Source organism: Aythya ferina (genome assembly GCF_964211825.1).
Source record: "Aythya ferina genome assembly, chromosome: Z".
Lineage (NCBI taxonomy): Eukaryota > Metazoa > Chordata > Aves > Anseriformes > Anatidae > Aythya > Aythya ferina.
The window spans coordinates 4,819,085-5,107,442 of record NC_140299.1 but is presented as its reverse complement, the minus strand read 5'-3'; the positions used below and the strand labels follow the sequence as shown (position 1 = coordinate 5,107,442).

Genomic DNA, 288,358 nt, shown 5'->3' with positions numbered 1-288,358 from the left:
TGGTCTGTGAAAATATCAATGGTTGATCCACCCATCTAGCATATACAAAAATTGTACCAGTTCTCTCAATTTATCAATGTGTATGTTGGCTGCAGCACTGTTCAATAGTGTTCCTTCTGAATTCTGATCTTAACCTTATTTTTGTTAGGTAGGGTTCTTTACTGTATGTTTGCTTTTGTTCAGGTTTTGATTCATATTATCTTTCTTTTTGTTTTAGGTTGCTCTTTTGTATAAGCCCCTTTCTTCTATTTGTCCTTTATGCATTTTATCCCCTGCTTCCTTGAGTGTGTACATATGTTACCAACCATTATACCTTTATTTCTTCCTGAAAATTGCTGTGTCTTAATACATAATGTCGTACTGGGTGATACAGCTTAGTACTGAATTCAGGCATACAAGAAACTAAAATCTAATTCTTTCACTCATCAGCTGAATGGTGGAAGCCCAGCAGTCACCAAGAAGGAAGGCTTTGCAATAACTCTTGCAGCCACTTCAGAGGTGACATTGAATGGTCTAAAATATTTGGTGATGCTGATCTATCAGAATTACATTTTGGTAGAAGAGGGAGGAAGCCGTAAAAATGACAAAAAGTGCTTACAGCAAATAAGTTTGCTGAAGGATAGAGGGTAAATGGAGGAAAGAATAGAGACTAAAGAGTACAAACTTTACTACCTGAAGTACTGAAAGAAAAAAGAGTATATCTATAATTTGCTTAACTGGCATTATTCATGTAGAAACTTTTTCCAAGAATCTGGAGACAGTAGATTAACTGTACCCTTTCAATGTATGTAAATATTTAAAGTATATCTATATAGAGAGGGAAGATATGTTTGCTGACAAGATATGTTTGCTGACAAGATATGTTTGCTGACATGCCTGAGAATCACTGTTATATACTTTCTTCTTCATGAAAGCAAGTTATGTTATCCATCATTCATCCAAGACACATCCTGAACATCTGATTACTGGTTCTAACTGCAGTTTGTTTCTGTAGGTATCTATATGTGCAATACTTTGTGGGTCAGATACTTCTGTAGTCTTCAAAGTCTGCCAACTATTCATATTTCTATAACGTACTTGAGAAATGCAAGCATTTAGGCCATTTAGGCCTGATTTTTATCTCAACATGCAAAACTGAATTTACACTTACTCTGAAGTGCAACTTTTCACTTTTCCTCTTCAGGCATCTTTCAGTTCTTAAAGCTACTAATTTTTCATACCTCCAACTTTAGCGGTTTAGCCAAAAAGTAGTTCACACTAGAAATCATCTAAGATCTACTTTTGCTCCCATAACATTTTCTCTGCTGTGCCCTGTGTTGAGCAATACCTTTCCTGCCATCCAGGAAAGAAATACTCATTTTCTAAATGTCATTTATGTTTATGTTTCTATTTAGGCGCATTCCACACAGTCTTATTAATTTACACATGGCATATAATTTGAGCCCTAACAACAATGGTAATGGTAAAGTAATAATGTAAACAACTGTCAAAAACAAGTAAGATTCATATAAATGAGGTAGGAACAAACCTGTGCTTTTGCACAGGATTTAATTGTTAAAATAATAATAATAAATAAATGCAAAGAAAAAACGAAAAGAATGAGAGGACATGAACCTTTCCTGCTTAAAGAGAGAGAGAGAGAGAGAGAGAGAGAGAGAGAACGAGGGACAGAAATATTGTTTAATTTATCATCATTGTCTTTTGTGTCTTTCAGGATTCAGCATAATTTTTTTACAGAAACAGACTACAGATGAAGAGACTGGAATATGACTGTGATAAACAAAAACATCAGACAGTAAATAGGGAAATGAGAAATAGATTTACAGGTGTAAAGTAATCATTATTGTGGCACTGCATTTTAACTGCTAACCATTTTATTCCTGCATATTCTATCAAAGAGATCAGCATTTAGCTTGCAGAGCCACTGATGTTTTCAAGGTCTTTGCATTCATTAGAATTTAGTACTGTAAGATTTTGCTTTGCTTTTTTTTTTTTTTTTTTTTTTTTTTTTTTTTTTTAACCTCTTTTATTCCACTCAACACATTTTGGAGAATATGTTTGTATTGAAACCACACCTAGGAAAGTAAAACAAATGGGAATAGGATAAATTTTATTAATCACTTCTACTTTTTACTTCTGAATTAATACTTCTCTGTCTTTAGAGCATCTCATAAATTTTAATATGTGAACAATGTGTGGAAATTTTAAATTCTGAAAAAAAAAAAAAAAGCCTTAGTTATAAATAAGCACTAGAATTTGAAATATAGTGACTTTATCTCAGACAGAAACTAGAATTTAAAATAGAGCAAAGTTCTATCAGGAGAAACGACAACAATGTCATTTTGAATAAAGCATAAAACTGTAGTGACACCATGGTCACAGGTCGCACCTTAGACTTTATTAGATACCTTAATATGAGGATTAGCTACAAGGCAGTACAGAATAAACTTTATATCTAGAGACATAGAAAAGTCTTAATTTAAAGAACAATTCACACCATTATGGGATAAACATCTCCAGAGACTCATACCTCTGACCTGTTTGTCTCCATTGACAAAAAAGAGTCTAAGGTGGTGTCCTGGTTTCAGTTAGGACAGAACTGATTTTCTTCCTAGTAGCTGGTAGGTTGCTATGTTTTGGCTTAGGATGAGAAGAGTGCAGATAACATGCTGATGTTTTAATTGTTGTAGAGCAGTGCTTACACCAAGCTAAGGATGTTTTAGCCTCTCACTCTGTCCTGCCAGCGGGCAGGCTGGAGGTGCAGCAAGAGCTGGGAGGGCAGCTGACCCAAACAAAAATTCCATACCATCTGATGTCATGTTAAACAATATATAGGGGTGGCTAGCTGGGGGGAGGAGGGCCGGACTGCTTGGGGTTAGGCTAGGCATTTGTCAGAAGGTGGTGAGCAATTGCACTGTGAATCATTTGTTTTGTACACATTATTAGTAGTAGTACTATTGTCATTATTATTATTATTATTATTATTATTATTATTATTATTATTATTATTCTCCTGTCTTAATAAACTGTCTTTATCTCAACTCACAGGCTTCACTTTCCCATTTCGCTCCCCCATACCAGAGAGGGAGGGGGTAGGGTGAGCGAACGGCTTTGTGGTGTTTAGCTGCCAGCCGGGTTAAACCACAACAGGTGGTCAGCTCACATTTAGATACCTAACCTTTAGATATTTTGAGTGAGATAAGACAAATCCCATCCATACGGTTCCTCTGCTCTTAATGGTGATGTGCTGAGAGGGATGTGCTGAGCAGAGGACCAGTTTGCAAGAGCTGGTAAGGTGGATGGACAAGGTTTGAGGCCCACAGACTCTTCCCATATTGTGTTTGGAGATCAAGCAGGAGGATTTCACTGGTCTTTCACATACTCTAGGGAAAGCTGCAGCAAGCCAGCTTTTACCTCCTTTAATGAATATTTAAGCTGTGGATAATCATTTCCAAGTATACTCTTTAGCGCAGGGAATCTTGGTGAGAGCAAATCTGGCCAGCTGAGACCTGCAAACCTGCCTGATTTCACTGTAGGTTACTAAATTTAGCTCTACGAGTGCATTTCCAAAAACACAGTAAATGCCAATAGTGCCCATCATGAGTGTCTCAGTGAAGAGACATTTTTCTTCACCACAAGAACTGCGCCAGCTGTTTGTGGCCAGCTTTGTATATGTGAACATGAGAAGCAGGGGCTCCGTGGTGCTGACGAGATCTCTGTTCAGCTGCTTTTTTTTTTTTTTTTTTTTTTAAATCTGCACAACAATAACTCCCTCCCCACCTTTATTTATTTATTTTTTAGTATTATTTCTGAATAATAATATTGAATTATGATTTTTTTTCATTATTATTACATTATTATTATCTTATTATTTTTATTTTCAGGCAAGATCTGCTACTCTGTGATTCTGTGATGTGGGGTTTTGATGGCATTTGTATTCTTTGTTCTGAATGGGCTGGAAGTGACACACTGCAAGACTGACCAAGGTGTTGTAGCAGATACGTAAACTTGTGAGCAAGAATACATTTCCTGTTCATGGTGGGAATGCGATGCTCCTTAACTCCTGAGGAAATACACTTAACAATCATGTCCTCAGCTTCATGGAGCTGTGCCAGAGGCATTCTAGCCAGGAAAAAAAATGCGATGATTAATAGCTTTACTTTTCTAATGGGGCAACTAATTATTTTACAAGTGTAGCTGCACTTATTAATACAGAGTTCTGTAAAGTTATAGTGTTTGCCTTCAATATAATTTAGTCCTGCAAGTAAAGAGAAGTTTTGACTTCTAAAGAATATTATCCTTTATAGAAAATGACATTATTAGCAAAAGCTCAGGACTAATATCAGTGCATACAAAACTTATACTTCTCTTTTCCTTGAATCGGCATATAAAACAGGATCTCCCTGGACACGCATCTGCATTTGTCCTTTCCAGAGAGTTTATTTATCCCCTATTAAAAATAAATAAATAATAATGATAAAAATAAATAAAGGTGGGGAGGGAGTTATTGCCATGCAGATTTCACTAATATTCTTTTCACAGTCCCATTTAGACATCAGTCACCTTCTAAACAAACACTTTTCTCTCGTAAAGTCTCTAGGAGCCAGACATTTCTTTTGGTTTCATTCATAGCCATATCTATTTAAGCACTTTACCCTTTAAACTGCTTTGCAGTTTTGTATGAAGTAGGATACCTCTTCATCTCTGCTGACAATTCCGGTTAAAAAAGCACATGTACAGAGATTTTCTGGTAGACTGGTATGGCCTCTTGATGCAAACTTAGAATCACTTTCAACATTAGTCTGTTATTGGAAAAGAGTTGTTTTAATTTAACATTTGTGTTTTCGTGAGTTGCAGCTCCAAAGTCCTTGGCTGTAATGTCAAGTGAAGTACAGAAAGTACTGAGCTAAGATTAAAACCTTAAAACCTTTGTTCTTTTGCTCTAGCTTTTTTTTTTTTTTTTTTTTTTTTCTTCTTCTTTTTTTGTATTTTCCAATCTATCTAAGTATATTGCTGTTAATATTTGCTTTTTGACAATCTGTTAAAGTTGTCAAGTTGTTCAAGGGTCTCTTAAGCCAGTGACCAGGATGCTGGTAGACAGGATCAGTTACTCCACTTGAGTTCTTATACTTCCCCTCTTGGTGTTGGCTGATGAGATCATAAGGAAAGATATGATTTTGGATATTATACATCAATTCTTTTTTTTTTTATATATATTTTTATTTTTTTTTAAGGCTGTTAATTCTCTTTCCTCAGCTTCAAAGGCAATTTTGTCCAAATAAAAATGATAGAACAAGGCTCCTATTTTGTGTATTCTTGAGACACATACTTCAGTAAGTCTGAAATTAAAGTTTAAAAGGTGTGTTTTACCTCAGTCAGACTTTCAAAGTTGACTCAGTGTCTTTTATTTGGTTTTTAGACTAATGATGCTGGATATTTTTTCCTTTTTTTTTTTTTTTTTTTTTTTTTTTTAACATGGGATTTATTTTTTATTTTTTAGTTTTTTATTTTTTAGTTTTTAGTTTTTAGTTTTTTTTTTTTTTTTGCTGATGTAATGGCATTGAAGAAGGAATTATTTTTCTACAATAACAATATGAGAAACAGGAGGAAAATATGGGTTTCTAATTAAATAAATGTTAGCTTCATATTTCTATGTGAAGTCACATCAAATATGTTGTAACTTGCTTATGCTTGATGACATTTCTTTGTGTGAGTTCAAGCTTTTCCTAAGAGTCAAAATAGTAGTCAAAAAATGTTGAACACTGGAATTGTAAGCCAGGTAAAAATTACAGATGGAGTTTCAGTTTCCTTTTCAGGTTTTAGTGCCATTCAAAAGCATATTTCCAAAAGAAATATGTTCAGACAACTGTGAATCAAAATCAAAGAAAAGGTTCATCTAAAACTTTGCAGTATTGAAGCTCTGACAGCAGATGATACAGTGTTAGATAATCTATTAAGATCAAAACCAAAGATACATTACAGGGAAAATAATAGAGTCCTTGACTTCCACTACATGTTGTAAAACCTGTAAAAACAGACAGAGACCATGTACTCTTTGCTTTATGCCCACTTTTATGTCAGAAAATATTTGCATTTTCAAGCCTATTTCAATATTATGATTTAAACTATAGTACTTAATCTTTTTATGCTCCTGGTATACTTGACAAGAAGACGGTGATTTTTCTTTCTTACCTGACTATATATATGGTAAAGTGACAGGGGGTAATACATAAGCCCTTAGTGTTTAGGCCAAATTTCTGGTAACTTAGTGAGAGTAAGACCTAGGTGTGAGAAGAGGAGAAGAGGATTTTGAATACTTTGTACCTATTTCAGAATAATCTTTATTTATTTATTTATTTATTTTCCCCTCACTTTTTATTCTGATATCTTATTCTGATGTCTTATCAGCATCTAAAATCTTCATATTCCATAAGTCTTATATTCGTACTGTTTCTGATGAAACTAAAATGGCTTTGTCCTGCCCTTACGAAGCAGAATTCCTCAAAACTGATAATTAACCTGGTATATTATCCTGACATGATCATATTATTCCATATATATTTTCCTTCTTCTAACACTGAAGCACACAAAACACTACTGTGGAAAAGATACAGACTCTGTACTTCATAGAGAACGTACATTAAATCCAGTTTGTAAAGCAATTAATTAAGAAGCAAAACATGTGACAACACAGAAGCTTCTGAAGCAAAACTTGTGACCTTTAATGAGTGAATAGTCACATGCTTAAGAATCTTTAGATAAATTCTTTTGTTAGCATTAGGCATTTTCGACAATATTAATGTTGCAAATGTTGCAAACATCATAACTATTTACCAGAAGTGTTAATTATATTTTCCTTTTGTTTGGAGGAGAGATGAGAAGAACTAGAAAGGTGAAAAAAAAAAAAAGAAAAAAGAAAAAAAAAGTCCATAAATAATAATATCAATAAAAAGTTGGCACCTGAGCAAATGTGAACACCTGGGCAGCCTAACTGTCATGACAGTCAATACCCTGTCGGACTTGTACAGTCCTTGTAAATTAAATGCAAAATCATCATTAATTATAATCATCACTCTGGGAAAGAACAAAAAGCCTGGTTCTACTTACTGTTACCCCAATGCACCCTGAAGGTCTGCAAAGGTAAGGGTTTTACAGTAATTAAAAAAAAAGGAAAGGTACTTTTATAACAAGGGCAGATAAATGTGGTTGTTTGTCAGATACATCTCTTCCACTTCTCATGTAAACTAATGATTGTGTCTGGAAGCAGAGTTCACTGTATGCGATAGTAATTTGAGACTAATCCTTATTTTCCTCAAACATATTCATCATTTGCTCTAGAGTTGGAACCAAGCTGACCTTGATTCAAGGAGTCAAAGTTATAATCATCTTCAAAGATGACTAACAGCTAGATGAGCACTCAGCTTTGAGAAGGAGTTCTCTCTTAAGGAGTCCAGGTTCTGGCAACAATATTCCAGCTGTTGAATACACGGTATCATCTCTTGAGAACAGCAAAGTTACAGAAAAGGAAGAAACAAAATGAGGAGTTACAGAAGATTTCAATCCTTCTTAAAAATATGATTAACATCTTAGTTAAATTACTACTAAAATAGATTATCAGAGCCAGACAGCACAAATAATTAATCACAGGATTTGAATTTAAAACTGAAACAGAAATGTATATACCACTCTATGTTGTGTACACATGTATATAGGTATATACAAGCATGTTTCAATTTTAAATAAGCTTTTTAATTTGTGTGGTGGTGGTGTTATTTTATTCTGTTTTGTGTTTCTATGAGCTTCCATGTCTATTTCCTTCTATGAAAACTGGAAATTTCATGAAAGGTCTATCAAAAGTATTAAAGAAAGTTACCTACTCCATCTTCTGGCAACCAGACCAGTTTTAACTGCATTTAAAAAAATGTACTTGAGAAATGTGTTTCATATGCCTAATTATTTAAACTGAAGCTCAAATAAGTATTTTTTTTTAACAAACACACACACACACACACAAAACAAACAAAACAAAACAAAACAAAAACCAACCAACCAAACAAACAAAAAACAACAACAACAACAACAACAACAACAAAACAACCAACCAAACAAACAAAAAACAGTATCTTACTATCCGTGTATCTTAACAGTATCCTAACATCCACATCTTATCCTGTATCTTAATATCCATGGACTAGTCAGAGAAACATCTTTTTGTTGTTGTTGTTCTTTTTTTGTTTCTTTGTTTGATTGATTGATTTTTATGTCAAGAATTTGTCAAGAATTTGTGTCCAGTGCCACTTTTAACACAGCACAGAAAAGTTATATCTTAGATCTTACATAAGAGAATTCACTCCTTGGAGATGCCTGTTTCTCTCCTTGGCTCTATGAGGAGCTGTGACTTCTTGACAAGCAGACATCTCATTTTGGACACTTGTGTTAGGACTGCTGAACCACAACTGTCACTTCTGGTGTTGGTTTAGTCCAGGTTAGGGTAGTATTTTTTTGAAATGCTAGTTGTTATTTGGGCAGCAGGCAATAAACAATTCATTGATCTGAAACAATAAACTACACAGGAGGGTGCAAAAAGAACAAGAGGTTGGCAAAAGGCCTGGAATCAGAAGCCAAATAGGCATACAAGGGGGATTACTAATGACTAAGTGACAGCAGGTTTAAAGACAGCAGGCATGAAACCTAGGGAGAAAAATATACTAATTGTGTTGGAAAACAGATTAGAGTTTAAGACAAAAATTGAACATGATTTAAATGGCGTAGTGTACACAGAGGAATACTTTTTCTCAACTTTTATAAAATGTTCCACTATTCCATTCATAGGAGCACAATAAATACAAATGAAACATGTCCAGCTTTTGTCTGAACAAATTACAAGAAAAATAACAAGAAGAAATTAGATTCTTTAACATGAAAACAAAATTCCTTTTTTAACCTGTAATAAATAATCCTTCAGCATGTAGTCTCAGGTGAAGACAGATGCCATTCTGTATGTGTGTGTGTGTGTGTGTGTGTGTGTGTGTGTGTGTGTGTCGGGGGGGGGGCGGCAGGGCAGAGGGAGGCAGTGAGGGAGACACCATGATTTTTTCTCATATTTATCATCAGATAGGTAGTTTTGGTAATTTATAATGATACTGAAAATTGAACATATTCCGAATTAAAAAAATCCACAGAAAATATAACATTGTCTGCTACTGGTTATATAAATGCACTGATATTGACATAGTCTATGAATAAAACTAGGACAAAGCAGAGGTCATCCTTAGCTCACCATTAGTAATGTCAGATATTTCACCACAAAAAACAAAAACAAACAAACAAAAAAAACCCTCATACAGTATTCATTTCCTTGACAGCAGCTCTGAGGTGAAAGACCTGGTTATGTTGGTTGATGAGAAGCTGAACATGAGCCAGCAATGTTCACCTGCAACTCAGAAAGTCAATCACATCCTGGGCTGCATCAAAAGAAGCGTGGCCAGCAGGATGAAGGAGGGGATTGTCCCCCTCTGCTTTGCTCTTGTGAGACTCCACCTGGAGCCTGTGCTCAGCTCTGGGGACCCCAGCACAAGAAGGCCATGGACCTATTAGAGTGAGTCCAGAGGAGGGCCACCAAGATGATCAAAGGGATGGAGCACATCTCCTACAAAGACGGGCTGAAGGAGCTGGAGTTGTTCAGCTTGGAGAAGAGAAGGCTTTGGTTAGAGCCGTCATAGTGGCCTGCCAGTACCTAAAGGGGACCTACAGGAAAGCTAGGGAGGGACTTTTTGTCAGGGAGTACAGTGACAAGACCAAGGAGAATAGCTTTAAACTAAGAGAGGGTAGGTTTAAATAAGATGTAAAGAGGAAATTCTTTCCTCAGAGGGTGATGAGACACTGGCACAGGTTGCCCAGAGAAGCTGTGGATTCCCCATCCCTGGAGGTGTTGAAGACCAAGTTGGATGGAGCTTTGAGCAACCTGGTGTGGTGGGAGGTGCCCATGGCAGAGGGTTGGAATTAGATGGTCTTTAATGTCCTTTCTAAACCAAAACATTATTTGATTCTATTTTTCTTTCTTTTTATGAAGGAGAATTCATTGTTGTTCTTTCTTATAGTGCAGTTTTTCGTATTAAATTTATACTTTTGTTTTTCATGATCTACAATGATTTTGATAGATTTTAAAAGCATGGTTTTCAAAAGCTCATGATGCCTCAGTAAAGATACACCCACAGATAATGCACTCTGCTGGATCACAGCTGGGCTGTTTTAAAAGGTGTAATGCTGGCCTTTTGGGATTTACTCTAAATACGTTATGTGCCCGATCAGTAGTGTAACACTTTGTCTGGACACAGGCAGGGGATTCAAGCTATTTCTTTGTTCCTTAATCTCACCTATGAGAATACGAATCCCCTGTGTCTCCTTTCATAAGTTTATTATATGCAGAGTTAAGTCTAACTGTGATCCTCTCTTCCTTTCCACATAATCCTGTGAGCAATGAGATCTGGTTTCCAATGTATCTCAAGCAACCTGATAGTTATTGTTACTAGAATTACCTGTCACAAAAGCTAAATGTTTACAGTAAGATTTATCTCAACAAGCTTTATGCACATAAAACTCTGGTTTGTAATCTAATTTCTAATTGGCAAAGAGATGGAAATACCTCCTAAACAGATTTATTCCACCTTGCACACCTGTTTTTGGATGGGTTGAGTCACCCTCAGAAGTGCCTATTCCTTTCAATTTCTTTTAACAACATTGCTGTAGTTGAATATTACCATGACAGCACTTACTGGGAGGAAAAGTCTTCTACAGGAAAATTACCTGCCAGCTGGCAATTGCACTAGGATATAACGGATTGTCATACAGGAAAATGGAGCATTTTAGGGCAGTGTAAAACATTGGACAAGGCTCCAAGAATTAACTGTATTGATGTTTGTAAGAAAACAAAACAAAACAAAACAAACAAAAAATGGCTGTGTTGAGCTGGTGGCTGAGAAAGATTTAAGAGATGAAGCACATTTTTGAACTTCATATTTTTCTGCTGTCAATTAAACCAGGAAGTCTACTCACAGAAGACCAGCTTCCAGACATCTGCTTTTGTGATCTGGGAGTATATTTCTATATTTTTAAACACATTAAAGGTTACTTTTTAACTTTATTTCTCTGGAGAACGTAGGCAGCCTTCTTAAAGTGTCTAAACATGGGCATATGGAATTTAAGAAAAGTATTTATATGATCAAAAACTATAGCATTTAAAGTTGAAAATGATAAAACTGCAAAAATGCAAATGTAGGTATAAGGGCTAACTATCTCCAAAGATCATTGCTGAAAATGTTAAATGGGTAATGCAGACTTCATCATTTCAGAAGCGTCATTGAATGTGCAAAGAGAGTTAGAAATTATAAGAAATACTAAAAGCCTAGAATGTAGTTCAGAGATAAGTGACCATGCAGGTCATTCCCAGGAATAGAGCTCAATGGCGATTCAGGAGCTCTAAGGTATCACCAACAGTAGCTCACCACAGTGGTGCTGCATGTGATACAGTATGTAGAAACATGAAAGGCTTCAGTTTGAAAATGTGATCATCTGTGTGATGAGCCAAAATACAACCCTTCCCTTGAACAATGCCATCACTAGGGTGAAAATAGAGAGAGTATGTTATTCTCTCATCCAGATACAAAGGTGAGATAAGAACCACTGACCCCTCTGAGATCCAACAAGGGACTCGTTCTGCACCCCAACAAATTTGCAATTTGGGTAACTAGAGCCCAGACAAAAACAGACTTTTTCAACTTTATGCCACAAATTTTATGTAGCCGTCTCTTAAATGTATCTACATTTAGGACTCAGAAAACAGAGGATACAGTGGATACCACTGATGAACTGGGAATGATTTAAAAAAGTGAGCTTTAAAAAAGCTATGATTTAAAAAAGTGAGATATCCTTTTACTGTTTTGTACAGCAGTTATAGATTGGATGCTCATCTTTCCATGAACTAGGAGAGGGAGAATCTCTGGAGGAGGAAGCTTTCCGGCAAAAGGAAGCCTTGGTCTCTCTCAGTGCCTCTTTTGCTTCACCTGAATGCCCCTAAAAGTGTTCTGTAGACACATGAGCTTGGAGAGATATCAATGTATCTGTAAATATCTATAAATAAATAGTCCCAGTGATGGGAATAATATTACTGAAAACTTTTTTTCTAAGGTCATAGTTATCTATAAATAAATAAATAATTATGCATATATATATATAAAAAAGTATATTATAAATTATATGTATATAATATATATGTATATATATATTATATTATATTATATGCATTATATAATATATAATATATAAGTGCATATTATATTGTATAGTATAATATAATGTAATATAATGTAATGTAATATAATATAATATAATATAATATAATATAATATAATATAATATAAAAATATAAATTGTGGATTTCATACATTGACACTCAGGTACCTCCCATCCCTCCAGACACACAGATATATTGATGTGCGGCTGGGAAAAGAAATATGTTACAGCCTATGGAAACAATCAAAGACTGTTTATTTTGTATGTTTTATAACATATATCGTATGGCATTTGTCACCGATACCTTGTACTATAGTCAGAGCACAAAGAAATAAAGGAAAAGGAAAATTCATTAACTTCCAAGTAGTTATTTTCATGTAATTGTCTAGTCTCAGTCTCTAGTCTCAATCAGATAAAACCCACCAAATCCTCTATCGATCAAAGTCTCTCCAGGAGGAGGTGCTATATTCAGCATTGATCTTCCATTGATTTAGTGTTATTTAAACAAGGTTAGATTTAAGCTAGCATTTTCAGACAGGTAATCAAGTACAGAACCAAGCTGATTGGGCCTCCTGATAAATTACATTGAATTGAGGAACTCTGTAAACCAAAGTCAGCTACATTCTCATTAAAAATAAGCCAGGAAATAGTGTCAAAGTAGCCACTTGTAAGACCTTCCAAACACACTTTGAATAACGTAACACTTTTTCAGTGTTGAGATTCTTATTTTTATTTTTATGAAGTCATATATTCTTGCCATCAAGAAGCCATAAGCAAAAAATATGGATGTATTATTATATACCAAAAAATAATAAATATATATATATATAAAATCTTGGAGTTAGACATCTCTTCTATTTTACACCCTCCATAAATATAAAGCATCAGATAATAGAAACCAATTCATGTGATGTACTGTAAGTCAGGTGTTATTACAGTCAAAGGTGTTATCTGCCTTAGTAAATAGCTGCAATAATCTATAGCCTAATACACTGTAAACCACCGTAATAGATAAGAAGAAAGCAAGGAATATCTCTTACAAATAGTCTCTACTCTTTATTTGAGTTTTCAGGGAGCAACATGGAAAGATTTTCCTACCCCATCTTAACTTATGAAATAATTTACATTTCAACTTGTGCTAATTCAGCAAAACAAATAACTCCTAAATAAATAAATAAATAAAGAGGTAACAGTCTGGAGAAGTCAGAATCTCTCAGAACTATTTAGCTAATAATTTATCCTTTAAAATACTAATAAATCAAAAATAAAGGGGAAGGGAATGACAAATCTCATTTTCTTTTCCATTCATTAAATTTAAAGGAAGAGGTACGTTTAAGCATTTTATTATTATTATTATTATTATTATTATTATTATTACTATTATTATTATTATTATTATTATTATTATAAATAAATGAGATATCTACAGAGGCCAGTACTAACAGGTAATGAATTTTGGAATCAGAATTCAGTAGCCACACAGAAGCTTCTCCTGACATTGTATTGGCACTCTAGGTATTTAATTTACATGTCCAACACACTGATGAGTAAGTAAAGCACTAAGAATGGCCTAGCTGGCAAAAGAGTCTATTAGTGCAGCTTATCTAGCTAATTCTGATTTTTATAGCCAAAGTCTTCAGCTGTTTGCAGCAGGAACTCTAATTTTCTTAGCATTTATTGCAAGTACTTCTTTGCACAGATATATACATATAGATATATAAAATAAATCTTAAAACACTTAATGATGTCTGGTTGTGTTACAAGCAGCCCTGTAACACTGAAAAGTTTAGGCACCCCTGATCCTGAAAAACAGACTTGAGGAACAAATTCTATAGGTCTAAACTCAGAGGCTTCTTGTACAATTTATTCATACATTTTTTTAAACTAGGCTTTTTTTTTTTTTTTTTTTTTTTTTTAATTGTCCCCAGCTTATGTATTCTTTGTTTCATTTAGTAAATTTATGCATTTATATTTTGATTCTTTAATGTATAAATCTTCTAGTACGTGTTTTCGTGAAATTTAGGTGATTTTCATCAGTGGTTTCTCTCTTGTAACAATTTGAAAATGAATATATTGAGCATTTCTAGTACTGTCCTCAGCTATGATCCCTTTTTTATTAATCCATTTTGGATTAATATATTAATCTATAATATATTTCCTTAATATAATAAATTCTTAATATATTTCTATATATATGATACATATGCATTTGATAATTCTTATATTTTTTTATAAGCTGAAGTTAGCTCACAAGCTAGCTATTTCATGCACACTCCATTATTCTCTTTGAAGTGTGCCTCATAAGTGCTAAATGTAATGTTACTGAGGATACCTATGAGCAAAATAGCAAGAGGTTAATATATTATGGTGGGATTTACTTGGGCGCAGGGTATAAGGGTGTCACAGTCATGGCTATGTGAGACTACATTTGGGTTGAATTCAGTGAAACCAGAGGACAAAATTGCAAGGAGATGATTTTTTTTTTTTCTTCTTTTATCTGAAAGCCAAGTGACAGGAAAAAACAAAGAAGTGAACAGAAATCATACTCACTATAATTCTGTTCTGTGATACTATACAAAATTATCAAGGCTCTGGGATGCAGAACATTTCTAAACATAGTATCTTTCATTCTGTTTTTACCCAAGACAGAAAGCAGGTTATGTTGAGGTTTTGACACTTCCACATTGCTTTGAATAATGATTTCAAAAATATCAATTTTAATTTTGTATTTAATTTTTCTTTTCCCTCTTGAAGTAGGAACACGTCTCTGACAAGAAAAGCCACACTATTACAGAAAATGCCGTTTAAGGCACTCTCTGATAAGAATAGAATATATGTTTATTTCTGTTTAGGTTTCCAACTCCACTGTCCAAATCAAAGAAAAAGAAGTAGGGAAATTACTAGGGAAATATGTGAGTGGATGTGGAGAAACCGTCCTTGTTAATTAGACATTGGAACAGGCTGCCCAGGGAAGTGGTGGAGTCACCATCCCTGGAAGTCTTTAAAAGACATTTAGATGTAGAGCTTAGGGATATGGTTTAGTGGGGACTGTTAGCGTTAGGTCAGAGGTTGGACTCGATGATCTTGAGGTCTCTTCCAACCTAAAAATTCTGTGATTCTGTGATTAGCCAGTCATGTTGTTGACCATTTGAATATGTTTGTAACCACTTTAATGTACAGTTTGAAGAAACCACATTTGGACAAACTTTGGTAAGCTTTGCATTAGAACTTCTCAACAACTCTGTGACCATATTTTGTTGTTGTTATTATTATTATTATTACTATTATTATTATTATTATTATTGTTGTTATTATTATTATTTTAACTAAGCCAGTAAGCAAAGACTATTTTCATTGTGTGATTTACATGTCACTGTTTCAGTGTTTTTAAGCTGATAGCTGTTTGTTTTCAGTTACAAGTGAAAATAGTTGCTTAAATTTTGTTGTTAAGTGAGAACAAAAATTTTGTCTTAGTATTTAAGAGCTCCCCAAACCTGGATGAAGCGCTGTGAAGCATGGCTTGACCAGCATGTTCTTGGGACTTAGCTCTGACTGGAGTCTTTAAATCTTACAATGCATTCCCAGTCATGTTCTTCATGTTTATATTATTTTCTTACAACAAGAGAACAGCCTGTGCAGTCAAACAACTACACGGAAATTGCCTTTTTGGTTTCTGGTTCAAATTTGCTTTCTGGTTCAAATCAAATAAGGAGAGAATATGGCTAAAATGTTCATACCACCAAACCCATCAATCAGTTCACCCCATAAGTAGAAGCTGCAGGAGCAGTACAGAAATGAAAGCCTTCATCATCCTTCCACTTATTTTTCCTTTCTTACATTTTCTGAAAGCCTGATATGTTCATTTTAATCTATATTTGGCAATGGTTACTAAACCTTTGGGGAAAAAAATCACTTTATATGGGAGGTAATCATAGAGTTTACCAGTATTCCATCTATCAGGAAAGCTAAGATGTTGAGCTGAGCAACAGTTACTGAATGCAGCAGGCTTGGGCCAAGAAGCTAAAAGACTAGTGAACAAAATGAGTGGAAACTATGGTGAGTCTCCTGCACAGGTCATGCATGGCAACTAATCTTGTCAAAAAGCTTCTTTGCAATTATTAAGATGATCTCCTTATTTGACTACTAATTTCACTAATAACATTCACCCTTTAGTACCAAAATAGGAAGGCAAACACAAACACTAAACTCAAATCCATATGTAATCCCCTAAATAATCACAATTTGCATTTCAGACTTTTAAAGAGGTGTCAATTCACTGGTTTGAGAGGATTAAGTTTCTTTGCTGGGCTGTAGTGTGTGGGTTGCTGTAAGCCTGCTGTCTCTAGCTACTTCCACAGCATTGTGTAAGAAAAATATCACAAGAATTCTTAATGCCTGTTTTTTGTTTGTTTGTTTGTTTGTTTTTATTTTGTTTTGTTTTCCTGGCTGTTTGCATATGTTTAATAGAGTCTGATTCACTTATGATTTCTAACCGCAGTTTATTAGCTTTGCCAGGAAGACAAAAATGCAAGGAAAATTCATTTGAGCAGATGTGAATGTTTTTTAAAAGAAAATGTCAGTCTTTTTTTCTTGACCCCCCCCCTTATTTGTCCAAAGCAATAGATTTCCAGGAGATCTTTAGGTAACCCCAGGTAAATTAAAGTATTTATAACTGAGTTAGAATAACTGGTTGATTTACAGATAACTGGAAAGGTATGCTTGCTATTTTTACCCTATAATCTGGAGTATCTGTACTGTGGCAATCATTTAATCATTTCACATTCAGCAAAAATGAAAACTGTAGTCTCAGCAGATGATGGAATATGCAGAAATTGGCCACCTCCAAGTATTGTTTCATTTATTGTGTCACCAAAATGTTTGTCTCTTTTCCACTAATGATTTCAACCCTGATTTTTCATATAAATTTTTGTATTTGAAAAACAATGAAATCACTTCTGTTCAAAATAAATTGTTATTTTTGTTAGCAACCTTTTCTGTATTCCTATTTCTAATTTTTATATTGGAGATAAAGTGTTGGATTTAAAAATGTTTTATTCTTGTCTTCATTAGCATCTGCTGTGCAGTGATGGTATGTCAGCAACTTTAGAGAAAGGCTCGACACATGTGGCCTTGCTTGAAAAACTTGTAAAGTTGATAGCCAAAATGAACAGCTGATATGTGAACACAAGAAATAACATCAGAGTTAAGGAGTCTGAGATCGATAGCTTTTCTTAGTCTTTACATTATGGAGAAAAAAAAAAAATAAAAATCTACTTCTATAGTTTCTAGACATTCTTTTAAAGATAAAAGTGAGAAACAGTCACATTGTAGGGGTTGGAAGGGACCTCAAGAGATCATCAGGCCCAACCCCCCTGCCAAAGCAGGTTCTTTAGAGCAGGCTGCCCAGGTAGGCATCCGGATGGACCACAGAAGGAGACTCCTCAACCTCCCTGGGCAGCCTGTTCCTGGACAGGACATGGCCACAAGATGGAGCACAGGAAGTTCCACACCAATATATGAAAGAATGTGGAACAGGAACAGGACTGGCACTGGAACAGGCTCTGGTCTGAGCCTTGTCAGGAAAAGTTTTAAAGTCTACATGTATTTAAGGTCTATTTCAGCTGAAGTCATGATAGGTTGATGCAGCTGGTAGTGGTAATCCCAGCAGAACCCATTCACACTACCACCCTGGATAATTCACTTTCTTTCCAGTAGTATTGTTGTTCCAGTATCTTTGAAAAAAAAGACACATAATAAAATAATAATGAAAAGAAATAAAAATAAAAAAATAGGAAAAGAAAAAAAAAAGGAAAAAAAAAAAAAAAAAGAGAGAGAGAGAAATTAAAGCTCCCTTATATTTGACATAGAAAAATTACTTTTAATAGCTGATGTAAATCATCACAGATTCTTTATTCAATATACTGACTTCTGATTTGCTTTGCATGAGTGATGGGAGAGTCTGGCCAACTGCACTTGAACTTTGAAAGGCCAGTTTCATTTTAATAAGTAAAACAGAGGGATTCCTAAAAAAACAGCTTTATTTCCTTATTTATGGGTGTTTGGGTGGAGGCACAAGAAACTGTAAAAATGTTGCAGAGTGGACCAGTCTGACAGATTGCTAGTGTAGAGTACCCTTAATGTGAGATGTTCAGCTTTGCATCTCCTCTGCTCATATGTTACCACTAACTTGGTTTATGTTTCATTTTTAATCTGTAAACTGTCTGCAGAACAACAGGAGACGAATGTCCAGGCTGAAATGGGAGGGGGTAGTCATTGATCAACCTGCTCAAGACAGTTCCCATTGATTTTCTGAAGCTATGCATCCTTACATGCCTGCAATAATATGGGAATGTGTTTTGCAATACAAAACAAACAAAAAAATCTGAAAACAAAAACTCCATCTGTCTGGATTTTACCTAGAAAGCAGAAGATATTATAACACTTTGTGTGTATATCGTGGCTAGTTGTACTGGTTTCACTGAAATCAGCAAGTTCTGTGGGCTAGAGCGCAAAGAGCTTTTCATTATAAGTTAAAAACAGAATAGTGACAATAGCTTTTGCAGATGAAGAATTTAGTTGATTACTTTTATGCTTCTGAAAAGAAACTTCCAAAGACTAGCATTTTATTCTAATATTGCAAATAGATTGACTCTAAGATTTGTATACATGGGAAAAGAATGAACAGACTCATCAACCTGTGTGCATATCTATAAAGATTTGTACATTTTATGGCTACACCATGACATAAATGCATGTGTTTTTCTCCTGACAACAGGTTCAACAGGTTCTCTTCATCACATAAGGAAAATCTTAGGAAGTTAAGAATTTTGCGTTGTACTTTTTTTTTTTTTTTTTTTTTTTTTTCCAATATCTGTTTAGGGATCTGATACAAAACTGGAACAGGCAGTGTTAAATATTTCTCATCAGACTTTTATGATTCGCCGTCTTATATCCTGTACTTTCACATTCTGAGGAACGTGTATTGTTAATAGCTGGCAAAGATGGTAACTGGTGCTTTTGCGAAGTTCCTACAGCCCATTCCAGAACAATTAAAAATTAATTATGCTTTCCTATAAGAAATTCACATTTAGCCATTTTTACCCTTTTTCCCATACAAAATAAATTTGATTTAGGTAGAAGAATATGTAAGCTATATAAGAATTTCCTAGTAGAGGAGAAAAATTGCATATTTTTATAAAAGGACTAATTGCCATGAACCACATAAACAATAGTGAGGAAAATTGGATGTGTTGATGCTATGATGCCACTTCCATCTTCAATTTCTTCCTCTTCAGCTGCTCTGTTAATTGAAATGTTTACTGGAAGTAAAAGATTTCATCTTTGCCTTGCTGCATTGGTCTGAAGCACAGTTGAACCAGTTATAAAAACATAGAGTCTTCTGAGTCAGAGAAATAATCAAAATTCCAATTAATGCTGCTACTGCATTACACTATTGTCATAGTAACAGTGGCAAGAAAGTTTACATCAAAAGCCTTGTTAGGAAGTGCCAGTCTAAAAGTAATCAAATTCCTGGGAAAGCATTTGTAAGTTCAAAAGAAACTAATGAAAGAGGCCTTCAGGATGAATTTCATTGACAGTTATTCTTAGTTAATAGAGGCAACCCAACCAAGGTGCTCTGTTAAAAGCAAGCTCAGTGACTAAAACAAATGTATTAGAGCAATAGTGCTAAAATTAATTGAAATAAAAAGGCACTGTGCAGAAACAAGCACAAGTCTGCACTTGCAAAAAGTAAATTCACAAAACATTATCAGCATTAAAAGTGTTTTGGTAAACATACCATTAGAATATATGGACTGAATTTATACTATGGAATGAAAATATGATAAAAGGTCTTCTCGATTTCCTTAGAGTACACTGTCATAAGAGATTGACCCACATCTAAGACAGAAATGCCTAAGAAATTTAAGACATCTATGCCTATCAATCCCTGGAGAGAACATAAGACATCTAACAAAACTTTTTAGTGTTCATACATGGACGACTTTTGCAAATACATGTATGTTCCCATTAAATATTTTCAGAGGACTGACTAACATTAAACTCAACGAAAGAATTTTCATTTAGGTTCTATTGAAGTGAGTTGCGTATCATCATATTTCCACAATGGTTAATCAAATTATGTTTTTTTGTTTGTTTGTTTGTTTTTAATTGTTATTGTATGTTTTTAATTGCCAGCTTTGTTTGTCTTTGACCATTTTAAATTTCTCACAGGGCAGGTCAAGAAAAATAAACATAATTTCCTTCTCATACCTTGAATACGAGAAGCTCACTCTTTTCCTTCCTTGTCAGTCTCTTATCAAGATTTTCTCAGATATTTTTGTTTGCTTCAGTGTTCTGTATTTTTCTTTTATTTATTTATTTATTTATTTATTTATTTTACTTCTTGGGAGTACAGAATCCTGTATATAGTAGACCCTTCTTACTGCTCTTACAAAACTTATGTCATCTTCTCAGTCTATTGTAGTATCACTAACTGAGCAAACAACTATATTTGGGTTAGAATTTCACCAAGTGAAAATTAATCATATAGTGGATATATGATTAATTGCAGTTCTTGTGTTTCATTGTTCTGTACATTATGCAGAAGCAAGCTAAAAGAAATTTTTAGGTCATATGTCATAACTTCCCACTGTTGATCCTGTTGATCCTACCACTGACAGGCTAGTCAGTGTGGTAGCCTGTATCCGTTCTTGGTTCACATTTTGATCTAAAATAAATAGCATCATTTTCTTTTCTTCTGTTGTGCAGAAAGATAAAAATGATTATAGGGAGTTGATAGGGAAATCTACCAAATTCTTTTCATAGGTGCAAAGTTTTGTTTTCTTTCTTTTCTTATTTCCTCTTTTTTTTTTTTTTTTTTTTTTTTTTTTTTTTTTTGTAATCCATCATACATTACCTTGTTTACCCTGTTTTCTGGGTCCCTTTTCTAATCTTTCCATTCGTACTGAAGACTGAATTTCTCACACTGTTCACCTTGTATACTCAGTGTTGAAAAACAACTATGCATGTAATGTGAAATTTTGAGGGTCATAAAATGCAATTAAGATTCAGTTTGTGTTTAGAGCACGCAGATGCTCTTGGAGAATGTCTTAATGTGTTGAATGTTTAGATGAATGATCCTCAGGTCATGACCTGTGTAGAACATGTTGCCTGAAAGACCATCTGATTTGTCTTGATGGCACAGAGAGGGGAAAATAACAACAAAATATGGTGAGCACATTCTAATGTTGGTCAACACATTTTACATGATTTCTAGATTTCTACCATAAAGTTAAGGAGAAAAAAAAAAAAAAAATACAGAATGAGCAAGTCATTCCAATATCTCATAAGCTGACTCTATCACTGCTAGATTCAAACTGAGATACAAGTCTTGATTTTCACTACAACACAAAACTCAGTCCTGATTTTGAATGAAATTTGGAGGTGGTTGTCAAATTTTGCAAGCTTGGGTGGATAAAATCAGGCAAATGTGACACACTGAAATGATAATTGGTTGCATCCTTTATATGTGCAATGCAGCCCTGTCAAACCAAAGGCGGAAAATATATTTATATATATATATATACATATATATATATATATTTTTTTTTTAATAAAATATATTCTAAAGGCAGAAAAAGGAAGAGAAATAGAAATGAGTCTTGGGAGGAAAGGGTGGAGGAAAGTATAAGAAAATAGTGCATATTCAGGTAATGTTTTTTTGATCTCCTTTCACTCCTGTATTTCAAGCTCATCATTAATGCCTACACAGAAGGGAGAAAGGATGGAAAATCAGGCAATCAGTTACACATGTACTTTGATCAGTATTGCATTTTCCTTTTTCAAGTTGTTTGCCAAAGTGCTAACAGACGAGAGGGAGGGTTTCATTTATGCCAATTGTTCTGTCAAGTATGCTGTCTGGAATGTTTCCATAATCTCTAAATTTAATCCTATATTTATCTAATGACAACTTAGAGGTGATTTCTATGATTTGGATTTGACTTTAATTCCACATCGTCAAAGCTTTCTACCTGGCAGAAATTCGGTATAGTATGTAGCTTTCCATGTCCTCAGTTTCAAGCCACTCTACACAAGTACGTGTCCTGGATTCGGCTTGTATATAGTTAGCTTTCTTTACATAGGTGCACATGATGCTGTGTGTTGGATTTTAGATGAAAATAGTGGTGATAGTACTCTGATGTTTCAGTTGTTGCAGAGCAGTGCTCACCTGGAGCCAAGGACTGTTCAGTTTCCCATGCTGCCCTGCCAGCGAGGAGCTGGGGGTGCACCAGGAGCTGGGAGGGGACAGAACCAGGACAGCTGGCTCAGGCTGGCCAAAGGGATGTCCCATGCCATGTGGCACAATGCTCAGCAATGACAGCTGAGGGAAAGGAGGAGAAAGGGGGGATGTTTGGAGAGATGGCATTTGTCTTCCCAAGAAACCATTACATGTGATGAACCCTGCTTTCCTGGTAGTCGCTGAACTCCCAGGTTCTTGCCTGCTGATGGGAAGCAGCAAAGTCTTTGCTTTGCTTTGCTTGTGTGCATGTCTCTTGCTTTACCTGGTAAACTGTCTTTATCTCAATTCATGAGTTTTCTCTCTTTCACATCCCCATCCCACTTTGAGGCAGTCTGGGGACTGAGTGAGTGGCTGTCTGGTGTTTGGTTCCCTAATGAGGTTAAACAGCAACAGTATGTAACCAGTGTGATTTTTTCAGGTGGTGAGAACAAGGTCTGGAAAAAACTAAAGAGCAAGTAATTAAAAAGTTAAAATTATTTTTCAGAAATCTACAGTTTGGAGCTTAGTTTCTGACTAACAGAGGAAAATAAAATGTAGAAAAGCTTGGAGGGAAAAAAAACTTGGAAAACTTGGAAAAAAAAAGCATGGAGGAAAAGACCTTCCCTTCTTCCTTCTGTCGTGGTTTAACCCGACCGGCAGCTAAACACCACGCAGCCGTTCGCTCACCCTCCCCCCTCCCTCTCTGGGACGGGGGAGAGAAATGGAAAGTGAAGCCCGTGAGTTGAGATAAAGACAGTTTAATAAGACAGGAAAAAAAAAAAATAACAAAATAATAATAACAATAATAATAATGATGATACAATGGTGATAATACGAAAGTAATAATAGTATGTACAAACAAGTGATGCACAATGCAATTGCTCACCACCCGCTGACCGATGCCCAGCCTAACCCCGAGCAGTCCGGCCCCCTCCCCCCGGCTAGCCACCCCTATATATTGTTTAGCATGACGTCAGATGGTATGGAATACCCCTTTGGCTAGTTTGGGTCACCTGTCCTGGGTCTGTCCCCTCCCAGCTCTTACTGCACCCCCCAGCCTGCCCGTTGGCAGGACAGAGCAAAGGCTGAGATGTCCTTGGCTTAGTATAAGCACTGCTCTGCAACAATTAAAGCATCGGGGTGTTATCAGCACTCTTCTCATTCTAAGCCAAAACACAGCATTCCACCAGCTACTAGGAAGAAAATTAATTCTGTGCTAACTGAAACCAGGACACCTTCTTATTGTTTATGACCCAGGCTATACATGGTCCCATATGAAGTGACATGGTATCTTCCATGCAGCTAGTGTCTCCAACACTGTCTTCAGCTTATAATAATCTCTTTTTACCATTCAGCTTGAGAGAGGGGAAATAAAGGAGTGGGAAAAAGAGGAAGCAATTTTCATATATTTTGGTGGAGCAACTCATTTTTGGGCTAGTGTTGACATTGAAACAAGATTGAAAGTAGGGCATGGGTTAGGGAATCCTAACAGTTTCCAGCTGGAAGGGGCAAGAAAGAGATACACCATCAAATCCCATAACAACACATAGTTGTTTTTGTTCTTCCCTAGCACTGTACAGAGGGAGCTGATCAGCTTGCAAGATCAGACATGGGTCATTTCCCTCAGCATCCTGGGGCAGTGTTCGAAAGCAGGGTTGTGCGTTAACTATGACAATTCTCTATAGGAACTTTTACTGGAACTTTAAAAATGTGCCCTGTAATAGTCTCTGACAGCAATCAGCCAGGGTCTGGCTCTATGATCCCTTTCCTCCCCGTTGCAGAGTCCCAGGACACCTGTCCATAAAGCTCCCCACCTCCACTATAACTAATGAGGTTGTGGAGCACAACAGAGCATCATAGGTCACTCACTACCAACAGTATGACAAGTGTTGGTTCTGTATAAATTACCTTGTAGGCACTTTTTGTAGAATATTTCATTATTTTGTGTGGCAGCTTCAATAGCAGCAGTATGGGACACATCTCCCATTAGTAGTGCACAATATATTTTCTTGTCAGTTAATCTTGAAAGCTGACTACCGTTCCTCAAAAAGGCTGGATCTTTCATTTCCTACTAATAAATACTTCATGCTAAAAGCATTATTGCTAGAGAGATGTCAGTAATTGACTGCTTATCAACACATTTTCGTTGTGCCCTATGACAAAAATATTTTCTGTAGTGGATGTAAAAGAAGAATAAGAGAAGTGATGGGAGTAAAGTAGGGAAAGAGGATCGAATTGAGCTTTAGATGAATAGCCCTCTGAACAGTCTGAACTTCCATAGACAAGGTAAAGTCTGGATGGTTCTGGAATATGAAAAAACAAAAACAAAAACAAAACACACACACACACACACAAGTCTGTAAAGTATTAATATCACCTTAAGTATTTTGTGAATATTCGATAGTGCTTACTTTGTTCTCTATATATTTTATAGCCTATCTGCATGTGGAATGTATAAGTAGTTAATCCTGACACACTTATCCACTTAAAAAGGCAGTTACTGGAGACCTGTCTCTGTTAAAATTGTCACTATGAATTTTTTTTGGTAGCATAAATATGCAGGCCAGAGCAATGACCTACTATTTCTTTTGCATCATTATCTTCTGCAGCTCCTGACAAGGAATTAGCCATTTTAGATGTGTTGCATATTGCACGCAGAAAAAAAAAAAAAATACAGCAACAGCTTGAATTGTATTTATTCCAAGAAATTATGCTGCTGCAGTACTAGTGCTGGAAACACAGACTCCTCAAAAATTGAAGAAAATGAAGGAAAACACAAAGGACTCTTGCAAAAATGCATGTGAGGAGACTATGAGTGAAGGGCTGAGAAAGGACAAGCATAGCTTTTTTTTTTTTTTTTTTTTTTTCTTAAAATGTTTTGAAGATCAGAGATTCACATAGGTTTCTAAAGAAGTCTGTCTGTGGATCATTTACTCTGCAAAGTAAGATTTCGGCTGATAAATTCCTATTGACTGATCCTGTTTCTTCAATTACCCCCTAAAAAGGATCAGGTTTATAACCCTCTTAGCTACCAAATCTCAAAGGTTCCAGACAGCCAACTCAGCCTCAGTTACAGCTAAGTAACAAAAGTAATCAGCTTAATCCTTTCACAAGCTGACTGGTGTCTTCCAAATCTCCAGTGTGTCCATCCATCTTAGTGCATATCCACATCCCTTCCAGTTAAAGCATGGCATGAAGCCATGTTTCAGAGGGAGGATGTTGCCCCGTCTGGATCTCAAGTCTTCTTCAGGCTGGAAAAATCATTTAGCCTTCCTATGCCTCTTTGCCCCGATGAAGGTGATAAAATCTATCATTACTTCCACACTTTTTCTTATCCATGTCGTGTTTATATTGGTTCTCAGGCTGAGCTTTTTTACAGTGATAAAATGGTATTTTGAAAACGGAGCTATCTTGATTGTCAGAGGTCCTCAGAAAACAGTTGTACAGACACTAACGGAAGTGAGCTGAACAGTAATATTTGGCACACACCAGGCCTCTGAAATTTGGAAGCTGCTTAACTGGAGAGATTTTAGTTATATTTTGAACCCTTAAAGCTATTGATACATTTAAGGAAAATAAAAAAGTGAAATAAAAATAAATAAAAGTGTAAATTCAATCTGCCTGTTTATCTGTGTATTGGTTTTACTCTACCATTCTATTACAGCACCTGAACAGTTTCCACAAAAATAAATAAATAAATAAATAAATAAAAGTAAGGAAAAAAAAATCAATAACAGTGGTGTTATCTCACCCTGCCCCTGCTGGCTTTTCTCCTTTTCTCTCCTTTTCTTAGTCTGACTCTGAGTTTGTCACCTCCATGCTGTGAACACTAGCACTGCCTCTTAGCTGGCTTGACTAAAGGAAGTGATTTCATTTGAAATCAAGAGGCTCAGCAAGTGCAATTTATCCTTTTTATTGCAACCATCATGGATCCCACCGAGATGCCAAAGTCTGACTTCCCAACACACGTGACATTTGTGGCACTGGCAGGGAAATGTATCTCTGCTGGCAAAGGTGGTTTCATGTCCTACCAACAGGAACATGTCTGCATCTCTTTAAGTAAGGGTTTATCTACTCAGTTTGACTTCAGTCACTTGTTGAGCCAAAGCAGTCAGGAGTTTCTGTTACTTTTTTTTTTTTTTTTCTTCCCTTCTTTCTCTTTTTTCGTCAAGCTCTCCTGACTTTGGCATTCTCCCTGTGTGCGATGAGGGCGGTTGTGTGAGTAGCTCAGAGAATAATTATCCTTGCTGAGACCTGAAGAAGCAATTCATCATGTCAGGTTAACAATAGCTGTGCATAGCACAAGGAAGCCTACATAACTAAGCATTGAAAACTAAGCACAGAGCACACTGAATTTCCCCTATGAATATAGAATTTGAGGTCATTATCTCACAATTTTGCTGAATACCACTGGACATATTTTGAGGCTAACAGGTGCATCACTTTGGCTTTATTTCTACCTGCCAGAAAAACAGAGGATTTATGGCTATTTCACTTAGCCCACCAAGCAATGCTATGAATAGTATCAAACAGTCTTTTTGCTAAATTCTGCTTGCCTTGGGGACATGTATAATTATCTCTTCTGATATATGGCATATTGAATTGTATTTATTTTTATTTTAATGTGCAATGCCACATTCTTGTTCAACTTATTGGCATGTTGTTGATAGGCAGCAATTTTATATAAATTATTTGTTCCAGAAGAAGGCTGCAGTCTTCTGTGAGTGCTTGGGTATGGGCAAATAAACTTCATTTACAGTTCTTGTAAATGGGTTCTCTCTCCAAAACTCTTTACGGGATTTTTCCAGACCTGACATGCAGCAGAAGTACCCAAACCAGCAAAGGTCTCACTCCTGCATATTTCAATGCCCAAAATTCACAGTCTTCTAAAATCTGGACGACCGTTTGGTAGGAGCTAAGAGAGCTTTGCCTAGGCCTATATGGAAGATAGGTTTGAATTATTTCAGTATGTCTGATAGCACTACAATGAAGGTAAACTGAGCCCTGTCAGACGTATCCATTTCTAAAGGTGTCTAGAATACACATATATACATACACTTATGTTTTCAGTGATGTTTGTGGCTGTTTGTGTATTTTATAAACAGTCTTTTACTTCTTTTTTTTTTTTTTTACTTTTACTTCTTTTACCAATATCTTGATAATTTTGTGCAGCTAAGCAGGTTTTGAAGAAGTTATCAACCACATTTTCTGTGAGTAAATATTCCTGTGTAAATAATGTGGGGAGAATGGGTAAATCAACATCGAAATATTAAGAGATATACTGTTGTAAGACAAATTAGATGTTGAATTTTAGTTTCACTTCAACTTAATATGAAAAGAAATTCTGAAATAAATAAATACAAAAAATGTCATTGTATTTACAATGCTCGCTTACTCTTATATTGGGTATGAATAAGAAAGGAGAAATCTTGGCTATATCTCCAACTTTGTTTTCTCACACTGTGCTCACCAAACTACCCTTAAATCACTAAGTCTCAGAGAAAAAATAAAATAAAATAAAATAAAATAAAATAAAATAAAATAAAATAAAATAAAATAAAATAAAATAAAATAAAATAAAATAAAATAAAATAAAATAAAATAAAATAAAATAAAATATAAAATAAAATAAAGAATTAAAAGCTTGGCAAGTTTATGAGATTGGATTACAAGTCTTCATAAAATAAAATCTGATCTTGCCACTTACTAGAATCCTTGTTTTTGGTAAATTTAGAAAGGAAACAAAAAGTTAAATCAGATTTCCTTATGATAGGGTTATTGGAATGCAGCAGATGATGGATGACTCTGGATACTTCTGCACAGCGAGCAACAAATTCCCCAGACCCTAATTTTTGACAAAATGATTTCTGATGCAGTAGATGATTCTTGTGTTCATGCAAAAGATTTGTGTTCAGAAGTGGAAAGACAGGAAATAGGTTAGAATACAGGGAAATGTACCTACCATATACCATCAGTGCCTCCTGTGAATGAACAGTCTTTGCTCAATGAAGCAGCAGCTCTAACACGACTTATATGGAACACTGATTTAAGATTTTGCTAACAAAAGAGAGAGGGGACATGGAAGTGGCAAAATATAAACAACTTGATATTAACCTGGAACGAAATTTGAAGAAAACTATATATTTTAAATAAAATAAATTGCATGGTTGTAATACTTCAACATTCCTCTCCTTTCTGTGACTTTTTAAGTTGCTAGTATGGTGTGAAAACCACTATGATTTTTGTGATGTTTCTATTTATCTGTGTTGAGGAAATTGCAGCTTCAATCTTCCTTTACTGTTTTCAGAAGTTAATGGTCTGTTGTAATTCTGCTATGAACTGCTTGCCAGACTTTTGAGATTTGCAAGCCTGGATTACATTTTCAGTTTCCCCCAAACAGATGTTAATTCTGGAAAATCAGGATGATGTCCAGAAACTTTATTAAGAACAGAGTTGAAGTTCTTGTTCCTCAATTCATGCTCCAAAGTTCTCCAAAAGTAACATTTACATGGTTGTAGTCTAATCCCTATCAATGTCCCATACAAGAATAAAGGCTGGTTTCCTTGATGCATGAGATATTTTATTGTAGATGAGCATTTCTTAGCTTCAGAGAGAATCCCTCCCTTTTCCAGCCCAGGGAATTACAGGAGTATCTCCCACTACCATTTGCAGTCATAATCAGTTTTATGACTCAGTGTATCAAGGACTTACTGCTAGACTGCTAGAATAATATGGTTTAGCAAAATGCTTTGGAGGAGTTTATGTTTTGGGGAGTATTTTATTAATATGTTCACTTCAGTGAAGATGGCCTCAATTTAGGATGAAGCAACAAACTCCCTTAAAAAATAGGCTTTTTATCTTACAATATCTTCTACTTCTATGTCACAACTCAAACAGCTTTTATGCTTCAAAAGTTGACACAGAAAAGTTATAGGAGGTTTCATGCTCTGCTAAGATGGGAGTTCATTCACTACTGGAAATCTGGATGTTCAAGGGTATTGCTCCAGTAGTCATGATCAGAGACCTACCACTTCTCCTACCACCTAGGAACAAAAATCATTGAAGGCTGTACTTCTGAGTTCAATTGTCTCCCATTCAACCTTTATTCACTATGAAGTCTCTCAAACAGTGAACATTGCTCACAATTTCTCACAATCCAGAAGTGATAGTCCTTAGGAACAGTGCTCATCCCTGTCCTGTCCCCACCATCCCTCCTATCTGCTGTCACTACATACCAGTTCTACATCCTGAAAATAATTGCAGTAACAGATGTAATAAATGGCTCAGTCTTCAAAATAGGACTATAATCAAAGTTTGCAATTTATTAAAGGAATAGAGGTAAGCAAACAGCGCTGGGTGTGCCAGGAGTCTCTGCTCCGCCAAGACGCACACCAGTTACATCAAGCAGCTGATTTTTATGCTACTAGGCTGATACATATTCATTACTACTTCTAAAAAGAAACAGGGTAATTAGATTCTAATTAATTGGATTCTGGTAGTTTCCAGAATCCAAACCCTCCTACTGGAGCAAGCGTATCAGTCTCCAGTGGTGTCTCTCAGGGTCTCTGGGGGTCTCTTGTGCTGAAGGCTCATAGTCTTCCTCCCTCTTGTCTTTTTCCTTTGTCCAACTTGGCTGTATGTCAGAGACTTGTGCAACGTCCCCTGCAGGCTTTGTCTTTTAGTTGTTCTTCAGCTCTCCCTGTCTCCTTAATCTCCTGGCCAGATATCAGAGACTTGCATAGTGTCCCATGCAATAGTCATAGTAGTTAGCAGTTATTCTGAACTCCTCCCCCCACCCCCAGATATCAGAGATTTCAAGGAAAAACCTACAAATACATTATACACTTCCCTTCAAGCTCTCTATTGACACAAATTTCTAAAACATTCCTTTGCAAGATACAATAATTATATACATTAACCACTCTATTTTTCTTCAACTTGTGGTTATACAAGGGTATGTAAGACAGAAGGTCACATTCACCATACCATGCGGCCCTAGCACTGTTCCATACTGACACGAATCAGATGAACATATCTCACACAGATATTCACTAAAAACAACAATGAGCAGGTGCAGCATGATTATTCCTGTGCAATGGCTTGGGGGAATTGGGGCAGGATGAGGTTCAGGGGCTTAACTAAAGCTGCAGATGTAGTGGCAGAGAAGAGGGAAATGTCAGACTCAAACACAAGCCTTACAAACCAGGCACTCCTACCTCAACATTATAGAAGTCACATTTAACCGATGCGCTGATTTAGGATGAAGCAGTTTGCCATCAATTACAGAGCAACATTATTGTGTCTAACTTTGCTAAGCCCCTGAATGAACCAAAGGTCTGGAAGGGCCAAAAGGGCCTCAGTCAATTCTGCTAACTGTGTAATTCTTAAGCAGAGCTGATTTCTCCTAAACAGTATTTATGCTAAATTTCATGGCACCTGATGACCTCAATTAAAACCTTTCAGAGGAAATCAGAAGTGCCAGCCAGGTCCTGCAAGATGAATGTCTATGGCTCTCTCCTGCTAACTGCTGATATAAGCTTGATGATTTTAAAGAAGATTTTACAGTGATGCTGCTGCTTCTTTTATCAAGGTGTTAGAATGGCAATAGTGATAATGTCTCACTGAAAGAGTGACTTGCTTTCTCTGGTCTCTCTCATAATGCATATCACTAGAATCCAGATAAATCTCCCTTCTTGGCACATTTGATTGGAGAGAAGAATAAAGTTGTGATTTCCTAAAGTTTCTAAGATTATATCTGTGATGATAATTGACAAAGTGCATAAACTTTTGCAACTTTACTGGTCTTTACTGGGCAAGGCAGTAATGACCCAGAAGGTATTTCTTAAGAATGAACCAAGCATGATGAAAAAAATGAAAGCTTTTGTGCCATTGGGCTTTAAAACTTATACATAGCATAAAATGGAGGGTGCAGAGAGCTGCACAGGACAAAATGCAGGTGCAAACATAAGCACAAACATAACCACACTGAATGCGACAGAACTATGCTAACCACACATTTGTTGGAAACCTTAACTCCTTAATATTAGAAAACCATGAGAGATAACTTAAAATAACAGATGGACATATGGGGAGATGGGGATCTATGGTACTTAGGGATACATATTTATATAAAATGAAATATGTATTGTTTGCACAAAAGAATCCTGGAAGTGATTACACAGGTCAGGAACCTGGGTATGCAGATAGCAATTAATGTGCTGTTCAAAAGCCCAGCTTTGTGCAAACATTCAGTGTAGTTATGTGGCAAATTGCTTACTTTGTTGTGAGCATTTCTTGTGTATAAACATATCAACCCCCCATTTCTTAAGACTAAGCCCTATGCTAGTTTAAACTCTCTTATCACCTCCAGCTTCCACAGCTGAATATGTACTAGTATGTACTAGAGTTCATAACCAAAAGACCAGATGTTTGTGTTCCTGAATATTGCCTTCTTGAAAAGATAAGTGCATTCATTTCTGTTTCTTCTGATGATTTAGAAATTTCAACTTAGAGTTTTCTACTGAATAAATACTTATAGGCTTCCAATGAGTTCAGGAACTTGTCTTTTTTCTTTTTTCTTTTTTTTTTTTTAAATTATTATTACTATTTTTTATTTTTTCTCAAGTAGAAAAACATACTGTTATGGCCATGAATATTGCAATTTCATTTATTCCAAATTCAGTGCAAAACTTGAAGGTAAAAAAGAGTTTTAATAATTTTAATTGAAAAGAATGATTTTGTGACATTTTTTCATGTTGGTGGTAAACAAAATTTTGGTTAAACATCTTCCAGGACAGGACAGTTTTTGGAAATTATGAGATTAATAAATGCAACTCTGAAGAAAAGATATTGTTAATTGAAAGTCAGTTCTAATATTTGGGACCTGGGAATTCATTGTATAATTAGGATAAAGTTTAAGCATATTTTTAACTGCACTGACCCATAACATAAATATATTTTGGATGTACATAGGATTTACTTGAATGATTTTAAATCCCTACAATCACAAGTAAGCAGCAACTGCAATCTCAAATTGTTCATTTAATGTTAATCACAGCCCTTGTAATATGGAGCCAACCCTGTCTAAGGGACATGACCTTATCACAGTGGACAGATGGCAAAAAAATTCAAGCCATGTTAAACCTTTTTCTTCAACACTTTTTTGTTCTTAACATATTTATTGCTGACACCATATATCAGTGATATAGCTTCTGTTCAGGTGAATACGATAAGTTGGCAGTAATAGGTTCAGCTCTGGGAACCCTTCAGCCATTGCTTTTTGAGCTGTTTCTGTAAACTCAGTGTCTGGAAGGAACAAGGAAGAAACAATAAAGGGAGGGAGGGAGTCTTTTGGAAACCCTTCTGCTTGGCTTAATTCCCATGCAGAGAGAAGAATAAATTAATGCAGACACCATGTTTTTCTGGCTTGGATGTCATATTTTCTCATGATTGGAAAGATCAGTGGCAATGCAGAATATGTGGAGGAGAAAGGGGGAAGCAGAAAATGCAAGAGAAAAATATACCTGAAAACATTAAACTTTGCACTAGCAATATCAGTTAAATGTCTCCTGCATTTGTAAGAGAACTAAGTCTCCGTGCATTGATGTTGAGCCTCTACTCCTCCACAGATGTTTGTCATCCTAGTGAAAGAACTGAATATGGTTTGCAGACATGGCAGGAAACACAGCTTAATACAACTTAATACAACTCTGCAATTGTATTGTATGACTTTATGAATACTCTGCATAACTGTGCAAGTTATGAACATATTTTATGTGTGTCAGATTTTCTATTCCTGTGCTCTTTCCACATTTTTCCTCTGTTTCTTTAAGAAGAGACTGATATGGACACCTTTCTAATTATATATGGGGGTGAAAAATTATCCCTGCCTAGCTCCAATTCAGCAAGTCCAGGGAGGGATTTCTAGGTTCAATAGCACTCTTCTCTTCCATGGACAGATATCCTCATGATATGACTAAAGATTTTTTGAAGAGACTTAGTGCCTTCTGTGCCAGAAACAAGCTCAGCTGCAACTGTTCTTATTTCCTATTTGGTAAATGTCTTGTCTAAAGTGACCTGATATATGCTGGACATATGTTCAGCATAAGAAATGTGAGTATTAGTAGGAAAAATAAGAACATCCCACCCAGAGAGTTATTGCTCAAATAAAGATCCTGAGAGCAGATGTCCTGGTTTCAGTTAGGACAGAATCAATTTTCTTCCTAGTAGGAAGAAAAATCTTCCTAGTAGCTGGTTGGGTGCTATGTTTTGGCTTAGGACAAGAAGAACACTGATAACATGCTCACGTTTTAATTGTTGCAGAGCAGTGCTTACACCAATCCAAGGATGTTTCAGCTCCTCACCCTGTCCTGCCAGCAGGCAAGCTGGGGGTGTAGCAAGAGCTGGGAGAGGACAGACCCAGGACGGCTGACCCAAACTGGCCAAAGGGGTATTCTATTCCATCCCTTCTGATGTCATGCTAAATAATATGTATGGGTGGCTAGTTGGGGCAGGGGGAGGGTGGGGAGGACAGGCTGCTCGGGGTTAGGCTGGACATGGGTCAGTGGGTGGTGAACAATAGTGTTGTGCATCACTTGTTTTGTACACATTATTATTAGTAGTACTATTATCATCGTTACTGTTATTATTATTATTGTTGTTATTTTTCTGTCTTAATAAACTGTATTTATCTCAACTCACAGGCTTCACTTTCCCATTTCTCTCCGCTATCCCAGAGAGGGAAGGGGGAGGGTGAGCGAATGGCTGTATGGTGCTTAGCTGCAGGCCATGTTAAACCACAACAGCAGATTTACTGGGACTGGGATGGAAGGAGGTGTGAGAATTGCCTCTCTCAGCAGCAAGGAGCACTCATCCCTGATAAGTAGCAGTGAAGAGCTGCAAAGTTGTGCAGTTACAGCTGCATCAAACAGTGAGTGCACAGCATGCATCCTGGGCAGGGAGGCTCCCAAGTGATTAAGTTGTATGTGCAATTAAACCTAATGCCCCAATAACTCCGAAAAAAGGCAAAGGGCCTATGGATGCAGGAAACAACAAAATCCTCAGGCTCTTTTTACTGGACAATAAACCTACTATAAATGCTAGTGACTGGAGTCCCAGATCTTTATATATAGCTGCAATGCAGTATTTCTGTTAGCTGGAATGGTGGTAAGATCACTTCTGTTGTCTTCAAATTAAATCACGAACACTTTTGACAGTATTCTTATGCCACGTGGGAAAGAAGAGGGGACTGTTATTCTTGGTTATGTTCTGGGAGTTAGGAGTGAACTTTTAAGCTTAGTTCTAAGCATTTTTATTTCCTTTAGGCCTGTTACAAATACACGGAAAAAGTTGAGAAAATCATTAAAACTTATGCCAGCATACGCTATTATTTAGAAAGCATTGCTCAAGGCCTTCCAACAAAGATTCCTGAGGAATTCACCAGGGAGACTCACCTCAAGTAAATTTAGCCTTCTAAAAATTAACAAAATTGGCGATGTGGCTGACTACAAATCATAGAGTCATAGAATATCCCTAGTTGGAAGGGACCCTAAGGATCATTAAGTCCAACTCCTGGTACTGCACAGGTTTACCTAAAAGTTTAGACCATGTGACTAAGTACACAGTTCTTAATCCAATCGTTTTATAAATTCAGACAGGCTTGGTGCAGTGACTATGCCCCTGGGGAGCCTGTTCCAGTGTGCAACCACCCTCTCGGTAAAGAACCTCTACCTGACGTCAAGCCTAAACCTCCCCTGCCTCAGCCTAACACTGTTCCCATGGGTCCTATCACTAGTATTTACAGACAATAGGTCACCTGCCTCTCCACTCCCCCTCGCGAGGAAGTTGTAGACTGTGATGACGTCCCCCCTCAGCTTCTTCTTCTCCAGGCTGAACAGGCCCAGTGACCTCAGCTGCTCCTCATACGTCTTCCCCTCTAGGTCCTTCACCATCTTCATCGTCCTCCTCTGGACCCTCTCCAACAGTTTTACATCCTTTTTGTACTGTGCTGCCCAGAACTGCACACAGTACTTGAGGTGAGGCCACACCAGTGCAGAGTAGAGCAGGACAATCACTTCCCTCAACTGACTAGCAATGCTGTGTTTAATGCATCCCAGGATACAGTTGGCCTTCCTGGCTGCCAGGGCACACTGCTGGCTCATATTCAATTTGCTGTCAACCACAACCCCCAGATCCCTCTCTGCGGGGCTGCTCCCCAGCGTCTCATTGCCCAGACTGTATGTATAGCCAGGGTTGCCCCATCCCAGGTGCAGGACCTGGCACTTGCTTTTGTTAAACTTCACATGGTTGGTGATCGCCCAACTCTCCCATCTATCCATGTCTCTCCGCAAGGCCTTTCCACCCTCATCTGAGTCCAAAACTCCTCCAAATGTCATCGGCGAATTTGCTCAAAACACCTTCTAGTCCTACATCCAAATAATTTATAAAAACATGGAAGATGGAAGCAAAGAACCTGTTTCAGAATAAAGACTATCAGTCCAACAAACATACTTAGATTATTAGCTATAAACAGAAGCTCACACAAAGAACTTAGGTCAGTTTAAGACGTATAAATTTTGTAAAGTTGAACCTGAACTAAGGGGAGGTATGAGTAACTCTGGTATTAAGTTCTTTTCCCCACATTCTGTGCTTTTGCAACTTATCACAAAGTGACCTACCAATCAAAGATAGTTCGGGTAATGTATGGGTATCAATACAGGTATTTTCATTATTTTTTGTTTTCTATGCTCTATTTTTTTTTTTTTTTTTTCCCTGTGTCTCCAGAACTAGGCTGAGAATGCAAACTGTAAGGAACAGGGCCTGTCCCTTCATTGTACTTGCAAAGACTTTGCAATAAATTGAAGCCTACATTCATACACAGACGTGACTACCCTGCTGCATTTTTTTACTGTTCCTTGTTGTTTTTCTCAGACAACAAGGTACAGAAAGTAGGAATCATTCATCATCCCCAGTAAAGCACAGCAAGCGAGTGGAAATGACAGCCAGCCAGCCACCTCAGACAGCCAGCAGGCCAAACCTGGGGCTTTTGCAGGGAGGTTTCTGTTCAGATGAAAAATCTGTGACCTGGGATGCGGGAGATTAGGGTTTCCCATGGCAGGGAGTTTAGGGTGATAAGTGTTACCCATAAAGCACAGCTGAATGCAAAGTGGTAAGACAGACTGAGGCATTGCCATGCTGCTGAACCAAAACTGAAAGCAAAGGTGCTAGTGAGTGAGCTGGAAAGATGAAACATGTATTTGGCTCAAATCAACAATAAAGCACGCTGCACTTGGTTTGGCACCAGATACTAAGAGTTTATAAAAACCAGCTTGTTCTGATATAGCAGAAGGCAGTACAATGCTATGTGGTTGCTGAGTAGACCATGAAAACTGTATCAAAACTTTCTTATTGTACATAACTCAGCAGGAGAAACAGATCTTCACCAGCCTTAGGAGAAGAGGGGAGACTCCGAGAGTCGACTTGGCTTATGCAGAGTAAAGTGCATGGCAAATGAGAATTTCACGGAGAAGCAGGTTCTCCTTATTTTTTAAGGATGACATTTTGACAGCTGAGTGCAAAGTATTCTGAAAAGAATCATCTAATATGTTTATTTGTTTGTTTTCTTGTTTGTTTTAAAATGAAGCCAATACAAGTCTGTAGAAATTATAGAACAAACACTTTTACACTAACTTTTGAACAGGTAATTTCAGAGATGAATATCCCCAGTCAGGATTTCTTGGGTAAAATTGTAAGTGAATGAAAATCTTCCCAGACCAGCCTCTTTTAAATCAACATAATTGGCTATGATAATTTAAAGGTACTGCATGAAAACACAGGGTCAGCTACAACTTCTGCATCTTGTCTTAAGACTATGCCTATGGTTAGAAAGCAGTTATTTTTCTCCTGACTCTACGATTTTGCTTGTAGCTGAAACTCTTTCTTAACCAGATGTACAAAGTACTTAAATTCCTTTGGATTTGGTAAACAGGAACAGGTTGGCAACCATCAGTACTGAAAATTAGCAAAAGCTTCAAGGATCAGGACCCAAGAAGCATTCTGATTGTCAGGAGTCCATTTGCTGCAAATGAACCTTACTGTCACCCTAGCCACAGAGATTTAAAACAAAGCTCCATATTAGCACATAGGTGTACATGCCACATAAATAAATAGGCAGAATTTATTCACTCAACCTGCAGCACCAGGAACTCCTTGTTGCCTGCACTGGCACACCAATACTGAACAGCATTAATTACAAAGTGGCAATTGTCTGTGGTTTCAGGACATGATTAATGAGCATGATTTTCCTCTATGTGATTATTGATTTAAACCGTGTCTGCTAATTTCGTGTGGATTTAATACTTCAGCTACTCAGACTTGGACAAAGATATGTATAAGATCTGGGAATAATGTTTTGCACATTAAAGCCAAAGTCTTTCTGTTTAGCTCACATGCACATGATTACATGGCTGATAGCAAGCACAGAGGAGCATTTGTTGCAATGCCTCCAGTAGGGTCTTCCAAAAGGTATGATCCTTCTTATCCTTCAAACCTGCTCTACAGTTACAGAAGATTTACAGGATATGTTTTTCATCTTTTGCAAAACAAGAGTTTGCAATAGAGGTGAAATTGGATTGGACTAGCAGCTAGCTCTGTCAGGCATGATTCAAGCTCAATTGAAAATAGAGAAAGAAAGATTTCTTTCCTCTGTAAGACCAGCTAGATGGTTGGCAATGCAGACTCATGTCAGAGTGCAAATATATGGTTGATTTGTCCATGCATTTTTTGATCTATTAAGTAAATTTGTAAGTGAAATAAAAATAAGTGAGAAATTATGAAATGAAATCACAAATCAGTATAAATATATAAAGAAGAGTATACCAGAGTTCAGCATGATTCAGCTGTGCTGGCAACACATACAACCCAGAGGAAGAGATGCTTGTGAATTGTCAAGAAAAATGTGCTAAAAAATGGATATACAGCTGACTTAGTAAAAAATAAATAAAAAAAAAAAAAGATAAAAAACATATCAATGCCTCAAAAAGACAAAGAAGCCATGCCAGTGAGATTTCAACAGGAAGAGAGAAGCTGAAAAAAAGGTGGCAAAGAGATAAAAGATGCTGCAGATCTTGTAAACAGAGAACTGTGTACAAAGAAACAAGAGAAGGGCATCAGAGAATTGAAAGGAATAAAAAATGTAGGTGTAGAGGAAAGAAACATTAGGAAAGAATTGTGTTCTCTGTGTCATTAAGAGTTTGATAAGCTCTTGGGAAACAAGTTCACATTGATGCAGCCCATACCACTTCTTGTATAATGGGCAAAAGAAGTAAAAAAGAAAAAAAAAAAAAAAAAAAAAGAGGTAGATGTTCAAATTTTGGACTGGACACAGAAAACTTCTCATTCTCTAGTGAGAGAGAAACACTGAATAGTTGAAAAGGCAAGTAATGCACCTTTCTGTGTGTCTGGGAGGGATTTGAGAGAATAAATTGCAGGAACAACCAAGTACAAGATACCAGAACACAACGATGATGTTGATCACATCTTCATAAAAGCCATGTCTGTGTAGCACTGCACTGTCATAATGATACAGAGCCAGCACATAAGGGACAGGAGAATGTTTTCTTTTATGACAACCTATTGTTTGTAAACTATTGCCTGAGGATCCTAACAGGCAAAAACTGTGACCAGTTTCTGTGGTACCTTCCAGTAGGTAATGAGTGTTCTGGATAAAATTAAATTAAATAGAATTAAAATAAAATAAAATAAAATAAAATAAAATAAAATAAAATAAAATAAAATAAAATAAAAAAATTACCAAAGCCAAAAGCTCCTCAGTGCCCACCAGCTGATATATAGCATTTTGGGCTCTAGCAGAGGACACAGAAACATTAATCTACCTCTGACAGCTTTGCCCTTTAAGTGTGGAAGCAAGTGATACATCCTGGTAGGCAGTGGCATTATTTTTCTCCATCTATCACATACAGTTTTGTGGTCATCTTGATAGAACTATCCCCTGCATTTAATACTACACTAACACAATAACCCCACCAATTTTTAATTGTCTTATTTGCTATTATGACTGTAAAAATACAATACAAAGTGTGTATTCATAGTAAAATGTTTCAGCTCAGCAGTTACACTAACACAAGGACAAATTCTTGACTCATGAAAATAACACAGATGGATTGCAGTCAAAGGTACAGTGATAAACTCTCTTGTTCAGTGGCTTTTCCCACTAAAACACAATCATTACTCTCCTGGATACTCTCATTTATGCTACACCTTTACATCTATAGTGAGTGTTAACAATTTCTCACATATTTTCAGCTTGTTATTTTTTTCTCTTTTGTTTTCCATATCTCTACATTTTCTCTTCTCCCTCACTGCCATCAAATTAAAACACATATTTATGCCACTGTTTGACAGATGTACATGAAAGAAGTACTTGGGAGAAAGATGTAGAAATGCTTATCATAAAACTAGCACCTTGATAGGAAAAGGCTGGTCTGTGAGAAAAGAAACTAATGAAACTAATGGATTTGTGTCTCTTGTCTCCTTTTCTACTTTTATGGCAACACCCCCCACTCCTTCCACTGTATCCAGTGATTCTCCTATCAGAGCAGTTTCCTCAATACTGATGAACTTTTTAAGTGACTAACATCAGGCTTCTCTTGTGTCTCCATATCTTCTAGTTCATTAAGCACATTTATTTCCCAGCCTCTTTTCGACTCTGTGTAGTAGCCTTTGTACATAATTCTGCCCAGCTTTATCTTCGCAGTGCCTAGGCTCCTTCCCTCTCCTCTGGATGTATATTTTTCGCATATACCTGGGAAAGAGTTGGAATATACTGCAGGCAACCTACAAATAATTTTTTTTGTCAATTGACCAGCTGCTAAAACACCCAAATTTAAACAGATAAAAGCAGTTTTTTTTTTTTTTTTTTTTTTTTTTTTTTTTTCTACTTACAATAGTATTATTCAAAATTTGTATTCCTTCATTCAGATGTGTAGGACCTTGATGTCTTTCAACATTCAGCCTTTCTTCAAAAATTTCATTGAATCTAACAGAAAGATTAAAGTTTGTTAGAGGACATTAAGTGTACTGACAGCTGGACAGGCAGAATGAGAGCATGATTGTGGGAATTCTTTTCCTTCGGGAAAGCAGGTTAAAAACTGTCATTCCAAAAATGGAATAGTGTGACTTTTCCAGGTGGCTGAAGGATTCTTCTGGAGATGCAGTACATTGTAATGATGGTGCAGCACTCTTGCACCTGGGATGACTTTCCTTTGCAGAAAATGTTCAAAACTTTTTTTTTTTTTCTTTTTTTTTTTTTTTTTTTTTTTGTTAAGGAATTCTTTGATAATCAGAAAATAGTAAGGAAATGACAGTCTCAAGATCTCCAAACTAAAAAGCAAACTCAGGTCTTCCATTCTCAATGAGACAATTACTTCAAGAGAGTCAGAATATAGCATTACAATCACTTTTTTTTTTTTTTTCCCTGATAAATCCAGCATATTTTTGAAGAATTGTGCTCTTAGAGAGAAAACAACAAGGAAATTATTTCAGATTTTAATAAAATTTACCTTTCCATGATACATTTGTGCTCTCAAATGTTTTAAATAAATACAGCTTAATTATTTATTATTTATTATGTTGCCTTGCACAATTAAGAAAAGATCAACATTAAGAAATATTTACTGGCACACTTTATTAACATTCTTGAAACCATCTTAAAACCTACCCTGATATGGAGAACAGAAGATTTCAACTACTTGATGCTGAGCTGATGTTACAACTATCTTGAACAGAGTCAAGGCCCACCAGTGTTGTCATTTTGCTCACTGGCTAACATTTACATTTTTGAGGTGTAAAGCTCTCTCTTGTTTCACAGTTTAGGCAACATCAGTTGTAATGATCATCATCATAATGAGCATAATAAAAGGCATGCATGATTCTATGATTTTCTAAAATTCTGCATTGAATAATTTCAAGTATACTATTGAAGGGACTCCTGTTAAGTTGCAAGAAGTTTGCAGTTAGGAATTTAGTTATCCCTCCCCTCCCCTCCCCTCCCCTCCCCTCCCCTCCCCTCCCCTCCCCTCCCCTCCCCTCCCCTCCCCTCCCCTCCCCTCCCCTCCCCTCCCCTCCCCTCCCCTCCCCTCCCCTCCCCTCCCCTCCCCTCCCCTCCCCTCCCCTCCCCTCCCCTCCCCTCCCCTCCCCCCTCCCCTCCCCTCCCCTCCCCTCCCCTCCTCCCTTATGTTTTGAGAACTTGTGATCTTTGTTTTACTGTTCTCACACTGCTTATCCTGTTTTTCTCAAGCTTCTACCTTACTTTGGAACAGTGAGACCTTCTAATATCCACTTATCTACTTAACATTTCTCCTTATTATGACTACACAACTACCTTGGAATAAAGAAAACTAGTTCTCTGCTACAAAAACACAACTTTGTTTCTCACATTGAGACATCATAAATTTCAGCAGCTGACGTTTTATAGCTATTGGTATTTTTTTTGTTTGTTTGTTTGTTTCCATCACAAGTCACATTATACGTAAATTCTCCTTGATGTTCCTTTTAGGAGATAAGTATCAGCTTCATGGTGAGAAAGGCATTAAGTCATTTCTGTGGGACCTGGGACAAGAATGCAGCTGGCTAATAGAACAGAGTTACTGCTCAGCAATTTTATCACTCAGACTTTTGGCTGGATTGATTCAGATTAGATGTTTTAGTAGGCCACATTGTATACACATGTGAATGTCAAAGATAGATAGAGACTTTTGTCATTAAAGTGTCTCATACATATTTTTATGTGGCAAAGGTCTGAGTACCAAAGTTTGTCCTCCACAAATTATGTTCAGATGTTTTGGCCTGAAAATCCATATTTGCTTCTAAATTTAGGGAGGGGAATAGAAAGAGGTGAAGGAAAAATGAAGACAGTAAGTGATTGTGTGCTGCTCACCATCCAGGCACCAGTTTGGAGAGCCTGCTCCATACACAGCATGCTGACGGATTTTGACCTTTGTAATTTTGCAGTGCTAAGAATAATGTCTGGACACTGTGCCACTAGAATATTTTAAATGTAAAGGCCATGAAGTTTGTGAGTCCTTTAGAGAAAATAAATAAATAAATTCAATATAAATATATTATTCAAAATAAATTCAGAGTTCTGTATTCATGGGTGTGTGCAGTGGAAGGGGAGCAGGAGGATCAAAGAGGAGTCAGTAGAAAGGGTAGGGAAGAGCTGGTTGTGGGCAGACAGTGTTCTTGTCTGCTCAAGCCCTGTGCCTGGTCACTGCAGCCTGTCCTGTGCTCTTATTAGATCTTTTCTCAACTCTCTCTCTGCTTATTCACACTCTCCTTTGTGTAAGTGTGCTGAAGGACCACATGCTAGTTCCTAGTGAACCTCTGTGTGTGTGAGTGAATTTTGTGCCAGCTGCTGGAGTCAGGCCAGGGTGTAGGCCCCAGGCTATGGTGCCAGCTCTGGAAGTCAGTGGGGTCCTGCCATCAGCTGCTGGAGGAGTGGGGTCTTCTCCTCCCAGCCCTGGACTGGAGCAGTGTGTGCTCCCAAACCAGCAGCTAGTGCTGCAGGTACTGGGCTGGGTCCCAGCAGCCAGAGGAGGCGGCCACGCTCTGCACCTCACTTAACAGGATCTGAGAAACTGAACCAGTGTGCAAGCCAGGCGAACTGCAGAAAAGATTAATCTTATGCATGTATTTCTTAAGATAAATAAGAAAGGAAACACAGTTCCTTACATAGAGATAGTAAATATTGAACAGAATACACAGTGTTGTATCTATTGAAAAGGAAAAGTTCCATGTTTTACATCAGGACAAATGGCTGGTAGCTTGCCCTCAGAGATTTAGCAACTAAGGGCATAAAAAGAAGACTTGTTGTAGTATTTAACAGCACTTTTGAATCAAGTTGAACGATCTGGCTATCCTTCCCAAAAATATAATTGATTTCCTCCAGGGAATATGTTGGATCTCTTTGTTTGGACTTCACTGAAGCATTTGATATTGTGCACACAGGAAATGCCAGAGATATTTGAGAAGAGAGGGATGAACATTATAATTGCATGATGGATATGGAGCTGGCCACCTAGGCACCTGTCGTGGTTTAACCCGGCCGGCAGCTAAACACCACGCAGCCGTTCACTCACCCTTCCCCCTCCCTCTCTGGAACGGGGGAGAGAAATGGAAAGTGAAGCCCGTGAGCTGAGATAAAGACAGTTTAATAAGACAGGAAAATAATCATCATCATAAATAATAATAATAATAATAATAATAATAATAATACAATGATGATAATAGTACTACTACTAATAATATGTACAAACAAGTGATGCACAATGAAATTGCTCACCACCCGCTGACCGATGCCCAGCCTAACCCCGAACAGTCCCGCCCCCTCCCCTGGCTAGCCACCCCTATATATTGTTTAGCATGACATCAGATGGTATGGAATACCCCTTTGGCTAGTTTGGGTCACCTGTCCTGGGTCTGTCCCCTCCCAGCTCTTACTGCACCCCCAGCCTGCCCGTTGGCAGGACAGAGTGAGAAGCTGAGATGTCCTTGGTTTAGTATAAGCACTGCTCTGCAATAATTAAAACATCGGGGTGTTATCAGCACTCTTCTCATCCTAAGCCAAAACATAGCATTCTACCAGCTACTAGGAAGAAAATTAACTCTGTTCTAACTGAAACCAGGACGGCACCCATTAACTTTTTCAAAGCTGAATTGTATTACTGGAGGAGAGTTATTAATGGTATTTCTCCAAGATTAGTCAGGACAGGGATTGCTGTTTTTATGATCATTACTAATTTTTTTTATTTATTTATTTTTAATATATGGCTTTGGTATAAAATTGATCAAATTAACAATATATCACTGTTTATTAAAAAATAGTGCAAAAACACTGTACAATTACCTTCACTCCATAACTGTAACTTCTGGATGTCATAATTGTTTTTGAGTAAAACTAGTTTTTCAATAAGCACTAATTAATTCATTAATATCAAGTCATTCTTTAAGGAAATAATGTAATACAATTCTAACTGAGCTTAAATGTTGTTTTAACTGCCCTTGGTCCCAGGTTAACCAAAAATGTACCCTTCAACATACCAAAAAGATAGGAGAAAGATTAATGCAAAAGGACAATGTTAAAACAAAAATAAATAATAACAAATGGATATGTTTGGGCTGAAAATTAGAAGAAGGTCTCTAGCAATACAGCTGTTAAGATTCAAGAAACAGTCTTTTATTTGGGGGAGAAAGGGGAGAAATATAACCTATTTAAGAGGGGCTGGGTTATGAAGGGGTTATGAAGTACAAGATGGTTGCTGGTAAACTGGATTTGTGGCAATCCTTGCTTCCCTCATTATTTTTTATGTCTCTCTGTCTTGTAAATAATAAATTCTAAAATGGGTCTAAAGAGGCTTATTTCTAGAGAACTTCTACCCACAAACTTACACTTTGAGAGGTTCCCCCCAGTAATTAACCTGCCCCAGCTGTTGCTGGAAATACATTTCCATGGAGCCATCCTGTGAACGCTGGGATTTCTGCTCTCTTGCTGTCTGCCTTTGGCAAGCTATCAGCTTTGGGTACAATGAGTGGAGGCATGAAAAAGACTTTATTATTTATTTATTAAATTTAGGCCTGATCGGTGAGTTTTGTTCTCAAGTCAAGGTAGTTCTACTGCCTCTGAACCATGGTTTAATTATTGAAGTGCTTGGCTTAAACAAAGCCTAACTTTAAGAATGGCACTAATATATTTATCATCATTAATTATTACTTGCTTATTTCCTTATAGCTTGTTTGCAACTATAATTCAAATTACTATAGTCAAAATTATTTCAATAAATATAACAAATTATGGATGTAATTATTACAGCGTGCATTTCAGAACGCAGCTTTATTTACAAAGGGCGCAGCATTGATTAAAACAGCTTGAATTATGCTAACTACAGCATTGAACTCTCTTTATAAAACCATCTGAGAAGCACAGTAATTTGAGTTCAAGGGAGAGGCAGTATTACAAGAAGGCTAATGATAATCATGTTTAAGGTCATTGGCAACTAAAGTACTTACTGTACAGGAGCCTTCTGTCAGAGACAATTATAGTGAAGGGCCTTTGAATGGGGTCGAAACACTCAGACTGTGTTTCTATGACAGCTTTGTTCTTACAATATTTATTCTGTTTCTAGTTTATCTGTAGTGCAGTATTAAATTTGGAGTGTCATGAGCCAAGTAGTTCATGCAAAACTAAATTGACAGAATGCAATGATGGTGTAGTTACACTTCAGCCTTTCTAATAATGGCAGTGCCTTGTTAGATCAAAAGCATCCCCCAGGACGTAGAAGGCAGTGCCAGTATTCCCATTCATATGGATTGCGAAACTACTGCTGGCTTCACAGGGCTATTAGAAATAAAGTAAAATCTTCTAGGATCACATCCTTATGTAGCTGCACTTCAGGCCACAATAGACATTTTAAAAGCATGTCTTGTTTTTATTTTGTTGCACATCTTTTTTAATGCATTTTACTTTTGTTTGCCTGGAAAAGGAGAAAAGAGATTAACTATTAACTTTGGATACTCTGCTGTATCTGAACAATTTGCAGTCTTTAATTTGTTTATTCTTACAGCATTACTTGATTTTACTGTGAATATTGCAGGTGGAAAATTAAGTTACATCAAATCAAATAGCTAAGTTGTTGCTTTCTAAATTGTAGCAGCGAATCCATTACTGCTCTCTAGCATCATGACTTGGGGAACTCAGCATGCTGCCATCCTATCCCACATAACACTGACACCCGCTGGGGTGGCCTCAGCACTCTGACATTGCAGAGAAGTTGAGATACCTCTGTTATATTAGCTGTCTATTATATTAGTTGTCTATTAAGCAATGTCAGTTCTATATCAATATATTATTATATTACTGTTTGTATGTGAAAAGCAAGAGCAGAGACAGAGAAATGTTTTCATGGCGACCTCATTAGAAGGCAGTTTGTCTTTTCCCATTTTTACAGCAACCCTTTGGCAAACTTCAGTCTTTGCTATTTTCTTGGAAAAAAAATATCTCACCTGGGTCCTGCCCTCTTTGACAATTAGTTAGAATTGAAAAGAAGGATTACAAAAAATAAAATAAAATAAAATAAAATAAAATAAAATAAAATAAAATAAAATAAAATAAAATAAAATAAAATAAAATAAAATCTATCATTTTGACAACAGTTTTTTTTAATTAACATGTGGATTAACAGATTAAACCCCCTTAATGTTTTTAATGAAAAAATAAAGAAACTCATAGTAACATTGATTCATCTTCAAATAGGTTTAAGGATCTTAACTTTAAATAAATAATGGAATTGGAATATTTTTGAAAATACTGCTATCTTAATTTTTTAAAGTGTTCTGTGTAACTTAATGTTGTCTGAGTTCCTTATGGATATATATCACAATTATGTGCCACACTGCCTTATCAAATAATGCCTAATTATTTTATCCTTTTAGAAAAGTGAGGAGAGGAATTGCAGTGCCTTGGCCATCGTGTTTCTCCAAGCATGTACTTGCCTGTGACAGTACCCAGAGAACATCTGTGGAAATAAGAACCAAAAAAAACCCAACATGCTATTTCCAAAAAGCAATGCAAAATCTTATTAAATGTCGCCTTCAGTCTTCAGTCAGAAGACTTTTTTATTTTATTTTATTTTATTTTATTTTATTTTATTTTATTTTATTTTATTTTATTTTATTTTATTTTATTTTATTTTATTTTATTTTATTTTTGTAGTGGAAATTTTCAACAACAACAACCACAAAAGCTTCATGAAAAAGTAGTTTTCAATCAAAAAACATGTTACAGAACCTAATGTGAACACTTCCTCCTTTATGGCAAACATTGATCCTCTTAAGCGTATGGATATGGTGGATTATTCCACTTATTTCATTTTAAGCAACAGACAAGAAAAGTAGAATTTAAAGCACATACATTAATGTGTGCATTAACCGCAAACGTATCAAAAAACAGCCACTCCTACCTTAGCAAATTCATACAGAATGCCAAGCAAATAGGTGTTTTCTTCTTATGTACAAAGGAAAAAAATATCAGCCAATTTTGCTGTTCCCTGGTGAGTGAACATAATTTCCCCGTGTTGAAAACTCTGAATACTTTTTACACTTCCTATGCATTAGCAAGGGCCCATTTACATGGTTTTAACCAGATGTCAGACTTAAAAATAATGCACATGGTGATGGGCTGATTCTTCTGCAGTGTGATTCATTCCCTTCTCCAATGGGGAAAAACAGAGGGGTTGCTTGGGGGGGGTGAAGGGGCTGGGGGGGGGCGGGAAGAAGGGGAGGAGGAGAAGAAAAGAAAAGACCAGGAAAAGCTGCTCCTGTATGATGGCTGCTCCTGTATGATGGCTCCTTGGCTGATGTGTGTGGGCAGAGACATCTGGGGTGGTTTCTCTGTAAGGTTTTGGGCAGCTCTGGGATGCTCACACAACCACTGGCATTTGGTTTCGCCCTTAATGGTACCATCTCCTCAGCACTGACTAAAGGGTGTTAAATATTCATGAGCTTCTTAAAGGCTTTTGGAAAGAAAATGCTAGAAAGGCGTATTAACATGCTGATCTTTTTACTACCCTGTGTCAGCAAGGGGATATTAAATAATTAAGTCAATTTAAGCCATTTTTTGCACAGAAGGAGGTTAAGATTAGCAGCCCCAACGTGCCAGGGGAGATGCTGCCTTTTCCACTGCTGGTGCTTTTAGGCCTAGGAAAACAACAACAGAATAAAAGGGATGGGCTCGTTCCCAATAAAAAATGCACTAAAGCACCGTTTGTTTCATGTCGCAGCCCCTGTGTTAGATTAAAAGCGTCTTTTTACAGCTCCAGATGGAAATGTGACCTCGTAAAAGCCTCTCAGTACACAATATGTTCTCTAACCTCTGACTAGGGGAAGGCTCATGCAAAAATTAAATAATTGTGTAGAAATGACTACAAAGGTTTGCCTGTGAAAATACAGATGCTTGAAGGGCTTTCCTACTGATTCCTGCCTCCTGACACTCTATGTATTTGTTTCCTTTTTGTTCTGGAGTCTGAGAGAGTTGAGGTGAATGCTCTTGTCATGTGAACATCGTGTAGACTGAATTTCCAGGAGAGTGCTTCACCTTGAGGCATTTGAATTGGCATAAAGGTATTTTTATTTAAGTAAAATGGGCAAAACTTGCGTATCAAAGTCATTACAATGTGGTTGGGGCAGGTTCACTTGTAAACCTGTAAACACTTAGGTCAGAGGTTGGACTCGATGATCCTGAGGTCTCTTCTGACCTAGAAATTCTGTGATTCTGTGATTCTGTGAAACACACGCATGGACACACACAACACACACATGCAAAAGGTCAGAAATATGGGTTGAAAACTACCAGGCACTTCTTTGCAACATATCTTCCACTTTGAAATGTTGGGTGCAGAATGGAAATGAGTTAAAAATACCAACGATTGCTGAAGAATATGCTATTTTCAAACATTATCTCATGTGGAGATCTAGGTTTAATTTCCATCTCTAATCAGTATTTAACTGTTTATACAAGCCAGGAACGCTTCATCTGGGAGAGAGGGAAACTTCTTTCTTCTGCAGCTCATATTTAGGAGTTGAAACTGCACATCAGAAGGTTCAAGGCTTTGATCTGTAAAAAGGCAGAATGGAAATGTAAAGTATCTCTCTGACATGGCAGGTGACAGTTTGGCTATTAGCTGCTGTGGGTAGATTCAGGTCTCTCACCCTCATTTTTCATCGCAAATTTGACAGCTCTTGAAACAGTCCTGAGACAGACTGGAGGAAGGGAAAAAAATCATTGGATGGAAAATGCATTTCCACACAACTCTTCCAAATGGTGTTTGGTATTCCTGAGTATCAAAGCACAAAAATCATTTCAAGTCAATTAACACATTTTTCTCAAATACATTTTTAATGTGTGCTTTATTTATATCCAACTCATTAATTTCCACATATTGAACCCCAAACACAACAGAAAGCTTTATACACAGGGATTAACTCTGTCTTGGTTTACATCAGAGCGGAGGGAGAAAACAAAACTAGAAACTACAGAACTATGATAAATGCAACATTAACTATAAAAAATTAATCCCCTTTCTCCCCTCCCATTTTAAGTGAGATCAAAGCCAATCAACACCAAGTTTGTGATGTGGCTACAGAATTAGTCTTTCTGTAACCAGGCTGCCTTCTGGAGAGATTGCTTCTGTGGATGCTACTTTAACATTTACTAAATGTGAGGTTATGTCCACACCAGCCACAGGAGTACAGGTGCACATTAATAAAGAGTCTCTTCTTATATAGCTTATGATTTTTATGCAGCATCATTTCCTTCAGCTTTCTTTTTCATAAATATTTAAGGAGAAAGTCACTTCACTATGATATTCAGATTTCAGTGAGATCATTCCTAAAATATTTAAAGTGGATAATGCAATTTTCCAAAAATAGTGATAAATATAACCTCAGTCTCCTGACCCCATAATACCTGCAGGTGGAAAAATATACTGGAGGCATTTTAAAGATCCACATGGCAGGCTGACCCCATTTTTTATACCAAGAAACAGAGACAAACAAGGACAAAACCATCAGAAGTTTTTCTGATGTATTCTCCTGGCCATAGTGAAGGTCTTTATAATCTCTTTCTAAGAGAGTGTCTGGTAAGAATGAGATTCTTGGGCTAGAAAAGTAATCTCTCTGTGTTTTGGTTTTGTATCAGAAGCTGGTGATAATAACAAGATCATGTTAGGAAGTGTGGATTTTTTCTTTTTTTCTTTTTTTTTTTTTGAATGAGAGGAACATAATAGACATTTTTCAGAGATTACCTACTCTGCGAGATCTTCAAAGAAATTCTGAAATAAAGATTTTTTTGGGGTGATTATTATTATTATTATTATTATTATTATTATTATTATTATTATTATTATTTTTAATCAGAAAATCTCCCTTTCCTGCTTCTTCCCCCCCCCCCCCCCCCCCAAGAGAGAGAAAATAAAAGAAAGACAATATTTTATTTGTCAGTGGTGTTTTTGGTGCTCTCAGATTTTCCATTCTCTTACGGGTTTTTGCTATATCTGTGCCCCATACCTTTTACCTGATTGTTGTGAGATCCCAGGCATTAGAGTCAGAAATAAGAGTTTCAGAGATGAGTCACTATCCATTCAAGAGGGGCTAAAGTCATGGAGTTGAGCTTGATCTCTGTGGAGTATGCAGACTCTCAAGTGTCATCCTGGAATCTGAGCTTCACAGACTCTACTCATGGGGTATAAAGTCAATTCATAGTATCCTTTCTGGACTATATAAGAGAAAGAAATGATATTTGATACTTATATAGAGAATGAACAAATAACCTGCTTTAAAACTACCTTCACAAGTGAAAGAGTAAATGCATTTTCAGCTATTTTGCTTCCTCTGTGGCTAACCAAATGGTGAACAATGGTTGATTGGAACCTGTTTAGTGCTACGATGTTTTGGAGAAACCAGTTGTTAAAGACAATAAATGAATTTCCTCTCTTTATCACTGTTTTCCCCTTTCCATGGTTCTGATCCTGGATTTTTTCTGATTTCTGGGCTCTTGCTCGGCTTTACCAGCTGCAGATGTGCAATGGTGTGAAACCTTTAACAAACGTATATTTGGCTTCTGACTATATGGAGTGTTTTGCACTCTGCAACATTTCATTTGGATGAATAAATAAGAACTTCAAAATAAACATCCTATTCCAAAGGCAAAGTGCTCCTTGTATTTTAGACTCAGCACTTACTGCACTTGTAAATATGCATCAGCATGGCTTGTGGTATATATGATTAGATGCTACATGGGGAGTTTTATTGTTTTATAGTTACTACATGAGCAGCAACAGAGCACAGAGTGCATGAAGTCTACATAATTGTGGAAGGGAACGGAGTAATTTCAGTTACAGTTATTCCCTTATCCATAAGTTAACCTATGTAATTTTCTTATTTTCTTTGCAAAACTAACTTCAAGGAGAGCCTAGCTGAGACTCTGTACTACTTTCCTTTCCCCTTCTGTTTGAATGTTCAAGTATATCCCATTGATACAAAAATATGGGTCATTCCTGTCATCTAATATGAAGTTGACAAACAACCAGATACATACATAAATCCTTTAAATAACTAAGGAAAGATCATTTAAAACTCTCAGCTGACATCCTCATTACGGCTGTTCAACAACACAAGGCTATTCATGCAATCTGGCTCTGATACCATTGTTTGAAAACCATCAAAACCAGAGGCAGACACATGCTGAGATACAATAAATGTCAGGTCTATAGTGTGTATTTTCGAGAATTGTTTAATGCTGGCAAAGTGTGTGTGCCAAAGAAGGCATAATCAAACAGGCAGCACGATTCATTGTACATACCCCATCAGGGTTTGAAAATTACTCCAATTCAATCCAGTAGCAGAAAATGAAAAAGTGGATATCCATTAGGATTTTGCATAGAAGCTACATAGCAGAAAGGAAGCAAATGGTGAAGTCAGAAGTTTTTTTATCATACATGCAAAGATCTACCAGTAGACACCATACGTCGATGAAATCAATTTCTAGTAAGCAAGACTGAAGGAAAATCTTGCTTAATACAAATTTCAACCTGTAAGTTTAAAAAAGCAAAGGGAGGGCAGCCAAAAATACCAGTTTTCATCTTAAGCCTCCCTGAGGTGCTTTGGTCAGGATTTTGTGTACCATTTTTGTGGACCATTTCAGTGACTGATACCCCCAAAGAGCTGATGTTGCTGGGTGATATGAGCAGATCTGCATGGGGTTTTCACACAGTTTTCTGTCTCTTGTTTATTTGTTGAGGATGTTTTATTACTTATTTACAGAATATCTCAGTTCACAACACACCTGGTTAAAGGAGAGAGTGACATTCATTACACACCTCTTTTTTTTCTAAGACTTTCTTTCAGTGATCAAGTAAAAAATGGAAAATACAGTATTTGTTTATTCCATGTCTGAAAAATCTGAGATAGAGGAGAAATTAGCATGGAAGCATCCTTACCTAAATAGTATTGTTGTCTGATGGTTCTCCAGGGAGTCATCATGCAGATGACTGGTCAGGTCAAGTGAAGATCTCTGGAAGAGGAGGAACAGGTAGAGAGCAGGGATGGGAATTTTTTCAGCAGAACTACCTTATGCCAAAGGTTTCTTTGGACCTGTCTCTATGTGGAAATCCTGATTGGACATAAGTAGAGATTCTGTCCTTTGGCTAGATTTTCCCTGGGAGGAAAAATTTCTTCAATAAGGCTGCCAGTTATGCAGGAATCTGGGACGTATGCACAGCATGTGTGAAAAACAGCTCTGCACATTCACAGTTAGCCTGACACATCTGGGAATTGTCAGACTTGCAGAACAAATGATCTGTGCATCACGACTGTCCTGGGTTGACTGAACACAAAGAGAAGATATAGGTAGCAAGTGCCCTGCAGCTGCCAAACACTGGATTCACTGCATATCCTGTGAATGAACACACATTGTTTCTTGTGATTCAAAATGGCATTTGTGAATCAGAAGAAATTTGGAGACATCATGCATCTACCCCAGCTGGGACATATCTGACCAAGATCCTGACTTAGACCAAACATGACTTAATCCAGCTCTTCCTGGCTTTCCCTCTAATTTAGCCTATTTCTTCTTGTGTGATGTCAGAAACATGAGCTGCATTTTCTATCAGCATTCAAAGTCTCCATAAAATTGTATTTTGAAGACCATTTATCTATTAGAGTAGCAAAGTGTAAGCAGCTCTAAGCAACTGCCCCAGACTGTCTCTGACAGTGGTATTACATAGGCAGGGGACTGCAGCTGGAGAAGTAACTATTGACATAAAACAACAAGCCAATTAACAAAAAATGTAGATTCCTTTTAGTAGATAGATTTTAGTTGGTTTTGTTGTTGTTGTTGATTGTTTGTTTTATGTTGTTTGTTTTGCTTTGTTTTTGTTTTTGAAAGAAAATTAATTACCCGCCCCTGAAAAATGGTAGGAAGCACTAAGTATATTTAATTTTTCTGGGTTATCAACTGAGACAGAAGTAGGTCAGAAGCTAGAATCACCTTATCTTGAGCAGTTTCTCAGGCTTTTAAAGCTAAGCTTTCTAACTACACCCAAAAATTAAAAAATCCATTAACTATCCCAGTAACTTTGCTAAGCTTTCCAAGTAAGAAACATGTGAACCTTAGATGTTACTTTATTTACTTTCATTTTCCTCTACACCCTTCCTGCCTTAAAGATGGCTATTGCAATTATTTCACAGACCAATTTCTGTTTTCACTAATGAGTCTGCAGATAGGGATAAATGAACACCACCCCAGTTAAACTCTATCAGAAATGTTTAACTGTGAATGACCGAAGAAATTAGACTTGTATGTACAGCTGCATGATACAGTAAACAAGTAACTAAACTACAGAAGTGATGGAAAGGTAATTCCTTTCTCAGGTGGAACAACAGCTCTACAGGAATTACTAGTCCAAACATCTTGTTGCAAATGTGCATATATATTCCTTGCATAAAGAACTACTGAGGGAGTTTCTTAGTTTCTTAGAGAGAAATTGAGAGAGAGAAATATCATATTTAATAGTTTGAAGCCTATCACCATGTTTATAAGCTTTAATGAAAAAAAAAAAAAAAAAAGTGAAATGAGAGGGTGGAAACAACCACCACCAACAGTTGTTAGGAACTCAAGAAAGATTTTGACATTCCTGCCACCACCATGACAATCCTTCATGGGAATCGTGACTGTATTTCCTTCCTCTCTTTGAAGCATGTCTTTGATGACTGGAAAAAATAACTAACATGGATTATGACCAGATACCCTCAGAGTATCAGGTTGTTGTGAACAGAACTTGACAGCCTACCTGTAAAAAACACATGAACCTTGGCACACCCTCCACAGTCCAGTGAAACCAGTGTTGGAAATATGCTATGAGAGTGGTATTAGAAATGTTTAGAAATGCTTAGAATTGCAAAATCACTGTCTAGTAAGAACTGAAAGAATTCACAAAGGTGGTGTAAAGAGAGCCAGGATTGTGCAGAACTAATATTTGGCTCAGCTTTATGAGATGTCTTAGACACAGATCCCTTGCTGCCATTTAATCAAGGTTATTGGACACTTTGGACCCAAAAAAATGAAGCTGAAATTTGGGAGTCCTAAGATATCTGATTCTCTATAATTATTTGTACCACCATTGAAGAGAATAAAATGTATATTAGAGTGTTTTTGGATTGTAACATCATAGTCTGCTTGAATAAGGTGATGAGAAAGCTGAATTTTCTCTGCATTTTTCGATTTATTGTTAATTACTATGACGTTTTGCTCTAATAAATTGTATTCACCCTCAGAATTTTCAAATGGATGCCAATTTTGTATAATAATTTATCAGAAAATGTGCAGAACTGCTGCATGGAGCAAAATGATAAAACTATTTAGAAAAGATTTATTGCACTGCTCATGGTATAGCGTCTATGACTGAAGATCATTAGCAGGTTGCCTTCCTGTTCACAGATCTGACAATACATGAGGGCAGATTTAGCAGTGGATATTTAGCAACTAAGGATTATAAACCACATAGATCATTGTGGAAGGCTGTTTTCCATTAAAAATAAAAAATAAAATGCCGAAAGCCACCTCTTTTTCTTCCAAACCTCCCTTGCATATTCTCACATGAGTGCTTACCACAACAGGTGAATAAACAGACATGTACAGAAGCAGAGCTGAACCCCATCAAAAAACAAACAAACAAAAAAAAAGCTGGAACAGTTACAAAAGCCAAAGGCACTTGATGTAGCTGGAGACAGGATTTCTAAAGTATTATTATTTTTTTTTTAACAACACAAACCACCAACATGCACCCCTTCCTGCCAAGAAAAATACAAATAACTAAAAATAAAGAAGTTAAGGCAATAATGAAAATAATGCCAGTGGTAACAGTGAAATCCTCATGATCTTGCTCAGTATTTACTCAAGTTTTCCTCAGAAGAGGAAAATTAACAAGAAAAACACATGGACAGAACTGGCCCAGATGGTATTACCTTCAGAATATGTACATTTAGAAAGAGAGGGTGAACGTTCAATAAAGATTTTAGGGTGAAGTACAGAAAATGTTGATTTTGTTTTTTCCACTTAGCAGTCACAGCTTTTGACTTTTTATAGGCACAAAGTTGAGACACACCTAAACAGGGTTGCCCCACATTTCAGAAGGATGTGAAAACATACCAACATCCCCATAAGTCTTCTTCCCTTGATGTGTTTCCTTAGCATCTTCCCTATTTTCTCTGCTCCCAGGAAGAAAAGAGAAAAGAATTTTTCAACTCCCTCAAAGCTATGATACCCCTCATCCAGTGTCCATTAGTGTCCAATCTCTGCTACTTCAATGACAGGTGATAGACAATAACCCCAAAATACAGCAAGTCAGAGAGGGTTATAAAGGACATTTGCATAAAGCTTGTGCCTTGATTATCTTCATAACAATGTCAATGGCAAATCTCCTATTTAGCTTAGTGAAAACAGAGTTAAACCACTTAACAGACCCTTTTTATGGGAGCACAAAATATTTAGCCAACATAATCTACCAGCAAGTGCTTGGTTTAGCATGTTGGCTAAGCTGCAAGAAGTACACTAATGAAATTATTGTCATTTGGGAAACAGCCCACTCTCTGGAAGCTTGCCTGAATGATTTGATCTGAATCCAATATAACTTGGATTTTATTTTTATTTTTTAAACCTAAAACATAGAGTAATGCAAATACGTTAACTAACACTATCTTCATAAAAACCTGCTGCTATGCTAAGATACTCCAGGCTGTGCATGAATTTTTGTTCTCGAGTCTGTAGGAAAAGCAACCAGTTTTGGCCCTTTTACCTGAAATTATCATAGTAATGAAAGTCCCAGCTTCTCAGTTGAGAGTTGAAGTGTTGCTTCTGTGCCCAGCAAGATTTAAGCCTTTGTATTATGGTGTTTTTGTCTCACCATATGTTTAGAATATCACAAAAAACAGAATCACCTTGGCAACATGATTTCTACTGTTCCAGTGAGATAGTGGTTTTATGTAACTGCTAGTACTGGTCAGTCCCTTAATTGCAGCACAGACCTGATAAAAATGAAGCACATTTTTATAGCAAGCAGCAGCATATTTAAGAGGAACTCAAATCTTCATCTGAATATCTAATTGTTTATACTGTTTTGTTAGGAGGATGCTCATCGAGATAATCCATTTTGAATCTTTGACAGAAATCATGCAATAGAATTAAGATGCTCCAAAGCAAGACATAGAAATGCAGTGTAGCAATATCCCATGTCCAACATGAAATTTAGGGGATATCCATGCACCTCAGTTCATGCTCCAAACACCTTGCCAAACTCCTTCATGTCACAAGAATCCAAAACTAGCTACATGTGAATAACTTTGTTGTCTCAACGTACTGTATGCCCAGATGTCTAAGGTGCCAAAAGCCTGAGGCCAATTCAGATGCATGAATTGGGGCTCCCACTAGTGGATGACCTCTCTGCCTGTCAGTCCCTGAATCCTGAAATCCTCTCTGCAGCATGGCACCATTTCCATTGGGGTGGAGAACACCACATTTCTGACTGGCCGGTTGGGCCTAATCAACATTAGGCTTAATTATGGAATGCATTAATTATTAGAGTATTAATTAAGAATGATCTTTGCTTACTATTCTAGCCTGCTTTTCTCAGTGCTTTAGAAGAAAGAATAAACACTTTTCGGTGCCTAACAACAGAGGAAGACATCAACCGAGGACGGGTACTTAATTCAGAGCTTGAAGTAGGCCACTAAATCATGAAATAAGCAGGATCTCATACACTTCCCTGGAACATTGGTTTCTGCTGACTAGCTCAATTATTTATCAGTGCTGGCCTTTAAATCCCATTGTTCATCTCCTAGCACCGTGTACACTTAGATTAAGCATTTAGAAATACACTTTGGGCACCTGATTTAGGAGACTGAGTAAAACCTTCACACATGAGGTCTGGTTTGTTCTTCAGCTGTTGGTTATATGTGCTGAGGACAGGTCTGGCAGATGGTGTGCATGACCCTGGGTGTGCATGTGCTTTTCTCTAAGCTATGCACCTTCATCACCTATCAGGACTTGTTTAAGTTGTATAGAAATTATGTGCACACACATATATAGCATTACTTTTCTACCAGGATGTATGAGGTATTGTGAAAAGTAACCAGAAATAAAGAACTGAAGCACATTTTCTGTAACTTTGTGTGTGTGTGTGTGTGTGTGTGTGTATGTGTGTGATGAAACTAAATGTTTCCTAAAGGAATATCAAAACTAGTTTTAAAATTTAAAGCCCACACTTATGTAGCATTTAAGCTTCTTATATTCTTATGCAGTATTAGAGATGTCATCAAGTAAAACAGAACTATACTAATGTGTTTTTGGAAAATAAATAAATAACTAAAAGCCACAAAGATATCTGTTGCAAGTAGGAGGTTCCTACAGATATTTTCAAGCAGCAACAAATAATATTTCTATGGATACACTCTTCCTCATAGCATTTAGCAACATATCTTGTGCTCCTATAAGCAATATTGCAGGATAAGGGAGCCCTTGTCTGATCTGTTGCAGAAGTGTGTTTGTCTTTCTGCAAATAGCAGGAGTTCCCATTAATTTTGTGTTGTCCTTCTCAGTATAGCTGCCTCCAACCATCCCATCAAAGGTTTTTTCAAATATCTAAGAAAAGATTTCATTACAGCTTAAGCTATTTTAATGCCCCCCTACACAACAAAAGACTGTTTTGAACAAATGCTCTGTAATGATAAATATATTCTGGACAGCTTGAGCTTTATCATTTCTTTTTGCCTTCAGTGTTTGATGCTGAAAATGCACCTATTGTAATGGATCCATTATAAACTCAATCAATTACACTTCAGATTTGATGGTTGAAAGGTGATAACTAATAATAGCAATGCTGTCCTCCTGGACAATGGTATAGAACCTAAAATATAAAAGACCACAGATGGAAAAAGAGCTTCATAATAAGCTTCTACCACCATTTGGCATTTCCAATTGTCAATGCCATCCTATTTTAAGCCAAATTTATAACAAGCCTAATTTGAAGAGATGATTATTAGTCAAAAAAAAAAACAACAACAACAACAAAAACAACAAGAACAAATACAACAACATAAACTTATTATTTCATCATTTTCTTTAATGTTTGAACACATTTGCCAAGCACAGACTTCCTTAGGGCCTGAAGCTGCCTTTCTGTCCTCGTTTCAGTTAGGACAGAGTTAATTTTCCTCCTAGTAGCTGGTAGGGTGCTATGTTTTGGCTTAGGATGAGAAGAGTGCTGATAACATGCTGATGTTTTAATTGTTGGAGAGCAGTGCTTACACCAAGCCAAGGATGTTTCAGCTCCTCACTCTGTCCTGCCAGCAGGCAGGCTGGGGGTGCAGCAGGAGCTGGGAGAGGACAGACCCAGGACAGCTGAACCAAACTGGCGAGAGGGGTATTCTATTCCATCTTGGGTCATGCTAAACAATATATAGGGGTGGCTAGCCGGGGGGGGGCAGACTGCTTGGGGTTAGGCTGGACATTGGTCAGTGGGTGGTGAACAATTGCATTGTGAATCACTTGTTTGTACATATTATTAGCAGTAGTACTATTGTCATCATTATTGTTATTATTATTATTGTTATTATGATTTTCCTATCTTAATAAACTGTCTTTATCTCAGCTCACAGGCTTCACTTTCCCATTTCTCTCCCCCATCCCAGAGAGGGAGGGGGAAGGGTGAGTGAATGGCTGTGTGATGTTTAGCTGCTGGCAGGGTTAAACCACAACAGTCCTTAAGACAGCTGGAGGCAATCAAGTTAAAACTGCTGCAGCCCTGTCCTCCTCCATGTGCTTTCAGATTTCAAATGCTAACCTGGCAGAAGATTCATCATTTTGCTGTGGTTGTTTTGCTTTGTGACATTTCTGCTCCACAGCTTTAGCTGACATAGACCAGTTCATGAAGGGGGTCACTAAGAATTAGGTCTGGCACAAAGCTATAGGCAATGCCATTTCTTTAAGCACTACCTGGTCATGTAGGAATGTGGGGAATGTCACTCCCATAGTGAAAGACAGCCTGGATAAAGCTTTTATAAATATGAAGAGAGATCACATTCCAATTTCCAAGCAATTGTCAACCAGAGTTTTATATATATATATATATAAAAGTTATATATATATATAACTTTTAAAGTATTGTAAAGTATTGTTTTTCAATACTTTCCATAGAAGCTCCCTTGGAGAGAATGAGAATGAGAAGATAAATCTTTAGTACTTACTCCATGAAACTTGAATTGGATCAAGTAAAGCATGAAAAACAAGCTTTTAATAATCAACATTTACCTTTTTTTTTTTTATTATTCTAGAAGTTACAGATTTCTGGTTGCTGACTTAATTTTATGTTTAAGTTACCAGTTGTGTGTAACCTTTATACATGATCAGCAAAAAATATTTTTAAAGTTACTTCCTTTGTATGAATATAATTCACTCTGGGGCTATACTTAAACAGAGGAAAAACCTCACTGAACATGGTATAGCCAGGGGAGATCTCAAAGAAACTGATTTACTGCTCTTAATAATATTTTTAAAATCCTCTAATTTTCCACAAAGAATATTCTAATTTGTTGTGGTTTAACCTCGCTGGCAGCTAAACACCACACAGCCGTTTGCTCGCCCTCCCCACTCCCTCTCGGAGATGGGGGAGAGAAATGGGAAAGTGAAGCCCGTGAGTTGAGATAAAGACAGTTTATTAAGACAGGAAAATAACAACAACAATAACAATAACAGTAATAATAATGATAATAATACTCCTAATAATAATGTGTAAGAAACAAGTGATGCACAATGCAACTGCTCACCACCTCCTGACCAATGCCCAGCCTAACCCCGAGCAGCCATCCCCCCCACCCCTATATATCTGACATCAGCATGACATCAGATGGTATGGAATACCCCTTTGGCTAGTTTGGGTCAGCTGTCCTGGGTCTGTCCCCTCCCAGCTCCTGCTGAACCCCTAAAACTGCCCACTGGCAGGACAGAGCGAGAAGCTGAAAAGTCCTTGGCTTGGTGTAAGTCAAGTTATCACATATCAGAGCAGCTGCTACAATTCTCTTGTGCTTGTTTTCATATTTCCAAGGCAAAAAAAAATGCACATAAACATTTCTTACATTATCCAGTGTCTTATGAATACAACAGTAATAATTTTGTTGACTGCATTGATCCTACACTCCTTTGCCATGTCACCCACAGATCAGAAGTGGTTCAAGCAGCTGCTGAGAGAAACATGAACTAGCTGAGGTTTCCCCTTGCCGTGGGGAATTGTGGGTTGTCATTAACAGTTACTATAGAGGTTAGTCTTGTCATTTTGCATTGTAGAAAACCTGTTGCACACAGTCAGAGTGAGATGGATATCTGTGGCCCTATATCTAAAATGTATTTCTACCATACCTCAGAGTTCTGAGGGTGCTACCTGGCTTCACATTTCTTTAGTTTAAAACCAGCTCCCCAAAGGCAAGGTCATAAGTCCATCTGGACATTGGCACAAGTCATTCATTATCCCCAGCAGGTAAATCACAATGATTGTTTCTTTCTATGGTAGGGTGGATGAAAGAGGGAAGTTTTTTGGCTGGTGATCACGCTGTGGTATTTCTCCTCAAGGACAAGCAATATCCCCATGGCTATTACCCCCTAATAGTTGACTTTGTGGTGTCTTCATTGGTACAGCAGTTGCCCTGACAGGTAATGATGGGAGTTTGCAGTCCAAGCTCTCCCTAAGGTGCTCAGACCCTGCTATCAATGCCACAAGACTTCTTTAGCTCCAGGAGAAATATCTTTGACTCAGAAAGTTTCTGATGGCAGGTTTCTGAGAGAGCATACATAATACATCTTAATATGTTTTAATCTTCTTTCCTGGGATTCTGCTTCGACCTCAGTAGGAAACAGATTTTTGGTTGGCTGCAGCATGAAGCATACAAAGCATACATTCTTCTGTATTGCAAACCCTTAATTAAGATAAAACAATATGAAGTATACCAAAACAAGAATCTACTGAGAGTGTTTTCTCCTACAAGAAAAAGGAAATCAAAGACATGTTAGTTATGTTAGTTAAGTCATTACAAGGTCTTGAACTCAGAAATCTAACTGAATAATGTCCCACAAAAATATGATCAATTAATCAAAATGAAGTAAATTCCCATCTTTTTTCAGAATATAAATTTCTAAAGATAAATGTGCTTTATTTCTTCATAAATAATATTCATATTCCCTTCAAATCCAGTTGTTTTGTAGTCAGCAGCACTGCAAGCCTGTGTAGAAATGTGAAAGCTAGAGAGAGAAATGATCTATTAAGCTGGGATAGTTCTTAGTAGGGCATGACATAGTGCTTTATCTTGTCTAAATATATGTGACCTAAATGTAAAGGCCTTTACTAGTTCCTTTGGAAACCTTGTCTACCATCAACCATGTCTCACTGGTTGGAAGTTAGCCAAATATTGAGCTGCTATTTACTTCTGATTTCTTTTTATTACTCCTGATAAATGTATCTACCCCAAGCCTTCCCAGCAGACTCATCTCTCTCTCTCTCTCTCTCTCTCTCAGGCCACTTTTATTACATAGACTGGAAATCTCTGACTAATATATGTTACAGGTGAATATTCTACCACCTTCCAATAAATTCTGTAAATTATAACAAGTCCAAGTTGATGCACTTGCATATATTCAGTATCTCTTTTAGGTAAATGTAGACACAAAAATGTTATACATTTAATTTAAGCTATTTTTCCTGGCTTTCTCTATAGTGAAAGTAATACAAAGTACTTTAATATAAAGTATTATGGTTTGTATTCTTAGGAAAACAGTAACTGAAAGATACGAAGTGAGACACATAGAAAACGTGTTGTGGTTATTAGTAGTAGTCCTATAGTCTTATCAAGAACATGGACTTTTTTTGTCCAGTGGTACAAAAAAAGTTTTTATTTTATTTTATTTTATTTTATTTTATTTTATTTTATTTTATTTTATTTTATTTTATTTTATTTTATTTTATTTTATTTTATTTTATTTATTTTATTTTATTGTATTTTATTTTATTTTATTTTATTTTATTTTATTTTATTTTATTTTATTTTATTTATTTTATTTATTTTCTTCACACCTTTGTTTTGCTTCAGATGCAGGCTGCATGATAAAAGGGGACATGAAATTCTGGGGTTTGGAAACATTGTGTGTGTATGATTATACATGCATATCTCTGACATTATTTAGGACATATGTAGAGAACATATTTTCTATTGAAAGTGCAGACAGATAGTGCCTGCCCTGTTTTACAAGATGAAAATATACATATCTCCAAAAAGGTAAGAAATAATAATAAAAAAAATAATAATAATAATTAAAAAAAATCCAGCATTTTGACACTTTTATGCAGAAAAAATATGTCAAGGAGAGCTGTCATTCCCTTGCTGTTTGATCAGCACGGCTGAGAGACATCTGGGGAAACACATCTGCCTTCAGATGCCTTCCCAGTAGTGATGACACTCCTTTTCCTTCTCACAGCCACCCAGGATAAAATGACCAGTCACCAGCCACAGCCCTGAAGGAATTACAAGTGTCAGGCTTTAGCCTGCATCCTGCATCCTGGAATTCCTCTGGCATGCTCCAGCTCGGTTGGCCTCTCCCAGGTGGCCATTGGCTAAGCAACAGATTTGTAAGGCAGAGCCTGAGGCTCTAGTGCTAAGTATCAGGACAACCCTACTGGTGAACCACATGGAAACAAAGAGGTGTCTGAGGTTGCAGTTTGTATAAAGGATTTGAAAGATGTTGTCCAAGGAGGACAGTGTACTTCAATATCAGAGTGAAGGTCATAACAGACTCTTCTGCATCAGTTAAATTATTGACAATAATATACTACCATGTTAAATATTAAGGATATTTAACAGTAGTCTTCAGACCTGTTCTTGATTTACAAAATCTGCCACAAGGTGGGCAGTCTACAAACCTGACAGACCTCCTTATTCATTAAGTGAAGGTTTTTTTGTGTCACAGTATGTCTTTTCCTCTCCTATCTATTTGAACCACTGTGATTCCTGATAAGGGTTTTCATCACTTAGTGGCAAGTGGATTGAAAAGTCTCTACCAGGTGAAAGAACTGATACGGTACTGACTGTTCTCAAATTTCTTGGCAGTCCCTGGAGGTCCATCCTTGTTCAGAAGTTTTATCACAACAATATTTTACAGCTTCTATAACTTAAGTCTTTCTGAATTTTATTGTTGGCGGGTATAGAGTGTTCTCACAGGCTTTCTGTTTTTTTCTTCTCATCTTTCATCTGCACCATGATAATCAACTCCGCACAGGTCGAAGAACTCTTCAAAGTACTCCTTTGAACATCTGCCTCCTTGAAGACATCCCTGCTGTATTCTCTGATAACTTGGAATTCATCCAGTTTTCCTAGATAAAGTCTTAGGTGTATTTGGTGAACACCTTATTAACTAAACAGGAGAGCAGAAATAGGTTCCTACATTTTTCATTAACATCTGGTCTGAGAACAGTGGGAGGGAAAAAGCCAGCAACGAATGATCTGCATGCACTGCTCACAAACTGGTAGCTGCTCTCCCCGATGAAACCACATATTTGAAGTACCATTTAAAATTTTCAGCAGGGAGCTATCATTCCATCATTTATGTTAGTTATGAGGCATATAAATGAGATTTTTGCTGCTATCCTTCTAAAAGACAGAGCTGAACATCCTACTTTTTCCCCAACTGTTCTCCCAAAACCAGCTGTTTTCAGTTTCTCAAGCATACATAGTTCAGGAAACTAGCAGATACCACAGAGATTTGTTCTCGTAAGTAGAAGCTTCAGTGAAGGGACAATCTGCACAGGCAGATTCTCATCTTTAGTCAGATTCTCATTAGAAACCTGATGCATATTCCAGTGAAGGATATCCATACTTCCCATGGACTTGACTGAATATTGCTTCTGCCTGCTTAATTTCCCATTCTGTGCCCTGTTCTCCATCATTTTGTTATTAAAATATGTTCCCAATCTGTCTTGCATTTTCACAACAGTAATAATTTCTCTGACCTCTTCCTTCCACTTTCCAGGCCAATGAAATTACATCATCCTGAGGAGGAGGCAAATCATCATCAATTTCTGTTGCTCTCAGTATGACCCATCTCTTAATATCCTGATCAGACTCCTATAGTGTGTGCACTTGAATCAAACATCTTGAGATTGTATTATATCTTTTTTTTTCCACTGTATCTGCTGTTCCCTTTCTAGAAGGCATAAGGACACATCCAGTGTGGAGAATGTTGTAAATCCTTCTCAGGTCACTTGATTTTCATGTTTACTCATATTGTATTCTCCTCTACCACCTCTGCCTATCCTTCCCATCACTAATAATATCTTTATTCCATCTTCTAAGGAATACTTCTAATCTTCTAATTGTCTACTATTTTGGGTTATGGCTTTTATAAGCTTTCATGGACGGAAACCTCATTTTCCTCTGTGTGACTGAAGTATATTCATCATCATGAGAGCATGTGTAATTCTATGCTAGAGATGGATATGAATCAACGGTAAGTTTTTCCATTGCCTTCACAACAGCTACCCATGTAGACTGAATACCTTAAGTGTTCAAGCTTATTCATTCAGTGTCCTACTTAAAGAGACACCTGTGATTAGTCAGCAGTGTATTAGCAGAGGCAAAGTCAGTATGCAGGAACGGTCAACTTCCTATTCAGAAAGCTGTGTGACTTTGCTAAAAGTTTATTGTGAAAAAATATTACTTATTCTGCTTAGTATGAACACTGAAAATATGGGAAATTTATGAAGGAGGCAAAAGATGCAATGCACTTAGTTTGTTAAAAGCACCACAGAGTGCCTTTTACACTTCTGTGAGTGATGGAATAGAACAAATGAAATAAAACTGAAAGATACTGTGTTTATCTGAATGATGCTGAAGACGGAGAGGTCAGCTCTGGTGGTTTAGGATTGCTGGAAAAACAATGGAAGAAGCTGTGTTTGAGTCTTCATCAGGGTAGGCTGTTGGAGGGAACACAACCAGAAGAAATTTTGAATTTATTAACTCTATCCTGATTTATTAATTTCAGGGCAAGGAATCCCAAATTATCTCGTTTACAGAATGCAACAAAAACAGAGAAATAATAAACATTTGTCCACCAAATTTCATAGATGTGAAATTGACTGCATTCCTCTTCCATTAAATACACTTAAAATATAGGGGTAAAATGATGCTGTTCTCTTTTATACAAATTAAGGTAATGAGGTATTCATATTAAGGGCTTGCTTTGATTTACCTCCCTAATATTGTTCTTTACGTGGAATTCTGTTTCAGCTTCAGCCATGAAAAATAATGTTCTTTTGAGCTTTGTTATGTAGTTGTTGAAACAGTTGTAAGACTATAAACACTGTGAAAAAATATGATGCATGACAAAGTGCAAGAATGGGAAAATCTCATTGTCACATTAATTATCTATTGACAGAAGATATACAGTAGGTGATGCAATGGCTTTGGATGTTCTTGTCTTTATTACCTCTTGGGGGAAAAGTTCAGATCATGAAATGAGTTTGGTGCTCTTGAGTGGACATTTGTCCTCATCACAAAACAACCTCATAATTCAGCACGATGTAACAAAATTGGAGAGCTCGAATTGAGGAGGCTTAGAACCAGGAGCATCAGGGAGTAATAAATCAGGCTAGAGGTGCAGGGCAATGCTGCTTGGGGTGACTTTCACAGCATCTGTGAGACAATGCCATTCCCATTACAAATCATTTTGCCAGGCAGACATCCTAAGGAGGAGCACATACTTGAAGGGACAGGTCAAGTTAAAAAGTGAGCTTAAATTGAGGCTGATCAGAAGTGTTATGAGGCACCACTCTGTCCAAATGCCATTCAATTGTCTGAGAACAGAGATTTTAATACTGTCTGTAAGAGACATTCTGTAATTTCACTTTTCCTCTACTAATTTTTAGGGATTTTCTAGAGACACAGACAAGAAGCAGTGTGCATGATACACACTCACATAAATAAGACATCCTAGGGGGATGTCTAAATATATTTGCTGTCGTAAGTATATTTAAATAAATGATGTTAATATAGTTGTCTCTGCTAGACAGTTATGTTGCTAGTTTTAATTGCTAGTACAAATTCAGGCAAGTACTTGTGTAGTCCTAGAGATAACTGTAAACATTGTCAGATTTACAGGAACTGAATTGCTAGTTTTCAGTGTAATTTTTAACAGTTGATGTCATAATCTCAGTATCTCCACCTCAGATGGCTGCAGCAGGTGCCTTTGCTGTCACTACAGAGACAAGAAGGCCCAACGACAGCTATTTTGCTTCTCACAGATATCACAGTCTGGCCCACAGAGAGCGTTACATTCAATCTGGAAGAAGACATTGATACTGCTGTAGAATGTAAATTGTCACTATAAGAAACTAAACTCTGCCAATGGCCATTGTTTACTTGTTTTCCTGTCATCTGCTACAATACAGGTGGGGATCAAATGTCTAAGAAAGGATCAGGCTAAAAGACAGACAGAAACATGAATTATATAGTGGACAGAAAGGAGGAGAATTCCCTCTATTCATTCTAGCCATATGTTCATACAATTCAGCCTTAAAATATTCTTCCTTTTTTGTTTGTTTGTCTGTTTGTAAAGGCATCAGCTTGTTAATATTGCACATGATCTGACTATGTGAGGGAACACAGAATGTTCCTGTGTTTAAGTCCCAAGGCCTGTATGCAGATATAGTCCTAAGGCCTATATGCAGAACATGTGAAAGAGGAAAATTTAAGCACTGAAAAATTCCATCTTGACTTATAGCCTTTCCCAGAGGTAATTACTTCACAACTAAATTCAACTTGTGATCTGCCAAAATTGAGAAGAATTATAATTAAATGCCATATATTATATATTTGTGAGAGATGCTATAGATACATTTGCAAAGTTTTATTTTTTTAATTTAATTTTATTTGATTATATTTATTAGCTGGCTTTAATTATAAAGGAAGTAAACTGAATTATGATCCAACTGCAACACAGTCTGTCAGTGGACTACGTTATAGCTGCCACCTTCATGAGGCTGTAGGCAACACAACAAAATAAAATGATCAGTTTCCTTCTTCAGATTTTCCAGACATCGTTAGATGAGCGACTAGTCAGAGATAGAAAAGTCTTAGACACAGAGCTGCTGTTTTTTAACTCTGTCAGCTAGGCTTGACAGCTAAATACAGCCTTCTGTGATGGAATCATAATGATTAATTAGGTAAAGCAGCTGCACCCAACCTCTTGTGCAGTTATGACTTATGTTAGCCTCCTGACTAAAACCTCCATCAGCTCTGCTCAATTAACTGAGGTTAAGTATTATAGATTATTGAGGAATTGAGTGATAGTAAATCAGAATGACATTCCTATTTTAAAAATAAAGGATGGTCAGGTGTTTCAGAAACAAGATTCAACACCAAGCATTTACACCACCATTCTGCCATAATTAGGAGGTAGACTGATCATTAACAAAGGGGTTCATCATATCTGCTTTTAGCTATCAAAAAGTTAGGCCTAGACACAATTTACAATTTATGGAGAAACATAAAAGAGCTGGAAAGAGGCAGCCATTTTAGGCAGTGATTTGTCAAATGCTAACTATCCAAGTTAGATGGAACAAATCACCCTAGGAACCTCTCTGCTTATTAACTAAGGGACTCAATAACTGGGTGTCATACTCAGCTTCTATACGGCTAAGCTGAAGTGAGATAAATCCAGACCTTTCTGTCAAATAGATACTCAGATGCCTGAAGTTGCATGAGGAAAATGTAACAGAAGATCCTCAGAGGGACTCATTCTTTTTGAAGTTACTAACTTATTACCAGATATCTTTTAAAATCTGGCATGTATAGGTTAGGTATGGGGATACTGAGAATGTGGAGATTTTATGGGCTTGGTACACATAAATACATGTATAACTATGTAAACTGTGTCTGTTCTAGCAATTAGAAAATACCAAAGGAGGTTCCCAATCAAATCTGTACTGTTACATTCAAAATTATTCAAAATTATTCTTACTATGGCTTTAGATCACATCAGCTAGCACTTCCTAACCAGTTGCTGAGTAAGATGCACAACCCAGCACACTTCAGGGACCATTTCCAACAGCAGTGCATGTATGGTAACCCTGTCATAAAGGCTGACAGTTTAATAGTATGGAAAGATATCGTTCCATGACAGATTACCTTAATGTCAAATAATGGATATGTTTAATTTGCATATTAATTTGAGGCTTAATCTTAAACTGTATCTATGCCCTTTTGTAACTTTTTTGATATTTCTAGCTGACTAGAAACAGGTTACCACTAAAACTACAACTCAAAGCCAGTATTGATATAGTAAGTCCCTCAGTAGTGTGGGTGAAATAATAACCAATACTAAATGTTTTTCAATTGACTCAAAGCTTAGGCATCTGCCTGAAAAGGACCAATGAACATCCCTGAAGGTTTCTCAGGATAGTAATTTCTATGGTCTCTTACATGTGGAACAACTGCTTCATTCCCCTCTGTGCAGTGTGCAGTATTGAAACAGTCACAGATGTTCCTCTTGTTATTTATAGTCTCAAAGCCACCATCTGTTCAGTATAGCCTCCTGTTGTCTCTCCACCAATACTTAGCTCATAAACTCTTTGGGCAAGCACATCTCTGTCTTTAGGAGCTTTACCTAAAATGTCTGTGTCAATACAGGTAAAATAATAGTAGTAATTATAGTGGAGTAAATGCAGACTTCAGTTGTTGGAGGCAGGGATCAGGATATACACCTACATGCTTATATGTGCTTATGTTTCTCTAAAATAATCTTTCCAAAGATCATCTATATAGCCACATATTATCTAACTATACACATTGAAGTGATACCTTTGATGGAAAATTTCTGACAAATCAAAATAAATCACTGTTTTTTCTTGAATGGAAAAGAAAATAGAGAATCAGATTTTAAAGAACTGAAATTTTTCATAAAACCGTAACCTTTTCATACTTAACTGAGCAAAACAAATCAACTCCTTCCCCTCCTCTGTCCCCTCCTGCTTGCCCCTCCCCCCCCCCCCCCCCGTGCAGTTCCTCTAAAATATATTTAATTTATCCAAACTCTGAAAAATAGTCAAAGAAGAAAAGAGAAAAAATGAACATTTACTAAGGAACGCACTTTGTTTGTTTGTTTGTTTGTTTTTCCCCCTAAAAATATATTAAATAGAACAGACACAAATGACACTGACTACAAGCATAGCTTCATGGAATTCATGATCTTTATTTTTTGACAAAATGTATGCATGACTTACTTGTAAAATTTATAAATAAAGTAAATATTAAAAGAAGTTTGAAAAAAAAAAAAAAAAAAGTAAATGAGACTATATTCTACTTCATGCTAGCTTTAAAAAGGAATATTTAAAAGACCTGTCCAGCTGATCAATAAAATGATTCACTTGGATGGTCATGGACCGTGAAAGACAGTGACTGTCCTGATGCAATTCTGTAGTATGTCAAGGGCTGAATGCTACATTGCAGACACTATGGTGGGACAGAGTTGCACTGCTCTGGGAAGTGTTTTTTGTGCATTCCTTGGTGGGCTGCATGAGTATGGCCAATCCACTGTCTGTCTGTAGGACAATGTACCTCTGCTAGCCAGTTCTGATGAGTAAGTAGAGGAGATGGAGCTATAACCCTACAACCTTCTGGACGGCTAGTGTGGGACTTGTGATATGATTGCCAACCCTTCCTGCTAAATGGAAAGAACATGGTCAGGATAGGGTTCTACAGGGTTAAAATTGTGAGCCCCCAGTGTTTCCCCTGGTCCCAGCTCACACACACAGACACACAGACTGAGCACAGTCTAACCCTAAACCTACGTGTGAATGCAAAGCTGAAGGTCAAATCCTAAAGTCCTTAAACAGTCAAAATGTCCATTGAAATGAAAGTTAATCATTCCCAGGATGAAGAAACGACCCATGCATGGACAGAGAGGAGGTAATACGTGCATCCCTTACTCTAGAAATGATAGAAGCTGTTGTGTCCTGGATGCTGGCTCAACTCCTAGCCTTTGAAGACCAGCCAGGGACCACAGGGAAAAAGCACAGTATTTTCTCCACTCAGATGTGGAGAGAGGGGATGAGTGCTAAGTGACTTGATATATAATACAGAGGAGCCACAGGGCAACCATGAACTGGGCCTTCAAGGAGCTACTTCTGCATGAGGGAAGGGAAGAAACTCCAGGACCTGGTCTGGAAGATGCTGTGTCAATGCTGCCTTTTCAAACTGTTACAGGTTATTGTGGTCAGCTCCTGAGGGGTGGCTCATGAGGAACTGCCATCAAGTTGTACTTTCTTTTTTTTTCTTCAGGGATCCTTTCAGCTTCCGCCACAGACTATCCTTCCTCTTCATCTTCTTCTCTGCCATGGGCAGTGAGGACTCTTTCCTTCGGATTTCCCTCACTAGTCCATGAAAGACATCATCAATGTAGAAGCGAAGGGCAGCAGAAGTCTCAAAAAAGGAGCAGGAGTATTCTCTGGCTAAGCTCATTCCTTCTTCAGTCGAGACCTACAAGGAAAAAAAAAAAAAAAAAAAAGGTCTATAAATATCACCTAATTCACAAAGCATGAACCACATGAACCAAAAGGAGGCCATAAAAGTATATCTAATCTGACTTTTTGGGTACTACTAGATTGGCATTCCTGAGGCAAATCACCAACCTTTAGTTTAACAGGAAAATTTTCTGTTATTATTACATAGATAAGATTCAAGTATGAAATGATTGGATTGAATCCATATTTGAACAGAGCATACTGACAATATTCATGTGCTTGGATATATTATTTCCCTAATTCTGACGTGCCATTTTTTCCAAGTATTTCCTCTCTTGCAGTAAACCTCTAAAGCTTGGGAGCATTAGTTCCTTTATTCTACAGACTAAAACTGATGGTCAAAAGAACTTCAGTAGAAATATGGTCCTAGAAAACGCATGTTCAGCACTCATCTAATCCTGAAGGGAATTTGACTTGAAGCTGAAAGCACATCAGTTTTTATACCTTAAGATTTTTCAGTCACAAGAAATTCTGAGCATGTTTTTAAGTGCTCTGGTCTTGACAGACCTATAATCCTATCACTTAGCTCATGCCTGAGCCATATGAAGATCCAAAATCTATTTGCTTTTCAGATCATCTTCCTTAAGTGATCTCATGTACTTACTATTCTCAGAGAACACTGAGAACAATGTATCTTTGCTTTTTGAGGAACTATAAGGGGAAGAATCTCCATGAATTTAGAAGGAATCAAGGTAGCTCTTTTTCATTTGCCTGAATTTTCATACAGGGATCTAACTCCTAAAATTTCCATACTAGCTACCTCTTGGCCCACCAGCCTGCTAATTCCCAAGGAAAGGTTCATGGCATGCTAATTACTGGTCTAATTGTGTGGTCTGATTGTGCAGTCTAGAATACAGTCTAAATGCTTACCACAAGGAGTGATGAATGCCTACCACCTACCTATATTTTGCACTTTTGGAGACTTACATGTATACAGTAACGTGTAGCAAGTCTTCAGCAAAATAAGGAATAAACCCTATTAGCTAGCTAAATTTTAGGCTAGCTTACCAGATGATAGAATATCCTTTCTTTTCAGTATTCAAACATAAAACTAATGATGAAATGTACAGAGCATATTCAAGTTTTAGGTGAGAAAATCTACGCTTTGTTTTTATTTGTGTTTAGATAACATGATCAGATACATTCAAGTAACTTTCCAACCATCTGGATAAAAAAAAAAAAAAAAAAAAAAAAGAAAAAAAAAAAAAGAAAGTTGTTTAACTAGTTTGAGACAGCCTTGTGAAAGGGTACATCCTAGGTTATGAAAAATTATCAGTTGCTACTGTCTACCACAGGACTAATCTAGTTTTATTTCTTATTTCTACCTTTATGCTCCCAAAGTGTCATTTATATTTATTAGGGAAATAAACCCTTATGCTTCAAGATACAAACAAACTCTCTCATACCTACCATGAGGAGAATGTCCTTTTATGATCAGCTTATGACACTACCTTATTGCATTTTGTATATTTATCTGTAAATCTGGACACAGTGAGAAACAGGGTTTTGCATGAAACAAAACACTAGTTCATTTCAACCTGGAAGAAATCTGCACCTAGCATATTCCTATATAACACAGACCACAGAATTTCTGCTCATCACCTTTGCATCAAGTCACAGACTTTGTCATATCAGTAAGGTCATACATCTATGTTACAGATTTAATCTTAATTTAATTAAGAATATTGTAAGGCTAAGCAGGGAGGTTGTATGCCAACCTGAATAATACTCACTGACACAATGAAAGATTGTTATCGTTTTCCAACTGCTATAATTGCCAACCTTTAGCAAAAGGAGTTGGTAGCAATATGGTCCTTGTTTTTCTCTGGGCAGCTGTGTAAGCAAAATGTGTGATTCAATACGGGCACCACTGAGAAACTGACTGTCTGGATAGGAGACTTATCTTGGTCTATTTTGGACTTTTTAATATATTTTTTTTTCTCTTGTTATGCCTTGTTGGAGCTGAAGGAGGATTTATTTATTTTATTTTATTTTATTTTATTTTATTTTATTTTATTTTATTTTATTTTATTTTATTTTATTTTATTTTATTTTATTTTATTTTATTTTATTTTATTTTATTTTATTTTATTTTATTTTATTTTATTTTATTTTGAGGCACTGCAGATCTAAGCAAACCATTACACAGAGCTGTAGTTTCAGTGAACATTTTATACATTCATTACTGAAAAGGAAAAATAAAAAATAATAATTTTAGAAAAGCTTATAAATAGAAACATTCGTATGATAAAAGCATAGTAAGGTTGTACATATAATTACGGTACAAGCACAGCACTACTCAAGTATCAGAAATTGCCTTTTCTTTTGCTCCATGATTTTCCAGTCTTTGCCCATCTAATTCCTCTTTCTTTCCATGTTTGTCTTTTCTAGGATCAAAATATATGTTTTCTCCCACCTGCAAGGAAGAAACATTGTGGGGAAGACATGATATGGTCTGTAATGAAACAAGTCTACTATAAGCTGTGAGAACTGGAGAATACTCAGGAGAAATAAAATGTGCAGAAAAACTTCTTCCCATCCTCTCTGTGGCTGGAGGCTTGTAACATGGCTGAATTTCACTGCATTTCTCTAAAAAGCAACAAAAGTTTGGTTTTGGACTCACAGTTGCCTGCCAAATTATGGAGACAACATTAAAGATATTAATGGAAATAGTTAATTTCGAAGCATAGTATTTGTCCTAAATCTTGCCCTCAGGAACTGATTAACTACTTTGATGAAATTTTATGAAGTAATTCAGCACGAGGAAGACACCTGGCACAAATAAGTTCAGGAAATTTAGTCAAAGTTGTTCAGCTTCAAGGCTGAAAACAGGCTTCTTAGAAATCTAATGCTGTCATAATTACCACTACCGCTTCCAGCACCAGTGAAAATATAGTTATACTAATTTAATTAATCTGTTTTCTGGAAAACAAAACAAAACAAACAAACAAACAAACAAACAAAAACACTACAAATGCAGACAGGTGTTTAGAGGAAAAATACACATTCACCTTTCTGTTTGTAATTTGGTCCAGAGGCTAGCCACCTATGGAATAAAAAATAAGGGATAAAGCTCTTGATGAGGTCACCTAATTCCAGGGATTTACCTTGTTCCCATCTTATTGCCAGAAGATAAACTATATCATAGAAATCCAGCCCAGATCTACACAGTTCAGGGACTTGTTGACAAATTGCAGCTTGTGCAAGTCTGTATCACCAGACGATGTGATCTGTCAGCGTGACATGATCAGATGGGTCAGGGAGTGAGGTCATTCTATTGAACATATATCTGGGAAGCAAAGCTTTATATCTCATTTTTTAGAGTAACACTCTGTGATTGAATCTGGCATTGTTTCTCAAAGTATAATTCTGGTTATATCGATTCCAGTTTAGCTTGTTCCTTTGCTGGTAAACTGAAGAAGGGAATGAAGGGGGAAGGCTGGTGTAGTGAAGATAATGAAAGATGAAGATTTCAGAGCTCGCAAAAGCTTCCTGAATCCAAACTTCATTAAAAAAAAATAAAAAAATGAATCTGGTGTGGTGTGTGGATCAGGAGTTAGAGAGGCATGACATGAAGCTTGCTGTGTAACTGAAAAGCAAGATCCCCCAGGACAAGTCGATGAAATGGGCACTGGGGCCTCACAGATGCACGTGAACATGGGAAAACAGTCTTTTCATGCTCTCCCTGAAAAGTACATGGTTCTAAGCATCCAGTTGGGTACATGTGGTTTGAGAGGGAAGATAAAGCTGTTGTAGCAGCATTTGAACTGTGGATAGCACAGAGGACTGTAGGCTAACTGGGGAGTTTTTCATCTCTGGATGGCTCAGGGCAGTTGGAACACAGCACAGCTTCATCCAGATAAGAAGTATTCACTGGCTACAAACAGCATTTTATAGCATTAAGATTCTGTTTGTGGCTTTTGCAAACCTCCCCTGGAAAATTACAAGTGAGATTAAATGCAGTGCTGACAGCCTGTGAAAGCCATGATGGATGAGCTGCCATCTTTAAGATAGCCTGCTTCCCACTAAGGTCAACTCCTGCACAACCAAAAGGAGAGCACAAAGCCACAGGAGCTGGAAGGTGGGTGGAGAGGCACCTGCAGTCACAGGCCCCCATATGCAGAACATAAAAATATCTGGATCTGAGGAGGAAAGAGCCAAAACTAAACAGATCCATAGTCTACTTCTGCCCTTGGGCTGTCATTAGCTGGAAAATTTACCTCTGAATCAGCCTGTTTTGTGTTTAGCTCTGTCTCTCCTTTGGTCAACACAGCAAAGAAGCATCTCAAGGTAGATTCTTTGACCAAGATTGTATTATTAGCAGAATCAACAGTATCAGCTTGGGTGAGCCAGTGGTGGTCTTCATGCAGGTAAGCAATGTGTTTCCACTTGAGCATCTCATCCCTGAAACAGCATCTTCTGCTTGAGATGGCTTTTGCAGATTCCCCCTGTGACTGGCAGCTCCTGGTTGCCATGGAGAGCTCTGCAGGTGAAATGCCATGGGCTGCAAGGATTCTCCTAAATTTTCATTAGGCTTCCACCCTGGCAGCCCTCTTCAACTTTGCAATGGGAAACAGAGTGGTAATTATAGACCAAAAAACTACTTTGTTCTAAGAGTGCTTTTTCCTGGAGACATGCAGTCTTGATCACTAATCAGAGACAGAAGAGGACACATGTTGGTGAATATGGTGTTCATCTAAGTCCCACTGAGACTAATAGAAAGAACTCCAGTGGTTTTTGATCAAGCATGGACAGTATTTTTGACAGACAATTACTTATGTGAGTGATAAACAAAAGCTAACAGGTTAGAAACACAGGTAGGGAAGCAGCATCCTGAGCAAACTTGTTTGTACCATAGCAAGTTAAGAGGGAGGTAAGAAGGCAGGCGTGCTCTGAATGATGTCTAGGAAAGATCGATGTTATCTCTGGGTGTCTCAGCCTTATGGGGATTTCTTTATTTCCCAACACACCCTGTTCCAAACACCAAGCAACCACATGGCAGGTTGCGTATCAGTACTTGGATATCCATTTGGTAAGAGGAAGACAATCTACAAGAATCCATAGATATATTCACATCCCTTCCCAATATTATCTATTCCCTCAGCATATTAGAACAACCTAAATAAACTTTTGGTATGGATATAAGCCTATAACATGCCATGGAAAAAGGAACTAAAGAAATCAAAGGTCTTGCCAATATCCTGGGTCTGCAGTAAGCAGATTTGCGAAAGGAAAAATAATCTCTTGGGTCTAGGAAGTGAGAGAATGCTACTCCAGACAATAAAAAGTGAAAAATGGGTTCTGCTTATCTTGCATGAATGATAATTTTATCGATCCCAGCTCTGACCACTGAGCTTGTGCTGAAGACACTCCTACAAAGCAGCTGTGAGATTTCTTTTTAATGATCAGCAACAACCAGGACTGCTTAATTTTCACCAGTCTCAATTCATCAACGTGGTTAAGGTACCAGGAAAAAACAGGTGGTCCCTGGATACCCAGCACAGATGAACATCAGGGACCTACCCAGTATTCTGGGCAGGGACAAACTCTAGGTTTTGCTAGATAGGACTGGATCCAAAACAGGTTGAAATGAGCATTCCTGTGTTGCCACCACCCTTTCCTAAAGAACAAGTGCTTTCACTGTAAGCATTTCCTTCCTGTTTTAAAAAGCAAGCAGTCCAATCCAGTAGCCCCCAAGCAGGTCTATTATACCTTTGCCATTTATTTTTTTAAACTGACAAGAGTTGTATCAACAACCATGGTGGCAGTGACTTTCCATGGGATGGTTTACAGATCTTTCCATGTGTGAAATGCTATTGTTCAGGTCAAAGCTCAAATACTTAGGTATTACAACAGTGGCTTTGGTTTGAAAACCTGAGCAGTGCCAGAAGGAACAGAAAAATCAATCTTTCTGTCTTTTTAAGACAAGCATTACTGTTGTTATTTGTTCACATAATATATATATATATTCACCTAATATACACATAATATATTCACATAATATATATATATATATTTAATAAGAAAAAAAGTGATTCAAATCCTTTTATCCTTCTCCTCTTTCTTCAGATATTTACATTTATAAACTGCCTATCAGAGTCTTGCCACTGAACAGTGACATCCCTGAAATAAGGAGAAAACAACAAGATCAAATGGAAATCAATTCAGGATGAAAAAAACGTTGGAGACTAGGTTTTGTGAGTAACCAGTTATTTCCTGTTTGTGACCAGACATTCAATGTGACCATGTGTCAGGTCTAAATAAATGTACAGTAGATGCAAAAGTAAAACAATAAAATACCTGGTGTTAAATATTCCAGTTTTCATCTCCCTCAACCCAAACATTCTGTGTTGTTTCAGGATTTTAAACTGAACTGAAATGTGAATCGTTGCTTAAAAATGTAACATTGAAACTTTTCCAACTGCTAAGATAAAAATTAAACATTTTAGCTTTTATGTATGATCACATTTGCAAATATATACACTGCAGTTATTGATTTGATTTGCCCAACACTCCACAACTAGTTTCAGCTGACATAAACCAGCATTTTTCACTCAGAAGATATGTGCACCTGAGTTTTTTCCTCAGTCCCCAGGGAACAGACACCTCTTTTCAGCAGCCTGAGCAGTAAATAACAACACACTGTAGAAACCTGAGAGGAAAAATTGATGTCTACACCATTACTCTTAAATCCATTTGGAAATCTTCATAAGTAATTAGTTGGACAAACCTCACTCTGACTTCATGGCAGGCAATTCTGCAGGCTAAGCTTTGCTGGCTTTCTAGATTACAAGGCTAGATGAGATAAAACTACCATACAATTCATCATTATTTTGAGGATATTGAAATTTGTTCAGTTTGGTCTTATGTGTCTCATAAATTTGCCACATTTTTCTTTCTACCTCACTACTCTGATACTCTTTACTGTTTTCAGAATTACTGCTGTTCAAATGGCCAAGAGGGTAAATCTCTTTAGTAGACTGTGGCCAAGGAAAAGGTGTGGTCTTGTTGACTGAATTTATGCCCTGATGGACAGGATGTCATGGAAATATACTGTGGCACAATACTAAGACATCTCGTGACCTCATCTGTTCCCACCTCTGAAAAAAACTTCCATTATAGATGTTCACATATTCTTTCCCTTCCCCTTTTAGACCAGTCTTTGCATCTGGAGAGGAAGGAAAACATGGCTTTAGCAGTGCAGAAAATAATAGATTGTCTGTGGCTTCTGTTGTAAGCTTTGGGGCTTATTTTTAGGGGATGGAAGATGGAGAACATGGGATCGTGAAACTAAGTTTGCATGTTTTTACAGAAAACTTTAAAATAGTCTCAAAGAAAAACAAAATTCTAGACAAAACAGGACACACCCATCTGTCGCAAATCACCAACTTTCCACCTAGTTGGTTACTAAATTGGAATATGAAACACAACCCTTAGTTCACCGTTCTGAACCAGGAAGAATCATACACTTATTTGATCCAAATGAAACACAAATTGTTGAGGGCTATTTACCACTCTTAGATTAGACAGACATTTTCTCTGACCTGCTAAGATCACTGCTATGAGCTTATATGAAATCTCTTATGCTATTAGTAGCTATTTCATTAAATGCATCACTCTTAGACTTTTTCATATGAAAAATTTCCAGATCAAATTCTAATTCAAACTTGCACAATTTTTTAAGGTTTTTATCACTTGCTTTGTGAAGAAGATTATTACCCAGCACTGATTTCTGTCCATTCTTTCTCCCCCTTTTGTAGAGATTAGTTTTTATATTATTATTATTATTACTATTATTATTATTATTGTTATCATCATCATCATCATTGGATGTAAAGTGGAAGTTATGCCTCCAAGTAATTTGCCATCCTGTTTTGGTTAAATGTTGCCTTGAGTAAAGAGAAATATTCTTCATGAAGTTGCCTAGTCATGAAGCAAGCAAAACACATGAGGCTCCTAGGTCTGTGGTTCACACCTTCTGCTAATTTTACCTCACTATTTCACAGATTTAATGCAAAATGATTAAACCATCCCCTCATTTCATGTAAAAATCACTACAGAACTAGGATGCTGTCTGCAGGTTAGACTCTGAAGTTGTTCTTCACAAAGACAGACTGTAATTTTTTGCCTTTATCTTGTCAAAAGCAAGACTGATGAGTGAGTTAAGGCATCTTTATACCAGGAAATGTTTCTAGAAAGATGGCCTCGGGATCTGACTGAATTGGATACTCAAAGCCACATGATCTTGCATCAGTCAGCAATAGCTCTGGGTCTAATTTGAAGAGAATCTGGAAGTGTTAAATCCTCAGCATCAGTCTTCAAGATGAACAAGTATGGGTCAATTGCTCAAAGCATTTTTCAGAGATATGACAATTTTCTAAATTGTCCATCATCTTTAAAGGTACTCTGATTGCAATGTTCAGTTGAAGGCAGATGGTTACAAGATGGTTGCAAAAAGAGGATGTTTTTACATCATTTCAGCTCAGGACATTCATGAGACTTTTTTTTTTTTTTTTTTTTTTTTCCTGGGGAGAAAATCAAGGAAACAATTGCATTTCTAAGTTCAGGAAAATTTTCATGTACTTTAAATAACAACAAAACATTCCTAAACATTTTCAATTGTCATCTGCTAACAACAGATGGTTACTCCCCCAAAAAATAATAAACAAAAAAAAAGCTAAAAGAAGCTGAAAATGTTGCTTAATTGTACTTTTTAGACATTAAAAAAAAAAAAAAAAAAAAAAGTTAGTAGTATTGAATTCTTATTTCAACACTGAAAGTGATTTCTATTGTTTTGAGAACACAAGTTAACCACAAGCTCAGTACAGACAGCCCACATCTGTATGTGTCTATATGCTGGTGTAGGCCATTGTCATTTATGTGTTAGAAATTCAAATTTTACTAGTCATTTGAATTCAATTCTTCATTAGGACTCGGGTACTAAGCAGACTGAGTAAATCTCCATAAAACCTAGTAATCTATGAAAACCTTTCAGTCATTATAATTTGAAAATGCTTGCAGGCAGACAGTGAACACCATGCTGTTCCCAGCAGTGAGAAGAAAATCTCTTTCCACCTCCATGCAATTGTCACCTCTTGTGATTTGATGATTCTATCCAGGCTACTGAAGTCGGTATTCCACCATAAGGAAGCAGAGAGGCTTTTTAATATATTTACAGAGATTTGGACTGCAACATTATTTATTTATTTGTTTGTTTGTTTCTGAAGCCATTTGATGCAAGCCTCACAAATGTATAGGGTATCCTATACATGGATATGTATATGCTTTATGGACAACCTACAGAACAATGTTCTCTTTTTTGACCTATTATGTGGGTTGATTTTTAAAGAAAAGATGCTTGATACAATAAGAGGGGGACGTTATATCAGGAAATGGGAATGATCTTTTATTGTTTAAGTTTCCTGCAACTTGTAATTAATTTGAAGGGTTTAGCAATTTTGAAATTTATTGAGAAGGTTTGTCAGATTAACTCATTAAGGAGGCTACTTGCACAGTATCTTTATTAAACTAATGACATTGATCTTCCCCATGTCAATATTAGTTCAGCCAAAATATTACACTTTTGCAGAATACATGTATGAATTGACTGAAAAAGAATTCACTGAAGCTTCACTGGAGTGTTCCTTTTCATCTCCTTTCTTATGTGCTGAAAGGAGCTCATGTGTGAGCAAAAGGTCTTTTCTTGGTTACAGGAGTACTGAAAGAGGGTGTCCCATGACATAGGAGCCTTAAAGTAGGAATGACAGCTGTATGAGGAGCATTCACTTTCCTCCATCTTGTGATATGATCTGCCAGTGTGCAGATACTGAAGAATAAAATACTCAGTCTGAAGAACTGCAATAGGGCAACAATGAGAAATGAATGTGCTGAGGGTGGAAAATTAAAAATCTTAAATGGCCAGTGGGTAGGAAGAGCTGCAAGAATGCATTTAGCTAATTAGACATAACAAGCTTTCCTACTGCCTGCTAACCTAACTCAAATTACCTCACTTTTGCTTCAGGCTAAGAACATGCACTTGGATAGTTTCCGTGGTAACTTGTTCGTGCATCTTGTGCTGTTGGCAACCTCATCAAGCAGTTTCTCTGGATAACTCTTACGTGTTTTCTGCCTCTGGGTTTTGAATTTTACTCAGACGACCAAGCACCTTAAAGCAGAGTAAGAGCTAACAGCTGGCAGAATCTTAGTTTTGTTGAATAGAGCCTCAAACATCCTTGAATACATTCTTGAGACATCTTGGAGTCTTTACTGATAGAAACCTAAGAAATGATTATGCTCTACAATCAATCAATAACTTTATTATTATTATTTATTTATTTATTTATTTTTCTCCTAGAATCTTAATTTTTGACTGAGAAGACAATTTGGTCATTTGGGATGCTAGCCCAAGTAGTTCATGTTTATTGCCACGGAGGAAAATAAATAGTGAAGGGACAAGAAGAGAGAAACAGAGGAGTCAAGATAGAAGGAATGTAGAGGGAAGGAAGACATTATCTTTATTATGTTAGCTGCAGGCGTAAAATAAGAAAACGGACTCTTAACAAACAGAATGGCTGAAACTCCTTGCTAGAAGCATGTTTAACCTTCCCTATACATGATGTATGCATACAATTACGCAGATACTCTTTTGATGTATAAAAGAAGCTGTACTGATATGCCCTGGGAGCCCAAATTGTAATTGTAATTGAATTGTAATATTTTATTTATTAATTGTAATTTTATTTTATTTTAAAATTGTAATTTTATTTTATTTATTAATTGTAATATTTAATTGCCAAATTGTAATTGTAATTGTAATAGACTCATATTCTTATCAAATACAATAGACTTTTTAGTCCTCCGTTGAAAAATCTGTAGCATAGTTTACGTAAAGGCATGTGTGAACGTGCATCTATAGGCATAAACATGTACAAATGTATTTGTTTACAAATGTGGCTGTGGTCAGACCAAGCCTCTCTAATATAGCTGGCAGACAAGGTTGGCCTTACAGCAAAACCTGGATGTGGATGCTGACAAAACACTGCTCTGAAGAGTCCCTTTGGTACCAAGAGGCATTCAGCGTTAGCTCCTCTGTAGATGATAGCTATTTTCTGACATTTATTTCCTGTGTTTCGGGCAGCTAGCTAGTTCAAACCTGTAGTCTGTCCAGACTCTGGAAAAGGCACTGAAAAGATGAAGATACAATGTGTGCAGTGTGGGTGCCACAAGCCAGGCCTCCCTGCTGCCTCTTCTAAATTTTTTTTTCCAGAAACTATGAGAGATAAAGTGGTGGGTTGTAACATGGAGTACAATAAGCCAGGTGAACTGCTGCTTCTGTGTTCTCCAAGGCAGAAAAGATTGAAAATGAAGGACAGGAAACATGGAAACATAGAACAGATAATTTAAGATAAATACATAAATAATTCTATGGGTGGAAAGAGTTTTTGATGAAATATTAACAGTGCTTTATCACTGATAATCATGGTGGCTGGTAGGTAAATCTGAAACTGGTGTAGATCACCAAGCAAAACCATTGTTCAGGCCACAGAAAGGACACATGACATCTTCCCCCAGCCACACAGGTATAGACAGGTATAGCAGTGACAAATACATACCATATTTCATTTGATTTCTCTCAGGAAGCTTGCTTATAATTAACTTTTTTTTTTTTTTTTTTTTTTTTTCCTCCTTATATACATAAATAAGCCTAGTTTTGGGAAAATAAAATTGCTGATACTAAAAAAAAAACTGTTGAAAAACAAGTGCTTGTAGCCTTAACAGTTGCTGTCACTAGCAATTCAGGACATGTTATCACCCCATTATTTTTTTAACCTTAGAAATAAAATGAGTGTTATTAAATAGTTTAGAAAACAACTGCCTGTGGTAAAGTTTTGTTACGCTCAATGGAAGGAATATTAATAGGAGGATAGTTATGATATCTTTGAGCCAAGTTGGGCAGAAAAAGAACATTGATCACATTTAGAACCCTAGAATATCCTGAGTTGGAAGGAACCTGTGAGGATCAGCGAGCCCAACGCCACATAAAGGTCTACATAAAAAATACACCATATATCTGAAAGTGTTGTCCAAACACTTCTTGAACTCCTGCAGGCTCGGTGTCATGACCACCTCCTTGTGGAGCCTGTTCTAGTGACTGACCACTGTCTTGGTGAAAAGCCTTTCCCTAACACCCATAGTGACCTTCTCCTTGTCACAGCTCCATGACCACCTTCAGGTACTTCGGAGAGAAAAGACCATTACTATGGCTGACACCAATTCAACCTGGAAGCAAATACATTCTGCTTAAAGTTATATTGAAATCAGAAAATCATAGCATAATTTAAGTTAGAAGAGATCTCTGTAAATTATCTGGTCCAAACTCCTGCTCATTGTGGGTCGACAGATTATTCAGGGCACTGAGCAATTATGTTGAGTCATATTTTTAGTACCATCAAAGAAGGAAATCTGACAGTCTCTTTGACTCTTGTTGCACTATTTAACCATTTGCAGGGTGAAACAAACCTCCTCATATGACTCATCAGATTTTTATTATTATTATTTTTGTCCTGCAACTTACGTCATTTATTCTCATCCTTTCACTGTGCACCTCTGAGAAAAATCTGGCTTTGTCTTCAATATACCTATTATTAGGTGGATGAAGACAGCAAGACGGTTCCCCTTTGGTTCATCAGGCTGAGCACATCCACCAACTCAGATCTCTTAGCCTCTGCTGTTACTTTTTCTGCTCCATCCCCAAGTCTGTCTTGGGAGACCTTTGCTGAACTCACTCCAGTACATCAAGATATTTCTTCTTTGAGGTACTCCAGAAGCATTCCTAAAACTGCTGAATAAAGAGGAAGGACCACTTCCTCGAACCTACTGTCTACACTCGTATTCATACAACCCAGGATGCACCTTGCCCTCTTCACTGCAATGGCACATTACTGGGTCATGGTCAACTCATTCTTCACCAGGACTTCCATGTCTGCTCCTGCAAAGCTTTCTCCTCAGTAGTGCCCAAATGGTACTGCTGCATGATGTTGTCTATCCCAGGTGCAGCACAACATTTGCTTTTGTTTGATTTCATGAGGTTCTTGTCAGACTATTTCTTCATCCTTGCCATGTCCCTTCCATGTACACCTGACTTGTCAACATTTCAGTATTATTCACAGACTTGATGAGGGTACCTTTTGTCCCAGCATTTAATTGTTAACAAAGATACAAGTAACTATTGCCTCAGCATCAGCCTCTGAGGAATGTTACTAGAAATTTGCTGTCTGATGGACTTTGTACTGCTCATCCCAACCCCTTAAGCCTGGTAGTCCAACCAAGTCTCCATTCACTTTGTAGTCCACCTATCTAAACCATACTTTTCCTGTTTGGCTACACTCTGACTGATGCAGACTGAGAGACTGCATTAAAAGTCTTGTTAGAATTAAAGTAAACATAATCCACATCTCACATCCAAAGAGTCAGTCATCTGAAGGTGATAACAATCAGCTCATCAAGCATGATTTGTCCTTGGTAAATCCATGCTAGCTGTTCCCAGGCATCTTTTTGTCCCTCATGTGCCAGTATGTGACTTTTGGGAGGATTTGGATTTGCTTCAGATATGCATCATCCTTTTTTTACACTATTTTAAAAATATTTGGACACAGTTGACTTAGCTTTAAACTACGTAGCTCAGGTATTAGTATTTAAAAATAGAAACATTAGCACAGCCTGTACAATACTATCTAAGAGGCTGAGTGTGCACTCAACAGGTATGACCCCTGCACTTCAGCCTCACTGAATCTTCTTCCAAGGAATATACATGTAGATGAAGTTGCTGAACTGAGATAAGTAGTGTAACTCTGTCCCATGGATTTGGGTCATGACTTGAATTTACTGCCTGGTGGTGTTCTGATATATATATATATATATATATTATTTTATTTTCTTTCCTTAAAAAAAAACATTTATGTTTTAACAGCTTGATTAGATCCATCTGATCCTTTTTTTTTTTTTTTTTTTTTTTTTTTTTCCTTACTGCTGTTTTATTAATAAAAATTCCAATAGCAAAATAGACCATATGTTATCAAGGAGGGCAGAATATGGCCTCAGAACCTCAGACAATGAAAGAGAGAGTAGAAGTATTCAATTCTCATACCATATGGGAATAAACCCTGAACAAATAAGCAATATTACTGAAGCAAATGGAAACATTCCTATTACACCTCAGTTCAGGATCTAAAGAAACAGTTCAGTAGCAAGTAGTTATCCATCACTGAACAGGTGGTGTATCAGAGTACAAGAAATAAAAAAGAAAAATAAAAGGAGAGGAGGGGAAGGTGTAGATAGTGAAGGAATGGAACAGGGATGTCTTAAAGGGATCTAAAAGTGTATTTGCTTTTAATCCAGAATGACTGCACCTTTGCATATACATATACCTCTGGACACTGAGACCTACCCATGAATAAGGTGGCTTACTTCTGCTTTCCTATGTAGATTTGACATTTACAACAATGGTTTCATTTCTACAGTATCTCTTGTGAAAGATAAACTGTTTTGATCTATACCGACTATTCAGTATTGCTTTTATTCTGGAATGTGTGCTGAACTTTGCACTCCATAATCTGATGGCAGAGCACGCTGCATACTGCAGAAAAGCTGCACCTATGGGATGAGTAAATACCTTAAAACAAAAATTACACTACAGCTCATCCGCAATAGGATTTACCAGTTTTCAATTTCTTTGGTCTCCTAGGGATTAAGTGTCTGATGTTGCCTCATTTTCTTTCCCTTTACTACTGTTCTGTGCATTTGTAAGTCATGTAGCCCTGTGAAATCAACAGCGTCACACACACAAAATACAAATGTTTAACTCCGCTCATCAGTTGTAACAATTTCCTTTCTCGGGTAAGGATCATTTCAACTTTCTTGGTTACAACCAAAACAAAATTTTGCTGAGCTGGTTGTCAGCAGACTGAGTGCATGGTTTACAGAAGGACATGAGATGTACAGCAGTGGCATTCTACTTGATGATTGTACTTGGTATGAGCAAATGGATGGGACGAAAGTTTACAGCTGGAGTGGCACATAGCCACAGCTGAAACATTAATACTCCAGAATCAGCTATTTTTGATTCCCAGTGCATTGAATCAAGTGAAATATGTCACATATAGCATCTATTCCTATCCTTATCTTCCCCTTCATTAATTAAAAGTTTGCATCTTTATTGTTCTAGAACAACATTTTCAGATGTTTTATTTTTTTCTGTATGTCTAAAAATCAGGAGACAAAACAAAGAACAAGGTGAATGAAGAATAATAAAATATTAAAAGAAAAAAGCATTTTGAAAGTATCTTATAACAGATTTTTTTGTTTATTTGTACTGGTGGTCATAAATACATGAAAAGCTATATTTAGAACCCTGTTTTAATGCTTAATGGTACAAAAGGAGATGAAGCAGTGTACCTGTCAAACCAGATGATATAAATGGAGAAAGAAAAAGAAAAAAAGGCAATCTTTAGGCTAAACAATCTCTTTTTCAGTTCTAAATCAGAAGCTGAAAATTTCATGTTAAAAATGATTAGGAGCAATTGCTCTAATTTTAACTTAATGAAATTAATTATTCACACACTGTAGAGAAATAAGTATCTCAGCACCTGGGGAGTATGTTCAGAAGAATGACGTAGATTCTTAAGAGATCCTTGTCATTATTTCAGTCCTTCACTGCTTCTGGCAATGAGAATATATCACCCCCTTCAAAAACAGAAGGGAAATGAAGCTTTTACCCCACATCATTCCCACTGAAAGGCTGTTCTGGAGACATTTTGCTGTGGCAAGATGATCAGAAACCATCACCTAACTCATAAGCAGAATGTGTTCCTTGTCACTTAATACCTATTTGATGTTATCCCATCACTGTTCTTAACTTTTAAATGATTCTTCCTCACAATTATTTATGTCACTGCTTATCAATATATGCACAGTATTTTTATCATCTACTTTAATTTACCTAGGCTAAAGAAATTAAAGTCTCTTTAATTTCCTCAGATAGGACCAACCTGATACGTACTGCCTGCACCTGTTCCAATTTGAATTTGCCATCATCATCCATGAGTAACTAAAGCTAATCTTAGCTGATATTTCACTTTTATCTTATATAATACCTTTGATAGTTCCATGTCTCTATTGTACATATCACTCCAAATACCTCCTGAAGTGAGATTTATTTTATGCACAACTGTGTGAGGTTTGTGGTTTATAATCACCCTGTAAGTGGCTGATATAACCCTGTAAGTGGCTGATATATCCAAGACCTTCCCTTCTGCCTTCCAGCTGATGTGCTATAGCAAACAGTCTTGCTATTAGTCCTTAAGGGCATGGCCTTGCACTTTTTACAATTACATTTAATTCCATTTCTATCACTCCTCTGGGTCACACAGCTTTTCCTCTACAATAATCCTGTCTCCTTGAAACAGAAAATGCTTCCACTTTGTGTTATCAGCAAATTTTGTTAGTATACTCCTGCATTTTTATGCCTAGGTCATTAATGAAAATGTTAAAGATCAGCAAACCAAAAAGTAACACCTAATATTCTTAGGTGGTAGATCCAGTTCCAACTGGGGTCAGCCCCTCCTTTCAAAAATGTTATTTAAATTTAAATCTGTGTGTGTGGATATGTGTGCAATCCAGCTGTCATTTTTTTTTTGGCCAGTAAATTACACATCGCTGTTGGTCCATTGCAACTTACCCATCTGTTACAGTTATACAGAATATAGTGGAGAAATGGTTGATTTTTGAAATGCTGGATTGTCCCTATTTTTATTAATGTGCAATTATGACTTCCCAACTACATCGGGTTGAAAACATTTTAATGACATTGCTTTCTATTCAAAAATACCGAATTGACAGACACTAAATGATCGATGGAAAGTAGCCACAAAGCCATGCCTCTCCAGACACCCCACTCTGTGAATTGCTTTTCGTGCAGCTCCCAGCACATGGAGGGCCCTGGTTCATGACCTGCATCGGTTGGTGGCAGGGTTATAATTCCAATAATCCAGTGCCTTGAGGTTTCTATATGAATTAACCAGACAGGCTTGCTTCTAAGTGCCATTTTTTGGAGACGGAGATAGAGCAGATGGGGATTTGTACAGGCCAAACTGTTGGAAGCCTGAGATAAGGAGGAAGAAATAATGAAAAAAAAAAAGAAAATAAAAGGAAAAAAAAAAAAAGCTGTGAAAGACAACCCTTTCGTCTGTGTGTTTCACATCGCCACCTGCCAACCTCGGGCCTTCTGATCTCCTCTCAGTGAACCGTAGAGGCAGCAGTTGGAAAGATCAGATATGTGCTCAGGGCAATCTGTCAGAAAGTACTTTGTCACATTCCCCAACAATAAAACCTGTGGAAATAAAATCAGTGTGTTTAAAACTGTAACTGCCCCTTATATAGCAGTACTACTCTTTTCACACAGAAAAAAAAACACTGAACACAGCTCCTGCCCTGATGTTTTTTTCTTTTTTTTCTTTTTTTTTATTTTTTTTTTTTAAACATCACTAAAATATTAGCTCTTATTTTTTATCTCCCTTAAGCATCTGTATCTTGTTTGTTTGCCTGTGGCAACACAGTTGTAATGTCATTCTCAAGAGAGTATGCTGAATTTCATTATACAACACATGAAATAAAAAATGGCTGAACAAAACAACAAATAAAACCAATAGTGACTATTTAAATCATCTAAAGATATTGTCTATGTTTCCACAGAGTATCACCCCTAATTGGACCACTACTTGGAAATAATTAATTAATTAATTAATTAATTTTGCTAAGAGATTCTACAGATAAATGGTGTGGGATCATTTTTTTTTTCTTTAAACTAAGTGCTGAAGTTAAAGAAAAATATTTAAAGGATACATCAAAAGTTATGGAAAGACAAGAAATTGTCTATTTTCCTTTGCAGGTATACAATTAAGTTTTATATCAGCCCGTTGTATGGTAATTTCACAATACCTGTCAAATCCAATGGTAAGTATAGAAAGTAAATTTGGATAATGATGAACAGGTAGCAGAAAATATGTATGTGTACATATATATATATATATATACACAAATATATTTCATAGAATCAAAGAATCACAGAATGATTTGGGCTGGAAGAGACCTTAAAGATCATCTAATTCCAACCCCTGCCATGGGCAGGGACACTTCCCACCAGACCAGGTTGCCCAAAGCCCTGTCCAGCCTTGCCCTGAACACTTCCAATGAGTTGTTAGAATATTTTCTTTTCATAATTCAAACCTAATTTTTCATGGGTCACATGCTGGAATTAGCTTGGCATCTTGTCTGAGTCTGTACCATGAAACCCCTCTGTACTGACAGAATTTGGCAGACATGGGCAGTTTTTGCTGGAAAGAAGCTAGGAATTCAAATATGGTCAGGACTGAATTGTATTGGCAAGGCTGTAGCTGGGAAGTTTTCACAGCATTTCTCTAAACTGTTCTTCAGTACAGACATTTCATTGTTTTAGTACATCTATGAGACCTAAATGCACTCACATCTTTTGAAAGATAAATTTAAAAAGGATAAAGTCATTACCCAGGCAGTACAATCTCTTTGGAAGTCCTTGCTATATGGTGCTCTTCCACAGTGTTCAGAGATTCATAAATGTCCTGGCTGACCAGTCTGCCTACTATGGTCTCAGTAATACAATTTCTTTCATTTTGTGCTAGTAATGAGCAGGTTGTTAAAGTAATTATCAAGTCTAGCCATCCTTCAGAATACCAAGGACTCTGAATAATGTAGTTTCACTCTAATTTATGCAATGTGAATTCAGTTCTGTGAGCGTATCACTGCAATGCCCACTCATTACTGAAGTAAAATTTAACATACCTTTTGAGGGGTTTAACTGCATTTTTCTCTCCTCTCCATGTGTGGATACTTCCAAAACCAACTACCATAGTTTGGAAAAAGATCAGAGGATCGCTGACAGGGAATAATTCTCACAGGTCAGATACTACATTTTTTTGCTGTTGTTTTCTGTTTTTGAACAAAAGATGCTTTCTAAATATTCTCTAAGAATCTCCCAAAATCTTCTCTACATGGATTTTTTTTTTTTGTCTTACATTTGCTCATCAGTGACTTAACTCTACAATTGTATTACTGACCTGTAAGAAGTGCTTTTGAAAATCAAGCTTCATATCACACATACATCATCATCAGAGTCACTTTAAAATCAATGACAGTCATCAGTCACCCAAAGAAAACCTAATCAACTAAACAAAGGTCAAAAAGATATTCACTCATAACTGGACAGTTCCATGTGGTGTCATGAATATTATTAAAAAAATAAAAAATAAAAAATAAAAAAAATAGAAGTAATTAGGTAGCAACATTATGTCTTTTATCAGAAAAGATTTTATCCTTACCACATATTCCTTTAATTTTGTGCACTCTGTGTGAAACATTCTGCCAGAGTTTTCATTTGTCTATTTCTTTTTCTCCCAGATATTTAGAGGAATGAAGCACAATAAAAGAAAGAAAAGCAGAGCATCTTAGAGGTAATGTAGATTATCTCTGGAGCCAGTTCTGCTAACATAGAAGTATGTGGTCATCCATTTCCGATTGTAAGTAATTACAGTTATCAGACAAAGCAGTCATCAAAAGGTGTTTTATGAACCATTGTGATTATATAAAGCAAGCTGCTGCTTTGTCATTGAAAGAAATTCACAACCATCCATTTTAGATAAATAGGGTAAGTTTCTTCACAGTCTATAAGACTTTGAGACATCTCCCTCAAAGCAAAAGCATCTCTCTCCTGCAAAGGCAAATGTGGTGAATTTTGACCTCTAGCACTGTGCTTGCAGCATCAGAAATAATAATACCAATAACTAGCTCTTTCCACTGCTGTGCCTCTCACAGTTTTAGACTTATTAAGCCTCAAATTGCACCTTTTTATTTATGGGTGCCTCTGTTCAAAGGTGAAGAAACAGAGATGCCATCAGACATATAATCTGCTGCATTTTCTTCTTCATTACCCCAGTCTCAACTGCAACTCATAGCCTTTAGAATACTTTTTTTTTTTTTTTTGGTAGAAATGTTAATTCAATTGTATAAATTTATAGATTCTAAGGGACTTCTTTCAGGATAACACAGAATATGGAATTGCATCCCATTTCTTCTCTCTCTCAGGATCTTGTGTTAAAAATCATCTGCAAAGATAAGCATCTAACACTGTCAGGAAAGAGATGAGAAAGAGAAGCTGTGGTTCTGCAGCGGTCTCTTGCAGTGGTGATGCTCAGCCTCCTTTCCAATGTGAATGGGCTTTAACTGTAATTGAATTTAGCTTCCAGCTATTGATGCTCATTTTTGTGTTGCATATAATAAATGTTACTATGGATGTTTCCCCCATTTCTACCCCTCTTGGGGCATTTAAACCCTGCAATCAAGTCACCTTTCAACCATCTTTTTAATAAGGCAAACAGGATGAGAGTCTTTAAGTCTCCCACAATAACATTTGTCTTGCAGGTCTCATCTCTGGGATGATAGATATTTATAAAATAATAAAAAATACATGTATATTTTTTGCCCCATTTTAGTCCAATAGCAGGATGATATTGAAGCTTTTCTAGGTCAAAAATAGGGACATGGTAACACAGGTAAGTTGGGACTGAAGATAACTGGATACTAAAGCAAAGTAGAATTTGAAAGCAGATATATCTTTTATTACAGCATGTGTCTAGAGACTCTAGCCGGTGTTGGACAAGATTTTGTACTCCATTGTCAGATACAGCCTAGAGATCAGTGGACTCTGGACTATAGAGGCCAAAGAAAAGAGAGGAGGTGAGCTGGGGACAGAAACAAAGAAAGAAAATGTCTTGCTTAACATAGAAAAGACATAAAAGAGGGCTGAGAATAGAAAATAAATTTCCTGACTCCTTTTGGTTTACACCATCTCTCTTGCTTCCTTTTTGCTTTAAATTTAATTTATGAACGTGGACTATAAACATGGATATCTCAGACCAAGATCTCATTTTCTCAGCCACTGTGCTTGTGTGTAGCCTTTTGGACTTTGGTAGTGGTACCTATGTTTTTACTCTAAGAGCAGCAGCATTTGATTGGTCTTGGACATATTCCCCAAATAACTCTGAAGTTATTTGTTATAGTTGTAACTCTGAATGAGAAATATCACAGAAGCAGAGATGGTGATTGGTTTTCTTCCTACACCATCTTCTCTGCAGCAGCAGGCAGTTACTACTAGAATAGGACCTGCAATCCCACAGTAATCAGGCTGGATGCAGTAAATTCCATTATTATTATTTTTTTATTTGTATTTAATAGGCACTCCAAATGTATACAGCGGGTCTTCAGTGCCTTTAGGCTCATCCCTGAATCATGCCATAATATATGGGTGTGGAAAAACAACTGGAAGCTGGCATAATAATATTCACTTTTCACCAGAAAATGTACTTGAATCCATTCTTGGTTTTGCCAACTAGTCTCTTCAAAGCTGATTAGTGAGCAGGTGGAGAGGACTTAATTAAATGGCTTGCATAGGAGAGTATCCTCATTATCAAAAATTATCAAATGACTAGAATGACAAACTTTTTATTGCTAATGAAAATCATAAAAGCTAAATGAAGATAAAAGACCCTGGAGAGCACCTAAGAAAGCATCAATTGACTATTTATTGGCTTCTGTAGAACATGTTATAGTAGTTTTCTTAGTTGTTTTGTTTGTTTAAGAAATAACTTCTGTCTAGATCTATCCCAATAAATAAAATGGACTGGAGACTAATTTCTAATCTTTAGTTTATATAGCTAAACTTCATCCCTGAAAGAAATGTGCTTTGCCAATATTGGCTAGCAGAAATAGTCTGTGACCTCACCTCTCTTCAAGTTACCTGTGGATATCACACTACAAGCTGCTACTTCCCATGCTTCAATACTTCTAAGGGAGCATGCTAACGATTAAACAACAGAAACCCTGGATCTGTGCTTGAGCTTGAGCCCTGGCCCAAACCACACCAGAAGAGACCTTGGCCTCTGTGTAATTATGCTTAACTAAGATAAGCAGTCCTTGGCAAAGTAGGGCCACACAAACAGCTCCAAACTGATCCAAATGGATCCATATCATAGGTCCATATCATATCATATCATATCATATCATATCATATCATATCATATCATATCAATCATATCATATCATATCATATCAATCATATCATATCATATCATCTGCTGACTTTGGGGTCTAGCCAGAATCAGTAGACATGGTGTTAACCCATCGTCCAGAGGTGTCTTCTGTGAGTGTGAGAGAGGTTGGGTGGAGGCTGTCTCCCAGCCTCAGTTATGTTCTTACTAACAAAATAAATTACTGCCCATGTGAGACGTGCTGTGGAATGCCTTGACTTGCTGTGGCAGGTATCTGGGTGTTTTTTCTTCTGTTTGTTACTGTGTTTGTTGCAACAGGACTGTTAGGATGGAAAGGACAAAGGAGAGCTGCAGACACTGAGATAGAATATGGTGACGTGCAAATTTTTTCAATAGTTCAGACAGAAGCCTTACAGAGGTTCCTGAGTTTTTCCCACCCAAGAGACCTAACATTATTGTTATTGCTCTTATTATTATTACTATCACTGTTATTAATCATTTACAATAGTTAAAAACCAGGAAGCAGTTTACTTTTGTGGACTTAACAATAGACAGTACTGTAGACTTTGTTTCTGCCAAACCAGTTTTGTTCATGGTATTAATGATTACAAATCATATCATTGCTTTACGCCTACCACATTTTTCCTCTCTCCTCCAGTACACTATATCAGCTATTTTCTCCTCTTGATATAGACTTTATAAAATGCATTTCAGTCTTGTACTCACCAAACACAGGTGCTGAAGGCTTAGGGACGTATATTTTACAGCTATACTGGGTTTGATGGCTGCTCTAAGAGATCCATTTAACATATGAGCATGAGCAACTCTAGTAACAACCAATATCCAATAAACCTGATAGAATTATTATTTGTTGCACTTTTACTATGGGAAAATGTTTCACAATGTGCAATATACTCTGATTCATATCCTGTCATTTATCAAGAGACATCTTCTTATTAGACATTGTTAACCAGAAAATAAACCTTTTTTTTTTTTTTTTTTTTCTCCCACTTTATGAGAAGTAAAACATGACAAATAATAATGAGAGAAATAACTGTCAAGCAATTTACAAATGATTTGTTGTGAAAATATGGCACCTTGATGGTTCCTGCTAGGAAGACATATGCTTCAGTAACACTGTGATTCAGAAGGTGCTTTTCCTATCACAGATAAAAAGATTGTGGTGGGACAAATACCAGCTTAAAGCTTAAGTTCAAGCTGAATGAGTCTGATGTCAAACACTGCATTAGAATCTTCTGCTAGGTACCTAAGAAGTGTTAGCCAGGGATGAGTCAGGAGACAGCTGTTAGCGTTGGATTGGATAAAGCTGTCATTTATGTAACGTAAAGAGCTCTGAATGCTTTAATATGCAGAAGCAACCCCAGACTGCTCTGTGTGGCACCAAACTGCCTCCCATATCAACACACTTTCACTAGATAAGTGATGCTTTGCCGTTTGGGTGCCTGTGGGAGAGTGGCCATGGGGGCCAACAAACCCCATGTTTGGTGATAACATCGGACTCTTAACAATGAGACCATGAGGAATGTAGAGTGTGGAAGGAACAAAGAAGGATGATTCAGGAGATGACTTTCTGTTTCACTTGTTTTCCAGTCCTTAAGACATGGAAGTTGCTGGGTGTTTGCTGTTGCCGGGCAAAGTTGTTGACCAATCAATAGTTAGTGGAAAAGTACAGCTGTAGAGTGAATGGTATAAGAAGGGAGCCTGTCCTCAATAAGAGGGGAAGTTATGTAATCAATAAGTGAGTTGAAGTTATTGTCATCAATAAAGAAGTAGAAGTTATGGATCCTTAAAGAACCCTGGCCTCTGTGTGGTCATTTTATCCTCTTTAATATCTTTATCGATGATCTGGATGAGGGGATCGAGTGCACCCTCAATAAGTTTGCAGACTACACCAAGTTAGGTGCGTATGTCGATCTGCTCGAGTGTAGGAAGGCTCTGCAGGAGGATCTGGGTAGGATGGACCGATGGGCTGAGGTCAACTGTACAAAGTTCAACAAGGCCAAGTGCTGGGTCCTGCACCTGGGGCACAATAACCCCAAGCAGAGCTACGGGATGGGATATGAGTGGTTGGAAAGCTGCCTGGCAGAGAAGGACCTGGAAGTATTTGTTGATAGTTGGCTGAATATGAGCCAGCAGTGTGCTCAGGTGGCCAACAAGGCCAACAGCATCCTGGCTCGTATAAGAAGCAGTGCAGCCAGCAGGGCTACGGCAGTGATTGTCCCCCTGTACTCAGCTCTGGTGAGGACACACCTTGAGTAGTGTGTTCAGTTTTGGGCCCCTCGCTACAAGAAGGACATCGAGGTGCTTGAGAGAGTCTAGAGAAGGGTGATGAAGCTGGTGAGGGGCCTGGAGAACAAGTCCTACGAGGAGCGGCTGAGGGAGCTGGGCTTGTTCAGCCTGGATTAAAGGAGGCTCAGGGGCAACTTTATCACTCTCTATAAGCACATGTACATTAAAGGAGGCTGTAGTGAGGTGAGGGTTGGTCTGTTCTCCCACGTGCCTGGTGACAGGATGAGGGGGAATGGGCTAAAGTTGTGTCAGGGGGTGTTTTAGGTTGGATATTAGGAAGAACTTCTTCACTGAGAGGGTTGTGAGGCATTGGAATGGGCTGCCCAGGTAAGCGGTGGAGTCACCATCTCTGGAGGTCTTTAAAAGACGTTTAGATGTAGAGCTTAGGGATATGGTTTAGTGGAGGACTTGTTAGTGTTAGGTCAGAGGTTGGACTCAATGATCTTGAGGTCTCTTCCAACCTAGACAATTCTGTGATTCTGTGATTATGCCACAAATGGCACCCGAACACAGACATGAAGAGCATTACACCACAGGTGCCAGTATTAAATCCTGTCCTCAACATGAAAAAAATGGGACTTGTCTCTTTCCAAATTACATGCATTTTAATTTGTCTATCCATACTTTTTAGTTAATCTATATAAGATATATAGTCAGAGTGAGAACTTTATTTTGAACACCCATTCAAATGATCTTTTCCTTTTTATTTCAATTTTTTTATTATTATTATTATTATTATTAGCTAAATAATGGGAATAAGTATAAAAAAATATGAAGAACATAAAAAAATACAAAAAATGTTTTTGATTATATGAATTATGATTGAGGTACTGGAAGTCTTAAACAGTTTATTCAATTATTTATTTTGGGAGGAGGGGAGAGGAAAAGGGAGAAAAAAAATAAAAAGCAAGGTAACAAAAAAATGAAGTTGTAAAAAATTAGCCAAATTGAAAGCATTTTGGATCTTGCTAAGATATTGGAGGTTCTAGTTTGTATCTGTTAATTGGCACCCTAGTATCTAAGTAGAATAAGAAAAATAGCTTTTCTTCTAACCTGTTTAGTGCTAGTTTTCAAACCTGTCTGAAGGTAACTTGAGTTCCCTAAAGCACAAGGTGATCCTGGTAATTTATCCTTATAAGAAAACTCTTTGACACGAAAGCACAGCAATGAATTTAGAGCCTTATTATAGACTGGGGTATAATGCTATTGTATCAATTCTCTGCCATATAACTGCAAACTACAAAAATATTTTCCATTGTCTTCAAGACTGCAGTATAGAAGGAAGAAAAAATCAGCAAAAACATGCCTGTAGCTTTTTTTAGAAAGTAAGGGTTAGTGTTGTTTTGATTACCTGTAATTTAACAAATTGAGTAAAAATATTTAGATGGTAAATGAAAAACAAACAAACAAATAAACAAACAAAAAACAACAACAACAACAACAAAACAAACAACAACAACAAAACACCCACTCTCTTCCACTTTCTGAATCCTCAGTCTATTTGTTATGTGTTTTAATTTTAATTGGTGTCATTCCTTTGTTTTTCTCTGTCTTTCTGATCTCTTTGTCATTTTATGTTAGAAGTTACATATTTCTATCTTATATGATAGAAATAACTCTATATTGAGTTGGCCACAAATTGAACCTCAGATCTGTATCTTTTGAGATATGGAACATTCAGATTAAATCTGAGTTTGGGTCCAGAAATTGAGAATACCTTTGGTTCAGAATACGTACTGAATACAAAGTTCTGATTTCATCCCATGACCTTTAAGCACTTAACTAACTCAGTGGCATAAACACCTCTTGTTCACTGTACGATTCATGATGTGGTATATGGAGTAATAATTTGTGTTAAGAAGATGGCTGATGTTAATAAAGAAGGGGGAGATGTGGGAGTGTGGCCATGGGGGTTGACAACATAACATCAGACTCTTAACAATGAGGACATCAGGAATGTAAAAAGTTTAGAGGGAAAAAAGAAGGGTGATTCAGGAGACGCCATCCTGTCTCCGGTTGCTTGTTCTCCAGCTGTTAAGGCACGGAAGTTGCTGGGTGTTTGCTGTTGCTGGGCAAAGTTGTTTAACCAATGAAAAGCTGTTTTGAAAAGGACTGCTTTGGGGTGAGGGGTATAAGAGGAGAACCTGTCCTCATGATTGGAAAGGCAACACGATATAATGAAGTTATGTCGTCAATAAAGTAGAAAGACGGAATGAATAGGGACAGGCTAGCAGAACAGGGACCAGGACAGCAACAGGGACATTGATTGCCTCATGAAGATAGGTTTGGCCAAACTCTGCAAACCACTCAAAGAAGCTTGTATAGAAAGACACCGGAAATAGGCACACCAGAGCTGGAAAGAAGCTCAAGCTGAGAGAAGCGGACCCACGTACAACTGCCCCTTAATGGTAAGCAGTTGCGCATTATGGGGAATCGTGTCCTTAGAAACAGACTGTCCTGGTAACCTTACAGCTTATTCTCTTTATTAACAATCAGTTTACGATCCTGAAATATGGGACCAAATTGAGGTCAAGGTGTGGGACTCTGCAACTAGAAGTGACAAGGTTGCGGTGGGATTGCTCGGCACCTGGCGAGCAGTCTCTGAGGCCTTAAAGAGTCATGTGGGACCACAATCAGAAATGTGTGGTTTGCCAGATAATGAGGGATCTGTGGATTCATCCCCTGAACCTTCTGCTACACCATCGGCCCCCCCACTGCTACTGCCATTGCAGGCCTTTGCTGTTACACCCCCTGGTGCCTTTTGACCTAGGCCCTATTGGCCTTGAAAAGGAGATGGAACGTTTCTCTTCGATCCGTGAAGAATAGGATACATAAAGCCCGAAGGCCGAGTTGCTTAACAACCTAAAGTGAGACATATTGTTCCCAAGACTAGCCCTGGAATTCTCCGTGTTTGTAAACAAGAAAAGGAATGGAAAATGGAGACTGTTATATAATCTGAGAAAAATTAATGAAGTAGTGGAAGATCTGGGAGCACTTCAGCCAGGATTACCAACTCCAACTATGCTCCCCCAGTCATGGACTTTAATAGACTTGTTACCTTTTCTGATTGTACATATGTATAGGTGTACTCGGGTTTAATATGTAAAAGCAATGTTCTGTATATTTAGAAAGTTCGATGTTCGTGTGTGCGTGTTGGCAGAGCGTAGACTCCTCGCACACCCAACACTGTTTACTTGCCTTTTATAAATATTACTAAATTCAGATTGAGTTGTATCTTCATTTATAACAATGAGAAGAAATGGTCAGTTCAACTAACATCTGAGTTGCTCTTTGGAGCACCTAAGCTTCCCCTCTAGCAGTAAGGAAGCCAGAATGACTTCATCCTTAACTACATACAATATTTCAATTATCTAGAAAGTGATCTAATCGAGGCTGAAGACAGAGGACTTCTCATTTTTATTTATACTTTCATGAATACTCATGAAAATAGCCACTGTCATATTATGAAATTTAGACCTACATCTTATTCATCCTTTTAATTGTTACCATAAATCCTAAATATCAGATGAAATCTACTGATGCTTTTATATGAACCATGGAGAATGAGTGATGATGTACTTAAAGAGGTTTCAGATGAGTTTGTTTATCTTCATTTGTACTGAGACATCACCCTTTTAAACCTAATTTAGTTATAAAATTGCTTCAAACTTTGTAAGTATTCGTATTTCATTTACAAGTGATGTATTCAGCACTGAGGAATATAAAGCCTGAGTCACCAACAAAAAATGCATAGCTGAAATCAAATGCCTTCTTCTAGATCACAAGTAAGCATCTATACATTTAGATGAAATTTAGGTGAAAAGGTGAATTCCCAGGTTTCCACCTGATTTTGAGAACAGTCTAATTAGGTTATTGGAACAAGAAGGATCAAAGAAAGAGAGAAGAGGAGAGCAAAAACAAATATAATATGTAAACTTGATTTAGGTAACAGTTAGTTGTTACAACAAGGATTTGGCATGGGTTTTGCATCCAGAAGTAATATCTTTTGAATTAATGAAATATTCTAAAATAGAGATTAGAAGAAAATCTGGAGTAATGAAAGAAAGCTATCAAGGTTTTGAAAGTTATTAACTTAAAACAAACAAACAAACAAACAAAAAAAACACAACACTTTTATCTACATCTGAATTTATGTATCTGAATCTGGATTAACTCCACTTAAGTATATGATGAAACTTCTTTATAGTGAGGGTGGTGAGACAGTGTAACAAGTTGCCCAGACAAATTGAGGAGTCTCTGTCCTCGGAGATATTCATAACTGAACTGGACACAACCATGAGCAAGCTGCTCTTGCTGACTGCTTTCAGCAGGGGTTTTGGACTTGATGGTCTCCACAGCTCCCAGTCTCAGCTAGTCTGTATCTGTGACTCCAGCTGACAGCAGCTTACTTCAGTCGTATTTGGACTGAAGATAGGTCTCCAAGTCTCAAGGTAGACTTGAAAACAAAATCCCAGAGGGATCACAAAGATCCTGGAATGATCCCAGAATCATAAAGAACATTTTGTTCAACATCTTCATTGACGACCTTGATGAGGAAATAATAACCACCCTCAGCAAGTACGCCGATGATACAAAGCCGGGAGAAGTGGCCAACATGCCACAAGGATGTCCTCCCCCTCTACTCTGCCCCGGTCAGGCCTCACCTGGAGTACTGTGTCCAGTTCTGGGCTCCTCAGTACAAAAAAGACAGGGATCTCCTGGACAGAGTCCAACGGAGGGCCACAAAGATGACACGGGTCCCGGAGCATCTTCCCTATGAGGAAAGACTGAGAGACATGGCTCTGTTCAGCCTTGAGAAGAGAAGACTGAGAGAGGATCTTATCAATGTTTACAGATATCTTAAGTGTGGGAGACACTTAAGACATTGGGATTTGACCAACATATTTTCAGTGGTTTGTGGGGACTGGACAAGGGGCAATGGTGACGAAATGGATCACAGGAAGTTCCTCACCCACATGCAAAAGAACTACTTAATGTTGAAGGTGACGGAGCACTGGAACAGGCTGCCCAGGGAGGTTGTTGAGTCTCCTTCTCTGGAAACATCCAAGGCCTGTCTGGATTTCCTACCTGGGCAACCTGCTTTAGGGAACCTGCTTTGGCAGAGAGGTTGGACCCGATGATCTCTTGAGGTTCCTTCCAACTCCCACAATCCTGTGGTTCTGTGAAAGAACATCCTGTTAAAGTGCCACACCATAAATTTACAGTCTTTGGTATTATTCATAATATTTCTAGAATGTAGAAATAGGAGTAGTTTCAAATCTCACTGTGTAAAATTGTTATTGTTTAATGTTTTTAAGTACTTATAAAGAAGCAGGTACTACATGAACTAGATACAGATAAAAAAATAAAAAATAAAAAATAAAAAATAAAAAAGGTAACTAACACTATGACAACTATTTTTAGAAGTCTTTGAAAAGTATACTTAGTTGTCAGATAGAATAAATCAAAAGAGAACAACATTTTTCCCTTTTAGGAAAAAAAAAAAAAAATCAAAAAAATATTATGCTTGATGATGGAGGCTACAAACATAAAGGATCTGGTTCCAAGAGTGAATTTCAAGCGCAAAGGTGCACTTGAACTATTTCTTGCAAGCTTTCTTTTGCTGGCATCATAGCTGTGAGTAAGATGCATTTATTGGACTCAGATGCTTGGGCCTACACTATTTCAGCGATCGCCATTTTTATGCAGTGAAGATACAGCCCAAATGACTTCTCATTGCAATTAATAGCTGTTACCATCCTTCCATCACCCATGTTTTATCTTTCCTGCTGTTCTTTTTGTTCTCCTGCAGACAATTCCAATTCCCAACACTCCCAAGTGCACACGCTCCCAAGCCTTACAGCTCTTCTTCTTATATCATCCCATTCTCTGCAAAAATTCTCTGCACTATTCCTTTTTCCTAATATTTTCTACTTACTACTAACTACAACCTGTCACATTATTCAATGCAATTTAATTGTTTGATGCATGTAGCCCTTCTTATACTTCTCTGTTTGCAAACACATCCTGAGCAGAGTCATCATTTGTCTTTGTACACCAGCAATCTGCAACCATCAATTTGCAATGTAAGGCTTGCTCCTGAATTGTTTATCTCAGCAGTTACATACTTTGAATTCAGGGAGTGTAATTTCTAACTCACAGGAAAGAATCTGAATTCCAGAAGGAAAAGTATTGAGGCCCTTGGGCTAGGAACCTGGTTCCAAGGTCTCTCTGTGGGGTGCAGGGAGTTTTTGCTGTTTGGTGTTTCTCTGTTTCTCCTTAGACAAAGCTGCTTAACTGAACTATCATTTTTAACATCAAATCTTGATTGAGACAAGGTAAATGTCATTTTTATTCGATCAAAGACAGGATAATTGGCAGTACTTGTTTTTATATGTTTGTATCGACTAGCAGCTGTAGGAAAGCAAAACTAAAAAATCCCGCTTCTTAAGCCCTCTGTTTCTCCTTCCCTCCCCCTGTATTTGGCATAAAAAAAAAAAAAAAAAGAAAAAAAGAAAAAAGGCATTTCAGTTCAAAAACGATTGCATCAACCTGGAGCTTAGACCACCATTAACGTAAGCAGTTTGTGAGACTGAAACAATGTTAAATTCTGATTACATTGCTATTAAGTAATTTACTGTAAAGAAAATCCATTTTGGAAACGTGTAGATGTGATAAAGAAAAAATAAATCTTTCCAATTAATATCATCAACTTTCTCTCTTCTTATTTCTCTCACTTATTACAGAAACTATTGTAAGAGAAAAACACATGCTAAAGCAGTAAATTGATAAATCATCTAGCAAAAAAAAAAAAGAATCTTATCAAAATGATTAAAATTACTTTTAAATTTCATCCCAGTAAAGCAATTCAAAGTATTGTTTTTGTTGCATGACCTATCCAAAGCCTTATAAAAGAAATTATTTTCTCATAGCTTAAATCTGTCCTTTCATTGTTGCATAGTACCTCTCCTTTACAGTCCTGCATGGTACTCAAGTTCATAGCTTTGTTTAAGTCCACTATTTATTTATTTGTTTATTTTTTCAGAAATGTTTTCCAGAACCCCCCACCCTCCTCCCACCCTCCACACACACACAGTTCCTCTTTGCAGGTAAATCAGGTTTGCATTTAGGTGCCAAATTCCCTGTTTGAATAAGACTGCTTGCCAAAAAAAAAAAAACTACACTAAAATGTCCATGCCATCTTCCCAGCACAATTTACTCTTCCAGCGAACATTATGTCATTTTCAAATTTAAGTTCCAAAATTTAGGTTTAGGATGCAAGTTCAAATTTCTCAACTTCAGGGCTTTAAATGTATATCTCCTGTGATCCCCAGTCCCTCCACCAAAGAGCAGTCTCAAAAGACAACTGCCACGGGCTGCCATCTGAATTCTCCTCATCAATGCAATGAGGCCAGCCACACATGGGTTATAAGTATATAACTACATCTGCATTTTCAAGACTCAATGAGTTGTTTTTTCACACAGTCCTGAAGACTGTATTAGATGAGACAAAAAAGAGACAGAAATAATCACAGACTCACACACAAAAAAAAATGGATCTATGGCTCATGGCTGCTAAATTTCATAATAAGGAGGAGTTCCTTGATCTCAAAAAGAATACCCCTCTCTTCGCTTACAGCTTTATTTCCACTGAACAAAACTTCCTCCAGTACACATGTGAGATACACTTCCACACAAAACATGTGGTTAAAAAAATACATTGACATATAGATTTGAATCAGACTAAGCAGAAGAAAAAAAAAATATATATATATATATATATAATGATCTGTACATGCTAAAATAAAACCAGAGGTAAATAAAAATATCTCCATGTTTACAAAGAAAACCTATATATACATACATATATATATATATATATATATAGCTCTCGATTACTCATGTAGAAAGTATTTAGTAGAACAATCAGATGTGTCTTGTCAGGGAAAAAAAGCAGATTTTAGTTTTACAATAGTACCAATAGTACTAGGCTTCTCTGATGAACTTCTAAAGTAATCTAGGAAAGACATGTTCATTAGAGTCTCATTACTTGGCTGGGTAATTGCTGTTCGTATCAGAAACACAAATCAAAAGAAAGGCTTATTAAAACAGCCTGTTAAAAACCTCAGACAGACAGACTGCTCTGCAGTATCTGCCACTAAGTCATGTAAACAGTACCAAGGAAATTACAAAATTGAAATGCCTTGTAAGGGCTATTTTGTCTTTCTGCTTGTAAGAACAGGATATTTTTCCTACTATTGCCTGTTTATGAATACATATCCTTCCTGGTGTGCAGTGAGTCAAAAATAAAACATCCATCATTTCCCACATGAGATAACTTCATATACTAGTAGACTTCAGTACTAGGAACTTTATTCTTGCTGTTTAATCTTTCTTTTCATCCTTATTAGGTCTTTTTATACTTACCCAGCTGCCTGCTTCAATCTGATCATCACCACATCTGGCCATTACCCACCACCTGTCCTGCTGCCCTAACATGTTCTCCTTCCTTATTCTCTTAACAGGTACACAAATAACAAGTATAGTTCCAAGTCAGCAAACCACTGCTTAATAATGAGAAAATCTTCATATTCTTTAATAATAAACAGATAGTAAGTATTGTGATATTTGACTTCTTATTAAGGAGATACTTTTGTCTGCCCCATATTATTTAAGTACTAAAGCAAGTGTCAGTAATCAGATCATGCAACCAAACTCCCCATCCAGTAATCCCCAGCACCACCCTGATCTTGCATTTATGAAAAGAAAGTTATGATTCAGCAACCAGAACACCTGTACAGAAAATACTGGAGGGACCTTCTCTCTTTTATTTTTTTTACCTCCTGCATAGCAACAGTTTAGTGCATGATGGAGACATTTATAGGTAATATAATGATTTTGCAGTCAAGCTTATAAATATACCACTGTTGACAACATTTTAACGTTTCATTAGTCACATACTAATATGATATGGAAGGACACATTTGTTAAATATTTGATGAATGTCATCCAGACAAGGGCAGAATTACATTTCCAAGAACTTCAAAATTAATAAAAGATAGTTGTAGGATTTATTCATTTATTTGTTTGTTTCTGAGAATCTGTCTTGTATTTCCTAAAAAGTCCTAAGGAATAGTCTAAGAAATGTATACAAATACAACCACAAAGATCTCAATTCATGCTGTTATTATAGGAATAAAAAAAAAATGTGATTTTAATGTCAATAGATGCTTTAATGCAATTCAAAATCACTGAGATAATACATACGTTTAATAATTTCAGGATAAAAGGTTTTCATGGCATTATGTTTATAACATGCCTAGAAGCAAAATTTTGCTAATACACTGTTACTGTCCTGATGAAAAATAGTAAAAGCCAACAGTTCAGAATTTTCTTTATAATTTTAAATGAACCTTTTTCCTCTGCAGCAAAAAAAGTATGGTTCAAATATTTAAATATCAGACCTTTTCACTTGCTAGCAACAGTCATCTGTAAATAAAAATCATTTTAAATATACCTACAACAGATAATAATCCCATCAGTAAAAATAAGAATAAAAATGAGACAGGGTGCAGTTAGCACAGAATAAGGCTAAGGATATAAACATGAGATCAATAAAATAAATTAAAACATAAAAATTATCAATAAGTTATGGTTCATATTCATCACAGAATCACAGAATCACAGAATTTTCTAGGTTGGAAGAGACCTCAAGGTCATCGAGTCCAACCTCCAACCTAACACTAACAGCCCTCCACTAAACCATAACCCTAAGCTCTACATCTAAGCGTCTTTTGAAGACTTCCAGGGATGGTGACTCCACCACTTCCCTGGGCAGCCTGTTCCAGTGCCTCACAACCCTTTCAGTGAAGAAGTTCTTCCTAACATCTAACCTAAAACTCCCCTGGCTCAACTTAAGCCCATTCCCCCTCGTCCTGTCACCAGGCACGTGGGAGGACAGGCCAACCCCCACCTCGCTACAGCCTCCCTTGAGGTACCTAAAAAGAGCGATAAGGTCACCCCTGAGCCTCCTCTTCTCCAGGCTGAACAAGCCCAGCTCCCTCAGCCGCTCCTCGTAGGACTTGTTCTCCAGGCCCCTCACCAGCTTCGTCGCCCTTCTCTGCACCCGCTCAAGCACCTCAATGTCCTTCTTGTAGCGAGGGGCCCAAAACTGAACACAGTACTCGAGGTGCGGCCTCACCAGAGCCGAGTACAGGGGGACGATCACCTCCCTAGCCCTGCTGGTCACGCTGTTCCTGATACAAGCCAGGATGCCGTTGGCCTTCCTGGCCACCTGAGCACACTGCTGGCTCATATTCAGCCGACGATATTCATGTATTCCACTAGCTTTATGGGGACCATTCACACAGTCTCTAGGCATCAAAATGTTTTATTTTATGTATATTATACCAAGAATTTTACAAAGAACATTCTTACATAAAAACTGCCCAATATTGAAGTGCTTGTTTCTCATATCTTCACTTTTGTACTTAATTATATACATCATATCATATTTTCCCTGCAATATGAAACCGGCCCACCTATGTGTGGAATTCCTTCATAGCAATGAGAAATACTTTCTTAGCTAGATCTTCTAAAGTTTAATGAACCATATTTGACCTCATGATAGTACTGCCTTTCCTGGTGTACGGTCTTCCTACAGGACTGCATCCCTGTAACTCATGGGGATGCACAGAACTGGGTTCTCCAGCTAACAGTGAAGAAAGATAATCTCCTCTGTCATCCTTTCTCATTTCATCCTCCCCACCTTTGTCCGTAAAATCAGAGAGAGTGGCCATTGACAAGAACTCTTATTTTGTATGAAGAAAGCAACCTGCTCAGGAAAATTTCACTCCATTCATTTTGACTCCTCTGCTTACCTTCCTTCAGCAGGAAGTAACCTAGAAAAGGTACTGTGCCTCGCAGATTCACCATTAGTGTCAGAGGAGTGGTCTTAACTGTTGAGGACAGGCAAGGTGGTCCTCATGAGGAAAACGTGGTCCAGGCCTTGGGAAGTTAGGCTACTGGAGGGAGACATATGCCTCCAGCAGAATCGTCTCTATTGATGAGGAGATGCAACACCATCAGCAAACTTCTTTTCCTCGGTCCTAAGCTCATACAAGTACCTAAAGACCAGTTGGGCCCATGAATAATATGGAAGGGCATTTGAAAGGTATCATTGAAAAAGAGACCCAAATTGTTAGGAAGGAGGAATGCTCCATGACAATGGATAACTTATGCCTAATGCTAATGCTCCATGCCTTGGGTAACTTATGAAGGAAGTTCATTTGAATTGTCTCTGTATCTGGCTGCAGCCAAAAAAAAAAAAAAAAAAAAAAAAAAAGTTATCTGCAAATTGTTGTTCAGTAGGTAGACATTAAGTTTCACTACAAATGGTATTTTGCAACAATTATTTGACTAACTTGAGCAGTTACTGTATATAGTGCCCATGGTTGAAATTAAAAAGAGACAAATTGAAATGAAAAGCTGACTCTTAGCCAAAGCTGAAGGGATGCTGCTGATACCATCTGCTAGCATAGCCCACAGGAACCAGGAAACCACAGAATTAGCTTTATGTGAGGAATTATGTTTCATCTGCTTTTTGGGGAAGATTAACAGGAGCCTGTTGTCCAATTGCAATATTAGTACCTATTTAATGTTGCTTCTGATTTTGCTAGGAGTGATTTTAGGTCTCTGTTGAGAAGTGTAAATGTTTTATCCAAATGACACAAGTTTTGTTGCTTTGTAAAACTAGGTGAAATCACAGTCATAATCAGTTTGCCCATGCATTTTCCATATGTGCTACTAATGATCTAGTCCTGTGATACCAAGAACGGCTGAGGTCACTGGGCCTGTTCAGCCTGGAGAAGAGGAGGCTGAGGGGAGACCTCATCACAGTCTACAACTTCCTCGTAAGGGGGAGTCCAGAGGCAGGAGACCTTTTCTCCATTAACACCAGTGACAGGACCCACGGGAACGAGGTTAAGCTGAGGCAGGGGAAATTTAGGCTTGACGTCAGGAGGGGGTTCTTCACAGAGAGGGTGGTTGCACACTGGAACAGGCTTCCCAGGGAAGTGGTCACTGCACCGAACCTGTCTGAATTTAAGAAGAGATTGGACTGTGCACTTAGTCACATGGTCTGAACTTTTGGGTAGACCTGTGCGGTGTCAAGAGTTGGACTTGATGATCCTTAAGGGTCCCTTCCAACTCAGGATATTCTATGATTCTATGATTCTATGATTTTTTTTAGATTTTCTTTTGCAGTTCTAAATGCTGTTCTTTCTCTAGTAAGCAGCAACCTTCTTTGGGGAGAAGCCTTGCTTTGTTTGTATGTCAAATGAAGGAGTGGAAGGTTTTGAATTTTCTTTTTTGTCCTAATCCAAATTTTATTTTATATATATATATATATATATATATATATAATGTGCATGTGTATATATATATATACATATATATATGGACATATATAAGACTCATTATTACATTAAAATGTCCAAAATAAAAATTAAAGATTCTTCGATAGTCTGTGGTGAAGTAAGAGCTAAAACCCAAACCACTTTCAGTAATTCCTGCTTTGTACTGTACAAGAGAATGCCACAGCTTTGAGAATTGATGGTTGAGGCCTGTGCCTGCTGCAGACAAGGGACAATATTCTGGGGGGGAACAGAAAACATCATCCAGAAATCCTGGCTGTGATATTAATAGAACAATAGTTCTAGCCACATCTGTGAAATGAGTGAGAGAAATGATTGGAGAGTTTTTCACTTGCTTTATTGCTGAAGATATAAAATTAACTGTGCTTGGGCAGAATGTTTCCAACTAAATACCTGACATTGAGCCTGAACCCCAAATCAGTGGATTCTCTGCCTGATGGCTCAGTGATTTCCTAAAATGGAGCCTGATTTAGGAGCAAAGCTAGTTATATATACAAGTATATATACCTTAACAGCTACAGAAAAAGTTCCTGCGTCTTTTGAGTCTAGAGACATTCAGGGCATAAGGTAGGTTTATAACATTCAACACTGAGATTTATATTCTAATATTGCTTATACCATGCAGTTACCAAAAAAAAAAAAAAAAAAAAAAAAAAAAGTAACTGACACAAGGTACAGTGAAAGTGTGAGAGTTAGGCTTTTTATATCAGTCACTGCCAGCTGCTGGCATCTCTGCTAAATTTGACCTCCTGCTAGCTCCACAGCTGATTGTCCTAAGGCTCACTGTGGTATTTTTCATGTTTGTTTTACTTTTTCTTCAAAATCAAAATCCTAACTTAAAGGTAACTTTACATCTTCTTTGTGTGTATGTGTGTCTAAGTATTAAAAATCTTTTTTTTTTTTTTTTTTTTTTTTTTCATCAGAAGTTGCTCTGAGTCTTCATGAAGAATGGGATAGAGAAGCCACATTCCCTCCATGCTACTCATTTTGAACTGGATTCAGAAACCCCAGTGGTGTTGGTGCAGAAGAAAATAGTTTTCCTAAAATAATACAGTCGTGGACTCTGCTCATCTAATAAATTTGTACACAGAATTCTCATCAGGAATTAATGCATTTTCTACACAAAGTAGTTCACCATAAAAGCAGGACAGGTACTGAAATGAGAATATTTTACCTCAAAAAAATGAGGTCTAAAGGACAGAGTTATGCCAAGAGCAGGGTAAATGTAGGGCCCCAATGAAGTCAATTGCCAAATTTGGTAAATTATGAATTAACCAGCATAATAGGGAATTTTCTGGTCATTCTCAGAGTCAAAGCATTCCTAGCAATAACAAGCAGACTCCTAATTCCCAGACAGTATGAAGAAGACTACATCTCCAGTAATTACTAACCCCATGATCACTAACAAAAAAAAATGCACTGACAGTGATTTGTTTACACTGCCCAGCATCAGCTCAAGATTTTGCTGTCTTTAAAACATTTTTACTTAATGTACAACCTCTAGGATTAGCATCTTTGTGCTGTCTTGCAGACAATAGGCTGCTTTCAGTTTATTTATTAATGGAATTTACACCACAATGACTAAGTCTCCTGCTGAAACAAAATCTTTGCATTCTAAATTCTTTCCAATGTATATAGTTCCTGCATTTCCATTAAACAAGAAATGACTCTTGTAAATGAAACTATTTACCATGGCAATTACTAACACTATGATATCTTTTTTCAGATTATGTTAATCAGAGAAAATGTAACCTTGCATGTTATTCTCTGTGCTGGAAATCTAATTGTAATGGTAGCCAGAACATTCTTATTTCTCTTCCTTTTGAACCTACTCTAGAAGCTGCATAAAATCATATTACAATCTAAGCATTAAGCAGGGAGATAATAACTGACATTTCAGATCTACTAATACGTAGTTATAAATCAGATAATTTTATATCTCAGCAGATTTATTAGTCTGAAAAAAATCATTTGAAGCAGTGTGATTTTAATAATGATATTCACATTAAATTACTTTCTGAGTCTAACCTCTCACTAACACTACTGTAAATCTTTATATATTTATTTATTTATTTATTTATTTTTAATGTGAGAAAGTTACACAGGAAAAAGTTTAAGAAAAAAAAATAATCCTCATGAACATCACTTAACTACAATTTTGACATTTTTTACGAATAAGGTACACCCTTATTTTGCCAGGCTGTCTGTACTATTTTAAGCCCATGAAATATTTGGAACAGATATTTCCAATCACACTGTGCAAACGCCAGGTGTGAAATATAGGTTTATTTTAAGCCAGTGGGACCCTTTTCACTGATTTCAGTGGGGCTAGGATCTCTCCACATGAATTTCACTTTCAGGATCTGGTTTTAACTTCATATACAGCCAAAAGCAAGAGATGATGTATGAGTAGCACTTAGCCAGGAATAGCCCTAGGAAGTACCATAACACATCTAAATCATAACGTCTTCCTTATTTCTTCTTTGCTTTCAGGGGTTGAAATTTGCTGCTCATCTACAACAATATTAAATTGCTTCACCCTTCCTACATATGCACTTAAAAGCTCAAGTTCTCTACATTGAGTTACAAACTAGTCTGAAACTTATTTCTAGCCTACTCCTTATGAGTCTTTTTGCTAGGAAAAAAATAGCTCTATTTGCTTTATGCTATAAAGACATAAAACAAATTCTTGCTCTTATTCACTAATTGTCATGATGCAGCCTGATCAGTCCCCTCCAAGAAGTCTGGAAGCAAGAAGTGTCTTTTACCATCAAACAAGTATTACATGTGCCTTAAAAATGATTTATTTTATTATCTATTTATCTATCTATCTATCTATCTATCTATCTATCTGTTTATTTATTTTTGCCAAAACTCATCAATGTTTTTCCTAGTCTCATGTTTTCCCCCTTTTCCCTTTTTTCTTTTCTCCAGGTACATTCTATTGGAAGAAGAAAGGACAGGAGGTACTTCTAATCAATATTTCTAATCAAACTTTGGTTTTATGGGATTATACTAAATTTCTTTGTTAGTTAAATTTCTTTAAAACTTTTTGTTGAAAGCATCTAGACTGACAGTTGTAGAAATGAAGCTAAAGAACTAGTAAAACACTCTGACTAGTTTTCAAGCTCTGCTGTATTTTCTCTCTTGTGAGCTTATTGACCAAATATTCTATGGTCTATAGATACTGGTTTTAAATACCTATTTGCCTATCAGTCATGTAGAACTTGGTAAGAATATAGGTAGAAAGAATGTAAATTCTTCAAAGCCAAATGAAGAACTGGTTTAAAATATTCAAGCAACATTTTTCCTGTATTCTACTGTCAAATAGTTCCAGAATGTAAGAAAATGGTGTGTTACTTCCTAATAAAAATGTGATACCATTTCCAAAAAGAAAGCAAACAATTTTTTTATTACAGAAACTCTTGCTTTTACAGCAAACTAATGAAATTGCTTAATATGTTATGGAAGCTGCTTCAAAGCAGAGTTGTTTCTCTCCACATCCCAAGAAGGATTTTTTTTTTTTTCCTCTTATAGATTACCTGAGCTGTAAAATTACCAACCTCACAATATCAGGTTTCTAATTTAGTGTCCAAGGTAAGTCATTAGGATCAATTAATACCTATCATGGCTCACAAACATATGCAAATATTGTAGCAGCCTTACCCATACTGTAGACTATTCTTCAATTTTGAAGAAAGGTAGCTATTTTAATGTTATATTTATTGAATGTAATAACTTAAACAGAAAATTAGCAAAGACATAATTTGACATCATCCAAGTTGTATTCAGTAACGGACTAGTTAGAAGACCAGATGATTTTGGAGAAAGTTGTGATTCTTCTTCAGACATTAGGGAAGTCTAAAATGCATTGCACTTCAAACTGACCTAGTATTCCTCAGGCTGTTTTCAATAGCATAGATTTATTACATGTTTTGGTGCCTCGGACTACACTGACAATAAATTTCACCAGTGTTTTATGAAGCATCACTATAACTAAAAAGAAATAAACTTTTTCCTCTTCTTCCTCTGTGTTTCTTTGTTCCCTGGGTATTGAGGAAATTTCCTTGTGCATGAGGGGCAATTGATGGACCTCTTAGCGTGAACTACACACCTAGTATAATGTATTTTTTTGCCGAGGCGATCGGCTCCGGGGCAGACGCGTTCTGCAGCGGAGCGGGGGATCGGGCCAGGCAGGGCTAATTTTGTCCGGCATCGAGCCTACTAGAGGGAGCCGCCAGGACCCGGCAGCCCTCGTGAGGGAGGCTGACGAGGCGAAGGCGGAGCCAGCAGCGTCAGCGGCGGGCTATTTAAATCGGGACCCACCGCCATTTCACTGCCATTTGCCGAGGCGATCGGCTCCGGGGCAGACGCGTTCTGCAGCGGAGCGGGGGATCGGGCCAGGCAGGGCTAATTTTGTCCGGCATCGAGCCTACTAGAGGGAGCCGCCAGGACCCGGCAGCCCTCGTGAGGGAGGCTGACGAGGCGAAGGCGGAGCCAGCAGCGCCCCCTCCCCAGCCCTTCAAAAGCAGCCCCTAGGGAGCGCGAGCGACCAGGAGCGCGGCGAACAGGGCGGGCAAACAGGGCGTGGCGCGTCAGAGGGAGTGGCGCGGCAGTTCGCGCAGGCAGGGCGCGCAGGAAGGGCAGAGCGCTCCCCCTACACACAAACAACACCTCGTTAACAACAGCCGTAACTAGGCGATAATGGTCGCCACCAGGCACGGCGCGCTCTCCAGAAAGTCGGTACACACGCAGACCGACTACCCGTTAAAAAATGCCGCAGTTCAGGTCACCGGATGCAAGGAGTGTCTGAGGCTGTTGCTGCCATCGGCGGGAGGCAGAGAAACTGCGTGCGTGAGGTGCGAGCAGGTGGATGACCTGGTCCGCATGGTGGCGGAGCTCAAGGAGGAGGTGGAGAGGTTGAGGGCCATCAGGGAGTGTGAGCGGGAGATAGACTGGTGGAGTAACTCCCTGCAGGGCCTCAAGGGGAGGTGCCGAGGTGAGACTCCCCAAATGGGGGCGGACCCCCTGCCCTGTCCCCGTCGGGCAGAGGGAGGGGATCTGGGAGCTGAGGAGGAATGGAAACAGGTCCCTGCTCGACATCGCAGGCGATGCTCTCCCCTTCCGGCCCCACCTTCCCAGGTGCCCTTACACAACAGGTTTGAGGCCCTAGAGATTGAGAGGCCGGTGTGTGAGGAAGAGGTAGCAAATGTTCCCAGGAGGATGCCTGGAGCGAGGAGGTCGACTCCGCGCCTCAGGACTGCCTCCACCAAAAAAGACAGGAGGGTTATTGTTGTTGGTGACTCGATTCTTAGGGGAACAGAGGGCCCTATTTGTCGGCCGGACCCTACCCGTAGGGAAGTCTGCTGTCTCCCTGGGGCCAGGGTCAGGGACGTTGCCAGGAACCTTCCTAACCTGGTACGCCCCTCTGACTATTACCCCCTTTTGATAGTCCAGGCGGGCAGTGATAACATCGAAGAGAGAAGCCTCAAGGCTATCAAAAGGGACTTTAGGGGGCTGGGTCGGTTAGTGGATGGAGCGGGAGTGCAGGTGGTGTTTTCGTCCATCCCTATGGTGGCAGGGAGGAGTTCAGAGAGGACACGGAAAGCCCACCTGTTAAACACGTGGCTCCGGGGCTGGTGCCAACGCAGAAATCTTGGGTTTTTTGATCATGGGGCACTTTACTCAGCACCTGGCCTGATGGCCGCAGACGGGTCCCTATCTTTTAGGGGAAAAAGGATCCTGGGCCAGGAACTGGCAGGGCTCATTGAGAGGGCTTTAAACTAGGTAGGAAGGGGGATGGGGCTGAGGCTAGGATTGTTGGGGCTGTGCCAGGGGGAACAATGGCAAGGCCGGAGGATAAGGCAATGGCCCAGCTGAAGTGCATCTACACCAATGCACGCAGCATGGGTAACAAACAGGAGGAGGTGGAAGCCATCGTGCGGCAGGCAGGCTACGACTTGGTTGCCATCACGGAGACGTGGTGGGACCAGTCTCATGACTGGAGTGCTGCAATGCCTGGCTATAAGCTCTATAGAAGGGACAGGCAGCATAGAAGGGGTGGTGGTGTGGCTCTCTATATTAGAGAGTCTTTCGAGGCTGTAGAACTCGAGGTTGGGAATGACAAGGTCGAGTCCCTTTGGGTTAGGATCGGCAGGGACAACAAGGCTAGTGTCCTGGTCGGGGTCTGCTATAGACCGCCGAACCAGGATGAGGAGACGGATGAGGAATTCTACAGGCAGCTGACAGAGGTTGCAAAATCATCAGCTCTTGTACTCGTGGGGGACTTCAACTTCCCTGACATATCCTGGAAGCACAACACAGCCCTGAGAAAGCAGTCTAGGAGGTTTCTGGAGAGCGTGGAAGATAGCTTCCTGACGCAGCTGGTTAGTGAGCCTACCAGGGGAGGTGCCCCGCTAGACCTTCTCTTCACAAACAGAGAAGGACTGGTGGAGGACGTGATCGTCGGGAGCTGTCTAGGGCAGAGTGACCACGCAATGGTGGAGTTCACTATTCTTGGCGAGGCCAGGAAGGGGACCAGTAAAACCGCTGTATTGGACTTTCGGAGGGCTGACTTTGAGCTGCTCAGGACATTGGTTGGTGGAGTCCCTTGGGAGGCGGTTCTGAAGGGCAGAGGGGTCCAGGAAGGCTGGGCGCTCTTCAAGAAGGAAATCTTAATGGCGCAGGAACGGTCTGTTCCCACGTGCCCAAAGACGAGCTGGCGGGGAAGAAGACCGGCCTGGCTCAACAGAGAATTGTGGCTTGATCTTAGGAGGAAAAAGAAGGTTTATAAGCTTTGGAAAAGTGGGCAGGCCACTAAGGAGGACTTTAAAGAAGTAGCGAGGCTGTGCAGGGACAAAATTAGGAAGGCCAAAGCTCATCTGGAGCTCAATCTGGCTACTGCCGTTAAAGATAACAAAAAACGTTTCTATAAATACATCAACACAAAAAGGAGGACTAAGGAGAATCTCCATCCTTTACTGGATGTGGGGGGAAACTTAGTTACAAGAGATGAGGAAAAGGCGGAGGTGCTCAATGCCTTCTTTGCCTCAGTCTTTAGTGGCAATACCGGATGTTCTCTGGATACCCAGTACCCTGAGCTGGTGGAAGGGGATGGGGAGCAGGATGTGGCCCTCATTATCCATGAAGAACTGGTTGGTGACCTACTACGGCACTTAGATGTGCACAAGTCGATGGGGCCAGATGGGATCCACCCAAGGGTACTGAGGGAACTGGCAGAGGAGCTGGCCAAGCCGCTGTCCATCATTTATCAACAGTCCTGGCTATCGGGGGAGGTCCCAATCGACTGGCGGCTAGCAAATGTGACGCCCATCTACAAGAAGGGCCGGAGGGCAGACCCAGGAAACTACAGGCCTGTCAGTTTGACCTCAGTACCAGGAAAGCTCATGGAGCAGATCCTCCTGAGAGTCATCATGCAGCACTTGAAGGGGAAGCAGGCGATCAGGCCCAGTCAGCATGGCTTTATGAAAGGCAGGTCATGCCTGACGAACCTGATCTCCTTCTATGACAGAGTGACGCGCTGGGTGGATGAGGGAAAGGCTGTGGATGTGGTCTACCTTGACTTCAGCAAGGCTTTTGACACCGTCTCCCACAGCATTCTCCTCAAGAAACTGGCTGCTCTTGGCTTGGACTGGCGCACGCTTCGTTGGGTTAGAAACTGGCTGGATAGCCGGGCCCAAAGAGTCGTGGTGAATGGAGCCAAGTCCAGTTGGAGGCCAGTCACTAGTGGCGTCCCCCAGGGCTCGGTGCTGGGGCCGGTCCTCTTTAATATCTTCATCGATGATCTGGACGAGGGCATTGAGTGCACCCTCAGTAAGTTCGCAGATGACACCAAGTTAGGTGCGTGTGTCGATCTGCTTGAGGGTAGGAAAGCTCTGCAGGAGGATCTGGATAGGCTGGACCGATGGGCTGAGGTCAACTGCATGAAGTTTAACAAGGCCAAGTGCCGGGTCCTGCACCTGGGGCGCAATAACCCCAAGCAGAGCTACAGGCTGGGAGAGGAATGGTTGGAAAGCTGCCAGGCAGAGAAGGACCTGGGAGTGATGGTGGACAGTCGGCTGAATATGAGCCAGCAGTGTGCTCAGGTGGCCAAGAAGGCCAACGGCATCCTGGCTTGTATTAGGAACAGCGTGACCAGCAGGGCTAGGGAGGTGATCGTCCCCCTGTACTCAGCTCTGGTGAGGCCGCACCTCGAGTACTGTGTTCAGTTTTGGGCCCCTCGCTACAAGAAGGACATTGAGGTGCTTGAGCGGGTGCAGAGAAGGGCGACGAAGCTGGTGAGGGGCCTGGAGAACAAGTCCTACGAGGAGCGTCTGAGGGAGCTGGGCTTGTTCAGCCTGGAGAAGAGGAGGCTCAGGGGTGACCTTATTGCTCTTTACAGATACCTTAAAGGAGGCTGTAGAGAGGTGGGGGTTGGCCTGTTCTCCCACGTGCCTGGTGACAGGACGAGGGGGAATGGGCTTAAGTTGAGCCAGGGGAGTTTTAGGTTAGATGTTAGGAAGAACTTCTTTACAGAAAGGGTTGTGAGGCATTGGAACAGGCTGCCCAGGGAAGTGGTGGAGTCACCATCCCTGGAAGTCTTCAAAAGACGCTTAGATGTAGAGCTTAGGGATATGGTTTAGTGGAGGGCTGTTAGCGTTAGGTTGGAGGTTGGACTCGATGACCTTGAGGTCTCTTCCAACCTAGAAAATTCTGTGATTCTGTGATTTTAAAAAATATCTGTAAGCATGCGTATGCAGTTTTAGATACCTTTATAAACCCAACACCCTTTGAAAAACCACCATGCTGGGGCTCTGAATCTTGTTGTATGACAGTTTTTACAAATGGTGTGTCAGTTCAGTTTTCTGTAAAACTGAACACATTTCAAGTAAAATAATTCACAGCTGAGTCATAACACCTTATTGGGATACAACCTTGGATTTCATGACAATGACTACATCATTAAAAATGCCATATGTCAGTTATCTTACAGATGGCCACACATTATTTTCATGATTCATTACAGATTTTCACCAATTCTCATTGCTTCCCTGTATGAAAAAAAAAAAAAAAAAAAAAAAAAAGTCAAATGTTATAAATGTTATTCTACCATAAAATTAAGTTACAATAAGGGATGCTGAAAAACAGAAAATTACAATAAATTCTCAAGAAAAAATCCACTTTGTATATTGGAGTGCTGCCAGTTTTTTGCTTCTACTGGATTTCCTTCGTAGGAATGCCTCTGGCCTGATATATATGTTCAATACTTTGTCCACTTAAAAATGTGCCTGTGTATTGAATGGCAGCTAGCTGATGCCATACTGGATGCAGCACATCTTAAAAAACACTCCTGACATGTTTGACATAAATTAGTCATATAAAAGGCATCGTTGCTAAACTGTCTGAACATAAAACAAAGTTCACTTAATATTGCTGAATGAGCTGGTCAGGTAAGAGTCCTCTAGCTGTCCTTATTCCATCAGTAAATGCAACTAGAACATGAATTATAGTGAGACATCAGGCAAAATGCAATACGCTTGTCAGCTGAGCAGAACTCAGTGGACCCAGTATAGGGTATTTTGAAAGTCCTTGAAATCAATGTTTGTTTTGACCAAGTAGGAGTTATCAGATTCTCTAGCACTTAATTATGTGAAACTCCTGGTTAAGGCAGAACAGATATGTTTATTAAGCAAAACTTAGAGCTTTGGGAGGTCATATGAACATGCTACATTGAATATCTACTTTTGGATTGGTTTACTTGCTGTCTGAACATGTTTACCTCTGACTTCTGTAGTCTTACTCTTTACAGAAAGTGCCTGCAAGAAATAAATTTGTTTTGCAACTTTTTTTTAAACTTCATAAGAATTTGAGGATGAATCCAACCTTAAGCATTTTTAAATTGCTTTTTTGGAATGACAGAAGTGTAAAACAATTTAAGTAATGAAGGAGAAGGTAGTGAAATTGCACTTTGCAAATGTACAAAGAGCTGGCCAGCATTGTAGCCTGATTTATTTATTTATTTATTTATTTATTTATTTATTTATTTTCAAAACCACTTAGAGAGATGAAACATATTCTACTTTGCAGCTCAGTCTTAATCCTAAGAGAAGTTACTAACTGCTGATCTCAGCCACATTGGCTGATTCTTAGCTCCTTTCAAAAATTGTTACAACCAGGATGTCAGCTGACATCATATATAAGCACAGTAACTGGAAGACATTTTCAGTATAATAAAATGTGGTTTACTATATAGATGACATTTTCTTCTCCTGAGTAGCTCTGTTACCATGAAATTATTAATATGTTCCCTTTTCTACCTCTTTTATTTGCTGAAGTTTCTTTTTAAGTTTGTTTGTTTGTTTGTTTGTTTGTTTGTTGTTGTTTGTTTTTTTTTTTTTTTTTTTTTTTTTTTTTTTTTCAGAACGAATGTTATCACTTTCATTAGAGTTCATCAACCCTGAAACTGAACCCAGTAGTGAGCAACACCTGACTGTTGAGCAAAATGGAAAAGCCTAATTCTACCACCCCACACTGAACGTGTTACCTCTAGCCCATGTACTTAACACCAAAAATCATTCATTCTCAGCTAAACACCCCTTAGGCACACTTGGTTTGTTTTCACAGGAAAGTGTTACGTAACAGCAGACAAGGTGCATTCAGATAACTAATGAAAAGTCATACGCTAGCTCTGCTTCTTTGATGGGGGCAAGGCACACATCATCTCTTATCTGGAAAAAACATGTAGCTGTGGGCAATATTTGAAGTTCATCCTCTTTGAGGAGGCATTTAGTTGCACTTTACCAGCTAAAATAATATATATAGCTATACAGGCAGATGAGGGTTCTATAGCTTCCCTCTCAGGGGATCAGGAAAGTAGCTTCATAGATGTTTCATGGTAACACTATCTTAAAATACATTCATAACATACATGATATATTAAGATAGAATAACTGAACCATGTGAACCTCAAATGAATCATGACTTTTTTTCCTTTGTTTTGCACATCAGCAGTAAATACCTGAAATGATTTTCTGAGCTCTTTCAACAGAATACTCTATTTTGGCCTTCCTCAAGTAAATACATTCTCATATGATTTGTCATGTCCAAAAGATTCACAAAAGGCATGACATGGCCTTAAAGGACAAATTAGAAAGAACTCAGTTTGACTGACAAGAGAAAAGCAGCTTTTGTCTGCCTGACCCATGTCAAGTATGGACAATGAGCCAATCTAAAGGTCACTGTGAACAACACCCATAGGGTATTTCAGATTTCCAAAGATGAAGCAGTAAGGCCAGTAGTTCTGAAGTCTGTAATGCCTGAAATGAATGAAATACTTTCTGAAGCTCATTCTACATTTAGCAAAAATTCAAGTGTCTAACTTATTTCAACATATTTTCTGCAAACCTCTTGACTTTGTATCTCTAATGGCATTGTATGTCAAAGAATAATTAATAACACAATTATTTGCTTCCTTTTCCTCTACATTCCAGCTAATCTTTTGTATCTTTTGTAGTCAATAATTTTAAAAGTATGCTTCCTAATTTATAGACATGGATTCAATGTACAAATATGCCCTAACTGCTCAGTCATTCTTTAAACCAACAACACTATTACTGTGAACTGCCTGGAAAAGAAGGCACTTGAAATTTCATTTGTTTCAGAAGCTGTGTGAACTTATTCATAGCACAGTGTTATGAAAAAAGCAATCCAGAGATGAAAAAAACATACACTTACAAACAAACAAACCCACAAAAGAAAAGGGAATTCTGGTGATTTAAACAGCTTTGGGTGATGTTTCAAATATATGTGACCATAAAATGTAAGATTCTTTTGCACATGTGGGCATGAAAATTGACCTAAACACAAAACTCAATTAAAAAACAACAATATATTAGCTAATTATTTTCACTTCCGCCAGAATTGCCTTCTTGAACATAACCCACATTTGTTGCAATATGATGCCTGAGTGAACTAACTGTACTACAGTTTATCATAAATTCTGTGATTGCCAAAGACAAACTCCTGAAGGATCAGGCCCCAGAGTGCTAGGTTCTGTGAAAGTGAATTGGAAGATATGACCTCTCCCTGGAACAACTTGGGATTCAATTTCAGAGACAGCAAACAAGTGTAACAAACAATAGACCCATCTCCTAGTTTCATCTCTAATTATTGGTTTGTGGAGTTCAGTAATTCATTGTGAACCCATACTTCAGTAGTAAATTAGTACTCCCACTCACTGTGCTGGCTCAGCTACTATGACTGTAAGACCAGAATTAAAGTTCTGTCCAATGTCTTCAAACACTTTCACCCTGCTCGCACTCCAGTAGCTTCTACAAGAAGGTAAATTCATTCTGAATTCTAAAGAGGATTTGCAATCTGAGTTACAGTCTACCAGTGTCCCAAAGGGAAACAAATAAATACAGTCTCTCTGAGTATGTTGCATTTTTTATACTAATTATTTGCACTTTAGATTTTACCCAGAAAAATGTATATCATATTCTTGCAGACTAGCACATAGCAACAGTGGAAATAAATATTCTTTAGACAATTGATAAAGTTGAAGGTTCTCCACAGCTTGTAAACAACTTAAATATTGCATGGCATGTAAAAAGGCACCAAAAAGGAAATCGATTCCAAAACTGAAAATGAGAAAAACAAAATCCCAATAAACTAAATTAACAAAAATCAAGAAGGGCAAGTTTGTACCAGTGACCTTAGCTGACCTCCATTAGAGGGTAATTACTACACAATCAATAGTCCTTATACATAACTACGGACACAAATGGTCAATGGGAAGTGATAAAAGAATGGTGATCAATAAACATTACAGTTTGGCATACAATTATCCAAGAAGTGGGTGAAAATACATTACTTTTTAACTTTGGAAAGCCAGTATAAGAAGCAGGATTCACCAAAATTTGTTATTTGAACAATTTCCATGATATACTAGGTCACTATTCTTTTTAAAATCCTTTCTATACAACTGATTAAATGACCTGGTTACAACATGCCTGTTTAATTAACAACTTCAGTGTGATCCATTTTTATGTGATATGTGTGGGCACATTTCTGAATAATCCCTACAAACCGTATACCTGTGAAAATGAGCATTCTTCACATAGTTGTTCAAGATCAGAATAATATCAAAAGATTGTTTCTTTGCCACAGAAACAGAAAAGAGAAAGGCTACACCCTCGTTGAGATACTGAACCTCCTTCTGTTGCTGATGGATAATAACATTTCAGGGACTTAAAACAAATCACGCTGAAATATCTGAAAAAGGGAAGGAAGCAACTCTTATTGAGATCAAGCAATCTTAAATCTGGCTCATGATGAAGATGCAACTGTTAAAAACTAAGTTAGTATTATTCCCTAATTATTGCTAGAAAATCAGTCATAAGCAGTCCTTAAAACCTGCACTTTATATTTCAGAAAGTGAATTGTAATTTTTGCTGTCAAGTTTACATTCTTCACTAAGAGACAGCAGTCAGTCAGCTATATAATACAAATCACGTTTACCACAGCTTTACACACATACACTTCTCCTTCTGCAGTCAGAGAAAAATGATGAAAATTATCCCTGAGACAAGGTTTCAACAGACAGCACAAGAATTTTTTGTTCAATATCTTTGTCAACGACCTTGATGAAGGAATAATGACCACCCTCAGCAAGTATGCCAATGATACAAAGCTGGGAGGAGTGGCTGACACACCAGAAGGCTGTGCTGCCATTCAGCAAGACCTGGACAGGCTAGAGAGATAGGCAGGAAGAAACCAAATGAGGTTTAATAAGAGTAAGTGTAGAGTCCTACAACTGGGAAGGAAAAAAATGCATGTATCGAAACAGGCTGGGGGATGACCTGCTGGAGACGAGCTCTATGAAGGACCTGGGGTTCCTGATATGTGACAGGTTGGCCATGAGCCGGCAGTGTGCCCTGGTGACCAAGAAGGCTAATGGGATCCTGGCGTGCATAAAAAGGAGAGTGGCCAGCAGGTCAAGGGAGGTGATCCTCCCCCTCTACTCTTCCCTGGTCAGGCCTCACCTGGAGTACTGTGTCCAGTTCTGGGCTCCTCAGTACAAAAAAAGACAGGGATCTCCTGGACAGAGTCCAGCGGAGGGCCACAAAGATGACACGGGGCCCGGAGCATCTTCCCTTTGAAGAAAGACTGAGAGACATGGCTCTGTTCAGCCTTGAGAAGAGAAGACTGAGAGAGGATCTTATCAATGTTTACAGATATCTTAAGTGTGGGAGACAGTGGGATTTGACCAACCTCTGTTCAGTGGTTTGTGGGGCAGGACAAGGGGCAATGGTGGCAAAATGGATCACAGGAAGTTCCTCATCCACATGTGAAAGAAATTCTTCACGGTGAGGGTGATGGAGCATTGGAACAGGCTGCCCAGGGAGGTTGTTGAGTCTCCTTCTCTGGAAACATTCAAGAGGTCTGAATTACCTGCCTGGGCAACCTACTCTAGGGAACCTGCTTTGGCGGGGGGTTGGACCCAATGGTCCTTTGAGGTTCCTTCCAACCACTACAATTCTGTTATCTGTGATTCTCTGATTCTTTGATTCTTTACACAATAAATCATATAATCACAGAATGTTTTAGGATGGAAGGGACCTCTGGAGATATCTATAACTGTTCCTTGTAATTCTAGACAGGATCCACTCCTAAGTGTGTGGTTGGTCAGAATCAAAAATAGAATTCAAAGGGTTTCATATAAAAGGACTCTGACTTTGTTAATTTAAAATTAGTTTAGGAAGTCCCACACTGTGAAGAGAAAATATAGCAATCTATATGATATAGCTTCCTAAAAAGTTCTAGTTTTGGAACTAAATGATCTTTAAAGTCCCTCCTAGCCCAAGCCTCTCTATGATTCTAAAACCAGTTATAGTTCACTGTCTTGAAGAGAGTTTAGATGATCTAAAAGTAGACACAATGATTTAAATCATTGTGAGAATTTGCAAGTTCTCAATTCCCCCAAAAATAAATTTTTAGAAGAATTTTATGGATTCCAGTATTAACCACAAACAGCCATATCAAAATGCCCGTTCTATTGCTTACTATTGCTTTTAGACCTCATCCCTTTGGATACACAGAACATATTCCTCTGGTTCTTTTGTGACAGCTTTCTTGGGCCAGTAAGACATTCCTCGCTGAAGTTGGTGAATTCTGACCCTCTGTCATTGTTCCAAGAACGTCACCAGGATTAGTTACTTTCTGTAGCTCTTCTGGAATAAGATTTAAAATATTCCAGCATCACACCAAGCAAAATAATGTTACTTTCCTTCTTCCATTTTTTTTCTACACATTTTTCACTAAACAGAAAGATGCAGCATCCTGGCTTGCATAAGAAACATTGTGGCCATCGGGACTAGGGAAGTGATTGTCCCCCTGTACTCGGCTCTGGTGAGGCCGCAACTGGAGTACTGTGTTCAGTTTTGGGCCCCTCACTACAAGGACATCAAGGTGCTCGAACGAGTCCTGAGGAGGGCAACAAAGCTGGTGAGGGGTCTGGAGAATCAGTCTTATGAGGAGTGGCTGAGGGAGCTTGGGCTATTCATCCTGGAGAAAAGGAGGCTCAGGGGCAACGTTATTGCTCTCTATAAGTACATTAAAGGAGGCTGTAGTGAGGTGGGGGTTGGTCTATTCTCCCACATGCCTGGAGACAGGATGAGGGAGAATGGGCTGAAGTTGCGACAGGGGAGGTTTAGTTTGGATATTAGGAAAAAGACTCCTTTACTGGGAGGGTTGTTAGGCATTGTAATATGCTGCCCAGGGAAGTGGTTGATCCACCATCCCTGGAGGTCTTTAAAAGACATTTAGGTGTAGAGCTTAGTGATATGGTTTAGTGGATGACTTGTTATTGTTAGGTCAGAGGTTGGACTCGGTGATCTTGAGGTCTCTTCCAACCTAAATGATTCTGTGCTTCTGTGCTTCTGTGATTGTTTAAGCATGTTTGGTCAGAATGGATGGATTTGGATTTCTGAACATGGCAACACCTTTGGTTGCTCTCTCCACACTCTTTTGCCTTCCTATGATTAAGTGGTTATTAAACATAGTCAGTTTACATCTGGACATGAAGCTCTGAATGACACCCGTCTCTGAATGATTTTACCCTAGGTTAGTGATATTGTCTGTTCCAACATTACCCACATTATCTAAATTGCTTCAACATGTTTATGCACAGCTAATAGATTGTATTGTAAGAAATAATGTTTTGACTAACCATAAATCTGTTTTAGACCTTCTCATTCTATGATAAATGTGTTAATAGTCTTTACAAATGATTTGTTTATATTTCCATGCAGGGCACAATTGGCAGATGGTATCGTGAAGGACAGATAGTATCTTTATAACATTAGATTAAGATGATTGTGGCTTTTGATTAAAACCCATTAAACTTTCTGCTTATTCAATTCAATTGCTTGGGACTGATTAAAGAAACGATGACGATCTGTTTTCCTGTGTAGGGCTGCATGACTAATTACAGGTGGTTTTCCTTGATAAAAAACTTATGTATGATACCAATTGTCTACACTAATGATTGACCCCAGCTCTGTGACTTTTACCTTGTAAAATAGTGCTTACTTCTGCAACGCCAGCTGGACTGGTTCCATGAGCAGCTTCAGAAAGCTTATCCATTCAGTATACTCTTTCCAGTTAAAACCTGGCAAAGGTTCGAGTGAGAGCAACATACATATTTGATATCCTTTATATAGCTCACAAAAGGATCTGTAACTCTTTAAGGAAATATTCCTCTTTGTTTTCTATGTATCCTAAGGGCAAGTGATCCTTCTAGTGTCTGCAAGATTTCTCCAGTGCATCATCTCAGCTCTGCTAATGGAGAGCAGCAAATTTGTATGAGCCATGGCAGTTGGCCTCAAAGCCAGAGACCATGGGGTCTGATTTTTCCTGATATAGCTGTGTTCTTTATCCCTCTCTGAGGAAGCTGATTCCAGCACAGATATCCTAGGTACTTCATGTACCTAGGTTCAGAGGTACTTCATGTGTGTCTACTAGGTTTTAGTAGCAGCTGAAGTGCCTTGCCAAGTCAAAGGAGGAAAATTATAAACAGTAAAGTTCAAGATGTGTGTTTATTGATGAGCCAACATTGCTTTGAACTTCTCTGTCAGCACTAACTGGTATAGTGTGATTCCATAACATTTCTGTGATTGCAGTCTACAGTGTCTTCATTTACACTGGGGTTGCATTCTTTCTGTCTAACCTGAAAGTTAATTATTAGCAATGATTTATTTATATATTATGTTGATAACCTTAATGTAATTGCCATTATTATCATTCCTAGAAGTACTGGAGAGAGAAGATTATGATAATCCCTGTAATGTGTGATATGGAGGAATGTTTCTTGGACATTTATAAGGGAAAACCAATCCTCCTTTCCTCAATCCCTAAATATTCAAAATAATAGTCTTACCTGTAGATGAGTGATAGGATGAAAACCAAAACACAGATGGTTAAAATGTTCCATCTGCTTTCTGCTGTCCCTCTTTCCTGGGTATTGTAATTGGATGATGTTCTAGGAGGTATTTGATAGCAGCAGCAAAGTAGAAGGTGATGGTCCTATTGACATATAACCTTATCAGAAAACCAACAAATAGCAACGTTTCTCCTGAGGAATAATACCCGCTGTTCTTGCTAATGTTTTCAACACAGAGGCAAAGAACCAAGTGCATCACAGAGAAAGAATATACTGGAGTCAGAACTCACGCAAGGTAAAAGTAATTGCTTTTACAAGGCAAATGTTTTAACTATACTAAGCACTTCTACATACAATCACAACTTGCAATATTAAGTAGGGTTTTGTTTGTTTGTTTGTTTGTTTTCCCTTTAAATTTGCAAGAATCTTTCATAGGGACAGCATTACCCAATCATGTAACTTTGACATGATATGCACTTTCATGGGATGCAACTTTTTTCCTTGTTGTGTGGAAGAGTCATCTTTGACTTTGTATGCAAAGAAATAATGCACTGAATTCTTGTGTACCACCTTCCATGCTCAGCAACAGTCAGTCAGTCAGGGCACACAATACTGAAAGAGGTTAAATGTCCTCTGCACAGTTATAATTCACCAAATATATCAGGCAATAAAATCCTGTGATAAGTCACTTTTCATGACAAACCTTGTAATGAGAAGTGAAGATGGGACAAATTCATCTATTCACTTGACATAGATTGTAACTAGAAGGAGAAAAACTAGCTATGAATTAACCCATTCTTGCAATGAGCACACAGCTCAAAAATGGTACTACTCTTCGTTTGTATTCCTGAGTGGTGGTGCTCAATTTTATTTACCTTCTTTTCTCTCAAGTACCTCTCTAATAGGATGACCACAGAGCAGTAACTGCAGAGGAATGAAAGCAAAGAACCATTTGAAAGTGTCTGGCTATTTCATGACTATTTCCATGGAACAGAAGAGCAATCCAGATGATTGAATTTAGCTGCATAATTGAACCACTGCTGCCTAATAGCTATATCATCCTTTAGAGGAATCTGTCTTCTTCTGTCTGAGGAATCTGTCTTCTGTTTTAGAGGAATCTGTCTGTCTTCTTCTTTTGGCTTTTAGATTTTTAACTTACTGAACTCAAATATACTCAATTGCCAGAAACAGATAATTTCTCCTCCTTTTATGGGAACAGTATAGGTAAAGAACGTATGATATTCCTAATGGTGGTAGGGTAATAAGAAAACTGAATGAATTCAGTTTTCAGAAGGGTGGTGGTGCCATGATCCAAGAGCCAGATCCTAAGGTTATTAATAATTAAATTTTACTCCTTGGGCAGATGGTGAGGCTAAAAAGGTAGACATCAGCATATACAAGCAAAGCAAATTCTCCATATATTTGCAAGAAGTCACTTAATGTACTGTAAAACAAAGCTAATTCTGAAAACTGTGGTACCCAGAATTCAAACACTCCTATGAGGAGTCACAAAAGACTAAAGGGACTTCTGCACCTTGATCCTTACCAATGAGAAGACTACATAAAACAGATCTCCCAGGAGAATTGAGTGAAATGATACACAGCATATCACCAAAATATGGGGGCAAAGAGATGGCTCAACTATATAAAATCATATGAAAGTGGGAAGCTTAAAATATTTAGACTGCAACATTGCTGACACGTTCTGAAAAAAAACCTACATCACATGTAGTGTCAAAGTGACCTCTGCCCATTCTGTCACACCACATCAGCTTGTCCTTTGTTACTATGTCTGTTGACAGCACATTATGTGATGAAGCATGACATAATATGGAGGACAATCTGAAATGAAAAGGTAACCTTTTGTGACATGTATTGCATTAAAACACCAATAATACAAGTAACCAATAACATTTCAAACTCCTCTGAGGATTAGAATGAATGCTCCCCATTGTTATATGGGAACACGTTCACAGATTTCGGTCAAAATGATCTTTTGGGTAAATGGACCAGTATTCTGTGATTCTGAATAAAAGAGAGATCCTCTTACACTGAGGATAATTTTCTGTCACAATATATATCATTTTGTTCTCTTGTAGGGTGTTAGTGGCAGGATCTATTCCCCTGTAAGTCCTTTTTCATAAGGGAATGAAGTGTTTTGGTATCTATTGTGTAAAAGAAACTTCTGAAGGAAAACCAGAGTAGAAAGACTCTCTGTCTTAAGAGAGTTGGATTTCTCCAAGAAGCAGTGCAGTCCCCTCTGCCTTTCATCACAGAGTTCAACGAGAGTGTCAGTAGCTGGAAAGGAGTATGGACTTAAGAAAATGGCAAAAGATGGTGGAGGAACTAATACATGAGAAAAATCAGGAAAAGACTGATGGCAAAGAGGAATAAGGAATAAGAAAAGAGATGAAGATACATTAATGAGAATGGTAAGGAATATTGAAGGAACATCTAATGGAGGTGGGAAAATATGGAAATATTTGCTCAGAAATAATTCAGAGGAAAGGAGATGTACACATATATGAAACAAAAACAGTGGTATTAAAAAGAAAGCTGGAAAAAGAAAAAAGAACTAGAAAGAAAAGGAATATTTATAAGGAAAAAAAAAAAAAAAAAAAAAAAAAAAAAAGGATACCAGTGGCATGCAGCCCAGAGAGGCCCTCTGTTAATATTTCAGTCATTACTTACACTTCATCTCATCTCTGAGATGAGTAATGCATTAGTTTTAATTTCTGTATTTCTTGACTATGAAACTGAACACTGGTACAAAGCATTCTGTCAAGAAATGTAAGAAATGTTATATTTATTATCTTTTTGTTTGTTTGTTTGTTTTCTGTTTTCTTGACACAGCCCACCAGAAACTGCATTTATTTATTTATTTATTTATTTATTTATTTTCTGACCTTACACTACATAAGTTATTTAGAACACCAGCTACATTATATTTTTGTCCTGTTGTCCATTTCTGATAAATTTGGAACATATATTATTATTTTTTTTCACACTTCTTAATAAGCCCTAAAAAGACTTTTCTGAAAAATCTGACACAGCTTTTAGGATCCAAACTCTCTTTGCATTTCTAATTTGCACTTTCAAGCTTTCCCTGGGAACCAATGATGGGACAAATGGGAACACAAAACTCTGTCAGGGCAGGCCCAGACCAGGCTTTAGGAAACATTTCATCACTATGAGGGTGGTCAAACACTGACATAGGCTTCCTAGCAAGGTGATTGATGACCCATGTCTGTCAGTGTGCAAGAGGCATTTGGACAATTCCCTCAATAACATGCTTTCATTTTTGGTTAGCCCTGAGGTGGTCAGACAGTGGGACTTCATGATCTTTGTAGGTCCCTTCCAACTAAATTATTATCTATTCTATTCTATTCTATTCTATTCTATTCTATTCTATTCTATTCTATTCTATTCTATTCTATTCTATTCTATTCTATTCTATTCTATTCTATTCTACTCTACTCTACTCTACTCTACTCTACTCTACTCTACTCTACTCTACTCTACTCTACTCTACTCTACTCTACTCTATCGTCTCCTGTCCTGTCCTGTCCTGTCCTATTCTGCTTTAACACTGTTTGTGACAGATATTTATACAAATATGAATGGTAGGAACATGGTGATTTTTTTTCCTTTCAAAAAAATAAGCAAGCAGAACGCAACAAAATAAACAAGATACCTATTATGTACCAGAATCAAACCTCCAATGTTAAAATGTTTGTTAGACTACAAAGAGATTAAATAAATTCTTAGGAGAAAAAAAATACCACTGAGTAAGAACAGACATACCATCTATGGCATAAGAAGCTTTTAGGTCAGAAACTGGGGCTTGGAGCGTGTCTGGAAGGAAAAGGTCATCATTATTTGTCTTCCTGACTTGCCTCTTGGGCACTGCTGGTGAATAAAGACTGGAGGAGGCTTTGTCTTGAGGCCACAGCACCTGGACCCTGTTTCAGGGAGGAGAGGCTGACACTGTTTAAAATAAAGGCAGTGTAGAAACACCCATCCTGGGTCCTTGGAGTTAGCTCCAGAACTGAAAATAGTATGGTTGTATCAACATGGTTCTGTGCAGAGTCTCATTAAGCAAGAATAATTAGTGTTTTGAACACTGTCTTCCAGAAGAGACTAAACTGCTCCTGGCCTACCAATTATCTCTGTATTTCTCATATGCCCAATTTTGTTTATTTTATGTTAGCTATGGGATCCCTAAAAAATACAGTTCAACAATACATACAGTGTCCTTGGTATGACTTTTTTTTTTTTTTTTTAATATATATATATATATTTAACCAGTGCTTAAAAAAGATTTAAATGAAGAAAAAACTCATTTAAAATTACATATCTCTACATTTTAAATTATATGTATGCTTAATATTATTTTGTATATATTCTTTTTCAGGCAATTTTCCAAGCTGCATTAACTGGAGAACAACTCCTGCGAGGAGCGTCTGAGGAAGCTGGGCTTATTCAGCCTGGAGAAAAGGAGGCTCACGGGCAACCTTATCGCTCTCTACAGGTACCTTAAAGGAAGCTGTAGTGAGGTGGGGGTTGGTCTGTTCTCCCACGTGCCTGGTGACAGGACGAGGGGGAATGGGCTAAAGTTGCGCCAGGGGAGTTTTAGGTTGGATGTTAGGAAGAACTTCTTTACCAAAAGGGTTGTTAGGCATTGGAACAGGCTGCCCAGGGAAGTGGTGGAGTCACCATCCCTGGAGGTCTTTAAAAGGCATTCAGATGTAGAGCTTAGGGATATGGTTTAGTGGGGACTGTTAGTGTTAGGTCAGAGGTTGGACTCGATGATCTTGAGGTCTCTTCCAACCTACAAACTCTGTGATTCTGTAACTATATATATATAGTTACATATATATATATATATATAGTTACAGAATCACAGTAACTATATATATATAGTTACAGAATCTTTTGTATATATATACAAAACATTTTTCATATGTTCTTTCCAATTTGCAGCATAAGTCAAACTATCAAATCAGGAACAGATCTTTCTGATGTCAACAAAATTGACACTCATTTATTTTTTAACAGACTCACTGAGAAACCAAGGTAATCATTTCAGTTGATAGATTCATTGTAAATTGTTTTCTATTAAGGTTCAGTTTTAAGTGATATCACGTGATATTTTTCCTTCTCCTTTGTTGAAAGATTCATTTTTATTAATTAATTAGTATTTATTAAATAATTAACATGAACTAGTCAGGCATGAACTAAAAGTCACCCCCCCCTTTTAATTAAGGAATTAATTAGGATTTATTCACCTATATTTTAATTCTTAATCAAGGAAAAAAAGACGTTGTTATATCATAATAACTGTGGCATTGTCATTTGACAATCTGTAACTGTAGTTTTATAGTTTTTGTTTTGTGAATCAATCTTCTGTAGACAAACAGGAAGGGGAGATGAAAAAGTATAAATATCAGTCACTGAAAAACGTTTACAACTGAGAAGTAGAACACACTTTTGCTGTTGCTTTTGCTTAGAGCTAGGCTCCCTTATTTTGCATTTCAAAGCAAGATGATGTCGACTACTATAATTCTTCACTTTGTAAAGAAAATAAATAGTTCCCAACAGGAGAAAAGAATGTATTTATTCGATGAGAGTTCTACTTCCCTGCCTCCATTGTTTTTGAAAGGTATCCTTAGCTTTTTGCTAAATCTCTGCTTCTCCTTTCCCTAAGAAGTCAGACTTTCCTTGCAGCTGCAGTCTTCAAAAGAAAAAAAAAAAAAAAAAAAAAAAAAAATAGCTGTCTCTTAGCCTGCACAAATCCATCCAGATGACTGAGAAGTTTCTGATTATGTTTCTGCAAAACACACCGAGTTAAAAGCAGCTAGAAGGAAATAAACCCATGTTGAATGAAAGAATTGGAGAAGAACCAATCAATCCAACTTCTAGCAATGAAACAGCTCTGCAATAGCACTGCTGGCCCCAAACCAATCCCACAGTTTTTGTTAACCTAGGTCTTTAACACATATGTAATATGATAAGCTGTGTATTTCAATCCTTATTCAGCTTACCACATGCAGTGAAAAAAGAATTGTACGTGCTTCACAATCTGTGAGAGAAGGAAGAGGAAAGAACAAATTACCTATGGCTGCTGAGAAGGTGGGGTTATACAAATTAAAATATAACTCCTCTAAACATTTAACCAAAATATCACAGATTCTCTGAACATTTTTTGCATTAACACTTTGCCCCCCCTCCTCCCTCCCATTTCCCTCTACAGTCTCTTCCACTAAATATTGCAGGAACTGTTCCCTTCATTTTTCTGTCCCTTGTTTCTTCTATATTACAATAACGAAGCAAAACCATTGCTGGCATCAAGCTGCTAAAGACAGGACTGAAAACATAGGGATGTACAGCTCAAGTGAGCACAGCAATTTTTGAAAACACAGTTTAATTCTGAGGTACCAGTTTTGCATCATTAAGAACTGGTGCTTGGGTGACATTATCTAATCAATGTCCCTCTTCAAATTGCAATTAATGTTATAACTGAAGGAAGAAAACTCAAGTAATCATAAAACTCAATCATCCAAGCTCAATCATTTTTATAAATCTACAAAATAAATGGTTCTATTATTCTTCTATATGTAGGCTTCAGATGAAACTCTGGTAAGTTACTTTAGGCACTTTCAGTGGCTCATTTTATTCTTTTTAAAAGAGTCCTTTGTGTTTATGCTTTTTAAAAATTAAGTGACAGTGAAATCTATAAGGTGGACAAGCCTGGAACATGATTTTCCTCTTTCCATAATTGTCCTCCAACAGTCGTCATTCCTTAGAAGTCAGTGGAAGTACTCCCAAGACTTTCTAAAAGAAGTGTCAGGTCCTTAATTTTTTTACTGGTATAGCATATCCAGTGAAACTTTCTTCTGTTGCCTTAGCTCACTGAGTTTCAGGTCTATACAGAAGCAGTGAATGGCTGCTACAGCTTTTTATTTAACAGCCTCTTTGTGTATAAGTCTCTGGCCTTTTTAGATTCTCCAAGGAAAAGTGGACTTTCCTTTCATCCTTTCAAGAATGATTTCTATATAGCAAAGGACTATCCCTTCAAAATTTAACAGCACCATCATCTCATTTTATATTGGTTAATGAAGTACTGTCATACTCTTTTTCATGGGATTACAGATTTCAGTGATGTCTACACATCCTATTCTATTTTTATTTTATTTTTTTAATTATTTTGGATGGACTTTTTGTAACCCTTCTGTTTCTTTTCCCACAGTTCCACACAGACATTACACCTAAGTTATATGCAGCTATGAGCATACCAAAATGTATGAGAGCTCATCTGATGTCAACTGTATGTAGAGGAAATGTTTGTAGCTACTGCAGCTGTTCAGAAGCAAACATTGATTAAAAAAGTCATTATTAATTTCATATAATATTAATTAAATATTTTTAATTTTAATCATAATTTTAATTTAATTTATATTTTAATTTATAATTTTAATATAATATTAATATTCAACTATACCTGCTCATTGCAATATGTGCCAAACTATCAAATAAACCTATTGGCAGGACTTGGTCCCTGATGAACTATTTACAGCCAAGGGAACATTTGTTATTGGGTTAGATAGCTTTTAAAATGATCTCTGAGCTTTTCACTAATTCCCTGGCCTATATCACACATACAATGCTTCTTCCCAACCCAACAGTGTTTTTCTGGCAGTCACTCTCTACAGATGTTCTTTGTCTTAAAATGTCTGCAGCTGCAAAGGGATACAGCCATGAGCCTGTGTAGGTACATGGCTTGCAGGAGTGGTTACTGGGATTTTCAATTTGCTTTTCAATTTTCCCATTTTCCACCTTATGAATCTAAATAATTGAAAAAGTTTTGTGAATTACAAATCCCATCGAAATCCGTGTACACAATAATCATTTAATTATTCAAGTCTTTCTACTGTTATCATTGATTCAGTAATTGGAATTTCTTTTTCATTGTGTATGTTGATTGCATTCCTAAGACAAGGAAAATCTCTTTATTTCACTTTTTTTTTTTTTTTTTTTTTTTTTTCTGTTCTTTTCCATTATTATTCTTTTCAGTTGGAATAGTTAGAATCTTTCTGAAGTTTTCAGAACAGCTAACCCATATCATTATCCAGAAGGCTAAATCGCATGCTCATTCATCTGAAGAACAGCTATTCAGAAATGTGGCAGCAGAAATGCTGTTACTGCTTGCTTTCTGATCTTTCTTGATTTTTTGATCAGGGAATGCAGGGTCACAGTTTGGGTTTTCTTCCCCTGCACCCCCCCCCTCCCACCACCTTTCTCCCCCCCCCCCCACCCCCCCACCCACACACTCATATATCTCTTTTACTTGCCAAAGGATATCCAACTGTTGCAAAGACTGAGAGTGAACCAGATAGTATTTGCTGTATCAGTGGACAGAAGATTGTCAATAAATGCTGTCACTTGTTAGTAAGGGGTACTTTCACGTCCAACCAAAGATGCATTTCCCATTACACTTGTCTCCACAGGAGGCACTGTATAGGTCCAGAACATATAAACAACCCAGACAAAAAGGGACTCCAACAGCAGGTTTGCACTGTGTAATGGGTTGTTCTATAAAACACTGGATGCACACAACACCAATGAGCTTCCTGAATTAGCATCTTAATGGAGGACTATAAGGATGTTGCGAGGCTGTGCAGGGACAAAATTAGAAAGGCCAAAGCTCATCTGGAGCTAAATCTGGCTACTGCCATTAAAGATGACAAAAAATTTTTTTATAAATACATCAACACAAAAAGGAGGACTAAGGAGAATCTCCATCCTTTACTGGATGCGGGGAGAAACTTAGTTACAAGAGATGAGGAAAAGGCGGAGGTGCTTAATGCCTTCTTCGCCTCAGTCTTTAGCGGCAATACCGGTTGTTCTCTGGATACCCTGAGCTGGTGGAAGGGGGTGGAGCAGACTCTGGCCCTCACTATCCACGAAGAACTGGTTGGTGACCTGGTATGGCACTTGGATGTGCACAAGTCGATGGGGCCGGATGGGATCCACCCAAGGGTACTGAGAGAACTGGCAAAGGAGCTGCCAAGCCGCTTACCATTATTTATCAGCAGTCCTGGCTATCGGGGGAGGTCCCAGTTGACTGGCGGCTAGCAAACGTGACGCCCATCTACAAGAAGGGCTGGAGGATAGACCCAGGGAACTATAGGCCTCTCAGTTTGACCTCAGTGCCAGGGAAGCTCATGGAGCAGATTCTCTTGAGAGTTACCACGCAGCACTTTCAGGGCAAGCAGGCGATCAGGCCCAGTCAGCATGGGTTTATGAAAGGCAGATCCTGCTTGACGAACCTGATCTCCTTCTATGACAAAGTGACGCACTGGTGGATGAGGGAAAGGCTGTGGATGTGGTCTACCTTGACTTCAGCAAGGCTTTTGACACCGTCTCCCACAGCATTCTCCTCAAGAAACTGGCTGCTCTTGACTTGGACTGGTGCATGCTTCGTTGGGTTAGAAACTGGCTGGATAGCTGGGCCCAAAGAGTCGTGGTGAATGGAGTCAAATCCAGTTGGAGGCCAGTCACTAGTGGCGTTCCCCAGGGCTCGGTGCTGGGGCCGATCCTCTTTAATATCTTCATCAATGATCTGGACGAGGGCATTGAGTGCACCCTCAGTAAGTTCGCAGATGACACCAAGTTAGGTGCGTGTGTCAATGTGCTTGAGAGTAGGAAGGCTCTGCAGGAGGATCTGGATAGGATGGACCGATGGGCTGAGGTCAACTGTATGAAGCACAACAAGGCCAACTGCCGGGTCCTCCACCTGGGGTGCAATAACCCCAAGCAGAGCTATAGGCTGGGAGATGAGTGGTTGGAGAGCTGCCAGGCGGAGAAGGACCTGGGAGTAATGGTTGACAGTCGGCTGAATATGAGCCAGCAGTGTGCTCAGGTGGCCAAGAAGGCCAACAGCATCCTGGCTTGCATGAGAAACAGTGTGGCCAGTAGGGCTAGGGAGGTGATTGTCCCCCTGTACTCAGCTCTGGTGAGGCCGCACCTCGAGTACTGTGTTCAGTTTTGGGCCCCTCGCTACAAGAAGGACATGGAGGTGCTTGAGCACGTCCAGAGAAGGGCGACAAAGCTGGTGAGGGGTCTGGAGAACAAGTCCTACGAGGAGCGTCTGAGGGAGCTGGGCTTGTTCAGCCTGGAGAAAAGGAGGCTCACGGGCAACCTTATCGCTCTCTACAGGTACCTTAAAGGAGGCTGTAGTGAGGTGAGGGTTGGTCTGTTCTCCCATGTGCCTGGTGACAGGACGAGGGGGAATGGGCTAAAGTTGCGCCAGGGGAGTTTTAGGTTGGATGTTAGGAAGAACTTCTTTACTGAAAGGGTTGTTAGACATTGAAACAGGCTGCCCAGGGAAGTGGTGGAGTCACCATCCCTGGAAGTCTTTAAAAGACATTTAGATGTAGAGCTTAGGGATATGGTTTAGTGGGGACTGTTAGTGTTAGGTCAGAGGTTGGACTCGATGATCTTGAGGTCTCTTCCAACCTAGAAATTCTGTGATTTTGTGATTCTGTAATGAGTTATTTTTATTTATGCATAGTCATCTTCAATTAATGCTTGTGTCCTTTAACATAGTGATCAGTGAAGTGAAAATTAATTGTAAAGTAAGCAATAAATGAAAAAGGGTATAGAACAGAGAGAGATTATAATATCAATATAATATTTGATTACTGTTGCACAGTAATACTAGTAAGACTGATTGTTCATGGAACAGAATGCAGTTACCTCTTTTACAAAAACCCAGTGTCCTGTCAGCATTCTGTTATTCCAAGTCCATGGTTCTAGCAGCTTGAACTCATGCTCTCTTATTAGTCTCTGCTATGTTTCGGTCTCTGCCTTCCACATGTCCAGGTTGTTCAGGATATATCAGATTACAATTGGAACAAACAATATTGACAGTAACCACTTAAAGCAAGTAATCTTATTAAGACTAGCTAACTGAACATTAGTATATTTTTAAATTAATTCTTCCATGAGAAATATTAACTTAATGAGCTGAGGGAAGAAAAAAAAAAAAAGTTTTAAAACAAAACCCTATCTATATGATTGATTAATACGAAATTAAATTATATTTGACAAAACAGAGAGAGAACCCATCTGAGGGATGAATATATTAGAAACACTTTAATAATTGTTTCTATTCGTTCATGACAGTTAAAAACTTCATGCAAGAGTAAGGACATCACTTTTGCAGAACTATATGAAATGGCCTCGATTTCTGAGTAGTCTCGAAGGAAAGCCTTTCTTGTGCAAATTATGGGTACACACAAACACACACACCAAAAAAGGGATTTCATACTATTAAATGTGGCATGGAAGTAATAAGGAGAATGAAATAACATGGCCTAGGTAATAGCACGGTCCCTTTCCAGGTGAAGATTTATCTATGATTCTTCACAGTCTGTTTCTCTAGATTTATTTCTTTTTATTTATTTATTTATTTATTTTAATTCAAGTATTTTGTGTTTTTGACCACAGTTGATTCAGGCTTATCAGACTTCATTAAAATCTCATGAAACTTGGGAACTAATAGTAAAAACTCATTAGACTAAGGTGAACCTGAAATACAGGTTTTCTACTTCCCACCTCTGTCCCACTTCTGTCCAATTTGTATGAATGCTTCATACAAAATATGAATACCAACATATTTGTTAAAGATTCAAATTAAAACCAAAATGAGAGTGATAAAATAATTGCTCATTCTGGAATAAAACCAGTCACAGATTGTTGTGAAAAGAAGAACCTGAAACAAGACTCAGGAAAGAGGAAGGAGAGAAAAACAAACAAACAAACAAACAATTAATTTTCCTTTTCTCAGGTGATTTGAACAGAAAACAGAAAACTCAACTGTGCTTGGAGTAAGCTCAGTTCAGGTGACCAGTTATTTTCCTTTCAAGTGCAAGTGTAAAGAACAGAACTTCAAATAAAGAATATAAAATGAGTCCAAATAGTGTACTCCAGCATCCTCTGTCTGAGAAAAACTGATGGTAACAAATTATAAATCAACATAACCTCACTCTCATCTCTGAATTATTGAGCACAAAACTAAAACCGTTGAGAGGCTTAAACAATCTATCACTTGCTAAGCTTTCATTGGAAAATTAGCTGATGATATGTAATGATCTTGCCTATACATTTTAATTACTTTTAACTGTTTAAATAGAATTTGAGTAATAGCTTCTTAATGTTCACCACAGAAGGTAACTAAATCTTTAATGGACTCCTGGTGCAACCAGTTTAATATTGCAATTTAATTGAGGCTTAGCAAAATAAAAAATAAAGAAAGAAAGAAAGAAAGAAAGAAAGAAGGAAAACACCTTCCTTCTTAATATATAAAGTAAATATTACATTTTGTTTTATAAAAAAATAAAAATAAAATCGAATATAACCTTTTTTCTACATCTTTATACTGTAGCTTTTGTCAAGACATTTTTAGAATCTCTATTTCAAAATGTTCTGCTTTCTTAGAATTATTAGATTTTTATTTTTTTTTTTAATTTTATTATTATTCTTATTATTTTTAAAGAATAGAATATATACTCAAAGTCAGACTATTCTTGCAAGCGTAGCAAATTGCTCTCTCATCTCTTTTCACAGACACCATGTTTGTTATTCTCTGGTCTTCCAGTATACCTACATTTTAATATATTTACTAAAAACCCTTTGAACTAGACTTGCAATTCCATTTTCCATTTCATTCTAAGTTCATTGTCCAATTCTTCTGATTTAAGAATATTTCACTGTTAAGATTTTATTCTGACTCTGTCTATGAGAGCAACAATTCAGCAGTACGTTGTGCCAGTCACAGCCTCTTTGATGGACTGATGCCACTTCTTCCTTTTGCATTGTCTTGTCATTTATCTCTGATTACTATTTTTCACTGTTTGCTTTATTTTTATTTATTTAAGATGGTAAAAAATATGGCTTTTGGCTGTTCTCCTTCTATCTATTTGCTTTTTGTCCTCTTCTTGCTGATTCCAGAATAGATTCTCAGTTCTGAATTAGTTTTTATCCAGGGAAGTCTCTCCTTGCATCCCCACACCCCGTCACTCCTTGTTGAAGAAATGCCAGGCTTCCCTTGCATAATTTAGCCAGCCAGGTTTGTTATTTAGCTCTCTCAGCACACAGTATTGAGGTAATTCACAGAAACACAATAAATCAGCATGTCAGAGGGCAAAACATTGCAGAGACACTGAAGATAGTGAAGCAGATGCTTATTAAGCTCTAACAGATGAAGGCATGCCCCTCATTTCTTTATACCCGCCTAAGTAGTTTTTCAGGAGCAACTGTAGCTATAGCTAAGTTCTAAGGTTTTTGTATATCTATGACTTAGGTGATGACCCACTGAGTGTAAAACTCTGTAACAGTTGCCTTTTATTAACAGTTGCGTCATGGCCCATCTCTTAGATTAAAGTTTACTGATCAGGCTACCTGTTACACAAACCTGTGCAATTTCTGATAAGCCAAGCCCAATGTTCACAGTCGAAAGCAGAGGCAGGTTTTTACAGCTGCAACTCATGCTCCCATGTCATGCTTCTGATTCAGTAAACTTTAGCATGAAGTCATCAACCATCATACTCTGATCAGTATGGAATATGTTGCACACCTTTCTTATTTAACGATTACATTAGACCTGGTCCCTAGCACATGATATCACCTTGTCAGAGACATCACAATCTCTGATTTATATACAAGGTGTTTAATGACTTATATTCATGATATCTGAAACATGAAACACACCTGAAGTGCCCAGATGAGGATTCTGACTGATAACCTCTCAGATGCAAAAGTGATTTTTAAACCATAATTAAGTACTTTTCCAACAACAACAAAATGTTACCCAAAGCTTTCTTAAAATCATCTCTAGGAATAACCGCTTAAAGGACTTAAGACTGAAATGGCAAACTTCAGTCCAAGATCAAGATTCTTTCTCTTTAAACCAATTTTTCTAAGATGAGTACAGAGCAGAATGAATTTAAAAAAATCAAATAAAACAAAATATTTAAAAAAAAAAAAATAGATGATCATACATCACTCCTCGTATGGTTAAGATGAGCCACATATGACAGATAGTGAATATTTTGCTTATTGTAATATAGTAAAACACTCAGACAATACACCAGTGACAGTCATATAAATATGTACTAGGAAAGGAGTGAAATTAAACAATATTACTTAGGAATATAAACGTCAGCCAGTACATATTTCTACTGGAGTAGAAATTTGTCAAACATCTAATACTTGTTATAGAACAACCTATTACTTATGATTATTAAAGAGCTTATGTAGCTTCTGTTTCCTAAAATAGTTATTCTGAGGCTCATTCGAGTTTCAGAGTGTATCTTGGTAATAGAGCAAACTTTGACCATTTTACCCCTGTGAAAAGTGTGAAATTTTGAGGTTTTCTTTGGTTTTCTTTGGAATTACGTGACAATGAAAGAATCTGAATACATATCACTGATATTACAGAAGTACCAGCAATAAAGGGGTCAAGAGGGAGGTGGAAAGAACATTGATATCTGCATAGCTTTTTTCTCTCTCTCTCTCTTTTTTTTTTTTTTTTTTTGTATATATATAAATGCTATAAAAGTGAATTTATTTTGTTTAGAATATCTTATTTTATGTACACTTTTGATTGGAAAAAAAATGTCTAAAAATGCATTAATTTCAGATCACTCTAATGAACTTTTTTTTTGCTCTCAATTTGGACACTGAAAAAATAAATAAATAAGTAAATAAAACATAATTGTTACTGGCACAATTTTATCACAAACAGTTCAGAGAAGAGTGAACTCTGTTCCTTGGAAGGGAGATTTTTGTTGGCTAAAATCTAATTAAAAGACCAGGCAAACCTCAGACTGTTCAAGGGTCATTTTAAATATTATCATATAAATCTAATATTTTTCTGCTTGACCCATAAGTTTTCCTAGTTCTATTATTCAACTTCCTTTCTGTAGTTCTGAAAGTTTCCACTGCATTTTAATTGTTATTTATTTATTTATTTATATTTTTAATTCCCAAATACTAGACTCAATGTAAGTATACACTACTGTTATTGCTATTCACATCTCTTTAAGAGCTTTTCTTAAAAACTAGCTATGTCTCCAGATGGTGATTGACTCCTCAAGAAAGTCTTGTAGGAAATAATTAATGAATAGCATTTTCATCACTGTCCTTCTTAAACCAGAAAACCAGAGACACACCTGGTAGGAAATTAGCCACAAAAGATTTTACGTTACCATGTAATTATTTCTGAACCTATTTAACAGATATATATATTTTTTATTATTATTTTTTCTGTATACCATTCACTGTCTCCCTGATTTATCTCTGTCTATTATGGATGCTCTTGATTAAACACATATTGTGTTGTGTTTTTACAACTGCTTTGTTTAAATACACCATGCAAACCATCCAAAAATACAAACACAAAAACCTATGAGGATGAATATAGCACCTTCTACCTGTAGACTCTGACAGATGAACTGCTGTGAATTTCATCTTCACTGGGGTTTTACATGGACATATCATAGCCTTAGAGAACAGTTAAGATAGATGAGATTTTCAGCTGCTGTAAACCATAATGATCTGAGCTAGTCATCTTGATACCATTTTCTCTTTACCAATGAAAAGAAATCAGCATACTCATATATGGTTCATTCAGAGATCCCCTTTAGGAGTCCATTCATCATTCTGTTGAATTTTACATTTTAGATTTCCAAAACAAGGTGAGGTTAGTTCCAAACTTAATGTATAAGAAATTAAGATCTGACCCTGTGAGCACATGTTAGGAGATGCATTTACTTGTGCAGACCTGAGCTTCAGGTCTGTTGTTCAATGTACTACTTGGACCATTCATAATCTACTGTATTAAATAAGTTTAAAAACAGAGAGCAGAAAGATGATCTGCCTTCAAATGGTTAGGATTCTTTTACCAGCTTGTCCTGGTTTCAGTTAGGACAGAGTTAATTTTCCTCCTAGTAGCTGGTAGGGTGCTATGTTTTGGTTTAGGATGAGAAGAGTGCAGATAACATGCTGATGCTTTAATTATTGCAGAGCAGTGCTTACACCAAGCCAACGACGTTTCAGCTTCTCGCCTGTTCTGCCAGCAGGCAGGCTGGGGGTGCAGCAGGAGCTGGGAGGGGACAGACCCAGAGCAGCTGACCCAAACTGGCCAAGGGGGTATTCCATCCCATCTGACATCATGCTATATGATGTATATAGGGGTGGCTAGCCGGGGGGAGAGGGGAGGAGGGGAGGCAGACTGCTTGGGGTTAAGCTGGGCATCAGTCAGTGGGTGGTGAGCAATTGCATTGTGCATCACTTGTTTCATACACATTAGTAATAGTAGTACTATTATCATCATTATTGTTATTATTATTATTGTTATTATTATTTTCCCATCTTAATAAACTGTCTTTATCTCTACTCAGAGGCTTCACTTTCCTGTTTCTCTCCCCCATCCCAGAGAGGGAGAGGGGAGGGTGAGTGAATGGCTCTGTGTTGTTTAGCTGCCAGATGGGTTAAACCACAACACAGCTGAAATCCAACTGAGATACAGCTGGTTATAAAATGCTCTAAGAAGTCTCCTCATCTATGAGACTTGCACATTAAAAATCTTCATGAATTGAAAGTGGATATGTTAAAATGATAAAACAATCTGCTTCTAATTTTACATTCATTGAAGAACTACAGAACTTGAAAAACTGATCAGCAATTTGGGATTGATACATTATTCCCCCTTGGAATCTGGTTTTACCTTAATCCATAATTTGTTGATACAATTCTTCCTATTAGATTGTTTCACATATAATACAGAAGATGCACTTTAAATGTTTATGAAACTATAAGATACTATTAGAACCTGACCTTGCTCCATTTCATGTGTGAACAAGTGCACTATAAAGTGACTTTATCTCCAATAAACTCAGCAGTGTTAACACATTGATTGTTGCTCTCATTTACTATGTGAGAGAGCATCTGAAATGCTATCACTGAGTTCTGCCTTGTCACTGTCAGGTCTCTAAGTAGATCCGTCATCATTGCTGGGGTTGCCTTGGTACAGAGCTAGGTTAGAAAATGGCACAGACACACAACCTTGAAGAGTGCACTTCCATGAAGCTGCACTTAGGTTCTCCCCTGACCAGAGTTCAGAAATGTATTTTCGGCTGGGGCTCTCACTCTGGGTCCCTGCCTGAGCTGCACTGCAGTGGTGTGGCAGCTGTGACCATGCCCAGCATGTTGCATACTCTGCTGATCTTAACCTCGGACCTGCCTCATCTCTACAGGCTTGCTTTTCCACTGAACTGTGGTTGGTGCTGGTTGCTGCCACCAGATCTGATTCCGTATTACTGGCTCATCTTCCTGGTTTCACCTCAGACTCACCTCTTCAGACTCGTGAGGGTCTGGACTCATCCAGCCCTGGTTCCAGTCACTGGCTCTGCTCTGCTCACCTCCCTCAGTTGCTGTGGGACTACATCATGTTAGCAAAGCTGCTCTTCTCCAGCATCATTATGATGCTTGGCTCCTGTCCCCCCTGCCCTTACAGAGCGAGGTTGGAAATTAGGAAAAAATTATTCTGAGAAAGAGTGGTTAGGTGTTGGAACAGGTTGCCCAGGGAAGTGGTAGAGTCACTCTACCTGTGGAGGTGTTTAAGGAAAGTGTAGACATGGTACTTAGGGACATGGGTTAGTGGGTGATACCACTAGGAGGATGGTTGGACCAGATGATCTTAGAGGTCTTTTCCAACCTTGATGATTCCATGGCTCTGTGATTCTATTCTGAGCAGCCAGCCTGCTGTGATCTCTGGTTGTTCCACCATCAACTAGCCTAGTGCTCATTTGCACACTGAAGGCACTTATGTACATAATGATCTCTCATTTACTTCAATAACAAGAATTTGTTCATGGGTGAATACTTTCTTGCTTTTAGAAAACATTCGCTGAATCCTCACCAGCTTAGAAAATAGGGGAAACTGGCTGGTAATCTCCATTGTGAGGCTTCCCAGAATGAGACGGAAGCCTGGTAAGGCAGTATTTTCCTCAGTCCCAGCAGTAGGGACATGCGTGTCTGCTTCTGCTTCAGCTCCTTCTTATCAGCCTCTTAATGGGGAAGTAAACAAGGAGCAGTACCAGAAACCTGTGAGTGATGCAAACCATTGAGCAACATGAATTGCAAATTATGATGAGCCAGTATTCTTTGTAATAGTCTTGGAGCAAAGCTGATGAACAATATCTAAAATAAACTACATTCTTATCTTTATGGAGATTTTGAATAAAAAACAGATTCATGCAAGGAAAAGCTTGTTTGCTGATAAATTACAGTGAGAAAAGAGGGATAAATTTTCTGAAAGTTCCACAATTGATAAAAACTGAGGACATTACTTATTGTGAAAGTCATATAGAAAACAAATTTACATACTCAGTCAAAGCAACAATTAAACTACAAAAACAGGCTCTATCAGCTGCTACAGGGGATGAGGCAAAGATCTCTGCAGAATGGTCTCTTTTGGGACCATTTTCTTTGGGCAAAATGTCCATCTAGCCTAACTGGTTTGGTTACTACAGATATATGACTCCTAGAATATAAATTGCTTTCACATATTGGACTCCACCACAGTAGATATCCTTCTGGATTTACTTGTAAACCATAAAGTGTTTTTAATTTTATTCAATTCCTTACATCATTTCATTGACTTTTTTTTTTTCCTAAAATTATAAGCTGAAAAGAGAGCCAAGGTCCAGTACACTTTGAAGACCAGGCTCTATGTCTGGATGCCAAGTGTAGGGCACTAAAAGCTAGGTGTAATGCAGATAAAGGAGTATGAAACAGTATGAAGGAGGGTTTCTACTAACTCCTTTGAATCTTGCAACATATGATTTTAGTGTGCATCAGTGATGAACCAAGTGGCTGACCTTTCTGCCTCCGCAGATATGTGACATTCCTTTCAGGCAGATGAACTTTATAAAGTGTTTAAAGGTCTGTAAGACTGAACCAGTCATGTGCATTTTATATTCATCAGGAAGAAACAGTCAGTGTCAAATAGGTATTTACCAAACCCCAAGAAAAGATTCTTAAATGGGACAGATGGTTACACAAAATATCTGTTTCTGTTCTTGAACACTAAAGGAACAGGCGTCCACATTTGATTTAGGCAATTAAACTGAAGGTATCTTAGGTTAATCAGATGAGATGAATCCTACTCAATGTATTGGTAGTGATGTGCTAATCCAACAAGCTTCAACTCTTCCCTCATTGTTCTTCAGCGGTAGGAATTTCTCTAAAGTTCCCAGCTTGCATTCAAACAGCTAGTTAATGAAATAAGTTTGCACTCAAGACTGGTATCCAATTTGTGTTCAGAATACAGCTGTATCCATCCTCTGTTTCTCTCTGGTAATTACTGGTTTCATATTTTTTTTTCAGTCATGTTATTGCATTATGACATACCTATGGCTCCCCAGGGAAGTGGTCACTGCACCGAGCCTGTCTGAATTTAAGAAGAGATTGGACTGTGCACTTAGTCACATGGTCTGAACTTTTGGGTAGACCTGTGCGGTGTCAAGAGTTGGACTTGATGATCCTTAAGGGTCCCTTCCAACTCAGGATATTCTATGATTCTATGATTCTACCCGAAATACAAGTTTACTTAACACTACTTACATGATAAAAATAGAATAAAAGTGGGGACTTTGTAGCTTTGCTTCTTACAACCTACCAACATTTTTGATTTCAATTTTGAAGGAAGAACTGCTTCTTTGAAGAGTATTTGTGTTTTTTAATGAAAAATATATGTCCATCCTGTTCCATGGAAGCACAATGACAACGTAACAACTAATTTGTTACTAACGTAACAACTAATATTCATTTATACAAAAATAAGCCCAGCTCAAATAATTTTTGTTTCAGCCAATCGTCTCTATAATATTAGCCATAGGATAATTAGAATACAACCAATCTTAGTATTATAATTACTTTCAGCTTAATTCTCACATTGACCTGATATTGTACACCACTACGGCTCATTACACTTGTTTTATTAACACAGTCTACCAAAATTATGTTAACATTCTTCTAGCTACAATATAATCTTCTGGTTCACCCACACACAAAATAGCCTCCATTAAAGGTGAAATAATAATAATAAAAATATCACAGTAAAACTTAAATGCTTAGTTAGCCACAGCTTTCCAAGAATAACAGCAATTTACATAATTGTTCAGGTATTTTTCACTGCATATCCCTAACCAGTTCTGCGTAGAAAAATATATTTATATATGCTTCTGCAGCATCCTAATATACTTTATTGTACAGCAGCAGGAATTGAAATAAGTTCATAAAATTGGTGATGCCAACGTATTCGTAGTTTGTCCTCAATATTTTGCTATAATGGTTATCAAAAGTGCATTAATCTTTCTTATTAAAATCTATTTATATACCCTTAATTATCATTAAAATGTTATTTTGTCTCCAGCACAACATATTAATCTTCTTTTCTATTAAAAAGAAATCATATGATTTTTTTTTTCCAGTCTTAGCCCGTTAATGATGCTTTGGTGAAGCAAACACAAGAGATAGCTCAAAGAAAAAGAATTAAATGGAGAAATGAAACAACAGCAACACACACACACACACACAAAAATGAAAACAAACAAACAAAAAAAACAACTAGCAACTTATTAACAAAAATTACAGATAAGGTTTGTCAGTTTACATTTTAATGAACTATTGTTGCAGAAGACTTTTTTAAGTGTACCTTTTCAGTGAAATACCCATAATTATTTATTCATTCTTAATACAATTTATTAGAATGTAGGCCATGAAAGAAACTCTGTGGGTCAGTCATGGAAAAAGTCACACTACCCACATGGCTGAGTAAATCTGTACTTGGGAAGAAACTGGGTAACAAACTCCCAAGCAAGAAATCTAAACAAGCACGCTTTAGTTACTGCTGTCATCTTTTGATGTTTTTCAGCTCACCATTTATACATGAAGAGACTGAAATCAAGAACACTTTCCAGGAAAGCCTTGCCTAAGCTCGAGTGAGACCTAATACCTGGGAGGAGGAACTTTCTTAAGAAAGAGGCTTTCTGGAATTGCATGAATGGCACATCTAGAGATTTTTGAAGAAAAAGTTCGTATTTTTATATGAACTCATTTATACTGGCCAGGACAACATTTTTTTTCTACATGAAGTGTACAGAAAGATTTCATGACAGAGACTCTGATCTAAGACTACACAGTCTTAGAAACAGTGTTAAATTCACAACTCAGTAAAATTCAAGGTTACTAGATTAGATTTATTTTAAGGCCCAAATCATTAATCTTAATCCAGATTTCTAGCCTTTAGTTCAAGAGAAGCTAAAGAAAAAAATGGTGAGATATATGGTGAGATACGATGGTGAGATTACAGTACATGAATACCTCTAACTGTTTAGTATGACTTGCAACTTACAAATTCATATTGGATTTGAATAAGCAAATAGATGCTGCAATATACATATGGAGTTTATTTGACAAACATTTACAGGATGATAAACATTAGCAAAAGGAACTGCATACAGGAATAGGTAGTCACAATAGAATGAGCACCTCCACTTTGCCTAAAACACATTTTATTCAACATTTATTCATCAGAAGTAGTCTGCCTTTAAAAACACAGCATTTCTCACCAGAGCAATGGCTGGAACCACATAGATTCCTCCCGAACTAATGAATACAGTGTTGTTGTTTGCAGCTTTTGGATATAATGAAACGGCAATTGACAAAGGTCTTTAATATGTCTCTCTAGTCAAAGGTGCAGCTCAAGGGCAATAAAAGATTTTAAATTAGCTTTTAATTTTGCAGCTATGTGCATTTCATATGCAATATGAAACTGAAGATTCAGTTCTGCAGACTTTTTTTTTTTTTTCTCTCAACATGTGACTGAAGCAGCAGTATTGTCGTAGCAAGTAATTTGAATAACTTGCTGAGGCTCCACCTTTAAGCTTAATCTTTTAAGATTCACCCATCACTAAACCTCCAGCTTCAAAGGCTATCTCATCCAGGTTCATCTTGCGGGGAGAAAGATGAACGTAAATCCAAGTGCACAAGAGGTATGCTTGATTTTGCCTTCCCAGCATGTCAGATAATTTGGATAAACTTTACCTATGCATCTAGTGTTTTCCCCACTTTGTAATAAATATCTCAGTTCTGTGCTACAGAAAACAAACACGTTTTATGTTTCTTTATATTAGCCCTTGGATTGCAATTTGTCCCACACTATCTTTACAAATGGGGTCACATAGATCCTTTGCCTTCTATTTGATTAGTCTTAATTATTTATTTTCTGTCATTCAGGTTTATGACTATGCAATAAAAGACAGGTTTAATGGGCCAGTAGTCCAGGATGGGAAATCATCCAGCTAGTGGAGCATTGAAGACATCAAATTAGTGACACTGCTGATCAGTTTTTTCCCCAGCTTGACATCTGTTTGCAAACGCTCATAGCCAAAACTGTTTTGAAAGGCAATGTCAGCCTTAGGCTTTGGAGCTTGCCTCCTCAGATGCATTGGTGCATCTCTCCACCCCTTACTACTTGTTATTTTCTGCTGTGAAATGACACAAAGTATATAATCATGCACAAGGGAGACATTATCTGGTGTTTTGATCTGATGATTAGAAGTCAGCATTCCTGGGCTGCTCTTACACCATTCCTGATTCTCTTGTGACTCCTGTCTTATGTGCATATTTAATGGTCATAAATAAATTAGAAAACATAACCACATGTAAGAAAAGCTTATGGAATCATTTAGTTTGAATCAAATTACATATCAGCATGTGAATATTCTTTGACTTTCCTTTCCAGAAACTATTGTAACAAATGTGACTATTACTAAGAGTCAAACTGCACTTATAGGGACAATGAGTATAAAAAGATGCATAAAGTTTTGAAAAGAAAGAACGCTTGGGGCTGTTGTTCTGGACTGCTTTATAGCATGTATATATAGCATGTATAATGCATGTATAGCATGCATTTATCCAGTGTTTTTGTTAACATTTGCTTGGAAAATAGAGCATCTCAGAAAAAGAAACCAACCAACCAACCACCAACCAACCAAAAAGAGTTCCAGTGGAAATCAAGTGCCAAACATCATTACTAGTAATTCTCGTATAATAGCAATGATTAAATAAAAATCATACATGACTATAACTACAGTTATTCTATGGCTATGTGAATGGTCATAACACTATGTGAATACTGCTGTATGCCTTAACGTGCAATATATGAGTATGCATAAATATAAATATTAGTGTAAATAAATGTTATCATGTGACCTCTGTGTGCCCTATAAAAATTAGTTGTTACGGCAGTTTTTTTATACAAATATTACAGCAAAAAAGCAGCTGTGCTGAATCAACCCACAGCTATGTCTTGTCCCCTGTGCTACCGTCATCAGCAGCAACTTGCTTAGGGCCAGGACATGAGAATAGACCAAGCATGGAAAATATTTCTGCTATATCCTTGCAGCTTCTGGGAATCTTTGGGGAAGGCTCGGGCACTCTCTGAGCTAGAGTTCAAGTTTTTCTCCAATACTTTCAGATGGCTGATGGGATCACTATATATATATATATCTACATACATATTATATATGTACATATATGTATATATGTATATATATATGTGAGTGTATATATATCTATATGTATATATTTTATATGTACATATAATATGTACATATTATATATATGTACATATAATTTTATCCATGCAGATACATATGGAAGCTGTTGAGTACCCAGATAGTCTTTGCCTAGCTTCTTTTTTACGTATTCAAATCCTACTATATCATCTCATCATAGTTAATTGTCCTTTATTACTACATATATATATCATTGAAAATGTTCCATCCTATTGTCCAGTTGCTAATGGGTATTTTTAACTCAGAAATATCTATATCTATATAAAATTAAAATGATAATTTTAACAGTTCACTGTTGATCATTTATTCCTTCCTTTGTTTATTTTGACACTTCTTAACTTATTATATGCCTTCTCTTCATTTTATTTTAGTTATTCACATAAAAGCCTTTGAAAATTCAAAGAAAATATACCAACTGGATTGACTAATATACCAATCTTCTCTGTATGTTTGTTAACTTCATCAAAGAACTCTAAAACTTTCATGAAGAATGAGTAATCTCTGTGAAAGCCATGTGGACTTTTGACTGTAAAATATATTTATTCATGTACTTGTTATTTCTGTTCTTTCTTATAGTAGCTATCAATTTGCTCAGCAATAGTCAGATTTACTGGTCTGTAGCTCCCTGGACCATTTGGAAGTTACCATCTTCCATTTCCCCAGTGCCAATTCCATTTTAAGCACAGTTAATAGTTCAGCAATTTTATACTTGAATTCTTTCAGAACTCTTGGGTGAATACCATCTGTTCCTGATGATTTGTTACCACTCATATTATCAGTTAGTTCTAAAACCTCTCATTTCTAGGATTTTCATAAGCTGCCTAAGTACTGAATTTAGATAGCCTACTAGAGAAACCCTCAAATCTGAAGTCCTAATTCTAAATTTGGAGAAGCTTATGTTCAAACTGCAGATCTTCTGTGACCATCAGTCTTATTCTGATATAAATAATGAACTAATCTTAATGTCATAATCCCATTTTTCAGTTTTAGGTCCCTGTATTTCTATCGTTCAAAGTCATCTTAGAATTCTGTCTTTTCAGTGACTATTCCGAATACAAATATCACAAAATCCTTTCATTTTGGTATGGTAAATAAAATCATAGATACAGATGCAGGTAAAGGCAGAACATTACTGACTGTACAGACCTCAGGTAGAATTTTGATGAGAATCAGAACAGAGAGGAAAGAAAGATGGTATGTGTGCTGATGATACTCTCAGCAATACAGAAAAAATGAAGATGTCCAAAATTATTAGTCTATTTTCAATCACTACCTAGATAAACAAAACCATATATTGAAGAAGCAGAAGGCTTAAAACATTTTAATGGATAATGGCATTAAGAACTTAGAAATAGCTCTTTAATTTAGAGCAATAGTTTACTAGTTAATTTCAGTCAATTTTTTTGACTGGCTGAGGGGGTGGTGTCTGGACCAGGGATTTGGTTACTTTGATCTTGGGCTGTCCTTTGAGAGGCCAGTTATGTGGGCTATGAACAGACACCAACTGAACAAGTGGGGTGCAAGTGTGTTGGGGAGCAAGCTCTCTGGGCTGATTACCAGGGCTTTAAACTAGGTTTGATGGGGGAAGGGAGGGGAGCTAAAGGTGACACAGAAAGGCTGGGGGAAGTCGTCACTGCTGTCACTGTTGAAGACAGGGAAAAACTTCTGAGCTCTCCCATAGGATTTTCTGAGGGCTCCACAGAGAAGGTAGCGTTCCCGATACCCCATCCAGTATCTTCTTCTTGTATCCCCTCAGGGGTAACTGCACCTGCTACTTCCCTAAAATGCCTGTACACCAATGCACTGAGCATGGGAAATAAGCAGGATGAGCTCGAGATCTGTGTTCGGTCGCGGGGCCATGATCTCATTGTGATCACTGAGACGTAGTGGGACAGCTCACGCGACTGGAACACTGTCATTGAGGGCTATGTCCTATTTAGGAAAGACAGGCTGGGGAAGCAAGGGAGTGGGGTTGCCCTTTACGTGAGGTATCCAGCTCCAGATGGGGGAGGGTGAAGGACAAGTGGAGAGCTTGTGGGTATGGGAGACACGGTGGTGGGGGTCTACTACAGGTCTCCAGATCAGGAGGGAGGAAGCTGATGAGGCCTTCTACGAGCAGCTGCTAGTAGCCTCACGATCATGAGCGCTGGTCCTCATGGGGGACTTCAATTACCCAGACATCTGCTGGGTAAGCAACTTGGCCAGGCATGAGCAGTCCAAACAATTCCTACAATGCATTAAGGACAATTTTCTGACACAGGTGGTGGAGGAGCTGACAAGGCGTGGGGTGCTCCTGGACCTCGTTCTTACTGACAGGGATGGCCTTGTTAGGGATGTGAAGATTGGGAGCAGCTTGGGATGCAGCGACCATGAGATGGTGGAGTTCCAGATGGAACTAGGCAAAGGAAGTAAGGTTAAAATCAGGATTGCTACCCTGAAGAGCCAACTTCGACCTCTTCCGGGATCTACTTGGGAGTATCTCATGGGATAGGTTGCTAGAAGGCAAGGGTGCTTGTGAGAGCTGGGCTACATTTAAGCAGCACTTCTTCCATGCTCAGGGTCAGTGCATCCCGAGGAATAGGAAACTGGGGAAGGGGGGCAGGAAACCCATGTGGATGAGCCAGGAGCTCATCAATACAATCAAAAAAGAAGAGGATAGTCTATGAAATGTGGAAAAAGGGCCTGTCCTCTTGGGAGGAGTATAAATGTGTTATCAGGGCCTGCAGGGACGCGATGAGGAATGCTAAAGCCCACCTAGAGATGAGGCTTGCAAAAGAGATAAAGGATAATAAGAAGGGTTTTTTCAAGTATGTAAAGAGCAAGAGGAAGACTAGGGATAATGTGGGTCCCTTGCTGAATGACGGGGGTGTCCTGGTCACGGGAGATGCAGAGAAGGCAGAGATACTGAATGCTTTCTCTGCTTCAGTCTTTGTTTCAAGGACACTCCCCCGGGACTCCTCACCCCTGACAATAGGACAAAGGGTCTGGGAAATGGAGGGCTCCCCCCTGGTGGACGTGGGAGTGGTTCGGGAGCGTCTGAGTGGGCTCAGTGCACACAAATCCATGGGTCCCGATGGGATGCATCTGCGTATGCTAAGGGAGCCAGCAGATGTGATCGCTGAACCGCTCTCTATCATCTTTGAAAGGTCCTGGAGAACGGGTGAGGTGCCTGAAGACTGGAGAACAGCCAGTGTCACTCCAGTCTTCAAGAAGGGCAGGAAGGAGGATCCGGGAAACTACAGGCCAGTCAGTCTCACCTCTGTCCCTGGAAAGGTATTGCAGCAGCTTGTTCTGGATGCCGTCTCCAAGCAATTGGAAGAGAAGAAGGTTATGAGGAGTAGTCAGCATGGATTCACCAGGAGGAAGTCGTGCTCGACCAACCTCGTTGCCTTCTATGATGGCATCACCAGCTGGGTAGATGGGAGAGAGTGGTGGATGTCATCTACCTTGACTTTAGTAAGGCTTTCCATACTGTCTCCCATGACATCCTACTAGCAAAGCTGAGAAAGTGTGGGATAGATGAGTGGACGGCAAGGTAGGTTGAGAACTGGCTGACTGGCCGAGCTCAGAGGGTGGTGATCGGAGGAGCAGAGTCTGGCTGGAGGCCTGTGACTAGCGGTGTTCCCCAGGGATCGGTGCTGGGTCCTGTCTTGTTCAACATCTTCATCGACGACCTTGATGAGGGAATAGTGTCTGCCCTCAGTAAGTACGCTGATGACACAAAGCTGGGAGGAGTGGCTGACACGCCAGAAGGCTGTGCTGCCATTCAGCGAGACCTGGACAGGCTGGAGAGATGGGCAGGAAGAAAACAAATGAGATTTAATAAGAGCAAGTGTAGAGTCTTGCCCCTGGGAAGGAACAACCCGAAGTATCAGTACAGGCTGACGGATGACCTGCTGGAGAGGAGCTCTGACAAAAAGGACCTGGGGGTCCTGGTGGATGACAGGTTGACCATGAGCCAGCACTTGTGGCCAAGAGGGCTAATGGGATCGTGGCGTGCATTAAAAGGAGCGTGGCCAGCAGGTCAAGGGAGGTGATCCTCCCCCTCTACTGTGCCCTGGTCAGACCTCACCTGGAATACTGTGCCCAGTTCTGGGCTCCCCTGTACAAGAAAGACAGGGAACTCCTGGACAGAGTCCAGAGGAGGGCCACAAAGATGTTACGGGGCCCGGAGCATCTTCCCTATGAAGAAAGGCTGAGAGACCTGGGGCTGTTCAGCCTGGAGAAGAGAAGACTGAGAGGAGACCTCCTCAGTGTATATCAATATCTGAGGGGTGGGGGACAGAAAGATGTAGCCAACATCTTCTCAGTGGTTTGTAGGGATAGGACAAGGGGCAATGGTTGCAAGTTAGAGCACAGGAAGTTCCGCACTGACATGCGAAAGGACTTCTTCATGGTGAGGGTGATGGAGCATTGAAACAGGCTGCCTAGGGAGGTTGTGGAGTCTCCTTCTCTGGAGATATTCAAGGCCTGTCTGGATGCCTACCTGGGCAGCCTGCTCTGAGGAACCTGCTTTGGCAGGGGAGTTGGACCCGATGATCTTTCGAGGTCCCTTCCAACCCCTACAGTTGTGTGATTCTGGGATTCTGTGATTCATATGCCATGGGATTTTTTATTACCGCTGTGTGTTAAGACTCTCTCTAAATATCAGTCTCTTCATACAACTATTTTCTGCCAGAGATTACAACACTATTAAGCTTTCTGTTTTTGTTTTTGTTTTTGTTTTTTTTTTTTTTTTTTTACTGTTTGAAGGAAAATAGCCATTTCAACCCTGTTTTGGTTTACTGAAACACACACTTCAGGAGAAAATTAGACATTCTATTCTCAAGATTAAGGAACTCACTAATTACAAAAATAAAGATGATTTCTGTACTACTATATAGATTTGATATAACATATATTTAATTGTGAAAATGAAATTAAAAAAATCTGAGCAGAACTATTCTATAGCTTTTATGACTTTTTTATTATTTATTTTTTATTTTTTATTATTTATGTTATGTTATGTATGTTATGTTATGTTATGTTATGTTATGTTATGTTATGTTATGTTATGTTATGTTATGTTATTTGATCACCTCCTCTTTCCCTTATGTCCATTGTACCTGTGCTCCCTAAAAAGCGGAATTTCTTTTATGGACATTCCATATTGAAAATATCACGAAATCAGAGCAAATGTAAAATTCTTATTTTTATGTGCTGTTGTTCTAAAATTAGTAAAAGCTGTATTTGTGTGTGTGTGATACATCTGTAAGACATAAATGGTGCTATGTTGACAGCCCTGGAAACTGAAGCACTCTTTCTGACTTCAGTGCAGGGATACAGAGAGCTGAAGTTTACTTATTATATTCTGAAAAACTACCAATACCTCAGACAGAGCATTGGAACAGATGGAAATTTAGTTTTTATTACCTCTGTTTTCACCCTTGTTCCTGAGATTGACAGTGAATATTTTCAGAAATGAGTACAATGACACTTTTACCCCTGTCCAATCTAACCATGGCTTCATACTACAGATTCCACAGGGTCTGAAGGACAAAATACAACTGACTTCCCTGGACTTCAGTCAGTTTATCATTCCTTGATACTGTTCATTAAGGAATAAGGCTTACACACAATCTTCTGGAACTGGTTCCCTTCCAATTAAATGTAAAGGACCGAACCATATGTTTTTCAGCTAGGAACAGAAAAACAATAATTAATGAATTGAGATCTACGAACCCTCCACAACTTTTACTTCTTCCTCTTCACAGGTTCAAATGTTTATCAAATGATGTGCAAAAGCCTAGCAAGAGGAGAGACATCAGATGCAGCAGTGAAATACTTTGTACCAAAACTAAGAAGTACAGTAACAGTAAATACTTCTAAAGTCTTATACAGCAATTATCTAGGGGCTGAAGAAAGATTTATTTTGCAGCCACAACCATGTCAGAAATCCTGCCTGAGGTTTCCCAAAGCACTTTCAGGTGTCACTGATCACAAAGTGCTTCTGACCCATCCATGATCTCTATAACTCTATCCTTTTTTTATTATTTTTCTTTTCTATTTTCAGGTTCTCTCCCCATCCTGCAGCTTCCTCACAATGGCGCTGAGCTCTGCTCTCTAGGGACAATGACAGGACCCAAGGGAACAGCATGGAGCTGGGACAGCATTATTAGGAAAACGTTTTTCACTGAGGGTGTGGTCAGGCACTTTAACAGGTTCTTCAGGGAACTGGTCATGGCACTGAGCTTGCTGGAGTTCAGGAAGCATTTGGACAACACTATCAGACATGTGGTCTGATTTTTGGGTGGTCTTGTGCAGAGCCAAGAGTTGGACTTGATGATCCTTGTGGATCCCTTCCAACTTGGGATATTCTATGATTCCATGGTTCTAAAAAAAACCAACAAACAACAAAACAAACACCACCACCAACAAAAAACATATCTCATGCAGTCCTCAGTTTTAAGAATGGAAGAAATTGTGGACTGCAGAAATGAATGGAGTCTTAGAAACTAATGCAAATTTTTAGCAATAATGTAAGAGGAGACTAATTAAGTCACTGTAAGGAAAAAAAATAGGAAAATCGTCTCGTGGTTTTGTTAAGACAAACATTACTGAATGTAAATAGACTGTCTGCCCCACTACCTCAGAGGACATGTAAAGCAATTTCAAAATTTCAGTCACTAACTGTATATGACAGAACTACTCAAAGGAACTACTCAAATGGTGGCCCATGCTGCTGATGAATACTCTGATGAATATTACATTGTCAAAACATGCAAACACCTCCCCCAAATCAAACAAACGTTATTACAACAATGAAAACAGCACATTTAAAATAAATAAATAAATAAATAAATAAATAAATAAATAAAAGCAAGACATCGAGACATTTTTCTCTTTATTAATCTCTTTATTAATCTCTTGGACTGTAGTAGATGGTAAAATTGAGATAGACACGGAAAAAGAGAAAAAACCTTTATTGAGCAATAGAGGAAATACATGTAAATGCATTAATGACAAAAATGATCCCCATCCTTTTTCCACTTTGAAATAACCAGGAAATAATCATGAAAAAGTGGATGAAGATGTTAAACTGAATCAACCCCAATACCGATTAACTGAAAAAAAAACAAACAAACAACACATTGTCCTCTACCTCCCAGCCTATGTCCAGAGTTCTGATCTGCAAATTTGTGTGATTAATTCTACTAATGACTGTAACAAAGAAATCTGAATTCTGATATTTAACATTTTGAATTGCAACTGTAATAATGTGTTTTGATGTCAGTTTATCATAGATAACTTCTTATTCCTTCTCACATTAAGTATGTTATGCTAACCAATTTATTCAGAGATTTAGAAGCTGCTATTAGCTTTTATACTATAAAATTTGGACACTATGTATGAGAAATTTAAAGATTCCAGAATGCATATAAAACAGAGATATTTTCCTTTCATTTTTTCAAGTTGATTTGTCTGAGTAAAGGTTTTTGGGCTTTATTTAATTTATTTATTCTTTTTTTTTGCTTGTCGTGACTTCACGGCTTAAACATCATTGTGTGTGAAATTAACATGCTGCTATTCCTAGCCAAGTTTTTTAATTTGGACAAAACCAGATCTTTCTAACTTCCTAATTCATGTGGGAAAAACAAAACAAAACAAAACAAAAAAAAAAGCAAGTCTTCAAAAAAAAAAAAAAAAGAAAAGATAATTAAGCTGATTAAAACTGGTTTATCTTCTTTTCTGTAAATGCTCGGTCTCATGCTTTTATTTGTGACATCATGATAAGAAGTAATTAAATTCTGGCAAAATTTCTTCTTTCAAATAATTTGAGCTATTACTGCAAAAACACACAAGAAACTATCCTTGCTATGAGAAATTCACATTTTTATGTAAACAATGCACTCAGTAAAGGTTACCTCCTATATTAATCTGCTACTTTGCCAAGGAACTTTTGTTTTCATAAAGTTGCTCATTACTGTCTCAATTTCAGGGCAGTATCTTTGCTCAAGTGCAAATTAACTTGAAGAACATACATTAGTTCCACTCTAATGAAGCCTATGCTTAAATAGCTTCCTGAACCAGAACTGTAGTGAATAATATATGAGTTAGGCCGAAATCTTGATTTTGCTTATGTAAAAATAGTAGCATGTATATAAAAAAGATATCTTTCAATTGCATGCCATTCTCTTACGTGTAGATGTGTCCCTGTGGAGAAAATGGGAAGATAACTCTTGAGAGATGGGAGGTCACATTGCTTCAGGCATAGATGTTGGAGAGGCAAAATTGTGCCCCAATTAGTACTGCCATGTGTGTTACATTACATTCATGCCTCTCCCCTGTTTGCATTAAAAACAGGATTATGATTGTCTGGTGCATGGTGTGTAAGAGGAATATTCACAGACAGGATGATGAAAATTGCAGTAAATAAACTGAAAAATAAAAAGGGATTTTGCAATCAGGCTCTTGGAGCACTGCCCCTGGAGCAGGACAGGAACCAGAGTGAGTCACACACAGCTCCTTCCTTACCCATTTCCTGCTGCTGAAAACTGAACTATGGAAGTCCTTAAGGGATAATTATCTCCCTCACAAATATTGCTTTCCAACACCAGAATCTGTACAGGCTTCTACCTAAGCCCTGGTCACCCAATAAATGATACCACTGTGGGCTTCTTTGCAAGCTGTACAGTTTTGTGTGGTCACTGTGTAACCAATGGGTTTTCCTCTGTGAATAATCTTCTGAGTCACTCAACAGCATTTCTGAACTTACAAACAAGCTCTACCCTAGGCAGTATGTTTGTGAGGGTAGTTTTCCAGCAGCATTTGCTTGCTTTAGTTAGAAAGAAAGATCCCACTAGTGTCGCTGTCAAATGAAAAGTGCATTAAAGTCTTCACAACTAACCTCTAGATTTCCTGACCAAGCAGACAAATCTCAGAGTCTAAATTCACCTTGAGAGGCAACCTAGATAAATACTACTGGTGAGAGAATATGTCTGCAGCTTTGCACCTCTCCTCCAAGGTGTCCTTCTGCTGGAGTAAAAAACATGGCCACATAAAGTCAGATTTTGGGGGAGGGAGGCATTGGTTAATGGCTCAACATGAGCCAGCAATGTGTGCTTGCAGCCTGGAAAACAAACCGTATCTTGGCCTGCACCAAGAGCAGTGTGGCCAGCAGGGCGAGGCAGGGGATTCTTCCCCTTTGCTCTGCACTTGGAGTCCTGCTCTAGGACCACTAGAACAAGTACATGGAGCTATTAGAGTGAGACCAGAGGATGACCACAAGGATGATCAGAGGACTGGAGCACCTCTCCTGTGAAAACAGATTGAGGGAGCTGGGATTGTTCAGCCAGGAGCAGCCTTCCAGTTCTTAAGGGGGACCTACAAGAAAGCTGAGGAGGGACTCTGTCAGGGACTGTAGTGATAGGACATGGGGGAGTGGCTTTGAACTGAAAGAGGAGAGATTTAGATTAGATACTTAGAAGAAATTCTTTACTATGAAGTCAGTGAGACACTGGAACAGGTTGCCAACAAAATCTGTGGATTCCCCATCCCTGGAAGTGCTTGAAGCCATGCTGGATCAGGCTTTGAGCAACCTGGCCTAGTGGGAGGTGTGATTGGCCATGGCAGAGGTTAGAACTGGGTAATCTTTAAGGTCTTTTCTAACCCAAACCTTTCTCTGATTCTATAATTCTGTGTTTCTTATGATATGAGAAAGACGAAATCTCTGAGGTGGAGGGTGAAGGGAAAGCAGGTGGAAGCAGCAGGTACAGGGAGCCTTTTAAAACAATAAAAAGTCTGCTGCTGTTTAACATCCCTAGCTGTGATGTGGTCTTGCACCACCATCCTTAGTGTACACCCTTTACTACAAGTCCTTGCTCATACAAATTCTCAACGATTGTAGCTTTGGCTACAATCAGTTAGTTGTCTTTATTTTATTTATTTATTCATTCAATTTATTTATTTATGAAGTTTAGCTCTTGGTTCTCTGCTGTTACTGTTCCTATAGAGAAGCTTGTTATCTGCGTTTTAGTCCTCATCAAATGTCTTCTGTTCTGTGTTGGATGTATTATGGAACTTATTGGATATTTCCAGAGAGGTTGACACAATTATGAACTGAGAAATGAGACAACTGTTTTATTACAGTTGTTTATGTGTCTGGATGCATTTATTGCAGCCTGGGTAATATGAACCTGCGGTTTAGGTTTTGTTTTGTTGTTGTTGTTTGTTTATTTTTGAAATATAAAGCATGATAATGACAAAAAGGTAAACTATATATAGATAAACATTTGCTAGAGACAGAAGAATTAATAATAATAGAATTATTATTATAAGAGACAAGAGACAACAACTGCCAGATTGACTCTTACAGTTGCATTGGCAAAGATGCTTTTTGGGCTTGGGTTTGGGGGCTAATACTGAAAGATGATATTTTAGTGATATGCAGAAGATTTCTCAGGATAGTGAACAGTATGAAAGAAATGTCAAAAAAATCAAAATCAATTAAAAATAAGTAGAAATTAAAAGTGTAGAAGAACATATCAGAATCCAGATACATATTTTGGTAATGTAGAAAGTGATTATCAAATATTTGACAGTTTTCTAAGATAATAAACATCATGACAGCTTCAGTGGTTATAGTTCCAAATATTCTGACAACTGCCAGAGATCCATCAAAACAACAAAAATGTCTTACTTTATTCAGAACTTGAAGAGCAAATAAGAGCAAATGAAAAATATCATATTATATCATGTGGCTAAGGCAATATGTAGAGAAGAAGATGTGAATGACAAAGGCAACTCCTTAAAAGCATAGTTCAGTTTCATCCTGCATTGATGCTAGTAAAATATAACTGCATGAATGCCAGGGAAAATGAACAGCCATGATGATGTCAAGATGGATGAATTAATTAATCTCAAAATTCAAAGCAACTTTCAAATAGTTTTGAATAATTTTCTCTTCTTTGCAGTATTCTTCTTTAGCTTGTTTTCATTAAAGATACCACTATGTTTTTTTGTTGTCTTTTTTTTTTTTTTTCTTTTTTTTAGGGTAAGGCTGCCAGAATACATTTGAGCTCACAGCTCACAGCTCACTCCAGTCTTTAGAAGGGAGGGCTACCTTCAGAATGACTATTTATTAGATTTTATTCATTAGAAACCAAAAGCAAGTTAAGTTTGCTTTAAGATTCTAGTTTGTACTTTGCATCAGCAATCACAACACAAAGAATCAGGTCAGAATCTCAATTGAAAGGACAATTAAAAACAATTTTCTTCAGCTCACCCAAATGCTGCTTTATAAAAGCAAGGAAGATTTTCACCAATGCCTCCTTCTAGGGTCGACATAAAGACAAACATCTTCAGGGGAAGATTCATCTCATTTTATAATATGTCTAAGACTTAGGATATTTCCTGTAGCTCTCCACGGATTTACAGAGGACTCATTTAGTCTAATCACTTTAACATGTCTAATGTTAACTCAGATAAATATTATTCTTTGTCAGTAAATAACAGGAAATGTATGTCTTTTGACTTACAGTTTGAAAGTTGAGAAGAAACAACAGAAATTTTCAGTTTCTGTGTACTGTACTGGCCTAATAAATGGGAAACGAGGCTTCAGCATACAGATTCTTCCACCCCAATGTCCTTAAGTAAAAATGGAACTGATTGCACTAAAGGATATCTATCAATTTGAGAGCAGTTTTAATCCCCAAAACAAAGGAATTCATCTTGATACTAAGGCAAGAAGTTCAGTATACTGCCATTACATGACTAATATGAATGACAAAACATCTAGTAAACAGTGTTTCATTGTTATGGACTGGAAAATGAAAACAACATATAATGTCATATTCTGTAACTATTTTCATTGTCTGAGCCAGGCAACAGAAGGTACAGACTGGCAATGTCTGAAATATACTGAAGAGTAATTCATACAAAAAAGACAAAACAAAAACAAAACAAACAAGCAAAACATTAGAATGTTAGCAGTCTCAGATGCAGACATTTCAAGGTTTTAGCCAATACAAAACTAGAATTAGTAGTAGCCAACATGACACTACATCCACTGTCAAAATGAGAAATCTAGAAATTGATGTGCACAGTATCTGATAACCAGTCATCTCATCTCAAATAAATTCCAGAGTAAAACCTCATCTGAATGAGAATATTCCGCAGGCATCTGCTTCAGGTCATGAGAATGCATGGAGCTACTGTAATCCGGATTCAAGAATTACCTTATGGCATAATAAAACTTTGAAAGAAAATATAATAAATTGCAAGTATGCAGTAAGCACCAGTAATTAATAAGTGATATTAATCCAAATAGATACTGTTGCATGTTAAAGACAAATTTCATATTGATTTTATATTTCATACTGAAGAAGAGAAATTGTAGGAGGAGGGAGAAAGAAGGAAATGCTTTCAAAAGCCCTGTTCCTGCTTGGATTTGTGCTTGAAGCCAATAAGACAATTCATCTGTGGAAGAGTAAACAAGTGCATAATTCTTTTCAGGACCAAGACTGTACTGGCAAAACTAACAACTGTGATGATAGGCTTCCCAGAGAGGCCAAGAGCTGAATGAAGCGTGAGCTGCCCTCATAACCTTAGCCTCAATGGCCATCAACATGCTATCCATGGATTTGAATGAGCCTATAGTTTATTCCTCTGGGATCACATATAGTGTATAGGAAAAAGTGTTCCATCAAGGCTATGCAATTTTTGTATGGGTAAAATTTCCAGAGGGGTTCTCACATCCACATATAATTTGAAAAAGCAGCTAGAAAGTATCTGTTCTTTTCAGCTCAGAGCTACAGCACGTTGTTCAAAGGAGCTCATTTATTTAGTTCCCCATTGAATTACTGAATGTAATATATTGCAATGGTCAGTAGGCAGAGTCTTCTGGATAATTTTTTCAAACAGTCTCTCAGCAGTGCTACATGTTTTTGTTATAAAATATTTTAATTAAAAAATGAAATCTAGATTTAGCAATTCAAATATGACCAGTTTATTACTTTATTTTTAAAGATTGACATGTTTTAATTAGAAAATATTTAACCATTACATAGCTTTTAAACCTCAGTAAGTGCTATCTGGGGCAAAGTTACAAAACAGACCTGAAGTGAAAGTATCTATTGTACTTCACATCAGCCGGTCCTAAATGTTTCTGAAACTCTAAAGACATTAAAACAGATATACACCTTATATTTATCAATCTAAAGATTTTAATGTCAGAAGGCACTGCCATTCAAATGGCATCTAATCAGGCTCGTAGTGGTCTATTTCACATCAAAGAGCTATGGGATAAAGTACATATAATACTTAAATACTTCTTAGAGCAATGGCTAAAAATCACAAGATGAACACAGATAAACACCTTAACCACTCATGCCCATTTACTTTCCTAGTGAATCTCTAAATTCAGGACAGAACAAGGTCTGAAATGGCTAGATGTAGCTACAGGATGAATATGTGAAAGGGAATGGAGGATGGAGGAAGACTTGCTACCAGAGTGAATATGTTCTATGACAATATCCTGGGACTGAGGCAGCTCTCCTATGAGGAGAGCCTGATTGAGCTGGGACTGTTCAGCCTGGAGATGAGGAGGCTTTGGAGGATCTTATCAAACTACCTAAAGGAAGGGTGCAAAGAGGATGGAGATGGCCTATGCTCAGTGGTGCCCCGTGCCAGGACAAGAGGCAATGGGCACAAACTGGAGCACAAGAAGTTCTGTTTAAACATCAGGAAGCCTGTCTGTGCTGTGCAGGTGATGGAGTGCTGGCACAGGCTGCCCAGAGAGGCTGTGGAGTCTCCTCCTTGGAGATCTTCAAAAGTCACTTGGATGTGGTGCTGGGCACCCTGCTCTGGGTGGCCCATGCTTGAGCAAACGGTTGGGACCAAATGACCTTCAGAGGTCCCTGCCAAAGTTAACCATTCTGACATTTGGTGATTCTGTAAATATGCATGAAGATTTTTTAATTATTATTATTTACTTTTCCCACAACTTTTTCACAGTTGTTCCCCCACGTTGTTTCAGAAAAAAAAATAAAGATAAAATGTTTATTCTTTAGGCTGATATAATTAAAACTTGTTTTAGGAAGGTATACAGACAAACCCATTTCTTAAGACATTAGAAATGACAGGTACACTTAAAGCCAACAGTAATTTTACTGAAGCCATCAGAAAATAAAAACATTATTTAAAAATAAGCTTGCTATTTTGTTTTCAGTAGTGTTCCTACTAACATAAAATTTTAATTGCAGATTAGTTTTATTCTTGTAGTGCTGTTGATAGATTTGAGGCAAGCGACATACATCATTAATCGTATTGTGTATTGAACTGCATTTCAAACAAGAGCTTTGTCTGACTGAGCTCCTACAGCCTGTCTGATTGTTGCAGAATTATCATTAAATGGAAATGATGCCAGTGAATGTTGAACTTAATGTTATGTTTCCAAATACCATGAATAATATTACAGTGCCTTTAATGATTTCCATAGGAGAAAAATGTCATTAAGCAAAGCACCAATATTAGCCCTGGTGCCCTGGCTGAATTCCAGTCTGGCTAATTGCATTCTGATACCTACCATTTCTCAGTAGTTTGAACTGGGTATATTTGTGTTCCTCGGTGTTTGATCATTGATATGTTAATGCTGTATATTGTCATCTCATTGTTGTATGCCACCCCAGAGTTTGCTGGCTATCATGCTCAAACATTCAAGCTGTATTAATAAAGTCCTGACCACAACACATGACACTGAAAAGATTCCTTTCACTCTACCTTCCCACATTTGATCAAGTTTCTTAGGTAGTGTTTAACCTATCAGGTAAGCACAGATCAATTTATTTCAGTGTTTGTTAAATGTACAGCACAAGCTCAAGTCCCACTTCTGAAATAATGAGCTGCTGAAGCCCATTAACACATGTTTATAGCTGAGCACAGAGATGATGTGAACAGTATTTGACTGTATGTCTCTGTATATGACTCTGAACAGTATTTCCTAAGCATCTCCACATCTGTTTTGCTTTCAATTGTGCAGTAGTCTAAGAACATGACCCAAACTTTGGATGAGAGTTAAGTGAAGATATGCTCCAAGAGCACACCTCATACATTTTAGCACCTGCAAAACATTTAAACAATAGCCTTGGAGTAGAGCTAGTCCAAAGTTCAATTTCTGAAATGTGGACTTCAGAATAAACTGACTTGTACTATAGCTCCGCTTCAGTTGGTTCATAGTACTTGCTTATGTAGACATAGTAATATTCAGATATTTTATTCAAATTGGAAGATCTGGACTGTATTATTTTACTATTCTTTAAAGTGTGGGTTTTCCACAACTCAACTTACAGATCACAGAATATTTGAGAAAACCATTCTGACTTTGTCACATTTGGTAACAGTGATGGAAATAAAAAAAGATAGGGATGAAAAGAGTCTGACACCTAAATCCTAGCTCATGGAGAGCTATCGGAGAATCTGATTCATGAGAGAATTCCGATTCATGGAGAAACAGAAACACGATTCTGAATTGCCTTGATACACATTCAGGCAGGATGTCCAGTGCCAGTCCTATATAACAACTTTTTGTGCATATATCACATCTCAAAGACATTGTGTCTGGTATCATTCCTAATAGCCTTCCCAAGCCCCTTCATTTTGAGGGCCATTTGTGATATCCAGTTCAGACATTCATACACATTAATTTTCCCATTTGAGTGATCAGACAAGATCAACAAGAAACATATTTTTTGTCTGAATCCTGACAGAATCTATTTCCATATTGCACATATATATAGCTTCAGAAGAAAATCATAGTATTCCTTTCCAAGCAAAAGGGAGAAGCATTTGGATATGATTGGCCAAGACTACTTTCAGATCTATTACATACAAATGGAAAGTACTGCTAAATCCTTAATTTATTACCTCTCCCAGCTCTTTGAATAAACCTCATTTTGTACTAATAACTCTCAGTGGTGCTGTACAACATATGTTACAGAAGTCCCTGAGCTAACCAAGAAAAAACAAGCCAAAACCATCAGCGGAGTGTCTTACCTGTCTGAACTCTTCAAGATCTATTTTGTTTCCCACCAGCACCAAGGGGATATCATAGGTATGCCGGACACGATAAATGAGTTCCTTAAACTCAGCAGCTTCTTGAAAGGATTGACGGTCTGTGATGGAATAGCAGATAATGAAGCCTTCTCCACCTCGCATGTATTGGTCCCTCATGGCTGTGAATTCTGCCTGTGAAATAAGAACATGCTCAGTAATTTGGCAGAAAAAAAATTCCATCTGCAAATAACAGACTTGCTGAAAACTTCCTCCATCCCCCAAATAATTTCACATTGCTTGTTTTACTGTTTTAAATAGTTTTTGCTGAAACTCATGCATCCTTCTGGGTCATTAGATCATACACCAGCAGGATTTCTCTTAGGCCTTTTTTTTTTTTTTTCTCCTTTTTTTTTTTTTTTTTAAACCTTTTCCTATCAGGAGAATTCTATCTTCTAAGAAGATCAACTTATGCCAGTGCCTGCATATAGAAAACACTGTTTTATGTAGCTCTAGAACCTTCTGCAGCCCTTATGGTACACGTAGATGACTAGCAATTCAATGGATGTTAATAGGTGTGAAAGAAGAGTTATATTACTATCTAGGGATGGTAGATAGTTACAAACTCTTTATTATGCACTCAGTTCAGAAACTCAGTAATATCAAAATCATTGTCATTGACTCCTACCAGCTTTGGAAAAATGCCTAGCAAAACAGGAACATAATCTAAAAAAAAGTTCTGCTTTTTCAAATGCTCACAGAAGCTGGGGTATTTAGTTCAGTGTGGGATAATACCATTAAATCAAAATGAATAATTTTGAATGGAGGGATAATTGGCCCGATTTTCTGTTCCTTCATTTTCCTATATTTTTGTATGTATTTTTTGTCACAACTATATTTTGAGTTACGAGTATGGTTTTCAAATTTATTTAACAAATACTACTTTCTAGAAAAATCAAAGCTTACTTTTTAAAAACTAGTCTCAGACACTGCAGCTCGAGAATGCATTTTAAAGACAGTTTCTTTTTTGTTTGCTCTTCTTGATCACAACCCAGAATAATCCAGCCCATGACAACCAGCCCATGACAACAGCCAGTTGAGATCAAAATCCTCCTGACAGAATCAGCTCTCCAGAGATATTAAGATGCAGGAAGGTCTGATAAAGCAAGGCATACACATATCAATGTTGGACCATTTCTATGAGCAGCAGGATGCAATATCAAGTCCTCTATTTTTTACTCTGTTGAGAATTTAGGTGAGGATTTTAAAAAGAGTTTAGGCTATATGTATGTCCACAATTTTTGCTGAAAATTGAAGGGAAATGGATTGCTTATGCTCTTTTAAAAGTCCCAGCCTTAAATCTTTCTCAATAGTCACTCATGTTGATTGATAATACTTCCTGTGAAGAGACTTTTGTGTTGACCATTATCATTTATTCATGATGTATCTTTTACCCAGGGGCTTTTTAATATATCATTCAAAATATTTCACCTGCTACAGGAAGAAGTTCATAGACTAAGCTCCAAAATAGCAGACTAATAGGCAATTTAAGGGTAAGATTCTGCTTTGAGCTTACTCTGAATTTCAAAATGTCTAAACTCTCACCACTTCCATCCCAGGAGAGTTTATTATCTGCCAAGCTATAGCTTAGAGTGGATTAGGCTGTGTTCTGTTCCATCATCTTGAAAGTGGATGTGGGGCAGTGGTGGGTAGAAGGACAGAAGACATCTAGCCAAAGGGGATCTATTCTTTGTTGGTTTGTGCAAGACAATGAATGGAGATCTGGTCTCTGTTTTCCAGGTTGTTGCCTCTCAACCTTATTATATTGAGCCCCTGGATCAATAACCAAAACAATAACAAACTGGAGACCACACTCAAAGTCTCCAAGTTACAGACGGGTAGTGTTAATTACTAAGCATGGAAACATACTCTCGCTCACTTACTCACCCACTGACTTCCCTGCCAAGACAGGATCTCTCCACCTACCTTCCCAAGTTTCTTCTCTTTTCATCATCACCTAGACCTATTCCATTCCATGATTAGTGGGGTTGTCTCCTTTGCAGTAGGAGCTAAACAAGGCCATGACGCCTTCCTTCAGACTGAACATACAGTGAAAATCTTATATGGAGTTGAACTTGTGGATTAAGGCTCTTGAATTTAGCCATCTCTGCAGTTGTAGGCCACAACCTAAGCTCCAATATAGATAATGGAAAACTGATCAATATAATTAATGGACTACAGATTGGTTCCATTGACAAAAAACAAACAAACAAACAAACAAACAAAAAACAACAAACAACTGTTTTTCTGCTTTATCTATTTTTGGGAGAGAGCTGAATATTTAGACAACTTGTACTAGGTCTGTCTGGAATGTTAACTTTCTCGGCAGCAGCCCATACAGTGCCGTACTCTGTACTTGTAGCTGGAACAGCAGTGTTATCACACCAGTGTTGTGTCTACTGCTGAGCAGCACTGGCACAGCACTAGGCCTTTCTCTAACCCTCCTAGGGGGTGGGCAAAAAGTGAGGACAGAAACATCACCAGGGCAGCTGACCTAAATCAACCAAAGGGACATTCCATACCATGTGGTGTCACACTCAGCAATAAAAGGTGGAAACAGGAAGAAGAGGGGAGGGGTGGGCTCTCATTGGGAAAACGTCAGTCCTCCTCTCGAACACCGGCTGCGTGCGTTAAGGCCCTGCTTCAAGGACGTGGTCAATCATCGCTCATTTGCGGGAAGTAGAGAGTAATTTCTTTCCTCTGCACTTCCATATAGCCTTCATTTATTTTGTTTGTTTGTTTTCCTCCCTTCTTTTTATTTTTCTCTTTTCCCCTCCCTTTTCCCCTTTCCCTTTTTATTTTCCCTTAGTTAAATTGTTTAGTTCATAGTAGTCTTTATTTAATTGTTATTATTATTTCCCTTTAATTAAATTATCCTTATCTCAACCCGTGAGTTGTTCTTTGCTTTACTTCTCCCCCTCCTCATCTAAAGGAGGGGGAGTGAGAGAGCGGTTGTGGGGTTTAGCTGCCCAGCACGGTAAAACCACCACACAACTAAAGAGAACCTCTAGGTCCCACGTAGACATATGAAGTAGATGTTTTGTTATATAACAAATCACAGCCCAGATGTTCTGTATTCCTGGGTTAGAACATTCATAAATCTAATATTATGACACTAGATGATTATTCTGCACAGCCTTTTACAAGGAATTAGCTCTGCTCAGTGAGGTGATCCACCTCCAGGAAGTGTTCTGAACTTTTTACACTCATTTATAGCTGCTTGCAGTGAACAAAGGATGCATTAAGACACATATCTCTGTTTAAGTTAAATATTGCAAGTGACCTGCTGCAACATGAGGACTGTCTGGATCACTCACCAGGAATGTTCAGTGGCTTTCCTTAAGTACAAGGAGAATCTGGATTTACACACTGTTTTTTTTTTTTTTTTTTTTTTTTTTACACACTGCGATTTACACACTGTGTCCAAAAGGACAAAATGCTCAGCTTATAAGCACCACTATTCTAGAGATGGAGACATTTACCTACGCTTTCTGCGTCATGCCTGGGCATAATTATGACTTTAAATATATGAATAAATTTGCTTTTCCATTTTTTCATTATGACATATTATTGCAGTTGATGTGTTAGATTAAGCAGCCAGAATACATGTACCTTAGTGTCGTACTGACAGTGATTCATTTTCAGATGCATTGATTATTCTATGCAAACTGGATTTGGGACATCCACTTAGTTTTCCGTTAACTCAATTAGCAATTTTTTTTCTTAGTTTTGATGTTTATTTTCACCTCTTAGCTATTCTCCTTGGCAGGAATGCTCATTACATCCTCAAGGACTCCAAGGTTAATCATAAATACATGTAAGCATTTTATTGGATTTTTTTTTTTTTTTAACATTCTGAAAACCCCAACATAGTAATATAAATTAGGAAACAGGATGAATACAATTTTCAATAAACCTGCTGTAGACCTTGCAATAGCTGTGCCCATACACACAAGACAAAAGAGTAAGAAGCAATTAAAGCTGTTCAATTTTTAGTTCAAGATATATTTCATAGTTTATACTTACTAAAATCCAAATCACCTGGGTTTTGTGGATGTTCAACAACAGATGAAGATGGACCCAAAGGTTTTACATATTCTTCAGTGTTTTTATGTTATATTTTTGACTGGTTCTCTTATAAAGTAAGTGGCATTATATCTGTGCACTTGGCACACAAATGTCTTCTTTGTTTTCTGCTATAGAAGTGGCTTTTTCAAAAAAAATATTCAGGAATAGTACTTGATACATTTTTTTTTTACTCAATAGAGGAAAAATATGAAACATTCCCAAGTCAGTAAATATCAAGGGGAAGAGAAAGTAGGAAAACATACCTCCTCAAAAGGAAATCAATTCTAAGAATTAAAGTGAAGTTTTGTCATGCTTATAGCACTTTGCAGCTTGACATCAGTCTATAGTATTCTTATGTGTATTATGACTAAGGCTTAACTGAAAAGTGTGATAAGAAATCTTTTGAAACAAAATCACCTTCCTCCTTTGGAGAGGTGCTGTACTTGAGAATAAAAATCAAGTTTGGATAGAAATAAAATTAAAACTTTTGAAAAGTTGAAAGAAGTATAACTTTTCCATTTTCCCAACAGAATGTAAAAAAGGAAGAAGAAAAAAAAAAAAAAAAAAGTACTAATTCTCATATGAAGCCTATCTGTAGAAGAAAGGTAGCAAGAAAATTTGAGCATGTCACTCCTAAATGTCCCTAATGTCTGTTCCAATTGCCCTTATAGGGCATCTCAAGTGATTTTGAAAATTTGATAGATTGGACTCGCAATGAAATAGAGCAGTTCCCTCCACATGCTCAGTCACATCCCATTCTGTTGTACTAAATGACATACACCCAGGTGAATTAATTTGTCCTTTAATGATCCCCTTTGCTAAGGGTATATGTGTATATATATCTTCATCAAACTTTCCTGTGAGGCAGATGAGCCAGTAAAGGCTGGGATAGAGAAAATCCTAAATGTTTTAGTTTGCTGTGTTCTTCATCAGTAAGCTACTAGCTCTTTTCAGCAGCAGCTACACATTTATCTCAGACTTCCTTAAATTGGAAGTGTATCTGTAGAAGCCCAGCTCTTTGTCTTTCACATCTCTCAAAAGTTTCAACCCCAGCAACACTTTCTCCTTCCTAACATGTCCAAGAAATACTTCCATGTCCATCCTTGTGTGGCTGTCCCTGATTCTGTATTTTTTATACTTTCTTAAGTCAAGCTGAGTGAGCAAACTCTTTCTTTTTTATATTAGCCTTTAGGAGAACAGCTTAGTGTAGAAGAAAATACTTATCCTGTGGTTTCTTTCTGTTATCCTGATTTATCTTCTTTTATCCTGCTTTTCATAACAAGCAAGAGGGCTTTTTCATAATGAACAATAATTTTAATTAGTTTTTAAATTCATTCTTTTTAATGTAAATAGGACTGATGTGATTATTTATTTACTTTTATTTATTATTTATTTGTTTATTACAGTTTGAAATTTTTTCCAAGTGAGATCAACTTTGTATTGTCTTCAGAAAAGGAAACACCTTTGGTGGCAAACACCTTTGGTGGCTAAATAGACTACTCTTAGATATATACGTCCTTATGAAGGACTAGCTTATTGTTGGCTACCAAACCCAACCAATGCTCATCTCAGGATTACCTCACCTTTTAGACTGCAGTAATCTAGGAAAGGATGTCACAAAAGTAGGTATGTCTGTTTTTTTACTGTCTCCTAAGCATTTCCTCCTGAACAGCACTGGAGAAAGAGTGGTGGACCAGAAAAGCTTTCACCCAACTCAGAATCGTTACAAAGAACCACATCACTGTTTTACATCAGCAGAACTCAAAACTGAAGTGAAGTCTCTGGAACTCCAGTGTTATGCATTGCTAAAATCAAGCCTTGCCAGCACCAAGGAAATAGGAAAAAAAGGGTGAGGGAAAGAAATAACAAATAAAAAAAAGACAGAGGTTATGAGCAGGAGGTCATTTAAAGAGTCCCTTCTATTTCATTGTGTGGCATGTGTTTGAGGAGGAAATACAATGCAGTGAGTGGAAGTGCAGTCCTCCTCCACACTCCTCAGAAGAACAGCACTTAGAAATTTAAAGATGCAGCACCTCAGAAACAAAGGTGTCATGTTTTTCAAACTACACACACACTCCACACATTTTGATGCCTGTTCTGTTTTTATGATCTTGGCTTATATCTCTGGAAGAGGTCAGAGCCTCCCCAGGGAGGCCATCCTCACAGTTTGAGAAATGCCACTTTCTCTATCTTCTTGTCTCATGTTCTGCTTGACTTTAGAACCAGGAATCTGCTAACAGATGTTCTTAATCAAAGCTGTCTCTCTGATTACCACAGGGGTCATTCTTGTTATGAAGTGTTTTTTTTTTTTTCACATTTCTAGTAAGCGCCGGGGGGTGGGGGGTGTTCTTCGAAACAGGCAGAATATTGTTCATCTACAACAATGAACAAACAAGGATAAAATGAACAGAAAGGACACAGGAAACTCAGCAGGGAAAATAAATCCTTCAAATAGCGAGTGAAGGAATCAAACATAAAGACTATAAACCATAAAAAAAAAAAAAAACTACGTGAAAATATATTGTTCTTTCTGTTTTATGTTTCTTTCTTTTCTGTTTTCTGTTTTCTGTTTCTCTTTTCTGTTTCTTTCTTTCTGTTTTCTTTTTCAGCCTTTTTTTTTTTTTTTTTTTTTTGAGAGAGAGAGAAAGTTTGAGTTGAGAGTTTCTTCAATCTCAGAAAAGTTATTTGTGAATATGGTCAAAGATTAAGTTTTAGCAGCAAATGATTTCTCAGTGCCAAAGTGTAACCCTCCCATATCTCTCTGTTAAATTCTCTCACACACATAAACATCACAGCTGACTTCCTTGGGATTACATATTCTTCATCTGGCACTGCTTGTAATATAGTATGCATTTATTTTCTTTTACCTCCTGAAACAGATACATCTAAGGACAACACACTGGTGAGAAGGGTTGTAATGATTTTATTTTATTTTTTTTTAAACTATTTTTAGTCTTTTTTTTTTTTTTCTTTCATGTGAAAGCTTGTTTGTAAGAGTAAACTGTACGAAACCTGCAACCATTATATTTTCATTGAGAAAGCTTCCAAATAGGAAGCTGGGGTCAAATATATCTTATAACCACCATAATATTGTTACTGAGCTAGATATGAGAGATGGGACTTGTTTCATCTCATTTCTGCTACTGAAAATGTAGGCACCTATTCCACAGCAGTCTTCAACTTTCTCTCTTCAGTCAGGAGAGAGATGATCAACTCTAGTGAGAAATTCACTCCACCTTCAGAGAAGTATTCAAGAGATCAGGGATGACTTTCCCTTTGACCTCCCTCACTACCTCACCTGTAGATTGTTAACAGAGACTAAATACCTACGCCAAACTCTGAGATATCCACTATAACAGCCACAGTCCTCACCCAGTCACTACCCTTCATGCATTTGGATGATAAGGCTTGTCTTCTAGTTCATTTTATAGTTTTTATTTAGTTTCTGCAAGACAGTGGTATTTCCAGTGCAGTTTGAGAGGATGGCAAGAAGTAACATCTGGCACCCTTCTCCAGTGGATGTTTTTTCCCCTTGTGACACTCAGCAGTAAGAAATAATGACCCTCAGCATGGGATAAGACATAGTTAAGATGGATGTTGTGGTTTAACCTGGCTGGCAGCTAAACACCACACAGCTGTTTGCTCACCCTCCCCCGTTTCCGGGATGGGGGAGAGAAACGGGAAAGTGAAGCCTGTGAGTTGAGATAAAGACAGTTTATTAAGACAGGAAAATAATAATAACAATAATAATAATAACAATAATGATGATGATAGTACTACTACTAATAATGTTTATGAAACAAGTGATGCACAATACAACTGCTCACCATCCGCTGACTGATGCCCAGCCTAACCCCGAGCAGTCCATCCCTCCTCCCCCCAGCTAGCCACCCCTATATATTGTTTAGCATGATGTCAGGTGGTATGGAATACCCCTTTGGCTAGTTTGGGTCAGCTGCTCTGGGTCTGTCCCCTCCCAGCTCTAGCTGCACCCCCAGCCTGCCCGCTGGCAGGACAGAGTGAGAAGCTGAAATGTCCTTGGAGTGGTGTAAACACTACTCTGCAACAGTTAAAACGTTAGCATGTTATCATCACTCTTCTCATGCTAATCCGAAACATAGCACCCTACCAGCTACTAGGAGGAAAATTAACTCTGTCTTAAATGAAACCAGGACAATGCATTAGGAGATAACAAGCAGATATATTTTATTATCAGAGAAGTCAAAGTTTCAAACCTGCTGCTCTTGTTTGCAGGATTCTGGCATGCAGTGGCTATAGGTTGCCAATGATGACACAACAGAAAACAAGAAAGCTCTGACCGATATCACATCCCATCACTCCCTCTCTCTTCCCTCTTTTTTCCAGTTATTCTTTGCAAATAGCAACAACAAAAGGAGTTGCACAGAAAACAAACAAACAAACAAACAAACAAAAACACAGAAGAAGTCTGCAGCAGGTGGTACTTGGTCACCTGCGCCAGCCCAAACCATCTGTCACATCACTGGTAAGAAGGAAGGAGGTTGGATAACAGCTCAAACACAAACCAAAGAAAATGGAGGGGCTCTGGCTGGACTGGAGGACAGGGACTGATCTGCATCAATTCTACACTGTTCTGGTTGTGTACCAAAAACCTCTCTTATGACTTTTTTCCCTGCTATAGTAATGATCCAGGAGCAGTTCAAAATGGGATTAATATAAATGAGAATTAGCCCATAAACCTGCAGTGTAAGTGGATTATTATTATAATCAGTCCCCTGATTAATGATCAGTCAGAGTCTCATGGCTGTGATAATTACAGGAAGGAATCCTTGCCTCTGTTATAAAACAGCAACATCCCTTTCCTTCTTTGAATTTGTACTGGGGACCAAACCCACATCAGAGATGATGGGAACAGTATAAAGATAACATAAAAGATGCAGCCCATGTTCCTAGCAGATTAATGTCTTTCTGAACTTAAGCTGACATCCTTCCAAGGCAATATCATGAACTCCACATTGTACAAAATCAGTAACCTTTTCTTAACTTGAGGAATGGCCAATAAAATGCTAAGATAGATACTGAAATCAATTCATAATATGGAAGAAAACCAACAGCAACCCTATTGAAATCAGTCCTTATTTATCTGGCCACTCTTCCCCCTGTTTATGGTAATTAATTTACCTGGAGAGGGAAACAGGAAGAATAATATTCATAACAGGTGATCTTTGCTGGAAGATATAGGTATGATTTTCAAGTTTTGTAACAAATACATTATTTGATATTTTCCAGGGGTCAATGTACACTCTGTACTCATCCAGGTAGACTAAATGGCAGGGAACACCTCAAGACTTTGTCAATAGGCAAGAAGATAGTCTGAACTGAGTGAGTCAGCTGAATGGATGGTTGAAAATTTAAGAAACACAACTAGGCACACTGAACATGCAACACAGAATCCTGCATCCCGAATCTTTGCAGATTTTTTGCTGAAAAAACAAAAACAAAATTTCTTAATATATGAATTGCTATGCCAGGTTTGATTATGCAGACAATAGTCTCATCTTCATTCAAATGAGTCTGAGAATTCATGTTGGTATGTCTAAATTTTCACCCTTTTTAAGAATTGCCAGTTTATGAAGTTTGTTTGATTACTGACTTATTTGAATCATTTTGGAACACAATCTGATTTCATCACTTGTGAATTCATGTCCTTTACCATATATGGGCTTAAACATTTAGGTTTCCCTTCTCTTTCCAGTTATGATACTTCTGATAGTATCTGGCATTGCTCATAGTCACAGACAGGGCTACAGGATTAAGTCTCATGAAAAGCAGGTAGATATGTCCCTTCACACCTTTCACACTGATGGACCACTACTGCACTGCCCCATTGTCTATTGGGAGAAAATGTTGTATTCATTTACTGTTCTGTATACAAATACTGTTCTGTATCATGGCTGGCTTATAAAGTAAGATTAAACTATATCATGCAGGTAGAAGAAAATAAGTAAAGATAAATAAATAAATAAATAAATTAGACAACTGAGAACAACATTCTTATAAAATAACTCATGACTTCAAAAAAAAAATATATAAATAAATAAATAAAATAGCACCACACTGTGACCTTCTTTGTCACTAAGGAACTACTAAATAACCTGTGTTGGCCCTCCTTCCAGAAGTAGCTTCTCTGCACTGATGTTCCCAATGTTCACACTCTAATTGCCCTCCTGCCCTCAGGTGATGATATATTTGCCAGGTTTCTGCAACTGTGCTTTTGTTAACTTTATTAATCCTGCTATTCCAAAGATGGTTTGTCATATCCAGTAATGAAAATATGTAATCCATCACCTGGGAAATGATATCTACTTTTCATTCACCCCAAAATATGGAGAAAATCACCATATCAGTTCTCCACAATGTCAGTAAAAATGCCTTAGTGCTGTAGTCCCTAACTCAGAGAACTGTTTTTTACTTTCATATTAATGCTAATGGTTTCTCTCTTAGGCATAAACACCTTAGTAATTTTCTGTTATATGCATGCATTGAAGCAATCTCCATTGTTAACTCTCTCAAAAACCTCCAACTGCATTTGGTTTATCATGCACCATGTAACACTTCTCCCCCTTCCTCATTGGTATGCAAGAAAGAATAAAGCCTATTTTCACCTTTTAACACAAATGCATCATAAATGGTAAAGGGGAAGAATTAATAGCTCGGTAATTACATTTTAGTAAACAGCAGGGAAAAAAAAAAAAAAAAAAAAAAAAAAGACAACAACTCACTAGCAAAAAGGCAATGACTGCAGCTGCAAGCAAGGACTCGCCAGGGATTCAAACAAGCTCTTGTAAGCTTACACAGTGATTGCAGAGTTGCGTTCTTCCCCAGTGAGGCTTGTGCAGCTTTGCAGAAGTGAAGCAGGAGGCTACAGAATCAGACACCCCATTGCTCTGATAAATGACTGTAAATGATATTCTGGCTTGCATATATATTCTCTCAAAATGACTTAATAAGTTTGCTTACCTTAAGAATTCCACTACACAGCTATTTCTCTCTCTTCCCCTGTGCCCTACTCATCACCAGAGATACAACCTGAACTATGACTCTTAAGAGGGGGAGAGGAAAAGAAGCAAACAAGCTGCTAGGTAGTTTTTTAAAAAACTTTCATATTTAATCAGCTGTGCCACTGAAATCTAGCTCAGTGTTTTTCTGAGGAATGTGCTCCGCAGAAACTACATAAATCATCACCAATATGAATGCAAATTAGTTATGTTAAAGAAGCATTGATTTTATATTGCTTACAGTGTTAAATTTAGTATGACTCTATTACAAAAGGTCTGAATTGTTGTGTCCTTGGAACTTAAACATTTCTTCCAGAAAGAAGGAGATCCTATCATTCTTTTTTCTTTGCATTTGCACTGCTGTTTCTAATGGAGGTAAAATGACTAGGTAACATTAAGTACACAGGGACAGTCACTGGACAGGCGTCCACGGAGTCCTGAAGAACTGCATTCACTGAGCTTCTGGGGACTTGTTGGAACATAGACTTATATGGAATAGTATTAACGTGTGTCAGCTCACCTGTGAGCAGCTCACAAAGTGCCTTTAAGTTACCTTCACATGTAGGGTAGCTATCCCGCACAGAGATGCTCCAGCCTTAATAATAGGATACAAGAAACATTTAATCATACTACACATGCTTACTGTGTAGATGTCTGTACTTTGTTCAGTTGCATTGACTCTGTTCATAGTCAATGTAAAAATAAAACTCAGAAAGGTGGTTTAATTATTTTAAAAATGTATTTGAGGGTAAGAGGGAACTAAGCCATCAAACAATTTTTTCTTTTCAGCAACTGTAAGAACAATCTAGATGGTTAGTTCAGACATGCAAGTCCATATTGTGAATAATTTAAGTTAGATAAAAATAGTCCATTTTTGGGACCAGAAGAACATACGTCAACAGCTATGAGGTACCTATACCACCACCTTCCCTGCATCGCATAGCATTTTGAAAATGCTATGGCAGCTGCACCTCACACATCCTCTCAGTTGCAATGGTTAGCACCAGCTACAGAAACACGAGCTGGAAAAGAAGTGTCATCTTGAAGACATAAATCCTTGAAATACATTATGGGACATTCCAGCATAACAGTGAGTGAAATATGGAAACTATGCCAGTTGAAGGTGAAATAACAATAACCACATGCTACCAGAGAGAAATAGTAGAAATTACATGTTTTGAGATATTTTCAGCAGGTTACATGTTTTGAGATATTTTCAGCAATTTATTGTTAGCCCAGTTTCCCCCTAAAATCCTGTCCCCAAAGAGGCAGAGCTATAATAAGGAGGCTGGCCTGGCTTCTATGCCCACAGATGCTGTTCCATTCCTGGGACAGGGCTTAAGCCCCCACTAGAGAGAAAATAGGAGGGGTAAAAAAGATGCAAAGATTAAGATAATGATTTTTGATCTAAAAAAGATCAAAAAGAAGAGGATGGTCTATGAAATGTGGAAAAAGGGCCTGTCCTCTTGGGAGGAGTATAAATGTGTTATCAGGGCCTGCAGGGACGCGATGAGGAATGCTAAAGCCCACCTAGAGATGAGGCTTGCAAAAGAGATAAAGGATAATAAGAAGGGTTTTTTCAAGTATGTAAAGAGCAAGAGGAAGACTAGGGATAATGTGGGTCCCTTGCTGAATGACGGGGGTGTCCTGGTCACGGGAGATGCAGAGAAGGCAGAGATACTGAATGCTTTCTCTGCTTCAGTCTTTGTTTCAAGGACACTCCCCCGGGACTCCTCACCCCTGACAATAGGACAAAGGGTCTGGGAAATGGAGGGCTCCCCCCTGGTGGACGTGGGAGTGGTTCGGGAGCGTCTGAGTGGGCTCAGTGCACACAAATCCATGGGTCCCGATGGGATGCATCTGCGTATGCTAAGGGAGCCAGCAGATGTGATCGCTGAACCGCTCTCTATCATCTTTGAAAGGTCCTGGAGAACGGGTGAGGTGCCTGAAGACTGGAGAACAGCCAGTGTCACTCCAGTCTTCAAGAAGGGCAGGAAGGAAGATCCGGGAAACTACAGGCCAGTCAGTCTCACCTCTGTCCCTGGAAAGGTATTGCAGCAGCTTGTTCTGGATGCCGTCTCCAAGCAATTGGAAGAGAAGAAGGTTATGAGGAGTAGTCAGCATGGATTCACCAGGAGGAAGTCGTGCTCGACCAACCTCGTTGCCTTCTATGATGGCATCACCAGCTGGGTAGATGGGAGAGAGTGGTGGATGTCATCTACCTTGACTTTAGTAAGGCTTTCCATACTGTCTCCCATGACATCCTACTAGCAAAGCTGAGAAAGTGTGGGATAGATGAGTGGACGGCAAGGTAGGTTGAGAACTGGCTGACTGGCTGAGCTCAGAGGGTGGTGATCGGAGGAGCAGAGTCTGGCTGGAGGCCTGTGACTAGCAGTGTTCCCCAGGGATCGGTGCTGGGTCCTGTCTTGTTCAACATCTTCATCGACGACCTTGATGAGGGAATAGTGTCTGCCCTCAGTAAGTACGCTGATGACACAAAGCTGGGAGGAGTGGCTGACACGCCAGAAGGCTGTGCTGCCATTCAGCGAGACCTGGACAGGCTGGAGAGATGGGCAGGAAGAAAACAAATGAGATTTAATAAGAGCAAGTGTAGAGTCTTGCCCCTGGGAAGGAACAACCCGAAGTATCAGTACAGGCTGACGGATGACCTGCTGGAGAGGAGCTCTGACAAAAAGGACCTGGGGGTCCTGGTGGATGACAGGTTGACCATGAGCCAGCACTTGTGGCCAAGAGGGCTAATGGGATCGTGGCGTGCATTAAAAGGAGCGTGGCCAGCAGGTCAAGGGAGGTGATCCTCCCCCTCTACTGTGCCCTGGTCAGACCTCACCTGGAATACTGTGCCCAGTTCTGGGCTCCCCTGTACAAGAAAGACAGGGAACTCCTGGACAGAGTCCAGAGGAGGGCCACAAAGATGTTACGGGGCCCGGAGCATCTTCCCTATGAAGAAAGGCTGAGAGACCTGGGGCTGTTCAGCCTGGAGAAGAGAAGACTGAGAGGAGACCTCCTCAGTGTATATCAATATCTGAGGGGTGGGGGACAGAAAGATGTAGCCAACATCTTCTCAGTGGTTTGTAGGGATAGGACAAGGGGCAATGGTTGCAAGTTAGAGCACAGGAAGTTCCGCACTGACATGCGAAAGGACTTCTTCATGGTGAGGGTGATGGAGCATTGGAACAGGCTGCCTAGGGAGGTTGTGGAGTCTCCTTCTCTGGAGATATTCAAGGCCTGTCTGGATGCCTACCTGGGCAGCCTGCTCTGAGGAACCTGCTTTGGCAGGGGAGTTGGACCCGATGATCTTTCGAGGTCCCTTCCAACCCCTACAGTTGTGTGATTCTGGGATTCTGTGATTCATATGCCATGGGATTTTTTATTACCGCTGTGTGTTAAGATTCTCTCTAAATATCAGTCTCTTCATACAACTATTTTCTGCCAGAGATTACAACACTATTAAGCTTTCTGTTTTGTTTTGTTTTTTTTTTTTTTTTTTTTTTTTTTTTTCCCTTATTATTTATTTATTTATTTTTCTGTTTTTACTGTTGTATGTATTTTTGGATGTATGGAAGTCACTGACATATGTATGGAAGACACTGACAGTGTTCCTAACAGACACTGCAAAGATGTTTACAAGTAGTTTCTACCAGGTGCAATGCTATAGCGTAATAGTTTTCAATATTCTCAAAGAGAATATAGAAAAGGTTAGCTGTGTGATGTGCAAAGCACTGTTTTCAGAAAGGGCACAAGAGGAGAATAGGTAGCTCCTTGGATGCCTAAGAACTCTACCTCTTATACATTTGATAGGAAAAAAAAAAAAAACAAAAACAAAAACAAACAAACAAACAAAAAAAAAAACACACAGGCTTTGGTCGGAAGCTTCTTTTCACAACATAGACATTTTTAATGAATGTGTAAGAACATTCAGTAGGACCAATTCTTCAAATTATTTTCTAACATTTCAGGCTAATATCTAACTTTTTATGGACTTTTTACATGCACTTCATACATTCAAGATTTCATCCAGATCCAGTACTACTATATCTAGGCTTCAAAGTAAGTAGAGAATAGTTTAACTAAGTCACTTCTAGTGGGGTAAATGATACCAAGTTCCATTTTTGTATCTGCAATATCTGGGTCTGATTATAAAATGGGACAGTATTTTTCATTTCTTTAGAAAAAAAGCTTTAAAGATAAAGGCAGAGCTCCAAAGCTGTAGTCATCAGGCATCCTGGTTAGACCAATAGGTCCTGAAAGATGCTGAGTAGCTCCTGAGAGATGCCCCAACTGTTGAACAAAAGGATAAAACACATCTACAGTTCTGAAAGTTAGTGTAGTCTGACTACTTTGGTTCACTTCAGTGTTTATCTACCTCACTGTAGTTAAGAAAGAAGGTCTGATTCCTTATGCAGGCACAGCTGATACAGCTGTTGATAAGCTATTGGATTTTGTCTTCTTAAAAAGAAAGCTTGCTTTGCTGCTCTGATAGTGACATGGAAGTCCAGTGGCATCTACAGAACAATCTGTTATCCTCAGCCATTAGGCACAAAATAAAAGCAAGCACAAATAATAATAATAATAATAATAATTTAAAAAAAAAAAAAAAAAAAAAACAACAAGCTTGCTCCACAAGCAAGAAAAATAAACAGAAATATATATACAGTTTAAAAAAGAAAACACAAAATGTTTCATATTTTTATTGAATTACTGTCGTTTTTAATGTACTCTTTTAAGAAACTGGACAGCATTCCTTAGAATGTAAAGGAGAAGTGACATACAACTGAATTAGAACTGAAAATTTACTAAGGTTTACTTTTTCTCTTTCTCTTTTTTTTTTTTTTTTTATTTTTCTATATTATTATTATTAATAATAATAATTACATTTATATTTATATATATATATTTGGTGGACGGGAGATACCACTTCTAGGTTCTATGGCAAAGCTACTGAAACTAGAGCTGTAGGTGGTGGCTTTCATTTTTAGGCTTTTCCAGCCCCCTCCTGAGAGATTGAGATGGAAATTGTCTGTTCAGAAAACCTCTTTTTGCCAGATATCTCATGCAGTTTTGCAGTTCAAAGGTTTGGATGATTTGTATAAGAGCTGTGTAAATTTTGCTCTGTCATTTTTTTTTAATTTTTGTTTATTTTTTTCTGGAGATGCCACCATTCAGTGTACTGGTGGCATATCCAGCAGCTACAGAAACAAACAAATCTTGTCAAGTTATTGTTCTTTGGAACAATCCATTTTTCCTGAGAAGCCTGGACACCCTGCTCTGCAAGAGACCCCTGTCTTGATCATTTATTAGTTTGGGGTCAAATGGCACCACACTGTGCTGTTATACAGGCTTGTTTTCTTAGTGTGCAAGCCAAGTTTTTATTCACGGAAATACTTTTTTAATGTGAATTTTGTGAAAAATGGTACAGACAGAAAAGAGTTTTCTGTCTGCTGTAATCATTGGTCTGTGTAAAGCTACTTTGGAACAATTGGATTTTGACAGGCATTTACTCTGTAAAATGGAATTCCTAATGATATTATCTAGGACAGTTGCATATATATAAAGAAATGAGGACACGCATGTTCAATGTCTGGCAGAAGTAACTTCCAGGGGCTCCAATCCCATTAAACAGTGGAAAGAAAAGGTATGAAAAACAGTATGCAGTGCTAGAAGAAAGGCAAATTTACATAATCACAGTCTTGTGGAGGACCTGGATGAAGTTCATTCACACAGGATGCGCTTATGCAGGTTTTTTCCATGCAGTATACACCAGAATACAATAAATAAAATAAATAAATAAATAAAATAATAATAATAATAAAAAAAAAAAAAAAAAAAAAAAACAAGCAATCAAACAAAAAATATTATAAAGAAAGATGTGGAAAGAAGAAAAAAAAATATTTTGCTTCCTTTATCAGAATTTGTAACAGCATATTTTCTTCTTTATATATATATATATGAAAAGTTATAAATCAAACATGAGGCACTATTGCTATTTATGTATTTTGGAAAATAAGCTAGTATTTAAAGGAAGAAAAAGAAGATGGAGGGAGGGAAGAGTTTATTGAAAAATGAAAGACAGGCATAGAAAGTACTCCTCCACCTGTAACAAGGAACCACTTGCATTAACTTCAGTGAAGTGGAATGGTAGTGAGGAGCAGAAGTCTATATCACTAGACTCATTTAAACCTGATGCTCACCTTAAATGCTACAAAATGGTGTTACACCTGTTTACAAGAAAGATAAACACAGACCTGTAAATACAAACTGATTCATCCTTTATTACACCATGATTCATTCAGGAATGGGAAAGAAAATTGGGAATCTTAGTTTCTAGTTGCCTCCTGCTCTTGCTAAACTTATATGCTTTTTTTTTTTTTTTTTTTTTTGAGAGTAGATGACTAGATATTTTCTGACTGAATTCAAAAAATATTTTGCCCAGAATTTGAAGGAAATTGGAGTCAGACCTACAATTTCATCTATGATTTACTGGAACCTTTATTTTTCACTCGCTATCTGAGCCAAATTAATGTTGCTCCAAAATCTGTCCATTCACAAATCAAATGACTTGGTCATGGGAGAGAACTTAGTTCTCCCTAGAAAATACAGAACAGCTTGTCTTAGAAGGACTTCACCAATTTTTCAGCTACTGTGGTTTGACTTTTTGAGTATGTCATCATCAGCCTATGAAACAAAAACACATGAAGAAAATAAAATTAATGTTCTTCACCTAATACACTGTGTTAATGGTTACTGTTTGGTTTACTACAACTGTGCTTTAAAAATAAAATGGATTTCATTTACTTACTCTATTCCTAGCAGAAAGTGCACTAAAATTATTTTCCCCTTAAAATAACATGTTGTAAAGGACCATTAAAATATAATACTGCCAAAAAGGCATTTTTCATTTCCTTGAGATAAGCTACAGGAGTGTAGTTTGAAATTCACCTTCCATTGATTTAGGATTACAGAGCAACATGTTTAGATAATAACCAGAAGGATCTTAGATAACAGCTTGAGTGAGTCATCGGACTACAGTGTTTAGTCTGAGAAAGTGTGTTTATCTGAAGGGCTCTTGGGACTAATACGGTTCCTCTTCAAAGCTTGAAGCAGGGGGCAAAAATCATAGTCCTGAAGGTTGGCAGGATAAACATGTCCTGTGATTTGCCAGCAATTTGAGAGATGGATTTCACTACAGAGCATGCTGCTGTTGTCAGGTTGAAAAGTGTCTGCCTGAAAATGAATTCATGTGCACACACCTCCAGACAAAGGAAAATCTTCCTGAAATGGAATGCCATTACATTTTAAGGACAATTTTTCAAGTCTCTGACTCACACTTGGGAAATATACTGTTCCTCCAAGTTTATCATAAAAAGCTCACATTTTAACAAGGAAAAAATGGTGCAATAATCTTCAAAAATACTGTATCACTGACAGGTACAGAAATCCATTTTTCTGCATATGTGTCTGCTTTGTGTTTGAAAATGAGTTTGCGTATACTACACTGGATCATTTCAGATTATTTGTCAGAGAAGAGAATTTGGTCTCTTTTAACATTCAACGTGAGGTCTGAATAAGGAATCTGGGTAATATGCCACTAGGAGGAAAGCTGTGGCAAGAATCAAGGCTCCTGTGTCAGTCACCAGTGTATAATACAGCAGAAGAGATAACTGCTGTGTATGTTCCATGAGGAGGAATTCAAATTGGGCTCCACAAGTAGCAACATAGTTGAAGAGAGGGTTTCCCTAATTGTGTGGAGGTTTTTTGTGGATGATTGGAGCCATCAGTGGATGTCAGTGTCTAATAGGAAATAGGAAATGAAAAAGGACTTGATGTCTGAATGTCCTTCCCTTCACACCTACAGATTTCCTTGAAGTAAAAGCATTCCCACATGTTTAAATTTGAGTAAAAGCAGATGAAGTTTATGATACATTGGATAAGAAAGGAAAGCCTCAGGAAATGAGCCATGAACAAGGTTGGACAAGATAGTTCAAGCTGTCTTTGTAGATAATAGCTTTCATTTACATATTTTCAATTGTCTTAGTATTTACTCCACATGTCAAATTGCAGCTAGCCCAGAGGGTTAAAAGCTAACTAAATAATAAGTCCTCTTAAAGAGGTCTTTTCAAATCTAAATGATTCTATAATTCTAAAGCTTAATCTTAAATTTAGTCTCCTTGTTGTTTTTGTTTTGTTTTGTTTTTATTTGTTTATTTTATTTATTTATTTATTTTTTAATTGAAACGTAGATGCAAAATTAAAACTTTTAGTGTGAGAAGAGAACTTCTAGTTAAAGAGGAGCCAAAGGCATCACTGGTGGCTTCTTTGGACAGAAAAGATGAGGTTAAGGATAAATCTCTTTTAGAGTTAATTGTGCCACTGAAAAAGAAAACCAACATCATTTTTTGTTACTTTCCTTCTTACTACACATCACTTTTTCAAACCTTATGGAAGGAACTATTTAATTAATTGTTGCTTGTGACAATTTGGCTACATGCAGCTACATTAGAATACCTGATCTTGGAACTCTCTGGGGTAAACTTAACCTTATTCTGTATGAAGTTGATTGCTGCAAGCAAAGACAGGCAATCCTGCTGGCAGGCAGAATGGGTAGTGAAAAGCAGGGGTAGGGAGTTAGTGAAGCATATCTACTTACACTAGACCTACATACATTCAGAACATGCCTCTTACTATATGTTCTGTGGAAAAGAGATTTCAGAAGAGTATTACAGGACAATCAGTGATGACATATCCAGAATCCATGGAACATAAGTCTGCTTCCTGTGAGAAGAAATCTGTCATATTTAACAGTGTCCACCTGCATTTATGAAAAGAGGAAGATCAGTAACTAGATAAGCAACATTAATAGTTTGCATTTTTAACATCTTTTGAATCTTTTTTAACTTCAGAAAGCTGAGAATCAGAAATATATTTCTGAAGCATCACATAGGTTTTCAGTGTTCTGACTTGTATCTTTCATTTAAAATTTCTATCTGGTTTCAGATATAAAATCAGATATGGATTTTTAACTGTGGACTTGGCAATAAAAGATTAATTGCTAACAAATTGCACTATTTGGTCAGTGATGAAGTGTTCAGTTAGTGCATACATACATTCTCTAGAACAACATACATTGACTTTGGTCTGTTTCCACCTTTATTTCTTGTGTTTCTCAAACAGAGACGAATTACAGTTTTAGCTCCTTGATCTTCTGAAGTGACTAAAACCATGGTTCAAAATTGTTAATGAGGTACCTAATGAGGACTGTGAGGACACCCAGAAGCACTGCATGGCACTCCCAGAGCGCATCACCAGCAACATAGCTGGGTGCTTTGACTCTACCTTGAGTCAGTGAAATCACAGGTGGATTTCAGTCTGAACTTCAGCGTGAGTGACATTAAGCCACCTGTGAGGAAAGAGGCTATTTTAGCTGTTGACTTCAATGAGATTTGGATTAGGACTTGATTTATTCTGGAGTTGTTCAGTGAAGATAGAGAGGCAACAAATTCAAACACATCTGCAAGCAGCTAAATCCAGGACACAGAGTGGACAGCTTCTGAAAAACAGGCACCTAGGAAAGTGGGAAGAACTTCCTAGTATGGATACAATGAGACAGTGATGACAGTCTGAACTGGAAGAACAGGGAGATTTAAAGCAGACTTATTCTGTTATCACTTCAACATAGATCTTGGAATAGAAAGCTATGTCTGTGCAGTGTCCTGGGCTGATATATCTGCAGAGCCTGCTGCTGCCACCACAGGTCTCTGCTTGCTCCAGAATCTCTGCTTTCTTCATTATATGGTCATTACATGCTCTAGGATTCTAATATGGATATTTAGGTCTCTTTCTGAAACAAATGTTGAATAAAACTCTACAGTCTATCTCTATTGTTATTTTCATCAGCTTTCACTGGTTATATTATTCTGATTTATTTATTTATTTACCTTACAACTGTAATTTCTAATAATCTTCATAATATCTGCAATAAATCTTCCTCTTAACCCAATTATAAATGAGGCCTTGCTGCAGGCTTTTTATACAATCAAAAGTTAGAAACAAAAATTGTGCAATATTCTGGAGAATTTTTCCTAAAGAAAATGGATGTGACTAACAAAAGATGAACTTGGCTTAAGCTGAAAAACACAGCATTTTCAGCTACTTAAAGGTAAGTGTATAGGGACATTTTTTCTTTTGCTTAAATATAAAACAGTTTTTCAGAAGGTTTGAAAATGTTGCTCAAATTTTATTTTTAATTTTAGAAGAAACTGAAAGAAAATAAAATAACACTTAAAATACTTGTTCTAATGAAAAACAGACAAACAAGCAAACAAATAAACAAAAAACAGTGACCTTAGTTTCAGTAATACAGGAAAAGAACAAAATTTTGAATATCTTATTGTACTTTTTCATGTAGAGCACAACTTTTATGGTCCTTATAACAAAACCAAATGGAAAAAAAAAAAGTCAAAGCAATTATTCATCTTGTTTTTTACAATGTATTTTTACTACATTTAAAACATACTCCTAATAAAATAATGTGCCAGTAGGCACATTATCCCTTTTTGGTTCAGTTCATTCATTATCCATATTTTGCTTTGAATTTAAGGTGGTTTCCTTTATATAAATGATATCTGAATGACAGATGCAAATATGGTATTAGGTAGCTCACCCCTGCACAGGTCTATGACTGGGAGCACAGTGCCTACTGCCTACTGTTCTGTGCCTACTGCCTCTTCTGTGCTTTGCAGAGTCTAACTACTGCACTTTCTCTGAGTGTACACAGGCAAAAACAAAGCAAACAAGCAAACAGAAAAACAGTAAATTGGGAACACACTATAAAGAGGAAATTCTGTATTTTGATCCTCCTTCCATTAGAAATACACCGTGTGCATAAACTCTGAATCTTCTATCCTCTTCACCTCTGGGTAAGAAAGTGTTTTACTTTTTATCATGTTAACTATACAAAACGAGACTAAGATGAATTTAAGAGTAGATTGAAGTAGATGTAGACAGTGAACTATTTAAAAGGCTAACACAGGACATCACTAACACATGAAGTTTTACAAGACTAAACAGCTGGAGATGTAATTCCTTTAGTAATGGCATACCGATTGCAATATAGGGCTGAAGTTACTAGGCTCAGACCTTCTGAGTGAGTAAAGAAAATGTTGCTTCCCCTTATCCATCAAAACAACAGATATTTTCACACATATTAAAGAGTAACAACTGTGATATTCCCACCCTACCCCCAGCCAAATCATTGCTGAAACTATGCTAGGATTACGATGCATGGAAAACTTCTTGACTTTGTTTTAATGATGGATTGTAGGTCAATTAAATTTGTAGCTTTGGAGACTTCCCTTGAAATCTAGCTTAACTTTTCTCAGAAATCAAACACTTTCACAGGAGAATCAGCAGCAAACCAGTCACTGGTTAACTGCTGAGACTGTAAAATTTTGGGTCAAAAAAAGAATAATTCAGGGCATCTTTTGATTCCTGAAACTGGGTTGAGTTCACTTTGAAATTGGCCTATATTTCATTCACATGTAAAACTCCAACCACAATCCCTCTGAACTTCTTTCAGCCTTATATAACTCTAATTCTAATTCCTGGTAGCACACTGCATTTCTGACCATTAGCAGTGCAGAGCTAAGGTGCACTCAGAAGTTTGGGAAGTGAAGATCAAGGTTTCAAGGCTTTTACTTCCTAAATCATTTTTTAAGGATTTATTGTCCTTGTTGACTGACTCATTCCTGTACAAGGTGCACATATACTACAAAAACTCATGAAACTATCAAAGCCTTAAAACAAAACCTGTCACATACCTCAGTAAAAGATCAAACAGGTGCAATGTTTTGATTAAACAATAAAAAAGTTTTGAGATGGAAAGGAGATGAAGTAAGTCAGGTTGAAAAATTTCTTTAATTTAACCCCTCCTTTGGCCTTAGTGTATGTGAAAAATTTAATTCCTTTGCTGATACTCGTACATACAAGTTTTATGTACACTGTGATTTCCTTTAATGGGAAAACTTTTGTTGCAGGTAAGTATTTGACATTCAAACATAGTATAGGGAGGAAAAGAATGGTAACAAAACACTAGATTTACAAGTACATCAGAAGATTCTAATAGTATGTAGAAAAGCAGTGATTAAAAATGATTTTATATACATATACATATATTTTTTATATACAAATACACATATTTTTTATTCATTCCATGATTGCGATAGATGTGTCTGCATATAAGAGAAAAAGAAACAAACAGCTTTTTAGCTTTTATTTTATTACATTTGTCTGTCTTTTATGGTCAGCTTTTGAAGTTATACTGTACCACTGAAGCACTTGTTTAATCTCCTTTATTAATTCCTCAGTGTTATTCTACCACTGATCCCTTTATGTTTGAATAGGGAGGCTTGTTTCTAGCTCTGTGACCCACATATCTTTGGTTTTATCTCTGATAGAAAGGTTTACATTTGGAGACTACTTACCTGTCCAGCAGTGTCTAGAATATCCAAATAGGCTGGTTCATCATCAATTCGGACTTGAGTTTTGTAGGCATCCTCTGAAAAACACAGCACAGTACAACTAAGCACAGGAGTGGTTCAGTGAAAGGAAAATGTTGCTAGCTTGGAGAAAGGAAAGCATTGCTAGTTTGGAGTAGGATTTCCAAAAGCTCTCCAGTCTGACCTAACTTTGCTTTCTTTTGAGTCAGAAAGAGCCCTTCTGAAATCCTACCATCACTAAAAAATGTTAGTGAGCAACCTAGTCTTTTCTACTGTACTACCTCAAAATACTGTACCAGTAAATTTGCCCATGTTGAAAAGGATAGGCCATAGGTGTTGCTTAAGTCACAAAGCTTCAGAGGCTTTGTGCTAGTGCAAGGCACAAGGCTGTTTTTTTCTTACCACAATCACACTTCCACAGAGCTTGTCCATTCAAAAAAATTTCAAGGTAAACATTGTATATATTACTGAGTTTCCTTGTGACTGAAGAGGGCTTCTAGATCAGATTTGTCAGAGCAATTAATTAGGCCTCTACATCTCTATATTTCTGGACAGGAAGCCAATTAAATTTTTAAAAATAAATTCCGTAATCAGTGTCCTCACACTCATCATGGCTTGGGGTAGAGGAGGGAAAAATAGTTCTTGGTGGATTGTTTCCTTAGCTCATGCTTTTTCATACTAAATTTTGAAAGAGAAAAATAAAAAACGTGAACCTCTATTTTCAGAACTTATTTTCTTCACATTTCAATTACATTCCCCTCTCAATATTTGTATTTCCTTCCTAAGGTTAAATAGAGCACAGATATCAGGCCATGTTTGTACTTGAAATAGTCCTAGAAATTATCTGTGTTGTTTAATTAAACAATAATGCATAACAATCTGAGTGGCTTTAGTGACTGATTTTATGATTTGGCTGTGCATTGAAACATGAAGACAAGACGAATGCATTTAATGCATCTCAGAAGTGCCACTAATAAGCATGAACATATGGCTGACCATGTCCCATGGCTCAGACCTGCGAGCCCTGGCTGCCAGAGATCCCTGGAGGACTTAGGCTCTCAATGGGATTATCTTGTAGGTAGCAGGACCTCTCAAGACATTCAGATTTGTGCCCTATATATCTTGCATTATATGACACTACAGATACTTCTAAAAACCTGTTTTCTACCTTACCTTCACAAAGGAAGAAAAAAATAAATAAATAAATAAAAGCTTAAAAATATGAAGTATTCTGAATGGTATTAAGTTGGTTCATCCCTGCATAGTCAGTGGCAGTCTATATTTAATGACACAATCACATACATAAATTTCCATGAATCTCCTGCTTCTTTTGGGTCTCAGTTCAGAAAACTACTTAGGAATGTGCCTTGCTTTAAACAAATACCACTAATCATCCCACTGATATTAAGATGACCCAGAGGCTTAATTAAATATATGATACATTGCCTAGCTGAGAAAGCCAAAGCACTCCAACCAGCATATGCTTAAGTCAATAGATCTCTTTTTAGGTATTGCTGAATAAGAAGCTGGATGCCAAATTTTATAGATCGAACTAGGCTGTTTATATGATCCGTAATCTATTATGGCCCAACAATGATGCACACAATATTATTTGTATCTTTTAACAAATAATGAAAATAAAAATATATGAAAATATATAGTATTAGAAATAATAGTTCCTTCATATTAATAATATGAATAATATTAAGTATAATTAATATATAGTGGGTGTCCATATATAGATGCAAATGGGTGTCCATTTTCATTACATTCTTTTGTATGTAATTAACACATGACTCACATAAATTTTGCTTGAATTTTTTGCTCCTCAGCTGGATAGTTTAAAGCCAAAATGCTGTGGTCCCATTTCTCTCTTCACTTAAAGCAACATGAGTTTGATGCAATAGCTTCAAAGAAGATGTTGCAGATAGAAATTTGCCTACGTAAATGCAGCCTAGACAAAAATGAACCCAGAATCTAGAGAACCCATGTTTCATTTGCTAAGGAAAGGAATAGGGGTTTCAGATCTAGTTATAACTAAATGACTAACCTCTCAATATATCAGAGCTATCAGTAAGTAAATTTACATGTCTAATACCCTGCTGAGCTATTCCAGGTCTATTCTGAATATTATGCCACTGTAATCCATAATTTTATAACTGTGAAAAGCTGGAGCAAGGCTTTGGAACAAAGGTAAGAATGTGTTTATAACCCTTTTACTTTGCAAAGAGAACACTTAGCATACAAACCCAGTTTGTTATTTTCATTTATTCTGTTTTCTCAAACTACTGATCTCCAAACAAACAAACAAACAAACAAACAAAACAGCAACAACATACCTTACTAAGATATTCCAGAATCACTGTCCCATTTTCATTTTTAATATACTAACTTCTACTGGTGTTGGTGAGACATATTCTATTGAATATTGACCAAGCACACAAATCTAGTTTTCTAGGCAATCTATTTGGAACATATATTTTACTTGTAGAATTTGCCCTTGCCCCAAGAAATGTTGAGATGAAACAGGAAAGACATATGACTTTCATTTGTAATATTTTTTCTCTATTTAAAATTATCTGTATTCTTCTTATAAAGTTTAAAAATATTCTAAGCTGGGGTCTGCTAAGCAGGGGTATTCTCAACCTGTATTTGAAGAGAATGGAGATTTAGCACCTATTTTTCTTAAAGGATTTATTGAGGCAAATGTTATCTTGAACCCACACTCTCACAACAGGTATCAGATCATAGCACCTACTCATGACCTTTGTAATGTTCATGACCTTTGTAATGCTCAAACAGAGCCAGCTTTTTGAGAGGCACTGCATTCCATTCACCCTGTGTATTTGCTGACCTTCTGGGATTTTAAGACAACTTTTTTTTTTTTTTCCCCAGAAGAGGAGGTAGAAGGAAGATGCAAACATCCAAAATCATGCTTCCCATCTCATGTTGTACAGACCTAGAAGAAGAGCTAGGGGAAGAGCTGTACCACTTAGTTCTGGTCTACTAAGGTAATTCATTTTAACTGGGATTTAATCTGAGGTAGTAATAGAAATAGAGCTAAATAAGAAATTAGGCAGAAAAACACCTTTATTTTACTCAGTTGAAATACAGAGCAGAAGCAGATCCAGAAATAAGCATGTTAAACAGACTTAATGTGGTGTTTACATGTGGACAGAGAGAAACAGAAGGGAAGATGTTTCACAAACACAGGAAACAACGTGTATAGGAAACAAAGCAGAAAACTCTTCGCCAGGTGCACTAGTAAACTTGCTGTCTAATCTCATCACTTCAGAAATTACTCATATTATTGAAAATGCTGTCTGATATATTTACAGTATTTATAATGTTTGAGTACATTACATTTTCTTTCACCTAATTAATTTAGGTAATACTTCCTTTAAAGTTAATTGGGAGCTGTTAAACCATGTGTATCTGGATTTTACATCCTACAGCTTTAAGGAGTGATCTCTCTAAAATTTATTAAGAGGTCAAACTGTGGCTGGAGTTTCAAAATAGCACTAGCATGAGGTACAAAAAAATAGAGGAGAATAATAATCAGGTATCAGACAATATATCACACAATCAGACAATAATTGTATTTCTTATATTAAGTTCAATATGTCTCTTTCTGTGAAGCCAACTCTCTTGTCTTTTGGTTTAGGTAAAATGCAGCAGAAAGATAGGATATTATAAGAAACAATTGAGGATGGATATTATTGCTCTTGCTATGAGATTTAACAATGATCCAGATACAGACTGTAAGAATTAACATTTTTTAGGTATCAAAGAAAAAAGGAAAACATAACTTCTGCATCAATGGGTAATATGTGTAATAGGTAACTGATTTATGAACTGGATAATTAAATATCTGGCAAAAACAACAAAAAAATGTTTTTTAAAGAAAATTATGCTATGTTTATTTTCTTCTCTGATATATAATGCAGGTTTCTTTAAGAATAATATTCCCTACAGACATTAAAACTAAAAATGAAAATAGGTTAAAAAAAAATCAGCTTAAACATTATACTGTGTGGCTTGATCTCTTGTTGACTTTAATAATTTGTGGGGGGAAGAGAGGGATCAGGAAACAAACAGAGCTCCACCTGTTATCTTACAGACACCTATTATTTTATTACTAATATTTATTAAAGGAGGAAAATATCTAATTTAAATCAAGAAAAAATGTTTTTTCATATGGCATGTTTAACTTCTTTTCATAATTGATTGTCCTTTGCAGTATTATTAAGGAAAAATAAAAGCTTCCTTAAGCCTTTTGTTATTAATATTATTATTTTGTAAAATGAATACATTCTCTTTTTTTTCATCTTTCTTAGAGGGCATCATTTTGGAGACAGAAGAACAATAATTAATGCAGGCTCGTGTTGCTATCAGTTATCTTAGAACTGGAGAACCTAGATTCATAAAAAATATATTAAAGTCTTTTTTTTCAGCTATGAGCAGCTTTGTGACAAATAGATTTGGATGCTATACAATTTAAAGTGGTGTTGGAAAGGAATTTTCATCTGCATCACAGACGTTTTCCAGTCCCTGAAATATAGGTCAGTTGCCCCTTTCTTCCATTTGTTAATTCTGCTTATGTTACTTCCAAATAAATATTCTCTCCTTTTCTCTGTCTGCTACACTATCAACTGCAGATTCTCTCATATAGATGTAAAGTGTATTTGCTTGGCTAAGGAGGTGCCAAACCAGCAGAAGGGAGTTCAAGCTCAGTCAGTCACACCTGGAGTTCTGCCTCTTGTTGTTCTCCATGTGTGCCAAAGAGACAGCAGGAGATGCAGCTTTTAGTGTGCTTAGATTATCTGCTACATATGCATTTTAATTCAGAAGTGCTCCTGAATATAGAATGATTATGAGTCTGTGGCTGTTTGAATGCTGTTTTTGTGAAAAATAAGGAATTTTGAAATAAGAGAGTGGATGAACAGGGATCTAAGCCACTGTACCAGTCATGTATCTCCCTGTCTGAGATAAAAATACACATCTCATAGGAACTGTCCATCAAAATATATTGGTTTTATGGTTTCCCTTAGCATATAATTATTATTATTATTATTATTATTTATTTTTTTTTTTTTTCTGGAGTATGAGTGTTCTATAACTTAGGAGATCATAGCTATCAGCATTTTGCAGACAAGGACACCAAGTCACATAAGTTGCCTACTCATAGGTTCTTACGAGCTACGCACACCTGATATGAATGCCTAAATGGTTTAGAAGAGAAGAAATGACAGATTTGATTGACTTGTATTCTGAAAATACTCATGTAGATAGCAGTATCCCTTAAAATGAGGCAAGTAGGAAAACTGGGCATGTACATACAACATCAGACTAGTAACTACAATACTTAAATAATTAACTTAAATATTCAGTTTCACCTGCTGGTACACAATTCTGTTATAACAGCAATTAAAAATACCTCAGATGATCCTTTCCAGTACTGCTGCTTTTTATTTCTTAACATTGACCTGAATGTGACAGTTTGCTGTTATTTTTCTAAGTTTTTCAGAACACAAAGATTTTGCTTAGGTTTGTCTTAACCACACAAGTTGCCTGCTTTCTCCTATGTAACTGATTGCAACACACAACATCATTCCAGGCAGCAGAATCTTGCTGAAGATTTGCAGCACAGAAAAAGTATGGCCACTGCCTTTCCAAACACACAGATGGAAACTCTTTCTTCAGAAACTACACACTAGAAGCACCTCTGTTGTCTACATTTCTAGGAAAGAGAAGCAAGTAAGTAATACAACATTTAATATAGCTAGTACCTTTGTGATAACCTTATTCTTATAAAAAAAAACTGTAGTGTAGGCCTTGGGAAAATTAAAATAATATCAGAAAAGGCAAAACATTAGTCATGTTAAGTGTGCATTATAAAAATAAATTCATACATTTATTCATTACATTCAGTTGCATGATGAGAAACAGCATCTTCTATCTTTTAGTTTCCATGTTAGCATTCAAATTACCATAAACATATTTTCAAACAAGATATTAAACCAAGGTCTTGTCTACATACATCTTCAGAAAACATTCTGTAACATTGTTTTCAAATGGCCTTGCTAAATTCAAATGCATATTACTATTGTACACTACAACTCCCCTTATTAATTTAATTTGAAGATGCAATTCTCTGGTTCCTTCATTTAGCTTTTGTTCAGCATTATGACATGCTCTTAACTATCATGTTGTTTTAGAGGTTCCTGTATTTCCAGCGGCATGTAAAAATAAATTTGTGAACACTCATAAGATATTTCATGATTTCAAGGAGTAAGAATTCAAAAAGAACAACAGGGAATAGATTCCATATGTTGGAAAACAAAACAATAGAATCCCTCTTAACTTTTAGTTCATTTTGTCCTCCTAAAATAAGTTGTGCTAATATCTTCAGTGGAAAGCAGAAGCATAGTTAGACTATACTCACTTCCTCAAATAAACCTCTGCACTTAATCCTGGTACCGTCAAGGAAAATTGGTGCTTAAATAGCTGAAGGGACAGGCCTAACTTACCTGATAAGCACTCAGAATCAGTGCATCACAATAAAGACCTAAGTTTAGCTCCAGTCAGTTCCACAAAGTTTGATTATGCATTATGAATATTTTTTAAATGAACTCTCTTTATACTCATATCTAATGTCACTTCTTTCCTATCCTAGGCTCTGGCTGCCATTGATGTTACTCTGTGTCTGGTTAAAATAACAAAACTGAAAACATCCTCAGTCTAATAGGCACTGTGTTTGGTTCTCACCTCACTGCAGTGCTCCTATTTTAATGCCATTATGTATCTGTCTTAAAACAGCTGCTCTCAAATTAAGTTTTTCCCTCTTGTTGGGCTTCCTAATGTTTCAGATCTGTGTTCTGCAGGGCAAGACTGATAACACACAGCTGCTGAAGGAGCTTGATTGATTTCCAGCATTATGTACTTACACCACAGCTTTTTCTGTGACCTGAAATGCACTCAGTGCCTTCCAAATTGTGAAATGGTTTATCCAATTGCGCTTTCTGTCTTCTTCTCTTTTCCACTTTTTTTTTTTTTTTTTTTTTTCTTCCCAGTTCTGCCTATAGATATGTACAAGTACCTCTTCTTCAATGTCAGCTTGTAGTTTCATTACTGTAATACCCTTTCCTTCTCTGCTGAAAAGCAGGGGAAGCAAAAGCAGCTTAATCTCACTTAAGGCACAAAAAGATGCATTATCTGTACTCTAAAAGATTTTGTGTGAACAGAAATCTGAGTGAATTGAACTCTGAGTCAGTTACATTTGTTTTGTTTTCTCCCATTGGGTCCTCATTATCATGCTGTTTCCTAACAAACCAGTTGGAACAAGAAACAATGACCTGGGTCACTTTCAAGAAGCATGAAAATCAAGAGCGATTTTATTGCACAAAATGGGGCATGAGAGAGGCTTTCATGTGCATGTTCTCAGCAAGAAGGAGACAAAACACAGCAAGTTCAAGGTAAGATATTCACTTTCCAGCAAAAAAGGTCAAGAATGTGAGACCTAAATAGCCAGCAAGACAAACTGATTGCTACAGTCTCTGCTCATACAATACCTTAGACAACATCAGATCTCTCTTCAATGAGGTTCAAAGATTTTATGCAGTGCACATACATTATATAACAACATAAATGAAGAAAACAGCTTCAGTCTGCTTTTGCTGTAGTAAATGCACCACAGAAATCAGCTAGCATCACCTAACATTTACAGTAATGCTAACAAGAACCCCCTTGGCCTCCACTACTATTTCATGATTTCAAGGAGTAAAGATACAAATAGAACAACAAGGAATAGATCTGTAAGTTTTCCACTACTACTTGGCCTTCATATAGTGAACACTTTCACGTTGCTGAGTTGGATATATTACAGGTCTTCTATTTCAGTTCTGACTTGATATTCTGATACAATGGATTCTGAAGTCAACAGATCCTTCTACACTAACTACTGATATTTATCTTTTCCCATAGTGTGCCCTTATAGGAAGATTAGACATACACACGCAAAATATCCATGTCTTTTCACAGGTGTGTGCATAGGTACACATGTACCTTCATATACAAATGTGGAGGGTCATGAAAGACAGAGTACCCAGATGTGAAATAAGAGAGCATCATCAATTAATCCCTGTGTTGATTATCTGTAATCGGTAAAGTTAATTAATTAATCCTGAACAAATTCAGGACCGGGAGCAAACTGGTTTTCTTTTTAAAAGTCCTATACAAGTATCTTCTGCTACAGAAGCATTGGCTATTTTTATTTTATTTTCTAGTTGCAGGTATGCATTTCTCCCCTTAAAGTGAAATTATTAATAAAAGCAAAATACTTATTCACAAGAGTCCATGAAGAATAGAATCATAAGAGTATGATCAACTTCTAATTACACAACATATAACTAAGATGAAGACTAGAAAACAATGTGCCCTTTCTCATAGACGTATTGATAGAGAAGCTGATTGCATTCTTTTATAACAACATCCTGTTAGATGTAGGATTCTCCTGGATATAGAATGTGTCGCCCCATCAAAATGATAACGCTTTTATTCAGAGAGGATGAGATACAGCAGAGAATTGGATAAAAGACTGAAGTCTAACTGAACAATTCGTCTCAGGGCAGTAACTCTCAGTCAAGAAGCAAATGCTGTTATCAATAAGGCCACCATTTATGGTTTTAATATGCAAGCAAACATGCACAGAAGTGACTAAATTTATATAAATAATTATAAATGATATTTTGCTTATGTGCTATCTGATCTGTGTAAATAAGGTTATTCACCTGAGTGACAAATATTTCCCTCAGAACCAGCTCTAGAAGAAAAAATATGATTTCTTGCAAATGTTGGTATTTTTACAAATCAGGGTTAAAGATACCTCAGTCATACCTTTGCCGTAGCACTTGCTTTACTGTTAGTAACCACTTGCAATATAGATAATGCTACTAATATTTAATAAAAGAATATCATTACTTTCTCTGCTTCCAGAAAAATGTCATTTACTTCAAAGATATACATGAACAAAGTGAACAAAGTACTCCCGTTTAATCAAAACATGATAATTAACAGGAGTCCAAGTACCCTTATCTTGAGGAACAAGAATAGCAGGTTGCAATTTCACTACTCTTTCAAGTCCATGATTGTGCTACTGAGTGGGAGGATCTGACAGTTATAAATTCACTTCTTGTCATTTCAGGGGGAGTAATTAACAAGTTGACTACATCTGCATGGTTATTAGCATGGATGGTGCCTTGGATTTAGTAAGGTGTAGATGGCTGCCGGCTTCCATGAAAGAAAGGTTAATGGAGACATTTGTCCCATGGAGAAGAATTTTGAAATGAGTGAGATGAATCATCTACCTTTAGCAAACTATAGCATAAGTGTCTTTTCCAATTTCAAAATGTCATTTAAGGGTTATTTTTTACAAATCATGATAAACAGGAAACAGGTAAACAAATTTCTACATGATGATCCTATCTGAGGCAATGCAAGTTTCAGTTCAGCCTCTTTGTGTTCCTAATCATAGTTATCATATGAGGTGTGATACCTATAACAAAAAACTGGGATAAAGCCTCGGAATGACTCAGGTGTTCACAGCTTTAGTCATGTCACTTCCAGGACCATTGAATCTTCTCCTCAATTGCCACCTGTAGTGGGTTTACATGGCAAGGTTTTGGTAGCAGGGAGCCATAGGGGTGGTTTCTGTGAGAAAGATCTAGAAGCTGCCCCACGTTGGGCGCCAAAAAAGACTGTCGTGGTTCCGCTCGAGTGGGCAGCCGAGCTCCACCACAGCAGCTCTCTCACTCCTCCTCCTCAAAGAGGAATGGGGAGAAAATATGTGAAAAGGGGCTCAAGGAATTTGAGATAAGGATGATAGTTGGTAGAAGTAACGGGCAAAAATATGTGCAGGATGATTGTTAGGAATGTACAAGTTGTGAAGAATTTAAGAAAGCAGTAACTGTGAGATGTTAGTGTGGTGAAGGGACGAGGGGTGGTGTGTGTGTAAAATGTCCACCTTGTCGGTGCTGTGATGATGTTATGTTTATTTTGGTGTGGTGAATTCTTTTTTTTTTTGATGTAAGTGAAGTTTGTGAAGGTTGTTGTGATAATTGTAAAGTAAGAGTATATTGTGAGTAATCTTAAATATGCTTTTAACAGAGGCGAGGGGTGGAATGTAGTGGGTTTACCTGGCAAGGTTTTGGTAGCAGGGAGCCATAGGGGTGGTTTCTGTGAGAAAGATCTAGAAGCTGCCCCATGTTTGGGAAGGGCCCCGTTGTTTTCCAGAGCTGAGCCAATAAGCGATGTTGTTTTGCGCCTCTGTGAGAGCATATTTAAGACAGGGAAAAAACGCTGCACCACTCAGCAGCCGGGAGTGAGAGAACAGCCTTGCAGGTGCCAAGGTCAGTGTAGAGGGAGGGGGAGAGGTGCTCCAGGCGCCGGAGCAGAAGTCCCCTGCGGCCTGTGGTAAGGACCATGGTGAAGCAGGATGTCCCCCTGCAGCCCATGGAGTACCACGGTGGAGCAGGGTTCCATGCTGCAGCCCGTGGAGGAGACCACGGTGGAGCAGGTGGCCCTGCACCGATGGAGGCTGCCGCCTGTGGAAGACCCCTGCCGGAGCAGATTCAGGCCGGACCTGTAGCCCGTGGAGAGGAGCCCACGCAGGAGCAGGTGACCTGGCAGGAGCTGCTGCCCGTAGGGGAGCCAGGTTGGAGCAGTTTTCTCCTGAGGGATGGACCCCGTGGTACGGACCCATATCTGGAGCAGTTCTGGAAGAGCTGCTGCCTGTGGGAAGCCCACGCCGGATCAGTTCATCAAGGACTGCATCCCGTGGGTGGGACCCCACAGCACAGGGGACAAGAGTGACCGAGAAGGAGCGGCAGAGAAGAAGTGCTGTAGACTGACCATAACCCCCATTCCCCCGTTCCCCTGCGCCGCTCGGGGGGAGGAGGTGGAAGAGGGTGGATGGGGGGGAAGGTGCTTTTGGTTTGCTTTTTCCTTTGTTTTCTCACTTCTCTCGCTTGTTAGTAATAGGCAATAAATCTTACTATCTCCTTATGCCGAGTCAGTTTTGCCCGTTACAATAATTATTGCATGATTTTCTCATCCTTATCTCAACCCTTGAGCCCCTTTTCACATATTTTCTCCCCATTCCTCTTTGAGGAGGGGGAGTGAGAGAGCGGCTGTGGTGGAGCTCGGCTGCCCACTCGAGCGGAACCACGACACCACCTAATGTTTACTAGGATGGGAGGCATTCTGCCCTGCTTTATCCCTAATAACCTAGGCTTTCATTATAATATTTGACATTTGAGAATACTACTCCCCGGACTAACCTGAAATATAGATGTTAGGGTAAATATAGATGTTAGGGTGAGATGAATCATATTCTCACATACTCCTATACATTTATGTTGTAAAATAGAGACCAAAACCTGCCTGCAACTTCACCGTTGATTATAGCTCTGGATACAAACTCTCCTGCCTTCATGTCACCAACCAGATGGACACTTTACTCACACTTAATGCCAGGCTGGATCTACAGGCTAGGAGCTGAATTCTCCTGATTACATGAGTGGCTTAATCCAAAGGAAGTATGGATAAGAAGCTCTACTAAAAGTCCTACAGTTGCTTAGAACCCAAAGAGGAACTGTTGTCCCAGTTTTCTATGATAGGCCGGTGTTTGGAGTATCGCTGTAAGCCTTAAGACCCAAAGTCCTCACCTGTGATAAAATGCTCTTCCATAGATGAGCGTTTTCTTCAATAAGAAAAAAGGATTCTTCACCTCCTTTTGCCACCTCTTTTTCTTAAATGAATCAATTAGAAACTCGGTGAATCAAAGCAAGGTAAGGTTTGTTTGATTGAGTCAAATCAAACACACCAAACACACCAGCTGTTGAGATACAGGTCTTTAGCTTATACAAAGCTATGCAAAACAAACAAAAAACCCTATTTTGTGCAGAACAAAAAAAATATTTTATAATTATTTCTATCCTTGGCTGACCCTTTCTAGACTCTAGATATGGTAGATATTATCAAAGAATTCTAATCAAATCATGTAATTATTATTACTACTTATTATTATAAAATATACCTCAGAAATATTTTGATGTTGTCACACTTATAAGAAAAGGCTTTCCCCCTCCCCCTTTCTGAATTTTAATCTATCTAACTAGTGCTTGCAAATAGCAATTACAAGGGCACATCTATATACAGTTTTTGATTACTTTTCTTCTGTGTTTAGCAGGTACGCAATTACACTAACAGATGTCTAGGAGGAATAGAAGGGTTATAAACTGTGCTTTGATCCTCCATTGACACTTTTCTCAGTGGAGGAAAACAGATGTTCAAAGCAGGAATATATCTTAATTTTAACACAAAGAAAGTTAATGGAGGATAGATGATGAGTATGAACAATTAACAATTAAGAGGTAGAGTTTTATGTGACCAAGCACCATGGCACACCACAGGAGAAACACTTCTCTCTCCCATTCCAGCCATGGTAGGCCAATGTCAGGCAGAGATGTCTGGGAAATAAATAGAGTTTTTCATCCATTTGCTTGCTTTATGAGATGGGAGAAAGGGAAGCCAGATCACAGGCCAGACCACCAATTAAGGCCATGCACATAAGATAAAAGCTCTAAATGAGAATATAAAGAGTAGAGACATAGAAGATCAACACTCCATTTGCATCTTTTAGAGATTGACAGATAGCCCAAGGAATTTCGTACAGTGATTTTTATTTATTTATTTATTTATTTTTAATTTTTGTTTGGTATTCTCTCTTAGCTTACAGTTATTTGCATGTCAAGAGTCTTTTTAAACTGGAAGCAAAATGTTTGTTTTTAATAGCCTTTCACAGCTTTTTTCCCTCCAATGATTTTCCTTAAAATTGTTTTTTGAATCCACCCACCCTTTTGGCACAAGTTATTACCCCTATTCTTGTGAACAGAGATCAACTTGAGAAGGAATATTGGCTCACAGGCTGCTGTCCGAGAGTAACTCTGCATGAGAGTAACTCTGACTCAATTGTTACAGCTTTCTTATTCCAAAAGGAAAAGATTTCTCCTCTTTCATCCCCACTTAGCTTGCCATTTTACCACACATGGTTCTACACCATCCTTTGTGCCACTTCTGGAGCTTGTTGAATTGTTTACTAAAATGATTCAATTCACTAACCTGGCAAACAACTATCTGGTACTGGTGTAGCTTGTTTGTCTTCTCGACTACCCTTGTATAAGCTTGCAAAGCTGTCTGATGAATGCCAAAGAGCCAATAAGACTGGGAGCAGGACAGAGCATGAGTGATGGACACAGACAGATAACTGCACTTCCAAGACTACTCTGCAGACCCAAATGTTATTGAAGGTATTCTGATTAACCTTCAACCTCCAGGCAGGTGTTTGGTGAAATGATAAGGTGGAAATGATAAGTGTAGGAACAGCTCTCTGGGTCACTGACTCCCTAGAAAGCATTTGCCTGTCTGCTACTGTTTATATCAGAGATATTAGCCAAAGAAAAATACAGGATTAAGTACTATTTTCCAAGTTTCTGAAAAAGCTAAGTGACCGTGAGCTGTCACCTGGTGTAGACACCTCAAATAATTGCATGATGAGTTGCATTTCTAAGAAAATACAGATATGACAAAGAGGCAGTAGACATTAAGTGTGTGTCCAAGATTTTTAGATGCAATTAATCTCAAATATATGCAGAGAATTTAACTGGCTGTTTTGGTTCTTTCTTACATGCAGACTGTTTAGTACTGAATAATTGGTTTATCAAAGCAATGTCCCAAGAAAGAAAAATTTCAGCAGACCTAGAGATCATGTATCTGAGCAAGAGAGAATATTTATATGGGGTCAGCCTGTTTCATCAGTGAAGAAAATACCGCAGTTCCCAACAGAGGAAGGGTCAAAGAAAATAATGAAAGCTTGAGCTTAAAATGCACCCCAGCTAGAGGATAGAGCTGAGATTGAAATATTGAGAAGTGATCAAACTGTTATTAATCTGTTACTTAGAGGGGTAACAAGCATCTTTTCAAATATTACTTTCCAAGAGAAAAGGGAGTATTGGGTGGGCTCTGGGTGGGTGGGCTCTGGGGAGGATTTTTTTTTTTTTTCCTTAAATCACAGAGAGAAAGGTCTGCTATGATTTTCCAGTCTCTATCCTCTGTGGCTTCAAAGAATTTCTATTTTCCTTCGTGGCAGGATATAATAACAGCAGTAAGCAGAAGGTATGTCATTGCCTTATTGAAATCTAAATTAAATGAACATTTATTTAATTATTTATTTCTTTAAAACTACTCCCTTCTTTTCTATTCATGACTCTTTTTCAGTATTCCAGTGGGAACACCTGTGCTATCAGGCATGTGCCTTCTCCTTTCTTTCCTATCATAACATGGATTCTGCTTAACAAATCCCACTGTGAATTTCTCTCCCTTCACTGTAGGACAGTTATCCATACACACAGAGTTGTCATCAGGATCTCTGAAGACCCTTGTTCTTACAAGCTGTCATGGAAGGTACTGTGATTCAGACTCAGGCACCTACATTTAGCTACAAAATAAGCATCAACATTCAAGGTAACTAAAATCCCCTTACACTTAATAGTACTATGGAAGCTATAAATGTCCACATGTAAATGAACATTGTTATTTGATGTGCTCTGAGGTATCTTGCCTGGCACTCAACTCCTGGACTAGAAGGTTTCTGGACCCCCACAGGTCCCATGTTACATCCAGGGGGGCAGATGACAATGACACAAAATCTGTAGGAAACCCACAGCCTTCTGGATCAGGAACTTGAAATGAGGTAGGATATTGCAAGACATGTCAAATGGTTCCAGAATCCTGTAATAAGGGAATTAAGCAAAGACCTAACTCATCCTTAATCCCATATATCCAGAACCAAGATACACAGATCACATGTAGACACTTTAAGTTCCTGAATCTGAAGCTCAGTCTCAGCATAGTAAATATAATTTCCGTTTTCCCATCTTCATGCATGTAACTAAAAATGCTTTATAGAGAGTGTTAAAATCTTACTGTGACATATTATGCAGATAATACCAACAGAAAGAAAAATAAAAACTAGTAATAAAACACAAGTTTAGGAATATGGTTCAAACACACACAGCAGTATTCTTATGTATTCTCCATTTGTCATTTTATATGATGAAGAATAAGGAACACAAACATAGGTAATTTAGATAGGTCTACACAATCAGTCCGAATACCCTTGGAGACATCTTTGGAGACAAATTGTACTAATTCCAGATCATTTTAAAAGAGTTGTTTATCCAGTGTCCAATATGGATAATAAATCTATGGACAATTATGAAAGACTATGATGACTATTTAGCTATAAATCATATGAATTTTCCAAAAGAAATAATAATTTCAGAGCTCAAATCCAATTGCATCTTGCTTTGTCCAGTCTAGACATTTTACCTTCCATTCAAAAATGAGAATGAGAAAAAAATTAGGGATGGAGTATAAATATATATTTGTTTTAGAAATGGTTTTTAGCACTGTGTACGTACCTAAAAATGAATTTGGATAGTACTTTTGTAGCAAGATGCCCCTCTCCTGGTACAATGATAGTGACCCATCTTTGTCTTCTTTTACTCTGCCATTATTAATGAAGTTGTATTTCCCTCGCTTTACACCTTTCCATTATTATACCTTGAAAACAGATATATTCTTTGTTACACATTTTTGCTATGCATTATATATAATGCTTTTCAATCACATCATATCTTTTTTTTTTTTTTCACAAATTCACCCGCACATTTACCACACATTTCCATCATCTTATTAAAGATGAGTTTAAATGTGTTTTATTTAATGCTTTGGTGAATGCATTACTTGTCAGGAAACCTCATGGAAATTCATGTGCTTAATGCTAAAGTGCCTCCTATCGCACACCCATTTCAATTAAAGTGTGACATTGACACAGCCTTAATGCCCTCAACTGCTCATTTGACACAATCTCATGCGGTGATATCTCACCAAAACAGGAAGCTGCTTTCGCATCTCTTTTGCATTATGTATTCATTTTAGGATTAGTCACATGGCTAATGAGCATCTTGGAGGCTGTCCAGTTTGCCACACTATGTCATGCTTCCTTTCCTGCCACTCTACTTGCATTAACTCTCTGTGATATTGCCAAAGACCATACAGAGTGTAAATTGCTCTTATCCATTTGTTCCAGAAAATGATCACATCCTCTGCCGCTTAGAAATTGTTCTCATTGTTGACTACAATTAAATATTAAATGTGCACTGAAATCATTTTATTTCCATGAAGTGCTAATGTTTGAAATTTTGCCCATATACAGTTTGTCTAATACTGACATAATTTCTTCCTTTTTGTCTCCTTTTACTTACAAAAACAATGTTTCTGTCTCAAAATTCAGAACTGGAATGTTTGCGCCAAGCCTAAAATATAATCATTATTATGATGAATTCCACTTTATCTTGAAGTGGAAATAAACTCAAAGTGACAGCATTATAAATAGCACTTCAGATATCATTTAACTTTTTAATCAATGTTCATTCTGTTAAACAAATATTAACACAATAATTCGGATATATATGTGTATGCAAATTTATTTATGCCTCTATATGTCTACATTTATAATTTCCTACCATCTTATCAGCTTTTCCAAACTTAGACAACCAGCTTATAAAACAAAAGACAGCTTTACATATTAGAAGGGACTATTTATTGTAATCATTTATTTTGACACCACATCTTTGATGGACATTGACCAGGGGACTTCTCTGAATAAATTCGTATTGGAACAAAAAAGTACCACTCACATAAACAGAACAAAATGTAGCTTTGCCTCTCAACCAAAAAATAATGGACTTTCCATCACACCATCCAGTAAATTCTTCAACTGTACAACTACATCTATAAATGATAGACGCAGGTGAAAGAAAAACACAGAAATGATTCTACTTCTATTTGTGTAGCTCTTTCAGGATCAAAATTAATATATTTGAAATATATGTATGTATTTGACACACAAATCTATGAACGCATACATATAATATTGTATAATGCAGAAACTAAAATATAATTTTATCCAAAAATCTGCGTCACCTTACAGTAGCAGCAACATTCTGTGATCAATTCTTGTTGATCCCCAATAATATTTCAAACATGTCAGTGGATAACAGAAGAAAAGTTATAAGCACAAAACACCATTAAATTCCAATCGTGTATTTCTACAAGGGGTATGAGTTGCTGTAGAAAAAGAGAACTCTAATGCATTACTAACATAACCTTGAACCAGAATGAAAAGAAATGATATGGAAAATACATTTTTCTAGGGACTGTCACAACAAAGGGAAAAAATATGTCTCTGTTTTTTTGAAAGCTATTTGATTAGTACCGCAGAATGTTTAGGACAAGTTACTCAGTGTGTGTTTGGATGGAAGTAGAAGTGGGAAAAAGAAGGATATTTGGCATTATATTAAAATAAAAGGAGTCCATATTCTCTCTCTAGTCAGTAACAGTATGCGATTCTCACAATAGGCTCATGTAGGACTAAACAAAGCAGAAATACATTCTCTTCTTTAGAGTCTCCTTAAAGTTCACTGTCTTATCAGTTTACAGAGAGGATATAAAATAATAAGGACAAAAATAAAATCTTCCAAAAACCTTCCAATACAAGTTGATTGCCCACAGGTATGCTTGAATGGAGCCAAGCAGCAGGTCAAGACATAACATTTATTTTCTATACCAAAAGAATTTAACTTCAACATATTTTTTATGATGGAAAAATGTGAACTTTTATGGCATAAAACATGAAAATCAGTTGGCAGACATTTCTTTTTCAGTCAAAGCAAAAACTATTGTAGTAACCATTTCAGGTATTTAGTATGTTCCTAATAATTGCAAGTTGATCATACTAGATGTTTTTGTGACTTTAAGAATGGACTGAACCTGGTGTGGTTTTGCTTTTCACGTAGATTACCAGATTATATCAGTTTTGTGCTGATGTGTTTTGGGAGAGGTTTATTTTCTCTTGTCCTTTTTTTACCTATACACAAGTGTATTTCCTAAGAATCTACAGAAGTAAGAAGCAGCTGAAATTATTCCGTTCCCATGTCAATGTTGAAGGTGGACAGAGGAAAGTTAAAGTGGACAAAGTGGTTATAGTGATTTAGCAGCCTCAGGGGCCTTTGAAGTCTTTCCTGTAAAACTGAAAGTGATAAACTTCTGGGGTGTCAAAGACAACAATGTTATTTACAAAGGTGCTTCCAATTCATAACCCTACCAATACACAGTATTGGTACAGTATTAGGACAATGGTTAGAATAGGCCACATCAAATGTAAGGCAGTACAGTATCATTTCTGTCTGTACTACCTACTTAAATCATGGCTAAATTTGCACAGATCAGAATAACAATTACTGCTAACACAATCTCATTCCATAGGAAACAAACAGAATGGTGAAACTAACTGAAGAATATTATGAAAAATATGTAGGTGTTTGTTAGCTCTATATGCCCGTGAAAGCAAAAGAAACTTTGGGCCTGATTATAAAGTTTAACTGCAGCATAGGATGCTCAATATGTTGGTTAATACTAGAAATCTGTGCCTTGCCATTTAAACACATTATAGATCTTACTTATTTATTTAGTTTGTTGTTGTTGTTATTTCCATAGATTATCACCCTCTCAGTGGCACTCACAGAAACTGTTATTCCTTTAAATGTCCAAAGACAAATAAAAGCACAAGTAGGCAAAATATGTTATTTTCAAAGAAGCACACTAAAATCTAAGGTCAGGACATCTAGAAGTTGTTCAGGAGAGCTCAGGAGTTCCACAAATAGGATACAATATTCCAAGGAATAAAAATGGCCTAAAATGTATGACAGAAAAGAAAGTCTTTGGTTATGTCTTTGATTTCCAGAGACATCCTTAATTGCAGGCAGAGCTGAAAGCTATGTTCAGTTTTCTGCTTTGCTGTTCTGTTGGAGTGAAGCATATTTCATACCTGACCTGTTTTTACTTTCTTGGACTTCTGTATGCTAAGGGAAGCAGAACAATGACTGTCTGCCTATTCTGCCTCAACTGTTCTGCCTCAACATGCTACCTTCCCTAAAGGTACATGAACTTTTGGTTTGTGGCAAGCATCTCCTTGAAACCTTCAGGGAATCACTTCCCCTCCAGTAACTCCTGCTATCAGCACAGTCTTGACCCTGGATATGCTCATTTTGGATCACCTTTCTTTCTGATATCTCAGAAAATTCTCTAGAATTATAAAATCTTAGTAGACTGATGGAAAACAGTTCTATTATGCCTGCCAGCAGAAAAAAACAGTGGAGATGAATTGTGTGACTTGAGACCTGGACCTCAAAAGTTGTAATAAAATTCATAACGATACAAATATTTTTGGTGTACAGAGATTTTTAAATGCATTCTAGATGTTATTACAGGTAAGTTAACAAATGATTCTGTCTATTTGTTGTTGTTGTGGTTTGTTTCTTTGTTTTTGTTTTTTAATGTCAAATTTTGAGGGAGCATGCCATAAATGTATCTAGCAGAAAATATATACTTAGCCCAAGATACTTGGGCTGATATAAAGAGCAGATACTCTGCTGTTTAGCACATTTTATAGTATGAATAGAAAATGAGCCTTTCTCAGGATGTCCTTAGCATGTCCTGAGACAGAAATACTGAACAGATAAATCATACTTCTCACTACTTTCTCTGTTTTCTATCTCCCTCTCTCTTCTTCTATTTGAAGTGTTGGTTTTATTGAGTAGGAACTGTCTTTTATTCAAGGAGACCTTCCTTCTGACTAGGTCCTCTAGAATGCATCATAAGATTTCCTTCTTTTTATGATTATTTATTATTCATATTGTGGTAGTGTCTAGAGACCAATAAGTTAAGATTATGACAAGATGCAATATATAGATAAATACAAGTGGCAGGCAGATAGTAATAAAGATGGGTGTATGCACGTAACTTAATGGCTTCCATAACTACTAATTTTCCTCTTTCCAATTAAATCCAATGTGTTGTTGTTGTTGTTGTTGTTTTTTCCTGATTTCAACAAATAATTTTTTAGCAATTCCCTATTAGTTTTGCCTTCTTTAGAGCTGATAAAACTATTTTTATTTGTATATATTTTTAATGGCTATAAAAATACTAGTGGTGTGAAGAGTTGACTTTTTTTTTTTTTTTTTTTTTTAATTTAAATATCACCACTTACCAGGAGTTAATATTCATGGAATGTGTAATACTATGGTAATGAGAAATTAAAATAACATTAGCTGCTCTACTTACTTACGCAGTATCATTGTAGAGGTCAGACCTGTGTTTGAAACATTTGAAAATTTCAAGGATAACAGAAAAAAATATTTTGGTGTAAGCTGCTTTTCTGGTTTGTATTGTTTTGTTTGTTTGTTGACTTTTTATTATTTTTTTTTTCCTAAAACAATCCCACTTATAAACCCTTCAAATTCAAGGCTTTTTTTTCTTTTTTTTTTCTTTTTTTTTTTTTTTTAATATCAATAAAGCTAACTAATAAAGCTACCCTTAAGTGAAAAAACATCCGGTTCTGCTGATTTCTGTCTTGATTGCACACACACTTTTTGCTACATTTATTTATACTAGTAATTATAGTAGCGACCAAAAGATGATCAACAGCATAAATGAAAATTGGTATTGACAACCACTCAACATCACAGAGTCACACAATGGTTGAGCTTCATCTCAGATCCTGTTTCCAGCTCTGAATATCCCCTTGTATTTCAACCATTTTAGATGCTGGTTAGCATCTAAAAATGATGATTTTTGGGTGTCGTAAATACATATTTATTATTTCAGGTTGTTATGCAAATAAAACAAATGGAGTAGGGATGCCAGACAACAACTCTAGTATAATAAATTCAACAGGTGCTCTATTTTTACAGAGAATGTAAACTAAGAGTTTAAAAGGGGAGAACAGTACTACAATAAAAAATAATTACATATATATATATGTATATATATATATATATATAAGAACCACTCTTCAGAATGGAGTTCATATCTTATTTAGGTATAGTATGTTGAAAGATTTTTTTACGATTTCAGGAAGAAGTGACTATGGTATGACCACAACACAATTTCATTGTCATCACAAACATAAATCTAATCTAAAATATATAGATCTTGATTCTATATAACTGTTATTTAGGAACAGCTTTTTGTGGTATGGAAATCTCAAGTAGGTGGAGAGATTGAAAGGAATGAAGAAGTTAATAATCTTTACTTACCTATAGTTGGATCATGATAGTCAGGGAACCGGTGGCTTATAAACTGCATTGTCATTGCTGGGGAGCAGAAAGACAAAGGGAAGGAAAAGGAGTGATATTACTATCTTCAAATGACAACAGAGAAAACAACAGAGAATTCACCCATTCAAGTATCAGCTTAGAAAGTGAATCAAACATCTGCCTCGTATCTACAGAGACAAGAAAGTATTTGTATTACAGTGATATCTAAGCACTAATAAATAGCAAATATATATTATAAGTCTTAAATTGTTCCTTTTTAAATTTTATTTATCAGTCGTTCTATGTAGATGTATGTGGTGGTTTCACCCTGATGGAGAGCTGAACTCCACCAAAATCACCCTCTCACACCCCCTTCTCAAAGGAAGATGAGAGGAAGACAGTATGATGAAAAGAAAAAAGCTCACAAGTTGATAAGTTAGCTTACTTAAAGAGAAAGAGGAAAAAAAACAAGAAAGGGCCATGCAGAAACACAGAAAGAGAGAAAACAATTATTCTCTACTTCCCATCAATACGCATCAAAGCCACTCTTGTGAATTTACTCAGGTGGGCAGCTGAGCCCCACCACAACTGCTGGGAAAAAAATAATAAATCTCTTCAAAGGCAAAGGGGGAGAAAATATGATGCAAAAGGCTTGCAGTTTGAGATAAAGACAGAGAGATGACTCAGAAATTATTTTCATGGGCAGAACAGACTCAGCATAAGGAGATTAACAAAATTTATTGCCTATTACTAACAAGCCAGAGAAGTGAGAAACAAAGAAAACAAACTAAAAGCACCTTTCTCCCATCCACCCTGCCCACTCTCAGTATACTGCCTTGTGCTAGAGGGAGTCTTGATGGTGTACCAGTACTGCTTAGCAAGAGACAAAACATGGTGTGATACCAGTGCTGTTCTACCTACTAATGCAGAGCACAGCACTGTCTGCACCACTGTGGGGAAAGTAGCTCCATCCCAGCCAGACCAAGTACAAAGTTACATATTTTTAATACTTGGTAAATGCTGTTAACCCCAATATTGTCTCTAGAGGAAAATCACTTTGGTAATTTTTTTTTTTTAATACTACCCCAGTTGCATCATAGTCCAACTTAACTAGGTATTCTGGATAGTATTTACACAAATCAATCATACTTGTGCATCAGATTTATTGTGTAATACACTATTATTAAAAAAAAAAAAAAAAAAAAGTATAAAGATTTTGATCTTTTAGTTTTTAAAAATTACATGCTGCCATTCAGCTGTATTCATGGTGACTATGGAAGAGGCCTCCCTGAGGATAACTACTGAAGTTTTCGCCATGGCTGCCAAACCAATACATAAACACATAATAAAGAAACAAATCACAATGTCTGATTGGAATTAAAAATAAAAGGTTTTGTTTATTTTTGTAACAAATAGAAATTCCTAATAAACTTAAAATCCTAAAATTCTCCAAAATTGTAATAAATATGCTGGAAACTAAGTGTTATAGTAATATATATATATATATTTGCACTTAGCTATATCACAATTTACTAAGTAGCATTTAGTCATAGACCCAGGATGGAAGAAATGTAGCTTTATTCACACAGAAATTTGAGTTGACTGGAATCCATGAAAATGTTACAAATGTTCAAAAAAAAAAACAAAACACATACACTGGGGTTAGGTAGAGGTGACTGGTCATAGGCTGAAAGTCAATATAACTATTTAAAGGTATGTTTCAATTAGTTAGCTGTTTTAATTGCTATACAATATTTAAATGATTGGGAAATGACACTAATTGAGGGAAATTAATGAACCTGAGCATCTCACAAACTAGCTAAGGACTCTAACCATCTTATAATGAATCCTTCCTTTCTCAAGTAAATTTTCAGTTATGTTATACAAAGTGAAACAAATCCAACAGTCAAGTTAACTCCAGCTGAAATATATAATGTTTTCTGAAACAACATGGACTGAAATTTCAGCAAATTTTTAAAGAGAAAAAATGTCTACCTTCACATCAACATTTCTTTACTAACTGAAACCTGCAATTGCTCTATTTGAAGGACCAGTTTAATGAAATCTATTGCTACTTTCCCTTTGGAATAAGAAAAATATATGGTTCAAACCCTACCCCCTGCCTCTGAGAGACAGCTGACAGAAAAACAACCATCTGTCTTTTGTTCCAGAACTTCAAAATATAATTTAGAAGTCTGAATCTTAAAAGTTTTCATGGTTTTTACAAACTGTCACCAATTGCTTACCCAATTTGCTTTCTGATTCATTTAAGGAATACCTAACTCATGCAGCAGACAAACGATCCTGTTAACCACATACAGCTTGGTTTCTTCTGAACAGATTGCTTTACCTTTGAGTATCTCCTAGGTTCAGAAATTTTAGGAAAATTACCTGAGCCTTCAGGAAAATTGCTTTACATAACTTAGAACAGGTTTTTTCTCTGGACGCATAATTCCAGTTTATGTAGCAAGACAGAAGCACTCATATCCTGTCCAACCCTAAGTTTCCAACATGCCACCTAAAGTTAAAGAACTGAATAAGCACAAAAGTTGTCCTGAGTATTCAATGGTCATGGTAATTTAATAAATGGTCATTTATCAGAACAGAATCAGCTGAAAGGTAATGGTTTCAGCTTCAGCTAAAGGGAAAGGTTTCTCTGAGGAAAAGACCTTCAGCAGTTGAATACGTGAATTCCCTTTGCTCAGAAACCAGGGGTGGGGGGGAGTATAGAACATAACATAGATTTTAAAAAATGTTCCTTGTTTTTTAAGTCAATTTCACAATTTATTTATTTTTATTTTTTTTAATATATATATATATTTTTTAAATGAATGCATTAAAATTTCAGTATAGCATCTATGGGGCCACTTTACCAAAAAAAAAAAAAAAAGTATTCCATCTGAATTACCCTATCTGTCAGTCACAACACATTAAAGCAAAGATGAAGTTTTGTGTTTCTGTCCTGTACATCTCAGATACCTTGAACAGCAGAGGTTATGTACAAGAAATTCCACATTTTGCAAATTCTGTGTATAAATACACCCATTTTTAAAACAGCATTGGTTTAGTTTAATGTTTTTCCTTATATTAAAAATAAATAGATAAGTAAGTAAACAAACAATTAAATAACTAAATCATAGAGTTAAGGACATAGTTTTACAAAATTTTACAGACAAGATGTATTAAACATTTATTACCATGTTAATAAATTATTGCATATTTAGTATAGACAAATATAAATGTTAAGAAGCAGCATTATAAATTCATAGTAATTCAGAGAGGGTAACTGTGCAAAAAAAAAAAAAAAAAACAAACAAAAAACCAACCAAACAAAAAAAAACTTGTTCAGCCTATACATATTATCTGTGTGCAGTGACACTGATATTTTCTATATTATCTATTGTCAGATATATTATTTCCAAGTACTCTGTATATTTGGACACTTTGATTTCCAGGACACCTGTTTGTTTCATCATGACAGATTTTTAGGCATCTCCATCTGATAACTGATAGCAGTTTATGAAGAATAAAGTCATGCCTAATGTGATCTGCCTAGTTTGCTCAGAGAGGCAGAGGCAGCTAGCAGAAATGCTCTTCATATGGTTTATGCCTACATATTTTGAGACTTCTGAGGGCCTGAACCACAAATGAATTCTATTTGTTTCACTACCTGCTGCTTTTCCTTGCCAAGATTTTATTATTTATTTATTATTATTTATTTATTTATTATTTTATTTAAGCAAACTACTCTTTATCTGATCTTGATCTTCTTCCTTTCGGAGCCATGTCTTTTTCAAAAAATCTGTTGTTAAAACTGAAACTGGAATTCTCAGAGGATAACCAGAACTCATGATAAATATTTTTCCTCTCTTCTGGGACAACCTAAATCAATAGATTAGCTACATCCTGATTAAATCCACAGGATCTAAAAAGAACGAAATCATTTGGAAGCATTATACTGACTTTGCCATAACATGCAAAATGTCAGCCACTGGGATTTAGACAATTTCTCCCTCTCAGAACACTGGGCGTGCACATACATCATCAAGCCTTGCAGAGGAACAGGTTGCACACAGTGCTCTGCAGGCAGATCTGGAAAGGAATGTACATCATTTAATGCCATGTGCAACAATACTGATTTTTATGTGCCTGATCCTTGTCTCAGCACAGAGCTGATTTGGCTTAAAATGAACCTGGAGAACTACAAAATTTTAGAAAGATGTTCACTGAATCTCTCCACTCAATGAAACGTCTTATGTCAGCTGGTGGGGGAAACACTGAGTAAAACTCACTCACATGTGAATCTCGGCCTAAAAATACTTCAATGACAGCTCTTTGTCAAGGGTTTGGCCCCCAGGCCCCCTCCTGATCACCAGGGTAAGAAACCTCTGATTCCTTTAGTGCTTGTCACCTACGGCAAGAGGATTAGTACCCTCTGAAAGAAGTAGGTTACATGGCTTTGTTTTCTCAGACAGAAGGAATTAATATATTCTTTATTTTATTTTATTTTATTTTATTTTATTTTATTTTATTTTATTTTATTTTATTTTATTTTATTTTATTTTATTTTATTTTATTTTATTTTATTTTATTTTATTTATTTTGGCACTGGATTACGATGTGAAATAAGGAAATTGGGTATAAAATGTGGGAGTTGGAACACATCTTCTCCTGTATGTCCTTTGATATAAGAAGCAACACTTTCCATTAAACCCTACTGAATGTTGGTGCAGCAAGCATTTTTTAAGAGCATGTGTACCAGGTGTACCCTATGACGAAAAGGAATGCCTAGCTTTCAGCTGGAAAGCCCTCACTCTGTGAGGATGGTGCACAAGCAAGTCTGAGTATCAGGTCTGATGTAGAACAACAGCTGTGTTCAGATTTACCAGATATTCCGCAATCTTGGCTACTGGACATGGAAGTTAGTTCTGAATGACTGTTAGAAGTTGTAAGAATGCTTCCCAGACCAAAAAGGGAGCTCAGTCATCAATGGTATGAAACAGTGGAAATCCAGATGGAGTTCAAGGAATTAAACTGGCTTATAGCCAAATCTGTCTGGGCTCCCCAGCAGGTCAGCTGCCTCATCTGGGATATGCTGGCTTCTTTACTGTCATCAACAGCAGAGCCAAAGTCATTTTTCAGAGAGAATTAATTCTGAAAATTAACAGGAAAATGATATTGGCACTCCATGGTATTTTATAAAAATAATATTATTGAAACTTCCTTTTTTTTTTTTTTTTTTTTTTTTTTTTTTTTCCTTATCCATGATCCCTTTTTCTTTCAAACTAACAATCACAATTAATGAATTGAAACCATCATGAGATACTGTTGTGATTATTTTCCTTTCAAAATCCAAATAATACTGCTGCATGATTTTACAGATCTATAAATTAGATAACTTTAACTCTAATATAAGCCACACACAAAGCCACACACTGTATCAAAATGTGGCTTTAAAGCAGGATATTAAAACAGAATAAATTGATAAAACTGATATTTGAATAAATACATATGCATGTACAAGTGGAGTCAGATAAAAAAAAAAAAATATATATATGGTAAAGAAAAAAGAAAAAAAGGAAAAATGAACCTTTAAATCCATAGCAGATATTGTGAAATGTTTAGAATTGCAAGTTTAATGAAAAAAAAAAAAAAAAAGAATATTTTATAACACTGTGAAGATATTCCATTTAAATAGGGCATGTACATCACCTGGCAGCTATGATAAGTAAAAGGATTATTGTTTCAGATTAGTAGTATTTTTATATCCATCTGTGGCTAAGTAAATGCAGATTGCCCCAGATGAATAAATATGCCCGATATGCATCGGTAACTATATAACTTCAAAGTTCCCTTCTGTTTTCAAAATAAAAAGAGGAGTTAAGGTCATGAATTTCATTTTCTGTTGTTTCTAGTTAGTTTTATCCAACATTACTTAACCATCTAGAAGGTATACTATACCCATGTTAACACTGAAATATATGTTTTTTGTGAATAATAAACTTATTACTCTCTGTTACTTTCTATAAAATTCCTGTGCTTTTCTTAATGATAGTTTATTTACCTCCCAGTAGGAAGTATTATGCTAAAGTTTTATTATTTATTCTAAAGCATTTTTTTGATGAGTGCAGGTATGTAGTTCATGTAAAGAAAGGTATTAGTTCTTAAAAGCATGTGTGCATTTATGGGTACATAGGCTAATAGAAAAAAATAATACCCACTGCCCTGAGAGCACAGAGAGTACAATTAATTCCACGGTCCTCCTAATTTGTTCTAAATTTGACTTGTACCAACAGCTTTGAATGTAGTCCTATCCAGACAGGATAGCAGGTTGCGAGCTTACAAAATAATCTTTATGACAATAGTATCCATGATGTCAATATCTTATCCTGAGCTTCTTAGCCCTCTCTGTTCACCCAAGAACTTACACATATTCAAACTCTGGATGCTGTGTGTGATCCCATATTACTACATTTTCTAAAGAATCTTTACATTCTTTATAAAATACTGCAATCTCTATAGTCTAATAAAATGACCACAGCAATTGCAACTAAGATATCTGTGCATATAACCACATGGTTAATTCATTTTAGTTTCTTATGCAGATACACTGTTCCAGTCGGTGCATCCTTAATTTGGTTTTCATAAACCAGTAACAAAGATACCAGAATAGATAAGGGGCTGAAAAATAATATAATACAGTAAAGTAAGTGGACTTCTAGATTAGTTGACAAAGATCACGAGAAAAGGAAACATGTAGCTATTATTAGAGAAGGTGGCAAACAAGCCTAAAAACAGAAAAGCAGAACATAATAACAAAATATGCACCAGTTGATCATAGAAATTATAAAGTGATAAATATGCTAAAAAATTAAGAGACATTCTTGCCTCCACCGATTTGTAATATTAAATAAATCTGTAGAAATATGGCCAGGACATGTTTAACATACCTGATTTTACTCTTTTGGTAAGATGTTTGTGTATAACTAAAGATGTAAAATTGTTACTCAATAAAAGTCACATTATTTCAACAAACGAGACAAGCATTTATTTTATTTACTATTTTACTATTATTTACTATTTTATCCCCGAAGTACAGGATAGTTTGAACAATCTTGGTCTTTCTGATGGATTCAACTCCACAAGAGCCCAGGTATTTAAAAATGTATTCTCTTTTTAAATGTTTTTGTTTGAAAACTGGAACCTTCTCTTTCACTGGTTTGGAAAAATGATAAACATCCTTGTGAGTAACTCTTTCAGAGCTCATTCCTGATTTTTTTAGATTGACTTGTCAAGTATTAAGTCATTTGCAATCATCCTTTTGCTCATTGAATTTTATCGAATCAACTTTGTAATAATAATGTCTAAACATACACATGATGAACAGTAGAAGCAAAGAGGAAATACAGTACTTTTTTCCAGAATCTTATCTGATCTCTGAATTACATTAACACTTAGAGGAACTTTGAATGTGTGGAGACACCAATAATGCTAGAAAATGCACAGGAAGAAAAAAATAGAAGTAACGGAATAGAAGAAGTTAGGAAAATAAAATCTAAATACTCTAAGTAAGTCTCAGGAAGTCTCACGTACTTCATTTTCATTTTTTTGCAAGTTTAATAAATGAAGGTAAAATAAAACCAAGCAATGAAAAAATTATTTGTTAAAGGGATACTTTGCCATGAATGTGAAGGTAAGATATAAGTTATGAACACACTTATGTTGTAAATTTGAAAATATTTCTAGTCAGAAGATGAGGGATTTACTGAAATTGACTTCAAGCATGGATAGAAGAGGGAAGAAACCTGTTTTATTTTAAGGTGCTTTGTAAGTTAAAGGATTGCCTGGAATTAGTGATATTGGTTCTTTTGGAGAATTTTGTCCTATAGTCTCAAATTAAGTAGTGAAGACATTAATTTAACACAAGATATTTTAACATTGGTAACACCTGTAACCAGGTCTTTAACTAATGTCAGTAATGGAAATGGATGGTTGCTTTCCTAAGATACTACCTGGTTTTCATCTCAAACATTTTATAAAAATCCTCTTGCTTCTCAGGGGGAAGCTTCCATATGGAAAACATTGCTTTGTAATCAAGACAATTTAAATGACCGTATGTTTATAATATACTTGTGTAGAAAAAAAAAAAAAAGGAAAAAAAAAAGAATTTTAGAGAGCTTCATACACAATTAAAGCATTCAAAGACAACCTATCTGCACTCTGTTGTTTTGTCCAAAATTTTTTGCACTCAGGTACTGCACAGTATCTTTTTTTCTATGCTTTACTAAGAAGTCTGATGAAATATGTAATTTAAGCAAATAGTATACTTCCCGAGCTTATTTATTATTATTATTATTACTATTATTATTATTATTATTATTATTACAGAATCACAGAATTTCTAGGTTGGAAGAGACCTCAAGATCATCGAGTCCAACCTCTGACCTAACACTAACAGTCCCCACTAAACCATATCCCTAAGCTCTACATCTAAATGTCTTTTAAAGACTTTCAGGGATGGTGACTCCACCACTTCCCTGGGCAGCCTGTTCCAATGCCTAACCACGCTTTTGGTAAAGAAGTTCTTCCTAACATCCAACCTAAAACTCCCCTGGTGCAACTTTAGCCCATTCCCCCTCGTCCTGTCACCAGGCACGTGGGAGAATAGATCAACCCCCACCTCGCTACAGCCTCCTTTAAAGTACTTATAAAGAGTGATAAGGTCACCCCTGAGCCTCCTTTTCTCCAGGCTGAACAAGCCCAGCTCCCTCAGACGCTCCTCGTAGGACTTGTTCTCCAGACCCCTCACCAGCTTCGTCGCCCTCCTCTGCACCCGCTCAAGCACCTCCATGTCCTTCTTGTAATGAGGGGCCCAAAACTGAACACAGTACTCGAGGTGCGGCCTCACCAGAGCTGAGTACAGGGGGACGATCACCTCCCTAGCCCTGCTGACCACACTGTTTCTTATGCAAGCCAGGATGCTGTTGGCCTTCTTGGCCACCTGAGCACACTGCTGGCTCATATTCAGCCAACTATCAACAAATACTTCCAGGTCCTTCTCTGCCAGGCAGCTTTCCAACCACTCATCTCCCAGCCTGTAGCTCTGCTTGGGGTTATTGCACCCCAGGTGCAGGACCCGGCACTTGGCCTTGTTGAACTTCATGCAGTTGACCTCAGCCCATCGGTGCAGCCTATCCAGGTCCTCCTGCAGAGCCTTCCTACCCTCAAGCAGATCGACACACACACATAGCTTGGTGTCATCTATTATTATTATTACTATTACTATTATTATTACTATTATTATTATTATTATTATTATTGTCATCGTCATCGTCATTGTCATCATCATCATCATTTATTTATTTATTTTTCATCTGTGGATGCTGCATTTAGACCACAGAACATTTTAGAATGAACAACTGACAGCAGAAGTCACCTGAACCAAAACAGAGGGAGTCCGAATGATGAAATAATGTTGTTACCATCAAGTATTTCACACCAGTGTGAAATAAAATTGCCAAAAAAAAAAAAAAAAAGCAAAAGTTAGAGAGGTTATTTGACACTGGTAGAGAGATCGTGCAAACCACCAGCATTCCATGATGCCATATAGCTAATGTAGGTTATATGGATACCAAAACCCTTATTATGTGGGAGTATGTGTATGTGTCCCACTGGAGGAATCCAAAATCAATGGAAATACCCATTTCCTACTGCTGTAGTATGTGTTGTGTTAGATGGACACTGAATGTGGTTGAATGTTATATTTACCAGAAGGTATATAAGTAGCATTTAAGGCATATCTACTTGTGTTAAAAAAGATGAATGAGAAGAAGATATGTGTTTTACAGAAGTAATTTAACCTGTACTGGGAAAGTAAATAGAGAATTATTATTTATCCTCTCACCATATAAGGAATCAAAAGAATTATCAATTAAATATCTATTAATAAAATATTTTTCACACTGAGTATAGCTAATTGCATGATTTTCCCACGACATGGAAAAGGCAAAGTATATTGTTGGATTTAAAAAAAAAAAAAATTTAGAAAACAAATGTTCAAATAAACTCAAAGATCTTAGCCCCGAGGTTAAAATACTGCCTTCAAACTGCTGGAGGGTGTGAAAATATTCAAGAAATTTACTATAGTTTATCTTGTTCATATATTCTTCCCAAAACAGCCACTACGAGCTAGATTCACTGATAGGATAGAGGCCTAAAGTCACTGTTGTTCTCATTTGGTAAAACAATTTTTACTTTGTTATTCTCTGCAAGAAATAGAATGAGAGCTTTACTACACACTTTCAGGAAGGGATGCTGCAGAGTTTTTGAGCTGCAATTATTAATTTTTTAGCAATTATGATGTATTATTTATTGTGTGTTAGCTCTGAAATGACAGCAAGCTAAATTTTATTTCTCTGTATTAAATTCATTCTGGAGTAGTGGAAAAAAAAAAATATATATGGCTGTTGATGTAGCATGGCTTTTTACACTGTTGCTAAAGTGATAGGTTCAATTACTGAACCTGATGCCCCCAGCAAATAGTAAGTAGCCAACAGGCAGACTCTGAAAGCCAAAAGTCTTTTAAATTAAATCTCCCTGGTACTATTAGAATAAACAAACAAATCCCCAGATGCTTACATTTTAAATAGAGATAACTCAAGCTTCTAGGACAGCCAGAACAGAAACAGAGAAATCTCCTGTGTCCATTGAGTTACTAAAGATGAAGACTTCTATGTTTGACTTCATCTTGGTTAAAGACCGAATCACAGAAAACACTGGAAAGGCTTCTGTGGTCACCAGGAAAATTATTTCCATCACCTCCAAAGCCTGTCTTATTTTGTTCTTTCAACAGTTTATTTTCAATATTGTTGCCTTTATGATGTTCATCTTCCCTGCATGACCATGTTCTCAGTGGTGCTGGTAGCAAACCAGAGCTACTTGTTGCCCATCCACAGGAGCTTATATCCTCAGTTTCAGATTTTTTCAACTGTTTGATTTGCTTTTTGGGTAACTTCACATTTATCAGGCTTTTTTAGTGTGTGTGTGTGTGCGCGCGCGTGTGTGCATGTGTGTGTGTGTCTGCTCCTCACAGTAACCTCTCCTTAAACTGTGTCTGTCAGTTCTGACTTTCACTATCTTGTATCCTTTTTGTCCGCTGGGAATCCACACTTTCTTGACATGAATTTTGTGAGGAATTTCTTCAGAGGATCCCAGCTGATCCCTTGTTCCCTTACTATAAAAATAAAATAAAATAAAATAAATTAAATTAAATTAAATTAAATTAAAATAAAGTATAACAAGCAACCAAAACTACTAGGAAAACACAATAAAATTAAGCCTCAAGAGCTTAAAAATAAAAATAAAATAAAATATTTTTAAAAAAAGGAAGACAAAAAAAAAAAAAAAGATAATTTATAACAGTTGAATTGGGATTGGAAATTTTGTTGTCTAAGCTTCAGAACAAGAAAAAGACTATCTCATGTTTTGTACCTTTTACCACTGTAAAGTAAGAGCAAACTGGAGGTGACAGAGTGAAGGGACAAATGGCTTCCTTTGGAGAATGTACACAGTTTTGTATTCTTTTTCTCTTCTGTATCAGAAGGAAACAAAGGATTTGATTCAGAGTTTTCTATGTTGTGGCAATATCTACCACCAGGGTAAAAGAATCTATCTGCCTGAGAAAGACAGATAAAAAAGGCAGGAAAATAAATAAATAAATAGATAAATAAATAAATCCTTAAGTTGTTCTGGTACCACTTGGAAAGAATAAAATCATTAATTGTAGAGCATCTCAAATTGATCTTTCTCATTTACATTAGGCGTAAAGACACGAGTTCTTACTACTTGTATTCAGAGTGTGGCCAGTGAAAAAAGACACATCACTTACTGGTTACAGCTGTCTAGAAGGGGCGGAAGGACAAAAAGAGAAATTGAGCAAAACTTCACTCTGCACTTGAGAAATGTTAAAAAAACCTTTAGCAGAAGTGCTCTCACTAAAGAAAAGTTCTCTGTCCTGTGAATCAGCAAATTCTAGTGAAAAATGGTTTTATTAAAAACTTCTGACTTACTTCAAGACTCAGTTTCTGGTGTAGTCTAGGAAGGCAGAATGCACTGCATTCTAAAAATCATGGTAAAAATACTGTTCAGTGTTTAAGGAAACAGGGGTGCAGAATAAACTTGTATTTATTCCCCATGTAAGAGACATCATTGTAATGCAGTACAAATTAACAATAATGACAAGGTAGATTGCTGCCACTTATGCACCATTTCACCCACAGTATCTGCTTGACCCCCACCAGAAAGGTCTCCCACAAATACACCAAGCATTCCATACCTAGTTTAGGCTACAAGATTTGACACGATGTATTAATAAACAGAAAATAATGTCTGGCAAATGTTGCTCTTAGAGCATTTTCCCACCCTGTTTCTTCCATCAAGTTAAAAACAGTAAGAAAAGTTAATGTGTATTCTACTGTACTTCAGCTGGAAAATTCTATAGTACCTTAAGCCTGCCATTAGTGAGCAATCCAAAATCTAATGACATAAAAAGGTTCTAAAGCAGACTCTACTATAATGTGATTTTTAAAACAGAATACATTGAATAAAGCTAGATAAACTCAATTTTCTAATGTTATTTCAGAGAACAATAAAGAAAATCCTGAATTGTTACAAATGGACATATTTTGATTAAAGTCAATGGATAAATCTCCTAATTTTATAAAAGTACAGCAAACAAGAGAAATATAAAGGCTAGTTCTTTATAGAAACATGCCCTGGTTTGTAGCTACCCATCTCAAGCATTATTAGCTCACTATGAAAAAGACTTTCAAAAAAAGATAAAGCTGTTTCATTCCATGGAAAGAAACCTCTCAGCAACCACATGTATTTCTCTCCCTTTTTTTAACTGCTGATATGTGCCACATAATGATAACTTGTGATGTTCTGGCTTGGTCTACTGCTGTTTCAGGGAGTGGTAAATTGGCATTGTTTGCAGGTTTCCTAACATAAACTATCGGTTAGCTCCTGTGATACCTTCTATAGGAAATTATACCCCATACATCAAGCAGTGATGAATTGGCAGTGACAGCATCTGTATTTTCTTGTGAGTGGGAGAACAGTTTCTATTCTGTAACTGTGTACCAACTCTTGTGTATTTCAAACCCATGGTCTGGAAAATTGATGACACATCAAAATGAAAGACATAACTCTTTCATTTAACTCCTCACAGAAGTCATATTCTGTGCTAAAATGCAGTTCACTTTTTTTTTTTTTTTTTTTTAATTAGTTTATTCATTTTTATTTTCTTACTGACCCTGTAATTTCTAAAAATATCAGCTATTGTTATATCTTGTAGAGGATAACATCCAAATTCTCAGGTACTGTCATTATTCAGTTCCCTTCAATTTAACAGTGTTGGGGTGTCCTTGTTGTCCTTGCTGATCTTCACAATGACCATCTGTATCTCTCTCAAAAATTCAGATTTGTTTTTTAAAGGCATTGGCGATTAAAATGATGAACTTGTTTCCTGCTTCTCAATGAACATTAAATGAAATGAAAATACTTCCTGGAATGAAAACCAATTTGGTTGAAATTCAGGAGAGTAAGCTAAAGAGAGTAATAGTAAAATTACTGGTTTTGTTTGATAGTATCATAATTATTGAAAATATCAAATAAATTTATTATTTTTGTTGTTAAAATAAAATATATATATATAAAAGAAACATCCATATTTAGTCATTTACTATAAATTATATGATTTATAGATAATTTCTCATCCTCTTGACCTTTTAAAAAAATATATATTTACTTGGGTAGCTTGAAATGCTGGCCTTTTCTTTCAGTGCAACATATAGACAAATTTCAAGTTATTGTTGTTTTGCTCAGAAATTCTTTTATCTATTCTTTTAAAATCAGACATATTTTTCTAGTGACAACAATGATGTTTAAATCATATTTAAAGGAAATACGCTAAGAAAGAATGTGTTTCCAAAGGCATATTGAAAGGCAGAAAACTAACCACATGACAATCCTAGAATCTCAGTAAAAAATTGAATTCATTACAATTTTTTTATTATTCCCAGGATTCCATCCCAGCAGTTTATTTCCTATGCATATTTTTAAATATTTATCTCAGTGGAGGTAAATATCACACAATACAAATTATATGGGTTGAACAATGTTCTCCACTACAGACACGACTTTGAACTGAACATATTTTCCTTGTCAGATCTCTGCAATGTTTTTCTCTGAACTCATTAGGCAACACATCACAATGAAGTCAAATCTGACACATTATCACACGAACATGAGTTCCAAATGTCTTTTCTATTGTATTAGAATTCCCATAAGATTAAGGAAAGAATAGGCTCTTCAGCTGTTTCTTACCCTCCACACACACACACACACACACACACACATGCCTACACACAAATTAAAAAGCCTGATAAATGTGAAGTTACCCAAAAAGCAGAAAATCTGAAACTGAGGATATAAGCTCCTGTGGATGGGCAACAAGTAGCTCTGGTTTGCTACCAGCACCACTGAGAACATGGTCATGCAGGGAAGATGAACATCATAAAGGCAACAATATTGAAAATAAACTGTTGAAAGAACAAAATTCAAATTCTGGGACAATCATTTTCCCTTGTCAACATTGTCCAAGTCAACTCCTAGATTTATCACTCTTTTTCAATACTCTTGCAATGTTAAAATATGCAATTCAGTTGCAGTGTCAACAAAACAATGGAAAACACAACAATGGAAATAAAATGGAAAACTGTGAGTTATCTCTGAGGACAGTACTGGCTCTAGGCTTTCTGTTACTTTGACATTAAAGAAGGCTTAATAACCACTGTAAAACTACTGAAGAAGGCTTACGTGATCATGTGAATCTGGAGAGGTGTTTCTAGTTCTTGTCTCTGGTAATAGCTCTTTATCCTTGACTGTTAGGTTTCAGTTAGGATAGGGTTAATTTTCCTCCTAGTAGCTGGTGCTATGTTTTGGATTAGGATGAGAAGAGTGCTGATAACACGCTGATGTTTTAATTGTTGGAGAGCAGTGCTTACACCAAGCCAAGGACTTTTCAGTTTCTCATTCTGTCCTGCTGGTGGTTAGGCTAGGGGTGCAGCAGGAGCTGGGAGGGGACAGACCCAGGACAGCTGACCCAAACTGGCCAAAGTATATAGGGGTGGCTAGCCAGGGTGAGGGGCTGGCTGCTTGGGGATGGGCTGGGCATTGGTCAGTGGGTGGTGAGCAACTGCATTGTGCATTGTTTCATACACATTATTAGTGGTAGTACTATCATCATCATTATTATTATTATTTTCCTGTCTTAATAAACTGTGTTTATCTCAACTCACAGGCTTCACTTTCCCATTTCTCTCCCCCATCCCAGATAGTGAGGGGGGAGGGTGAGCAAATGGCTGTGTGGTGTTTAGCTGCCGACCGGGTTAAACCACAACACTATCATAAACATCTCTTTTGCCTCTGTTTCCACACCTGCAAAAAACAAGACAAATAAAAACAACAACATGCAACAGCAATGTTGAAAGTGATCACTGAGATTTACAAGATCGCTGCATAAGGTTTGGCTATGAATGCATTCGTTAATTGCTCATCTAAAAGCAGGTTAGTAAGGCCATCACATTTTTAAGAACAAACAACCAATTCCTTCAACATCCACAAGAAAGCAGAGACATGAGCTCAAACAACTTAAAAAACAATTATGAGTTACTATTACTGTAGAGATGAAGAAACTAAAATATATAAGGTTGATGAAATAAATAGTTACATATCCTCTCTCTCTGTTCTCCCTCTAAACCTGACAGGAAGTTAACATCAGCAAAAAATGCACTTGTACTGTCTGACACATGTATATATGGCATTATGATGATATATTGACAACAGGGACAGGTGCAAGATATGTTTTGGGGTGAAAGGTAGCACTTCAGGCACTAAAAGAGGTGATTTATTATAGCATTTGTGTGACACTGAAAAGGTCAGAAAGCTGCAAAACACACACAAGTTCTAGAGGGCTGACTTGTATTTTCAAAGAGAAAACAACATTAGCCTATTCAGGTTTGTAACTTTGGTACAAGTAAGAAATGTTAAAGCTATAAATATTAGCAACATGGAAAGACTTGAAAATGTTCTTTTTCTACAGCTGGAAAGGGATGGCTCATGATTCAGAGATAAGTTTGAGAATACTTAGGGCCCCTAGAAAAGTCTGAGTCCTACACTTTAATTCTTTTGGGATAAACTTGCTTTCATGTGTTTTGCAATACAGTTCCTTCCTTGATACTGCTGTCATTTATTCAGGTGTGAACTTAGCTGTCTTAGGGGTTTATGCATCACCTAAGCTGAATGGATACACAGAAGCCATATTTGGTGACTCTAGCTCGTTCCATGCAAAAACAGCAGCAGTTAAAATAACAAAAACCAAAACCAAGCAAACAACACAGACTGGACTTAAAGAAGGCAGAATCATTCTGAAGCTTTCTGAAGCTTAATTAATAACAGGGTATATCAGGATAGTACTGATGAGTAAAATCATTTGTTTGAACTATGAAAAAAAATCCTTAAAACCAAAAAGATCTTGTATTCAGGACATAAAAGACATGGATATGTTTAGCTATTTCTGGATTTTCCAAATTATTCTAAAAGGTTTATACATACTCAGATATCCTTAGCAGAAATAATTTTGCCTGAGGATAAGGCACTCTTCACAGAATCACAGAATTGTCTAGGTTAGAAGAGACCTCAAGATCATCAAGTCCAACCTCTGACCTAACACTAACAAGTCATCTACTAAACCATATCCCTAAGCTCTACATCTAAACGTCTTTTAAAGACTTCCAGGGATGGTGACTCCACCACTTCCCTGGGCAGCCTGTTCCAATGCCTAACCACCCTTTTGGTAAAGAAGTTCTTCCTAACATCCAACCTAAAAATCCCCTGGCACAACTTAAGCCCATTCCCCCTCGTCCTGTCACCAGGCACGTGGGAGAATAGACCAACCCCCACCTCGCTACAGCCTCCTTTAATGTACTTATAGAGGGTGATAAGGTCACCCCTGAGCTTCCTCTTCTGAACAAACCCAGCTCCCTCAGCTGCTCCTCCTAAGACGTGTTCTCCAGACCCCTCACCAACTTTGTTGCTCTTCTTCGGACTCAGGGCAAAAATAATTTTGCCAGAGAGTAAGGCACTTTTCATTTGCTCTATCACAAGACTGGGATTTATGCTGTCCCAGTCCCTGCAGTAATTGTACTGAAATATTTTCTTTGTGGTACAGTGCCATCACAACCTTTTCCCTGAAGACAGGGGGCTTGGAGCTGGCTGGGAAACAGCAAAGGAACATGTTCAAAAGCTTGATATATTTATGACTACTGAAGACACAAAGCAACACGCCGCTTTTGGTTATAACAACTTAAATTGTTTCCTTATGCATGTCAGTAAAGACCTGGGAGACTTTTAGATGTTTGGTGAAGGAGAGGGCATTGAAGTGTTACATATCCCAACAGTGATGACACTGTTCTATGCTAATTCAGAAATGAGTCAACGGTGTTACCATAAAAGAGGAAAATTGGGTCTTTTTTGAAGGCACTTGCAGTGATATAGATGTGACAGAATGACTCATCTGTCACCAGTGTTTTAGTCAGCAAAGTCTTTGGCTCAAAGGCAAATATTTATAACTAGAAATTAAAAGAAGACAATCAAAATGAAGTAAGACTAATATATATATATATATAAAAGGATGTTAAGCCTGCTATATAAGACCTACACATGAGATCATCACTTCTGCAATGCCATTTTAGCGCTAGTGTCCATCCAAATCCAACCTACTGTACAACGTGCGTTGTGGATTTCTGCTATTCCTGACTCAGAGAAGGTACAAATTAGCCAAGGCACTTGCCTAAACACACAGTTATTAAAAATCTCTGCCCATATCCACATGAAAGCGTTAACATTTTTTTGTTTGTTTGTTTTCCCACATGTAGCATATCCTTCAGCACTCCATGATAGTGCTTGGGACCTTTTCCTTTGACAGATCCTTCCATAAAGATCTCACAGGAAGTGGACCAAGATCCACTTAAATCAGTGGGGGCTTTCCCTTAGACATTAAAGGGTGTTTCATTTGATTCTTATTGTCACAATGTTCTTTTTTTCTTTTCACAATTTTGCTCAGTGGAAATAATTAAATATCTTTCAAAAGAAATTATAATGGGTGAAAGTCTGACAGAAGTGAGTGGTAAACCTTGACTTCAGTGGGGTTGGAAAGACTTAATGGTTATTTACCTTAATATTGTATAAATGAATACATTCCCTGCCTATAATTTTGGTTAGGTGTAAATATATTTTCACACCTCAGAATTCTGATGATTTTCTGAACAGAAAAAAAATAGAAAAAATATTTATACATGAAACATAACTTTACGTTTGCAGTTTTTTTAGTACAAAAATGAACTGACTAGTGTTCCTTGTTATTATTTTAAACTGAGAAATGTCTTTTCTTTCAAATAAAGAAAGCTTTATAAACATCCAAGTGTAGAACACAGCTATCTTTCATTGAAAGGATTTGGCTGAAGAAACTGCATAGTCTAAATATAACATCTTTTGTTATAGTTTTTATCTTTTTGAACTTTGCCATCCACCTACACCTCTGATAAGTTCATAAAAGCTTCTCTGTGAGTTCAATTCAAAAGCCTGTCTAGTTCAGCACTTTATCTCCAGTAGTAGGTAGGCAGAAGACTATATGAAACCCAGCAGGTATACAAAGATCTTTCTCAATACATGATTTTCTATTGCTAGAATTCAGTGGATTAAACACTTAAAACTAGCCAGCACATATAAACCACTGTGCTGCACCCAAATTTTACATCTGAGCTACATCTGAAAGTTCCTTTGTCCCAACAGTCTATCTTCCAGGAGGATAATTCTGAATTATGCAACCACAGCTGCATGCAGCTAAGACAAAAGCAAGAAAGCAAGAAAGCAAGAAAGCAAGAAAGCAAGAAAGCAAAAAAGCAAGAAAGAAGGGAAGAAAGAAAGCAAGAAAGCAAGAGAAAGCAAGAAAGCAAGAAAGCAAGAAAGCAAAAAAGCAAGAAAGAAGGGAAGAAAGAAAGCAAGAAAGCAAGAGAAAGCAAGCAAGCAAGAAAGAAAGAAAGCAAGAAAGCAAGAGAAAGCAAGAAAGCAAGCAAGAAAGCAAGAAAGCAAGAAAGCAAGAAAGCAAGAGAAAGCAAGAAAGCAAGAAAGCAAGAAAGCAAGAAAGCAAGAAAGCAAGCAAGCAAGAAAGCAAGCAAGCAAGCAAGAAAGAATTATACAGGATCCTCAAATATATGTATAGGTTAAACCCAAACAAGTATAGGGTACATATGCCATGATAAATTATTTTCTGGCAACTGCAAATACTCTGATTTGACCCTAATGACCAAACAAGAGCAAGAGCATAATCATAATATGATATGAGCATGATAATATGTTGATATAAAGATGAACATTTATTTAAAAAGTAAAAAGGAAAAGATACATACAAAATGACTTTGCCTCACAATTTGTCATCAGAATGATCTGATCCACTAGGGGGTTCATCAGTAAGAGCTGAGGAGGATATTGGTCTTGTGACTTATCTGTGGGCTCCATTTTTCTCAAGTGTAAAATGGTTGCAGTGATACTGGTCTTTTCTGTAAACCAAGTTTTGTGTTGTACTATGTAAAGAATTACAAGAAAGCTAAGTGTTACAAATATATAAATATATTGCATTTTTTACTTCATATAGCTGGTCTACAATTTTGTTGATGTACATTTTTTCACTTATCAGAGAAAATTATGAATGACATCCTGACTGCAACAAGGCCAGTCAATGTGGATGTGAATTTATTGCATTTTGAGAGAGACAATATTTCAGAAGCAATTGGTAACATTATTCTCATTCTGATGTAACATTAGAACAATGTATTAATTCAAAATCTTAATACGTTTACAGTTGATGAAGATGTCTGGTAAATAGACAGGTGTTCAAGAAAGTAATGATGTAAAAATAGTATGCAGTATAAGTGAATTAAATAAAATTCTAGTTAGCGGTTGTATATGCATGTCAAAATGTATATATTTGAGAATACATCTTCATGGCTACCTCTGATCATTTTTGCTTTTGAAGTCAAAACTGGAGCACTTTTCTTACTTCAAGACATTTAGGCTATTTGTGTGTTTAAAGATAAAACTATGCTTATGTGAATTGTCAAATATGGGCACAATCTGCTAATTTGCAAAATTCAGCAATCCTCAGTGTGTTCTATTATAAAATTTTTGAATTAACAAAAATGTACACTGTTGAAAATCAAATCAAATTAAACCAGAAACTGTTCTTCATAAAGTAACATACTTAGAGAAACTGTTAGGTAACAAACAAACAAACAAACAAATAAATAAATAAATAAACAAGTATATACACACACACACATATATATTTAAACACTAGAGTAATATCTGTTTAACACACTTTTATGTTTTAAGATTTTCATATATTTAAAGTATTTATGTATAGTATATGGTAGCACAAGTAAATATGTATGGTAGCACAAGTAAAGCTGTCTACATTTTGCTTGAACAGACAGGATAAAATATATTGGAACAATATATCAGAACACAATTTCTTAAAACCCCCAATCAAAACTAGAAGTTAAACCTCAGGAAGACCGATATATGATGGTCTCTGAATTGGTGTATGGAGTCCAACAGTCCTTTGGGGCATTTCTTTGAAGAGTCAAATCCAGTATGCCGTAAGGATAAGTCAAGTGTATTTCCCATATACAGTGCTCCTCTTCTCCTGTGTCAAAAATTCCTGCACAGCAGAATGGAGTATGGTTTTGCCTTCTTGGCACTTTGAGCACTGAATAACTTTTGGTTCTGTAACAGAGGTCATAAAAACAGAAGGCATGACTAACCAAAGAGAGATAAATAACCCAGGGAGTGGGATGAGGAAGAAAGCTTTATTATTTGCTTAAAGACTTCTGGAGCACAGTCTACAGTGAAGCCAAGTAACAAGTAGCAAACAACATGAAATGTTTATGCATGTCTGTGAAACCCTCTGTCTTTTAGTCTTTCCCTAATTTACTGTTCTAATCAACAGACCTATTTTCTGCCCTCTTGGATACTACCACCCCCCTTATGAGTCAACGTAAATCACAAACAGCTCTAGCCCTTGGCTTCACCAATGTGAAACACTATATACAAAATGAGTTACTGCAAATAAGGCAAGGGCTTGTGCCGTAAAGCTGTCACCTTTACCTCCTGGATTTTCCTTCTTAATAGACCTACACACTTTCTTGTTATCATCCACAGTAATTTTTATTCTTTTTAAACGCTGAAGCTGCTATTAGTTAGATACAAAATCATTTAGGGACAGCAAACAAAGTCATGTTTCCTTAATGAACAGCAAGGTAGACAATAACAGTTGGGAATTTTGGAGTTATTTCTGCCGGAGAGTCTGATTCTACACTCTGGTGGTAATTATAAAACTCCTGAATTCAGCTGGAGATGATCTGACTACCATGTTCACTGAGTAATCTTGGGTCACTGTGACACAGAACCAACTGTTCCAAGCTAAAAAAGGGGATTTATCTGGGTGAGTGTCTTTCTGATGCCACTGTACCTGCTTTTTACATTAAAACTTGAGTCAAATTTACCAACTATTAAACGACAGCAAAATTAACCAATCCATGTATGCAGTACAGTCTAGCATGCACAGTCTAGCAGTTTGAAGCTGACATTTGATTCACTAAGCAGGAAACCCCAGATGATTTTTGAAATCTGTTTGCATAAAATGAATAAAAGTTCACAGACAACATGATGAAATATGGCATAAAAAATATTACATCCAAATACAAACATTCAGGCCTTATTTCAGTGGATGAGTTGGTTCAGCAGCATGACATCTTTAGGGTTCTCTTTTTTCTTCTTTTTTATTTTTAATTTTACATATTTTTTTAAGTTATTGTCATTTAAGTTATGGTCCCAGTCAACTGGTGGCTAGAAAACATGACACCCATCTACAAGAAGGGCTGGAGGATAGACCTGGGGAACTATAGGCCTGTCAGCTTGACCTCAGTGCCAGGGAAGCTTATGGAGCAGATTATCTTGAGTGTCATCACGCGACACTGACAGGGTAACCAGGCGATCAGGTCCAGTCAGCATGTGTTTGTGAAAGACAAGTCCTGCTTGACGAACTTGATCTCCTTCTATGACAAAGTGACGCACTGGGTGGATGAGGGAAAGGCTGTGGATGTGGTCTACCTTGATTTCAGAAAGGATTTTGACACCGTTTCCCACAGCATTCTCCTCAAGAAACTGGCTGCTCTTGGCTTGGACTGGCGCACGCTTCGTTGGGTTAGAAACTGGCTGGATAGCTGGGCCCAAAGAGTTGTAGTGAATGGAGTCAAATCCAGTTGGAGGCCAGTCACTAGTGGCGTTCCCCAGGGCTCGGTGCTGGGGCCGGTCCTCTTTAATATCTTCATCGATGATCTGGATGAGGGCATTGAGTGCACCCTCAGTAAGTTTGCAGATGACACCAAGTTAGGTGCGTGTGTCGATCTGCTTGAGGGTAGGAAGGCTCTGCAGGAGGATCTGGATAGGCTGCACCGATGGGCTGAGGTCAACTGCATGAAGTTGAACAAGGCCAAGTGCACTTACTGAGTGCACCCTCAGTAAGTTTGCAGATGACACCAAGTTAGGTGCGTGTGTCGATCTGCTTGATGGTAGGAAGGCTCTGCAGGAGGATCTGGATAGGCTGCACCGATGGGCTGAGGTCAACTGCATGAAGTTGAACAAGGCCAAGTGCCGGGTCCTGCACCTGGGGTGGAACAACCCCAAGCAGAGCTACAGGCTGGGAGATGAGTGGTTGGAAAGCTGCCAGGCGGAGAAGGACCTGGGAGTGATGGTTGATAGTTGGCTGAATATGAGTCAGCAGTGTGCTCAGGTGGCCAAGAAGGCCAACAGCATCCTGGCTTGCATAAGAAGCAGTGCGGCCAGTAGGGCTAGGGAAGTGATTGTCCCCCTGTACTCGGCTCTGGTGAGGCTGCACCTCGAGTACTGTGTTCAGTTTTGGGCTCCTCACTACAAGAAAGACATGGAGGTGCTTGAGCGAGTCCAGAGAAGGGAGACGAAGCTGGTGAGGGGTCTGGAGAACAAGTCCTACGAGAAGCAGCTGAGGGAGCTGGGCTTGTTCAGCCTGGAGAAAAGGAGGCTCAGGGGCGACCTTTTCACTCTTTATAAGTACTTTAAAGGAAGCTGTCGTGAGGTGGGGGTTGGTCTGTTCTTCCATGTGCCTAGCGACAGGACAAGGGGAAATGGGTTAAAGTTACACCAGGGGTGTTTTAGGTTGGATTTAGGAAGAACTTCTATACTGAGAGGGTTATGAGGCATTGGAATGGGCTGCCCAGGGAAGTGGTGGAGTCATCATCTGTGGAGGTCTTTAAAAGACATTTAGATGTTGAACTTAGCAATATAGTTTAGTGTGGGACTTGTTAGTGTTAGGTCAGAGATTGGACTTGATGATCTTGAGGTCTCTTCCAACCTAGACAATTTTGTGATTCTATGATTTTGAAATTCATGTTTATATTAGGGAGTGACTCTGCTATACTAGCCTTTACTTTTAGATAGATATCTACGTTTAACCTTGGATTTGAAACACTTTTTACTTAGGTTTCTATCTTTTGGTCTCTATGTGTGGTTCACTGAAGTCAACAAATCACACTTTGAAGTGATCATCGGGTTATATCCAAAGCCCTAATGTGAATATTGAATCTTGGGTGCATGTGCTTGAGAAGGCATGCATTCATTTCTTATTTAAACTGAAAGAGAGTGAAACTAAAGGTCACAGCTGCCCACAAGTACAAGGGTTTGACTGGAGAACTTGCAAGAGATTTTATTTATGTATTTTATTGTATTTTATTTTATTTTATTTACTTGTTTTATTATTTTTTTTTTTTTTTGAGATCACTCTCAAATTAGATGCAACCTATTGCAGTATTGAAAATTTAGTTGCACGATACTTATGACCAGACCAAACATTACAGAAACCTCCTGATGCTCAGAGCACTGCCAATAACTGAGATCCACCATTTGGTCCAATTAACAGACCAAAATCAGCCAATAACCTTCATGTCTCTCATTGTGAGAGACCCATGCTGAAGAAAGACTACAAGAAGCATTGTACAACACATTGACTCACAGGTTATAAAAACAATGAAGAAATGCCTTTTGTGTCTCCTACACTAATACTTACCTTAACCCAAACCAATCAACAAAAATTCTGTTCAAGTTGCCTCTAACTGAACATAATTACATCAACACTTTGTAACTCTGTTTACTGAATGATCTCAGCACAATTTCCTGTCAGTTCAACAAGTTTCCCTTCTGAAAGCATTACTTAAGTCTCCTTTAATGCTTCAAAAAATTCAAGAATGAACTGTGTCCTGGCCACCTGCATGGAGCTAAATTTCAACTACTGACTTAGGAATAAACACTATCTCCCAGTTCTTCAGAAGAGTACTTTTTATTTTACCTTATTTTACCGTTGCAATGCTGAAGGAACACGAAATATATGTCTCGACACAAAGGGACAAGTGGCAGCATAAGACAGCTTCGATTTCTTACATCTTCCCATGATACCAAACTTCCTAAAAGTTGTCACAGAATTTTATGGTGACAAGAGGCTGAGTTTCAGCCTCATGGCACCAAAATGGAACTGTCACTTATTTTTACTATGGTTAAAATAACAATTTATGGGACATTACGTACTAGTAACTCAAAGAACAGAAATACCATTTATCTTGGGTCTACCCTTTTTATATATTCCAGAAATGTAGACAAAAATAAGCATTGTTTGTCATCTGAAGTTCTTCTTCAGCATTAATCATATGGTTGAATTTGCAATGGATGCTATACAAGTGAAAAATGATTAATACTGAGTAAGTAGCTAGTGGCATCATGCAACAATATATCATACTTTTTCTTCCTGCCTAATTTTGTACTACTTAAAGAAATGTTAGGCATGGAGTGAAAAACGATGATTATCATAAATGACAATTAAATTCTATGTTCTGACCACTTTGTAAAAGTTGCTCTGAAGAGTGCTTATGGTCCAAATTCTCATATATACACATAAATGTATATATATTTATGTGTGCATGTATACAGTTCTACTTGTACTTAAAAATATATGTATGCACACATATTTCTTTTTGCTCTGGAGTTGACATCACTCAGGCACGTCAACCTTGGCATATGAACTGCACAGTGGATTTATCATATTTAGTACACTCTTGTGTTATCTTTTAATTCTTTATATTTTCAGTGTTTCATTTTTATTACATTTTATATACATGCCTGCACACAGACATACTTATGGACATCTATACATTACACATACGTACACAGATGTAATGTATATATATATTCCAGAAGCACAGTTTATTTCTGTATTGCCGTAATGCCCCACTAGCTATTACAAAGAGGCGTAAACTGTCATATTCAGGGTAGCAAGGGAGGATAGAATTAGAGTCTATTAGTGTGCAACTAAGAAAAGAAAAAAATGTCTTTCTTCAACTCCACTGCTCTTACAGAAATCCATATTACCTGCCCAAAGGGAATGAAGATTAATTAAATTAAAATAGGCTTTATGAAGCACCACATACAGATGTCTTCCTTTAGGATTCTGTAGAACATACACAAATTATACACTACAAGCAACCACAGTAAGTCCACCCTAATTTGTATAACAAAACTCAGTCTATAGAAACCATTATTCTTTTCCTTAAAAATACAACATCCATCTCATATGCAATCATTTTAATATAATTATTTTATTTCCTGGTAAAGGAAGACATGATTTTATGAAAAATATTAGGAAAAAGTAAAAATTATGAAGTTGCACTTTATTATAAATGAAATTGAAATATTTTATGTCATCTGATCATCTCTGAAAGTATAAAATTTACATTTAACTTATGGAAGAATTTATATGGGAAATATCTTGATTGCTGTGAAATAGAATATGCATTTTGCAGGATAATAAAAATCTTAATAATCTTAAAAATCTTAATAAAAAAAGAATCATAGGTGAATTAGATCAGAATCAAGCTTCCTATACTCACAATATTTACACACCTTTCAGAGAAGTCTGTAATTCTTGGTAGAATGCACAGAATAAAAACTGAATTTAATGTGATATGAATGTGATATGAATGTTTAAATGCTAAGCAACAATTAAACAGCACTTCTTCCAGGCTCAGGATTGGTGCATCTCTAAGAGTAGGAAATCAAGGAAGGGAGGCAGGGGACCTGTGTGGATGAGCAAAGAGCTCATCAACAAGATCAGAAGAAATAGGAAAGTCTATGAAATGTGGAAAAGGAGACTGTCCTCTTGGAAGGAGTATTAAAGTGTTGTCAGGGCATGCAGGGACATGACGAGGAAGGCCAAAGCCCATCTGGAGATAAAGCTTTCAAAAGAGAAAAAGGATAATAAGAGGATTTTTTTTTAATATATAAAGAGTAAAAGGAAGACTAGAGATAATGTGGGTCCCCTGCTGAACGAGGGGACTGTCCTGGTAATGGGGGACACTGAGAAGACAGAGATACTGAATGCCTTCTTTACTTCAGTCTTTGTTTCAAAGACTGCCCCCCCCTGGGACTCCTGGACCCTGAAGGGATGAGAAAGAGTCTGAGAAATGGAGAGCTCCCCCCTGTTTGATGAGGGAGTGGTCTGGGAGTGTCTGAGTGGGATCAATGCATACAAATCCGTGGGCCCTGGTGGAATGTATCCATGCATGCTGAGGGAGTTAGCAGAAGAGATCACCGAACTGCTCTCTATCATCTTTGAAAGGTCCTGGAGAACAGGAAAGGTGCCTGAAAACTGGAGGATAGCCAATGTCACTCTGGTCCTCAAGAAGGGCAAGAAAGAGGATCTGAAAAACTACAGGCCAGTCAGTCTCACCTCTGTCCCTGGAAAGGTGTTGGAACAGCTTGTTCTGGATGTATTGTGAACTGCTTGTTCTGGAAGCCATCTCCAAACAATTAGAAGAGAAGAATGCGCAGTCATGTAGGAGCAGTTATGAGGAGTAGGCAGCATGGATTCACCAAGGGGAAATCATTCTCAACCAAACTCGTTCCCTTCTATGATGCCATCACCAACGAGGTAGATGGGGGAAGAGCAATGGATGTCATCTACCTTGACTTTAGCAAGGCTATCCATACTGTCTCCCGTGACATCCTACTAGCAAAGCTGAGAAAGTGTGGGATAGATGAGTGGACGGCAAGGTGGGTTGAGAACTGGCTGACTGGCCGAGCTCAGAGGGTGGTGATCGGAGGAGCAGAGTCTGGCTGGAGGCCTGTGATTAGCGGTGTTCCCCAGGGGTCAGTGCTGGGTCCTGTCTAGTTCAAAATCTTCATCGATGACTTTGATGAGGAAATAGTGTCCACCCTCAACAAGTAAGCTGATGACACAAAGCTGTGAGGAGTGGCTGACACACCCCAGAGGATGTGTTAACATTCAGTGAGATCTAGTCAGGCTGGAGAACTGGGCAGGGAGAAACCAAATGAGATTTAACAAGAACAAGTGTAGAGTCCTGCACCTGGGAAGAAACAACTGCATGTATCAGAACAGGCTGTAGAGGAATGCTATGGAGAAGGACCTGGGGGTCCTGGTGGATGACAGGTTGACCATGAGCCAGAACTGTGCCCTGGTGGCCAAGAAGGCCAATGGGATCGTGGCGTGCATTAAAAGAAGAGTGGTCAGCAGGTCAAGGGAGGTGATCCTCCCCCTCTACTCTGCCCTGATCAGGCCTCACCTGGAGTACTGTGTCCAGTTCTAGGCTCCCAGGTACAAGAAAGACAGGGTTCTCCTGGAAAGAGTCCAGTGGAGGGCCACAAAGATGATCACAGAATAACAGAATTTCTAGGTTAGAAGAGACCTCAAGATCATCAAGTCCAACCTCTGACCTAACACTAACAGTCCCCACTAAACCATATCCCTAAGCTCTACATCTAACGTCTTTTAAAGACTTCCAGGGATGGTGACTCCACCACTTCCCTGGGCAGCCTGTTCCAATGCCTAACCACGCTTTTGGTAAAGAAGTTCTTCCTAACATCCAACCTAAAACTCCCCTGGCACAGCTTAAGCCCATTCCCCCTCATCCTTTCACCAGGCACGTAGGAGAATAGACCAACCCCCACCTCACTACAGCCTCCTTTAAGGTATCTGTAAAGAGCAATAAGGTCACCCCTGAGCCTCCTTTTCTCCAGGCTGAACAAGCCCAGCTCCCTCAGACGCTCCTCGTAGGACTTGTTCTCCAGACCCCTCACCAGCTTCGTTGCCCTTCTCTGGACTCGTTCAAGCACCTCCATGTCCTTCTTGTAATGAGGGGCCCAAAACTGAACACAGTACTCGAGGTGCAGCCTCACCAGAGCTGAGTACAGGAGGACGATCACCTCCCTAGCCCTGCTGGCCACACTGCTTCTTATGCAAGCCAGGATGCTGTTGGCCTTCTTGGCCACCTGAGCACACTGCTGACTCATATTCAGCCAACTATCAACCATCACTCCCAGGTCCTTCTCCGCCTGGCAGCTCTCCAACCACTCATCTCCCAGCCTGTAGCTCTGCTTGGGGTTATTGCACCCCAGGTGCAGGACCCGGCACTTGGCCTTGTTCAACTTCATGCAGTTGACCTCAGCCCATCGGTGCAGCCTATCCAGGTCCTCCTGCAGAGCCTTCCTACCCTCAAGCAGATTGACACACGCACCTAACTTGGTGTCATCTGCAAACTTACTGAGGGTGCACTCAATGCCCTCATCCAGATCATCGATGAAGATATTAAAGAGGACCGGCCCCAGCACCGAGCCCTGGGGAACGCCACTAGTGACTGGCCTCCAACTGGATTTGACTCCATTCACTACAACTCTTTGGGCCCAGCTATCCAGCCAGTTTCTAACCCAATGAAGCGTGCGCCAGTCCAAGCCAAGAGCAGCCAGTTTCTTGAGGAGAATGCTGTGGGAAACGGTGTCAAAAGCCTTGATACGGGGCTTGGCACATCTTCCCTACAAGGAAAGACTGAGTGACCTGGGTCTGTTCAGCCTGGAGAAGAGAAGACTGAGAGAGGATCTTATCAATGTTTACAAATATCTTAAGTGTAGGAGACAGAGGGATTTGGCCAACCTCTTTTCAGTGGTTTGTGGGGACAGGACAAGGGGCAGTGGCCACAAAATGGATCATAGAAAGTTCCATACCAACTTGCGAAAGAACTTCACCATGAGAGTGACGGAGCACTGGAACAGGCTGCCCAGGGAGGTTGTTGAGTCTCCTTCTCTGAAGATATTAAAGGCCTGTCTAGATGTCTACCTGAGCAACCTGCTCTAGGGAACCTGCTTTGGCAGGGGAGTTTGACCCAATAATCCCTTGAGGTCCCTTCCAACCCCTTCAATTCTGTGATTCTGTGAATATACAAGTAAGCAAATCTGGAAAAAAAAAAAAAAACACCTACTGACATGAAGCACCTCCTATAGGCTGACATTAATTCATTTATCAGGTGCTTTAAAGTCCTATCTCATGAGTGTTTAAAAACAACAACAATAAAAAAATTGTATTACAGCTTTTTTAGCACTTCGTTATTTTAGCACTTTGTTAGCATTGAAATAATGGTGTAACACTTACAATCAGTTCAAGCCAGGGTGCAAGTAGGTTGTCTGTAATTGTGTCTGGTTTTAATGGTCATCACAGTCATATCAATATAGCTATATACATCAGTAACTAAAGAACAAGGGAACAAGGCACATTTCTGCAGTTTGAAATTACACTACTTGCCACAGTAGCTTGTAACTAGTTTATAATAAAGGCTTTCCAAGTTGACATGATTTATTTTCTTGGCGTGCTATGTCAAGGTAGTAACTGCTGTAAACAATGACAGATGTGCAGGGATTTCATAGTTTGTGTACCATTAAGTTTATTCATCCACAACTTTATTTTGTAGGAAGAATTCTGGCAATGTCTGGTGAGGTTATAATATGACACTGATGGGAAGAAAAGATTTTCTCAAACTTAAGAGATAAAACTCTCTGATTTGCCATATACAGCAGCTTAACAGAACATCACCTGGAAGAGGATATGCAAACTGCAAACCAACCTTTGTTGTGTGTTTTTCAGAATATAATATTCAGTTTTCTTCCTGTCCATTTTCTCACATTGCTCAATTGGCAAACCAATATTAATGCCAAAGTTGAAAGCTATGAACCGATCATTCCTTGGTATATTATTTTCTGATTTTAATGAATCCAGAATGAGTGTGAATGCCTATGAAATACTGCTGCAGTGACATATATAGAAAAAAATAGCTAATGATACTGTTTGTATCCATTGCAAAATAAGACACATAGTTAAAGTGAAACTGAAGTCATACTTCAATAGTGGGAGGCTGCCATTCTAAAACAAAACAACACAAAGTAAAAGTACCACCTTCCTTTGTAAAGGAGCAGCAGGTTATAGACATCAGACAGCTTTCTCATCTTAAGAAAAATGTAACAGCATTGTAAAGGAAACTTATTAATAAAGAATGTATGGGAACTTAATGCACAGGAGCTGTAATTGTCCCTTTAATACATTTTGAAAAATATATCATCAGTTATGTTTTAATTGGGCATTTTTCTTGTGGTTGTTAGGTTCTACTGCAAAGCTCATGAAGATTTAGTACCTTTCCCTTATCTCCAGGTTTCGGTTTCATGAGCGACTTCTGTTTGAATTCAGTACCAACTCCTCAGACTGAGTCCTGAGGACACTTAAGTCAAACGTGGTTATTGAGGCAATGTATATGACAGTAAAAGTTGTGCTGCATAAGGAGATGTTGCATTCATGACCATTGCTTTCTGGGCTTCTCCAGCCCAGTGAGGAAGGTTCATTTGACTAATCCGTGGCAGTACACAAGGCTTGTGTACTGGGTCTGGCTGGAATGTTAACTTTCCCTGCAGCAGCCCATACAGTGCTGTACTCTGCACTTGTAGCTGGAACAGCAGTGTTATCACACCAGTGTTGTGTCTACTGCTGAGCAGCGCTGGCACAGCATCGGGCCTCTCTCTAACCCTCCTAGGGGGTGGGCAAAAAGTGAGATAAGAAACATCACCAGGGCAGCTGACCTAAACCAATCAAAGGGATATTCCATACCAGATGATGTCACACTCAGCAATAAAAGTTGTAAACAGGAAGAAGGGGGAGGGTTGGGCTCTCATTGCAAAAACATCGGTCCTCCTCCCGAATGACAGCTACGTGCGTTGAGGCCCTGCTTCAAGGACGTGGTCAATCATCGCTCATTTGTGGGAAGTAGAGAGTAATTTCTTTCCTCTGCACTTCCAAATAGCCTTCATTTATTTTATTTGTTTGTTTTCCTCCTTTTTTTTTTATTTTTCCTTTCCCCCTCCTTTTTCCCCTTTCCCTTTTTATTTCCCTTTAGTTAAATTGTTTAGTTCATAATAATCTTTATTTGATTATTATTATTATTTCCCTTTAATTAAATCATCCTTATCTCAACCCGTGAGTTATTCTTTGCTTTACTTCTCCCTCTGCTCATGTAAAAAGAGGGGGAGTGAGAGAGCGGTTGTGGGGTTTAGCTGCCCAGCACGGTAAAACCACCACAGTCCTTTTTGGCGCCCAGCGTGGGGCCCGAATGGTTGAGATAACAATAGAATTGATTAAAACGCGTACAACTAACACACTTACTTGCTAGTAACCATGTTTAGTGTCCTGTTAATAATGGCTTTGATCACATGTCATGCAATCCCTGTCATATTCTTCTTTTTCCTATATATCCGATCCGACAAGGTGCTACAATCTGTGTTCATTTTTTTGAATTCGCTGTGCAGCCAAGCACTGACCTTGAGTTTAATCTGGAATTCAGGCTCTGCGCTGTTATCATTTGGGTCTCATGGAAACTATCTTTTAGGGAATATTCAGAACTACACTGCCTTCCTCTCCTCATCTGGATACCAGTTTATTAATAATATCAGGAATGGTACCTTTCCCTTCTTTCACAGTGGGCTAATTACAACAATTTGGGAGTATTTTGAAGAACCATGTGTAACCTATGTATTGCTATTTCTAATTCTGAATAACAGGTTTCATCTCTCTAAGATTAGTCCATTGTTTAGAAAGCTTACTTGGGAATCTGTCTCGAAACAGTCTTGTGGTGAGTAGCAAGGTGTGTGGGATGATGTTGGCAGATACCTGTCACGAGTGTCTCCTCCAATAGTTTTGAACTTCACCCCTGAGCAAGTGCTAAATCCTAAAAACTTGGTAGAATGTTTGAGAGTTGTATGTCCTGACTCTGATAATGCCGGAGAAGGACAGCTTGCAGCATTGTGCTGGGTCCTGGCTTATTCCTATCAAACACTGTTTAACATCATCCAGCAACTTGAAGAGAGGGAGGAAGTCTCTGAATCTGATGACCAAGTAACACATGCTGTGGCTGACCCAGAGGACCAACCGACTGTCACAGAATCACAGAATCACTGAATTTCTAGGTTGGAAGAGACCTCAAGATCATCGAGTCCAACCTCTGACCTAACGCTAACAGTCCCCACTAAACCATATCCCTAAGCTCTACATCTAACGTCTTTTAAAGACTTCCAGGGATGGTGACTCCACCACTTCCCTGGGCAACCTGTTCCAATGCCTAACAACCCTTTTGGTAAAGAAGTTCTTCCTAACATCCAACCTAAAACTCCCCTGGCACAACTTAAGCCCATTCCCCCTCGTCCTGTCACCAGGCACGTGGGAGAATAGACCAACCCCCACCTTGCTACAGCCTCCTTTAAGGTATCTGTAAAGAGCAATAAGGACTATGGTATCAGTCTCCCCCATAGTCAAGTCAAAACAATGGAAATGGAGGTCAGCTCGTTTAGTAAGGGAAGAAGCCTCTCCTAAGAAGGAGGGAGAAGGGGAAATGGCAGGCACCTCTAAAGCAGAGGCATCACAAAAACAGCAGGAAGAAGAGATGGAAATCATAAAGGAATCAGAAATCACTTGATCCTTATCCCTGAGTGAGTTGTGAGAGACACAAAAGGATTATAGTCGATGCCCAGGTGAACACATCCTCACCTGGCTGCTTCGATGCTGGGATGCTGGGGCCAATAGCCCAGCAATTAGAAGGCAATGAAGCCAAGCAGCTGGGATCCCTCTCTAGAGAAATGGTAATTGACAAAGTAATTGGGAGAGGAGCACAGGCCCTCAGCCTCTGGAGACGCCTCCTGGCAGCTGTGAGAGAAAGATATCCCCATAAGGACAATATTGTATATCACATAGGCAAGTGGACCACTATGGATAAAGGTCTCCAGGATCTGTGGGAATTAGCTGTGCGGGAGATGATTTATAGTGATTTGGACAATGCCCAGACACCTCAAGACCCCGATGAAGTCCAGTGCACAACATCCATGTGGCGTAAATTTGTGCAGAGTGCACCATCAGCACATGCCAGTACACTGGCAGTATTTAATTGGGATGAGGGGATGGGACCAACAGTGTATAATCTGTCCTGCCAGCTTCAAAACTATGAAGACAATCTCTCTGCTCTGTTACAGTCCTGTGTCTCAGCTGTGGAGAAACTGTCTGAAAGACTTGACCAGCTCGTGGAATGAGCATATTCCCCATATTCCCCCTCATCTAGACGGAGTGATACTTCAGCCACTAAGAATCAGCATTTGCCTGCTCAAGAGAGAGAGTACCCAAGACACACACCACGTGGCACCCTGTGGTTTTATCTGCGTGACCATGGGGAAGATATGAGGAAATGGGATGGTGTACCTACTTCAACCCTAGCTGCCTGGGTAGAAAACCTCGATGTTAGAGTACGTCATGTAGATGCCCACATGCCCAAGAGTCACGCTACTGAAGAACATCAGAACAACGAAGAAGTGGATTGAGCTTCAAAAACTGAAGTGGCTCAGGTGGACCTAGACTGGGAATGTAAGGGTGAGCTGTTTGTAGTTTGATGGGCCCATGAAACATCAGGACATCTGGGGAGGGATGCCACGTACAGATGGGCTCGTGATTGAGGGGTGGACTTGACCATTGAGGCCATCACACAGATTACCTATGAGTGTGACACCTGTGCTGCAATCAAAAAGCCATGAAGGTAAAATCTCCTTGGAACAGGGGGAGATGGCTAGGGTTTCAATATCATGAGGCCTGGCAAATTAACTATATCGGACCACTCCCACAAACACACCAAGGCAAATGGTACATATTCACCATGGTAGAAGCAACTACTGGGTGGCTGGAAACATACCCTGTAAACCATGCCACGGCCTGAAACACTATCTTGGGCCTGGAAAGACAAGTATTGTGGCATCATGGTACACCAGAGAGAATGGAGTCTAACAATGGGAGTCATTTCTAAAACAATCTTGTTACCTCCTGGGCTGAGACACAGTATTGAGTGGGTGTACCACATCCCTTATCACCCACAAGCCTCTGGAAAGTTTGAGAGGTACAATGGACTGTTAAAGACTACGTTACGAGCATTAGGTACTGGGACACGGAAACAATGGGACACAAATCTACCAGAAGCCACTTGGCTAGTTAACAATAGGGGGTCTGACAGCCGTGCTGGTCCTGCCAAAACAAAACCCCTTGTCCTGGTTTCAGTTAGCACAGAATTAATTTTCTTCCTAGTAGCTGGTGGAATGCTGTGTTTTGGCTTAGAATGAGAAGAGTGCTGATAACACCCCGATGCTTTAATTGTTGCAGAGCAGTGCTTATACTAAGCCAAGGACATCTCAGCCTTTGCTCTGTCCTGCCAACGGGCAGGCTGGGGGGTGCAGTAAGAGCTGGGAGGGGACAGACCCAGGACAGGTGACCCAAACTAGCCAAAGGGGTATTCCATACCATCTGACGTCATGCTAAACAATATATAGGGGTGGCTAGCCGGGGGGAGGGGGCCGGACTGCTCGGGGTTAGGCTGGGCATCGGTCAGCGGGTGGTGAGCAATTGCATTGTGCATCACTTGTTTGTACATACTATTATTACTTTCGTATTATCACCATTGTATCATCATTATTATTATTGTTATTATTATTTTGTTATTTTTTTTTTTTTCCTGTCTTATTAAACTGTCTTTATCTCAACTCACGGGCTTCACTTTCCATTTCTCTCCCCCGTCCCAGAGAGGGAGGGGGGAGGGTGAGCGAACGGCTGCGTGGTGTTTAGCTGCCGGTCGGGTTAAACCACGACAGTCTTTTTGGCGCCCAACGTGGGGCCCGAAAGGTTGAGATAACGGCAGATCTGATCAGAGTGTGTTAAACTAAAATTGGTGTAAGGATTAGACCTGCTTAATTGTCACTTGTCATGATGCTGATTGCTTTAATCACAACTCTGCTGCGCCTGTTTTCCAAATTGAGTATTATAGTACATTATTTTCCGTATTTGCTCTCTGTAGTGTTGTTTCTCCTCTCCGGGCCCTGGTTTCAGACCATTATGGTACTAAGTGTTATAGCAATGGCTTATGAGACGATAAGATATCTGGTCATGACTCTAACTTGGTATTTATACTCAGTAACATCGTGGACTCTGTACTTTGGAAACAGCATCTTGGGAACTATTAGCAATTATACCTATTGTTTTTCTCCATTAGAGAGTCAATCTGTGGAGGGGAAAGGGGAGGATATTTTTCCTTACTTGCTTACTCTCCCTTTCTCCTTCACCACCCCTGTATCCTCCTGGGTCACTCTGCCTTCCTCCTTCACCACCCTCTTATCCCCTGAGCTTGTCACAATAGCTCTCCAAGATATTGAATATTTCTGGAATACTCAGAATACCATAGTCTTGTTGTTCTGCCTCATGAATGCACTTCAGATTCTGCTTAAAGTTAAACAACTACTTATGAAGCTCATCCGGAGATCTGCCCGGAGGCAGTATAGTTGTGGGTGGCAGGGAGTATGGGTGGATATGGGCAGGCATCTAGAGCAGTTGGCACCCCCAGTGTGTTGGAAATTCACCCCTGAACAATGGCAAAATCCTCAAAAACTGGCAGAATGCTTGAAAAAAAGGTGTAATGATTCTGGCAGTTCCAAAGTAACACAAATCATTGTAACGTGCTGGGGCCTGGCTCATGCCTATCGAGCTGCCATTGATACTGCTGTCAACTTAGTGACAGACCCTGCGGCCACTCCAAACCCTGTGACAGATCCAACGGCCACTGTGACCCCTACGGTGGATTCTGCAGCCGCTCCAGTCCCAGCTCCTGCAGCCGCTCCAGTCCCAGCTCCTGCAGCCGCTCCAGTCCCAGCTCCTGCAGCCGCTCCAGCTCCAGCTCCTGCAACTGCTCCAGTCCCAGCTCCTGAAGCTGCTCCAGCTCCAGCTCCTGCAGCTGCTCCAGTCCCAGTTCCTGCAGTCGCTCCAGTTCCAGCTCCGGCCGCTACTCCAGTCCCAGTTCCTGCAACTGCTCCAGTCCCAGCTCCTGAAGCCGCTCCAGCTCCAGCTCCTGAAGCCGCTCCAGCTCCAGCTCCTACTGCTGCTCCAGTCCCAGCTCCTGCAACTGCTCCAGCTCCAACTCCAGCTCCTGTAGCCGCTCCAGCTCCTGTGGCCGTGTCAGAGAAACGAGCTGTAGCAGTGCAAGTTGACCCTGCAGAGGGCATTCCAACCCCTGTGGCAGACCCTGTAACAAAGTCAGAGAAACGAGCAGTAGCAGTGCAAGCTGCCCCTGTAGAGAAGGTGAAAATATGGTATAGAAATTCAAGTCGTTTAGAACGCAGAGAGTCTTCTGCCAATCCAGGTAAGGCTTCTGCCAAAACTAAGTATAGAGATGACGAAGATGATGACGACGCTGGGCCGTCAAGGATTCAGGAGGAGGAAGATGAGGATGCCGAAAGAGCAACAGTAACTACCCGAAGCCTAAACGAGCGCAAGCTACGAGATGTGCGAAAAGATTTTGGTCGCTGTATAGGTGAGCAGCTTGTCACCTGGCTGCTCCGGTGCTGGGACTCTGGAGCCAATTGTGTGGAATTAGACGGCAGGGAAGCCAAGCGGCTGGGATCCCTTGCTCGAGACGCCGGCATTGACAAAGCAATTGCAGATGGAGCACGACCCACCAGCCTCTGGAGGCATCTCCTCTCAGCTGTGAGGGAAAGGTATCCCTTCAAGGAAGATATTTTATGTCTACCAGGCAAGTGGACCACTATGGAGAAGGGAATCCAGTACCTGAGGGAATTAGCCGTACGGGAAGTGATTTATGAGGATCCAGACCTCAAACAAACATCCAAAGATCCAGATGAAGTCAAGTGTACACGACCCATGTGGCGGAAGTTTGTACGGAGTGCACCATCATCATATGCCAGCTCATTGGCAATAATGGCCTGGAAAGAGGATGAGGAACCCACAGTGGGTGAAGCGGCTAAACAACTCCGGCAGTACGAAGAAAGTCTCTCCTCTTCCTTACAGGCCTGCGTCTCAGCTGTGGAGAAACTTTCTGAAAAGGTTCACCAACTTGAAGAGAATCTATTGTCCTCCCCACCTGAACCAACCAGTGCCCACCGACCAAAGGAGAACACTTGGGAGAAACTTTCTGAAAAGGTTCACCAACTTGAAGAGAGATTATTCTCCTTCGCACCTGTACAAAGCAGTGTCTCAGCTGTCAGGGGTAGGCGTTCACCCACACAAGGAAGACGATATGGTGGGTACTCACCCCGTGCCACCCTGTGGTTTTACTTACGAGACCATGGAGAGGACATGAGAAAGTGGGATGGAAAATCTACCGCGACCCTAGAGGCACGGGTACGTGAGTTGCAAAAGAAAACAATCAGGAAAAAGGGATTCTCCGAAAAGTTTGCTGCTCCAACTTCCAGCAGACAGTCCTTCAAACACAGAAACGAGGAAGATTCTGACCAGGATTAGGGGGGCCCTGCCTCCAGCCAGGGGGAGGAAAGGGACAATCGAGTTTATTGGACTGTGTGGATTCGATGGCCTGGCACATCACGCGCACAGAAGTATAAGGCTTTAGTAGACACCGGTGCACAATGTACTATAATGCCATCGAGCTATAAAGGACCAGAGCCCATCTATATTTGTGGAGTGACAGGGGGATCTCAGCAGTTGACTGTATTGGAGGCTGAAGTGAGTCTGACTGGGAATGAGTGGGAAAAGCACCGCATTGTGACTGGTCCGGATGCTCCATGTATCCTTGGCATAGACTATCTTAGAAGAGGATACTGCAAGGACCCAAAAGGGTTCCGGTGGGCTTTTGGTATTGCTGCCTTAGAGACAGAGGGCATTAAACAATTATCTACCTTGCCTGGTCTCTCAGAGGACCCCTCTGTTGTGGGGTTGCTGAGGGTCGAAGAACAGCAAGTGCCAATTGCTACCACAACTGTGCACCGGCGGCAATATCGCACCAACCGAGACTCCCTGATTCCCATCCATAAGCTAATTCGTCAATTGGAGAGCCAAGGAGTGATCAGCAAGACTCATTCACCTTTCAATAGTCCCATATGGCCAGTGCGAAAGTCTAATGGCGAGTGGAGACTAACAGTGGACTATCGCGGCCTGAACGAAGTCACGCCACCACTGAGTGCTGCAGTGCCGGACATGCTGGAACTTCAGTATGAACTTGAATCGAAGGCAGCCAAGTGGTACGCCACAATTGATATCGCTAATGCATTTTTCTCCATCCCTCTAGCAGCAGAGTGCAGGCCACAATTTGCCTTCACTTGGAGGGGAGTCCAATATACTTGGAATAGGCTGCCCCAGGGGTGGAAACACAGCCCTACCATTTGCCATGGGCTGATCCAGTCTGCACTAGAGCAGGGGGAAGCTCCTGAACACCTGCAGTACATCGATGACATTATTGTGTGGGGTGACACAGCAGAGGAAGTTTTCGAGAAAGGGAAGAAAATAGTCCAAATCCTTCTGAAAGCCGGTTTTGCCATAAAACAAAATAAAGTCAAAGGACCTGCACGGGAGATCCAGTTTTTAGGAATAAAATGGCAAGATGGACGTCGTCAAATCCCAATGGATGTGATCAACAAAATAACAGCTATGTCTCCACCAACTAACAAAAAAGAAACACAGACTTTCCTAGGTGTTGTGGGGTTTTGGAGAATGCACATCCCAAATTACAGTCTGATTGTAAACCCACTCTACCAAGTAACTCGTAAGAAGAATGAGTTTGAATGGGGCCCTGAACAACGACAAGCCTTTGAACAAATCAAGCAGGAAATAGTCCATGCAGTAGCCCTTGGGCCAGTTCGAACAGGACCAGATGTAAAGAATGTGCTCTACACTGCAGCCGGGGAGAACGGCCCCACCTGGAGCCTCTGGCAGAAAGAACCTGGGGAAACTCGAGGTCGGCCTCTGGGGTTTTGGAGTCGGGGATACAGAGGATCTGAGGCCCGCTATACTCCAACTGAAAAGGAGATATTGGCAGCATATGAAGGAGTTCGATCTGCTTCGGAGGTGGTCGGTACTGAAGCGCAGCTCCTCCTAGCACCCCGATTACCGGTACTAGGCTGGATGTTCAAGGGAAGGGTCCCCTCTACGCATCATGCAACTGATGCTACATGGAGCAAGTGGGTTGCACTGATTACTCAGCGGGCTCGAATAGGAAACCCCAGTCGCCCAGGAATATTGGAAGTGATCATGGACTGGCCAGAAGGCAAATACTTTGGGATATCATCAGAGGAGGAGGTGGGTCGTGCTGAAGAAGCCCCACTGTACAACCAGTTGCCAGAGAATGAAAAGAAATATGCCCTGTTCACTGATGGGTCCTGTCGTATTGTGGGGAAGCATCAGAGATGGAAGGCTGCTGTATGGAGTCCTACGCGACGAGTTGCAGAAGCTGCTGAGGGAGAAGGTGAATCGAGTCAGTTTGCAGAAGTGAAAGCCATTCAGCTGGCTTTAGACATTGCTGAACGAGAAAAATGGCCAGTTCTCTATCTCTACACCGATTCATGGATGGTAGCAAATGCCCTGTGGGGATGGTTACAGCAATGGAAGCAAAACAACTGGCAGCGTAGGGGCAAACCTATCTGGGCTGCTGCATTGTGGCAAGATATTGCTGCTCGGGTAGAGAACCTGGCTGTGAAAGTACGCCACGTAGATGCTCATGTGCCCAAGAATCGGGCTACTGAAGAACATCAAAACAACCAGCAGGTGGATCAGGCTGCTAAGATTGAAGTAGCTCAGGTGGACCTGGATTGGCAGCATAAAGGTGAATTATTTATAGCCCGATGGGCCCATGACACCTCAGGCCATCAAGGTAGAGATGCAACATACAGATGGGCTCGTGATCGAGGGGTGGACTTGACCATGGACGCTATAGCACAGGTTATTCATGACTGTGAAACATGTGCTGCAATCAAGCAAGCCAAACGGTCAAAGCCTCTTTGGTATGGAGGACGATGGCTGAAATATAAATATGGAGAGGCCTGGCAGATTGATTACATCACACTCCCTCAAACTCGCAATGGCAAGCGCCACGTACTTACAATGGTGGAAGCAACCACCGGATGGCTGGAAACATATCCTGTGCCTCATGCTACCGCCCGGAACACCATCCTGGGCCTTGAAAAGCAAGTCCTATGGCGACATGGCACCCCAGAAAGAATAGAATCAGACAATGGGACTCACTTCCGAAACAACCTTATAGACACTTGGGCCAAAGAACATGGTATTGAATGGGTGTATCACATCCCCTATCATGCACCAGCCTCCGGGAAAGTTGAACGATACAATGGCCTGTTAAAGACTACCTTGAAAGCAATGGGCGCTGGGACGTTCAAAAACTGGGATACGCATTTGGCAAAGGCCACCTGGTTAGTCAATACTAGGGGATCTACCAACCGAGCTGGACCTGCCCAATCAAACCTGTTACGTACTGTAGATGGGGATAAAGTTCCTGTAGTGCATGTAAAAAATATGCTGGGTAAAACAGTCTGGGCTACTCCTGCCTCAGGAAAAGGCAAACCTATTCGTGGAATTGTTTTCGCTCAGGGACCTGGATATACTTGGTGGGTGATGCAAAAGAACGGAGAGGTCCGGTGTGTACCTCAAGGAGATTTAATACTGGGTGAGAATAGCCCATGAACTGAATTGCACCATGTTAAATAGTATATTATACTGTATGTTATCACTACCATGATTACTATAGGTGACTAATTAGAATGTATGGAAAAGAGTGTAACCTGAGCATGACATAAATGGTATGGAATAAGGGGTGGATAGATGTCCTGGTTTCAGTTAGCACAGAATTAATTTTCTTCCTAGTAGCTGGTGGAATGCTGTGTTTTGGCTTAGAATGAGAAGAGTGCTGATAACACCCCGATGCTTTAATTGTTGCAGAGCAGTGCTTATACTAAGCCAAGGACATCTCAGCCTTTGCTCTGTCCTGCCAACGGGCAGGCTGGGGGGTGCAGTAAGAGCTGGGAGGGGACAGACCCAGGACAGGTGACCCAAACTAGCCAAAGGGGTATTCCATACCATCTGACGTCATGCTAAACAATATATAGGGGTGGCTAGCCGGGGGGAGGGGGCCGGACTGCTCGGGGTTAGGCTGGGCATCGGTCAGCGGGTGGTGAGCAATTGCATTGTGCATCACTTGTTTGTACATACTATTATTACTTTCGTATTATCACCATTGTATCATCATTATTATTATTGTTATTATTATTTTGTTATTTTTTTTTTTTCCTGTCTTATTAAACTGTCTTTATCTCAACTCACGGGCTTCACTTTCCATTTCTCTCCCCCGTCCCAGAGAGGGAGGGGGGAGGGTGAGCGAACGGCTGCGTGGTGTTTAGCTGCCGGTCGGGTTAAACCACGACACCCCTACACACTGTGAAAGGAGCTAAAGTTGCCGTAGTGGAAGGTGGATGGGGAAGGCAGTGTGGGTTGCTTCTGCCTCAGGAAAAGGCAAACCCTCTTGTGGGATTGTCTTCGCCCAAAGACCAGGGTATACCTGGTGGGTCATGCAAAAGAATGGGGATATCGAGTGTGTGCCTCAAGGAGATTTGACATTGAGAGAAAACTAATCTGTAATCTAAGTTATATGATGTAGGAAGACGCTGCAGGATCAACAACAGGTCAACTTTGCAAGGAGCCGCACAGTGCAACAAGGACTTGAGCTAAGCTGGTGCTGGTGTCCAGACATCCAACTTCATCTGCCTTGAGTGGCCGCTTTGGCAGATGAAGACCTAATCATCAACAGTTCTTATGAACATTTTCCAAGAAAGGCCTATGGAATGAAAAGATACACCTGCCTATTAATCCTGTCCTGTTAAATCCTTGTCCTGTTAAAGGACAAGGAATAATGATGAGAACACTTGTATGCTAAAGTATGGGGATCCGAGTGTGACACAAATGTTATGGAATAAGGGGTGGAGGTTGTACTGGGTCTGACTGGAATGTTAACTTTCCCTGCAGCAGCCCATACAGTGCTGTACTCTGCACTTGTAGCTGGAACAGCAGTGTTATCACACCAGTGTTGTGTCTACTGCTGAGCAGCACTGGCACAGCATGAGAGAGTGGTTGTGGGGTTTAGCTGCCCAGCATGGTAAAACCACCACAGCTTGTCACATGGACTCCACAGACAGTCAAGAGAAAAAAGAAATTCTGATGTTTAATACTACTCATTTTCACTGAACAGGTGACAACATACATGTAGATCTGCTTCATTATATACTGGAATTCCTATTCTCTCCGTTGGATGTAAAGGTTATTAGATTAATTTTAAACAGCTACATTTACACTGTGCAAAGAGACATATCCTGTTTATTTGCATTCTCAGAATTTTAAATATTCCCATAATATCAGTCTAAGAAATTACCTGAGAACTCAGCAGCTCAGAGCTCTGCAGCTTCTGAGATACTCCATACTCAGATACTCAGATACTCCAGAGCTCAGCAGCTTCTGGAGTATCACCACTGCTTATTATGATTAGCATTGGAGTTTCATTGTTGACTTTTTTCTCTCCATCTGCTTGTTTTGCCTTGTCTGTTCTTTAGAAATAACTTATTTGACATATTTTTTGCAGGCAGAGTTCCTTACACAACACAGCCCTAATCCTTGCTAGGAAGTACTCCAATGCAAAATTATCAGCAACAGCCATAATAAAAGCAGTGACAATAAGTGGAGGAAAATGCAGATGAATTGCCTGGGACTAAAATTTCAGGTGAACCAGGAACTAAAGAACTAAAAGGACTGATTTCCACACTTTAGGGTGAATACAAAAGCCCTGCCCTATCTTGGATCCATACATACAAGCAAACACCGATATGGATTTAGAAGAGTTTTCACGTTCCTACTATGACAGAGTCTGGAATATTAATAGGAGTTTAAGTAAGGAGACAGATAGCTGTTTCTATTTTTGTCACATTATTTGTTGCAAACCAGATACAACTATTACCAGTATTGGTGGAGTTGTTTAAGCTGGGAAGGACAAAGCCAATTAAAACTGCACAGAACAGCAGTGGAGCAAATGAGTAGCAAGCTGCCAAATCTTACACATTTTAGGTGATGTTTTATCATATTCTCACTCAAATAATTAAATGGTTTGTCCTCCAGTTTTCAGCCCTAAGAAACAGTGGCAGAAACCTGTGGTACAAATTTAAACTTGGCTAAATTACAGACCTGGATCTCAGCAAGGTCCAATACTGCAAAGAGTCTTTGGTATAAAGATTATTCAGCAAAACTTCTAAACAATTTAATTACGGAAGTATTGAAGCACATATGTAAGAAACTGTCTTCACTAGGATTTAGACACACACTTACAAACCACTGTATGTGTAAGTGTTTTAGAGATTCTGTTCTCTAGTATGGAGAATTTCATCCTATAAAGTCTGTAAGACAGTTTTGAACCACTGCAAATAGAATCAGCCCACATTATTCGTTCCAAGGTCATTGCTCTGAAGCATTAAATCCCACACCTGAGGATTTATGTACAGAAAACTAGAATCCAGCCTTTTCAAGGGGAATTGGATGTTCAAAAATATATTCTCTTTCTGGTAAACATTTTTTTATTTTATTTATTTATTTATTTATTTTTCTATCCCTGCAGCATTTCAAGCTAATGTGCACTTATTTTGTAGATAACAAATCTTTTCTTACCTCCCATTACTAAATGATGCCATTTTACTCAGCATAACTTATGAATTAAATAACAAGATACAGTTTCAGACAGAATACTTGGCATCATCAGATGACTTAGCATTAGTTCTCTTGATGCATTTACAGAAGATAGATACATAATCCTCAGAATGATTGCTTTTCCTACTTTGGTTCATTTACTCTCACTTCAATGCTGAAGCACAGTTTAAAATAAAGAACGCACTGAGTTCAGAGAAATATATTTCTCCAAGTTATTTTAAGGTGTTTTAATTTTTAGCATAATTATACCACAGGTGTTGTTTTTTTTTTTTTTTTTTTTTTTTTAAGATTTTTTAAGGTGTTTTTAAGGTGTTTTTATTTCACTGTATATAGTAATTTTTCATATGAAAACTTCCCCAGAAATAGTACAGACATTTACAAATTCAAAGATAAAGTAAGTCCAGACATGTCTTTGGCTTATTGACCACTTCAGCAGACAGTGAACCTGGATGTTTAGCCCAAGATTAGTAGGAAATACCTTCTAGAGTACTCAGATCTCTGTAAATCTGATGGTTTAGCTATTCAATATAATACAGCAGCTTAGCACAATGGAAAAAGCTGCACTGATGTTTGCTGACAATTCAAGCAATATATGAGGATCCTCTAATGTTGTAAGGCAGAGAGATCAGTGCACATGCAGAGCAGACATACATGTAGTTGTGCTCATATACTATTAGTGACAGCTTTCCAATGGACTCCGTAAACACTGAAGTGAGACATGGTTTTGTCTGCCTGTTACTTTCACAAGCGTGTGTGTATAAGGTAGTGCATGTGTGCTCTTCATACAATCTTTTTCTACATTTAGTAATAACATTTTATTTCTATGAAATATATAAGGTGACTCCTAACATGAAAGATGACACTTTTTGACTGGTTTCAAAAACAAGGGAAAAAAATAATCCTGTTTTCTTCTTCAGGAAGCCTGCAACCTGAGAATAAGATGACACGGAAGACATGCATAGCAAGAAGTAAAGTGGTTTTCAAGTGGAAATAAGAGGGAAATAATTTTTAATGTAAAAAACATTATATAATATATCAGGAACTGGGTATACTTCAGTTTTATATACCAGAGTTCATACAATATCTTGTGACCATAAAACTCATTGTGGTAATTACATTCCCATCTCAACCTTGTCTTTAAGAATATTGATGGTAAATAAATGACAAAATATATGACAACATGGCAAGTCTTTTGATGAATATCCTCAATATTTAAAATAGCGATACAAGATGACATATGCCAATGCTGATTCATTTTACCCTCCATCATTACTCTGTCATGATGTAGTACATCAGTCAATGAAAAAAAGATATATACAGACATTTTACAGTTGATCAGATTGATCCAATTGATTGGCATATACAAAATCTTTGACCAAGTTAAGTCTGATGGGTGAGCACTTGTCTGACTGTCAGTTTTACTGTAGATGCAATTAATGTGGTTGAATCACAGAGCTGTCTGAATTATAGCGAACACAGTGTGCTCTACTTTGAAGAACAGATAAAATTGAAAATAAAGTAATGAAAAGACAAAATAATAAAAGTTTTTTCCCAGTGTATTCCCAGTAACAGCTTAGCATATGCAAAGGTAGATGACAAGTGTCTTAGCTGAGTATCCAAGATAGAAAACATCACTTACAGCATCTGCACTGTGCTTACGAATAGTTGATCTGAAATCACATCACTGTGATTTCTGCCTTTTCGCTCCCAAAAGAATGGATGAATTTCCCCATTCTTAGTAAATAAGCACATCCATTCTCTGCTTGGAGAATCATCATACAATCATAGAATGGCTTGGGTTGAAAGGGACCTTAAAGATCATCTAACTCCAACACCCTTGCCATAGGCAGGGAAGCCACTCAGATTGCTCAGGGCCTCATCCAATCTGGTCTTGAATGGGGCAAGGAATGGGGCATCCACAACCTCTTTGGCAACCTGTTCCAGTACCTCACCACCCTCTGGGTGAAGAATTACCTCCTAACTTTTAATATAAATCTGCCTTCTTTTAGTTGAAATCCACTCCCCCTTGTCCTGTGATTATCTGATTGAGCAGAGTCTCTCTCCCTCATTTTAATAAGTCCCCCTTAAGTGCTGAAATGTTGTGATGAGGTCACCTTGGAGAATTCTATTCTTTAGGCTTAACATCCCCAATTCTCTCAGCCTTTCTTCATAGGAAAGGAGCTCCAGCCTCTGATTACCTTTGTGGCCATCCTCTGAACCCTTTCTAACAGATCAACATCCTTCTTGTGCTGGGAACCCCAGACCTAGATGCAGTACTCCAAGTGGGGCCTCACAAGGGCAGAGCAAAGAGGGACAATAACCTCCCTCCTCTGCTGGCCACTCCTCTGTTGATACAGCCCAGGACACAGTTGGCCTTCAGGGCTGCAAGCACACACTGCTGGCTCACATCAAGCCTTTCATCCGTCAGAACTCCCAAGTCTCTCCCCACAGGGCTGCTCTTAGTGAGTTCTCTCACTCTGTGCTCATGTCCAGGATTGCCCTGGCCCAGGTGCAGCACCTTGCACTTGGACTTGTTGAAATTCAGTATGTTAACGTGGACCCAATTCTCTAGCTTTTACAAGTCCTTTTGGATTGCATCCCTTCCTTCTATTGTATCAACTGCACCACTCAACTTGGTGTCATCTGCAAACTTGCTGAGGGTGCACTTGATCCCACTGTCTATTAAACAGTAACAGTCCCAGGACAGACCCCTAAGAGACACCACTCATGACCGGCCTCGTCATGACATAGACCACCATTCTCTCTGTGTGAACTTCAAGTCAAATCATTATCCACTGAATGGGCCACCCATCAAATCCATCTCTCTCCAGTTTGGAGACTGGGACAGCATGTGGGACCATACTATCTGTAAATTGAATTTATATTTTCTGCTCAAGTATGCCTGGCCGTGTAATTATAGCTTGTCCCTGTTTTAGCACATTACTGGTCTTGGTTGGCAATACTCCCTCAGAATGTCTCAGGCATTGGAATGGGTTGCCCAGGGAAGCAGGGGTCACCATCCCTGGTGAGGTTTAAGGAAAGGTTGGACATGGTGCTTAGGGACAAGGTTTAGTGGGTGACATTGGTAGTAGAGCAAAGGTTGGAAAAGATGATATTGGAGGTCTTTTCCAACCATAATGATTCTATGATTCTATAAAGAACAAAACAATGTGAAAGATTCATGAACCTATAGAACAACAATAATTTTGCGAAGTTATTATTCCTGTCTGATCCTCCTAGGATTTAATCTTGATATTAAAAACTCTGTGACCCTTTTCTTTGCAAGACAAGCCATTCAACATCAAAGATATTTAAGTCCACCCACCTCTAAAAGCTGAAGATAACTACATAGTTTCAGATAACAAAGACTTTAAAATATTAGAGAAATTGATACCTCCATTTCAGGGTACACATCATAATGTACCTAAAAATCATCGTAAGATACCTAAGACCAGGTTTTGTAATAAAAAGAAATCATTGATTATGAGGGTGACAGGTTAAAAGATTGAAAACAGATATTTTGACACATCTGTAATATTGGGAAATCTTAACCTTGTGCATGTCTTCTAGACATGAGTCAGCAAACTCAATTTTTACAAACTACATTTTATCTTTAAAAAATTAACATAATTAATGTTTATTGCATCTCTGAGATTGAAGGACCATTTAAAGACAATTGTAAGATATTCCCTAGTTCTTTCCTAAAAGTCTGCTATGTAGATATGCAGCACATTTCTATTCAGAGCTGTAAAATCAATTGGCACATTTTCATCCATCTATTTTACTTTCTCTCACACAAGGTAACTAAATTGTATATATATATATATATATATATAAACAACTGTACTGTATATATGAAGTGAAAAGGTAGATAGTCATCTAGTAACTAAATGTTCTGGCTAAAAAACTAGATTAATGAAGTTTCATGATCACTCTTCAGACAGGATATATTACATATATAGTCCTACTTTCTCTACTGAAACTATATTTAAAATAACTAAATATATAAATAATAAAAACATTCTGTTTTTAAGATATCATAGCAAGAAATCTGGTCCAACATCCTGCTCAAAATAATAGTGCTATATAATTACACTCACGTTATAGATGGCTGATTACAAATCATGTAATTTAATTCTCAAACGCTTTTCTTGAATCTTATAGATGTGTCACTTAAGCAATTATTATAATTCCTCTGATAATTAAGTTGTTACAGAGAGCTTACTTGAAAACAACCTTAGAGAAGTAATGACTCTGGGAAAGAAAAAAAATACCACTTAGTTTTGCCAGTTAGAGATAGTCACTGCTATATACCTTCACCCCCAAAACCTCAAAATTAGGATGTTTCAGAAGAAAAGAATAATTAAAAAGACATATGAATAATTTAAATGCCAGAAGAAAACAGAAGCTGCACAGGCACCATTTCAATAGATCCATACATGAAAAACACATCCCTGAAGCCTTGAGCACCAAACAACACAGCCTGCAAAGCTTCTTTCACAAACAAGCAGCTTACAGATGTCCATGGTTACGCTCTGGGCCAAAAGGTCTCAAATACTAGTCACAAGGTTAATGAGCTCTGTGCCATTTATCCATGCCAGAAGCTAATACTTATCTGTCAGCAAACTAAATTGTCAATGAGAAGATAAAATAACAAGTGGAAAGTGCAGTATCACCCTCTCACCTCCTAAAAACAAAATCAGAAAAAAGTTTTTGCTTCCCTAATGAAAAATCTAAGTTTTAAAGGGTGTCAGATCAAAAGATGGTCTAAAGCTCCTGCCACAATACTAAACTGTTTGTCAAAAAGACAAATACTTTGTGCAAAAGCAATTAGCAAATCCTTGATTTTTACAGAAGTCATTTTGATCTGTGATAAACTTGAATCAAAGGAAGAGAATGTGACCCCAGCATATCTGACTGGAAAAAAAAAAAAAAAAAAAAAAAAAAAGCATGTGCAAGTAGTAAGAAAGGAAATTATTTTTTTTCTTTGGTTTCAAGGGTTCATCACTGTCAATTAATGCAGTTTCAGTTTAGCTCTAAGTTTGCTTGTTAATAGAAGTCCTCTCTTCTGCTAACTCCCTACAGAGTGGTGGAGACATTTTTGCTCCAACAGAGGATTGAAATCAGCTGAAAATAACGATTGTTCCTGGCTCACACAGAGCAGATTTATTTTTAACAAGGATGAGCTGGTACTGAGAGCAAAGTAATTGTTATCACTGACCATTTTATTTATATGTAACACAATTATGTTTTTTTTTTAATGATTACTTCTTAAATATTTGGCTGCTAGTTAGTGTGTACATTACTGCAACATCCAGGATAAAGCACTCATGCTAAAATCAGCTGCCAAATGTTTCTTCATAAAATATTCTGATAAACAGAGATAATCAGCTAGCAAAACAAAAGTTTATCTCAATTTCATTGTTTTGAGTACCTTCCTGTAGGTACCTTTTTGCCTTCTGCCATTGTAACTGGACAACTGTCACTGTCTTTAAAAACCAAACTGAATTATTACTAGGCTTAGATACTAAGCTGTTTCTACAGTGAAGATTTCAACCATTTCAACTCACTGCCTGATCCCTTCACTCAAGTCCTTTCCTAATTTAAGTTCTTCTCCAAATTAAATTAAGTCTATGAAATCTCTATTTATTGCATTTTATCAGTTCTTGAGTATAATGCTTGGTTGGATGTATAAGCTGTTTATGATAAGCTATTAACATGCAGAGCAGGCAACCCGCATCTAAAAGATCATGAAGATGTTTATTCCAGTAAAACTTTCATTGAGCTTTACCATAGACATAGGTAGGAGGTACCACCTTGATTTTTGAGATTTAGACCCGAATGCCGCTTTAAGTGGTTGTATCCAAAATTTCAGTTTTCAAAATCCTATCTCAATTGTCTGGATATCTGAAGAAAAATGCATTCCAGGTATCTGTTTTTGTTTATTTATTTATTTATTTATTTACCTATTGTCATTAATTTTACCTTTCAACATACCTGTTCAACCATATCTGTTTCTGGAACTTCTTAGAGGTAAATGAATCTGAAATTTGTTCACATCTGAAATCTTTGGTGTTTCATAAACTCAAGACTACTCAAGAATAATTCAAGCAATGTTTCAAGGGGAGGAAGACTGAAATGTTTAAACTCTTAACCTGGTTTTGTTCTGCTGGGACTGCCTTGATATTCCCCTGATAATCACTGTATATCAGCGAACAAATTTTTCAAGTATTTGCATTTTGGTTTCATACATTTTATATGTTAGAACCTAATTATCTGAAACTATCTCCTGAAAAAGGTTCAAGTGGGGAGTGAAGACTGGATTAACAGAATAACAGAAGAAACAGATCTCCAAGGAGGGAGACCCACAACCTCTCTGGCTAAGTGTTTCCTGGTGCTTTGTCAGAACCTCCTGTATTTCAGGTTGTGCTCATTACCTCTTGTCCTTGCGCTGGGCACCACCGAAAAAAACGTGGCTTCAGCCTCTTTGCATCCTCCCCCAGTTATTTGTAGTTATTTATGAGATTCTCACAATCCTCTTCTCTGGGCTGAAACGTCCCAGCTCTCTCAGCCTTTCCTTATTGGAGAGGTGCTCCAGACCCTTAATCATATTTGTGGCCCTACTATGGCACTCCTTCCAGTATGTCCATGTCTCCCTAGTACTGGGAAGCCCAGAACTGGACATTGTACTCCAGATACAGCCTCATCAATGCTGAATAGAGTGAAAGGATCACCTCTGGTGATCCTGTATTAAGTTCTTGAGTTCCTTCCAGCAGAATCCTTAGAGAATAATCAAAGGCAGAGAATTCTTTCCTACATATGAAAAACTGGAGTTGGACTCTATAATCCTGTGGATCCCTTCCAACTTGGATTATTCTATGATTCTATAATTCTGTGAATAGAAGGATCAATTATTAAAGGTAAAAAATAAATAAGAATAAATCTATCTTAAATAAAAAAGGGAGTGATATTATTAGGAAATTATCTTTTAGATATTTTGTATCACTCCCTATTTTGTTATCAGTCTCTCCTCTGTCTGCTCTTCTTTTGTTTTTAATTCAAGTAATTTAAATTTTATGTTCACATGAAAGAAAAGTTTTCATGAAAACGGTCTGCTTTATTTGTTTCTTTTAAGGAATTTATGCAATTCATTTATTATTATATTATTATTATTATATTATAATATATTATATTATATATATTATTATAATATGTGATGTGTTATATTTACATTCTGTACTATGGAATATTTCCCTAAACTTTGCTAAGTGTCTGCATTCTTTATTAAATAAATCTGTATATAAAGACAAATTATTAAAAAAATAATAATAATAAAACACTGAGTATTAAATAATCTTCTAGAGGCAATGTAGTAACTTATCAAATTATTCTGTAGCTGAAAAGAATGATGTTATGAACACATAGGGCTAACTAGTCTTTAAAAAATCATTAAAAAAGAACAAATATTAGAATTTAATTCAATGTATCCACTGAAATCTCATTCAAGACCCTGTGTTTTTTTGTTTGTTTGTTTGTTTGTTTTGTTTGTTTTTTTTTTTATTATTATTATTAATATTTTTTTTCTCCATGTAATTGCTAGCTTTTCTTTATGTTACTAATAGAACTGACTCCCCAGGGCTTCATCCAGATATGAGGATAGCTACTGATTTGGCAATTTATTGGAAATGGGTCATCTCTTTCCCCCAAGACACTGCCTGCACAGAAGTCTCTTAAGTGCTTAATTCAAGTGGACTGTACATTGTTAACTTAACAATTAACTTCTTAAGAATTAGCTTCTTTACTGAAAGGGTTGTTAGGCATTGGAACAGGCTGCCCAGGGAAGTGGTGGAGTCACCATCCCTGGAAGTCTTCAAAAGACGTTTAGATGTAGAGCTTAGGGATATGGTTTAGTGGGGACTGTTAGTGTTAGGTCAGAGGTTGGACTCGATGATCTTGAGGTCTCTTCCAACCTAGAAATTCTGTGATTCTGTGATTCTGTGATTGTTGTACCTAAATCTGAAAATAATATCTTCTGTTCTTAATGGACACATAGCAGGAATAGATCCTTACCCCTGTGTATTTAGTGGAGAGATTTGTTTGTTGTGTAAATGTTAATATTAGCTCTCATATTTTTAATCTAATATTAAATCTAACTTTGGGCTACTCTGCATTTCTTCAAATCACAATCCCATCTTGATATCTCTATTTACCACTCCCCTTTCTCTCACCATTATATATCCATGCCAGATTTTGGAAAAGGAAAAGAAAGTGCTTCAACTTCTCAGAAAGTCAAAAAACACAGTTTGACCACCTGTCTAAACTGCAGAAAAATGGATTGTAGACTCTTAGCTGATTTTAAAGCAACTGTGAATCAGTTTTGAAATACACAATATATATCAGAGAATGGGCTTTTGTTTATATTTATACATTTCAGAAGACTTGACAGTAGTAATCTCTATCCTATAGAGGGACCTTCTTGACCCTAATATACTCTACATGTTTTGTAGCTGTAGAAATATGCTTTCAAGTAGGATTTAGAACAGGGTTCATCTACTTTAATTCTGGAGACTTGCAAAGGTTAGACAACTTGTATTTCTCTTCTCTGGAGGCTTCTGGAAGCCCATGCAGTCTCCCTGCATAACAGCACACACCTGAACTCATTTAAGCCATCTAAATAGATAAAGCTAAGTAACTTTATCTGTTGACAAGGGTTAAGAAGAAATACAGATACCCTTCCTTAATACTATCTTCAGTTCAAAGGGCCTCATTTTTTCATGTCTCTTGCTGAGCTCTGGCTACACATTGGATTGCAGGGTCTGATATGTTTAGACAAGTAAAAACATAGAAAGTAAGCCTGGGTTAATACTTACGATTTGTGCAATAATTGTCACAGACCAAGAAATTGAGCAAAATACAACCAATTATTTTTAATTATTTACTTTTAAGATGAGGTATACAATGGGAATAGAGACTGAATTCTTAACACAAGAAGACCTTGAATTGTTTGGAATGTCAATTTTAAAGTAATTGTTTTTGAGGGGATCCTTAAAATAGTGACGGCACTGATTCTTCTTTGAGAACTCAAACAGAGGAAACGTATCTGTCTGGGCAAACTTTTAAATAAAGGGCATTTTATAGGAATCTGATAGTTTATTCCTATATGACTCATTTTGCCAGTATAGTTAAAAGACATTTCTTTTTAGAGGTTATCATGTATAAGAAAGTGAAAAGTAAAATATATAATTCCATTTTTAAAAATCTAGCACATGGTGAAGTAGCTATTTAATTCTAGATAAACCACATATAGCTTCCTACAAAGTCTGGTTAAATCTGTGAAATTATAGTGAGATACTGCTTGTGCTAATCACAGCATTGGTCAGCTGAGACTGGTCTTGTTATATAGTGCCACTAGTGGTACTGCATAAAATCTTGCCGATTCCAGAGCTCTCACATTAAAAACATTGCTCCCTCCTCCCTGAAATCATGTAAAACATATGCAAAGATTAATTATTTTCAAATAAATTACTCTTGTAGGGCTTACAGAAACTTTATGTTTGTGAATGAAAAACATGAGCAGTTCTGCATAGATGCAATATGAAAGAAGTATAAGACAAAAGAAGATGACAAGAGCTGTCCTATATTACATAGTGGCAAAATGTAATATGACACAGCCTTTGAAATGTAAAAAAATGTCCCACTGACAACTGAAAAATAAACAAACAAACAAACAAATAAATCTAACAAGATTTATCTATTTTATCTGCATATACTGAGGCAGAGAGAAACCCGGACAAAAAGATGGATTAATGAAAGTCTAGGCACAAACAGGTGCATGATTTGGGCTCCCTTACCTTGTGTACCACATGTTCAGCTTTGACATATGTGCACTAGGTATTTATTCATATTGCACCAGATGACTCCACCACTTGTTTTCAGGGAAGTAATTTGTTCAACTCAATTACTGTAGTCAGCCACTAGATAGTTTAAATTACATATCATCTGTCTCTTATGCAAAGTTCTCACTTCATTTGTCTCTTTGATTGTTTCAGATGCCACTTTATCTTGTACAAGATAACATAAAAATCATCAAGCAACATTTATCAAATATCACAATTTAGGCCTGATGATGTGCAAATTGAACTCCCTGGACTCTTGTTCTGAGAGAAGAAAGGTGATCTTGGGGGTAAGACTGTCCTGGGACTTGGGAGCTATATATTCATTTATTTGACCTAATAATGGCTGTTTATATAGTTCTAATTTAAGATTCTTCTCGGGCATAACACCATTCTAGTTCTTTTAGGTGAAGATTCTGGAAAAAAAAAAAAAAAAAAAAAAAAAAGGTCTCAACTGTAAAGAGAAATGCTCTTTACAGAGCCAATCTGCTTGCAGAGAATCACATTTTAATGATGGAGTTTAATGATAAAGATGTGTAAGCTTCATAATAAATAAAGGTACAGCACTACCAAGAAAGGCAAGAATTTATTTGTCTAAGTAAGATAAGTAGTTTAAAACAGGAAGTTTCCTTAAAAAGAAAATTGTTGTTGATATAGGTCAATACATTTTTTCTGGAAATTTAGTACATAATATTAAGTGGTACTTACTGTCAGGGCAGAATTAAATTCCTTTGTACAACCCATTCCCTTAGACAAATTACTTTTTGTCATTATTTAGATAATTCAGCTCTGTAACACATTATCTCTTCTCTTGCATGGGAGAACGGAGACAGAGAATTGTACTTGCTTTATCTGCAGAAATGCCAAAATTGTTATACTTTGTGAGTTTTCTATTCTCTGGAGGAATTAATTGGCTTGAATCCAAAGGGAAAGAACTATCATAAACTACAAAGAATTTGTTGTCACAGGATAAATTTTTCATGCCCCTGCATCACTGGCTGTGATGAATCAAGTGCCACGGAAGAAGAGATCAATCAAGAGCAAGTGCCAACAAAAGTGAGAAGCACAGCAGACAGAGTGATGTTGATGTCAGCAGATATGTCTGCTCCATGGAGCACTGACTCATCTTTCACCAAACTCTCTAAATATGGTGATGCCATTTTGAAACTGTTGACTTGTTTCAGTGAAACTCTGAATATCAATTTACCTATCTGGTAAGAATTATCTGCCTGAATTCAAACAAAGCAAAGCCCTGCATCCTGTCAGTTATCTTCAACTCTCCAACCTTCTGGAAAACGTATCTACTGCATGACAAAAAAACATTAATTCCAAATATGCAGTCTATGATGATGATGCTTCTCCCTTAAAGAGATCCTTAAAGAAATCTGCAGTAGCATTCACTTTGTAAAGTATTCTACAAAAATCTAAGGTACTTACTGCAGACCATATTAACAGTCTTTAAATAGTAATTGATTCAGAGTATTGTCATGTGTAAAAGCTAAATTGTCACAATTGGAAAATGGATGTAAAGAAGATTGCAGAAGGACATCAATTGCTTAGTGTTTTCCTCAATGTGAAGAAAAAGTCATAAATCTAACTTTCAGTAATAAAAATGAAACATAATGTAAGCGGCAGCTTCAGCTCTTGGGCATGTTGAAGGCTACTGCATTGGCAAGCACCCATCAAGGAAGATCAAGGATCAAGGAACACCAAATCTAAATTCATCAGTCTGCATGAACTAAAAGAAAAAAGCCCTTTAGACTGTGGACTGAAATAGTCTCTTACACCCAGTGAACTAAGGCCTGAGGAAGACTCTCATTACCAGCCTATACTTGAACACTAAACATTTAAGCATGTGACTTATTATGGGTGATGGACTCTGAAATGAAACTGCTGCTACATACTGCAGCAGGGACTTGTAAAATCTTACATTTAGGTCCATGCTCCCAGTGATAACAGACTCCCAAGTAAGGTGAATGAAACACTGCATAATTTTGATGGTTCCTTTCCTTCTTAATTAAGAAGCTGGATTACATAGTCTGTATTCAGTTTTCCTGAAGATAAAAAGTTCAAAATACAATTTCCCCACTACTTTCTTCCAATATAAATGTGAAATATTACCTGGTTTACTATCACTGAATTTATGTATGGTTTTAAGAGAAGTAAAATATATTCAAAACAGATTTAAGTACTCATATACATCCTGCAATAATAGGAACTGATGTTGAAGACCACATTTTATTATATTCTAGAACTACCCACTTCAATTACAGCCTACCTTATCAACATCTAAACTTGGGCTATTCCCATCTATCAATTAAAAATTAACTTAAAGGGTCTACCATGTAATGTAGTCATGCAGGTTTCTCTCAAATCATAGAAAGCCATAAGCATCTCTAGGATTGTGCACCTTGTTCGTTTGACTATAAAGTGAGACAAAGTGTATAAACTCCAAAAATATTTTCAGAAATTGAAATTAGGCAATATAGTTCTTAGCACTGGCACATACATTTCTCCCCACAGAGTTTCCTGGATGCATCTTTCTAGAAAATCTCAGAACTACCTAAATCTTGAACACCTAATTAAGTCTTCCACACTGAAGTTTATTAAGGTTTAAAATAAACTGTGATTTGTCTTTCAGAGTTTCAAGTTGGGAGGATTTCTCAGATACAAGGAAGAATCTTGGCCCTGGTCAAAACATGGCCATGAAAAAGATGACTGTGCCCCACCCCCATCTGCTTAATAATTCAGTAGTTGTAGCACATAATAGTCTTTCTTCTGTTTGAGGAGAAGTACACTAACTTCACTGATTCCTTTGTTTAGCAGTACGTATTATGGACTCTTTTTCCTTGAATCCTTAAACATTGTTAAAGTTACCTTCTTATTTATTACATTTATCTTTATTTTCTTTCTGAGATAACATGGATGCTGAAGAAATTGCTGGATATATTTCAAAGAGCTGTGCTGTACATGATAGCCCCTTGCGGTTTAAGTATCTAGGAATATGTATCATTTAATAGCTATAAAATAATATTCTGCACTTGAAGTTCAGAAAGCTCATTACATGCAAAGAAATGCAAATATCTTTTCTCTTTGTAGGATGGGAAGTGATATCAGAGAGAAGGGGTGATTTCCTCACACATAGGTGAGAAAGAATCAACAGTCTGATTTTGGATTCTCATTTCCATTCTACACGAGACCACAAAATATACTATAATATAAGGAAATCAGATAAAAGGCCAAAACTCTGGGTACAAATCTTTGCCAATAGATAATGAGAAGAAACATGGCCCCATGTTCCATTGTCAGAGATTAGGAAGGTTAGGCCAGAAAAGCCTTTGCATATATTTACTTTTATTCATGTAATACATTTCCAATGTCTTTTTGATTTCTGCCAGCATAAGCATCATCTGCCGTAATACCAGTGATCTGCCTGCTATGCATGATTCAGCTTTTTTTTTTTTTTTTTTTTTTCTATATTATTTTTATTATTATGTGGAAGTAGATAATGTGATCATTAATCATACAGATATGTACATTTAAAAACTGAAAATTAAACTTCAGCCTTATGGTTTGCTGGGAACCACTAATTCACTCAAACTATTGGTGCCCTTTCAACTCCAAAAACTAACAAATATATACTTTGCTTTTAAAAATATGTATAAACTGACTTGAATACAGGGGAACACCACAGAAATATGCAGCCTCAAGCTACAGCTAAAAGCACAATAGATCAGATGAAATGATGGATAAACAAAGTTTGCATGCCTAGATCATTAATTTAACTGAAAAAAAGAGAAACAAAACCTCATCTGCCTGTAATACATGACATTTCAGTCAGTTTTGTCCATTGCATACTTTGATGCTGACTACTGAGATTGGTAAGAATTTATCAACAGTTTTTGGAAGTCACTATTCAGAACCGGCCATTAGCTGTACCACAACAGTTCCAGAGATTTTCCAAGAATCCTGGCAAGACCTAGAAGCTAATGGGCTCTAGAAAAGCCAACCATCCAACAAAGATGTTTCTAAGAAAAGGGAGGAAACAAAGAAGCAGTGGCTAGTTTTTGAACAGCCAAATTTAAACAAGAAGAAAAGAGAAGGAAAATAACTATGGCCAGTGCTGTCTCTGTGGCCTCCAATACCAAGCCAACAAAACACTAGAACAAAGCAGTACCAGCATGTGGTTAATATGACAGAAATATGAAGACACAGACACAAAACACAAAGAGCAATTAAATCTTGTTTAACTTTTTCAGACTATAAATTGATGTACTGGATCTGGCTGGAATAGAGCTAATTTTCTTTCTAGCAGCCTGTATGGTAGAATCATAGAATATTCTGAGTTGGAAGGGACCCATAAGGATCATCGAGTCCAACTCCTGGCACCACACAGGTCTACCCGAAATTTTAGACCATGTGACTAAGTGCATAGTTGTTGTGGTTTAAGCAGATAAACACCACACAGCCATTCGCTCACCCTCCCCCCTCCCTCTCTGGGATAGGGGAGAGAAACAGGAAAGTGAAGCCCGTGAGTTGAGATAAACACAGTTTATTAAGACAGAAAAATAATAATAACATTAATAGTAACAACAATAATAATGATGATAATAGTACTACTACTAATAATGTGTACAAAACAAGTGATGCACAATGCAATTGCTCACCACCCGCTGACCGATGCCCAGCTTAACCCCGAGCAATCCGGCCCCCCCAACTAGCCACCCCTCCATGTTGTTTAGCATGACGTCAGATGGTATGGAATACCCCTTTGGCTAGTTTGGGTCACCTGTCCTGGGTCTGTCCCCTCCCAGCTCTTGCTGCACCCCCAGCCTGCCCGTTGGCAGGACAGAGCAAGAAGCTGAGACGTCCTTGGCTTGGTGTAAGCACTGCTCTGCAACAATTAAAAGACCGTGGTGTTATCATCACTCTTCTCATCCTAATCCAAAACAAAGCATTCTACCAGCTACTAGGAAGAAAATTAACTCTGTCCTAACTGAAACCAGGACAATAGTCCAATTGCTTCTTAAATTCAGAGAGGCTTGGTGCAGTGACTACTTCACTGGGGAGCCTGTTCCAGTGTGCAACCACCCTTTCAGTGAAGAACCTCTTCCTGATGTCCAGCCTCAGCTTGACACTGTTCCCACAGGTCCTATCACTGGTGGTTTTGGAGAACAGGTCACCTGCCTCTCCATTCCCCCTCGCGAGGAAGTTGTAGACTGCAATGAGGTCCCCACTCAGCCTCCTCTTCTCTAGGCTGAACAGGCCCAGTGACCTCAGCCGCTCCTCATATGTCTTCCCTATAAGCCCTTCACCATCTTCGCCATACTCCTCTGGACACTCTCCAACAGTTTTACATCTTTTTTGTACTGTGTTGCCCAGAACTGCACACAGTACTCGAGGTGAGGCTGCACCAGTGCAGAGTAGAGCAGGAGAATCACGTCCCTTGACCGACTAGCGATGCCGTGCTTGATGCACCCCAGGATATGGTTGGCCATCCTGGGTGCCAAGGCACACTGCTGGCCCATATTCAGCTTGCTTTCAACCACAACCCCCAGATCCCTCTCTGTGTGGCTGCTCTCCAGTGTCTCGTCAACTAGTCTGTATGTATAGCCACTTTGGAAACGTTTTTGTAACCCAGGAACATTTATTCTGTTAGGTATTCCTTTCCATAATGTATCAAACTCCAAACATTCTTGAGATTCTTTGTCTTTCAAATTCTGTTACAAATCTTGTTATAAAATCTGTGGGACAGAAGACTATTTGATATTTCTAAAATCTACAGAAAATACAAGAGTAATATTTATGCCTTCTACTCGCTCTGCTCCATCCCATTTAACCATTCGCTTCTTTTAACAGATATTTGAGTGGGTATAGTAGAAAAAAAAAAAAAAAAAGGGGTTCAAGGCAGTCTATGGTCATTTCAAAGAGACAGACAGGAACAAATGCAATTTTCTTTCTTCAGCTGTGTGTGATTTTTCCCAGTTTCTCTCCCCTCCCCACATACTCCTGTATGAGTGGCTTCTCCATTAAGATGCATTCATTTGGATGGAAGTTTCAGTGCAAGATAAAAGAGCTGTATTCTTTCTGCTCCGCTGCTAAGGTCAAGCAAAGAATCTGTGTTAAACTGCCAGTTTTCTTTGTGATACGTGAGGCAGCACAGAACACAAATTGCATTTCTACTCACTCTTCAGTGCAGCTCTTCTTTTAAATGCCACAGTATTGACAGTAATCACTGAGCTGAACAGATATGACACAGAAGAACTGATGGAACAAATAAGGCCCATCCTTTCTTGGTTTTCCAGTGCTAACATAAACAAATATGTATTTGATTAACAGTTTGACTGGAGAGGTTCTGAAAGACAGAAGACCCAGCTGATAGGTACATTTTTAACACTGTGCCATTGTGAGAGACTCATCGTATGTTAAACATCCTGAAATTAAAAAAAATAAAAAAAAAATAAAAAAATACAAAAATTAAAGTGGGAATGAAAAAATAATAATAATAATAATGATTTTACAATATTTTATCAATCTATGACATACTCCTGGTAAAATATTTTATTAACAAGGAATACACTTAAAGTAAGTTTATGAGATTGATATAAATAATTTTCAAAGGTAACATGGGCTCCACACATTGTACTAACATAAACAGGTGGTATTTTAAATTTCCCACATCCCTCATAAATTCTTCCATATGCTATATGCTTAAAGGGAGAGCCTGCAAGTAAAAATAATAAAATAAAATAATAAAATAAAACAAAACAAAACAAAATAAAATAAAATAAAATAAAATAAAATAAAATAAAATAAAATAAAATAAAATAAAATAAAATAAAATAAAATAGAAATAGAAATAATAAGAGGAGGAAGTAAATAGAAAGTCATAAACAAATAATTGTACCACAAACCACTTAATGATTTATTTTTTATTTTTTTTTTAGCAACAGGTTATGCACTATACCGGAAAAGAAACATTCATGATACTTGTCTACTGCTCTGATCTGAACTTGACCTGTTATCCAGGGAAACTTTAATTCCCTCAGGAACTTTTACAGTGGAAGCTAGTATTCTGTCTATCTAGATAATTTTCTGAGCAACAATGTATACTATAGCCTAATTTGTTCCCAGTCCACAGCTTGCTATTTGCTTTGATTAAATTAACATCAGTGGTGAAGATTTTTTTTTCCCATGAGTTCCAACCCTGTAAAATACTCATTTTATCAACATCATTTGTGAAAGAAATGAAGAAGGGAACGGTTAAAAGTTTCTCAGAACAGAAATTTTAATTTCTGCATTTTTCCTGCTTACATGTTAAGGAGAAATACACTTTCTCATAAGCTTGCTAACTTCTTTTAATTACGCCACCCGAAAGCTTGCAAACACCTGAAACTGGTTTAATTAATACAGAACCATAGAATGGCTCATGTTGGGAGGGACCTGAAAGATCACCCATGAGATCAGGGACCTGAAAGACCACCCATGAGATCAGGTTGTCAATGGCCTTGTCCAACCTTTGGGGATGGACACAGCTTCTCTGGACAACCTGTTCTAGTGCCTCACCACAATCAGAGTAAAGAGTTTCTTCCAAATATCTAATCTAAACATTTCTCTTTTTTTTTTTTTATTATTTTTTTGGTTTCAAACCAATACTGCTAGTCCTATCCCTACACCCCCTGACAAAGAAACCCTCCCCAGATTTCCAGTACCTGCCTTTAGGTACTGGAAGGCTGTTACAAGGTCTTCGTGGAGCCTTCTCTTCTCCAGGCTGAACTACCTAAACACTCTCAGCCTGTCTTCATATTTGAAACTAATATTTGAAATTAATATGTGATATTAATACTCATCCAGCAGGTAGTGATGCTTTAGAAACAAATGATGCAGCTTCACAAACTAGGTTGAAGCATCATTCTTTTTAAGTAGTTGACACTGAAGAATGAAAGGCTTTCAGCCACCAAATAATTCTATTCTTGAAATATACCATCACAGTCAATCAGTAGAAAGTATTTTTCTCATGAGACTTGCACAACCTTTTATAATTATTTAAAGATGTTGGAGCTAATGACTATTTTCCATTAAAGAGTGTGTGTTACTTTACACTTAAATAAATGATTTTTGAATATATTTCAAGGATATGTTTATTTAAAACTTTATAGCCATTGGCATTTTGTTTTGATTCTTCCTCCTACTACCATTTGTCCACATTTGAATACAGGGAGGTAGCTGTTTGTTTATAGACAAGTGTGAAAAGAAATAAAAACTATAGAATGAGAGCGAATGTTCTTGGGTCACCAGGAACAAGAGAAAACACACAGGAATACATGCATTTTTGCTTTGCATCTTGACATTTTTTCCCAGATTGGAGGAAACAGAATTTAATTTTATTTCCCAATACCAAGTGAATTATATCTGTACACCACTGCTGGTTTGGAGTGTGGATGGTTCCCATTCTTTCAAGAACAGGGAAGAGTCTTACAAATGCTGGGCCTCCCACTGATTTCACAAAGTGCTGGGTACTTCTAGGGCTGGGGGGCCACAAACTCCTCTCAGTTCTGGACCATCGTAAGAACAACACATAGCAGAAATATTGCTTTGCTTAACACTCCATAAATTGAGGTTAAGCTTTGATTTATAAAGCCTTGTCAATGTCTGAGGCAAGGTTCTACAACATAGAAAAACAAACAAACAAACAAAAAAAGGCTGTGTTTGGAAGATTTGTACATTTTCTATTCTGGAAGGCTATGGCAGATTCCCTATGTTGGAAAGCCAGTGTATGAGAAACACAAGGGAAGTCAAAGATGCAGGAGAAGAATGCACTAACATGACCCCTGTGTTCTCTCTGGCCTCCAGAGACCCCTAGAAGAGGTTGGGGTATAATCATGGGCCAGCAGCATCTAGTAGGTGAAGCACAAGGAAAAGAGAAAGTCTGAAACAAATAATCTTGCACATGAATTACTGCCCTTTCTTTCTATCCCATTATTCCCTTACCATTACTTTTACACAACTTTGTCCATTGTTCTGTTTCCTCCATCTACTTTCTATACATTTGGTGGATTTTTTTCCCCTGATTTCTTATTCTTTATTCTTAGTTTCTGACCTGTGGTGTATTCCTCCTTTCTGTTGCTATTTTCTATCTCCTGTTCTGCATTATTTCTAATTAGCTCCCCACCCTCAAATATCACAGCCAATTGAGATTTTGAGTGCATTCTTTAAAAAAAAGGAGAAGCTTGTATGATTTACTGTTTGTTGTTACATCAGACATTTAATAACTGTTGAGAATCTTGGTCAAATTTCATGGAGGAAAGATTTCAAAAATGGTCTTTTGACTTCAACTTTATAAAAACAGATTAGTAAACAAAGAACCTAGTGAGAGAGAGAGATTATGATACAAATTTGAAGCTATTATTTGCACTAGAAAATCCACTGTAACTGCTATAAGTGAAAGAAAGGCATAGGAAAGGAGGCTTCTACAGCTCACAGGGGACTCCTTGATTACTGTGATACACTGTTCTTTCTTCTCCTCTATTCCCAGCAAGGAAGTGTCTCTAGAGCATATTTGCAAACCTATAAGTAGGCATCATAAGGCCCAGGAAATGCATTCCTGCATCATAGCAGCAGTCTATACCATCAGATTTCATATGAAGCAGAACCCTGCTAGACTGACTGTGTGTGATGAATGAACAGATGAGCATGTCACCAGGCAGCCCAAATGAGATTATTCAACGTGCAGAAAATGCCTACAGGTTACTTTTTGTTTCAATTGAGAGAGAAAGGAACATCACTTTTATTTAAGTTCCAGATAAAACTTGAGGGAAAGGGAAACTTTAGAACCTGTCTCACACTCTGAGTGATTTAAGAAGAATAAGTTCTGTGATTCTGAAGCCATCAATGATCTGACAATATTTGGTTCTGAATATTCTGAGTAAAACACTGGAACAATGGTACATATCTTGCAGGCTGCTAAAGAGAAGTATCTTTAAAACACAGTGTATCCTACTCAACAGGCAATATTTCAGTATAATGCAAGCTACTATGCTGGTGGTAGGTTAGTACAAACAGTCAGTAAAGCAATCACATGATCTGACAGAGAATATGAATTACAGCTAGAATTACTTTATTTTGCATATGTGAAATGGACAAGAATTACAAAATTACAAAACTGCATAACACTTTCATAAGGTTGCAAGGAACAAAATTGAAGAACTGCATTCAGCTAAGGAACTATGTGTACCAGTCTCTCAGCTGACTTTTTAAAGCTCTTATTTTGCAAAACATTATGAAACTCATTTTTTTTGAAAACATAAAAACATTTCTGAATTCACTTGCTGGTTCCCCTTCCATAAATAGTTTTATTTATTTATTTATATGTTATTTAAAAGGATAAAGTGCTACTTTTATGGCAGTTAACGGAGTTGAACAGATACTTATTTTGGAGGGCAGAATCACAATAGCCCTACCTAGCAGTTCCTCAGATAATATTTTATAAAACTTTTTTTTTTTTTTTTTCCCTCCACTATTTTATTTTATTTTCTCCACACAACTTGAGGCAAAGTGGTTTCAGCCAGTGTCTCCACTGGGCTCTGTTTAGTGGGTGGGTAATGCATTACCAAACAGCCGTAGCTTCCAGCAAAGTGAATTCCCAAAATCTGTAAGAATGAGATGCTGTACTGTGCTTTAATTCTATTCAGTACCTGTCAGAGCTGTGTGAGAATACTTCTATAGGTTCTTCTGTAGTTTTTCCTCAGATTGGAAAGGGAGCAAATAAAAATAAAAATAAAAATAATCAGAAAGTCTTAAAAGCAGAAGAGGAGACTAATTAAAGTCAATGGACGAATTAAAAGTGGAAAATGATTAGCAGAGGGATGGAAGGAAATAAAATGAAAAGTATGGAAAGAGAAAGATAAAAGAAGTAAGAGAAGAAAAAAAAAAAAAAAAAGAAAGTATTTCCTAAATGTGCTTTCAAGATTGTCCCTAATGGATTTCATGACATCCGAATTCTAGCAGATAGCATGTGCTGAAAATGCTGCAGATGGCTCAGCTCAGCAGCAAGGATGGCTTGGAAAGAAAACAGTTCCTGTGGCTGCCTCAACAGACTGTTTACAGCAGATACCTTCAGTGCCCAGCCATTGTCATGAAACAATGCTTGTTCCCTTATTTGAGGCTTCTGTCTGGGTGCTTCAAATGGCTGATTTGTGTGTGAATGAAACTGGGGAGGGGGGGCTTGATAGTTCAATTCCTGCTGCTGAGGAACAGCCCCAAAGGTTTCCTTTCTCTTAACAGCAAGCAGTGTTGAGTGGGAAAAGCAGAGCAGGATTATATCTATGAAATGTTCAATGTATAATGAAGGCTTCCTTCAAAAAATCACACCATGAAAAGCACATTCATTAATGTAACCTTCCATGGCTTATAATCACTTCACATCATAGTTCATATGGAAGAGGTTTAGATGGAAGTCCTCAATCAGTGAATTCCATTTCCATTAACAGAATAGATAGTAGGTTTTTGCAAGTTGTTAGCTAACAGAGCTACTGACCTTCTATCTGTACTACTACCTAACAGATGCTTCCGGTGGCCACTGCTGTTAGGGTGCCACCTTAGCATGTTTCCAATTAGACAGGAGTCCTCACACCCTAAAAGGATGCACTTCAGCTGTGTGTGAGGAAACACTAATGTCTGGTTTTGTACACAAATCTAGTCTTGAGACCAGTCTCTTAAGCTGTCTGAACATAAAGAAAGATGCTGGTTGTATACTAATGTATACAACTACTATATACTAATATATACAACAATATATACTAATGTATACAACCAGCCACAAATATACCTGCCACAAATTCTGAAGATTTTCAATTAATTTCATAGTTTGGTGGATCGTAGTATTCCTCCTCCTCTATTAAAGAGTTTGAAGACTGTAAATGCTTCTGTTCATGTGTATTTGCCTATTAATGTTCATTATCTATGTTAAATTAGCATAAGACAATTAGACTAACCTTTCACCAACCTGTTCTCTTCAAAGACTATTCCATAATCTGTTCCTTCTTACTTTTAACAAACAGTTAAGGACATGCAGAACACTCTTACTGTCCAAAGAAATTGACTGCCTGAAGATCTCAAGATCTCATACATCTTTAATAACATGTTTTAACATGTTTTAACTCATTATTTTATTTATTTATTTATTACTTAACTGCTTACTTCTCCATTAAGAAATACTGGTCTCTTTCCTTCTTAATTTCAAAAAACATGTCAAATTTTCTTGATTATCATAACATTTAAATATCCTAATTTCCCTGTATCCTGTGCTAAAGCGGTTAGCCAGTGACTAGCCCGCTTTGCTACTTTACCCAAGTAGGTATTAATCATCTGGATGGCTTGATGAGAAAAGATGCAAAGACCAATCTATTCCAATTACAGCTGAATCCAGTCCCATTCACATTAAATCACCGTATACATATGCAAGTTACACAGTGAAGAATCAAGGACTACTATTTGACAGAGCTATTTGAATGTAGTCATAGTCACTTGTCATTATAAATCAGGTAGCATCAACCCTTTCATCATCTCATTTGGTCTTCTGTGAACTCTCTCCTGTTTATCAGATGGTTTCTGATAATTAAAAAGCCAGAACTGCAGACAGCCTTCTAAGTAACTAATTGATATATTACATGTGGAAACCATCCTTTTAAAAGTAGGAGCCATAATTGAACCCCTCCATACTGAATTAAGTGAACTGACAAAATTAGGGAAACATCTTTAACTCATTTCTCCAAAGCAAATAATTTTGACAACAAGGTCTGCCCATAAAAATAAATAAATAAATAAATGTAGTTAATACTTTCAAGTAGATAGCAAACACACTGGGTATGAACAAAGAATAACAGAAACCAAGCCAGAACCACTAGAATCACCTACTTAAATTGTAACAGTCCAGCAAAATACTTCTAAAACAGGATAATGCATATGGAAATGCACAATTCAGAGTATCTCTAGACATGTACAGTCCAGGCAACTGAGTTGAGAAGAGTAAGTGACTTCAGGCTTACTGCAGATGCTTTCCTATATGTAATCTCTGTGAAGTACACCTGAACAAAAATAACATGTTAAACTCAGAGGAACAAAAAATAACTGTCAAGAAGAAGCCAGAAAGCACTCTTATTTCCAGTACAATCACTAATAGAATAGCATGTCAATTTTTGGAATTCACATTCAGAAAATGATGTGGAAGTAGTAAAGTACTCATTTTAAGGATACAAAATGCTCTGAGCAGGTAAAAAAAAAGCTTCTACAACTGAAGTTTCAGATGCTCAAATGATTGAAAAGAAGATCAAGGTGTGAACTGATTATTGTCGATAGGCATTATCAGAAAGTAAGAGAATAAGGAGCTTTTCAAAGTTGTTAAAAAAGAAATGATAAGATAAAATGGCTAGAAGTAGAAATTACACAAAATTGAGCCTGAAATGAATTCAATATCCTACTTGTAAAGAGAACTGAAGCATCAGAATATTTTGTTAATATATATATATATATATCTCAAAATTCTACATTTATAATGTCTTCAATGCTTAATCTAGTTTATAAGAAGAACTGAAAGCTGTCCACACCCAGGGATGTGGTTGCCTAGCATCGTTGTACTTTATGTACACCCCTTTTGTTTGTTTTTCACAGACAATACAGCCTACAACACTGATCTGCATATAAACTGCATACACAATTCTTCATTGGAACAACGACTGTAATTCAGTTTACATCACCTAAGCCATAGTGAATTTAGATGGTGTCTTATAGTGACCAGTTAGGATTTTTTTATTATTATTATTTTCTCAATGTATATATAACTGTCAAGAATACTATGCCTTTTCTGCTGTACCCCTGCTAGTATTCTGCTCTCTCCTTCCTTTCCCAGCCTTGCACTGACGCTTTTCTCACAGGATGGTGAGCTGAGATAGCTGACGGAGGATGTCACCAACAACTGAGAGACCTGACCATTAGCAAAACCTCTCTATTTGTGATCATGATAAATGGACTTCTCCAACTTTATTATAAAGCTTGAATGAATGGATTAAATCCAAAGCTGGCAGAGATGCAGTTCAGTTGCAGTCTACTCTTAACTGAGCTGACATTTCATGATGCCAATGCCAGTTCTTCCAACAGTTAAGGTATAACAGAATGCTCCACCTTATAGGGAAAAAAAAATAAAAAAATAAAAAAAAAATTGTGATCAGCAAGAACTTGTGTGTTTTCAACAGAAACAGGCAGGTAGTTGCCTTCCACTGAGAAGTCATTCCCTGCCAAAGCTGATATACTCTAAAGTAAAACCTGCTAAAAAGTATAAGACCTTGCATGTTGCCTGCAGAGAAAAGAGCTGTCTCATATTTTTCCCAGTGAAGGATTTATCACAAGTGTAATATTATTTTGAATACATTGTATATCAGATATACTCTGAATAGCATCAGTTTAAAGTTTCCTGACTTACACCAAAGATCATTTTGATCCAGTACACTTGAAAAACAGATCATTATTTTTAAAAGGAAGCTACTGTGCTATATTCCACAAGTTATGAAGCATGCAACCAGAGCTTCAGAATAACATATGCTTATATGAAAGGATAAAGCTCACTGAAGCACAATACATGTATATTATCTATAGACATATGGGATAGAAGTTGGACAAGGAAACATTTCACTGAGGTAGTGAAATTCTAGCACAGTCCTCCCTGCAACTTAAGTAAGTGTGTGTTCTGGGATAGTGAGCCTTGAAATGATATAAGACCCAAATGCTACTTTCTAATGTTGGATCTATTGATGCCAGCAAAACTGCAAAACTTCTAGCTCTGATCCTCAGCCTTTTCCAGTGCAGTCTGGATCATGGACTGATTTATTTCCAAGGGGTTAACAAATAGCTGAAGTGAACCAGTTCTCCAGGATGCACTTCATGGTGTGAGAGCTGCTTCTGTTTACTGGGGACTCTTGCAATTAGGACTTTCTTAAAATGAATAGACACTGAATTTGCTTTATTGAGACTGAATAACAGGCAAACTAAACTAAAAAATAGGCAGTCTGAACCTCAATAAAAAAAAAAAAAAAAAAAAAAAAAAAAAAAAAAAAAAGCTGGGCATTTAAATTTCTATGACACAAGTTCCTACATCGTAAAAAACATTACTGTTTTTCCACAGTATGGAACTTATTTTGTACTCAAGATCCTGAAACTAATCAGATGAGTCACCTGTATTTGTAGATATAAAGTGTTTGACAAAAAGGAAATCAACAGAGAAAGCAAACCTTCTCTAACCAGCTCAGGCCAAGAAATTCATCTCTTCACATTATTCCTCAAACAAACAAACAGAAAACCTCTTCTTAAATTCCTTCTCTTTCCCTCTGGATAGATGGCTTGTTCTGAATTTTGTTTTTGCTTATTTTAAGATTGAAGCCTGGAGAAATTTATATAATATTTTCCAAAATTACATATTAAAACTAAAAATATTTTAGTTTAACAAAACTCTTTGGGTAATTGACGATTCTTTTATTTATTTGTTTATTTAAGTGGCAGCAAATTAACTGGCAATCAGTCTGAGAAATAAAATCTGAAAAAAAAAATGTTTTCTGTAATGTAAAAACAGCTTATTAGAAAAAAAAAAAAAAAGATATGTAATTTATTTATTTATTTATTTATTAAATCCTTTTCTCAACTTAAATGCTATTTTCTCAGGACAGGAATAATGAAACTCCTTTTGCATACACCTATTCTCCCTATCTCTTCATAAAAGTATAATTCTAGTTACTAGCTACCAGAAAAAACAATAGATTATCTTCATACCCTTAAATAAATGAACTTACTATTAAGAAAATAAAAGTATTAAGAAAGTATTAAGAAAAGAAAAACACAAAACAAAAAAGAATAACATTTCATTCAGCCCAGAAGATGCATGTACAGGTAGATTATGGAGAAATCAGCATTTAAAGGCTGCCTAAGTAATATATATTATAGTATATATATATATTATATATATATATAATATATATATATATTATATATATATAGTAATATATATATATAGTAATATATATTATAGTATATATATTATAGTAAAATATAAAGTCATATGTGTATATATATATATATACATGTATAATATATATATACATGTATATATATATATTAAGGAAACAGGAATTTTCTATTTTATTTGCTAGCCCAGGTACATCAATTTGTTTGTTCTCTTTGGAAGTCACTGTACATCCCCTCAGTTAATTATTGTTAATGTTTTGCAGAGTGTGCTGCAATTAATTCTTGTTACTAGTGTAATTAGTTTGCTAAATATAAACAAGTAATGCTTGGCCTCAGAATTTAGAAGCTCTTTTGTGTATGCTTTGTAACACTCCAAAACAGACCTAAAACCAGAGGCTTGAGCTACATCATGCTAGGGACCATGAGAGTACTGGGCTCACCAAGAAGATGTGGGTCTAAAAAGGCATTTGTTATCAAAACCTGTTTCAAATCCATTAAGATTATTAGGGTTTAAAACTTGTAAGTCAACTTGAAGTAGTTTTGAATGGTTCTGAGCTGACCTGAGATCTGTCATCAAACCAGAGAAGACTGAGCATCAAAACCTTTTTAAACTGGAAAAGCATATACATTTAGCATTAGAAATCTGTAATTTCAGTATGGATTCAAGTAAAAATCAATAGAAAATCTACCTTTTCTCACGTATTCTTCAACTTTTTTTTTTTTTTTTTTTTTTTTTTTTTTATTCCTTTCTATTTATTTATTTATTTATCTTTATTCCTTGTTTTAGCCTTATTTTGGTCTGAACATGCAACAGAGCTATGGCAAAGTGTATAGCTGTGCTTGATGGCAGACACAACCCACACGAAGTAACAAATTAGCATATTGCTCTGAAAATCTAAACAGTACTATTTTAAGAACACTTTGAAGAGATGACTCATTGTAGGGAATCTATAATCTACAATTATGATACAGAAATCTCTTCCCAGGTGAAGAGCTTAGTACATTTTAACTAAATGCCAGTATTATCTACTATCTATTATCAGAACTTTTTGTTTGTTTTTGTTTTTCCCGTTTATAAAGTAGTGACTGCTTCCCCCCCCACACCCCCTCCCCCCGAACTAATTTAGAAATGTGAAGTGACAGTTTTTCAGCCACTTGCAGTTTATATGTTATTATCCTTATGTGGTGAGTATCAGGCTTGGATGTGCTGATTTTACCTTTTTTAACCAATTCCTGTGAAATTTTTGCTAGAGTGAATAGCCCAAATAACAAGAAATTGGCTGTCCTCATGGATTATCTACCATTTTGGAAAACAGAACTGAAGGGACAACACTGACAAACCATAGCAAATACTCTATAACTACCAACACCAATAACACATCCATTGTTGTTGTCCCCTTCCTTATTCCTTCCTGCCCACATGAAATGGCCACCCACAGCCCCTTAAAATGTGTGCAATTGTCAGTGCAAAGACCTCATACACATACACATAGTATGAAGTGGCACAGGAGAGCAGAAGACGGTGGGAAACAGAAAATCAAAATGCCCAGGGGATCCATAGAAGTGAACTGTGTTCAGGGTAAAATGATATCTTCTAACATTTCTGCAATTTGGCTCTTAAAGAAAACTCTTTCCCAATCTCATTTATTTAAAACTGAACAAAATGAAGAACTGAAAGGTTAAAAGAGATATAAAAGATGTTTGTTTCCAACTCAGCAACTTAACCCCGGATATTACTCCTTTTAACATGGCTTAAGAAGGGAAGGAGGAGGGAGAGGAAGAAGGAAATCAAGATATTACCTATATATCATCTTATACATCACTTACCTATCAAAGTCTAGGATGAAAATGGAACATTTTCCCCCCCCCTCTCTCTCATTCCTATGCTACCCTGACTCTGTTTTTGTAGTTAGATGCATAATTTCCTAGACAGAGTGAATCTAGGTCACTAGGAGAAAGAAGAGCTCATATTGTAGAATGGAAGGAGTCCTTTAGGCCTTTTTCTATTTTTAATTCAGTGTAAATTAATCCTAATCCTGCATAAATCCAGTATAAATTAATCCTGCCTAAGCACCAGTCAGAATGTTACTCTATGGTTTATGGAGTAACACCAGTTCTCCCTTATCTCTATCAGCATGCCATCAGTTGGGCTAGCTCAGTATTCCACTGAAATATTTCATGCCCATTCCATGGGGAAACTCATAGCAAATAAATGATTAGAAAGGAGTCTGCCTCTTTTCTTCTAGTCTTAACTATCTCGGTTGCTGTTTTGTTCCCCAGTTTATCTCAGAAGGTTTTCAATAATCCCACTGAATATCATACTAGACATTTCATCCCATTTTTATTTCTCTAGACCATACAGACACACAATTCTTCTTAAATAATTATCTGGTCTGTCTTCGGAGACATGTCATTACCTTCTGTAATCCACAGTTTTGAAGGCTTTAATGTCATGAAATCATCAGCTAAGGTTTTCTGAACAATGACACAGTGGGATTTGAATAAACTTTTGTTTGTTTATTTTAAAATTTGTGTTCTAAAACTCTTAACAGTAAATGGAAACTCTGAAGTTTCCTCAATAAGTATATAATATTTAGCTGTTATGATTCAATCACAATGTAAATATGGTACAGCTTGCAATATTTTTTGTTTTGGTGAATGAGTGTTCAAAATTACATAAGTCTTACAAGAATGTTTGGAAAAAATTGCTGCCATCTTTTGGGTGCACTCAGGAAAAAAAAAAAAAAAGTTACATTTTGCTGAAAGTTCCAGCTGACACAACCTGTACATCTGCTTTACCATAGATAAGATAATTTGAAACTGTAGAAAGTTATTCTGAGATAACCAATATTTTCTTCTTTCCTGTTTTGCATAGTGATCCCAGCATAATATCTGTGCAAGAATTGTTTGTCTGGTTAAGGATTACTGGTGGGAATTAGCTCTCATTGAAAGATATGGCACTGAAGTTGAAGCCAAATATAAAAAGAAAACACAGATTATGGATATACACAGGAAATTATATCAATTCCCATTATTCAATTTTACTATATATGTTTTTTATATGTATCTATACCTGGTCTTATTGTTTGGATAGGAAATAAAACTTGTTTAATCTACTCAACTGTTACAGTTTAGTGTTTCAGATTGTTTATCCTGAAATTTGGAATCTAGCCTTTATATATTATATTTTGTTTGGTTGGTTATTTTCCTCTTCTTTCTTTTTGTATTTCCTAGACATGTAATAAATGTTTGTTGTGTGGCTAGCTTAATATACTGGCTTCTAAGACAAACACTGCATGTTCAGCAAAGTCTTTTTAAGAACAGGGAATGCTAGTGTCAGTGAGAATAAATAAGAGGTGATAATATCTAGGAAAAAGAAAATGTTGTCTGGAGAAAATAATTACTCCTCTTAAGAGATACCATTGTCAGACAATAGCATATCTTGCCAGTACTGGACAGTGATATTAAAATATGCTGCAAATCTACCTTATCGCCTGGCATGAGACTCAGACATGCATTCTGTACCTGACGGGACGGGAGAGGAGAGTAACACCAGCTGAGCCATAGTGATACTCAGCAAAAAAGTCAAAGGAAGATGTGGGGAAGAAAACACTGTCACTGTAGGCATCCTCCACACTTTGCACATAGAGCTGACTTGTAGTTAGTAACATTTCTGCCTAGGCTCAAGGAGGCCAACAAGTTACATCAGCACTATCCATCACTAAGTGTTGCAGTGACACGAGCACCTGCTGTAACACTAACAGCAGCAAGCTAACAACTCTCTCCTCTATACAATAGAGACAAGGTTGCTTTTTCAAAAATATCTAATAAGAAAAGGCTTATATTATTTAACTGTAAGAAATTAAGCTGACTCACTGCCCCAATCATGAATTATAGACCTTTATCCAAATCATGTGCAAAAAAAAAGAGGAAATTAAATCTTATTAAATCATTCTTATTCTGTGAACTTTACACTCCCAGTTCACCCCTTCTCCCAAAAAATGCTGCTGCTGAAACTTACCGCTTTTGCCAACTCCCCCTGCTCCTAGCATCACCACCTTGTACTCTCTGGAGCCTGCTGAAGAATTGCTGGAGGAGCTGATCATTTCATTTTCTAGCTCCATCTTGCACGAGGCAGAAGAAGGGAGCAAAAGGGAAGAAAAAGCAACTGGCAGGTGCTTTCTATGATCTTAAAGAACTATAAAATCTCCTTTAAAAAAAAAAAAAAAAAAAAAGCAGAAAGGAAAGGTATAATACAAGAGATTTATCAGCCTCGCACTCGCTGCTGTGCCTGTGTTAGCAGGAGAAGGTCTCATAGCAACCACGTTAACAGCTTCCAATAAAAATCTCCCTCTGCCCCCTCCCAGCTCTGTATCATTCTCTGTGTTTCTCTTCCTGGACAGAAGCAGTTTCGTGAGGCTCAAGAGCTCTGATACCTCTGGGTGTTGCTGTGTCATTGGAATCAAATTTAGCAGAGCCTCCAGAACAAAGAAATGGATCACATTTCCTAATTATGACGCTTATTATTGCACATACCACTTGCTTGAATTTTAAACAATAAAAGACTACCAGAAAACCTCCTTGCCACCTTGGAGTTAAATGTTCATCCTATGTTCAGAAAGTTTGCTAGATTTACATTTAATACAATCAGAAGCAAAATGACTAACAACTTCTACAAGTCTTTGTTCTTCATGAAGCTACTTGCAAAGTTTTCTAAAGTTTAGCTTGTCCCGAGATCATTTCATTTTATTTCAGTTTACATCCTTTATTTGTAGAAATAAGCCACATATTTTGAAAAATATCTGTGAGGTGTTTTTTGTTATTGTTGTTTGTTTTTCCCCACACAGAACTTCAGAAGGTGACAGGACGAGGGGGAATGGGCTTAAGTTGAGCCAGGGGAGTTTTAGGTTAGATGTTAGGAAGAACTTCTTCACTGAAAGGGTTGTGAGGCATTGGAACAGGCTGCCCAGGGAAGTGGTGGAGTCACCATCCCTGGAAGTCTTTAAAAGATGTTTACATGTAGAGCTTAGGGATATGGTTTAGTGGGGACTGCTAGCATTAGGTCAGAGGTTGGACTCGATGATCTTGAGGTCTCTTCCTACCTAGAAATTCTGTGATTCTGTGATTCTGTGAAGGGTCTTGGGACTAGAGAGGAGGACCTATTCATCTATAAAATATCCATACAAGTAAAATAGAAGAACAAACTGTTATAAATATTTCATACTAACATAAAGTGGCATATCTAACCAACCTGGTCAGCCCTAGTAAATAATAAAAAAAAAAAAAAGTAAAAGTTCGTGAATAGCACAGTGTGACACATTCGCTAATTAGAATTATCCAGTGAAAACTTAAAACTAAGGACAACAACTCTTCATTGATTTCTGAAGATATCCTTAAAGAATGTAGAACATTCAAAGGATATGATAAGTAATAAGATCCTTTCTCAGCTTTAACTGTTACACAGTATTTTCAAGGACCAAAGAGAAACTACTGTAAAATAGTACTTACAGTACTTACATAAACTTGATCTCTTTTGCGATAGGTTTTCACGAAATGTGCAACAGTGAAGGAGATAAGGAAACAGAAGCAGGAGAGATACCTAGTAAAATAATCAGCCTTGAAAGTCAGACACCTCCATCTATCCACTACTCTAAGTATTTCAGAGGAAAAACACACAGCATTATGCAGGAATACAGAATTAGAAGTTACACAAAAGAAAAAAAAATCATAGCCTGATTAAGGATATGATTTAAATATAATGAAGAAGAAGAGAAAAAGTATAAAGAGCACATGAAAGATAGATTAACAGACTATGAAAATATATGATTGAAGAGAAGAAATACGCAGTAATGTTAATAAAATTATAATTGGAATAGAGAAGGTGAACAGAACATTTTCTCTCCTAATACAAAGAATAGGAAACATCGGATGAAAGAGGAAGTATCTGGATTCAAGACCAATGTACTTATAGGAGTCACTAAAGGAACTTCATTTAAAGCTTTTGGTAGTAAAAATGAACTTATAATGGAAAAAAATAAAAAAAATAAAAAAATAATCCATTGAGGACTACTAAATACTACCTCTTGCTCAAGTACTCAAGACTCACACCAACAGACCCAGGAAAACACTGGGAAAAAAAAGTATCATGGCCTGTTCACAGCTACACAGAAAAAGAGAGAAGAGAGAGAGCCCCTGTTCTCTGTGTACTTCTTTGGAATCAGGATCTTCAACTTTTGTCCTACGGGATTGCTGTAATAACCATGCTCTGAGAAGTTCTGTATTGCCAGGCCTGGATATAAACCTCAGAATTCAGAAGGGTTTGTTCTTCAGAGCATAAAATATGACTTAAACAGGAAATTCTGAATGTAATAATGTGATGTTTAAATATTGAACTTCAGCAGTATGAGACTGGAAGTAAACCACTTGTTGGAACAGCTGGGTTTTCCTGGTAATCTCCCATCAACACAGGAACTTCCTTCTCAGGAGTTTGCATCTGGCAACTCAGATTACTAGCTGGCAGTAGCTTTGGCTGACATTAAAAACATCTGAGAAGTGGGTGGCTGTGGGGGTGACTCGAAAGACAAGCTAAGCAAAATATTCCAAAAAATATTAATGAAAATGGTATATATATATAATAGATAAGATTTTTTTTTTTCCTCCCGTTAATGTTTGCCAGAGAAAAGTAAGTAGCAAAATTTATTTATTTTTTTCCTTTGTTTACACTGGAAAGTAGGAAGGATTATAGGAAATATAGAGAATTATGTTAGAGCAAGGAGCAAAATAAGACTGAAGTAAATGGAAAGCCATTTGCTCATCTTTTAACATAATCTAGAAAAATTAAGATAGAATTTTTAGGTCTAGGAAAGCACCCCTTTTCCCTTCCCTTCCCTGATGAACCATATTAAGTCCCTGTTATAAGGACCAAGATTCATGTTTATTAAACTAACAAGAGCTTAATAAACATCATTACATTATATAAACAGATGGACAAACATATTCACCCAACTATTTTACTTCCACAGGCCCTTGTCCAAATCCTAAAAAGAGAATACTGTATTCCTATTTATAATGTGGTATTTGTTCTAATTGTTTCGTGTCATAACTTCCCATTGACAGCCTCAGAGATAATTTGAAATGAAACATCTCAAAACACCTAAAACTACAGGTAAAAAATAAAAAATAGAAATCACTGGTGGAAATGCTTTATGGACAACAGGAAGACACAGTACAAAATACAAAAATTAAATCTAAGATGCTAGAGTATTATTATTATTATTATATATTTTTTAAATGAATGGCACATTCCACAACAAATTCTAATCCTCTGTTTCATTTCTTTGTTTCTCTGCTTTAAGGATACAGCTATCATGATACAAATTCATAGAAAACTGTCCTCAGGCAAACAAGAGCAGCTGCAAAGATGAGAAAAAAAATCTTGGGATACTAGCCTGTAATGAACCATTTATTTAATAAATTCAGACACCATTGCTGTTTACATATTACTTATGACTATACAGTCAATCTGCTGCTCTTTTTGTTTGTTTGTTTGTTTGTTTTGTTTTTCCTATTTCTTTTAATTTGATATTCAAAATTCTTTTTTTTTTTTTTTTTTTTTTTTTTTTTTTTAAAGAAACAGCAATTTTCTAAGAGAATTCAGTATTCAAAATATAGCAATTGCATCTTTTGAATATCTGTTTTGATTGTTAACATTGAAACAGCTATATGCTTAGATCTTTAAGCATGCTTTAGTCTTAAGCAAAAGACAACACAGGTGTAAGATGAGCTTTTTCTGGAGAAAATGCCATTATAAAATATATTCTATTCATCCTACATCTGCACTTGCTCTGGGGGTATTGAATAAAATAATAAGATGTTAATACAACATGTAAATGTTCTGAAATTGTTTCCTGAAGCACTTTATGTTGAAGAGATTTTGTCAATTAACCTGGATAAATATTCTTGTCATTAGGCAGGGAGTTCATG

General features: G+C 37.7%; 1 protein-coding gene across 1 annotated transcript; it reads right to left on the bottom strand.

Moving 5' to 3' along the window:
* Nucleotides 1-69,950: 69,950 nt before the first annotated feature.
* RIT2 (Ras like without CAAX 2) lies at nucleotides 69,951-284,663 on the bottom strand. The gene is made up of 5 exons (XM_084504085.1): nucleotides 284,397-284,663; nucleotides 210,314-210,370; nucleotides 189,021-189,094; nucleotides 165,362-165,553; nucleotides 69,951-71,260 (listed from the first exon to the last, which is right to left on the bottom strand). The coding sequence occupies exons 1-5, from the start codon at nucleotides 284,497-284,499 to the stop codon at nucleotides 71,033-71,035; spliced, it is 654 nt and encodes a 217-aa protein (XP_084360211.1). The 5' UTR covers nucleotides 284,500-284,663; the 3' UTR covers nucleotides 69,951-71,032.
* Between the last annotated feature and the right edge of the window lie 3,695 nt (nucleotides 284,664-288,358).

Coding starts and splice junctions, on each gene's coding strand:
- RIT2 (XM_084504085.1), bottom strand. CDS start 284,499: ATGGAGCTAGAAAATGAAATGATCAGCTCCTCCAGCAATTCTTCAGCA. Junction 210,371..284,396: donor AGGGGGAGTTGGCAAAAGCG/GTAAGTTTCAGC, acceptor TCTGCTCCCCAG/CAATGACAATGCAGTTTATA. Junction 165,554..189,020: donor TTCTAGACACTGCTGGACAG/GTAAGTAGTCTC, acceptor CTTATTTCACAG/GCAGAATTCACAGCCATGAG.